Source organism: Struthio camelus, chromosome 4 (genome assembly GCF_040807025.1).
Source record: "Struthio camelus isolate bStrCam1 chromosome 4, bStrCam1.hap1, whole genome shotgun sequence".
Taxonomy (NCBI): domain Eukaryota; kingdom Metazoa; phylum Chordata; class Aves; order Struthioniformes; family Struthionidae; genus Struthio; species Struthio camelus.
In genome coordinates, this window is record NC_090945.1 from 44,967,041 (window position 1) to 45,255,398 (window position 288,358).

Here is a 288,358-nt window from a genome sequence, read left to right on the forward strand (position 1 = left end):
TCTAGAAGGGTCAGGAAGCTCAAGGCATACATATGGCTGTAAACAGCACAGCTAGCCAGAAGATTCCAATGTATTATGTCTGCAAGGCCACACATGCAGCGATTTTTTGTTTTGTTTTAAAAAGATTCCTCATCCTAACTACAGTTGGCTTCAGGGGTCAAGATGAAAGACTATGAGGACAGGTACCTAGTATAAGGTAGATTACAGAGTATCTTTTGAGCCAAAAATACCGTTCTATCAATATCTCAATTTGCCATTAGATTTACAACACAAAATTCTTCATAGTGAGTGTAATATTATGAATGCAAGCCAAATACTTAACAACTAATTTCAATAATTTATTATTCTCTACAGACCAATAAATTGTCCTAAAAGTCACACTTTCCTGATGCCGTTACAGTGTACGTTAATAGGGCTTTAAAATTTGAGATAAGAATATTACTTTAGCAGACAAACTTATTTACTCTGTGAATTTTAAATTAGTTCTTGAGGGATTTGAAGGATACTCAGTATTGGCTGGCAGGTCTGAAGATTATTCTCCTCAAAGAGCTGTGCAGAATCTGCATATTTTTCAAATCATTAATTGGTAAAAAGCTTTACATCTTAAAGCTTGAAGTCTGCAGATTATGTCCGGACATGTTTTTTCCCTACAAGAAACAAGCCAGCACACTGCATAAGAAATGAAGAATGTCAATAACAATGTGATTTCAATTTTAAATGAATTAATCCCCCCAACCTTTCTTGACATCAAGAAGACTGTATCACCTCAGGAAAATTAACAATTGTAGAGCAGAAGCATAAAAAATTTACCAGATGTTTTTTTCCCCTATATAATTAATCCATACTCCTTTAAATCTAAAGGTTTGGGTCCCCTCTTCACAAATATGGAAGAGATATGATTTGAAAAACAAAACAAAAAAAGAAAATAATGCAGAATCATTCTTCATTAAACTCTTCAGAGTGTATTTGCTAAATGTCATGGATGATTTCGCTCATGAAGATCATTTCACTGCTGAAAAATCTATTGCAAGAGAAGTGGAATGGAAGAAAGTCTAGTGAAAAGCAGCAAAAGCTGTAGGAACTTAAAAAAAAAAGAAAAAGGCAAATAAACAGAAGGAAGGGGAAAAGGAAGGGAAGCAGCATAGGGCAGAACCAGCACTGTTTCTAACAATGAACATACTTTATAATTAGATGAAGCAATAGGTGCTGATCAAGTAAATAATATCCAAAATGCAGTCTGATATCCAAAATATAGTCAACATATTAAAAGCATTTACTAGTAATTATTCTTTCAGAGTTCTCATTGCAGGTTCCCAGGGTACAGCTGAAATAGTCTAGAATTTGGTCTACGTTAAAAAACAAAACAAAAAAGCCCCAAACCACTTTTCAGTGGGCAAAATTTTAATAACAACACGATAAAACAATTATACAAAAATCATGTACATATTTTGACAGTTATAAATAATATACATACTAGATTTCACTCTGTGGAAAAGTAACTTTAAACAATTTTAGGTAATTCTGACTGGCTGTTATTTCACAGTGGCTGAGAAAAAAAATCTACTTCCTCCAATAGGGCAGTTGGAAGTTTGATAGTTCATCTGTAACAAGAGACTTATTCTGTGGGTAAAAGAAAGCTTTTCCAGACACAGTAACTGGAAAACAACAAGCCTAACTTTGGCCCTGCATAGTACTGCTCTAATAGAGGGAACACTGCAAGGAAAGGTGAGCAGAAGAAATCTTCCCTCCCCCCACCCCCCTTTTCCAGGGTGGAGGGGGAGGAAATCAAGCTACAAAATAGGAGCCAGAAGACGACAAGCATTGTATAGCATTTGTGCCTGCAGTATTTTATTTTCATCCCTGTGCCTACTGGAGCTCCGAGTATAACAGCAAAAATTTAGAAACAAAGAAAAGAAAACAACCCACCTAGAACCCCCTTTCAGACACTTACAATATTAGCATTGACCAAATCACAGCATTCAAAGAACTAAGTTCTTGGGATTTTGGGGAAGGGCTGGGGGAGGGAAAAGGGGAGAAGGGAAGAAAAAAAAAAAAGTCATCTAGCTCCAGATGAACTGCACAATCTCAAGAACTTAATTCAGACATTTCAATGATGACTGAAGTATCACTTTGCCTCAATTTGGAGGCATCATTTTGGAAACATCAAGCTATTTCAGATGACACTGGTTAAGAAGTGACAGAAGCCTTAAGCTTCAAAATACAATATATTTTTAGTAAGAAAAAAAGTGAAATGCTCAAACTGGACCACTAGATTAAGATGTTACTACATATAGCCACAAGTATCAATAAAAACAAAGCAACTTCTGTATATAGGCATAAAGAGCATGTAAGTAAACAGCTAGAAGTGGATACTTTCACAACATGGTAATCTTTCCAATTTGTTTCTCATCCTCCTAGCCAACTGCTGAGATGACAAAGTTTCTGTATTACATGATAGGTCTCAGTTTTGTATCAAAACATCTTCAGGCATTCTCTGTACTTCAGTTTGAATTTGAAAGATGAATTACATATACATTTTTTAATTTTGGGCAAGTAATAGTTAATGAACACATATGCAAGAACACAAAAAAGAAATGTATAAATATCTCAATTTAAAAGGCATGTTTCCCCCCCCCTTTTTCATACAATCAACATGCTTTTCTTACATCTTTTTCCTGCCCAATGTTACAATTTCCTGCTACAATTGTTATTCCACTGTGCAGAATTCAAACACTGATATATAGTACAGCGTTAAGGAATTTCCTGAGTCAGGTTTATTCATCATTATCTGTAAAAAACACAGGGGGGTGGGGAAGGAGGCAGAAGATAAAAATCAGCCTGGAGTAAGAAAACAAAAACTTGGAGAAACAATTTAACAAGCAAAATAGAAGAATTCATTTAGTCAGAAATGAAGACGTAACTGGTATCAAAACTGCCTTGAAAGCACTAGGGGTACAAAAAGTGAACAACACTGAACATCTTTATTGGATTAGTGAATTTCTTAAGGTAGTTGCATCTCAAATTGCCTGCTTCACTTAGTCAGGAGTTGTCAACACAGGACAATGCTCTTAGTAAAGAAGAATATAGATTTTTTTCCTAACTCTTCTTAAGGAATAAAAAACTTGACAATCAGAAGCATGTTCAGGAGCTTGTGTCTCATTTGTCCTCTGTTCACTTTTATTAGCATAGTTTTTTTCTTTTTAAATCTCCAAAATATAGAATTATTTTTTTCCTTTACATTTTCATATGCTACCACAGATTTATAAAATAAAGAAGTAGAACTGAAGCTATTAAAAAATAGCAACTTGTTAATCAGCATTTGGCAAGATCAAAGTCAGCTCATTTTAATAGCTTAGACAGACAACAGCTCACAATTTAAAAGTATGCCAAACATTTTCAGCAAATTGTCATTTTAAGCCTTTAGTACTAGTTTTAAAATATCCTTAGGGCAAAGTGTTAATGAAAATAAACTGGTAACACTTTTTTCTCCCATTGTATATTGTCAGTCCCTTGGATGCTTGAAAGAATAACTACCACAATATATCTTTCCAATTCTGTTCAGTCAATCAGTTGTGGTTGAAACAAATTTTTTCAGATGTTGTTTTTGGTCACACTTTTATAATACCGAATGAAACCAGCATAGTACTGGTGTTCTGACTGACTGAACTGCTCTGCAACATTGTCAAACAAAAATTGGAAAAATGGAAACAGTGATTTGTGTTAGAAATCCTCCACCCATAATTAGAATAATCTTACTTGACCCTTTATTCACTTGCTATTGCAACAGATTAGTAAAAGAATTTTAAATATGCAGAAAATAGATGTTGAGTAACATATATTTCCAAATTTTAAATATTTAATGCATTAAACACAATAATCATTGCACACACTTCCAAAAACAATATATTATATTTCCAATGTCTATAAAAATAATTTGAGATATTTCAGATTTCTGAATCTTTTTTCAGCAAAGGTTTTCATCATTATAAAGCTAAAATTATGTAACTGCAATTTATTTCTTGGCACATGGGGTAAAAACACCAGTTTTTCTCAGTGATAACGGGCTGTGTGGTATCTCATGGAGTGACCCTTTGCAGACTCTGGGTAACTGTCCATTTGCTTAGTAAACTGCTAATCTAGGTAGGTTCCCACCAAGACAAATTATCTTCACGTGTCACTGAGCTGCCTGAAAACTAAGATAGATCATATCACCACACCAAGTTCTTCTAGGCAATGACAACTATACAATAAAGAACCAAATGAAGTTTTTCTCTCAGAAAAGTAATGATTGGTTCAAATAACACTGCAACCCATTAAAAGGACAGTTCTGGAAAGAACAGTATTATTATACTTTAAAAAAAAAAAAAATCACTAACTCTTAAAATTATTTTTAATTCTGAAAGTTTTATGCTGGTCTTTGATCTTCCCTATCTACATGACTGTATTCCAGAAATTAAATAATACTTCACCTTTAAGATGACATCTGTTATTATTATAGGTGACTGTACATCCTGTTAAATCAGTGGTCAATGTGCTTTATCAAAGTTTGCCATGCTTTGCTGCAGCAATAAGAATACCCTTTGTGAAAAAAGTGAGTTTTACCAATTTAACCAATCATTATAACAATAAAACACAGAGGTATTTTAAAAGTATATTAGAACCTATTGAATATAGCCAAGAAAGAACATATGACAAAGACGACCCATAATTGCCAGAATATGCGAGATTACCTTCCTGATAGGCTCCGTCTGCCATTACTAGGTGAAGTATTTTGGCATACAGGTGTTTGTGTTCATTTCCCAAAATAGTTTGAACTATGGTTGAACAAGTATCAATATTTTCATCTTCATCTTCATGTATAGCCTAGGAGAAAGGACAATCCATGTGGCCAAATTTAGAATGTATATAAAATTAAATAGTTCAGATTTATTCAACGCAATTCACAGTTCAACCCAAAGCTCTCCTCTTTAATCCACTGGTGTGTTAGTATTTCTGTATGTTGAAACAAAATAAAAAGCTAAGAAACGTGTGTTAATTCTAGTCAGACAGTGCAATTAGTTACTAGTGCAGTAAACGGCCCTAAGTACGTTCATCTTGTTTCTTAAAATATTTCCCACTTGAGGTTATTTCACGAACCTTTATTTTATCATAAACTTCAATGAATTTATCAAAGCCTATTTCCTGCTCCAGGTTATATCTCAACTCTTCCAAATGGCTGAAGACACTATCACATTCTTCACATTCACTGGCAATCTCTCCATCACTATTATCTACAAAGAAAGAGCAAGCAATAGTAAATAATAAATTGAGACGTTTTCCCACATTCCGAGTATGTTGTTTCCATGTACCTAAATTTAACATCTACACAGACCTCTAAATCTAATGAAAGCAGCTAAGCTCAGGAGTGTTAAATGATGTGGACAGATGTTCTGAACAACCTGCAATGAAACAGGGACAGTCCATATCTTGACAGAGTCAATACATTCTGAATCCCAAATGGGAAGCACCTCGCTATCTTCTCCAAGGAGGGTTCAGTGGCTGTAATTAACAATACAAGATAGAATCTTTTTGTAAAATCCTATTTTCCAACATGTTACACAATCCAAACTTTTGTCTAAGAAAAATACTTCCTCAATAAATACTGGAGTTATGGAAGATTCTACTTGTTTACCTGACCTACAAGGGGGAAAAAAAAAAAAGTGTTAAGTTTATTTTACTTTAACACACTCACTGGAATGCATCATCTAGACAAGAGTGTCATTTTACAGGAATATTTACAGATCTTCAATTTGTTTAAAGTTGTCTTCAATAATGCAAAATGACACAATAGCTATGGATTACTTACTAATTTTACACATCTTTTTATTTCTATATTTATAAACACACTATTTTAAAACTAGTAGAATACTGACATCTCAGCCACAATTTTAGACACAGAACACTGACTGCAGTATATTGCTGTGTATCGCTAATACAAAGGAGTGATAATTTTCTGTGTTATTTTTAGTTTGACTCCATTAGTAGCTATTTTGGGAGAAGGACAAGGTTAATAACTTCATGTTCCTTTTGAGTGCCCGTTGAATTACTTAATTCTAACACAAGTGGGATCGCAGACACTCCAGTCATTTCAACTGCTATTTTTTATACTGCAGTCATGAATTATTCAAAGAAATACGATGTGTCTGATCTTCCTTGAAGACAAGTTGTAGGTGACTAGAGAAAAAATGATTGATAATCAGTGCCTAACAAATAGTCAACGTTTAATTTACAGCATTGATTGTTGCTTAGATGTTGACCTTGACTTACAGAAAAAGTAAATATCTGTTTTTTTCTAATTTTTGTATAAAAGCTATTAATTAGACCTTCATTTTATTATAAGCGTATAATGCAAAAACCTTCTCCTGTGTTTATATTGTTAACATCAGTAAATAAGTCTTACAGATTAAAAAAAAAAAAAAAAAAGACATACAAACAGACATCATAGAGATTATACCTGACTGCCATTCTTCATTAAGTGCACTTTCACTGCTGGGGTTATTTTCATCTTCTTCATCCAGCTCTGTACCATTTGTTATGCATTCTATGGCATTGGCCTTTAAAGTAGATTCTTCCTCTTCACTGAATTCCTCACTAGGCTGCTCCCTAAGCAATTGTTCCATTGAGGCCCGGAGTTCCTGCAAATCTGTGTCTGTCTCCCCAAACATACTAAAATAAAACGATATATTATGTAATTAATACCTTACAAGACAAACTCTGTAGGAAGAGCTTTTTTTTTTCCCCCCCTTCCTATCATACGTTTTTTTCCTATCACATCATTGGTCTAAATAAAAGAATCAGCACTTTCTACAGATCTTTATGTTCTTAGACCGATATGATTACAGCTGTGCTACCACTATATCAAGCAAGACACAAGGAATGCAGATCTATCTAAACAGACAATGGATAAGGCAAAAGCATTGAGTGGGCTAAGAGGAAGGGTGACAAATGACAAAACAGGATCTGTGGCTTTTTGTAAAAATACAATTTTTAGGGCTCTCTATAGACATGTGGGACAACCCATTCCAGAAAACTCCATAAGGATGGCAGTTAGGTAAATTTAGTAAATGGGCAGTACAAGCTGGCAGTAGGGACCAACAGTACAAGTATCTTTAAAATGAAGCAGAAAGATGAAGGGCTAAGGTTAAACAATTTTTTCCATTTCATTGTTTATATGGTTAAAAAAAGGAGAGGAGCTAGCATAGCAACACAGATGAGAATTATATGGTCAAAACAGGAGAGAAGTCATTTTTCCAGTAACATTCCAGATATATAAGAGTAAGTAAAGCTTATTTTTTATCAAGGCTAGAAGAAAAGATAGTCCTGTGACCTGTCTTAAGATGGCATGAAACTGGTTGACTTATTTAACTGCATGGACAGAAAAAGCCAGTGTAGTAGGTGTTACGATTAACACACACAGCCCTACAGAAAAACCTAGGCAGAGTCTGGATACAAGGATAAAAAGTCCAAGTTATAGCAATATGGAAGATAATGGTACTGCTCGATTTCACTTAGAAAGGAGGCAAGTGAAAAAATTTTAGGAGGAGGAGGAGGAAGAAGGGGAAAAAAGAAAGATAATTAACAGCCCTGGATTTGATCCAGCATTTATATACTACAAGGAAACGCTGGAAAGAAATTAAAACTTTAATCCAAATAAAAATAATTTTGGAGCAAAAAATAGATGCAAATCTTATTAGAACATATACAACACATGATTTTATCTCCACAGACTACTCAAGCTGCAGGGAATAGTCAAAAACACTTGGGGTCTGGATTTTGAAGCCCTGAAGAAATTTGGGGGGATTAAAAGGTATCCTGATAAAACAGCAAGGGAGACAGAAGAGTAGAGTGCCCAGAACATAAAAAGAAAAGAAATATTCAAGAAATCTTTATTTCTGAAAGAGTTGGTAGCTGTCAACTTTGAACTGTTTCAGTGGAACGCAAGGAGAAGACACAGAAAAGCATCTTGGATGGAATTTGGAGAGGAAATTCAGACAGTTATCATAAACAGCACATCCAATTAATTTCTCAGTTCTTCAAGTAAGACTCAGAGTGAACGGTGATTCGAACGAACAAACTTGCCTCCTGAAAGCAACACAGAGTTCTCACTATTTGGTTAAAAACCCTCATCCTGGCATACTGTGTATAACTATTAGTGTCTAACCAAAAATATACTTGCTGTAAGATACCTTTTGAAATGGTAGATAAACATATTACACTCACACATCCTCAGAATCAGAGGGTACTTCTTTGGCTTGTTCATCTTCCGTATCATCTATTTCAAGATCATCTTGATGCTGTACATCTGCTACACTGGGAACATCAACTAGAGTTGGGTACAATTTGTAAAGATCTGGGAGTGAACATGTTCTCAACATCTGCAAAGGCAATAAGAAAGCTTCATGTTTGGTAACGAATCAAAAAAGTCTGATGTTACACATTATATTAAAAGCAACTTTTTGGCTTCATCATTTGAGGATCAGCTTAAAAAAAAAAAAGGGGCGGGGGGACCAGCCCAGCTAGCCTAATTATTGAAAATTTGACATTTAGAATAAGTGGAAAGCGTTCCTTCCACCTTTACGGGTTACAGTGACTGAAAAGCTTAAAAGAGACAGATAAACTGACATACATATTCTGCTGTTGTGCAGATTTGTTCATTAGCTTGATGGCTATCTTAAGAAAAGGAACACTGCGGTGGATAAGTAACATAAATGCACTTTATAAGCATGTGTTGTAAGCAAACACTTAAAACACAGCTGTGAATAGTTGACAAAGGAATATATTTAAAAACTGACATTTATTATTTCATCTCTAGGTGGGTCAGTGAAAACATTAAGTTCTGCTTATGAGATATGTCAAAGCTGTTCCAAATTATTAGATCAAGAAGGAAGAAGCTTTTGTTTAAAACACTAATTCATTGCAAGGGAAATAAAGCAACATGGAGACAAAGTAACCGTTTGCTCAGTGATCAACAGGATCTCTTTTTTAAGTTGTCCAAACAATATACTAAATATTCCACACCGTACTGCTAGAACAGTATACTAAATATTCAACACTGTATTGCTAAAACAAGAAACAAGACCTTATCTGGACTAAGAAGCTTCACCAGTAAGACTCACTTTCCTTCAGCATAGCTCTGAATACATCCGTGTTTAGTGTTATCTCCTAAATTTTAATCAGTGGAAAAAAAACAAACACCTCCCCAGCAGACTCTTCTTTGCTGCTATTTGTACCAACATATGCTTTTTTGACTACTACAACCACAGGCTGCTCTCCTTTTTCTTTTAGGAAGTCGACTGCAGCAGTAACAGCAAATCCGCAGCTGTGAGAAACACTTATGCCCAAAACCCATGCCAAATACACAATAACAAGTGACACACTGAGGTGGCTCATATTATCCAGCTGTCAGACAAACTGTTTCATAAACTAGGGAAGTTAATGGCAGACTAACTCTGCATGAATCACCATAAGAGTCATAAATCCATTTACGTGAACACATGGGTCTGTGAAAATAGTCTGTTTGCAGTTTGCCAAGAAGCCTTATTTTCCCAAAGATGCAAAGAGGACTGCACCAGTGTTATGCTTCCCAGCAATGCATCAACCAGTTGAGATAACTCAATATTTGATTAACCATTAAACAGTGCAATTTCTGTTCAGGCAGTTAGAAACAAGACTGAGAGTCAAAGACAGACACTTTTTTTTAAATCATCTGACATTCCACTACCTTTATTTCATATTTCATATTGACTGAATGCAAAGCAGGTGCGCAAGTTTCTAGAGAATCCTTGCCATGTATATTTCTCCAAAAAGCAGCTCTTCCTTTATATTCTTTGCATGTTAGAACGAGGGCAAACGCTTCATGTAATTTTAAGAAAGAAGTCAATTTCATCTAACAAGTTCCATAACTTTTTAAAAAAACATCTTAAGTTTGTATTATAACCACATTTCACCATCCTATATGATCATTTCACACACTGCGAGCTACCTAGCTACGTAGCTTGTCAGGAAATGCATTTAGATCCATTCACTCTTCTTCAGTCTTGCAGCTCACCTGTGGTAGCTGGTTAAATTTCAAAGAAACAACATCCACCACCTTTTTGCCAGAAATAACTAAACACCTTTGCTGATCTGTTCAGTGTTTATGTTTCTGATGGTAAGGTGGTGGTAAGTCCGAAAAATGGCACAAAAGAGAAAGGAGATCAGTGGAATTAGGAATTTCCTCATGAACTCCTTCAGCTATATCCAAGAGAAGTAGTGGCATTCCTCCACAAACATTTTGAACTTTGATTTCACCATCCAGAATTTTAAGACTCACAATGCTATGTGGCTCCTGCTGATACAATGAACACAGTGGAGGCATACTGCATCACAAGCATTAAACAAATACAAACATCTGCTGAAACCACTATGCCATCTGTTTTGGCAATGAAGTTTTTCAGTGTAAGTAAGCCTCAGTAAGAAATTTAGAAGAATATTACTATAGAAATAAAAGGTTTTTTTTGTTTTTTTTAACTTGCCTTTGGGTTGTTTGCATCAAACAGCCCTGTAGAAAGTCCTGTCAACAAAGAACTTTTGCCTTTAATTTTGGCTGGTGATATGGAACGTGAACGAGGTACCAAAGGTTCTTCCTGTGAAGACTGAGCTGACAGAACTGGTGAAGCGGTTGGTACAACTGGGGGCTGTATTACCCTCTGGAATAAGGGTTCGGGTTGCAGAGAGTCATTGGAACAAGTTCCTGGTGCGGTAAGAGACAGTCTGTTACAAAGATTAAAAATCCCAGGCTCTTAAACAAAAGGTAACTAAACTGAAACTATTTCAGCTGTACAATTACAGTGGAAAATAGATAGCGCTAGAGGAGTATTAAACTGTCAGATTATTTTAGTAATGCATTCTAATGTGAAGTTCTCCCATTATTTTTAACTATTTGAGAATACATTGCCCTCAGGTATAGTCTATTCTGCTCTCACGTTTTCTTGTTTCTCATTACCTAGTGAACTACCTGATGAATGCAATTGATACCACAAGAAAAACAAAATATAAATCATCAATGATACTTGAAAGTATTGCAGAGAGATTCTGAAATTACTTCAAAGACTACTAAGAGCAAGTAAGTCTTCTAAGCATTAATATTATAATTAGTAGCTATTTAAAATAGTGGCTTTTATTAGAGAGGTGTATAAACAAAGCAACACTTCTAGCAAGTAAAATTAGCAGATTTTGTAACATTTTAAATAGTCATTTTAAAAGGCTATAGCACTTATTCACTTGTAAGTATTAAAACATGGGTTTTTCCTGAGTTTGTATATATAATATGGCTTTATAATATGTTGTTTTCCCCACTTAAGATTCCCTGCCCCTAGAATTTGTCTCCCTAATCTATTAGAAATATGTCTTTAGAAGTACGAACTGAAAAAGAAAAAAAGAAAAAACTAGAAAACCTGTTCTTTCAGGGTTAGTGCCTAAGTGAGAAAGGTATTCACAAGTACTTCTTACTGCCAGTAATAATGGACGGAAAAGTCTTCAACTGACCTTCTGGAGCTGCTTCTTGTGGTTGCACCTTGTCAAGGACTACCTTCACAGAAGTGGCCTCATTTTTTTTGTCACAGTGTGCCCTATTATAAACATCATATCCACAGGAAATATCATGAAAATAGTCATTAGTCTACTGAAAAAAAACCAAAACCTTGGCCACCAAATGCAGTAAAATGAACATGGCAGACAAGCAATGAAGCTTTAACTAAACTTAACCTTTTACCTGATCTATCTAAATCCTACTCAGTTAAATTTGGTTCTTTAAACCGGAGAGAAAAGATCAAAGGAAGAGTACGTACTTATCCTCTTTCTCTTTCACCCACACATCATTAACAGTGACGGGAAATTCCTTGGTTTTGTGCTTTTTATTTTCTTCTGTTTCTTCCAATATCTCTGCTTCCAAATCATCAGGCTCTAAAATTATTGAAATCAGACACCTCATCAAAAATAAATCCCAAGCAAACAAAAAGACATGATAGACTACAAAGGTTTTTTTTTAATCTTAAGGTTGCATTTAAGTCCTTGAGCTTTAATCATTTTCTGTATTTCACAAGAACAACGGAAACAGTTTGTAACCCCAGAACTAAAAGTTTGGCTCTGGTACAGAAAAAAGTACTCTAAGGGCTCCAAGGAGCTGTGCTTCAAAAAAAACTCAGCAGCCTTCCCCCAGAGGTTAGCAAGGTGCTGCTATAACATACATGGGAAAAGATCCCAGCACAATTGATGGGGAGAAACAAAAAACATGGAAGCACTTCAGAATTCCATTTGCCATCTAGAGAATTCTCTATAAGCACACAAAGAGTTTCTGGCATTTAACATAATAAATTGGTAAGTCAAATTACAATACAAGCATAGAAAATACTTTGACCTATCTAAAAGGATTAAGAATACATAATTGCACATCACTTAAAGGAAAATATAAAGGGGTACAGGATTGTTTCTTTTGCCACTGAATTGGAATAGAGCGTAATTAGAATTACTAATGAAACGACTTACCATCCAGCATAATAGGTTTGTACTGTGCCTGGATAGGTTCAGCTCTTTGAGAATCTTCTGGTACAGTTGTTTCAGATTCAGTGATACCAACTGGTACCACAGACTTTGCTTCCACAGTAGGAAAAGTTTTCTCCTCATTATTCTTTTTTATGATTAAGGACTGATAGTCTCCTTCAGTAACTTCTGCAGCATCTAACACAAAATCATTCTATAGTTTAAACAGTGCGCTGTGCTTTGACATAGTTCAATAATAAACTACAACGTGAGTCAAGAAAGTTTTTTTAAAAAGGAAAATACCTATATTCAGAGTAGAAAAATTCGCATGTTTTTTACCATATGAAAAATTATCTACTTCCTTTCTATGAAGGGAAATAGAAGCACTAAAAATACCATTTTTGTTTTCTGTAACAGCAGGTGTTCTTGCTATATAATTAGTACGTGTCTACACTTGAAATAAATTGTACTGTTTTCTTGCATTTCAAAGTTTAACTTAAATTTTAACCAATCTTGATAAATTGGTAAAATATGATAACCATTACATACTTTAAGTCATGGGACAAAAAAAGGCATAATAGCATATGGCTTTTAAGGTTTGTATAATTTAAAAACAACAGCCTTACATTTCTTTAGCAAATTACCATTTTTATTTCTATTAAAATAAACTAATATTTTGTTTTCACAAAGACAAACATACTGGAACTCTGCCAGCTTACTGAATCTAGCATTTATAAAGCACAAGAAAAGAGGAAGGAAAAGACAAAAGTGAAAAGGTCGCTCATCAGAAAGACAGGAAGGACGAGGAAGCAACAGAATTTACATCCCTAAAAAGAAACATACTGCTTAAATTTGATATCTAGTTTAAGGATGAGAAGTAGGAGTTGACCTGAAAAAAAATTTAACTAATATGTAAGTCACATGCTAACATGAAGGTTATAAGACCTCTATAATATAGTGAGTTGATGATATCCCTTTTAAAAAACAGACTCGATTATATTAATAAGTAAAGTCTGAGACACTTCAACAAAAATGAAGATCATTCCCTTTCAGCACATCTTTCTTAACGTCTTACTGCTTGGCAGAGTTTCAAATATTTTGGTGTCTTTCTGTATCAGTTTATGTTACATATTTAGAACTGAGGCAACACACAGAATTGCAAAGAACCAGTAAGGACAGATTATGCTTCCATTACTTCAAAATTGTCCTCAACAGAAAAAATTCACAATCCATACTGGAGAACAGCTGTTGAAAACAGTTGCTATATATTGAAAGTTAAAGGCAAAAAAAAAAAAAAAAAAGTGGCAGAGCAGCAGAATCTTTTCATCTTACCAAAAAAGAAAAAGAAAAAAAGAAAAAGCCCTTTACAAGATCATTTCCTACCTCCGCAGCACAGATAATTACCAGCAGCGCTTACCATTTGTTACATCTAGTTCCTCTAGTAATTCAGTCTGAAGCTGCAACTCTGCTTCTCCTAGGATCTTCAGGACTGAATCAGTAGGGCTTTTGCCCCAGACCTTCCTGTGAGGTTCACCAATATCTAATTTAATTACTTCCCCCAGAGTTTGTCCTGTGAGGATACAAGCACAAATACATTAGATGTTTCTGGTCACTTTGTATTTAATAAAAGAAACAAAACAAATAACTTCCCCCAAAACTAGAAACTACAAAGTCAGACTCATACCACCTCACCCCAAGCGCAATAGCCTAAAGACTGCGCTCAAAAGCCCAGAGTTTTTCTTCTGATGATTCCTTTCAGTGCCAAGCTTATTAGAATGACAGTTAATTTACTTGCAACTTAATAGCAGCAAGTCTTTTCAGTAAGTCAGGTGCTTTAATACTGGCAGGAGCTGACTTGAACCTCGTCTGATTAGAAATTTCATCTCTGCTCCTACCAACTTGCTCATATGGGAGGGAAACTAGAAAACGTCTTGTCCTCCTTCTACTTTGTGACGTTTGTTTCTGTTATTGATTCCTCTGACAATAACAAAGAGTGGCAACAAAGGAAAGGACAGCAAAAGACAGAAGTTTCTTGATCTTACGACATCATAGCCATAAAACTATTATGCTATGAAGTAAGTCCACCATTCCATCAATGATTATTTAATTATTCCTGCAATGTGAAACAGCCCCAATAAGACATACTGAAAAAAAAGCAAAAGGTCTTCCACCCAGAAGACCAGAGAAAGCTGATAAAAATCTGAAGAGTCTTGATCAACACAAACCCACCTTCCCCCCAAAAAACCCCACCAAGCTGAAACTGATAAAGGGTACAATATGATGAAATAAAAGTAGCAGATGTAAATGGAAGAAAACTCAGATCTTATTGCTCTCCTGACAACATAAAAGGATTTCTAAGTATAATTAAATAAATACATTGAATACAAGGAGAATTTTAATTTAATTCTATGGTCATTTTTACAGGTGTCGAGACCTTTATTCTGTGCAAATTCCAGGTTGCCCACAGGGGGTCATAGCAGCCTGTCTTTTGAAAACACTCTAATCTGTTAATCAGAATTACAAATTTCATTTTTTAGTTAATATTTATAGGTTAGAAACTGCCTAAGTTTTTAGCAGCAATCGACCTGCCCTGTGCAGGTCAGCCTATCGTGCAGCCCATGCCTATTCATAAGAACACTGGACACAGATCTCAATCAGTTTTGACAGGATGAGATTGCCTATCCTGTATGGTTTTTTGTTGTTGTTTTACTAAAGAGAGGGAATAAGCATCACCATTGTGTACTTGGATTTACAATTTTTTCCACTGTTTTGCTTGCAAGACAGATAGGGATCACATCTCATCTTCACTTTATTTTTTGCTTTCTCTCTGTTTTTTTTTTTTTTGCATTGCATCTTAAGAAAATTGATCGATTTCTGCTGAAAAATAGCATCCTGTAATTGAGTCTTTTGCCATAAGTTGCCTTTAACACTATCGGAAGGAATGGAAGGAGAAATAATTAAAACTTAAGAAATTTGTATATAGCCTAAGTGCTTTCTATTCTTTTTGTTCAGTTAGTGCCTATTTAAAAGATACTTACAGCTGCAGCTTGAAGAAAGTAACCATATATTTAATTAAGTAACTATTTGTTGAAAACAAATACTAATTAACCTCTGCAGGCCACTTATTTGACTCCTCAACCCGTGCTTTATTCATCCTATGAGGGAAAGTATAACCAGCTGGTTTAGAAGCAGAAGACACAAAATTGCTATGGTACTATGCATGGTAAACTGATATATTAATATCATAGTGACAGAAAAGCACTTACGGTCTGTTCCAGAGAGAGAGTCTTCCATTGATAACTGAGCTAGAGGAACTACCAACTCCGATGCTCCAGATTCCCATTTTTTGCGATCTCCTGGAAGTGGATAGTCATCTTCTCGCTGTTCCTTAGCGCCTTCAGACAAAACTGATTCAGATATGTTTTTGCTCTCCTTTTTTCCTTTCTCATCTTCTTGGGCTTTAAGATTTTGATTCAGTCTTCTTAATATATCTCGCTTATTCTGAAATAAAGGCCAACATATATCACTTAAAATAGTACATTTTTAAATAGCAAAAGAAAGAAAACTTAATTTAACTAAACATACTTGCATCGCAAAATCTGCTTTTTTTATTTCCTCTTCAGCTTCATGGATGAGAGTTACATTTTCATCCTTTAAATCCAAGAAGCATGCAAAACAATGTAGGACAGTATGTCAGAAAAATAATCTTCAGAATATTAAAACATATAGAGAAAAGTCCATTCCATTGACAACTGCAGATAGATTAAGACAGAATGTATGATACTTCTGTTTTTATGGTGCTTCCCAAAGACTGAATTTCAAAGACAGCTCGTCTTTGAACTGTTCACTATCTGAAAGCGGTGAGCAAAAGAATCAGACTCAGTTTAAGTAGACATGAAAATTCAGAGCACAAAACTGGTGGAGATGAAGACAGATAAGATATCTGCAGCAAAACGCCACCAAATTCCAACTTCAGAAATGAGAGTAATTCTAGATGAGTTATTCTAGAAGAAAACAGGAAAGGGGCAAGGACAGAGTCGAGGAACATCTGTAAAGTAAGGCAGAAAGGAGAAGAGACAACTTCATTGAGTGATTACAGCATACCTAATGAATAGTTAGTAAAGAATAAGAAAACAGCAGTTCCTTGATATCTGAAAACACATCAGAAAACCTGCCCAGAGTGAGCTGACTGAGAATAGGCAGGTGCATGAGTACACTAAACTAAGCCAAATATTCCATTATGTGAAGTATTTCAGAGAAACGCTCTGCGTTCCTGATTTGCCTCAATGATAGGAGCACTGGAATTTGAACTAGAGCACAAGGCCTCCAAAACCCAGTCAACATGAGCTCAGTTCAGGATGCATATTTACTCTTCAAAACTACAAAATAGTAAATAGGTAATAAAACTGAAAATTGAAAGTGGAAATGTAGAATTAAAAAAAAATTCTTTGTGTACAAGATCAGTCTTTTCAAATTGCTCAGTGTTACACAGAAAGCTTCATTTTAAGTTAGATACAGTCATCATCTTGTGTTACTGTAAGATAGATTTACTCACATTTTAAAAAGTCACAGTGATTTAAATATTTGTGTGTTGGAACATGATTTTGTTTATTTTTCTAGCTATCAGCTGACAGCTTTCAGTGTAGCATATTATATATAAAACATTTTATATAAAATTTCACTGTATTCCTATAGTCATAGCCTTTGCGGCTATAGACAGTATATAATTCTGCATTACACTGAAACAAAACTAGGTAAAAAGCAAAGTTAATGTTCAAATTAATGCAGATTGTATTCAAAACTCAAATTCTACACACATTTATGCATATGTTTAGTTTCACAACTGTAACTTAACATCGAATGGGACTATATATGGTAGCTCAGGTAAATATGTAAGCATTTACAGTATCAGGATCCAAGAACATAGAAAAGAAAAATAAGGAAGTCTAATACTGACTCAGATAACAAGAAGAAAAGACTATCAGATGCTAGTTTCAAACTTTTGTTATATACAGTGCACACTTTTAAATTCACTGAAAACAAGAATTAAAATGAAATAGTCCTATCATTCAAAATTTATTTCGTCACTTCCACCAGATATCTCCTGACTTCAAGAGGTAGATGAAAACTCTGGTTAGTTGATGACTTCGTCCACTGGTCGTGACCGCATTGATCAGAACTGAAGGCGCAACTCAGGCCTCATGAGAAATAGGCTGTTTTGTCCAAAATGGATTGAATTAGGAGTTTCAATGTACTATTTCAGCAGTTTTTAAGTTTTGTTTTTTTATTATGTTTTATTAAAAGCATCTAGCGTCCTTATGCACTTTCAGGTATTCTTTTACCTAATCTACACATTCTTCTAAAAGCGCTTTTTCAAATCAGTATATTTGCCCATTTTTTCATTTCTTTTACCTTCTAGCAAAGTACCTACCACACCCACTTCCTTCAAAGCAGAAGTCATGGAGATGACTGGTGTATCAGGCTTCAGTGGAAGTTGTGGCTTAGGAGATGGTCCATGCTCTTGCAAGCCATGCAAAGGACTGTGTCCTGTAGCTCCCACGTGAAAAGGCACATTAGGATTCTTTACTCCTTTTTCTATCAGCTATATGTAGTTAAAAAGAAAAAAAGGTTAAATCTATAAAATAACTCAGACTAAATAAACTAAATTCTACTTGAAGCAGAATTTACGAACACAGTTTTCAAGGAACCTATTTAGATAGCAAGCGTCTTCATTACAGAATGGCTGGCTTTAACAGTGAAAATTAGAAACTTCACACTAAAGACAAAACGTAGAACACTGAACAAAATTCAGAAGAAAGGTATACTATAATGGCAGGAAGAAACCTTTTGCAAGATCAGTGATTGTAACTTTAAAATCAAAAACAGAAGTAAACTTATGTATGTTTTCAGGCCATATAAATTATCACAGCAAGAACAAATAGACAAATATACTGTTGGCTTTAAATCACGATTGGCGAATAACAGATAGCATTCAAGGGACAACAAAGTAGACAATTCAGCTTGATGAGGTCTCAAATATCTTACCCTTCTTCTCCCTGGCTGCTATTTTACCTGATCACATTTTCCTAAAAATTACTTCTTTCAATAAGAAAAAGACTCAACCCTTTCATAGCACCACTTTGAAATCTTCTCCTGTTACTTCTAGGAATAAAACAAATTATTTGCCCTACAACAAGCTTTCAAGGGGAGTAAGTTGATGGTACAGTCTACCAAGTCTATGCTAAAGTATGATAAAGGTGGTGTTTTTGAGTAACTAGTTTTATACATGCCTGCTTTCCGCATAACACTTCAAGTTCTGTTTTAAAGATCAAACGGAGCATCACTGTGATAGCTTTTATATATAAACTGCTGTATGTAACTTAATCTATATCCTAATTTATGACAGCTTTTAAAGCTTCCTGCATCAATAGAAAGTAGTTGGATGACACCTTTCTAATCATCAACTGTTCATTTCTTAATGATTTTGCATGTTAAATGCAGTACTATCAAATAGGTTCACGTAACCTTAGAAAAGGACAATAATATCAAATTCTCATACTACTAAAAAAACCTGTCAACTGTACGTATGCACTATTTCCAATCTATAGCACACACAAGCAAAATAAAATTATGTCCACTTTGGTAAGTTATGGATTATTAATCAAATATTTAGTGCAATCCTAATCGTTGTTTGGTGTTCTAAAATTATTGAGCCATATTTTTCATTCAAGTATACCTGATATTAGGCTTCTAATGAGAGAATTCTGATTGACAAAATGTTCTCCTCAGTTTCAGAGGACAAATTAATTATCTTAGCTTGAAAATCTCAATATAAGATTTTAGTCACACAAAGACATAGCACTATGTACTGCGACTGCATATTTGCTTACATGTTCTTCCCAAGCTCTTTTCTCTCTTTCATATGCTTCCTTTCTCTTTTGCTCTAATTGCTCCTTCAGAACTGCAGCTCGAGCATTCGCTTGGGCCTATAATAACAAAAAAAAAAAAAACATTACTGGATCATTTCATCTCCCTTTCTCTCACTTACTTTATAGACTATGAAGAGAGGACTCCACCAATAATCAACATCACCATGTAACTGTAACTGATCTCCTGTCTCAAAAATAGTAACAGCTCCTCAGACTTTACTTAACATTCTTCATTAGCATGGTAATACTTCTAGTGTGCTAAGTAATCTTAAACGGAAGTCCTTTAAAATTGGAATCTCTTTTAAAATTAATTTTGAAGCTAAATGCATTAATCATGCAATTGCAAATATTCAGTTGAAACTCTACATAAAAAGTTCCAGTTGTTGTTTCATCTCTACTTTTACTTTAATTAAGGTCAGGCTTAAGGTCAGCTTGTTTTTACAATGCTCTTTGAAGATGAGGGAAAAAGTAAACGAATATTTGATAAGAACACATGGAGTAAAACTCCAAATAAACATTGAACTTCTATGAATCACAACATTTGCTTTAAAACACAGAATTAGATATATTTCATGATACATCATTTCATGATATTTCACCTTCCAATCTACATGTAGTCCCTGTCAGCATACAGAAAGGGTTTTTCCAACCTAAAATAAATAAAATGGTTATTTATGCTATATTTTCCCTTCCCATATCAAAGTACTATCCTAGTTATGCCAAACTGCTTCTAGGACTAAAGCTAATCTAAAGAAAAATCTCAAAGATGAGAAAAATCTTCTTGCTTGTTGACCTCTGTCACAATGTATTTTCAAATTACTGAGGCAAATCAGTTGAACAAAGAGTTGTCGCTTCAGTACAGTTAAAATACTTATGGTTTCATCATCCTTAAAAAGACAAAAGCCTCTTGTAGCAGACGAATGAATAAACTATGGATAAGAAAATTAAAAGTTAAAAAACCCAGGAGATGCAAAGGAAATTTTAAATAATGAATTCCTGCTCCCCCCTTCCTCACAATTACCTTCTGTGCTTCTATCTTCTTGCGTTTCAGTTCTGCTTCCTCACTTGATTCTTGTCCATCAGAACTGCCAGCTTCGTTCTGCAAAGTAAGAGTTCTCAAAGGATTATCATTATTTCATGTATTTAAAAGCTGAGTGCTAGAAGCGACTAGTGGGATCATCTAGACTGATTGCTTGACCAACATAGGTCATAATTTTACTAGGCAACTCCTCACTCAAATGTTTGGACTAAACTGCATTTTTGAGATTAGATACTTTTTTTAAGATATGAAGCTTTTACAAACCAAAAGAAAAATGATGGCTCTATCACTGCTCAGGCAGTGGAACTTGAACTAACAATGTCCACTGCACTGATGGGCTCTCCCCACCACCCCTCATGACAGCTGCATGTGGTACGCAAAGAATATGAGAAAGGTTTGATGGAATTCCAGTTTCTTCCATGTACGCGCTCTAGTTATTACTGCAAGAAAGGTGGAATGGGTGGGGAGGGAAATGAAAGCAAGCAAAAATATATAGGGTCAACATCTGAAATCCCCATTTTCAAACTACTTGTTTTCATAACCTCTGCACATTCCTACTTATGAAACGGACTGACAAAATTCAGCATAAAAAAAATTCTGACAGGAACATACTTTTGCTGATGACCAACTTGTGCAGGCTTTTCATTTAATCTGAAGTCTTTTAACAGGCTTCTTACAGCATAAGTGGTAGAGTAGCATTACAAATAAGTTGGCAAAATACAGGCAAAAATTTTAAGTACTTTTAGTAAAAATAAAAAAAGAATATCACGCCCACCTTGGCTTCAGTCAACTAAAAGGAAAAAGATGAAAAAACACTGAAGATAGAAAAACTTAAAAAAAAAAAACTGGCACTTTTCATAGACAAAGGACAGAAAGCCATCTTAAATGAAAGCAGCCCACAAATACATTCATTTATCATACATAAAATAGGATACATTGAAGACATCTATTGCTGGCGCACTTTGTTTATACTGATTAACAATTTTATATCTAAAACAAGGTAAAAGATTTTGGTCTGAGATAGTGTTCCTCCAGAGGGGAAAAAAAAAAGGACGAAAACAAGAGCAAAGATCCATGTGGTCGCTTTATAGAACTGCCTAGAGCACTGCTTCCCATAGGGTACAGAACACACTGCAAGTGAGGCATGTTAAACTGAAGGAATTATACGGAAGAGGAAGAAAGGTTATTTACCAGTAACTTGAAGTATTTTGAGACAGAAGGTTCGCATGTACACTCCGTATGAACAAACATATGTTGTTTGAAATCATAAACTTTTTTCTCCCCTTTTTGTAAATATCCACCAAGGAGATCTACTCGCACTCTGATTCAATAGGCAGATGAAGGGGTGCCATTTACTTTTTCTCTCAAAATGTTAATTTACGGATGCAGTATTCACTCAGAAAAGCAATAGTTTCATTTTTCCATTAAGAATGATAAAACACCCACAGAGGTAGCTCCTGAAAGACTGTTGATCTTCATGATACTTAGGCTTAATGTTTCCTGTGGTGCAAAAGCAAGTTAGGACAGAGCATGCAGTGGCCCCTGGTAGTGTCTTGAAGAAAAAATTAGTTTGGGTTGACTTCCTGGAAAGATGTCTGTTCATTCTCTGTTCACTTGTAGGTGGCATAGCTTCTGGGACATTCAACACCCTTGCTAAGCTATAGCTACTGGGAAAGGTACCTAGGCTCTTGATACGCCTTCAGAGCATAACCCATTAGGAGAATGAACGTCACAATAGCAGCACTTTGTTTCACTTTACCAGGATGAGCATCTTTGTCCTCCTAAGAAATTTCTGGAGAACACCTTTACCTTCTGCAGGTAAAGTGTTCATGCTCCTAGTTTTGAGGAGTCAGCGTTACACATGACAAAGAAACATTGCAGTAGAGCAAAGACTCTATGCTGGTAACATTTTAGCACCGTCCTCAATACCCCAAGGGTGCTCATGAGCCACTCTATGGTTTAGGAGGGCAGAGCATGGAGATGACTAGTCACGTGGCAGCACTTTTGAAGCACATCCAAACAGCAAAGGAGACACTGGAGTTATGAGTGAAACTAGGATCAAATGCAAGTAGGACAGTGTGTGCTTATACTGCATTAGCTTAGCCTGCGCTGGTGAGTCAGTGCCAGAGATAATCTTCACTGACCGGCCTCTACAATAACTCTATACACTCAAGAGGACTTTCCTCATGCTACTTGAGACAAACTTAAGAGAACAGTCCACGTTGGTCCTATGGTACAGGCCTCTGCTGAGCAGTTCAACTTAAGCCACTAGCTCATCTTACAGAATTTGCATAGTCTCCTCAGGTAGAAATGTACATAACTAGCTCTGGGTCACTCAGATTTTACAGGAAACATAGATGAAGCATGTATCAGGCATGGGTTCCTCTCCAAGGTACTAAAGAAGTTCTGTATCTCAGTCAAGGGATTGAAATTGGCTCTCTTGTTGCATTAAGGTTAATGAAAATAAAGAAAACACTTCAGAAGAAGTCACCAATACAGAAAAACAGAAAAACATAGAGGAAAGTTGCAGCAGTGCAGCACTTCATTTAACTGAGATGGTGATGAAAAGAAACGGAGCAGTACTAGGCATGCTCTGCCTTATATGCCCTACCTTATATGTCCACTCGTGTAAGGAATGCATGAAAGCACCTAGTATAGACACTGAATGAGGGGGGACAGGGATACTTTTCAGGTTTCAAATTACAGATCATAAGTACAACGTGAAAATGTAAGCACGTAATCACTTGAGGAAATTCAAATACTCTAAGACACTTTTAAGAGTATAAGATCACATAGTAGGTTAATGAAAGGAGGGAAACAATCTCCAGACACTACTTACCATGAAGATTGCCCCTCAGATGAAACGTTTTAACAAGTAGATTAATTGCATCCAAGCTTGTCATGGATTATATATTCAACACCTGAAAAAGTGCTGGCGCTATATCCATTATGAACTTGGTTTTGGAAAACTAACGTCTGAAGAAGAGTATTAATAAAAACCAAGTTAACGCTAGGAATTTCTCAGTTCTAACGCTAAGAATCTCTAATTTCTAACACATCTACAGAACGTACGAAAAGAATCAATTCACACACGTTCAGTGTGAGCATTGTCAAAAACTCTGGAGAAGTTCCTATAATTGAAAGCAACGTGCTATAAATGTGCTAGTGCTTCATGAGCAACTTATTGCAAATTCAGATGTATACTTATGTTGTCTTGTTTTTAAAAGATCATGTTTACAGACACCGAAGCTGCACTCCCAACACAGAAATATCAGATAGATTTTTGTTTATTCTGGAAGAAGAGATGGAGGTACTCGCTGTGAAAAAAAGTTAATCGTTTATATATATATATGTATATACACACACACACACACACACTTATATATACAACTTCTGATGAAAAGGTCTGTCTGCAGGAATGAAAGAGCAGTACCCACTGACAACTTCTCAAAATTTTAAAGATTATTTCTCAAACCAACCTTTTCTCCACGAAGTTTTGCTTTAATCTGTTGACGTTCATTGAAGTTTTGTAGCCGGATCTGTCTTAATCTTGCCAAATATTCCTAAGGCAAAGAAAGAAAAAAGTTTCAATTAGACGGAAGCCCTTTGCAGTGTTTTTAATTTAAAATATGTAAGATTCAGCAAAAAGTCCAATGAAACAGGGGAAAATACCCCACCACTGCTATCACTATATTAGCATTCATTAACCTCCAGAAAAAACACATCTAATAAAAAAAAGAAAATTGGAACCTAGGTTCCCCAACATTAAGCTACTATTAAACTGCATGGAATCAAGGGAGCTAGGAGTAGTTATATTTATTACAAAAGGATTAAGACATATGGAGTCACGTCTGCGTGTATGCACATTCAAGAACCTCTCTGAAACAGACTGCTGTAGACAACTATTATTTTACCATTATTAAGAAAAGCCACCACCACCACCACAAAAAACCCACCTCTGGGATGGTATACAATAAATCATTTCCTAGGAATCCATGAAATCCTTTTATTTTGTTACACAGATGGACCATGCAGGAAAACTAGGCAGAGTCAAGGTCAAAATGGTGCTACTTGTGTGATGAAAGTGGCAAACATGCGGCAAGCATACCTCTTCCTCCTTGTTTCTGGATTTCCTTCCTCTTGCAGAAATGGGCCTGCCTCCATAGATATCTGCCACGTTTTGCAGTGTACCCTGTTTGCCATTTAATGGGATCAAATTTAAGATGGCTGGGGCTGTAAAATTATCTGCTTTATCCAATAACAACTGCTTACTTACAAGAAATTGAATCAATGATCTGCACTTGCTCTGAAGTTAACTGGCAACCCCTTTTATTTGCAGGAAACATTTATTAATAATTAAATATCCTGAGTAGCCAAATGGAGAGGCTAGAGCTTTAATAATACAGTTGTCTTTTTCCTGATCTTCTACAGTTGTGTTAGCTGAAGTTTTAAGGGGCATGAGTTTTTCTACATCTGGATTATATACAAATTGTGGCACATAGCTGGCATTTCTGTTGCTGTCGAGCCAAGCTTAAAATAAAAATGGAACCTTTGTACGTTCTTGTATTAAGCATTACCCATTATCATGACAAATTTAATTTTTTTACATTCTGCAAGTAGCAAACTCAAACACTCATAAAATACTCATACATTTTACCTTTTACATTGAACAAGCTACGTTAACTGCCTAATACATATGCATTTACAATGTATAATCTTGGTTAGCGTGATGTAATTTGTGCCCTATTTGTCAAAGGGATTCAACCAACCTATAAAGGGAATAAAAATAGAAGTCGAGAATAAGACAGTACAAGAACCACTTAACTCAAGGTTACCTGTCTGGTTTAAAAATCATATCTAAATTTTTTCGGTAAATAATGATACAGCATAAGCCTCTGTAGAGCAGGTTAAAATATCCTGATTTGTTAACTCAGAATAAAAGCTTACTTCTAAATCTGTATAATCTACATACAATACAGACAGAAAGCATACATGTGATGGTTACATGCATCTTCCGCCTTATAAAACATCAGGGCTTTAGCTTTCTCAAGCTTGAGTACTGGGAACCACTTGCATGTCAATTCTTGACAGAAAGGACTAGATCAAAAAAAATCTGGCTAAATATTTTTTCAAGATAGAGCTAAAACCCAGCAATTAAAAGTAACAGCATGTTTCTAAACTTCTGTGGTTTAGGCACTAGAGGGGGTCAGAGAACCAATTAAAAGAATCATCCTCATGATAAGTAGCAGCATACATTAACAAGGAAGGACTTCAATGAAATCTGATTTCAGCATGAGTGTTGAGCCAAGAAATAGGACAGGAATATTTTCCATATTCACCTTTTCAGAGAAGTTACTTCATTTTAATTATTCTATGCATGTTCCTGAGCTTTACAAAAGCCAGTTGGCACTTTAAGAATTAACTCATCATTCTTCATGCTCGCATTCAGATTAGTTCTACGCTTTCTCATCAAACTGATGGTGATTTATATCACTGCTCTTAACTAAGAAAGGAAGTGGAAGCAAGCAAGAGTTTTCAGAACTGATATTATCACTGCACACTGTTAACACTTAGCAATTTACTCATCTACCTAGATGAACACATATTAAGATTCAAAATAACCAGGACTCAAGGTTTTACAATGCCATACAGCTAGAGTTAAACAGCAAATTAGGTCAGAGGCAGCTGTCTTAAAGAAGGGATGACTGAAAACACCATTCACTCAAATACTCAGTTAATCTTGAGACTGTCACTTGAAAAACAGAATTGATAGCTACTATATTTAACTGATGTTTGGCAAGCCAGAGTAAGTCATTTGCCTTACTCCCAAGTCTTTACACAGCTAAAAGCTCCATATTAGTTGACCGTTCCTACCGATTTTGCCTCTCAGATTAGCGATAGCAAGATCATCCTGACTATTTATGTAAGAATTACTGCCAGCTACTCATGGTCTTTTCCAGCACAAACAGAAGGAAGCTGCTGAGGGCTTCTGCCATCAACAGCAGATTTGCCATGTACGTGAATTTGGAACCCTGATTTAGAATTACTATGTCTTAAGAATCTGAAAATTACCTTTACAATTGTTCAGTAACCTCTCCATTTTACTACAGCAGCAAGTAAGCGCAAAATGTTTGGGTGCAGCTAAATACCTTACCTGGCAGGCAGAAACCTGAGAAATAGAATTCTCGGAATAGCTTGCATTAAACTGTTTTCATACACCTATATTAATGCCAACAAAGTCAAGAACAAAATGGATATAGGCACTACACTAAGGACTTGTCTATGAAGATGCAGTCTTACCAAAACAGAAATTGTTCACTTTATGAAAATGTTTTACTGGTCTTGGATGTTTTAAAACAGAAACATCGCTTTTAAATAATAAATTCATGCTTAAAAATGAATACACTAATTTAGGGAAATTTCACCATCAAGGCAGTGAATCAAAGTACTTCAAAATTCCTTAATGTAAGTGAAATTATCCCTGAAACAACAAGCTGGCTGTAACTCATGATTTGATACTCAAATATAACTAACTACAGATACGCTGCTCTAAAGCTGCACTCGCTCTCATCTAACTGCAATGACACTATAATTGGTTTCATTTAATCAGCAGAGAACAATACTGAGACTTGCTTTTAAGTGTATAGTGTGAAAAAGCATTCAAAAAGCAAAACTCTCCATATTTTGAGAATATGTAGTTCAACCACACAAAAAGTCCTAGCATGAGTCATTTCCAAGACTTTTGTACTGTGAAATAGATTTCCTAGAAGAACATTGAATTTAGAATTGTAAGCATAAAGAACAAAGAACATGTGACATCATTCAAGAGTTTCAACCTCTAAGTATAACAACTTTGGAAACATCAACTTTGACAAAGATGGATGTTTATGATATTTGGTTAATAAGCAGTGGGTTTTTTTTTTGTTTGTAAAATGCATTATTGTAGCTGAGCTATTAGTTCAGGAAACTTCATTTTAAGTTCAAGTTGTTGAACAAAGTTTAATTTTAACCAAAATTTTAAGGTTAGCAACCCAACAAAACTGGCAACTAATATTCTAAAACTCACAACATCGAATCAGATGTGCACAAAATAAATTTTTGCTTCGTTGACAAATTCAGAATCTTGGTGAAATGTATCACACACAATTCTGTTATGTTTTAATAAAACCATGAACATAAAATGCACAAATAAGGCATGTATCCTCTCCCTTTTCTTAATATGCACGGAAAATATTTACCGAGCATTTTATGGCTATCATGTTATTTTAAAGGTTCATAAAGCATGCTGGAACAGTAATGTATATAGGAAGACCAGGTTCCATACCATGTGTCCCTCAGCTCGAGCTTTGTTTTGCATGGCTTCTCTCTTCCGTTGCCAGAATTCTTCAACTTGCTTTTCTCTTTCTGCAGCTACCCATCCTTTTTGCCTGAGTAATTGCAACATATATCAAGCTGAAAGTCTCCGAATATAACACTCCAAAAACCAAACAAAGAAAAAGAAAAACTAACAACAGCATTTACACGTTAACTAGAACGCAAAGAAAAAGCAGCTTTCTACGAGTAAGACTTCTTCTAAAAAGCCCTTTTAATCAGGTAAAACACAATTCAGACTTTCACAAAACCTAAGAAGGTAAGATGAACTAGGTTAAAAGAACAACTAAAAAATCCAAAACACTGTATTGTCTTTCTATATCCTGGTCACCAAAAAAAAAAAAAAATCAAAGGCAAAACCAACATAATGTCATAATTTCTGAAATTGTCTCAGCTTGTTCCATTACTGCTATCACTTGTGAAAAAGGACATAGTCCTTTAAGGTTTTCCTTTAGAGATGGGCAAGAACTCATCACATGAGCCAGTCAGCTAGAACCATACTGCAAAAGTCTTTCAAGTCTAACCTATACTTGGAGTAAGAGCTTCTACCCCTTGGATAAGCACAGTGCTAGTATTCTGTGGGTATTCAGGAACTGCTTTTGTGGGGGGATTTATGTTTGTTTTTAGAGAAACAGGGAAAGAATTTTTCCTACTGCAGAATTAGCCAGAACAGGATGCTTTTTCATATGTTCCCTCCCAGGTCAGGCACCACTGTAGGTGGATAAGGCAGCAATGTTCAAGTTATTGTAACTGAGCACCTGGCAAGCCTCCTTGTACATATGATCATTCTGTAAGGCATTGAGTTTCTGACAAACTAGTTAGAAGCGGACTTAACAGGAAAGCTTTCCATCAAGAAACTGCAGACTGGCGTTAAGAGATTCTAACAGAATAAAGAAGCAATCTCCTTTCCCTGGCTCCTTACCCTCTTCTGACTGAAAAGTAATGGGAGTCCAGCAACAGGCTGGAAGAAATTGGAATAAGTTGACAACAATAACTCATCAGGCTGAAACAGTTAAGGAAGAATCATTTTGCAATACAGGCGCTATTACTGGTAAATCCCAAATGAATTAGCATGCTAATTAAAAACCCTTCCATCTTGTGGCCTTCTCCCTCCTCCTCCCTCCCCACTCCATCCCCTCCCCAGCAATGAGGAAATGAAACTGTATTTCCATTTGCTGTAATTCACTAAGAGAAAGTCAGAGATCAAGTACTTTGATACAATAAAATGAATCCTGTAGCTGCTCTGAAAATACAATCTGGTCCACAGAGGTGTTACTGGGAAAGAAAGAAACACTTGATAATCTTTACATACAAATATTATTTGACTTACTGCAAGATTTTGACTGAAACTGTTCATTAACTCCTTGAGTGGATAATAAACTCTGTCAAAACACCTGCCATACAGGTGAAGCTTAGCTTACAGTATCGTAGAAGAGGTGCTTCCCAAGCAGAAAACTGTCTCATACCAAGTCCACAGCAAATACTTATTCCAACTAAACTTCTTGATGATTTGTTTTTCCCTACTCAAAGGGAATCATATGGCTTTAAAAATTTTTCAGCTAGATTTCTTCTGGGCTACATTACCGTCCAAGAGACAACTTTTAAAGATTGCTGAAGATGTATTTAGTTTTATGTTATATGCAGTAATATAACCAGAAAGATCACAACTTAAGAATTTCTCAGTTTCTTTAATATATACTTTAAATCATCTGTCTTTAAGAAAAGTTCCATTTAAGTTCTTTGTTTTAGCTAAACATCCTGAATATCTTTACGTTTCACCTTCAGTTGAATCAATAAAGCAGAGGAGAGAAATATTATTGTATTTGCTAGGATAATAAAATTATCTCTAGATAATAAAATACAAATATTTAACATATTTTAAATACTAAAAAAGTATCTCAATACTCAAACAGGAAAAAAAAATCTCTATTTGTTTTGAAACTTCTGCCTGGAATTCTGAGTGTTTTTGAGTTTATGGATTTCAGAACTAACGAATCATCATTTCCTCTTCTTCATCCACATTTTACTGATAATTTGCAGACTTATACTATATTTCTTCTGCATTTAAATACATTAAAAACATTTTACCTAGTTGTAGCCAAATAGCGTTTAATACTGCCAGATGCGTGAGGCAAACATTAATAATGTTTCCTCAGGCAGACGTGATTGGGGGTTGTGGCACTGTGTGCAAAGAGTTGAGAATAAGCATAGGAGAATGAAAAAATATCTATGTCAGATGGGAAAATACATTTTCTAGTACTGGGGTGTATCAGAAAGAATTTTAAATAGCTCACAATGGCCCAAATTGCTATACAGAAAAGAGTATATACCTTCTCTTTTGAAAGATCAACATGTGCTACCGTAATATTTTTGTAAATTTTAAAACAGAAAACCTAAAAAGTAATATATATTACACACACATACATATATATATAAAACTGAATAAAATAAAATTTGGAAGAACGTTTTCTCTAGCCACTTCCTTTTCATCACACTACCTCCACTTATTCTTCCATCCATGGAACGCATTTTTGGATCTGCAGAAGTTTAGATCATGTATGAGAAAGTTTTGTCCCTCTAACTGAGAAGCTTATTCAGTGAGTAATGCTCAAGCACTGACTTACTAAAAAGAACATTTCCCCATTTACTGCTCTCTAGTGCAAACACAGTCCTTGGGGCAACATTAACAGATCTGAAAGAAAGTAAAGCAGCTTTGAAAAAACTGCCTGAAAGAGAGAAACCACGAATGAAATACTGCTTGCTTGCATATGAGGTGCATACGCACTTTACAGTAATTGCCAAGACTAAGTATCACAGAAGCAGAAGTTGCACTGCATTATGACACCTGGTATTCACATCTTTTGAAGAAAGCTCCTAAAAATTTTCTGCTCACCAACAGACAGGGGAGCTAAAAAGTCTGCAGCAGCAAAATACAGGAGAGCTTTCTAAGTGCTCTATGCTAGAGAATCAAACGCTTAGACAGTGAGAAGGCACTCAGAATGAGATGAAAAGTGGAGGAAGCACCTTGGCCAGTAACACAGAAGTAGAACTATGAAAAAAGAAAAGGAGGCTTGTGGCGTTATCTAGACTGTAACTGCACTAAACCACGCATTTCGGTCAATATCTTGTCCAGTTACAATTGTTAGTGACTTATTTTTTCTGCTGTCGGGGAAGCCAAGGTATCCATTGGTTCTAAAAGAATTGTGGTCTGTGAGGGACCAACACACAAACAGACAGCACGGTACCAACGGATAAAAGTGGTTTTGAGACATCTCAAACTACCAAATGAAACAAGACACAGAACAGAAGTCTAACACGTAGGGACATATTTATGGATTATCATAGTCCAACCTGTTTGCATTGGCTTGTTTAGACACCTCCTTCAATCTTTTCATTTTTTTCCTAATTGCATCAGCATCAGGTAAATGGTGATGACCTGCAGGCCCCTTAGGAACTCCTGGACGTATTCCAGGTGGAATTCCTCTGTAGATAAATATGTACAGTAACTTTCATTACTTTCATCTAAAGCAGACCACATGCAACTTCTAATGGAAGGTAGCCGTACCTTTCAACAGCTTCTCGGCCTTGTACACCTGCCCTCCATTTGGCTTCCCTCTCTTCAGCTACTTTAATGTTTTCCTTTTGCTGTTGCATCTGATCAAAAATAGCATGATAGTGTTCATATTGTCCTCTGGAAGACGCAGGAAAAGGACCAACACCTCCACCACCACCATAATATGGTGCCTGGAAATTAGAAGGGTTAGGATGGAAATCTTAAATATTGGTCTTAAGAAGTCCTTCCAATTTCTATCTCCCTAGCAGAATAAAAGCATTACTACGTTCTGCAACAATTCTGATTTGGTGCTAGTGCTTTTATTTCTGGCATGTTCCTGTTTTAATACACCAAAACAAGACTGATAAATTAAAAATCTACTTTCCAGTTTGCACTCCAAAACAAAAGAGTATTTACCTCCCTCTCATAATAGTTTAATTACATATGTGACATCTGTCAGATATTTTGGAAGTTACTGGTAAAGGTTCCACTGAAGCGTAATCAGAGATAGCTGATGTTCTACATGGCATAAATCAAGCTTTTTGCACAAAAGCTAAAAGTGATACAGCGCTAACTGAAGTACTAATGAGTAACTTGTATCCAAACAGCCATTTAAAAATAAAGCTGGAAACAGTTAAGCACACTTTTTGGGTTGCTCAGCAGCATTAAGTTGTTATTTCAAGTGCAGATTTATTTGAGAATCCCATTTTTACCAGCCTATAATTTGGTTGCATTACCAGAATTGAGAAGCTCCCCATCTAATGCTCAGATTAGGTGAACATTTACCACAAGTTACTCCTTTATGGAAAACATTTCTCTCATTCTCAAAGAATTAAAATCTCTAAAGAATCTCCATGTAAAAATAAAAAAAAAATGTTGCAAGCAGCTGCAAATAGTAGTAGCCAAGGATGGATGCAGAAAACGTGAAACTGGCAAAACAAAGTTAAGGTTGTCAGCACATGCATAAAAATGTTCACTTTATACCTGTGGGAGTGGTCAAATAGCCCATGATAGTGAATCTATAGAATTTATTTTAATAAAAGTGTAGATGTTCCTTCCAGAGTGGTCTGAAGTATTCTACGTACATTCAAATAGTCAGTGCAGATGTGACAGGTTTAAAATTGCCCATTTAAAATAAGTGTTCTTGAATAGATTATACTTGACAAGGGAATTTAGTTCATGTTCTTAGAGTTTCGATTGCTCACCACCTATTAATAGCTCCTTCTTAATCCATATGATAGAATGCTGACAGAAAGATTTATCCAGGCATTCAAATAAATACGCCAGCATGCTATTCCTCCAGATAAAAATAATTTACTATACAAGCCTACCTTTTTCTACAAATCAAATGCAAAGCACTGCTTTAGTCACTATTCAAGGTTTCACCTATAATTGTTAGAGTTCAGTTTTCAAAACGATTATCTAATGAATTAGTATGATCACTCTCTAGGCCAACGCTCTGGAGCAGATGCTCATCAACAGTCTGCAGAACAGTTAGAGCCCCTGCTAGAACCACAAACCCCAAGTCAACTCCTGGTCATCTTCTTTCCCTACTTCCCTTCAGAAACAGGTGCCAGCATCTAGTCTCTCAAAAGGAAGACAGGAAAAGAAAATCATGCAGCCTGTTACCCTTCTGTGCCTTCATAAGAGGCTATGCAGCCTGCATTGATGGAAAGTTTGCATTGTATGGAAGCTTGCATTGTGTCTGCAGCATTAACTTGAGAGAAGGGATGTACAGGACCCAGAAGATTTCTTTTGATTCCCCATTCAACCAGCACCTGCTACTTCTGAAAGTCTGTCATTTTTAAGTTTGTTTTTATATCTAAACTTTATCTATATGATACGGCACACATCCAAAGATGATTTCTATTTTGAAAGAACACAGATAATTAGTAAATAGCTAGTGAAACTTGACCACATATTTGTACTCTCTTCATATTCTTATTGTACATGGAACAGAAAATAAAACCTGTACTCATTTTAACTCTACTCTTCATTCAGAGCTTGTTCACTAAAACTCCACTAAACATTTAAAACAAGTATTTGTCAGAATCATTAAAATACAGCCATTGGTGGCAGTAATCCATTTTATACTGTCAGATAGATTTGCACCATGACAATACTTAATTCTGCACTGGCTCTGCCTGATGAAAGTGGAGGACTCAGATGTTAACATTCAAGGATCTTCAAGAGACTGACTACTTCCCAGAACAGTTACATTTCCATGGAACTGAGATACACAAAAAGAGGCAAAATGAAACCGTCACAAGAATCAGATTAAGTTGTGTAATTCAACTGTGCAAGAAGTGAACTTTCAGGAAAAAAAAAAAAACATTTAAAATTTACTCAGGATTTTTTTTTCCTCCCCATCACAGCCAACTTTTCAATATATACTGACATTCTCATTTATGTTGGTAAAAAACAGAAAATGCTCAGAAGCATGTTTTAAATACTGGGCAAATGGTCCATTGGCATAATATGAGAACCTGGAAAACATTTCAACAAAAAATTTCAAGAATAAGCCTGAATGTGAAATAAACTGTTCATGCATAGATTCAGCACAGGAAAAGTAGCAAAAGCAGAAGTGGAAAAAAGAAAGGGGAGTATGAAAACCGTCTCTGGCAAAACCCAGGAGATTCTAAAATTTAATAAGTATTAAAAAGGCAAACTGCACACGATCTCCAAAAAGGCAGGGAAGGAGCGTTATACAATCTCTCTTAGAAATTATCCATAGATTAACATTGGGCAGCTCTAAGAGTTGAGCTCCAAGAGCTGATCTTTCCGAAAAGAGAAGCCTAGGCCAAATAACCAATGGTGGGGGAGGCAAAGGGAAGGGAAACAGGCTACATCACATTTCTGCATCTGCTGCCAACCTTAACATCACCACTTCCACCTGAACCAAGCACATTCCTCCATCCTTGTTCCCTGGCTCTGTTTATTCGTTCCATCTGAAGGAGAAAACAATAAAGGAAAATATAATTCAAGGAAACATTTTACGTAAAACACATTTTAAACATATTTTACCCCTTCCTTTTCCAGTCTTCACATCTGGACTGCCTTCAGTAAACTGGTATGCAATTTATTTATTAAGAAAAATTAAATATATGTAGTAACTGGAAAATTGAACTATTCTATATTCCTAGGCAACATATAACACAACACACAGCAAAATATTTCATTAAAGTTATTACAGGTACAAAAAAAAGGGCAGAAGTATACCTGATCTCGCTGGCGTTTTTCTTTTTCAGGCAATTCTAACCTTTTCTTTTTTGCAGCTTCCTGAAAAATAAGCATATAATTGGTATTTATTACTGAGCCATTTTTCTTTTAAGTCTCTGTCAATATCGGTTAGTGCTCCAATGGCTGGGGTATGCCCATGAAGACAAAAATTAATGTTAGGTAGGGGAAAAAAGAAATAAGGAGGAAATGTTTGCAGGTTTTATTTTTTCATCCTTGTTCTGGACTTAGCTTCTGCATAGTTTGAAAATTCACAGATGATTTCATTATACCTCAAACATTTTCCTCCTTTCTTCTGTATTTATTTTCTTCCCTGGAATTGGAAAGGCCTGGATAAAAGGTGAAACTTTAAATTAGATAGTATGAGAGAAATCAGAGAATCCGAGAGATTCTTTAACCCACAAAACAGTATGTGTAAAACAGGGCTGACAATATTATTCGGGAGTTTTTAAATTAAAAACACTGCTAAGATCTAGGATTAACGCTACTGTACTTGTTCATCCTCTACTGAGATCTCTCTCTCTAGAAAGCTGAAGGTAGTAATTTTTTGGCACTTTTGTCTTCATTTCTCTCCTCTGAGAATGCCATTCCATACTACAATCTGTTCATATTATTTCTAGGGTCCCTAGATATTAAGGTAAACTTTCATTCAGAAAATAGATTTACTAGGTTATCCTGAGGATCTTTGCTTGGGTAACATTACCCAAGTTCTTGCTACCTATGGAAGAGGTGAATGAAGCGACTCTCAAACACCTAGTAAAGAAACAGTGGTGCACAATAAGCTATGCATTTATTCTAATCTCCTTCTTAGATAACTGATGGTTACTAGTAAAGCATGTTTACTCTGACTATAGAAGCACACTTATTTACAGCTTCATAAATTTTTTGACAACCTAAAAATCGTATCAGTTTAGTACTTTAAATGAAATAGGAAACCTTTAGAAGGTTTAGAAACCTCAGCCAGTGTAGTTCCACTACAATGAGCTAATATCAGTAAAACAAAGGAAATTATTGTTACGTGCTCCTTTGAAAAGCCAGTTAACAGTTGCAAGATCAGACTACCCTGAAGGGACAGCAAAGAGAAGAGGATTTATATGACACTGTAGCCAATTTTTCTATGCTACATCTTATCTCTAGTCACTAGGTAAAATCCATGCAAAGAACATACTAGAATGAAGAAAATATATAGACTCCTGTCACTGTGAAGGCTTTGGGTCTCTATGTAATGGGTTGGTTTTCGGCTGGCTGGGGAAACTGATTATAAGCAGCTGCAGACTAGCAGATGATCATGCAACCAAGCCTTAAAACAGAAAAAAGCATCATGGTCTCATAGCAACACACAGCAGCTTGTTCTCTTTTTTAAACTGTATTTTAGGGAAATAAGGCTTTTGTGATCATTGACAATTTCCCCCCTAATCCTCCAATAACTTTTGAACGTCAAGGATAACTTCTATCAAAAATTTGACAGGTGTAGAGAGATACGTTCTCAATATTACATTCTCAGAAGTGTCGTGGGGAGAAGGAGAAAAAAAACCACACTCATTCAGAAGAAAATTTCAATTAGTTCTCCTGCTGAGAGTGGAAAAAAGCTGAAGTGGGAGCTTCCTACCAATTGTTTGGTCTGTGGCATGTGCATGTAGTTCAGACCTAGTTGTATCATGTAACATCTCTTGGTCATGAAGCAATTAAAGGAATCAAGAGGGAAAAATAGGGTGTTTTTAATGTAATAGGGTGTGTAGAGATAGGTGACTAGAGGGAAGATTAGAAGTACTGTATGAAGGTATACAGAAAAACATTTTTTTATTAGCTCATGGAGTAAAGTCTGCAAAACTCCTCATCTGCTTATACAATTTCTCCTCCTGACAACACTTTAGAAAATAACTAAAAAAAGTTTTCTAGGGTTTGAAATTTGGAGGTTTCTCTTGAACAAAGAAGAAAGATTCAAAGATTCTTATCCAGTGACAGTGATCGTGGTATAACTGATAGGTTTCCAATATTTCTAAGGGAGGTCAACACCAACAGAGGGAAACACATAGAAAGCAAGCATTTAAACAATTTTTTTGCATGTGTCCATATAAAAGATATTTTGAAAAGGAATGCCTAATATTTTCATATCATTTTAATACGTACAAACAAAACAGCTCAATTTAAGTTACTTGGGTTCTTACCTGTCCGTATTTAATCAATGCCTTCTTCTCAATCTTTTTAGGCGCATCAGCAGGTTTCTTAATCATTAAAGGCACTCTGTATTTTGCAGCAGGCTTGGTAATTTTCTGAGCTGGTGCAACGGATGCCAAGCTTTGTCCATGAGCTGGTCTTTTTGCTAGACAAGAGAAGACTCTTTTACAAGGATATCCAGGCCTGCCAATGCACATCTCCCTTTTTGCAGCTTTTGGGACAGCAGAACTCGAGAAGAATAGGTGAACTGATAACCATTTCATTCATATGAGCTGATATGTGCAATATATCCAGTTGTCCAAAACAGCTTTCCGAAACCTCATGCTTGATAAGAAACAGCAGAACACAATCCCTGACCTTTTCACTTTGATCATTTCACTTTAACCTGAAGAACCGGAACTTCTTATTCCAGCTGCCATGTTTTATTATCCATTTGTCAAGGACGGGGGAAAAGCATTCCAAATGGAATTCCTCTAGTGGCATGTCTCCACCAATGACACTGGTCTGCACCCTGCAGAACTCAGTTCAGCAAAAGAAGAGTCCTAGCAGAGCTACTGTTTCAGCAGCCTTTGGGGATATTGTTCCCCTATAAAGTTCCTGCAAATATGCCAATATCATCTTGCAAATTTGATTCTGTGCTAGAAGGGCTGTTTTACTACAGAATAGCAATGAAACACTTGCCACAGGATGATCCAAAAAAAAAAAAAACCACCAAAGCACCTACCACAGCTCCAAATGATTACAAGAAAATAAAATGAAATAAAATGAGAGGAGAAGAAATTCTAGTTAAAAGGAAGTAAAGTAACCAGTACAAGAAAATGAATTAAAAACAGATCATCTTGCAAAATTGAATCACAAACTGATTTGCTACCAGTAGCAGAAATTTCACTGCTTTGGGCTGTAGTCAGGACTTAATCTTGGAATTAGTAACAAAATATCCCAAATTTTGTAAGAAATGGTATTTCTCATTAACCATTTGCCATTAATAAGGCAAACCCCCCTACAATAACAATATTTGCAGTCTTTACTATCTCTTTAAATTTTGTAAGTGTAACATACTGTAAGAGTAAAAGTACACCTAAAAGTGTACAGACACATAGTTTATTGGTATGATTTGTAGGTTACATACATCCAGCTCTCCAGGAAAAGAGGAGTATTACTTCCCCCTGTTTTCTCTTGAAATTTCTAGAATCGTGTACTAAAAAAAAATCCCAAACAATAGAAGAACAGTGATACATTTATACACATACTATCTTACCAGAACTGAAAATAAAAGTACTTTTACACACTTGATTACCTGGTGCAGCATGAGGTCCCAACTTCTGGAAGATTTTGTGACTGAACTCTTCTGCAATAAGCTAAACAAAAAGTTGAACTGTTAGCAAACAATATTTATGTCTGAAGCTAAAAAAGGAGAACTCCTTTTCAGAAAAATACCTATACTTTTTTAGTAGGCTTCTAACTAATTGTATCTGCTGTAACCTAAATTTAAACGAATACTCAACTCTATGCATTGAATTTATTATCACTAGAATTAATATGAAGTTGGATTCAATATTTTAAATCATTTCTGGCAGAATATTCATATGATTTTAAACAATGATTTAGTCTAACTTCTGGGCAGCCTGGCACTTGTTACCCCATTTATAAACTAGCTAACTACAGCTGCAAGAAAATTAAATGCGAACACCAACATGGTTTTGTGCATAGTTTATTTTAGACTTCTGTATAGTTTTCAAATCTCATTTCAATTTCTCAGACAGCCTTGCCTCAAAAAAAAAAAAAAAAAAAAAAAAAAAAGAGTCCTTCAGAAATGTTTAGGCATTTTTGTTTCCCTATTCTTTTCAAATGGGAAGATGACTGTACATATGGATTTCTATTAACAACATATATGGAGTTCTGTTAGACACATTAAGTATAACAGATCGTAGAATATCCTTGTTGAAGTCAGCTACAACAAAGTAGAAGAAGGAAAGCTCGCCATGTTCTTATACTCTTCACTAGGCATTTGTTTATGGACAGTGTTCATGTCCCACAGCATAAGGAACAAGAGTGATTTTTAGCAGACCTAGCACTGTGTTCTCACGTGCTAACTTCCTGCTTTCAGACTTCTTACCAAATTCAAGTGCATCAGGTAAGCGATTCTACAGACCACTTGCAGAACATTCAAAGGATGTCAACAGCAAAAGAATTTTTATGATGGTACAGCTACACACAAACAGATAAAGGCTATACTACAAACAATCTTTCAAGACCTAAAGCATGCCAGGAAAGCATAGTGTTCTGACAATGATTATTAGCAACGCTGACTGGCTAATCACAAAATCCCAAAGTTTTAAGGAATAGTCTTTATAGAACCTTGACCTATCCAGATGATTTTGCTTTACTTAGAGATTACCAGCCAGTTACAATGGATGTTGGGGGGAGTTAAAAATTAAAAAAAAAAAAACTAAAACTAAAAACAACTAAAAAACCCACATTAAAAAAAAAAAAACCTAAAAGAACTAAAGCACAGAACCTAAAACTGCACACCATGGCAGAGACAAACTTTTTAACCTGTATAGTCTATCATTAAAAGCAAGAAGTCACACACGAGAACAGTCTTCTACTACTGGTATTTCAATGGCCTTAAAGCTTTTGTCTGTTTGGTGAGCTGTGAGTGGAACAACTGAAGTATGGTATTACAATAACAAGAGCTGTTTGTGCAAAAGAGACACGGCTCTTGAGTACATTTCAAGCCTTTTTTCCTTCCGTCCCAGCGATGCTCTGTAATTTAAATGCGCTCTTTACTATGACTTACTAACTAAGAACATTAAGAATTCATATAACCCTAGTGGACCGATTTGCTGTCAGCTAAGAGCAGGATTTCAACAACAGTTGCGCCCTGTTGATGATGACATATACCTAAGGAAGCTCTCTGAAGCTCAGACTAAAGCAAGCTGAGCACAACAAGATTAATCATGGATGAAACAGAAAGAAAACAGGTATTACAGTTATAACATAGAAAAATCACCTTCCTCTGAATATGTATGTAGTTGTGATTAATACAGTCTGGAAAAGGTACTTTTCTCTCTCTCTCTTTTTTCTTTTTTTTTTTTTTTGCTTTAAATTAGGTAGCATCCCTTTAAGCTGAATACGTCAGTGAATCAGTTGGAAAAACTGTGTTCAAGTATTTTTATTCAGTTGAGGAGAAAATAGCATCATCATGTGGTAGTGGTTTATTATTAATTAGTAATTTATTATAATTAATATTTTTTAATATTAGTAAAGTCTGAATAACCTCAAATAAAAATATTATATCCATTTGAGCTACTGGAAATAAAAATCAGATCAAAGAATTACTGCTGTAAAGGTTAGGACAACAAGCTTAGTTGTAAAGACTTCTTAACCTTACCTTTCAATGAAACTTGTAATTCAGAGATAAAGAAATTTAGAAGAGAAGGACCCATATATAATCAGAATTTCCACTGCATATAGAAGACTTTCAATTAATAATAGTTCAAAGTATAGTCCATTAGAATTCTTTATACTTAAGAAGGCCTCCTTTTGCATTCATTTTTTCCATGTCCTTTCTCTGTCTGTATTTACTTACCTCATAAGGCCAGTACTATTCTCCATTTGTTCTTCTTGCCCTCTTTTCAACTATATTAAAAAGACATCAATAGATGTCAACAGATCCAACATGGAATCCTGAGCTACTCCTTCTAGCTTGTATACAAAGAGGTGCATTTAAGCATCAAGAAATTGAATGATTAGTTTACTTAGCAATATTTCACAGAATAAATTTGCAGGCCATTCCAAATTAAGAACAAAATAACAGATTGAAGAAATTACATTAAAGAATTGATGAAGTCCTCATCAGTGCCATTTTATGCAACAATGCATATCTAAACAAATCAATATCTGACTCACAATTCCTCACTAAATAGAAAGAAATACAAAACAGTGCTCCTGAGAGAAAAAGAAAATGCCAATTTTAATTTGTTTGTAAAGCCACCAAATACTTAAGCAATTTGAAATTGTTTTTTGTTGTTCACTTTATCAGTTCTGTAAATTTAGCAAGATCATAACAATGTTCCTTTTCCTCAACAGAAAATGCCTGTACAAAAACTTTAGAAAATACTATTACTCCAATTTTAACTTGCATATTGATATTAGAATAAAAAAGGAAAGACCTATGATGTTTTCAGGCAAAATCAGAATTAAAATCATCTCCATACCTGCGGTGTGAGAAATTTTTCAACCCGTTTGGCTATAAAGTTTTTCTCCAATATGGAGTTGACTGATGGTCTATCCCTAGGATTCATTTTAAATAACTGTGACAGCAGATTACGTAGGTCGTAGGAATAATGCATAGAAACAGGAGGAAAAGATCCAGAGATTATCTTCAGTACCAAGTTTTTCATGTTACCAGCTTCAAACTGTATCAAAGGAAAGAAAACAGTTGTTACATATTACTGTGTGCCCACAAATAAGGTTGCATACAAAGGTGGCAAAAAAAAGACTTTCTTTGCCTCAACATATCAAAACGAATTTCCAAGACCATCAGTTTAAAACAACCTGCTGCCTAGTGATGATGTCATGCTATAGATCGCACCATGCTATAGAGATCTAGAGTTGAAATTCTAAAAGTAATATGCTGTCTTTGCTGACAAAAATTAACTCCTTTTACATCTAGACTGATGTCCATATGTTCTTATATATAGTTAAGGATAAAATATTATGAAACACTGTATTAAATATACTTGATCTGCTCTCTCCCCTTGCCTAAAACATTTAGCCACCATATGCCTTCTGTACTTTTTAGTGGAGTCACTTTTCAGATGGAAGGATGTAAAGCAGTCACATTCATTCTATGCCACATCCAAAGGAATGCTTAGATTTCAGCTAAGGCTCAGGAAGCAGAGAGACATTCCAATTCCTTTGCACAATAAAAAAAAGTACTTATCAACCAGCTCACAAAAGAAATCCTATTGCTGTCAACTCCCTGAGAGGCAACAAGTGTTGTTGCTGCAAAAAAGACCCAGCAACAAGAAATCACAGAAGCTATAATGAAATCTTTGACTCTTTAAAGTTTTTTCTGATGTCTATTTTGTAATAATCTTTCTTTTAGTATAAATAGCTTCCTAATTTATTTATTTTTAAAAGACAGAAGTGTTCCCTCCCTCATAAATTCTATTTTTAAATCTCAAACAAGAAGAGATAGAAAAAAGCTTTTTCTTTCCTTCATTAACTGGAAAGTGGATGACAAAGAGGTATTTTTCAAACCAGCAAAATAAAAAACTGACAACTGTTTCACTTTGGGAGTTTTTTTTTTTTTTTTAAAGAATTACACCTGCTCTAAACGAAGAAATACACGAATCCATCTGCACAAAGCTGGCAGCCTACATTCAGACTTTCTCAGTGAAAATGAAAAAGCCGACTTTTTGGAAAGAAAGGAAAGTTATGCATAGTAACTTTTGTTCCTGCACCTAACACCTCTGTAGCTAACACATAATTCATGGAAAACAAAAAATGCAGCGCTAAGATTTCTGCAGAGATTGGCATGAATCAAAACACAGACGATAAATGTCGGGCAGTATAGGAAGACTAAAGTGTTGAACTTAACTTTAAACAGTCACCATGAAAGCCTTTCACCAACTGAAAAAAAAGTTTGCATGAAGACAGTGAAGAAAAAGACCTGTGTTGGAAATCATTATTTTTTTTAAAGAAACACTAAGTTTCTACTTACCGCATGTTTAAGCGTGCACATCTCATACAGAACACAACCAAGGGCCCAGATATCACTAAATCAAAGAACACAGACCTTAAGAATTAGTTCTAGGTGTGACACTGCCAAATAACTTATTAATCAAGTACTGTAGCACTGAAAAAGGAAAGAAAAAGTTGCATTTTGAATATGTACAAATGTCTTCTAATTTAACCCCCACCCCACCCCCCAAATCCCACAAAACCAGGGGGAAAAAGATCCAGCAATAAAAAACAGAGGCAACCCAAAAACCGGATGTGGTTACTTTGGCTCCACATTTTACTTACGACTTTTCATCTGCACCACCCGAAGCAGAGAAATGGACAAACTAGGGACAAAGACTTTTTCTTTAAACGTGTACTTTTTGCCTGAAGTATCTTTGAAATTCCAAATATAATTTTGTAAGTAGTTCAGCAAGTACAATTCTTAAATTCAATTAAAAAGGTCATTCATCCTGTTTAACACTGACTCACCTTACCCTGACTTGTTACAGAACAGCAGAATTTGGTTGGAATACCATCGAATGAAAAATCCTGAGTAGGAGAGATTAGGGGGCAGGGAACTGTAATCATTTTTATCTGTTAAGAAAGTCATGGAAATTAATATAAGGCATCCACAACAGTGGATGTACTTCAGCAGGTTAGCACAACTAAAATTAACTTGATAATGAACATGTTAATTACATCGTGGAAACTTACTAGATACAGCCTATTTGCAGGGGCATCAAACATAAGCGAAGTATCTGAAGGATGTTCTTCTGCGTATGAAGGATGTTCTTCTGTGTATGACTATCTTATCCATACATGTTTAAAGAATCCAATTTGCATATTTGTGATTTTTTTCCTTAACATGCTTTCACATTCACACTGCATAAATTAAAGCAGCACAAATGGTGTGTAGGGAAACCAAAGCAGAGCCATAACTAAGAGCACGGCTAGATCTAGAACTCAAAGCACTACACTAAGTTATCTCTGGATCACATTGCTCTGTACTACATCAACTTGCTGAGATCCCACCTCTGTAGCGAAGCTCACTTCGTTCTTGGGTAAGGGATGAACTAAAGGCTGTTTACTATCACATGAGTAAAATAGGTTCAGATTTCTAAAGAACACACTCCCTCTTCCTTTCCCAAAAATACTTAATAAAATTCTTATCAGTACCTTTTATTGTTGTAAGGTTTGTTCTGACATATTTCAGGTGACAAATAGTATGGCGTTCCTATGCAAGTGCGAGCCAGTTCTACAGTACTAAGAAAAATGAAGAATGTTAACTAGTTAAGTTACGTGATGTGCAGACATTACGTTTTCCTAGAGCAAAGCTATTTAGATTAATTCTGAGTAACTAGCACCAAATAGTAGTTACCTGTTAAGAACTCTGGCGATTCCAAAGTCTCCCAGCTGTACTGTCCCATCTTTGGTCAAAAATATATTCTTGGTACAGAAATTTTAAAAAGTCTGTTAATTAAAACATTCATACGGCTGCACGCTTTTTGTTCTCAACATGTTTTGGAAGGAGTAAAGTTTTTTACCATTCAATCACTCTGAATTCACTACCACTAATGTTATTGACTACTGGGAAATAAGAGACCTATTCTTGTCCTACTTTATCAAAGCTGGAAAAAACATCTCTATAAATTCTAAAATATAATTAAGTGTGGGAGAAAAGGTCATATGAGTAATGCTAAGATAGCTTCTTTGGCTCTTCTGTTTGTGCAAATATCAAATAAAACTGTCCCGAAAATTCCAAACAAAAAGTGTTTCCAATTTAAAAAGTGTTTATATAAAGAGATATATTCCAAATATTTTCCATAATTTTCCAGCTGACACTATTAGGATATAACATAATCACTTTGGAAGTAAAGTGAAAAAATAGATACATACATACATACATATATATATATATACACACACACACACACACACACAGCATACCTGTGACTTTATGTCTCGATGCAAGATTTTTCTATCATGTATATGTTTTAGTGCTAAACAGATTTGTACAAACCAATCCAGAATCTAAATGTAAAAGAGAATACGCAACATCAATATCTTAATTTATTTGAAAGCTTCTGCAGTTACATTAGTCAGGTTTTTATCAAATCAGTTTGATAATTATAAACTCAAAATTTTACCCTCTTCCCACAAACCCGGCTTCATATATATCCTGGAATCATTAAAAATGTAACACTACTATCACTATAATACAAACATAAACAACATATTTTAATGAAAGATGCACATTAACCTATGTATACATTATTAATCCTGATCCTATTCGTTTTAATCACATATTATAAAGTTTAAAAAAGGATGAAATATGAATCTGATAGGCTGTATTTAAAATATGGAACTTGTATCCTTAAGATTGTACTTTTGCCGTAATCAATGCAAATTCATCTTACAGTCAATGAAACAAATCCACAAAGTAGATTTCAATTACAAAAGCGACAAACAACAACATACAATTAGAAGATTATAAACAAGCCAACAAAACTAACATTATTGTGAATTTGTGAAAGACAAAATATGAAAAGGCTAACTGCAAAAACTCTTCTATGTGGAATAGCTGTTTCACTTTCACAACTCAGAGGTACATACATACCAAAATTACAATAAAATGCAAGGGGTAATTTTCACTTTTCTATTTTAAGCTCTTGTAAATATAAGTCCAAATTAAAAAATGAGCAGTTATACAAACTTGTTTTGATCATTACCCTACTCTGAATACCACCAATAGACCTAAAACAGTCCTTAGCCTTCAAACCCACAGGTGAGATTCTGATGCATTCCTACTGCATGCAACTGCAAAAGCACAGAAACTATTTGTAAATAAGGAAACATATCTCTGTTCTTAACAAAAAATTGAATCCTACATAATCTATTTTTGCTTTGTTTAATTGACTACGTACATAAAATCCTCTCAATTATTCCAGACTGCCTCACAGTAAAAATGACTTTATAACCAGTATTATCAGGAAGGAAAAATCTGCTGCTATACTTCCAACAGAACATCAAAACTTTCTATTTAAAAAGAATTCGAATTAAGTAAGTTTCATATTATTACATTTGCAAAGTAAGCTATTCTATTCCTGGGATAAATTTAAAAAAAAAAGTCAGTATTGCAAAACAAAATTCTTGTACTGTAACATCTTATAGGTTTAAAAAACTTCAGCCTGTCCATCCCTTAAGTATTTTTCATTTATCACGCTCGGTTTATTTTGCAAGTAGTGCAGGTTTTTTTTAAAAGCATCCTACCCATACAGACAAAATCCCAATTAACATACCCTGGATTTCCAGCTAAGTTTTTGAGGCGTTACTGTGGCTGGTGGCGACAAGAATCACAATTTGGGAACATTCTACACATCTTAAGCAACCCTACACATCTTAAGCAACCATATCTGTCAAAATGAACAAAAATTCTTCAAGGCATATGAAAAGTATTATGCAACAAAAAGCTATAGCAGGAGTTTGCTGTTACCTGATCCTCTGAGAATAGGATTCCTTTTTGGGCATTTATTTTTTTAAATAGGTCTCCTCCTTCACAGTAATCCATCACTATATAGAGACAACCATTTTCTGTAAAACAAAACCGGAATATTTCAATAAAGAAAAATAACCTCCGTAAGATATCTTTCTGAATATCTTAACAACAACAGTTTGTCTCTACGTGGGTCACTGAAAAAGCAGTTGGGAAATCAAACCTTTCCATGTGCAGCTTCAAATATCATTTATTATTCCTTTTTCCAAGCTTCAAGAAAAAAGGTTGTATTTACTCCGAGTTCCACAACGTATGTTTCCCCATCCCTGGTAAAACTGGATTATTTGACGCAGCGGGGAAAGTGACTTCTACTGAACTACCGCCCTAAGACCACTATGAAATTAAAGATGCCACTTTATGAACGCAACAAAAAAAAATATTCTCCACCCTACTTGTTATTTCAAGCATCCATAGTCATAAAAACACCTAGTCATAAAAATAGATATCCGAAAGTTCTCAATCAGGTAATTGCATCTGCCTGTCTAAATCCTTCTTGCAGTTCTACCTGGACAAGATGCCAATACTTATTGCAAGAACGTGGCAGTTATCAGTTCTCATACCAAGCTTACAGTTCATTTCAGAGACTGAAGAACAACAAGAAAGCTTCCAGCAGACAACAACAGATGGAAATCAGTATTTTCTCATTTTGAAAGAAATTTGGGGCGATTCCAAAGTCGTATGCAAGTTTCCAGCATAAAGTTTGAGCACATATAATACATTGACACAAAATTACAGTTTTGCTCCCCAATACAATCTTTTCAGTTACTGTTGAAAAAGGAGATTAGGCACAAACAAATGGCAAATTAATGCATAATGATGAAAATTTTAACATTTCATGAATATCAATGCAAATACGCCAGTAAAATACAAGAACTACAGTATTCACAGACTAGGCGTGATTTTGAGAAAAGGTGAATAAGTACACACAGTCAAAATAATAAGTATATGCCACTCAAAAGCAACATCCCTTATGACTATGAAAAATTAGTCGTAACACTAAAAAAAAGTAAATAGAGTGAAAAATAATTAAAGCCTCTAAGTCACTTAAATTTCATTTCCACAAACTATTTCTGAAATTTGTCTTCCGAAACAGCAGAACTTCTCATTTGAACTTACAGTGCTTTGTACCTTGGCTGAGTTTTACTACTGAAATTATGCTGAAATCTTATCCTAGGAGTTTGGATTTCTTGCAGACCTACCTCTGAAATAAAGTGCTTTTATAAATCAAAACCAGTATGTTCAAAGTCATTATGCTTCAGCAAGCAAGATGCAGTTTGAAGTCTCATGAACTGGGGATTACAGAATCTACCTCGTAAAATATAGCGGTCTTAAAGAACAGGCCGCTATTACAGAGGAGGCAGAAGTGTGGATTTATAAAAAGCAACAATCACAGCCTTCTGATTTATGGCATATAATTCTAACTTAATGAGCAGAAAATAACACCCCAGAAGCAAAAGGCATGAAAGTCAGCAGAAAGGAAGGAAAAGAAAAAAGAACAATGCTCTTACTCGGTATTTCAAATAAAAATTTAAGTTTCTAAATACTATTTTTAATCCTATGTATGTACAGGTGCTTTTATCTCTTCTGATTATTTCCCATAATATTCACTGCAAAAGGGACATGGAATCTTGTTCGTAAGTGTCTTCGTTATCACAACTTTCACACTATTACTGAAAGAAATGATAATCAGGAGAGAACTCTGGGCCACTAGTTAAGCAGATCCTTCTTAAGGATATCAGTGAATCATCCTTTTTATGAAGTTCTTTCAGGTTTAAATTGAATTACCCCTTCCTTCATGGCTTGGTGAGGCAAACCGCTAGTCTCATCTATTCTTCCAGGCTTTAAAGCAATGATGCGATTGCAATTACAGAAGACCACGTTCTAAGACGACAGGCTTTTGGGATGAGATTGCCCTTGCTGGGTGATTAATATTTGAATTCAGATCATGCTCATATTTAAGATACGTAAGAATTCAAGTAATTAGCATAGATGCACGAATTTAAGGGGAATATACTGCAGAGAAACAGAAAAAGATAACCCTTCCACTTAGGCATCAACCAAAATTAAATAGTTTAAGGAAAAGATAAGAATATATTTTATATATATGTATGTATATATATATATATATATTTAATTGTGTATAGGAATCACAAAGATAACCAGAAGGAACTGAGGCAAGTAATAAAAGGAGGGAAAAAACGATTAAAGAGAGAAAAATACAGTGATTTGTAAACCATATGTAATTAATAGGACATATACAATCAATTATTTCAGGTTCTATTACATTAATTGATCTTACCTTCAAATGACTCCCTATAGAGGACTATATTTGGATGCTTCATGTTAGCCAATACAGCAACTTCTCTCCTTGATTCTTCTCTCTCCTTATTTGACATCTTTAGGAGGAAAATAATGATTTTTGAGAACAGGAATATGACCAAAAAAAACCCCACCAGCAATTAATAATATCACTCACCTTTGAGATGTTTATTTCTTTAATAACATACTGTTGGCCATTTTCTTTTGCTTTCACCAGAATTGCTTTCCCAAAGGATCCTTCTCCAATCTTCTGCACTTTAATATATTTATCCATAGTTATCTGCTTAAGGCATCCTTACTTGAGTACTAACAAAAAAAACACATAACAGATTTAGTTAGCTGTACTTGGCCAGTCTTCCAACCTGTCAGTTCTTGTTACACTTTTTACTCAAAATGTCAACCGATTTCTCTCTTCAACTGCATTACGTGCTTAGTACCTTTTCTGTAAATCACCTACTCTCAGTCTTAATACATTTTTGTATAGTTGCCTCAGTTGGTGTAGAAAAGGGCTGCATTGCTAAAACCAGTTTACCCTTTCATCCTGACAGTTTAAAAAAAAAGCATATTTTATCTTTAGATAAAACTAGTCAGTGCCATAACTTCTAACTCAGCTAGCAAGTTAACATCATATAAAGACATAGCGTTTGGTTAGCAATCTTTCATTCAACTTTGTTTGGGAAAACTACCAGAGGAGTGTACAAAATTACCTATACGTTTATTCTTAAGAAGCACTAAATACAGTATTTTGGAAGTCAGTCACTCTAATGAACCAAAAACCAGACTAAATTCAAGAGATCTCCAGTCACACTTAGAATCATTATTCAATAAAAAAAGGTATGACCTTAATTTTTACTGAAAATTTAAATAATTTATTTTTTTCATACCACACAGAAGATAGATTCATTACAAAATGGTGCAAATCAGTGTGTGTACTGTACTATCTGACTAGTTAGACTGGAAAAAGTTTTGAGATTAAGCAGCTTAGCTGAATGTAGCTTGTGTTTAAAGTGCTATATTAAAACATCATTTGGTAAAAGTGAGACGCTTGAACAAGTTTAAAAGAAGCAGCAATCAAACATGGAGTGAAAGAGTAAGCGTGATAAAAGCCTAAGTGCATTTAAAAAAAGTAGACTATATCAAGCTAATTTCTTCTCTCTATGTTGACAGACATTTTTATCTTGATAACACATATAGCTAATCTATCTGAGCTTCAGTAATGCATTTGGTGAACAAAAAAAATCACAAATAATCAACAAGATGGAAACCGGGACAAGACCTGTAAGGGGTAGAAGAAAGTAGCTAACAGGGTACCAATAGGTGGTTCTGAATGAAGTTTACAAGCACAGCTTCTCTTCCAAGTGAAACTCCTGAAGAATCCTCTTTCTTCTCCTGATAAATGTGGAAGGGGGAAAGAAAAGTTCTCCCCCAAATTTGCAAATGACTTAAAGGCACAACCAATATAGAGACGCATCAGAACAGCAAAGAGAACTGGCCATAAAACAATAAAAATCCAAAGAAATTCGTGGTGGATAAAAAGGTTACCTTTTCTAGAGCAGAGAAAACTTTCATACTCTGAGGACTGTCAGCTGAGAGAGACAAAAGGTTTCTCAGCTTTTCTGCATCTAAGCCTCACTTAAAAGCACTAACAGCACTCATACCTTTGCTGCACCTAGCTTCCCTCCAACAGAAGACCTTATTACCTTAGGTTCATATTTAGTATCTCAAGCAAGGCTCATCTCACTGATTTAGATTAATTTTTTTGTCAGTCAAAAAATGACCAAGCACCAGACAAGAAGTTGGCTAAAGATGCTTAGGAAGATGAAGGATGCATACACCACAGGTACAGACTACAAGAAACAAGCTTGGCCAGTACTTTAAGAGGAAAAAAAAAAAAAAGAAAAAGAAAAAGAAAAAGGGCCGAGGAGAGCTGAAGTAATCTTTTCTACAAAGCAGAAGACGAGAGTAAAAGATGACTAGGCATAACTACCAGGAAGGAAAAAAGTGAAACTGACAGGCCTATATTTATTTTTGTTTTGTTGTTTTTTGTCTTGAAGATACATCAAGACATTTTAAGTGTTAAGGTACCCCTAAAATGGGGGAGGGGGGAAGACTTTGCATTAACATCAATATTATTTTTTAGGCAATGGTAAAGCATACCAGATGGGACACTTCTATTTTCAGGTACCTTTAATCAAGTTCTCTTGCTGCTGCTGCATTATTTACAAAATAAGCTATGCCGTACTAAAGCTAAACCAGCAGTATTAGATATAACTTCAGGTGACTGCTGCATGCTACCCTGTGCAAATACAAACTATCAGCAACAAGCTTCTGGGTGGGAAACTACAGTTAGGTCAAAGATGGGATATAGTTTTGTCCTAATTAGATGGACTATCTTTACCTGCGGCATGGGAAACACAAGGCTTGAGAAAGGACTTCAACCCTTTCTAAGCCCTAAGCAAGAAGGTCATGTTACCCATGCGGGAGGAGAGAGACTCATGCGCCGAGGCACATGCCCGAGGCACCGCGACCGCTGGGAGCGGAGAAGGCGAGACGGCAAACCCGATCCGCACAGCCAGGCCACGAACGGGCGGCAGGCAGCCCCGCGCAGCGCCCGCGCTCCCAGCCTGGCGGCAAGGCAAGCACTCAGGCCGGGCGCAGGCCGTTACACCGGGCCGGGCCCCTCAGCCGGACGAGGCCGGGCCGCCGCCCCAACACGGCCAGGGCAAGGACAAGACCGGCAGCAAGGCGAGAGGCGCGGCCAGAGACCCCCGCAGCGGCCACTGAGAGATGCCCCCCACCACCGCCCGCCCGGTGTCGCGCAGAACGGCAACGACAGCGACACCGCCCAGCGCTACCCACCCCAGCTCACCTCCCCGCCGCTCCCACTGCCGCTCAACCGAGCCTCACGGCGGCCGCGAACCCGCCCCCTCGGCTCCCATTGGCGGAGACGCCCCGGTAGCTCAGCCCCTATTGGGCGATGGGAAAGACAAGCCGAAGACAGCAGGTTAGCCTGACTGCCGTTCGCGCGTAGCGGCGCTTCACCGTGGTAACGCGGCGGGGCGTCACGTGACGGGCGGGGCCGAGGGGGCGAGGGGAGGGGCTGCTGCGCGGGGCACCTCCCGCGGGCTCGCAACCGCCGGGGGTGCTGGTGGGCAACCGGCGGGCGGCCGGGCGGGCTCGCAGGTCTCTCTTGTGGAGAGCGTGTGCCCCCCGCAGTAATGGGCAACGGGCTACTGAGGTAAACGATGGCAATGAACAAATGAAATCGCTATGAAGCTTAAAAAAAAAAACCCAAAAAACTATAACTGACAAGAGTGCCAGCCCTGGCGTTGCTGCTAGGTTTCTTTGCAAAGACTTTCCTGGAGCGATTTGTGTGTGGAGGGGTACCAACCGCCGTGGTCCAGCAGGGTCAAAACTTAGGGTCAAAAACAAGTTTTGTGCCAAAACTTCCCCGGGGGAGGGGGGCCAGGCTGCCCGCAGAAACTCTCTTGAGGTGGACATATTTGCATCTTTTGTTTTCTAACTAAAAGTATACGTTTCTAGTATGTGCTGCAACTACGGATCTATGATTTATGACGCTCTTCGGAGTTTTCCTCCGCTTGTTGTGATTTAGACAGGTCTAGGTTTAGGCAGAAGCCAAACGATGTTGTGTCGGCGGGCTTCTGGGACGTAGACAGCCCAAGCATGACTTGAGCGCCTAAGGGTGAGCTCTCACCGTCTGGCGGTATCGCAGTCCAAGCGATCCTGGGCACGCCTCCCAGAAGAGACTGAGGTAGCCGCTCTCTACCCGCGAGGCTCGTTCCTCCTAGCTCCATCGCTCGGCACCGGCGCTCCTGCAGCACGCGGCTGCCGCGCTGCTCCGCGGCCGCCGGCGCTTTTTGCCGCAGCGAGCTATCACTGGGCCCGGCGTCGCCTCAGGCAGCGCCACCGCCCGCGATGCGCCGGGGCCGCCGGTGCCACCACCCGCCCTCACAGCGCGATGGAGCTGGACACCTGAGCGTCGTCGGGGCCGGCAGCGTCACGGCGGCGCGGATCTTCCCTCCCCCCACCGCGGGGCGCGCGCGTAACGGCTCCGCCGCGGGCGGGGGGGGACGGTGTTGCCGACGGACCGCGGGAACCGGAAGTCGCGGCGGTCCCGCCGGCTGCAGCAGGCGCCGAGCCGTGGCGGCGCGCCTGCGTGGCAGGAAGCCCCGCCCACTACCCCTGGCCGAGGGGGCGGGGCTGGCTGCCGGAGCGACCGTTGGGCCGGGGGGGTGGGGGCCGAGCCGGTGTCCGCGCTGATTGCGCGACCCCGCCCCGCCCCGCCGCCGCGGGACGATGAGCGAGCGCCTCCCCGGGCAGCAGCAGGCGGCGCCACCTGGACAGGTCAGGGGAACGGCGCGGCACGGTGCGGCAGGAGGGGCCGCCGGGCGGCCTGGGGAGGGCCGCTCGGTCCTGTCCGCTGGGCTGTGGCCGGGGGCGGCTCGAGCCTGCCGGCGCGGCGCGGCTCGGCCGGGCCGGGCCGCGGGGTGGGGCCCTCCCCTCCTCTCCCTCCCTCCCCTTCCTCCCACGCTGCCCCCACCGCTGGCCGCTGTGAGGCGGCTGCTTGCGCGCTCGTCCGCGAGAGCGTCTGGTCCTGCGGCCGGGGGGCGGGAGGGGGCACAAACGGTGCTCACGGCGGGCGGCTGGCCCTGGTGTTCTGCTTGGATCCTTTGATCTTTCTTCCCTCTCCGGTCCCCTGAATGGGCCGGGGCGGGGGGGGAGGGGAATTCCCTGCCTTTCTACACAGCCGGTAGGGGTACAAAGCATCCTAAGCAAATCGCAGATGGGGAAATCTTGTACGTCTGGTTAAAAGTCTTGCTTACACAGTGTAGGGTACTGCCTGCCTGGTAGGGAGGTAGTGGGGAAGCCTGGAAACTACTTCTCAGGAGTCCGTGCAAGAAAACAAAAAAAAAAAATCACGTGTAACCTAGTTTAGGTTTTATTAAGTAGCAGTATCTTATTGCCATCGGGAAAACTGATGGTCTCTGCAACTTAGAAAATGTTGGAGACTACAGATGAAGAGTCTCGTCCCCATGTAAGCAACGTTAAAAGTATTCTGCTCGAGTTGGCTTACTTTGTGTTGACTCACAGGTTTGCTTGGTAAAGTTTCAGTCACGCAAGAGAGAGGTTGTTCTTAGAGCCTCTTAATTAAATGAGGAAGGTGTAAGTCAGCAGAGGTGAAAACCTGAGATTGATTGGACTCTCTTGTACTATCTTGGCTACCTGGTTAGCCCAAAAAAGGAGAGCTGGCTGGGCAACAAATATATATCAGTTCTCACCTAATGAACAACTGCAAGTATGACAGTGGAAACGCTTAGTTTCAAGTGCTGGTAGTGAAATATTTGGTGTTGAATAGTAAATTTGCTGTGTCATGCTTGAAAGTACTGAATTAGGTAAAACAGAGCCTAAAAAGCAAATTTGGAATGTTTCTGGTGCTAAACTGTGTTAGACTAGACATGTAAAAGCGTTTTGGGAAAGATATATCAACATGGTAATCATTTGGGTTTTAGTATTTGCATGCCCTTAATTAGGTTGTGGGACCTGTGGAATTTATGATACAGAGTTTGTAAAAGGAATTAAGTTCATGCTTACTGAAATGTCAGATGTATTGATGCTTTTTGCTTTTTGCTTTCGGTTGCCTTTTTTTTTTTTTTTGCAGAAATGTTGCGGGTTTTATGTTCTGTATCCCTTGGCAACATAGATGCTTCTTTGCAAAACAGCTCGAATGGAAAGAAGTCTTGGTATGACAGATTTGAAAGCAGATAGTTGTCAATACTGTTTATTTAAATAAACTTCAGAATGTTGTAATGTAAGACTTTAAAAATTTGCTCATATATTATAGGAAACTTACCTGTATGAAGTAACGTTTGTCCCTAGAGAACTCGCAAACTAGCACTATCACTTCGTCTAAGATACAAGGATTAGACTAGTGAACAGCTTTAAGTTTGATGTCTTGAGTCTTTGGTTAGCAATAGATGTGAAGTTGCTCAGCACTCTGAGCTAGGCAAATTGGAAGCAGTACTGTTTGGGGAAAACATGCGCCTGTGCTAATATGGGGCCATGTCCAACTGGAGTTAGTGTGAAGCTTGCAGCTTGAAGTAAAATGAGTTTGCATCTGTCTGCATCATCTGTTTAAAAAAAATCTATAGAGAGAGAGAGCACCCAATAAAATGGAATTTGTCTTTTGTTTGCTTCTCTTTACTATTGCTATGTCAGTCCTAAAAATTCTTTACTTAGTAATAGTAAATGTTTTGCATCATGTATGTTGCAGTGTTTTTCTAGAAATGTATTTACTGTGTTGTATGGATCCCCATAGCTGTCTTTTTCCAAATATTTGCGTGTGGTTTACAATGCCACTATTCTCCCTATCAGGCGTTCTTCTAAGTTAGAAGTTATCCTGAGGTAAATAACTCTCTTCCCAGCAAAACTATTTTTTGAAATGCAGACTTACGTTAAGGACGAGGTTATCCAAATCCTCAGTGAGGAGAGTCTTTTACAGCTGTCAGGCTGTTCTCCCATGATCATGTTTGTACTTCCTCCTGCGCTCTTTTCTACACATGATATTTGTCGTGAACTGATGTTTCAGTAACCTGAAAGAGAGAACCCACTATCAGTGGGCTATTCAATTAACAGCTGAGTCTAGCTTTATAATATATGTTCTTCCATTTACAAAATACATGCTTTTGTTTTTTCTTTTCCTCACCCTTTATGTTTTAGGACTTTTGTATGTGTGTCTTACCCTGGTACTTGAGTAGCTTTAAAGGTAAGAATAGTACCATTCGCACGTTTACAGAATTGCATTCTCTGAATGTAAACACATTAAGTCTAATGTTCTGAGATAATAAGCATTGCCCAGGGTATTCTGGGTATTTTAAGCGGTTTTTCCCCTCCCCAAATTTAAGTGACTTTATGAATGTCAGAATGACACCTAATTTCAGTATTGCTGTGCAGATCAAGTCTTCAGGGACAATTTTATAATCTTTTGACAATGGGGATATTTGCAACTTTGCTATAATAAAAAAGTGAATGGAAGTTCTGCTGTTGAGATTTGTGCTGGAAAATGTAGGACCAGTTCAAGTTGTTTGAAGAGTAAATTTCCTAGTTCTCAGACTCCAGATTGTGTGTTCTTGAACTTCTTGCTTGGTATCTCGCTATCTGCAACAGTACCCACATAACTTCAGAATGAGGTCAACAGTGGCAGCAGTCATGTGCGCATAAACCTGCTTGTACATTCTCCCTGCTCTTTTTTCCCAAACTAAGGTCATAACTTTATACCTGTATAAAGCGGTAGCGCTGCCTGAGGCGACGCCGGGCCGAGTGATAGCTCGCTGCAGCAAAAAGCGCCAGCGGCCGCGGAGCAGCGCGGCAGCCGCTCTGAATACAAATCCCCAAATCTGTGCTCCCTACGTCAGTCTCTTTCTTGTTGGAACCTGAAAGTGCAGATTCCGTGTCGGCTGACTTCCTGAAGTTGCTGCTGTGTCAGGCCATCTATTTACCTGTGCTCATGAATATGAGGACTACAGTTCCAGGCTCTGCAACACAACACTTTGTGCTTATTTATAAACCAGGGTTTGGAAACTTCTAATGAAGATGATCAGAATGTTATTAGAAAGTTGACAATTAAATTTTTTGTAGCTATTTAACTTGAAACATTTTTTTGAATTTTGGGAGCCTTTATAAAAGGTGATCTGTGAGAATGATGTTTATCAAAAACAACACTCATTTAAATTGATTCTGGTAGGAGAGTATGTAAACAGACTGGTTTAAAAAAAAAAAAAGTATGTAGTTGGTTGGGGCATGTGTTCTGCTTAGAAAGGTCAAAACTTGGAAAACAATGTAAAACTTTGAGATAATGGCTACACTTAGAGCCAAGAAGCTCAAGGTAAGACAGAGTTGGCAGATTGTTTTTGCTGCTTCATGTGTAATAGAAAGGATTCTAGTCAGAGCACTTCAAGTAGTTGTAAATCTGTTTGCATATGGATCATCCTTATTTATTTGCATTATGTAGCAAGTCACGTTGAATATTTGAGCCTGGAAATGAATAGGAAGAAAAGAGTTTATAACATCATTATATGTACTAGAAGTGTGTGTGGGGGGGGGGATTTTAATGTTATCCCGAAAGTCTAATATTCTTTCCCCTCAAACTTCCTAGACTAGCTTTTTTTTTTGTTTGCTTTTTGATTATGTTTCTAGTTACAGATGTAGGCTCTGTGTTCACTTTGGGAGAGGAAGGAGGAATAGTGGATGAATAAGTGAATTAAGTTCTGTCCTGAAGCACAAATCCTTTGATAAGGATAACCCTCACTGTTATTTTTTTCTTATTTTCTTGGTATATTTTGATAAATTTCTCTAAAAAGTTCATGAATGAGGAAGTACTCAAACTTGCATATTGAGCCTTTACACTGTGATACAATATAATGAAGATACATCTTGTGACTGATATGGTAAAAATGTAAGTTCACTTCAGTAACACATTTAAATTACAGATACAGCTACTGAAGTGACTTAATGTTTTGACATTCTACCAGTTAATTCGCATGTCAAAAAAACCCCAACAACAACGGAAGACCACAAACCTGTTCTTTGTATGCTCCCAAACTTTTTTGCTTTCTGGTTCTGAAAAGTGAATCTACAAACTTCAAGGAGTGGTTCTAGGAAAGAAAATGGAAATTCTTTTTTTTTTTTTTTTCCCCCTTGGACTTTTGCTGCTTGTTTTGCAGAAAACTTCTGTTAGGCCTGATATGGAATGCTAAAAGAATGAGTAAACACTTGTAATTATTTTAGCAGAGCAATCAAATGGAATGAACAAATCGACCTTACAGACCTACCAGCTCTCTTCTGTGTTTTGGACTGATAGATTAATAATCTCTTAAATTCCCCAACAAGGCTTGTAAGTCTGCAGAACACTTGAGGAGACTTAACAGCCGGAACCCTGAATTATTAACTATTATTAATTATATAGCTATTATTACTAAAAAGTTGCAAAATTCTCAGTATTTATTCCTCTCTAACAAATTTAAAAACCTTTTGATTCTTTAGATAGATAGGGATGGAGATACGGGTCTATATAGATATATAGATAGATAGATAAAAATAAATTTAATCTATGAACCCAGTGCAGTGATCTTGTCTTTGTGGCTACATAACATACGTTTAAGACAACTGACTTTCTTTTGTACTCTGTTAACAAGAAGCCTTTTAGTGAAGTATTATTGACTCTCCTTTCCATAATTTTCAAAACTAAAAATCTCACAAGAAATACCTTAATTTTTTTCCCTAAAATACCCACTTTGAGTCAGGCTTTCAACTTTGTAACACCAGTTTTCAATATTAATTTGCCTTCAGATTTTCCTGCCACAAATTTGCCTTCCATTCCTAAAGCCTGACAAAGTAGGCACAATTTAAAAGTTATTTGCCTGCCAGCCAACTAAGTTTTACAGATGGAGGGAAAAATATTTAAGTGAGGGAACTTGCTGTGCCTTCAGAAGTGTTAAACCACTGGCTCTGCAGTGCGTACTTCACTTTTAGAGGTGTCTGGGGCTTTACCGGCACCTCCCTCCCCCCTTTTTTTCCTCTTAAGGTAGACCATGTTGGTTAGTGTATGTGTGTTTCTTATAAATTTGAAACAAGCAGTAAGCAATTTTATTTGCTAACTTAGGAGTTTCACAGATCTATTTTGATGGATTTTTTTTTTTCCAGCCTTCGGAGCAAACCAAAAGGTAATCAGTAGCAGATGGAGATGCTGCTTTTACAGAAACAGAGGTGCTTCTTTTGCCTTTTTAGTTACAGCAGGAAAGGTCAGCCAACAGCCGGATCCAGCTGTGATTGCAGATCCCTTCAATCCTTCATTGCATTGCTACCCTAACACTGCTGATGCTGAAGAGGATTGACAGGGAGGCTATTGTTGGGACTCTTCAGTCTTGAAGTATGAGTAGCTGTGCAAATTGTATCTGCTAGACATACCAAGAAGAACAACCCTTTTTTTGGTGACTGAATACTTCTCTTTTCTAGTGAGAGTCCAGAGAATGGGGTCCCTCATTAGCTGGTTTTTTCTTCACTTTTAAGTTTGAAAATCGGTGGTGGCATGCATCCAGGAAGAGTAAATAAACAGGGATCTCCAGGGGTCCCCACGTGATTTCATGAGCAACGGTAGTATGGCTGTGCTGTATTTCAGATAACTTTGTAGGTTTTTTTTTTTCCTTGATCTCAGATGCTACAATGTGTTTATTAAGAAATCAGAAGTCAGTACAAAGAACTTAATCCTTGCTAGACACTATTATCAAGAAGATGTTTATAGTGAAACTTGGGATGATGGTGTTTTTTTTCAGATAGCAATTTGACAATCTTGAATTACATTTTGCCTCTCAAGGATAAATACTTTTCGGGTGCCTCTCTTTCTGTTGGAGTCAGTGGTCTCATGTGCTTTCTGTCTTTCTTTAGCTCTGTCTTTCTTTAGCTCTTTCTTTGCTGTGAATGTCTCTTATTTGCTTTATATTAAGATTTCTTTTTCCTTCCTTGAATACTCTGAGGCCATTCAGATATAAATGGGTTGAACTCAAGTGAGGCTTACTGAAAGGCACCTAACTCTGATGTGGTCAGGTGCAATCCTAAACTTAAGAATCTGTGCACATAGCTAAGGACTTCCAATGCGTTTGCCTGAAATGATAAAGAAATGTTGTATAAATACCAAGACAGCTAGTCAATCTGGTGTTGTATGAAAGCTCTGCCTCATTGTCTGTGTACTCTTCTTAGGATTGCAACACTGGTCCACATTCAAAACGGGCAAAATCCTCTGAAGACTGTAAAGAGGGCATCACACACTGTTGCCTCAAGCAAAGGAGAATAGGCAGTCTCTTGACTGAATAGCAAATGAATGTGATGACCAAAGACTCAAAAGTTAGGTTATCTACAGTGGAACGTACAGTAACAGTAGCAGTTCCTCTGACCCTTAAGAAAAGGAACATGGGTTTTACCTTTCACTTGTCTTAAGGAATTTTCCTAGCGTAATTTTTTTTTTTTTCCCATCCTAAGGGAACTCTCTGTCTTTTCTTTCCTGGACAGAATACTTCCAGCTGTAGCTGCTGACCCAGTAGTTTGGAAACTAATACCATACCTCACATATATTTCACGCTTGCACCAAAGTGGCAGCTATGGGTGCAGTTGTTTACTGTGTCTCAGCTAAGGATCAACACTTACCTATGAAGCTTAAGCTTTTGGTTAATATGGCTAATATTTGCTTTTATACTTGATCTAGGTTCATGCTAAGGGATTATGTTGTGTTTTTTTTTTTTTTTCCTCCCCTCTAACTATAAAACCTAAAAGATTTTAATCACTCATTTAGCTGCTTACAGCTCTGCCTGTGTGGGAGAACTGCTCTTTAACTCTGCTGGCAGAGCTGTTTCTAATGCATCAGAGAGCCAGGTTATCTTAGTAAATTTAAATCTGATTTTGCTGCTAATCCAGCTATTTTTTTGTTGGAACAAATTAAGGAGTATTCACATCAGTAACTTGGTACATATAAAAGAAGTAATCCCTTCCAGCAGGCAGGCTGATATCTTTGTCCCAGCTGGTAATGTAAAACCCTTCAGCTGCCACAGTTATGCGTTGCCTTAGTGGTTAAGACGTTTTAGAGAGTGGAGCTGAAGTAATTTGGAATATTTTATGCAAGCTAAAGTCAATAACCCTAATGTTTGGAGTCGTATGACTAGCAGCATGAGTTCAGTATTCACCCTGTAGGTCTCAGTCTCTTTTAAGCTGAAAAGATAAGAAAGCGGTATCAAGAATGAGTATTGTTGGCTCTGTTTTTGTGAAGACCAGGTAGAGTGGTGGAATTCTGTATTGGTATGTACAATAAAAGTGAAAAAACTTTTCAGATCTCTATATAGTATTAGGCTTTCATAACTGTGAGAATGCTGGGATTCAGTAGAATCTAGAAAGTAGGCCTGAATATTCTTTTCTAATTACAGTTTAACACTAAGATTATATGCATGCTTTACAAGTATTATATTTTCATATAGTTTTGTCTCACTGTATGTTTCTGTACTTGCCCTTGTTTTCTGTCTGAAGAAAGCTTGAGTATGTCTTTCTTTCCATGAACATTAATTTTATTCTTTCAGTACCAGTTAATGGAACTACAGTAGATCTTTATTTCTAGAAATCAGCTTTTTCTCCTCTGTTCCCAGAGTGCCTACTACATAAACTCAGTTAGATGGTATTTAATATTTTTAAACTGAAGAAACTTCAGTTAACTGACTGTATTCCTTTGTGACAGTACTGTATATTTTAGATGTGATCTAAAAATGGATTGAGATCCTTACACTTTTCTCATGAAATAGCTATATAGCTAATAGCTTCTTGAGTATCCTTAATTTTGGTGGGCTAGTCTGACTTGGGAAAATTCAAGAAAGCTGCTGTTTCTCCCATCGTGTCTTCCTGTTCTTCAAACTATAGTTGGAAACGTAAGGTTTTGAACCTTTTTATGAAGAAAGGCTGTGCTAGTAATCTAAAAATTACAATGAGAAATTCCTCTCAATTCTTTCTTCCTTTTTCCAGACCTGAGATTTGGAAGATAAATGATATTCTGATTGTCTTTAACTGTCTTCGTGATAGGCAAAATAAATAAATGGAGTCCAGATATGCTGGATATAAACTTTTTTCTTTTGAGCAGCACTAGTCTCAATGAAAGGGTGAATAAGTCTAATGTTAATAATAGTTTCTTAATATCACTTGGCCAGCAAGAGACCATCTCCAGAGGCCTCTGCTAATGGAATTAAATGCCTCTGTGGAAGTGACAGGGTATTTCACTTTTAAGCAGTTGTTGAGACTCGGTACAGATCCACTCGGTGTCTTCTGCTTTTCAGTAAACCAGGAATGACATCTGCTTAATGTAGATATCTTGTGAATCATCAGGTAAAGCTCATAAGGAAACTGATGTGTTTGACTGAAAAGCAGTCATCTACAAAGCTGAAACTGTTCAACATACCAGAGTAGTATGATTTTGGAATAGTCAGATTTGACGCATCCAATAAGAAAAACCAAAATGTTTCAGTATTTTTTAAATTGATAGTCATCTTACTGGTGTTATCCTCTTTCCCCTCTTTCTTCCCCCCCCCCCCCCCAGTGTTTTTACCAGGCACAAAATTTTATATGAAACAAGAAATATTGACGCTTTGGAGCCTAGGGGACAAAAACCGATGTTTTGTTCAGCTTCACTAGAGGAAAAGAAGCTGCAGACCCGTTTTGAATGGCTAGCTTTTCTTTGTATCGGCAATGAAAGTGAGAGTGTAGTTTTGAGGCTGGTGAGGCTGAGGATGAAAGAGTGGACAAAACTTGGTCTTTGTATTAAAACCTTTGTAAAAGGCTTATATCTGAGTGTAGGGGGAGTTCTTCTTGAAGGGCATCCTTATTTAAAAAAAAAAGTACTGACAATTTCCGTAATACGGAGAGTTTGGAATTAAGAGTTCAAGGCAGTTTTTTACTGCTTCCATCTTTTGGACAGTAGTTCTGACATACAAATGGGGTGTGTGTTAAATTTGTAATTTAAGTGTGTGCATGGGGAATGCCTTTATCATCTAATTTTTTGTCTGTTCTTAAAGTCTATGATATTTTTATACAGCTTTTTTACTAAGACAGTGTGTATAGAGTTCCTGACTGCTTTAAGGCAAGTATCCCTTTCTAAGGTTCCGACCAGTTAAAGCCGCTGCAGTCCTCGCATTTTTTTTCTAGAATTTTCAACAAATGACTCCTCTCTTGCTCTCCTATTGTGCTTTGTCTAGTACAGAACGCATTCCTGTGTTTAAAGATTGCATTCTTAATCATATGCTAAGTTTCTTTGTGAATTTCACTTGCTCTGTGTTTTTATATCTTCATAGTATTTCACACTAGGCACTGTCCTCTTGCAGGTTTTGCAGGAATGTATGCGTGAGTGAGGGGACAGATGGCTGCCTTTCGCCTCTTAGTTATTAGTACTGAATACAAACAAGCGGATGTTATACTAATTTTTGTATTCATCAGGGCTCTTCTCGGTTTGGGAAAAAGCTTTTCCGTTCACAGGGTAAACTTTGAGCATTGTGCTCTATGGCCTTCCCTATTTCTGTAGGGCAACAAAGTACGTATCAGAGACTCTCAAACTGCTCAGATGATCTGATTTACAGGATGTTTGTTGTCAGGCCTCTTTTTGTGCTGCTCTCATCTGCAGGGGGACTGCCCTCCGCTGTGCTGGAAGTGGTTGTCTCAGCTGGCTCCCTCAGCTGACTTGCTTCTCTGACATTTCATTCATAGAACTTGAAAGAGACGCAGGATGTCTTGTATTTTGGAGCAGAAAATGCCAGACGTACTAAACCATACAGAAAACCGTGATAGCCTTACAGACTTTTTCTATTAAAAATGTAACTGTTTCTGTGCTGTTCTTCTCTGCAAATGCAGGGCAGGCAGGGACTGCTTTGTATTTTATCTTACACAATTTGATAGGCCTGTATGCATGCTTACTGCTTTCTCCCCTCTCCTCAGTTGTAGCAGATAAGACATCTGGCGTTAATTAGCTATCTGGGCTTTTTTGGTTGTAATTGTTTGTGTCAGGCTTTTCTGTTACCCTGCTTTCTAGAAGAGTCCTGATGGTTCAGAATGTCCTAGAAATACAACAGTCACCCCCATTGCAGTCCTTTCATAGGAGACTTGGGCATATGTTTTGAGTGAAAGTCCTTCCATGTGTCAAAAGTCCCCACTTACTGTTTAGATTTCATTTTGTTATTCTTACAGTGCATTGCTTTGCTATCTTCCATTTGTCAAAGATGATCTGAAGCACTTTTGAGTGGCCATCTGCTTCTGAGGTACCTGAACTGACTCTGGGTCAAAGCTATGATACTTCCTAGAGACATGTAACATGCAATATCTTTAGTGTTCTCATCTAGCCTTTGTAATGTCTCTTGTATGTGTGCAGTAATCCAAGTTGAGAAAAAGTTTATTACTTAATATTTCCTGCAGCTAGCCGTTGCCCCCCTTCCCCCCGGGACTGTAGTTTGGCTAGCATTCAAACAGTATCTTTTTTTCCCCATTTGAATTTTCTCTCGACTAACTTCCATCTGTCCTCGCTGGTCTTTCAGTGCCTATTTGGATAGTGCAGAGAATTTCGCATTATAAAACTAGCAGGGTGATTATTTAATTCCCATTCCTCTGTGTTTCCTCCTCTCACAGCTGCATAGGATTTTGTGCAGGGTCTCTTGTAAGAATGCAGTTTTCCAGAATCCACAAAGGATAATCTGCCTCATACTGGGTCAGGCAGCATATCGCTTCTCTTCTGGCTCTTCCCTGGCTCCTGCTTTTCTTTGTAATTGCCATTCCCCAGCAATCTGTTTCTGGGGAAGAGTCTACTCTCCGTGCTCCTAGCGCTCTTTCCTTCACTCTGGCTAGCCAGGCTTCTTGCCAGCTAACAGTATTTTAAGGTCACGTGAACATACACTTTCAAACTTTCTTGACTCAAACACTTAACACAGGTTGTTAAGATCCCTAACTTTGTATGGTAGTTCAGTAGTTTGTTTAAACAAGGCCTTTTTACTTAAAGGCACACAAAATTTGCTGTAAGTAGACCTTAGCTGATTTTTTATTTTTCTTTTAATTGTAGGTAAAGATGATGGACAATTAGTGATTGGCGTGCCCTCAAGAAGTAAAATTTTAGTCTTATGTGAAGCTCATTGAATAGTTAACATTCTGTGGCTGTTTCCTGCATTCCTGCCATTACTGCATGCTGCTGTAAGACAGTAATCTGTATTACTGTATCAGATGCGAAGCAGTTAATGCACTTGGCTCTCTGGGAATGCAGAGTATTAATGTGCAGTTAATTTTTAAGAATCTTAGTTAAGGTCCTCAACACGAATGGCTCTGGTGTTACAGCTTTTGCTTCATTGTTGGAGTGATTTGTCAGCAGTAATATTTTTGCAGTAGGAGACATGTAGTGTTTCAAAACAAGGCTAGAAGGCCTGTAGTGTCATGCTGTATCATGTAACTGGAAGCACGTGCGTGCCAGAGGAGTCAACACGTGGGATCATGTTTGTACAGCGGTGATATGGAGGTTCTTCACGGTACAGCTGATCTGGCTCCGGAGAATCTGTAGGTGTTGTTGGTCAGTTTCTGACCAACAAATGGAAATTTTCTCTTCCATTGGAGACAGGCCTGAAAGAATGTAATCAATTATGGGAAGATTTAATATCTGTAATCCACTGCTATGGCATTTCTCATTTGAAGTTTTTAAAAGGACATCCAAAGGGAGAGTTATTTCTTATTTAGAATAGGAGGTCTGTAGCAAGATGAACCAAAGTTGCACAGTTCAATGTAAAGAAAACAATGCAGTACCTTTTTTTTGAAAAAGATGTTTACAGTGTTCCATCATCATACTGTAATAAATATTTCTCTGCAAAATAACAAGAAAAATATTTTTGTAAGGGGAAAAAAAAATTGTGACTTCCAAATTTGGTACAATAATCTAAAGATTAAGCAGGCTTTAGCCCCACCCCCAGTATGCATCTCAACAAAGTGGTGATTATAGAATTCACTACTTATGCCTCCTTGATTTGCATCTGTTAACGCTACAGAATCAATTCTCGCTGAGCTCAAGTAATTGCTCTTGGTAGTTGTGGTTTTGTCTGTAGATCACAAGAGATGTATTCTCACTTTTGCACATAAACATAAATGCTATCTAAGAGTTCTTGCAGCAGTTTGAATTTTGAGGTTGGAGGCCTGGGATTGACACAAAAGCAGCAGTACTCTTGGGATCTGAATTTGCTACCACTTTGTAGTTTTTATAAAATTTACGATAACTTTTCATCATTTTTAACTGAGCTGTGGTCTGTCTTAAGCTTGTTAATTGTTCTCTGAAATAAAGATTAGTGCATGTACCTTTTATATTCATCTAATTTCTCCTACGTTCCGATTAGGTCAATAAGAAGAAAAAAAAATCCCTTCTTGCCTTACCCATAAAAGTATCACTGAAAGACAAAACTGTAGGTCACAAAAGCAAGCTATACTGCAGTGCAAATCTTTATCTTTTCTGCATTTTTTCTATCATATATCTGACTTTTTAAAACAGCTTATTTTTGTTGATTATGCACTGATCTTTATTACAGAAAACAATGAACAAGCTTAAGACATAAGCTGGCTGGATGCTTATGGTGCATATAGCTTTGCACCAGCTACAGCGAATGGTTACAGAATTTGAGAATACCCAGAGGAATATGGGATAAGGAGAAGATCTGGAGGCGTGTTTGGGACGGTGGGCTTCTTCAGGTGGAGGGAGCGAGAGGTTTCTCCATGCCAAAATAAGACATGTTATGCTTTGGTGTCATACTGTATGTGAAAATAAAATACAATTTTGTAAAGATTATACAGTCTTGCTAAAATGTTCTTAATTGGAATCCTTTTCCCCAATTATGTCTCTTGGGATAGTAATACTGAAAAAAAATCTGTGGTTGTTGGGAAAGGCAGGAGCCTAGGAGTTCTAAATCAGGCGGACTTAAACTTCAACTCAGGTGGAACTGAGTGAAAACACCCCGCTCAAGAACATGTGGAATAAACTTTGAACTAGATTAAACCTCCCTATTGTTGTTGCAAATTCAGCTTTGAGCAGAAAAATGGAGAAGGGAAGGCCTTGTGTTACAAGCTGAGGACTTCTCAAGATGACTGCTGAAATATTTTTGGTGTCGTTGTTCTCCGTCTTCATTTCAAAGAAACTTCTCTCTTATTAGATGTGAAAACATTGAATGTGAAGGAAGCAATTGTACAGCTACTTACTGTTTTCTGAAGTTGGGTTGTTGTATGCTAATAAGGAGTGATGATGCTGGAGAAATGACTAACACCAAACTTTGGATAAAGTAAGAAGAGCATGGAATCAAGGTGTGATTGTGTGTTATTCTCCCTCCTATGCCTGATCATTCAGTTACTTCTATGGCTTTCACTCTACTGACAAAGAAGGAGAAAGCAGTTTGCCTCTGCCTGAGTCTGTGAAAACCTAATATGGTCAATTGTCTTTTACATACCTGTGTTAGTGTTACACATGTTTTTGCGCTTTTGTTGTTGCTATTGCTGACACCTGATTGTGTACCAAGGGATGTGTGTATTGGGTTTGAAAGCTTTGTGTTGAAATGAAGAATTTTGAATTGGTTTCTACTTTCATATTCTTACTCTTCTGTGCTCAGGGGACTACAGCTTTGGAGTGAAACAGGTCACAAGCTAAGCGGACGTAGTACAAAGATGCCACGACTGAAAAAAGCTCTCTTTTTTTAATCTTAATATTGACTGGATATTGCACCTGCCGTATGATGCAATGCATGTTCCTGCACATGGTGCATGTGCATTCCAGGCATGTTAACTGAAAGCGAAATACTTTCATGATACTAATACTGAACTAAGGAGAGCCCAAGAAGGGGAATGAGGAAGCGTTATCCAGTTAAAAGATTTTCCTGAAATGTTCTCTCAGTAGTATAGAATACTAACTACATTTTATAACTTCTAGTACTATGACCTTCATATGTTTGCCAAAACATGGAATGCATGCATTTTATCTTACCTGATATGAACTTCTCATTTTCTATTTGAGAACGCACAAAAGACTAACTCATCGTTTCCTTGTGTAGGTTATAAAGCAGCTAAATGGAGTCTGAGCAGCTGTTTCATAGAGGCTACTATCGAAACAGTTACAACAGTATAACTAGCGCAAGCAGTGATGAGGAGCTTTTAGATGGGGCAGGTGTCATTATGGACTTCCAGACCTCTGAAGATGACAATCTCTTGGACGGTGATGCATCGATTGGTAAGTCAATGTTATTTTGACTTTTTTGGCTTATACAAATTTATCTGGGGTTGTGTGGGTGTGTGTTTTTTGCGAACAAAACTAGTCTTTTTCGCAACTGAAGTTTCTCTTTGACAAATCTGTCCTTCAGAGGGATACTTTAAAATTGAAAGTGGCTGAGAGTTTTCTGCTGTATTTGCTGAATATTGTATGGGATAACTTTTCAGATGAGGCAAGTACTAACTAAATAATCAAGTCCATGCAATGAGGAGAAATGAAGGGAATAAACAGTCCTTTCTCTTTTTGGCTTATGAAAAATAAATCATAAACTGCGCCTGTAGATTATGCAGAGAAAGAGATAACTGTATCAAATTTATGAAGTAATTATAATCTTCCCCCTCATTCATAGGGCAGTTAGTTAATGGAACGGGTGTACTCATTTTAGTAGGCTTGGTAAGTCCCTTAGCTGTCAGGACAGTGAGTCTAGAAAACCTGCACAGTACTGCCATTGACATCGCCACACACACTTAAGCGCTTCACTGAGGCTTACAAAGCAGTGGAGCCTGTTATTCAATGATGTATTTTGTTGGGAGCATATGGAAATTGGATAATATTAGGAAAGAATACTAGTGATGTATCCTGCTTGCTTTATGTGGAAAAAATTCTCCATTACATCATCCTACACAAGTGAATGTTAATTGAAATCAATCCTCAGAAAGTCTTATCACCTGAACTTTTGGGCATCTTCAGTATTTAGCTGCTAGAGCTGTGCCTTGTATGCGTTTAGGATTGTTTCCTGTAGTTCTATGTGGGGGATTCTCCATTGTCTTAAAAATGCTGTACAACAACCTGTTCCTCCTAGTGCCATCAGAAAGCAAGTGTGTTACCTGTCCTTCAGTGTATCGTCCGAGAAGAATACAGAAGTCATCCATATTATACAGTATTACTATACATATCTGTATATACCTATTATATATCTTACATATTCCTATTGTGTTCTCCAGTAGCTATTTTCCTTGCATAAATTTCAGACTTGGAGCAGCAGCATTATTCTTTGAGCCTAGTATGTTTTAACATGGCTAAAGAATTAAATTGCTATGTGTGTGTAGTCTTGGATGGCTTGTACCATAGCCTTGCCTAGAGGGGATACTGCCTGTCAGCTTTGATCAAAACTTGCTTTTGTTGCTCCTCAAAGATAATCTGTTTGTAGTAATCGATTTACTGTTTTTTCTTGTTGAGCTCCTATTTAATGAGAAGTTGAGGTGACATTAAACAAGTAAATAGAAATACTCGCCTCTTTGTAAGGGAGAAATCTCACCAGTGTATACTTCTGTATAGGCATTCTGTGTTGATCATTTTCATTATGATTTACCAATCTGTTTGTTTTTTAGAATGCTTGTTCTACTTTTTGCTAGGTCAGTTTAAACATGTTATGCTTGCCATTGAGGAGTCCCTATTTCTTTAATAGTTAGATCAGAGAAGCTAATATTTCCTGTTTCAAATTTTATAGGAGGAGAGCTAAACTGTTTAAATTAAAAAAGTTAAGCTAGATTAGTTCATTGTTTTCCTTCCTCTTAACAAAAAAACCTGAATTACTTCCAGACAGAAGTGAAATCTCCAGAATGGAAATATGTTACCAAATTAATATTTTTAATTGATAAATACAAATGAGAAAACTGCATTTTTTTTCCCTCAGAGCAGGCTTTGAATTGCCTCTCTCTAAAATCTAGGAGATTCAGTTCTTGGCCACTGAGAGAATTGCCTCAATTTTCTCTTTTTTTAAGAGGCAGTTCAGCAGGACATGGATTTTTTTGTGAGGTTGTCAGTCTGCAAATTCTTCAAGGCACTGACTGAAATCAGATGATAACCTCATTTATCTGCAAATCATTTTTATTACAAATAATATCACTGGTGTTTACATCTCAAAAATATACGTTGATCTATCTATGGGAGTCTGATTCATGAATGAGCCTGGTATTCTTTTCAATACCTATAGTGATTCTTACTTATAGTTGAAGGAGGAGTGCGACTGCTTATACTGTGACTTTACAATGGAGACAGTTTACAGGCTGGCATATGGCGTTAACACAAAATTGGTGATGGTTAACCTTAATATGACAACCTGTAAATTGGTAATTCAAGAGCTGCTGCAATAGCAGCTGGTATTTCCTTGCAGTGGTAGCAACCCCACTGAAAGAAGAGTATGAGAGCAGGTGGTAGTGCAAAACACTGCAGCTATCCTAAACTGTCCTTGCTTTGCCCGTGAATTGGAGTCCTTTGCCTAAAGTAAGATGAAAGCACCGAAACAATCCCCTTCCAGTGCCTTAAGGGGGGGAGTAGTAACACTGAAAATATGATACAATCAACTAATATCGGTTTATTTGAGGAATGGAACATAATTTTCAGCAAATGCAGGTGGCTCTATACAATCGAGAAATATTTATCACATAAAAATGAGTTTAATTGTTCAAGAAAGATCTAGAGGCTTTTAGTTATCTTTTCTAACAGCATGTGAATGTCCTTTCATAGGTATGCTTGTTTCTATTTTGCTATCAGATTTTATAATATAGGCACAAAGAAAAGAATAAAAGAATATGTATTTCCTGTAGAAGTCCAAACTTCCTGTTATGTTCTTTACTCAGGGAAATTAAGCTAACAGATTCTTCCTGATGGCCACAGCTGATATGGACAGTCTTCAAAGTAATTTTGTATCATGTATAATAACTTGGTTTGGCACTGATGTTTTAAAAATGTGGTATAGAGTTCAAAAAAATCTCTTTCCTAAGTTATATACAGCCTTTTCCCCAAATTAGCAACATTTGCCTTAAAGGGCTTGTTTGAATATACGCCTTATTTAAAAAGTAAAAGTGGAATAATGAGATAATATGACTTGCCCAGATTACAGAGGAAGCATGAGGCACAGCTGGTCTGTTTGAATAATTAAATTGTCAGTAGCTGGTTATCATTTACTCTTTTTCTACTGAATTCTATTTAGACCTGCAGACGTTTTGCCTGTGCTCTGTAGTACTGCTATAGCTGAACACAGGACATCTGACAACGTAACAGCCCATTTTTCTCCTTTGCCTTATTTATTTATTTTTTTGTAATAAGATAAGTTAGTTTTGGCCATCCATTTGGAGCCCAAGTTGTTATACATTACATTTACCTGGCTGACTGGGTTAATTAACAAGGTTCTTCCGTGCAGGATTTCAAAATTCCTGGCAGAACAACAATTTGACTGGAAAAATTTTGAGTTAATGGAGAAAGCGTTTATCTTAATTATCGAATCACATTATTGGATGAGAGTGAGTCCCAGGTGTTTGAAATACGTTTCTTCTATCTTACCTGCTTATCATGCAGGTAAGAGCCTGGATGCCACATCTGGCAATTGATCCATAAGGTTATTGGTTATGAAATGTTCCAAAAAATGGATCACTGGATGCACATAATTATTGTCCAAAATGGAAATGTTATGTAATTAAACTATAACTGCTATACATTGAATTGGATATCAGTTTAAGCCATTGCATCCGACTAAAATAATATTTGCCCATAATTTTAGTGCCGAAGAAGTACTTAAGGGATGTGTCTTGTCAGAGGAGAGGCAAGCAATCTGGCTTAGCTTCCAGAACTAGAAGTCATGTTTAGATTGCTGTGCTGAGCTTTGTCAAAATAGCTTGAAAGGTGATGACCTATGTTAATATAAATGGAATAACCATATATTCACTTGATCCTGTTTTAGTTGAATGGTGGAACAGCTTTAGTGATGCGTCAGTATTAGGCTGGGCCTTTAGATTGTGATTGGATTGGTGTAGCATTAGACTGTAAGTGACAGAGATTATGGAAGTGCATATGTAGAGTTTATAGTAACTAATTAGTTTCTTACTCTGTTAAGTGTTCTAAAACAAATACTGACTATTTTAGGTTTCTCACGAATACCATGGTCATTTCTTGAAGACTTGCTTATGGGATCTGAGACTTGTTTTGGTTTTAGAGCTTAAATCTACCACCAGCCCTTGAATGATTTCACCAGCCTCTCCTGGAGGAGTCATGTTTACAAAATTAGATTTTTGTCATCTTCCCCAGCACAGAAGCATATGCGTTTCCAGCCCGATGCTCTGGCAGAAGATGAGTCGTAGTACTAGTAGCTTTACTCTTTGCAGCTTCCTGATATTGCATAGTGTCTTGTCAATTTCATTTTGCAGCTCGCTTGTTGCTGAAGTGCCTAAAACATACTGGTTTTGTTAACGGATGCTGCTGAGCTTTATTACTCACTTGACAGCCTCGTGTAATGGCAGCATCAATATTCCCTTCTCCCACCCATGCTGAGTGAATAGTGCAAGATAAAGGAACGCGAGCAGAGGAGACGTGGTGACGTATGTGTAGATATGTGGAAACACAAGGCTGAACTGTACAATAAAATCATTTAGTCTAATATGACCTGTGAGTCTTTAGGTATTAAATAAATAATTTTCATTACAGCTTTAATATTTTTTTTCTTGGTTCATTTTACCTTTGCTTTGTTCTCTTAAATCAGCCAGAGGATGGGGATTTGTTTTAACCAAATTGGTGTCAAGGCTGCACTCTGCTTTTTGTCTTTGAGAATATTCATGCTTACTGGCTAATAAATACATTTTAAAGTGAAAGCTTCTCATCTGCATGGATTAAAAAGAAGCGATGTTACGGGAAAGAATATCACTACATCCCTGGAACAGAAGAGGCGCTATACTAAGCTAAACAACAGATCCATCTAGCTCAGCATCCTGTCTCTGACAGTGACCAAAAGTCGGTGCTTAAGGACAAGTGAGAACAAAGCAAGTAAATGCAAGTAAAAGTTCCTCTGTGGTTCAGGGCCTTTCTGAACCGAATGGTGGTTTCTGTGGTTTTTAATCCTTCTCAATGGATTTTTTTTTTTTTTGAATCAGTTTCTAGGATCTACACCATCCTCTAGCAAGCTCCAGCAGTTTAACTGCATCTTAGGTGAAGAACCACCTCCTTTTGTTTGTTTTGAACCTATACCCAGCTGTAAATATTGCTGAGAACAGCTGTAACAGCCAAAGCCTCGCCAAAGACCTGCCAAGGATGACATAGGCCTATGCATTAGCATGGGTTGGCACACGGACATCCTCATCAGTCACCCTTGTGCAGCATAAACGTTTTAAGTTCTTCTTTTTGTGGATAGTTGTAGCCATGGAGAATCTTTCTGCTGATACATGGATTTTTAGGGGGTACTTTTAGCTTATTGGAATGAAACCGCTGTTGATACAAACTCAGACAGGGTGACCTGAAACTAGGATGACTTGATTGTCTTGCCAAATAGGCGTATTCTGATAAGGCCTATCATGCTTTGGTTATGTGCATGTAGAAACAAATGAGAATTTAACACATGAGTAGCAGAGTCCTATCACGATAGAAGGTGGTAGCGCGCCTTCTGCTTTTAAGAGGAGAGAGGGAAGAGTCGTCCATTAAAATCCTGTCTCCCACCAAAGGGACTGCATTGAGGCACTGTTTTGTTTAATTTGCTCAAATTGATGAGTAGGTGTATTAGTCACCAGTGTAAGGTATCAAACTATTTATAGCTTATGTTTCGCTATATCTGTATACAATATATGCCCCTTAGCAAAAGTTTGTTGTCCTTGCCTTTTTCCTTTGCAGTGATCTTCATCCTATAAAATAGTAACTCTTGTAAAAGACCTGCTGTCTTCATCTGATGTCCCTTAGCTCTTTTATGGGAGCAGATGGTGAAAGAGTGATTTCCACTGCTATTTACAACTTTACCAAACTTCTACTCTCAGTTATCTGTTTTCCAGATTAAGGAGTTTTGGTTTGCTCACTTGGACCTTGCAGCCATCTCATACTTTGGATCGTTTCTACAGCCCCTTTCTGAGCCTCTTCATAAATATATTTATTTTTGAGCTTGAGGGGAGGGATCAGGTCTTCACACAGCTTTTGAGATATGGATGTGTCATGGAACTACAATAGCGTGCTTTCCTTGTCTTCTGTAATTTCTAACACATTTTATTCTGACCTCTGCGCCCGTACTTTCCTAGAAATCAAATACATAGCTTTAGAATAGTATAGTATTGCATATTAACAAAATACAAAATTGCTTTTGGCGCTGCATCTCTGTTCATGCAGCTTGTATGTATGGAGAAGATTTAATGTTCTTGAAAATAGAAAATAAACTCTATATTTATGGTATATCTAGATTCTGGTGCTCTAAGTTACCCCCTGCGCACATGTTGAACAGGAAGTTGGAAATTCCGGCCAAAAATAAACAGCCCTAAAGTGAGAATAAGGGCAACCTAGCAGATAAAACCTGTTTGCTCACAAATGTGCTCAAGAGAGAAATGGAATGATCTTAGCAGCCCAGTACTGGCTAGCCCTAGAAGAGGAAGAAGTGGACTTCACCGAAGCTGCTAAGTGAGCCGGGGTCATTTCCTGCTAAGGATGCCAAATTCTCTTTCTTACTGATGAGGTATGATTACAGTTTCAGCAGATGGGAGGGTGAGGAAAGGACACATACTCGAGCTAATAGGTGACATTCAGCAGGGCTTTCTGGGTAAGAGCCTACCCTGTAAGGGAAAAGAACAGGAAAAAAAAATACGTGAAGCAGCTGAGAGGCTCTTGGTGAATGAGAGAAAACAACCTGTTCTCTTGCATGCAGACAAAAGCTCTGCTTTTCTTTGGAAATCCTGCTTGCAAGATTAGTACAGTAAAAGTAGATTTTTTTTTTTTTTAAAGCTACCCAATTAAAACAAACAAACAAAAAAACCCTCACAACTGATAGTATGTGCCTAGCTGATCTCAAGAATTTTCTTCTTCCGGTATCACCAGGGTATAGATCAAGAACAGCATGATGGACAACCTCAGAGACAAGTGAAAAGAAAACTGAAGCGAGCAGTCTTAACTGTATTTTTTGGGCTAAGATGTTAAAACAGGCCTTAGAGACCAAAGACTTAGTGTGTGTGGGGGGGGAGGGGGGCAGCTTTGGGGTGTGTGTTTGTTTGTTTTTGTTTTCTATATTTTTTGTTTCACTTGCCATGTTGTCACCTGTTTCTTACCTGTGTCATGATTTTGTTATTTCCCATGTTTCCCATGAACTACAGAGCAGTTCTGCTCTGTAGCTTTGCCTGGCAGTGGGGAGCCTTTGCTCATATTTTGACGATATTCAGTGAAGGCTCAACTACCCTGGGAGGGAAGTCAGTCAGTCATTCTCAGAACTGATGACACAACATGCTTGTGGCTCTAGGTCCTGTTCTGCTACATTCTATTTGCTAGTTGGGTTTGACTTCAATTATCATCTTCCGTGTCTGGCCAGTGAGTAAAAGAAGCCATTGGAATTAGTACAATATTATAAAAGTCTAATTCAAGAGCCTGAGGTTGGCCAGTGAAGAAGCAAGCATATTAGGCTGGATTCTGGAATAATGTGTTATTTGCTGGGTTGAATGGTTGTGAGCAGCATTAAGTAACAAGTTTGCAGAGAAGCAAATGATTATGAAAAAACAAACTCCCTGTGATTAAGAAGAGAAGCTAAATTATTTCTATATAATAAAATGCAGATAGAATAAAACTTTCTACCTGTATTACTGTTCAGCATGTTACTCTGGAGTGGGTGGTTTTTGTTTTTTTGACTCCTGTTTTGTTTACCCCCCCCCCATCTGCCTCAAAGTACTCCATAGCATATGTTATAAATAGACTTTGCTATAATGCTCATTGCTGAATGAATTAAGTTTGGGACTCCCCTAATTTAGAACTTTGAAAGAATTTCTTTACTGTGTTCTAATTTGAGTCTACACATTACTTATCCTCCCCACCCCCAGTCACTGTATCTGTATGTTATTTCTTCCTGGATCAGGTCTGGACACTGGAAGTGGGAGAAGGGAATGAAAGGAGGGGGAATGGGAAACCACAGGTGCCTTTGGGCACCAGGATGAAAGGTGGGTGCTTTTAGATCCAACCATCAGCTGAGAGTGAATATGGGTTAAATTCTTTTGAGAGCAGTTGGAGATGGTAGCTCTTTTGAGAGAGAACTGTGTTATGTAGCATTTTGAAGAGAACATTAGCTTTTAGCTCTGCTGAAGGAGAAGCTTTAGTTTTGAATAATAATACCAAAGAGAATGACAGTTAAGAGTTGCTAAAATCTTTTGCATCAGTCACACTTCACTTGTAATTACCTGACAAGTTTTTGGCATCTGTTGTTATTTTAATGAGATCATTCAGCATCCTGAGTTTTACATTTGGAGTTTCATAACAGACCCAAATTTTAATTTTCATTATCTGGTGCAATGATGCTACATATTCTCTGATGAGAGTAAGGCAAATAATTGAGGGAACTGAGAGAATGTGTTTGTTTTATATGAAACAAAGTGCTTGGCTCTCTTATTTAAGCCTAGCTTTTACATATTAAATCGTGGAAGGGTGCTTCAGAATTAAGCCTCTCCCTCGCTGCTTGGGATAAGCAGCCTAACGCACCTCTGTGATACACCCTTTGCTCTCCCTGGTTTTGTTCTGTCCCTGTAGTACTTCAAAAGATTTTTTCCCTTGGTCTTCCTGCCTTCAGTCTTTATCCAGTTTGTCTAACCTCCGGCTCATTCTTTTATTTTCAAATATTTTGTCTCAATTGTGTTTCTTCTCCATCCTCCTATTAAAAAAAAAAAAAAAAGAAAAAAGAAAAGGTGGGAGGAGGATGAAGGTATCTTTCTTCATTCGCAGTATACTTTAAAGGTGTGTTGCCCAAATACATTGTGACATTTCCAGAACAATAGAGTTAAGGCTCTTTTCTGCAAAGATATATGAATCTGAGTGAGGTGAACAACAGTGTGTGCCTTTTGAGAACAATGGAACTATTCAGATGTATGAAGTTATCTGGGCATGGAGAATTCCTGGGATTCAGGCCTTTAATGTATAATTATTCTGACGAAATCTCCTTGAAAACAAGTTACTGTACAAGCCTGCTGTTTACATATGAAATGTTCTGTGTACTAAATTAGCCGTGTTAAGAGGTTCTCGGTTGTATAAAATAAGAATGTCATAAAGCTAAGCTAAAGCCTTATGGCAAGTGTTCGTAATTGCTGCTTAACTGGAGACACCATTTCACTAACTCCAATTTTGGAATAGAAATAGTTAGCATACTCTTTTGAAGATCTAAAATTATCAGATAGAGTTAAAGGCAGACACTATTTCAAACCAAGCAGAAAAAAAGAGTAGTCTGGAAACATTAAGCTATAGCCTCTTAGAGGTTTAAAAAAAAGAAAGTAAAATGACTGGCATAGGTCAGGTCAGGTTAGCATGCATAGTGTCTTTCTTATTTAAAAAAAAAAAAAAAAAAAAAGGAAGTGGAGGAGAGGGCAACAAACCAAATCCCTCTCATTGTATTGTAGGGCAGGGAAGGGAATACACGCAGTGGCTATGAACAATGAGAACAAGCGAGCTGCTGGTAATTGAGAAGGGAAAAAGACTGCTGCTTTTCAAGGCTATACAAAGAAAGGACTATTTGGTAGCCAGGCTATAAGCAGTAACCTAGGAGGAGCTATTGAAATCTAATATTGGGTAGGCTCTTGAGATTTTATATAGTGAACGTGAAGTTTTTATGTGTTTTACATTGCAGACTTTCAGTCGTTGTTGCCCTGCATACCTAAAGTTCATCAGCTATGCCTTCCAACTAGTTATAGACTTTATCTTTTTGATCACAGTCTGAGTTTTAAACTTCAGTAGAAATTTTGCGTGTGCCTTAGTCCAGTGGACAAGTTGAGGTTAAGGAGTTAGTTAGCCATTCTTTTGCTGTAACAGATTTTTTTTTTTTTATTTAAATCAATGTTCACAGATTCCAGGCCTTTGGAAACGGTATCAAACTCTTAAATTAGCAGCAGTCTTCTAGACTGTGTTATGTAAGTTCTTCAAGACCTTTATTTCATATTTTCTCAAATTTGGAGTTGGATTTATAGTATTGTCGCATATAATAAGTACAGTAATAGTTTGTTCTATAACCATTCTTCAGATTACAAAAATTCTTTCCATATTTCTCCCTGCTGTGAATTATTTTTCTCTTTAAAGCGTCGTAATGAGATTACGGATTCTTTCTAGGTGCTATTGAAATATGGAACTGAGAATACTCAGGAATTTCTTTCACACTTCACCTTAAATCATAGAACTGTGGGTAATTTAAAGTTCAGATGGGCTCTTATTCTGTGGGAATTTTGGGCAGCTTATGTGCTGCCAGGAGGTGTTTTCTGTTTCTTCCCAGTGCTCTCAGTGGGAGAGGGATAGGACGCTTGTGACAGTATTTTTTTCAGAATGAGAGCTTATTTAGGAATGTCTCGCTATTTGGGATGTTAAACTAAATCCTTAGCCTGCCTTTAACAGGCAAAATTGGATGATGAGAATGCATAGTGGCTCTGAAAATCAGACCAATTTTGGATGTTCAGAAACTTCAGAATTCAATTGTTCTTGTTGGAAAGGTGGTTGTAGGAGGCCTCTCATCGGAAAGCGTTTCCTTGTGTAGATGACAGCAAATGGAGATCTCTCTAACTCAGCAGAAGACAGCAATATTTTGGAATTGAACATCTGTGGCTCCAAGGTTGCCTTTGTTTTGGAGATAAGGTGATCTTTAAGGGGTTTTTTTTTTTTGACTGTAGTTTGCTGTAAGGCTTTTTTTTTTCTTCCCTCATTCTCCTTTGTTTTCCATTTTCATATCTTTAGAGAGAGAGAGTTTATATCAGTGTTTTCTGAATGTTTATAACGGAGCCATATTTTTAAGATACTTACGTGTCTGTGAAATAAATTTAGTATTTCTTCACGTCCTCCTCTGTACCCAACAAAATCATTTTATAGCACATAATTTGCAATATTGGCATTTATGTATAAAAGAAATAACTTCTTTAATGGCATACTCAGAAAATTATTTAAGAAACTGATGTATTTGAAAACTAAAATAATTCTCTTGGTGCCTCTGTAGAGAGTAGTTTTTGAATGTGGAGGGGTGGAGGCAAAAGTGAGGCAAGATAACCTGCTGGAGCTTGCAGTAGAGCAGTTTGCTGCTTTTAGCAAATTACATTGTGCTTCCTTAGTGGCTAGTTAATAATTTTGATATTTGAAAATAAAATGATAGGGAGTCAGTCCTCCATCCCCCTGCCTTCCCGGTGATAATTTATGAACTTTGATCGTTTATGTCCCTTCCAAATAAAACGTGATTATGACTGTTTAAAAGCCTTTGCTGGGATAGCTGCAGAATGAAATGAATTCAAATACCTTTTTTGTCTTCAATTTTATGCCCTGAAATGCAGATTTGCCTTTTTAACAGAGCCACTAAACCTACCACTTATTTGTTGAAAAGGCTGACAGTTTGGGCAGCTTAACATCTGTGAGTGGATTTCTGCTGTTGTTCATAGACTTGTCACTATGATTTTGACAAATGTCAAATTTCCCTTTGCCATGTAAGTCGTAGGACTGGGAGAGCCACCTTGCTGAGGGTGTAGGCTGAAGACCTTGTTGGTGTGTTTTAGCGCACGTCTCCCGTAACACGTAACGAAGTTGAAAACTTTTTTTTTTTTCCTCCCCCTCAGCGCTTAAATAGGCGTTTGCGTTTTTCTGCCTAGGTCGAAGTAAGCCGCAAAAACGAGCGCTGTTCCCTGTTGGGGCGCTGTGCGCTCCGGCTCCGCCTCCGCCTCGGGAGGCCCTTAGCGGCGCCGCGCTCGGGGCACGCCCCCGCGGGGCCGCGCGCGCCAACCTCTCCTCCCGCCCTCCCCCCGCGGGGCCGCGCGCGCGCGACCACCCGCCCGCCCGCGTAGCCCCTAGCAACCGGTCTGCGATCGTTCCCCTTTGATGACATCAGCGGGAAGAGCCCCGCCGCTGCGCCGAGGCGGCGGCGCGCAGCCCGGCTCCCGCTCCAACATGGCAGCGGCCGCCGCCGTTGCCGCCGCCGTTGTGTAAGCGGTGCCTCGGCGGCGCTGAACGGGCGGACGTGCGCCTGCCTCGTCGCCTCCATGGACGCCTCGTCGGATCCGTACTCCCCGTACGATGGCGGGGGAGACTGCATTCCGCTGAGAGAGTTGCATAAAAGAGGTATCGCGAATTTCTGTTTCGCCTGAGTTTCTTGTTTGCGGCTCTGTACGTTAGATAGCTTTTCAGATGTGAAGCATGTGTATCGGCTTTTTAGTTGTTGCGTTGCTTTGTTTGCCAGCGTGGTGCCTTTTGTAGGAAAAGAATTAAATTCTAGCTGGTTCTTGTGCTGTCATTGATTGTTTTCTCTGTGGGCAGATGAGTCCTGCTTCAGATCACATAAGCTTGTGACTCCATCTTCGATATGTGGCCGTCTTTTCTTTTTTTAAATAAAACCTTCTCCTGCCCAAAAGAACTAAATTGGGGTTGTGACTGACCATGACCCAACTGGCAAGGGTTTAAGCACGCTATTTCATACCTTATTGCTATTCAAGTTGTCAAAATGTTTTTACCTAGCTATGAAGTTTCCATATGTGTTTTTAGACTTAACTCTTTGACATCTTTAATGCATTAAAAAAAAACTATACGGTTGTAATATTAAGGCAATATTGGTGCGCTCTTAAGAAATCAGAGCTTTGTGATAGGTTCTTGACACTGTTGCTTGCAAGGAAGCAGGTTAAAAAACCCCCACTGTTGATAAAATGTTGGGAGAAATCCTCTTTTGAGTTTGCCACTTGTTTCTTACAATAAACTTAAGTTTAAAGATTTAGTTTCATATTGGGAGTAGTTATAGTAGAAATAAATTAAGATTATGCCTTCAGATTCTGAGGATATATCTCCTTTTTTGTTTCATTTGGTAGGTTAAACCTTCTTGTTGAGAACAGTAAATGTGTTAATTTCTCACTTTAGTTTTGTTTAAGTTAACTTTCTAATTTTAGATTAGCTATCAACATCTATGGCTGCTGGCAATGACATTAGAGAGGAGGTGGTTTGAAAATAAGGATATGATTTACATAAAATGAACAGTTTTTTTCCCTCTAGTCTCTATGAAGCCATTTTAAGTTTTTTTTTCATCTTGTAAGGTTTTATTTTTATAAATAAGTAATTAGGTCACATTTTTATGTTCATCTAGCATTTTTATCTGTGTTTTAGTACTTTACATAAACAGATTTTATGTTGTCTTTTTGATTCTTACAGTGTTTATCAGCATACACTAAGAATATCAACAAGTAATAATGTGGCTTTAGAGTATTTTAGGACAAGCAACTTTTAGCCTTATACTATTTCTTTTTGATCACAGTGTTCTCTGCCCAGATCATGATGGTGAAGCAGGTGCTGGCTAGTTTTCAAAGTTAGATTTTAAAATGACGTCTGAGAAATTGAGGATAGTATTTTCTTACAACCTTTGCAAGATGTGATTTAGATTTTGTTGTTGATAGATTCATATTTTCAGATGTGTGGGAAAAGAAGTTGACTGTACATCCTGATTACTGGAAATGAGAAAATGTAATTTATAAAAAGTTGTAAAGATGAAAACTAAACAGCATTATTGTACCTTCTAACTTTGCAAATTATAGTTAGACATTGAAATTGGATCGGCTGTACATTTTAGTTGATTATATAGCACAAAAAGCAGAGATGCTTGCAGTGCAAAATGGTGTCTGGCACATCAGAGTATTGCTTTTAAATATAAAGTTTACAAATAGCGTAAGGAAAACAGTCCAGGCCTATACTAACTGTTCGTGTTGTGATGACATCACTTGGAGCCAGCAAGAAAATTCCCAAGTGACTTGACTTTTTTTCCCCCCCACCTTCTTTTCCTTCAATTTCATTGAATTCCATTAAGGCTTGTACTTGCTGTGTTCTGATACAGTATTTCAAAAACAGTGTTACTGGTGGTTCTTCAGTTTACTACAGGGAGCTTAGATTAAAAAAAAAAAACATTTTGGATCTCACCATTTTCTCTTGCAAAGCTTAATTTGTCAAGTGCATATGACTCATAAGAAAATTGAATCTCCAGATCATAAAATTTGTGCCACAGGTTGCATCAAAATTTGCTAATTTACAGTACCACAGTAATCCATGTTATCATCATCTAGGTATCAAAATAAGACTAAAATGCTGGCAAACAAAACCAGAACTTTAAAGTAAATTCTTGACGTTTCTTTACATTATTTTTGAATCTGGAAAAGGGTACTACAGAGCTTTTTTCCTATATCGATTTCAGAGCATTGTAAGAACAAATTAGAAGAAAATGGTTCAATATATTTAGAGAAAAGAAGCTTAGCAGTTAGTCTGTGTAACTTTTGTCCCTGATTCACATACTGACAGCTCTTCTGTCTTGCAGAGTAATGTCCCTATCTTGTAAAACTGCTTTGTGACATTAAAACATATGTTGCACTAGTTGACTGCAGTGGCTCACCCAAGTGGCTGTACCTCAGGAGTGATGAAGCAACCATTTAACTCATTTGGGGTCTTTGAGTTTTAATTAATGACCTTTACTGTAAACAATTGATGAAATGAGATATGAGGTATTATATCATATTACTATTAAAAGTCTGACCCAGTGGTTTTCGTTAGGAAGATATTTTAATTCATTCAATCTAAATATGCTGTAAAACATCAAAGAAAGATTTGAAAAACGTATGTATTGTGTTTATTTTTTTAATGTTGATTACTCATCTCTTAGAAGAAAATACAGATATTATTTTTTGTATTTCTTTTAATTTGCTCTGTCCTGACACTTCCCCTTATGTAGGACTAATCTCATAATTCCAGGCCTCCTTATCTTCTCTGATAAGCTGAAATAAAACTGCAGGAGTAGGTTTACCTAGTTCATTTCTACTGTTGTCTTGAGTATCAAAAGAGTATTTTTCCTCTTCTTCAGAGACTTTTAAGTTCTGATTTAGGACTGTGCATGTATGAGAAGTAACTGACATATTACATATTTTCATAATAATTTGTTATATAATAAACCATATGCTGGAATATATTGTGTACATTTTTATTATTCGTATTGCACCGTTCTTTGCTTTGAATTTATTTTTACATCGTTTTTGCTAACTGGACCCGTGTGATGTTTCCAAAGTATCAGTATCTTGCTCGCTTTCCAGTCAGTCACAGACATATTCACTGGCTTCCATCCGCCCCAACCATTTTGTCCTAAATAGACACTCATCCTTTTTTCTTTTTAAATTTGAAATGTGGGTGATAGCAGCACAAACACAGTGGCTAGGCTGTCTAAGCCAGCAGCAAAGCTTTAGCAAGCACTGAGTGATGAGCAACTTGTATTTATTACATGCACGGGACCTCAACCAAAATTTGTTAATGGTTTAGCATTTCGTTTTCTGTGACTGAGTTAGTGGCCAGGAGATGTGAAAATTGTGTGTGGAAAGAGCATTCAGTTTTCTGATATACCAGATTTACTGATGAATTATTTTTAGTAAACCTATTTTTTTTTGTGAGGCAAAATAACTCACTTTTATTTGTTGTGTATGTTTGCAGGACCAATCATCATTGCATGTAGGTGCAGTTCATGTTGCTTTCATTACACTATTAATACTCACATGGGGAAACCCCCTCCCCCTCACAGATTCCTCTTTTACAAGAAGCTATAGGGCAGAAGATATTTAATAATATCCTAGGCAGGGTTTGAGTCAGATGCATCTAAGCCAGTTTAGATCCTCTAGGTGGTAAAAGTTTTACTTTTGTGTTTTAGGCTGTATTTCTGCTTATGGGCCTCGTGTTTAAGAGTTGGCAGATGAATTGAAAGCCATCAGAGACTGAGATTTTCATCATGACCTTTGAAATACATGGTATGAAAGATGTGTACACCTGCTTAGAGCTAGAGTTTGACCCTAAAAACTTTATTGGTAGTGGAAGAAGAGTAATAAAACTCATTTTTAAACTAATTAAAGGCTGCGCTGCACTTCAAGGTTCAGACCAGAAATGGCGACCAGGATGACTGTAGCCATAAAACCATTCCCTGAATGGTGAGTGTTTTCAGAAAACACGTTACCTGGAGACACCCCACATATAACTTTGTGTTGTGGGAATCTGCCTAGCTTGCTTAGAGTATTTCTACAGCACTTCATTTTATGATTCCTGATATAAAAAGAGAATAAGAATTTTCTGTTGAGTTTAATTTATTTGGGTTTGGTGATGAACAGAAAGTACTATGGAGTATAGCTGCAGTCCTTTCTAGGTAGTTATAGATTATCTGCCTGCGTAGGCTTTATGACTGATAAGGTTCTATATTAGGCATGTACTTCTCGAACTTGTAAAAGCATTTTGAGATATCCTCGCATCAGTAATATTAGGCTAATGCACTAACCAAGATTATGCCCTTGTTGGGCATGATTGGGGTAATAATGTTAGGATTATGATTATTTCTGTTGCATCCTGTCTTTGCCCTCCAAAACAAAGCATAAGTACGTACCTCTTACGTACATTTAGCAGCAGTGCTTAGAAATCTGATTATCTTAATTTCTGTTGTCCTGACTCTCTTGGTAAAGCCTGGTCATTGCTTGTTAGAAGCTAGATTATTTCTTCAATTCTTTCTATCTCTCTATCCCTTTATTTTTCTCACCTCTTTCCTCACAGTCTGTGCTATCCATCTTATGTTTAAGTTGTAAATTTAGTAGTGTGGGAACCGCACATAATTCTTCACTTACATATCTGAAGTTCATATTGGTTATAGACATAGCTAAAATAAATGATATTATCGCCTATTTTCCGTGTATTTTAAGACTACAAGAAAAACATCATCTGTAATGAGAAAGTCATTTTTCTGCTGCATCTTATAGACAGAAAGAGAAGTATTTTTGCCTAAGGTAAAGAGCCAGAATTATTGATGCTTTCTTTTATATGCAGTGTGCATTGAGCAATACTTGACCTCCTCTTTGCCTTGTCCTCAGATTCCTATCTGTTTGTAGAGGGTGCAAACGTTTAAAAGGCTTTGTTTCACTCTGCAACACTACTATTCGACTTTCCTTTACTCCTCTTTACTCGCTTACTCTGTCAGCCCCTCCTTTTTTAAAGGTTATTTCTGAACCTAGATTTTTGGCCAGAAGAATTGGTGAGGAGGGGTTTTTGTAAAGCTTTTTGTTTTCTCTGTTCTTCATACCTTGTTCTGAGTTGATGTAAATGTACTTCTGTCATTCTATATTAATTTTGTTTGTAATGCTGAGAAGGCCAGTGAACGTAAGGCTTATAGTTTGGGAGAACCATCTAAAGAGACGAGCTGAATTCTTAGCTGCGCACAAAGAGAAAAGTATTACTTGATTGCAGAGGCTTTAAATCATTGATTGTCTACAGTGTAATGTATGATGCACTCTGGCATGGCGTGGTTTACTTCTGATTCTGAAATTTAAAAATTACTTCTACCCCGGAAAAGACAATGGCACTTTAATGTCTATTTTCTGGAGTGAGTGGTTACAGACAAATTGAAATAAACTGGCAATTATATCTTGCCTTTTTTCATTAGAAGTCTCATATTTAGAGATCAGAATAGGGATACAGAAATAAGTTCAGGCACTAACACATCTTCTTTATACAAATCTTCCTTGTTACAAGTGTAAATGATCCTGAGAGTGTGCGCTGCATTCAGGGTGCTTCCCTGCCTCCATTCCCCTTGCCACCTAATACCCAAGGACGCATGGGTGAAGCAAAGCCTTGGATTAGTATCTGGCCTCTGGAGAGCTCCAGCTCCTGCTGATTTTAGCACTTAGCAGGTTTGGATGCTAAGTGTCAGGGAGGGCTTATCCTAGCCTCTGGTGTAAACAGATTAGCTTGGTTTTTAGTCACAGAGGTGCTTTTTTCCTCCCCTTTCACACTGTTTGAAGTAGCACAAATGAAGCGCCTTGCACTGCTGTCATCCAGAAGGACAACAGCTAAGTGGAATACTGTATAGTTGTGCGTGGTCTGGGAAAAGGGGATGTGTGAGCAGCCGCAAACGGTAGGGGACGCTGGCTATAAGAGGTAGTATTATGTAGCTGGTAGAGAAGTTACCTTTGAGAAATTGGGTCTTACTGTTGTTGTGCCAGGGATTCCGTTAGTAACACTGTTTATCTGTTGTAGTGTATACAGCTCTGAAATGTTTTTAAACGTATTCTTCTCAGGGAATTTTGAGTTCTGTGAAATGAATATTGTACTGTGTACCAGCTGGATATTAATATTTCTGTAGAAGCGTCTGAACTACTTCCGGAAAAAGGATGTAATTAAAGTTTAACAAGACCCCATTTGTATATTCCAGTAGAACTAGTCTGATGGTTTATTGCTGTAGAAGGGAAGATCTTGTTTGCCCTCCCCCTTCTCTTTCTTCTCTCTTTTCCTGCTCTTGACTGTTGGTCTGACAGCACAGTAGCTTGATTCCAGTTCTGTAAAATGGCAGTGTTTTTTTTGTTTAGTTTTGTCTGCTTAGCTGGATTAGCATGTTTGATTTGGTATACTGTGCAGTCAGATGAGTGAGTGACAGAGCTAATCAAAGGCAGAGGATGGGAGTGCATGATCAAGGGCGAGAGTGAGAAATGGAGAGCAAGACCTCCCCCCTTTGGATGGCAGTGGTCTGTTAGATCAGCTCAACCTGTGTGATTCTGTCCTGAGAGATATGTCTTATTGTTATAAAATGGAGAAAGCTGCTGTATGCTCAGTTTGAGACAGAACAGTATATTTCATGTGCATTCACTTCTAAATGTGAATATGTACATATTGTATGTATATCATATACCATATCACATTTAGAAGGGTTCTCAAACTTCATCATAAAAAATTCTATCTCTCATTTACTCTGGTAGCCGCCCTCTGTCACTGCCATCAGACTGGAGACCTGGCATATCTTACATACTGAACATCTGATATTATACAGTTGTTCGCTTTATGGCCCTCTCCAGGGCAGGCTTTCTACCACACACTAATGCAGGGTATCTCTGCAGCCTGTTTGGTGTAGGATGATATCTCGTCACCAGCATGAGGCATTCATGAGGGCTCTGCATTCAAAGAAATCACCTCAGCTTCACATCTTCTGTGGCTCCTACCCATCGTACACTTATATTCCAGTATCCAGTGTACACTGTGCCATGTGTATCCCATCATGTGACCCAGCAGATACTGGCAATGTAGGAACCTGAGACAGTTTCAGGGAGATTTTTTTTTGTATCCAGAACTCTTTGACAATGACCATCTTTGACCAAGTTCTGTTTAGAGTCTGATGCAGTGTGGTGCTATTCGTGATGATCTCCCTGCAAAAAATCCAGTTCAGCACCTGTTAATATGCATAATATGATCCGTTACTGTTTATGATGCTTTTCCAATGCTCAGCTGTCCTTTACCTTGTGTAGCAGAAGACTGCATTCTCCTTATAGCTTGATAATCTTTGATACATAGGAGGGCATAAAGCCACTTAGACTTCCTTTCCGGTTACTGGAATTGGAAATGGCAAGAGAGTTGGATCCCCTATCCTTGAGCAAGGTTTTCACATTCACGCCCATTAGCAAATGTGTTTTAATTTTTTTTTTTATTGTTAGCCTTTTATTAATGGAAGCATAGGTAATGCTTCTTTACAGCTACCTTAGGAGAGACCAGGAACAATTTTGGTAAGAGGTTTGTGGGGCTTAGTTACAATAAATAGATGAGGGAGAATTTGATGTGGCATATATTTTGAAAAAAGCAGTATTAAAAAAGAAATGGCAATCATGGTAGCATTAGAGAAAGCTCTAGGCATTGTTGAGGATTTGTCTCCTGTGTTTGCATTTGCATACAAGAGGCAACGGGCAGAAACTGAACCACAGGAAGTTCCACCTAAACCTGAGAAAAAACTTCTTCACTGTGAGGGTGACAGAGCATTGGAACAGGTTGCCCAGAGAGGTAGCGGAGTCTCCTTCGCTGGAGATATTCAAAAGCCGTCTGGATGTGATCCTGGGCAATATGCTCTAGGTGACCCTGCTTGAGCAGGGAGGTTGGACTAGATGATCTCCAGAGGTCCCTTCCAACCTAAACGATTCTGTGATTCTGTGATTCTCTTCTTCCACTTGAAAATTGAAAAAAAAAAAACAAAACAAAACAAAAAACAAAAAACCCTTACATTTCTATAGCTTTTTAAGCTTTGCTATATGTGGGCAGCAAAGTAAGGTTGTTAAATAGAAAAATGAATAGTTTTGTTTATCTTGAAAATTTTAGATTGTATTTTGTCTGACTAGGATTTTTTATTATTGTTTTCTTGTATGTTGTCTTTCACCCCTAATAAAATATGTGTTATATAGCAAACATAAATCAAACTTTGTATGCTCTAGATGGCTGAGACACCCCTTTGGGTCCAAGGGTCATACCAAGCCTCTGACAAAATCTCAGACTTGCCAAGTTTAAAGGCAGAAGCACATTTTATATTTGTATAAGCCTTAATCCCTACACGTTTGTGAGGCTTGGGGCTGCTGAATGTGGCTTTTGTAGCATTTGCAAGGAGTTTACAGTTATACCCCTTGACTTTTTTTTTTCTTTTTGATGAGTTGAAATCTGCTGCTGACAACCACTAAGGAGCTGAGTTTACAATAAAAAATAAAATAACCCCCCCCACCACCACCATCACCTGCCTGACCATTCAGGTGTCAGTCAGTCCAGTGAAGTGAATTCTAATGCCTGTCTGAACAGATAGAAATACTGGGCTCATTAGCAAATTGGGCCTACATCTTCAGGAATAGAGCTTAGTGTTGTATGCCATATGCTCTTGCTTGTTGTTAAGTTAAACAAGAAACAGTAACCGCTCTTTTAAATTGTTGTGTATATTACCTCAATATAAATGTTTCCTTTGTGGCAATTACTGCTGCAGAAGCAGTTGGAGGGGGGTGCAAAATGCTGGCTATGCCACCATTACATATTTTGGCAGTTATCCAGAAGAAAATTATACTTGTGGGCTGTAAACAAACTACTTTACCACAGGAACTGATAAAAGAAGATGTTACAGAATTGATGACATTCGGAAGCCTCAAATTTTTCCATTCTCTTCTTGCTCTTCTTTCTTAATCTGATCACTGAAAGAAGCGGTGTTGTTGGTGTTGCTATGTGAGCTGGTTGTGAAGGAGCTGGCTAGTGATGGAAAAAATAATACAAGACGTTTCCTTTATACAGCGTTTCTAACTTTTCATGACTGAAGGATGTTCTGTGAGCTACCTGAGATTTAAAAAATATAAATATATTTGCATAGCTTTCTGTTGCTTTTTAGCTGAGCTGATAATAATCTGTTGATACCACTTTTTAGGTTTTGTTTACACATGTAGGAGAGATTGTTAATCAAGGGTATGAATATTTAGAAATAACCGGCAACTTACGGAGATGCTGTGAACATAGTGTCTGATCATCCGATTTAGCTTTTTATGGCCAAATTTTCCTATAGTAATTCATACACTCAAGTAATTTATAAGTACAACTTGTGTCAAGAGTTGCTTATCTTTCATTGTGTTTTGTTGAAGTTTTTCTCAAGAATCTGCATGTGGAACAATATTTGACTCGTTTGTTAATTCATATTTAACCAATGGAAATATAAAGTACAGTGATGTACAAATTTAACCTAAAGTGGAATGATAGAAAAAAATGTTAACATGCAACATTGAGAGCCTTAAATGAATTTCTTAACTGTTGAAGATGATATTCATAGCCCATATAACACCTTTAAAGTAATTTGCTTTCTTTTTTGCTGCAGGAAATTTTCATATTATCCTATGTCTAAATTAGCAAATAACATGACTCCGTAAGAGTAAATTTGTAGAGGGAAGTGACTGGTACCCTGGACCCAGTGTCATCCTATAAGTATTTCAGGGGATGTTGCCTTGGGCTAGCTCTAATCTGGTTTTGTGGACTGAATGCCTGTTTGCAGTTGGAATGTATGTTTTGATTTAACTTTATCTGGAGGGATTTGAGCTTCTGTGCCCTAGAGCGCTCAGCAATGTGGACCAGAGCACGAAGAGTAGGGAAAACTGGGAGATTCGCTTCAAAAGCATACTTCTTATTTAAACTCAAATGCTGATGTGCCTGTAGCGTTATTATACTGCCTAGCGCAGCAACTTGTAGGGTTGTAGAGTCCTTGGACACTGCTGGAGTAAAAAAAAAGTTGTAAATTTTCTGAGTGAGATTGTGGATTGTTCTGTTTTTTTGATTTTTAACTGTAATAGAGCATAACCTTAGTTTGGAAGAAAAGTGGGTAAGTTGAAAAATACTGAAACAATATAAGCAAAACATCAAAGCCAAATACAGAAGTGCGCACTTGAGATCAGTAATAGTTACTACAAATAGTGTTGGAATTGTTAGAATCTGACTGAGCGGTGCCTTTCAACATATGCGTATTATGGGAATTGTCTTAATTATTTGCATAGAAATTTTATATGCTGTAAAGTTATGATCACTAGAATACTTAGTTATTTTATTACAGAGTTTTATTTGTTGCCTATCTTTCCTCTGCCACAGGAACTCATTATACAATGACAAATGGAGGAAGTATTAATAGTTCAACACATTTATTGGACCTTCTGGATGAACCAATTCCCGGAGTAGGAACGTACGATGACTTCCATACCATTGACTGGGTTCGAGAGAAGTGCAAAGACAGAGAAAGGCATAGACGGGTACTAGAGATAAATAACGATACTTGAATTTTTTTGTTGATATTGGAATTAAGATCTGATCTAGTAACCCATATAAGTATGTGCATACTTTAAAATTTGTTAGTAGCTCCATCAGATAGAACTCTAATGCTGTAAAAAAGAAGCACTGTTTCATTGCTGTCTGCACTCTTATGGCAGTATTGTACTTTGGAAAGAGAACAGTTATATAATAGAGTGCGAATAAATTTCTTTCCTCAAAATAATGCTTTTACGGTGCTGTCTTTTTTGCAGTACTAGTATATTTAAGGCTATCTTCCAGTGTAAATACATTTGGAGCAGTACAGTAGTGCTTATGGTACTTTTTCTTGCATAGAAAAATGAACACTGATGTACGTTTCTTTTATACTGATACGAGTACAGCTACACTACTGCTACATATATGCACTTATACTGGTGCCTATACATTTAAAAAAAAAAAAAAAAAGTAGTCGTCTCAATATGTATGGGAAGCATCCTTTCCACTTTACCATCACAGAACTTGTTTTTTTTCCTCTTATCCATTGATTTCTTCAGAAGACCTTTAAAGTTCAGGCTCTATTCGCCTTTATCGATATGTTCTGCTATGGGTGCTTTCATTAACTAGACTTTAGTTCTGTTATTCAGTAATGTACTAGATACTGACGTTCATGTTACAGACTTAATAGCACTTTAGGAGGGGATATGCTATTTGAGAGTTTTACTGCCAAATTTTTGGAAGGCTCACATTAATCTACCTTAAAAAAAAAAAAAAAAAAGGGAAAGAGATTTGGAGATGTGAAGATGTATTTCCCCTAGGATCTTTTAAACTGGCCAAACGGAATAGTTAGAAATGAAAGTTAACTGAATCTCAAGCATTAGAGTGCTGCGTTGATGGTGCAGAGGGCTTCGTGTGCAATGCTGTATAGTTGGCTCGGTAACTATTATTTTTCTGCCTTCTTTTGAAACAGCAAATAGAAACTCCCTGGAAGCAGGTGTAGGATGTATGAACTGATTTAGTCTACCATGGTTTAAAAATCTTACACTAGTGCACATGTATACGTTAATATTTAGTGGGTGTGTCATTGGATAGAATAGTAGGCCTGACCAAATCTTGGCAAGAAAGATCACACCTATAGATAAGTGATCTTATCAAGACTAACAGCTGTTCTTCCATTTTGAAGTTTGACACTGGAAAAGTCAGACCAGACAGTTTACACTGAGTTTATAGTTACAGAACTACTGTGAAATGTATAAGTATGTCCTGAATGAGAGAATACCTAGCCACGTTATCGGAGATGTAGAAAGAAAAAAAAAAGAATGAGTACTAGTTCATGGTGTTCTTGAAAGACACGCTACTGTAGAAAAATGTGGGGTTTTATTTAAAAAAAAAAAAATTTGAAAATCTAATGAATGTACAGAAACTATAAAATAAATATATTTGCTTTAGGGAAGGTAGCTTTTTTTAGATCTCCTTGTCCAGTATTCTACTTTCTTGTTTTTTTTCCTGTTTGTTGCAAACGCTTTCTTTCTCCTTTTACGTAATGAAAGTATCGTAAGAATAGGATGCAGTTTTATAATGAAGGCTTAATCATAAAACAAATGATGCACAAATTTCAGCTAAGTGCAGAAACTAAAGTAAATGAGACTAAAATAAGAACGCATGTTTTACTAGCGTACTGATTTATCGTTGGTAACAGTTGACTAGAAGTATTAGCAGGCAGTTGTCCAGTTTTTTTATCTTTGTGAATTTTAAAATCTCAACATAATATTTGCAGAAATGTAAATGTATGTACAGAAATGTATATTTGAAATAGAAATTTATGAATTTGAATTATGTGGAATAGTTTACTTACAGCTTGGCTCTTTTATTAAATATATAATTCTTATTGCATGAAAACGACCTTTCTGGTCATGTATTTCATGCTCAACATAATAAAAATCATTTACGATTTAGAAGAAAAAGTAATAATTTTACAGTTACGGTTTTAGATGCTTATCATATAAAGTATGCAGCGTATATGAAGTGTGTCTTTTCTGGTTTTTAATTCTTTAATTTAAACAAATTACCCCGTCCTCCGTCAGTTATTTCGTGTCTTAATAGCCAACCTGAGTTATCTGTGTAAAGCAGTTATCCTGGAAGAATGTTTATAGTTTAAAGATAGGGGATATTTGCCTACAGCTTGCATTATCCAGTTTGTATCCCATGCTTTTTTCCTCCTATTTGTATTGCAGGAAGGCATGCAAACATAGATTATGATTTGTCTTTGCAGATTAACAGCAAGAAGAAAGAATCAGCATGGGAGATGACAAAAAGTTTGTATGATGCATGGTCAGGATGGCTAGTAGTCACACTAACTGGTTTGGCATCAGGTAAATAAAAAGGAGATCTCTTTCTCATCTTCATTAGCATATGTACTTACTCTGCTTTTCATTCGAATGTTACCTGCCAGCCTGGATGAGAACTGGTTCAGGCTACTAATGTTATTTCATGAGGGAAGAAAAAGGGTGACTACCTTGATTTAGAGACTTCAGAGTTTTGGGGGAGGGTTTACTAATCAAAAGGAAAACAAATCCTTTTCCCACTGGAAAGCAGTGAGAGTTCCTCCAAGTTACTGAACTTCCAGCTAATAAACTACCAGTGTTCTTTAATCCTATGCTGGTTTTCCTTGTCCATTAAATTTTACTTTACTTTACTTTTTTTTTTTTTTTTTACTTTTTCTGTCAAAAATGTGTGTGTTAATTGATTGTACTTGGTTTTTCTGCTATGGGTTTGTTTTTCTTGCTAGAAACTTTACTGTCTATCACTTGATTTCAAAAAGTAGCTCTGACATACATGTAGTTTCAGTAAACAGACTTGCTCGCAAAGCACACATGAGCAAATACGCAAGCAGTACATGAGCAAAATCTAGCTGTATGTTTATGTCCTCTTTGTAGAGGTTGCTATACAAAAGGTATTAGCTTTAGCAAGTAGTGTTCATTGTCCTTTACTTCAACTTTATCTTTTGTTTTTAAAGTATTCTTAGGATGAGTTGTATAGCTAGGATCCTGATTGTTTTTGGCCCCACTGTGAGGCAATGCCGCTTTTGCTAAGCATAGTTTGGAGTGACAAAAATACTCGGAAGTGAAAAGTCACAAACGTTCTGCCCACTTTGTCCAAACAAGCAACTCAAACAGAGAATTAGATGAAATCCCAGGAAAAGTGGGTTAGTGAGAGATTGGATGCGCCTGTTAAAGAGGCGTGGTGAATGTATAATTACCACTTAGATAAATACGTAATCGCTTTCACAAATCACTTATAAATTAATACAAATGTAAAGCATATATAAAATGTGTTTATATACCTGTCCATGCACACATTGGGAGTGTATAATTGCTGGAATTTGCTTGTAATATTTTGGGTGGAAAAGTGCAGTGTCTATTATCTAGACTGATTTATTTTTTTCCTCCAAAGCTGCAATGTATATTAAAATTACTCTACTGTGCTTCCTAACACAAAGCTAGCAAATTCTGTTCATCAGACTCCTCAGCTTATTCAGTTTCACTGACTTTCTACTGTTCATGTATGATGAAACTTCAGTGGGGTGCAACCTTGATTTCAGTCCTGGTGAGATTTTGTATATGTATTTTAATCATTCATATCAGCATAATTTGGCTGAAATTATGTTCTAATAAAATATTGCTGTAGAGTTTGAGTGTTCCCTTTAATTGGCAAGGATCGCAAACTGAGGCCTTGCCAAGGTTAGTAAAGGTAAATTAGAGGTAATTCTGTAATACTGATTTACACAAATAAGCTCCATAACTGTCTGTAGACCACAATATCTAGTAGTGATTAATACCTTAAAAATAGGAAATTAGAACTAATTAAGAGTTGTTCATGGTCAAAAAAATTTTGACTTCAGGTATAGCTTTTCAGTATACTACTACCACGAAAAAGTGTCTTGCTTTTGTAAAATAATGATTTTTAAATCCTTTGCAGTGATCCCCTCAGTAATGCCCACTTTGAGTGGCTCTTTCAGCAAGTTTTCAACATGTAGTTACAACGCAGAATCCAGCTTAACATATGAGTTCAAGAAGTGCTTAGTATTTATAATGCTTGTTACCTTCGGTAGGACTTTTAGGCGCTCAGCATGCTACAGAATTAAGCCATATGGATTATTTTGAATGTCATCAGTGGTTTACCTGGTGTTTTATTTGTCATGTTTTAAAACTATTTTTGGCAAGGTAGGAATTGTCAAAATAGGTTGTTTGTACAAAATATATTAGAATAGTTTGTGAGTTCTCTGAGGCATGATACGGTTCATTTATCAGAATATGTATTGTCTTTTTCATCAGAAAAATATGACAGTCCTATCTGACTCTTAAGTGCTTAATTTCACTGGATCATTGAAAAATGATGCTGGGGGAGATGCATTTAACCTCAGAAGTATGCGCAGTACTAGATTCTTCAGGAAAATACTGGTCTTGCCACATTGCAGATTGAGTATACACTTGGAAATCACTAATATTTTAAATGCATGTTTCTTCAGGATTTCTGTAATTTCAGATTACGTTAATTCACGCCACCTCATTTCTTCATTTAGTTGTTTGTTACTTCTGTTTCCCAGCATACTAATAAACAGTTGTTCATACAACAGGGGCATTGGCAGGATTAATTGACATTGCTGCTGATTGGATGACTGACTTAAAGGAAGGCATTTGCCTTAGTGCTTTGTGGTTTAATCACGAACAGTGTTGTTGGGGTTCGAATGAGACCACGTTTGAAGAGAGAGACAAATGTCCGCAATGGAAAACATGGGCAGAACTAATAATTGGTCAAGCTGAAGTAAGTGTATACCCATTCATGGATGGTCTTGTTCAACAACTTTACTGATCATAGAAAAGACATTCTTAAGGTTAGGGTACTAAATTGGGGCGACCTGCTCCATTTTTCAGCATCTTGACGGATGAATCAGTTAAATGATAACAAATGTGCATTTACATACACTGCAAGAGGGTTTGGGGTGTTGCTGGTGTAAGGAAGTTACAGGGAAAGTATAAAACTGTTAATGAATTTGCGAATTTCTATTTTTGATCATAGCTGTACAAAAAAAGCTAAATAAAAGTGAAATTTGTATTATCTTCATATAAATGAGAATAGATGGGTTTTATTTTTCTACCTCAAAGCTTTTTAATAAAGAATATTTAACTCAACATTCAGTAAACTTTAGCATCTAATAGCTATAAAAATACCTGTGCTATTGTTTATTTTGTTTTTTAATATGGAATATTAGAAAACTTCTAACTTTGTGTAGCTCGGTCTTTACTGAGGTGCAAGTATCATGACTTAATGCTTTTCAAACAAAACTAACACTCTCATGACTTAGTAATAATTTACTCTCCCAGGAAATGTATGTATAAGTGTACCTGTACAGTGCAACAAGAGTACATCTGAATTACTTTTAGGTAGTGATTAAGCTCATACATCAAATTTATATTCTGACATTTGGGGAATTTTGTTTTTGTTTTTAGGGTCCAGGTTCATACATAATGAACTACATAATGTACATATTCTGGGCTTTGAGCTTTGCCTTCTTAGCAGTTTCTCTGGTGAAGGTGTTTGCTCCCTATGCCTGTGGCTCTGGGATACCTGAGGTGAGATCTAAATAATATGTACATTATAGATTTTTCATATTAACATGGAAATTCCTGCTGCCTTTGAGGGTCAGAGGGGAAGGCAAGAGGGAAGGCCCTGTGACTTTGATGAAATACGTTAATATAAGTATTCAATTGAAATAATGTAATTGTGCCAAGTATAGCTGAAAAAATTACTTGAAGTTTCAGAGTACATCCTGAGTTTGTAGATTTTGCTGCATGCTTTGGCTGGACTACTTTTTCTAGAAATATTTAGCTTAGAGTATAAATTTCTAAAGAGCTTCTGAAGAGTGATTTTTTTTTTTTTTTTTTGCCCATCCCCCCCTCCCGCCCCCGGCCCTGTGATTATAAGAGAGCAGTGATTCATTGACAAAATATAGGGTCCTTTGATACGACAGCTGATCTCTTGCTGCAGTGTTTTTTCTCAAGTAACACAAACTGACATACAGTCAACACGTGAGGTAAAATGTTTGATATCCTTAAAAACTTGTTATTTTTACAATTGCTTGTCTGCTACTATATGCATAATGGGGAAAAAACCCCAAAGTTAAAATCCTGGTCAGTCTCACTTTTCCAGTCTTTCTATAAACATTTCTTCATATATTTGTATTGTAGACGTTGAAGGACAAATAAAAATAAGCCCAGAGTAGTTCTATGCCTTTATCCCAGAGGAGGTTTCATCCTAAATTAGTCTCCAAATTTATTTAGCTAACCTTTGCTTTCTGCGCACAGCTGGCCAGTGTTTTGCGTGCATCCGGTTTTGTGGATATGTTGTCCTTTGCTTTGATAACAGTATAGTTTTCTATATATGGGCATATTTTCCAAGGTAATAACATGACACTATTAGGCAAAGTAATAGTCTAGGAAAATGGTACCTCTAGTGAAAAAGGCTGATCTTTTCCTGTTTGCTATCGCATGAAACATACTGTTACATTCTACCATATTCATACAAAAATTTAAGGAGAACACAGAGAAGTGTAAAGTTGGTGCAAAGGGGATATTGCTGCAATTAAAATAATTTATAGGTGACCTTCAGGGTAGTTTTTACACAAGGTTTATTTTTACTTCAAAAGTTTTCTGACTTTCACTTGACAATTTACGTATTGAAACAATGAGTGCAGTCTTATAAGGTACCACAGATAAAACTTCTACTAAACATAATGGATAATTTTGTTGCTGCATGTTAATGTCATATCTTTTAGAGTAAGTGAGAATGAAAAGCTTCTAGTAATAGAATGGACTAGGCAGTCTAGCAGTCTGAACAAAAAAGTATTTTAAAGTACAGTAATGTTAGCCGCTTGAAAAGGCTATTTTCTAAAGGTATGCGTCAAAAGTGATTGAAGTAATCTATTTCCTGGAGCAAGTAGAATCCAATAACAGATTTATTTTTCTTCCAGATAAAAACTATTCTGAGTGGCTTCATCATCAGAGGTTACTTGGGGAAGTGGACTTTGATGATAAAAACCATCACATTAGTTTTGGCTGTAGCATCAGGTTTGAGTTTAGGAAAAGAGGGTCCCTTGGTGCATGTTGCCTGTTGCTGTGGGAATATTTTTTCCTACCTCTTTCCAAAGTACAGCACAAATGAAGCTAAAAAAAGAGAGGTAAGTTCCTGTAAAAGCATTTATAGAAGGTATTGGCTATGGATGCGTTTAGCCAAAACACTCATTTCTTAAAACACAATATTTGTTCTTTCGGTTAGTGTTTAGGCTTGGATTATCTACAGTTATTCATTGTGTTAAAAACAATGTCTTAACACTAGCATTCTCCAAGGTAAATTATACATGGCAGAGCAGTTTTACCTTTCTCCTAATCCCGAGACTATTTGATTTAACTCACATTTTTTCTGTTTTTCTTGGGTGCAGTTTTGACAGTTGTCCTCAGTTGTGAGGAGAGCAGAGGACCTGTTTTTGAACTTACCAACAAACTATTCCTATGAAAGTGTTGGTGACAACAGTGTTTTTGCTTTATTTCTGATCTTATTAGTAGTTGGAGCCACACTAATAATAGCAAGTATAGTGATAGAGGATAGCAAGGTCTAGTGTTCTTTTTACACGATTGTTCCACTTCCCAATAGAATCCCTGTATTGTAAAAGAAAAAAAGTGTCATCCCAGCTGTGCTGGAGTTCTCAGGTTCAACTTTGCTTCTAGAAGAAGATTGCAGAACACAGGAAACTTAATTTCACTTCCTCTTTCAAAGCTATGTTTTCTTAAGCAAATCATTTAACTTCTCTGTCTTTTAGCTGTTCATCTCAAAATAGTGTAATAGTTATATTGAGTTTCTCTGTACGTTCTTCCACCCTAAAGCCGTGTGGGCTACAGGGATTCAGTGTCCTTACTGGGATTTGTCCCATATTGTTGTGCTTAGCATGCACTTTAACCAACCTCATATATAAAGCTTAATTTATCCATGAAGTTGCAGAAGCAGCTGCTGTTTCAGTTCCTCTTCAGTTTCCCTCATCTCAGTTCACATCAAATCTTTCTGTAAGTTTTTGGTCAAAGAGTATGGAGCCTAAATTTCTAGATTTGATTTAAAAACTATGTAGTCTCAGTGATTTCTTTTTTTCCACCTTGAGTAATATTTGCAATAGGTGCACTTCTCTGCCGCACACATCTTCCTGCACAGAAACAGCTTATTACAGTCTCTTGATAAAGAGGTATCAGTAGTTTCATACTGAAGCATAGACTCCTTTGGGTGCTTTGCTGAGGAGGCTTTGAGCAGCATCCTTGGCTTCGTTTTGGCTAGTGCCTGGTGAGTGGCTGCCATGGACACTGGTCACATCTTATGAGCATTCCGCTAGACTTTCTGTTAGCGAGTCTGTGCGTCCTCAGTAGGAATATAAAAAGAACTGATTACTGTAACAAGATTTTATTTTTCACTTTTAAAACATAATCACAGACTGCAAAATGAACTGACATCGTTGTTCTTTTCCAGGTATTGTCTGCTGCCTCAGCAGCAGGAGTGTCTGTGGCCTTTGGTGCCCCAATTGGTGGAGTCCTTTTCAGTCTGGAGGAGGTATGTCAAGAGCTGGCACTGCAAGAAAGATATTAAGAAAGTCTGTTTTAACATGAATACTCTCAGACTACTTTTAGCTGTGCAGCTTTCCGAAGAGGAAAATTATTTTTGGACCCCCATTTCGAAATCATGAGTCCTGCCAGAGGCAAACTCTTAAATTTTTTTTTCATGTATTCCAGATAACTGTCATCTTTGCTTTGTTTTCAATTATGGGCACAGTCAGTTAATCATTATAGTTTATATGCAGGTGGAGATATATCAATTTTGCACTGTAAGAATGTATTCTAAAAAATAAAAATTTGGGGACTTGTATTTCATTTTGTAAGAGACTAAAGAAACCTATTTGACAGTTTTGCAAAACAAGTTTTTAAACGCTAATTAAAAAAAAAAGTCGACACTAAAGGTAGTTGAACTCATTAATAATTAATAAAGAAAGTGTACTATAAAATTGACCTCCATGGGAGTCAAACTCCCATGAGTTCCTCTCCAAGGAACATGACTTTTACTACATCAGTTCTCATTAGTTAGTTTCAGAATACATGGGAATGTTATTTAGATCATTTAGCATTTTTAAAAGGGATTTGACATTTTAGTGCTCTTCAGAAAATCTCTGAATTAAAGAAAAAGAAGCAAAATATCGTTTCATGTGTAATTCTACTATGTCATTTAGGGGATTTTGAGGGCTTTTTTCGTTGCCAAAAAAGTCCAAAAGAGCTGAGGCAAAAACCCTTCTGAAAATCAGGCTACACGGGACATAAGTATGAACCTGCTTGATCTTGAGCGTTGTTTGTTTGTTTGTCTTTGTTTTGTTTTTCTGACATTTTAATCATTCTTTTAAAAAATTATGTGTATGTCAGAAACCTTTCAGCGTTGGAACTGCCAAAGGAGATGAAATACTGTTAGCAGGAAATTGAGAGAGCAGCCAATACACAGTCTGATCCTTGTGAATGCAGAGATACTTGGAGAACCTTCTAACATAAATTGCTGCACATTTTTCCTGACAACCTTAAAACAGCAGTGGTTTCAATATTACTTTAGTATTATTCTTCAACTGATATAAATATGAATTGTTTTAGGACTTTAAAAAATAATATAAAATAATGTGCTGCAGCTCCAAGTGGTAGGAATAATGCTGATAATAAGATAAGAGTGCTGATAAGAGTGCATTTTTTTCTGCGTGTACCAGATGACAAGCAGTAGTCTAACACATGCAGAAAATAGTCTTCCAGTATTTTTAATTGAGTCACTAATAATTCTAATTTATTGCCTTTTGCAGGTCAGTTATTATTTCCCACTGAAAACTTTATGGAGATCATTTTTTGCTGCTTTAGTAGCTGCATTTGTTTTGAGGTCCATCAATCCTTTTGGTAATAGCCGTCTAGTGCTTTTTTATGTGGAATACCACACTCCTTGGTACCTTTTTGAACTGCTTCCATTTATTCTACTGGGAGTATTCGGTGGGCTCTGGGGAGCATTTTTCATCCGAGCAAACATCGCGTGGTGTCGTCGACGCAAATCTACAAAATTCGGGAAGTATCCTGTCCTGGAGGTTATTATTGTTGCAGCGATAACGGCTGTCATTGCATTTCCTAATCCATATACAAGGCTAAACACCAGTGAGCTTATTAAAGAGCTCTTCACAGACTGCGGGCCGTTAGAATCCTCCTCTCTCTGTGACTACAGAAATGATATGAATGCAAGCAAAATAGTAGATGATATTCCTGACCGTCCAGCAGGCACTGGAGTCTATTCAGCTATATGGCAGTTGTGTTTAGCACTCATATTTAAAATAATTATGACAGTTTTCACCTTTGGTATCAAGGTAAGTGTGAATGCAATGACTGCATCATCTGCGGTGATTGTATAAATTGCTCTTTTCTCCTTTTCCAGCTCTCAAGGCTATCAGCTTTGTTTATAGAATTTTCTTGGAAGTGTAGTTTAAAAAAAAAAAAAAAGTCTTTGTTAATAAGCAAATCTTGTGGAGAACCATGCTAAGTTTAAGTTTAAGCTAGCCCTCTGTTTGTGCAGCTGAATAGAAATGCGTGTTAAGTTTTATGGAGGGAAGAAACTGTGTGGCTGGCTGTCTACTTGTATGGGCCTGACTGAGCAGTGATGGTGTTAAAATTTCGAAAAGCTCAGTTCAACTGAGTTCAAAATAACTGCTCATGTTCCCTAGTCCTGTCGCATGGAAAATGAAAATCCTGTACCTCTTGAACTACTTTTATCTTTTGTGTATCCCCTCTTCTCATTTGTCAGATAAATGTATCTGTGTGTAGATTACTACAGACTGTCAAATTAATAAGGAGCTGATGTTGATTGCTTTTCTGGAATTTTCAGTATTGCATGTCATGACTAGAAAATGGGCTGTATTCATTTGATTGTATTGGGAATTTCTTCTGTATTACAAAACAGCATAATTTTTGTCACTTTGTAAATCAATTTTGGAGATCTCTCTAACTTCTCTCCAACAGTGGCAATTTTATAAATGGCGCATAGTAACTCTTATACCTTCATCATCTTCTGACTTGTCGGGTTCCCTTCATACATTTTTGCAACTCCCTCATTATCAGCCCTGCCTTAGCGGAAACATGATTGTGGGATGTTCACCAAGCAGGATTTCTGTTTGCCCTGGCTTTAATTTTTCACAGCCTACGTTGCTACGTTCCATATAGCTAATAGAAAAATATCAAGTTGCGTTCTCCACCTGTTGATATTTTAGAAGAAGTTGCAGTCTGTTACTTGAAGTTATTTTTATTATGTTGATTGATGGGTAAGCGAAATCTGTTATATATATGTTAAATGTTAAATTTTCCACAGGTCAGAATTTCAGACATTCTTCTTTAACATGATCACTCCAATCTGTTTTATAGAATTTCTTTTATCCCAGGGCTTTGCCCTTCTGAGCGTGGTAAGACTTCTTACCGTGTATTTGTGTGCATCTTATGATTTCCCATGGGGTTGTCACCACAGGGTCACACTTTGTGCATTCAGACTGACAGCAGAGTAAAGCTTTCACTTCATTCATTTTTGGTTCATTTCCGTGTAATTTCAGCATTTGCAGTTTGGTGGAAATTTTTTTTTGTAAATTTGTAAGATTATATTTATGACTTTGTAAATAGATAAGGATTCATGCTGCTGTCATTGATAGGATTGTTCTACATACATTTATCTGAAGCTTTGAAGTTTATGGCTAGCTAAACTGTCAGCCAGAATCTGGAGAAGGAGATGTCACTTCAATATGATATTTATTTACGTTTTAAGCTTTAGTTCTGTGAAGGGGGAGGATTTACTGGGGGAGAAAAAGAAGGCTTTGTCGTTTAAATTATTAAGATCCTCTGGGCTGTCCAGGTCTATTCCTGGAACTGCTGCCGTATGCAGACACACAAATCTTCTCCACAGGAACTATATTTTCTGTGAGGTAGGCAAGGCAGCAGAGCTGCTTGCAGGGCATGGTGATTCCTACTGCTCTTACTGCCATGAACAGGGATCACCAGGAAGCCAATACAAGAATGTTCTTTTCAGGGTCATGTTGTGTTGCTCTGTGTTAGAGTAAACAGGTTGTGTGTGTACTGTAACACTTATTTGCAGTAGACTCGTTATCATGCGTGAATGCTGATGAACCACGGTTTGGAGTGGAATTACAGCTCTGCCACAGAACCCAACTTGTATGCAGCTGGGTTACCCAAAAGCGCAAAGTCACACACAAATCCTGATTCCTTGCTTCTTTCAAAGAAGATACACGTGCCACAGAATAAATCTGTTCCTCTGAATTACAGCATCAGTCGAGCTGGCATGCCCAGGAGGAGGAGAACGGTGCTGAGACAAGGCAGAAGCTATTTTTTTCCTTGTCCATTCTCTGTGAGGGCGGTTCTTCACTTTGTGACATGTGATTCAGAAGTTTACATAAGCATTCAGCTGTAAACCATAGTGAGACCTGTAACCATTATTTACATGGGGTGAAAAGAAACAAAGGAGCAACATGCATGAAAAATTATGTTAACAAAGACCAAGAAACAATTTGGGCTTCATTTCCATTTGGAGGCTTAATGTTTTGTGGCATAATGCTGTAGCAGGCTAGAATAGGGGGCAGTTTCAAAGATTTATTCAAATCTTACTTCTGTCTGAAATGTTTGTGTTGGGAGGTGCTATTGTACTGTTCACAAAAAGAATTTTCACTCAAGGAAAATGTTGGGGGTTAGCAGTTAGAAAGGGGTGTAGAAGCTCAGTTAATTGTGGGAGATGATAGTAGTGTCTCATAAATGCACAGTTTGGATATTAAGCTAAAATGACAGCACTGAATAGTTAGCTCTAGCACAGGGCTTACAGTTCTTGGGCGAGAATGTTTATGAAACCTTTCCCCTGAAACTTAGGCTTCTGGCTCTCAAACGCAGGAGGTTTGCTATGTTGATTTGTCCTTCGGTCACCTTTTGGAAATTACCTTTGCAACCATAAATACTGGCAATATAATAATAATAACAGCAATAATAAAGTACATAAATTCTGAAATAGAATTCTGCACCCGCTTTTGGATTCCATTGCAAAATCTGTAGTTTGGAATTGCACAATACTTGCATTTTATTGCTGTAGAGTGTTTAAAAAATAAATAAGAAAAAATGATATGTCTTAATACACTGATACATGAATTTTTAAATAAAATTATTTTGATAAGCGGTGTTTAGATGTGTTTAGATAAATAGTAAAAATCTTGCTACTTATTTGTAGTAAGAGTTGTACCTCAGTCACGGTGGAACATATTTCTGATAGTAACAACTGCTGTTAGGAGAAGCAGCAGCCATTTCCGGTTTAATGAGACATTTAGACACCAATATGTTCTTTGGAAAGGAGGTTAGTTTCCTGAGGAGGAGAAAAGATACAAAACAGCAGTTTCTCAGCTGAATCCTTACTGCTTCTGAAGCTGCTGATAAAAGCAAGCCTTGCAATGATACTTTTTCTAAACTGCTCTAGTATGCCAAATTGGTGGGGTCTTTTAAGGTTTTAGTTAATAACAGAAGAACAGATTAAATAACAAGTTAGTGTGAAAAATCATGATCCTATTGTAATTTTAGTTATCTACTTTTTTATAGTAGTAGTTGAACTATCTGCTTCTGTTTTAATGTAAACAGAGTGCTAATACACATAAGGGGGAATTACTATATAGTAAGGGATGCTTCTTCCTAAAAGTTACCTATTTAGATGGACACTTTATATATAGGAGTGTTGGGAAGCAATTTGCAAAGGTGATCCTTTTACGTGCTAAGCTTGTTTAGTACGTGGATGTTGGCTTCATGAAGTGTGGAACATGAGGTAATGAGGGAAATGGGAAATAGTAAGGAGGACTTCCTAGTGTTAGTGGCGCAGCTCAGATTGAGCATACGTATCAGAAAAATTGTAGTATTCACAGTGAGAATCCAGTTTGTGATCTTGGTAGATTTGCTCTTAAATACAGTAAAATATAAACAACATGCTCATAAAATTGAATTTAACGAACCAGGTTGATGAGAGGTATCGGTACCATTGCATAAAATTCTACTAACTACTTACCTTGTAATGTCAGTTTACATGTTGATAATATGACAGTTTGAGTATTTGCATCTTTTTCAGCCCTCAAAAATTACTTCTAAGAGTATGCATCAATTATGTTCCTGTCAGCACATGACAGCAGTTCTTGTGTTTCTGTTGTAGGTTCCATCTGGGTTGTTCATACCTAGTATGGCAATTGGAGCAATAGCAGGAAGGATTGTGGGGATTGCAGTGGAGCAGCTGGCCTATTACCATCACGACTGGTTCATTTTCAAGGAATGGTGTGAAGTTGGAGCTGATTGTATTACGCCTGGTCTTTATGCCATGGTTGGTGCTGCTGCATGCTTAGGTAACTAAATCGTAACAAAGTAAATAAGGATCTGATTTCTTGGACCTACCCAAAATAATGATTAAAAATGGAGGGACGTATAAACATGTGCAGTATTGAAGCACCTTTTTATGTGGACTTCTCCCTTCAGAAGAAAATGTTTGTACCTCTACATAAGATCATAAGATCAAATGTAAAATATAAATAGATTAGCTGCTGAGAAATAGAAGAACTTAAGCAGTACTGTTCACTTTCCCTCTTTGATACTGAGAGGTGTCATTTATTGCATCAATCAAAATGATCGATTTCTTGAAACGTATAAAGCAGAGGACTTGAAGAGTCAGGTACTGTTGAAATTATTAGAAGGATGTGACATGATCTGCTGCCACTTCCATATGAATTGCAAAAAATCTTCCTGAAATTTGATAATCTGAAGAAAACTTTCAGAAGTATCTAATGATTTGGAGAGTCGAATTTGAGATATTTTTAAAGAGGAAGGGTTAAAAATCAGCTTCTTGGAAGGAGGCTCAGGTTGGGCATCTAAACTAAGAGAGGTTTTGAAGGCATTGCCTTGTTCTAACTTATTAGATAGTTGTCTTAAAAGTTAAGCTTAGAAAACTATTAGCACAGATTCTGCAAAAAGTAGACATTTTCCTTTAAGGAAGAAGCATATGAGTACATATGAGTGATCAAAAAAACTAGTGGAACAAATATAGTTTTTGGAGAGCTTGTTTTGTTTTTTAATAGTTCAACTTGATCACTTTGGAATGCATTGAAAGAAAGACCATATGCTTTTATCGAATGAAGATACAATTTCAGAAACTGATGGTAGCAAAATCATCCGGAATACTAATGAAAGAGAGAGATCCCAATCTTCTCACATTGCTCGAGGAAGAGATGTTTTTTTTCAGCCCAGAATTATCTTTAAGTTTTGTAGTTAAAACAGCAGCATTTAATTCTTGATCTGTTCTTGATCTTGTACTGTTCTTTTGAACACTACAGCTGTGGAATACCTGTGCGTTACCTGCATTAGTTCTGATTTTTTTTCCAGATCATCATCTTACCGATTTCCATGCATTTCTCAGTTTTTTTTAAACTAGATAAGGAGTGGCATAGAAAAATACTTTTTTTTTCTCCTTAATTTATTTGGAAGAACCACGCTTTTTCCCCGAAGCACTATATTTTCTGGCTTTCAGGATTTTTTCTGAAAGCCCTCCCTTTCTTCTAAAGTTTTGTGTTCCTTTTCCCTCTCTCTGCTTCTATTTGTATTACACAGTGTGATGTTTGTCAAATGACCTTTATTGGCAAAGCTGTATTTGTAGTTCTTAACAGGAAAGCTGGAAATTCTAAATTCAATATTAGATATCTAATATTCTAATATCTAATATTAGAATGTTACTGGCTACCATTTTTCTTGCAGGTGGTGTGACAAGGATGACTGTGTCCCTGGTAGTTATTGTCTTTGAACTAACAGGAGGGCTGGAGTATATTGTGCCCCTAATGGCTGCAGTCATGACCAGTAAGTGGGTAGGAGATGCCTTTGGTAGGGAAGGCATCTATGAGGCACACATCCGACTGAATGGATATCCCTTCTTGGATGCAAAGGAAGAATTTACTCACACAACACTGGCTGCAGATGTTATGAGACCTCGAAGAAGCGATCCACCTTTGGCAGTTCTGACGCAGGATAATATGACAGTTGAAGATATAGAAAACTTGATAAATGAAACCAGCTATAATGGTTTTCCAGTTATTATGTCAAAAGAATCACAGAGACTAGTGGGCTTTGCTCTAAGAAGAGATTTAACTATCGCAATAGGTAATTATCTTCTAGTATTGTATGATTATATATTCATATATATTTATTATTTAAATAAATTCATACCTTAAAACAGAATTTACTCTGTATTACTAGACTATTTCATGTTTGTGAGGTGCAAATACCTAGGATAAGCTGTCTGTTCCTCTGCTGAAGAATATTGATGACTGTCAGTTGTAGGCTCTGAAATGAAGAAACTGTTAATCTCTTTTCTCTGTCATAAAAACAAGAGTTGTCATACTGAAGTAGGGCAGAACACCGTCTAGTCCAGTTTCTTTCTTATGTGTCTAGTACCGGCTGCTTGAGAAGAAATTAGGACTGAATGCAGTTTTGAAACACAGGACAGTGAAGGTGCATTTTATCTATATGCCATGCAAATAATGTTCACGGCTGTGCTAATACTTTTCTCAAGTGAAATTAAATTAACATCCTTCTTCAAAATTGACTAATTGTTACTTTAAACCAGCAGGATTCTGTTGGAATTATTGCCCAAATCATTTTTTCATTTAAATTCTGTCATGCTTCACTCTGACAATTTTTATTTAGTGTTCTTTTAACAACTGAGATTGCATTATGAAGAGTGAGTGAATTATTAATTATTTGAGGGGTTTTTTTTTTTTTGTCTAACTTGTCTTTTTAGGGGGGAGTTCAGCCCAGCACAAATCAGTACATGAACCCTGTTTTGGCCCTCTTTCTTAGGGTAAATTATTAATATGATACTTGTGACAATGCTTTGTGTACTGGCAATTTTTTTTCTGTGGGATTTGAGGAAACTGTGCCATAAACAAAGAAAAAAACACTATGTAAGAAAATGTTACAAAACTGTAACATTTGGTGCATGAAATGAGTGACAGAAGCTGTGTCTTGAACAACTTGACTTTTTTATAGCTCATTAGATTATATATTGACAAGTATCCCTTTAACAAAGACACTTGGGAGATGGCCACAAATGTCTCCTGCATGAAAAATTAAAAGAAATTTTTTTGTCAACAAAATGCTGGTTATTTCAGTAAAACGTTTGCCTGCAGTCTTCTATTATGCATCCTTCTATAGGATGTATATGAATGTTGGAAAAGTTGGAAATTGTTAGACATCACGCTGTTTTTAAGTTTTCATTTGCTTACTAATATATGGGGCAATAGTAGACCATTTTTCTAATAATACACTTTCACAGTTAAAACTCATTTCAGCCACTGAAAGTGCAAGCTTAGTCTTGGGTTTTGACTGGCCTAAGAGAGATTTGCTGAGAAATAGTTCAGGGTAGAGGGACTCTGATGTCGCAAAGTGAGGATGACATGAAAAGGAAAGAGGATCCAGTTCAAAGTTAAATAAATTCAAATGAATGAGAAGAGAACACTTTCAGAGTGATGAGAAATGAAGAATTTTTTGGATCATAAACCAGCAATTATATTGCACTCACTGGCCTCATTAGAAGGGAGCTGTCACTTGAGATTGGTATTTTTCTTTCTTTAGCAGCTGTCTGTGTGCTTCCTGTGTGTTAGTTTTTTAAGTCTTTCCCCCTCTTTATAGTAAATAAAAGTTAGTTATTGGAGTGAAAAAGATAGTAGCTGAAGAATGGCTAAAGCCCTATGGTAGATAGAAACGTTCATTGCAGAGATCACAAAAGCTTCGGGACAAATAAATGACTATGGAAACACAACATCAGAATAGCATCTGTCAGAATATCGACATGTATAGAATAGCACCAGAGTCTGATAGTGTTGATTGAACTTTCAGTTTGTATGAAATCATCATAGTCCAAGAATGTAAATTCTTCCCCTATTGCTTTTTTCTCTCTTTTTCTTACAGAAAGTGCTAGAAAGAAGCAGGAAGGCATTGTTGGCAGTTCCAGGGTCTGTTTTGCCCAGCATACCCCATCGCTTCCAGCAGAGAGCCCTCGGCCTTTGAAGCTTAGAAGCATACTTGATATGAGCCCCTTCACCGTGACAGACCACACACCAATGGAAATAGTGGTGGATATTTTCCGGAAGCTGGGTCTGAGGCAGTGCCTTGTAACACACAACGGGTGAGTAAAACAGCAGGAATGCCGTTCATTTTGTTAGATATAGTAATTTTTCATTTCCAGGATCAGAGTTTTCATGGGATTTGATCCTATGATTTTGGAACTGCAACCCTGGCTGTAGGTTAAGAGGACAGGTAGGTTAACAGTCAGTAGGACCCTGACTGTAGGTTAAGAGGATGCTGTGCTGTGGTATTTCCCTTGATTTGTTCCTCCTCCCTTGTACTCTTGAGAAAGCAGGCACTGATCTCCGTCATCTTAAGATGTTCTTTTAAAAACTAGCCCTTGTTTAGCGCCAGTTTTGTGTGTGCAACTCATACGTAGGAGAGAGAGAATCTGTCCCGCAGAAATTTAGTCTTGTGGAGCGCACAGTGCGAGGCTGCTATTTCCTAGTTCTTAAATGTGCTCTGGCAATGTGAAACATATCAGCTGTTGAATATCATCTGCAATTATCTGGGTTCATAAAAAGTAAGGTAGAAAATGATCCGTTCAGTACCGCCACTTTGGAGTTTAGTGATTGTAATTGCCACCAAGCTATTGGCACTGTTGGTTTTGGAGTACTGGAAGCCAAATAACTGCCACTTGTTCTGAAATTTCAGTCTAGAATATTTTTTTCTGAACTTCAAAATATTTTAAGAATACAGTTTTAAGATTTAGAATGACTGTAAGTCAGAATATAGGGAGTTGTCGTGTGATTACCTGATAAATCAATCAGACCTCGGTGTTGAAGCAGAGCAGTGGTCTCACACCTGAGCAATTGCCTGTCACCTGAGGTAAACTACTCCTTTTTTACAAGAACGTTCTCTGAAGAGCTGTTGCTTTGCTTAGCATTCTGCTTTTCTATATCTCGTGTGAAATATTTGACATGTAAACGCTGCAGATTCTAACATAGTCTCCTGCTTTTCCTGTAGCATATGTTTTAAGGCACCTGAGAGATAAATTATTCTCTGCTGATTCTTATAATTTAGGATAAATGTCCACAGGACAAAAACTGAAAACCTGAAATGTGGGTGGGACACGTTTTGCTTTGCTGTGGGCAGCTATAAGTGGTAAATACTTAAATATCGCACTGATTTGCAAGTTTGTTTATTCAGATGTATTTTAAAATCAAATGTATTTAAATTTGCTCCTGTTTTTTTCTTCAGTGCATCTATGTATTGAATGGCAATTAGAGGTTTTCAGAAGCATAAATGCGTCTTTAAAAACCTGGAGAAATAGCATCATGATCTGGCATTTAGAAGTCAGTGCAGGAATGCAATTATTCCCAATTTTGGCAGAGAGGCTGGAAATGATAAAGCTGCAGTGAGGAATATTTATTCTGATCATTTTTTTTCTGAGTTTCTGTTGTAGTTGAGTGGTCAAACAGTGATACTGATGATGTCGTCATTGACTCCAAAGAAACCTTAACCATTCAAAATTATGTCAAACTCTACTCTTAATTTTTTATTATTATATGATAAAGTAGCAGCAAATATAGATGACTTTAATAATCTGCTTTCTAACATTCATATTTGTTGTCCTGCTTCCACTTATCAACTTGCTCTTCATGCTTTCGCTGTCCGTTACAACAAGGTTAGATAGTAAATACTTAGAGTGGCATATCACCATGTGGATATCGAGGACTAATCTAAATTTTGGCAAATTTCCTGCAAATCGATTATACATGTTCATCATTCAAACATACTGATGTGTATACATTTATATTGATTTATATATGCATGAGTATTGACATCCAATTAGGAATTGGAAGCTTGCAAAAATTGATGCTGATGACAAACGTAGGGATACATAAAGAGCAAGCCTGACTCTTTATAATCCATACCAGAATATAAATTCCAAGGAGTTCGTCTTGATTTATGCTATCACGAATGAAAAATCTGTTTGAACATGTCTGTCCCTAAGGACACCAAATAACCTTGCTCTGTAGCGCAGCTTCAAACCTTAATTGCTGTGATTTTCTGCAGTTACCACTCTGGTCATCTACTAAGGAAGGTTAAATTTTGGACAGCGATGTATATATGAGAGGAGAAATTTAAGTACATCTCAGTTTCAGTGGTTTTAAAAGCTGAAGAGACATGACTGAGGAGAAGGAGTGAAGTGTGCTTCCCCTGTCATGTATTTCATAGGAGAAACATACTCCTCTGGGGTTGTTGAAAGTTGTGTTCCATGTTAAAAAACAAAGTCAATGTCAGGGAGAGGTACTGATTTTCAAATCATTTTTCATTTAACTATCTCATTACTAGCTTTCTGGCAACCCTTTTTTTTGGTTTTGTTTTGTTTTTTAGTTTTGCTCTACTCTAAACCTTTCTCATTATTATTGGAACTTTTTTTAATTTGATTTCACACACAGTTATTAGCATAACATGATGTGTTTCAGGATTGTCTTGGGGATCATCACAAAGAAGAACATATTAGAGCATCTCGAGCAACTAAAGCAGCACGTCGAACCCTTGGTGATTAGATATATCAGATCTCATAATTAGACACATTAGACATCAGGAAGCATGAAACTTGTGAACTGTTCAGTGCTCTTATGACATCGGCTGAACAATGAAATCATCTTACACTAAAAATTTGTATTGAAGAAACCATAATACAAAACAATATGTGCAAAATCTGTTTGTAGAATTTAAGCTGTTAATACAGACATCCTGTTAGTCACAACATGAAAAGAAAGTAAACGAGAGAGATCAAAAACTTGCTAATGTTTTGCTCTTGAGATCACATAGGTCTATCTAGTTGATTGGTATTATGCCAGATGGGAAAGCACATAGCTACTAGGAATACTTTCCCCCCTCATACAAATCAAGATTTTTTTCATTTAAGTCAGTTTCTTCTTTTTTGGATCTTGACAGCTTTAAATAGCTGCTAAATAGCAATGCAAGGTATCGCATCTTTTGTCAAGCAAATCCAAACATGTTTTTAATGTATTGCAATATTAGATTTTCCCTGTTACCCCATTATCTACATAATTTTGTAAAAGTAGTCATAATTTTTAGTTCTGCACTGTAGTGTCCTGCAACGCTGCTGTTAATTACAGCAATTAATGTACCTCTTTCTAAAACGTGTAGTGATATCCTAAGCCACTATATGGCATGCTGGTGTTTTTTACTGTTGCCTTCAGAATCTAGATGTTGCTTTAACCAAGATGTTGTGATCTAACCTTAGTTAAAAGATAGACTTTGTCTTAATTTGGACGTTGGTTGCTCTGCAATAGCTGCATCTCTATTAAACCTACCCACCAAGTTTAGCTGCTTATGTGCAAAACATGCTAATTATGTTCTCATTTTATGCTAATATTTCACAAGTATTTCATGCCTCCTTTAATAAGACAAAAACAAAATGTACTAACCAGAATAACAAGGGCAGCAGCACATTCATTCTGCTCTTTGCTTCTCCCGTGATATTATCCTTTTGGACAGCTTCCCCCCCTTTGATATTACAGAATTGTAATTTTAACAGCAATTAAGTCCCCGTCATAAGAGCACAGTATCTAAGTTGTAAAATGAAAACTTTGTTGTAATTTATTTTCTAAACCTGTGAACTCCAAAAACTAGTTAACTGTAGATTATTTTGGATACATTTCATGGTCAATACATTGTGCTCTTATGAAGATACTCAATCTGAACCAGTGGTGTGTGACTGGAAAGATTCTTACAATTTAAATAAGGTGGGCCGGGGATTTGATTTGATATTAAGATTTTGGGCCATCAAGCGATTTGTCACTTCTGATGGCTGCTACGCTGGAACAGGCTTCCCTTATGAAATGGGATCAATATCACTTGCTTTTCATACCTCTTTTTTTCTTTGTCCCTCTTCGTTACTTTTTTGTTGGCATACGCTAATCAAAATTTCATTTTTGTAGAAACAAAAAGTTAAATAAAAATGGTCATGGACTCTACTTGCATTACTTGTATTTCATTAAAATGGACTACAGCTGTCAGAGACGATCCTCTCTGATGTCTCAGCATTGCTGTCTTTCAGCAAACTGGTGGTTACTCGATATTTTGATTAATAAAATGTTTTTGTTTTTTTTTTAAATAAGAAAATCAGGCTGTTTACTTTTGCTCTATTCCTGTCAACAAAAAGGACTTGGCTACAGATTTGTTCTGTTTTATTATTTTCCTGTTTGAATTAATATTGGTGTTCTGCTTATCCTTTTCAGGCGCCTCCTTGGCATTATAACAAAAAAAGATATCCTCCGTCATATGGCCCAGACGGCAAACCAAGACCCCGCCTCAATAATGTTCAACTGAAACCTATAGCTGAGGAGAGAGAGGAAACCGAAGAGGAGGTTCATTTGTTGAATAGCACAACACTTTAGTCTGGGGGATACTTCCAAAATCAGAAATGAGAGCTGGGTTTTTGCATAACAGTGCTGCTGGAAGTCAGGAGTCGGTCTGGGGGAATATGTGGTGAGGAGGAAGGCTGATGGGAACATGGGAAGGGAGAGCTGCTGTCCTGCACTGGATGCGTTCCGAGACGTCAGGTCTGCCATGATAGTGCAGCGGGGAGCCCTGTGAGGAGGCGCAATTCTCCAGCCCCAGCCTGGTACTTCAGCATTGAAGAGATGTGTTACTAGTCCCTGTTTCTGAAGGGATCATTCTGAATTGAGCCATCCTATGGAGACTGAAAGGTCCTGCCCTTTTTACCATAGAAAACTGTTGTGTTAACTCATGAAATGTATAATTATTACACGTCACCTTTCTGCATTCCAGAAGAGCTTTATTTCTCTCTCTCCTGAGCCGTAACAAAGCCTCTTTAAAATTGGTGTGCCCTTTTGAAGCAGTAGTTTCTCATATTGAGATTTACTGTGAGTTACTGAGATTTTATCACAAGAAGGGAGGTTTTCCTTGTGCCATTAAACGTGTAGTCTGTACGTCATGAAATGCTTGGGGCAGTACAGATCCACTGCGACAAAAACAGATTGAACAGGTAATACTTTGCAAGAACTATGTGAGACATCCTTCAGCCCATGTTCTGTGCTATGAGAAAAATTAAAAAACAGGTGAAACGGGAGTTTCAGAGAAAAATACTGTTTTTGCTGCAGAAAATATCAATAATGTGACCTGGTCTTATGCAATTTTTGTATTATTGAAAACACTATGATATATACCATGTTGTGCAGTATAAGGGAAAATACTGCTACACTAATAGTTAAGAACTGGAACAATTCTGTATATGTGTATCTGGTAAAAATTGCATGCTACAACACTGGAGATATCCCCCCCCCCCAAATATGAGATCATTCATTTTTATTTTTATTTTTTCCTCCACAAAAGATGTTCCACTGCTGACACAGTAGGAAGAAATGTAACTTGTAACTTGCACTAAATGTATATTATTTTTCTTGAAGTTTTACCATTCTTTATTTATATTTTTATGGATTAAAAAAATATTAAATACAAATCAGTTAATATCTCACATAACTAATTACCTTTTTAATGTGATTTTATAGTACAATTCATAATCCTCTGCAAGCAATAGAGGATTGGGCAAATGTTTACAACTAAATGAAGGGTTTAAAGAAATGGTTTCTTTATGATCCAACGTGCATGTAAGATCATTTTCAAACCTAACTCACTGCCGTTACCTTGAGATTTACTTTTTTTTTTCTTTATTAGCAGATAACTGGAACAGTAATACTAAAAATAATATTTTAAAAAACTGCAGGGTTTTAAAAATAATAGGAAAAAAGTAACTGTAATTATTAGATTGGTTGTGACTTCCCCCCCCCCCCCCAAAGTATATAGAGGTATAAATGGTATGTAGCCACAGAAGTTGGGCAGGAAGGCAGAATGGAAACCAGGACTTGAAACCTTGGCTGGAGTTTAAAATCAACAACACATGCCTCAGTAAGTTGACTGACAGATCCCTAAGATCTCTACTTTTTTCTTTCAATCACAAGATTAATTTGTTTCGTATTCACTGTAGAAAAGGAAAACACACCACCACCACACACACACATACAGAGAAAAAGGTGATAGGCCATAACATAAAGATGGGGAAAAAATTAAGAAATACAGCTGACAAAATCGCGTTCCATAATTTGGGTTTAGATAAAACGTCCTTTTGTTAACAGTTATGCCCACAAGACTGCAAAAATATAAATGGTCAACTATCATATACAATTACAGGTATCTCTAAGGTATTCATCACGGTTATCTCCAAGGTCTTTAATCAGCAAAGTACTCAGCAAGGTTCTATCTTTAAGTATGATTAACATGCACAAATTACTGGGACTACTGGCAAGCTCCAAAATAACGCCTGGGCTCTGCTATTTTTAACCTCTTCTTGAAGTATAAAACTGCCATCTACTCATTTTCATCTCTTGCAGCAACTTAAAACAGTAGAAAGCATAGTATTTCCCAGTAGTGTCCGCTGGGCCTGTTGTGGTCAGCCTCATTTTAAAAACTGATTTGGAACTAAAACAGGCATTAAAACTGCAGTTTTGCAAAAGCTGGCTTTATTGTTCCAAGTGAGGCCAGGGCTAGTGGTTCAAAATTTGTTCTGTTACACTGTGTAAGTTTGAAGAAACTTTACAAAGAGCAGGATTTGGCCCACTTACAGAAGGCAGCTCTAGCAGTTGTCTGTAATGCTGATTTCCATTGTCTGAAACTTGTTTCTATAGAGGAATGCATTACAGGTATACAGATTGCTTTAAATCAGTTTGATACCTCTGCCAGTTCTGCTGTTCTCATGATAAAACACTACTCTGTGTATTGTATGAATTCACACCTAATGCTACAGACTGCTCTGTCTGAATTGAAATACGATTCATGCCCCTGCTGTGTTTTCTAACTTCAGTGTAGAACCTCAGTGCTGCGTATATATTGTACATCTCTTGTTGACTGTTCTTGGCTGCTAAGGTTTCCCTATTGACGTTTAAAACATCTTCTGGTATACATGCATTAAAAATTCTATTATTGAAGTACAGGTGCCTGTGCTGTTCAACAAAAGTTTTCTTTTCTAATGTAAAACTTCCAGCGCCTTACTCAAGTTACTAATTTGAAAAAAATGTGGTGGATGGGAGGGGGAAAGTGTCAGCATTTTTTTTTTAAACTGTTCAGTTACTGGTTCATGAAGAATGCATAAATTTGTTAATCTGTGATGTTGCCTAGAGCTGTATTGAATATTGATCTTAATGTTTTTATTTATAATATAGTGTGGTAGAGCTGCATATCATTACAGTAAAAATTCTCATTACTGTGATGATTTACTCATAAACATTAAAAATTTCTGTATGATTAATTATTGTTCTGACTTTAATTCCATGTTTCCTCAAACAATATTTCTGTTGTTTTCTGTATTTATTTCCGTGAAAGAAGATTAACATCTGAGAATTTTACACATGAAATGAACGCATAGATGAAAAAATGATTGAAGAAGAATGTAGTCTTTGCATTGCCTAGGATATGACTTGCTAACAGACTAGTACTAGGTATTTTTTCCTGAAATGGCCACCTTAAAAGTTGCTTTAACTCTGTAATTGTAGAGTAGTTGGCTTAGTGATTTAATTAAAAAAGTGGATTATGCTTTTGCTGTCTTCAAAGCAGAATTACAGCTTACCGAAATGCATTTTCAGCATCTCTCCAGTTTGGAAAAAAAAAAAAAAAAAATCATTGTAGGATTAACTGAGAAAGCTGTTGATAATGTATACTAACATTGTATCCTTTTCATCAGTATTTTTTTCAGCAATTGAGCAGAAAAACTGTTAACGCTAGGAGGTTCATCAGGAAAGCTAGAAAACCCATAATCAGCTCTTCATTTTTGCAGATTTAAGTTCATACTTAAATAACAATGTGGAAAGTGAATACTTCTTTTTTTTTAATGCCCTATAAATCATAGAAGTAATTTGAAAGTCTCTTCTGCTTGAAACATTGAAAATAAAGGGAAAAGAGAGACCCTCTGAATTTTCAAAAAGGTGCCTCTATTTTGTATATGTAAAACGTAGAATTCTGGGGACCTGAAAGAGTCCATGGATGTTTCCATTTATGCTTGAATAAATGGAATGCTTGTATGCTGACTGAAAGGGGGAAAAAAAAAAGACTTTTGTCAGATTTACAAAAGTAGAACTAGCTTAAAGGTGAGATACACTTCTGCAGTACTCTTAACTCACACTGTGAACTGTGGGATAGTTTGTGTTAGAAGGGACGGTTGGAGGTTCAAGCCTTTGTTAAAAGTAGGGCCAACTTTGAGGGTAGATCATGTTGCCAGGGACCCATAATCTTCATTAGTAGTAATATCATTAGTCATGACATATGAACTACCACAGAAGTAAAATCACTCTACCATAGCTTGCTTGTTGAATAAGACAAAGTTATTTTTCATTGCTTTTTGGACTGTTATTTCAAACAGCCTAAAAAGAAAATTTTCACTACAATAAAGGGGGAGAAGAGCAATGGCGCAATTAAATCCATAGGACACAATTCAGGTAATGTACACTGTTAGTTAAAATTGCTAAGAGACAGGAGGTTGAGTTGGGAGTAACATTCCTAGTGGGGATACAGAAGCTGGTTGCTGTTGAGCTATGCAGCACAGACCAGTCAGTGACAATGGCAGTGACAGTTCCTTGGCAAACAGAGATGCTGCAGCAAGTGCAAAATAATAGCACCTTACCCAGCACCGCCCCTGTTTTGCACTGGTCAGAAAGTCACTACAGAAATGAGCAGAATCATCCACCCTGGTCAAGCTGTCCTGAAGGCTGGGGACTATGAAGCAGTACAGAACATAAACTAACCTAGATAACGTATGTGGGAGTATTTCTGTGCTAAAGTTTCAAATTCAGGAATAAAAAACACGGAATATGTAAGTAAAGTGATCTGAAACAGATTGACTTATAAACAAAGACTGAAACTAGCCGCTTAGAAGTTCCCAGACTGTATTAAAACTGCTTTTCCTCAACGATGCTAAAGCTTCACTGAAAAACTAGCGTAGTGAACGTTCTACTGTTACTGCTAACTCTAACGGTGCTGGTGTTAGTCCTACTGGATTTTTAATTATTTCAGAGGCAGGCACTGTATTCTTGGTATCGCCAGGCCTCAGCCCCGCTGGTGTGGGCAGCCCACAGCTGTGAAGCAGAGCTCAGTGAAAAGGCAGCAATGCCCCCCGTACCTCCTGCTACTGCCGTGTGCAGGCCAGTGCCGCAGGCACAGCCTGTGACTCACACTGCTGTGGCCCTGGCACATGCACAGATGGCAGCTTGTAGACAGCAAGCACAGAGAGGCACCTCATTACTTAGAAAATCTTTACTGACCACACAGGATGCATTTCCATATAAAACACAAAAACAAAAGACAAGGAAAACCCCATCTCAACAATGCAGGAACACCCACGTTAATGTGTTGAGCCTTCCCTGCCCTTCAGCCTTGTTTGCTGGCTCACAGTGCAAGCTGGTCCACATCGTCTTCCCTCCGGTTGGCTAAGTGCGACTGGATAATCTCTGCAAAGAGATTCCTCTTCAGCAGGTTGTAAGCAAGAGGCAGCAGCTGACCCACAGTCTTGTGAAAGTACTGTGCACAGGGTGAGAAAGGGGCGAAAAAATAAAAAAAAAGAAAATCCTTAATTGTGCAGTGGCCTCATCTATACAGTGAGAAAGTGGCCTAACGCTTAAGCTTTACCAGATTCAAATTGCTTTCTTTGCCACACCTCAAAAGAACTGTACACACTTACACTACACTTGTGTAGGCACAGTAAGGAAAGACTGGCTTCTCTAAACTGCTGCTCAATTTGCAGGGGATAATAGGAGCGTGTGTACTACAGCATGTAAGCAATACACTTCAAATGGCAGTTACAGTAAAATCCATGCCTAACTGTTTGAACCAATTCACTAGTCTCATGCTCAGCTGCATAGGAGTCTGGCCTAACCTGTCTATGCGCCTAGTAAAAAGGAGACACAAGCTTAGGTTCTCCTATCAAGTACTGACAAACTGTATTCCCCCCCTCCCCGACCTGTGCTCCTCTCACCCCATACAAGAACGTTTAGTAGTACGGTATTTTTCTGGAATGGAGGAAGAAGGGATAGTTTGTTTCTTGTCTTTTTTTTTTTTTTTAAACTTTTTCTTAAAAAACTTTAGCCATACAGAAGATGGCTGTGGCTAAGATATGCCGTTGTTGAGCCTGCAGTTAAAGTCCAGTGTCCCATCACATTCCACAGCTTGAGATGATTACTATAGTACTTCCTAGATTCTGAGAAAGTAAGCATCTAAGTATGTAAAAATATATTAAATGTATTTAAATCAGAACATTTTTAGCATGTTATGTTTATTGTACATGTAAACCCACTATACCTCTCTCAGAAAATGGCTTAACCTCTTAATCCTCATTATATTTCTTGGGTTATAGCTAGAATGACAGCATTTATTCTGGCTCTGTAAGCAACAGGATAGCCAGGGTAGTCAGTATCTACAGATAGTGAGTTTATGGTCCCTGCATTTTTGCTGATCACCACATTGCTTGGGTAAATTGTGTTGTTAACGCGCAAAACCATTGTTTTCCCCTTCTGCTTGTTAAAATAGAAATTGAAGGTTTCTATTTTCAGAAAATTATAGCTGCAAAATCATAGCCATTTCAAAATTGAGATGTAAGGTACACATCCGGCCATGTCACAATACTTTAAGGATGTAATTTGTTGTTGCAAGAGTTCGTCAGTGGCTAGTCTCACATTGCAGTAAGCATGAAGTAAGAAAGGGCTTTTGTCTCTCCCTGCTTGGCCAATTTGAAATAACTAGTTCCTTCACTGCCCTGCCAGACACATGGAGGAAATAAGCAGCTGAAACAGTATAGTCACATAAGCAAGGGTCTTAAATGAGCACGACGAGATCAGAGGATAAAAATACATCACAGATTCTCAGATGCTGTGGGGGAATTTAACAGGGCACAGGCAGAGCACTGAATTTTTCTTTGCTTCAGTGAATAATGATTTTAATATTTAGTATAAGGTTTCTGGGCCTAGATTTAGCGTTGCAAGATTTGTAGCTTTTGAAGCTAAAGTTCAGAGAGTCCCTTAGCCAATACTATTTCTACTAAGAGAAACTTTTTTTTTTTCATGGGTGTTTTCACTGCTATCCATATTACATTTATGTCGAAGCTACTATTTTAGATGCATTTCCTAGCCTTAGATTTACTTTATATGTGACACTTTTCAGTGACAGGGCCATGGAATCTTTACATGTGATTAAATGCTATTAAGTCAATCAGCTTACTTATGATATTCTTCGTTAAAATGGAATAACAGTTAAAGAAATTTAGGCATTTAAAAATGCAGTTAGCTAGTGGGAAGTCTTTTTTTGCACCATACAGGAAGTATCCACAAGCAACTGATCTAAGTTCAACTGTCCCTTCCAGGGTGGTTTCAGGGATGGGTCAGTTTTTCGATCCGGTTAAACATGAGTGCTTGTGCCAGTGCAAGTAATTGTGGATGGGAGGCTACAGATATTCAGTTTATCTATCTAGATTAAAAGCTCTGCCTCTTTAGGAAACTAGTTATGACTCATTGTCTTATGCATACCAAATCACAAATGCTAAATGCTATTTAAATGCTTCTGGACTACAGGATTATGCTTTCATATAAGGAATTTAAATACAGAATAGTGTCATGAGTAAGTTATTAATAGTTTCCACAAATTAAGAATACGCTTGTAGTCTTGCATCGGAGGAGAATCCCTAGTAACGACAGATTTAATGAGTTGGGAGTAAAGTTCCAAGATGCAGAACAGCTCCTAGTCCATGCATAAAATAATGCATATTTATGAAGTATGATTGTCATAGTACTCACGTGTGATCCATAGCAAAACAGGTCCATACCCAGCTCATATCCCATTCCGTAGTCACATTCATCATTAGCAAACTGGACAAAAGTGAGCATTTCTTGAATGGGTGCAAAAGCTTTCAGTCTCTGATCATCAGCAGGAGCATCAACGATGGCTTTACAAATTTTTTTAAGGTTAGCTGCAACAATAAAAGCAGTATTTAAATGCGTACATGAAAGAAATTTAATGCTGCACTGACGTTTTTGGTGCCATGCTTGTGGCATACCGCATGTGCCACGCTTACGTGAAGACTAAGAGGACACAGCCCGAATTATTGCTTCTCCCTTTCCTTTGCGACTCGTTGCTACACCATGCCCATCCATCTCAATTCCCTGCATACGGACAAGCATTTGTGTGGCAAAACTTCAGCAAGGAGCCAATTCAGGTTAGAACGCCAGGAAAAGAGGGGGAAAATAATAAACAAACCCACAAATCCCTGAACATAGATCAGTTCTTTGGATCTACTTAACACATGGCTGCATAAATACTTGTGCCAATACAGAAGAGAGAGCAGTCTCAACTACTACTTTAGGAAGTATTATTTCAGATTTAGTGGTTTTCACTGATTCTCAACCAGTTCATTTAAAAAAAAATACATATATACTTAGAGTCAAGTGTGATGATACAGATTTCTGCTCTTCACTACACTGCTGATATTTTTCAAGTAGGAAATACAAACGCAGTTTGTTTTTTGCCAGAGTAGACATGTGACTGCAGATTGTTTACTTAAAGAAAGCAGAAGAATATAGTAAACAAGGCCTTTACCATTTGTTTCAGGAAGTTCTCTGTATCCAACATCATTTTTGTCTACAGGAACAACTAGGCCTGCTCCATGAAACGTTTTGGTCACCACCTAAACAAAGAACCAGAAAACTGAATCCAGCACTCTCAGTATATGACCTATATACATATGACTAAACAACATTAGCAGGTGACTGCTGGTGGTCAAACTAAGTACAGTGTCCAGGTTCAAGGACACCAGTTTCATTTTAAGGTATATAGCAGTTATTCTTGCAAAGATGTTTAAGCACTGAAGCTTAAAATAACTGGAAACTCCACTGCAGTGAAATTCTGATTTGTAGAAATCACTACAGTCACTTGCGTAGCACTGTGCTACATTTGTTTAATCACCCAGTGCCATAATCTCTTCTTGATACACAGGCAGAAAAACACTATTACTGATTCTTATCATCCTTAGCATTTCCAATAGATCCAACCCAACTGTTTACATGAATCTTCATTATAAAGCAGTTCTGTCCATGTTTCTCATTTGCTACCGTCACACTTCTGAAGTGTTTGCCCTGCTTTTTTAATTGAATGCCTTACTTGCCAAGCTATGGCATGCAATAGTTAGAAGTTTTGATTTAATCCTATTATTTGGAACAAGCATATTAGTATTTTCTCTCCTGGAGTTTTAGCTAGAGAGCTGATTAGCTCTGGACATTCTTAAATGCAGGCTTCTTTGCAGAATAAAGGGGGGGGAAAAACAAACAAACAAGCAGCTAAGTCAATGCAAAAAGTTTAACAGAATTTAATTCTTTGTAGTGGATCAAGAGTCATACTTTCTTATCTCTCTGTTTCATCTTCATGGTTTTCTGTTCAAGAGAATAACCCAATTCTTTTGCTCTTCTCGTTAGTTTTTCATCTATGTCTTTCAAAATAGCATTCTTCTTTTTGTCGGTCACTTCCTTAAGTTTTTTTGACAAAAATAATCTGTAAACAGAAGAAACATGTCTTAAAAGAGCTTACTATAAAACAAACAAAAATACAGCCTTCTAATCACTAAACCTCCAAATCTTATAATGAAGATTAGCAGTCATAGGTTTATTTATACACATAGACTACCTAAGTATTCAAGTCTCTTTCTCTGTCCCCACCTCCACAATTGGCACAGACAGTATTCTAACATTTCCTATCTGTGTTTGCATTACAATAGTTTATGCAATCTGCAGGTGCTGAAGAGTCTCAGGAACTCACTAGCTGTACATTTTTTCTGAGTTAATTTAATTTGCTGCTTCAGTGCCTCATTCACTATTTGTCATCTAATCCACACGTCATACATATTAACTGTTTCATCACAATGTTTTCAAAACAAACATCACTGGTTATTCTGCACCAGACAAGGGTGCTTTGCAGGACTGTTTCTTCAGTATGCTTTTTCTTACCAACCCACATCTGTCCTTAGAAAGCTTTCAGTTTTTCACTGACAGATCATGAAATAAGAGAATCCACACTTATGTTGAGTATCTTGATTACCCAGGAGCATGCAAGGATTCATGGATCATCCTGAGTTACATATCTGCATAAATGTTACCCTGTTCCAGTTCAGCAATGGTACTTCTCATGATTAATAATTATGTATAAAAATAATGTATTCATACATAGGCAAGAACAAGAGCTAGATGTTACTCATTTAGTAAGATGTTCGATTTCCTTCACCACTGTTTGAGATGCCTTTTCTATAGTTATGCCAACTGTAAAAGACAAACATGGTGGTACTTACTGTTTCTGTTAATGCTTTTGTGTTCTGTGCTGTGGGAACATGGGAAGTATCTCAAAACACCAGGTGGGCATTTTATATCAAGAGACTATCTCTTCTAGTCTTTTCAATAGAAGTAAAGAATCAGATAATTAACACTTGTCTATTTTACTTTTAAAGGGAAAGCGCTTTCAAGAAGCCTATAGAAGCTTTTACAGAGTACCTTAAAGCTTGCTAGCAGTAGTAGGAAATAAATAAGACTTTCTCAAGAAGCAGAGGAAGATAGTTGGATTGTGCCACGTCACATCTACTGATCAATAGCTTCTCTTCTATACTACTTTTTATAAATAAGAGTAAATATGAACCTTACTTGACTGCAGCAAATACATTATCACCAACTTGTGAAATCAGACAGCTCTTCTTAGCTTCGTTTGCACCAACCCACACTGGAAGTTCATCCGGCACATCCCTATTTATGGAAAAGTACATACAAAAGTCAGGTTGTGCCCACTTCTCCTCTCTCAAAGTGAACCTAATTTGCTGCCTCACACACTGCCCTCTTCACAAAACCAACAAAAGAATCCCTAGAGCTAAAGCACTAGAACCTTATAGCATGGTTTTGAAAGGAGCTTTTATCAACGCAGGCAGAGAGAATAGAGGTTCCCTTTATTTCGTAAGGCTTGACTTTTTATTCAAAGCATTATGGCAAGAGTTAAAGATGACTAAGTTAAGATGCTTGGGGGTGGGAGGTTAATAATCTAAAGCTAGTCTTCAGCTGCAGTGTCTTCAATGCCTTTGACTGTCTTTTATTGAAGATACCAATCCATGTATTAATATCGCATTACAGAAGGGAAAGATTCTCTCACTGGATGATAGGATTTGAGAGCTGCGCACTATCTCATCAGAAACAAGAAGGAGAACATTTGCATACAATTACATTACAGCAAGAGCCTGTTTTAATTAAAATACCTGAAATATCCCATGTGATACTGGGTTTTGCCATCACCAACAATTATAGTCTGGAATTCTGGGGGATCATAGAAAAATCTCCAGTGAAGATTGAAATCCAGATCTGTTGATTTTGCTTTTTTGTGTTTCCCAGCAAGAATATCATATGGTCCAACCAGTCTAAGTCCAACACTTGACACAAGTGCATCTGAAAAGCAAAGCATGAACCGTTTCACTTTTTGGTAAGTGCATATCTAAACCATGAAATTCTTGCTGCAGGAGATACCTGACTGACGCAGACATGAAAGTTAGTATCAGCATGTTTGGCTGCTTAGAAGTATGGAAGCTTCTGTTTAGTAGAAAAGGAAAGCTGAGATAGTTTTTTATTCAGATAATTTTCATTCAAGGGTTAGGTGGGTAAGCTTTTCATATGAAAAGAAACTACTTTGAAACAGTAATTTCTTCAACATTCAGGGACACCTTATGTAATGCACTGACCAAGTAAGTTTTTTGAAAAGTTGAAGCTTGGGTTGATATGACTGAGCTTTAATTCTATTATGACCATTTCGAATATGCTTGTAAAAAGGGCATATTTAAAGGACATTTAGTCCCTTTGCATTACATGAATCAAAACAAAACAAACCAAACAGAAAAACCCTGTATTTCAGAAAGCTTGAAGTGGATTAACATCTCCATGAATAACTCCAGAATTCTTGTTCACACTCATGTAAGACGACTGCACCTCAAATGAAAACTAAAGTAGCAATAGAAAGAATCTTAACTTCCTGTTTGCCTAACTTCAGGCTATTTTTGAGAGTGAGAGTTAAAACAGGTCAACCTCCTTCCCTACCCTCTGCCTCCCCCCCACCCTAACTCACACACAAGAACTAAAAACCCACCGCTTGGTTTCTCAGAATCTAGCTCCTCACAAAACTTCCAAAATTGGTAGAAGTCTTCAGGTAGCCTAAGCTGATAACATGCTTCTGCTTCTTGACGAAGATGATCAGGGATATCTGCCTCATTTGACCTTCTCTTTTTGACATCTCTGTTTTTTTCACACTGCAGGTAGAAGAGAATTAATTGAACATTTGTCTATCAGCTCTGCTGAAGAGCTTCAAAAAGCTTCCCTACTAACAGGGCAACGATAGAGACCTTAACGTCACGCATGTTATTTAAAGCGGCATATATACAGATTAGAGCATCTTAGGACAGACTCCTTCACAAGCGCAATATCTGAGGCAAGTTCTTAAAGTGTACGAAATAGCAAAGTGCTACTCTGATCGTAACAAGTCAATGTGACTTATGGACGCACTTACTAGCTGATCAAGCAGAGGAGTAAGCATGCCCAAAGTTTAATCTAAGCTCTGGACTACTTTAAAATGACTTCTTCCAATCAGAGAGCAGCTTGCATCCAAGAATCGCATGTTTTACAGACTCTTAGAAGTCTGACCAATGAGTAGGGACACTATTTTATCATGTCTGGTTAAATGATGCACCAAGAATCCTCCATACCTCTAGCTATCTGAACTACTTTGCTCAGCACCATCTGAACTGGTGAGTTTTACAGTATAACACTTCAGAAGAGGCTTATGCTTCAAGTGGTTTTAAAGACACTATGATGTGATTTGAAACTGGGTAGGAGACGATTTCAAACGTACATGCCACCAAAGCCGTAGCTTCAACCACCTCATTCCTAAACAATTTAAAAACAAACAAAAAACGGTAGGAATACTGTCCGCCTTCCCCACACTTTTAAGAGAATAAAAAGCCCGTTTCACGCCTCTGGTTAGGACAATACAACGAGGCAGGCATTTCATCCTCCAAACGGAGCAGCACCAGATTTCTAGCCGCATCATTGCGAAGGCAGAGGAGGCAGAGGCATCGCGACACGACAAGGCATCTCTGCCAGCGCAGCCGTACGAGCTCAGGCCGGCGGTCTGATCCCGAGCCCACGGGCGCCTCAGGCCAGGGCCGTCCCCCACGTGGGCCCCTATCTAGGGACACCCCGCCGGCCGCCTCGCTCGGACCGTTAGGCGCGGTACCCCTCCCCCCGCTCCCCCGCGCGCGCCCGCCCGCCAACGGCCACCTGCTCCGGGCCCGCGTCCCCGGCGCGCGGCCGCCGCTTCCCGCCACCTGTCATGTTTCCGCGGGCCGCATCCCGCCCTCCGCGCGCGCGCGCGCTTCCGAGGTCGCGCCCCGCTACGTCAGCACGCAGCGAGCGGGTCGACCGTTGTGCGCGTGCCTTGCCCCGCCCCTCGGGGGCGGGCGTTCAACGGCCGGCGGTCGCGGTGACGTCCTCTTCTGCCTGCTGGGCTCCCCTCACGACGTCCTCAGGATCCCCACGAGGAGATGGGGACGGCCCAGCAGCGAGCGCCGCTCCCTGCGAGCCGGAGATAGCGCGAAGGGGCCGGGAATGGCTGCCCCGTAAGGAAAGCGAGAGAGCGCCAAGACAGGGCAGGTAGCGAGTGCCTCAGGGGAGAGAAGAGGCGTTTCGCAGGGCCCCGGTCCGGGTGACAACGGCCAGCCCCTCCTGCTGAGGGCGGGTGGAGGCCCTGCCAGGAGAAGCACTGCATCTTTCCTCTTCACCAGGAGACGCTTGCAGCAAAGCGAACAGTGAACAAGCATTTTTGGAATTGCAAAACGTGATTTTGCTTCTACGCATCAGCTCATGAGCCAGGCTGCTCCGGTGCTGGCTGGCCAGAGTAGGCATGATTAGAGGAGGAAGCAGGAAGGAAAAGCCCCGAGGCAAAGATAACATTTGATGCAGGTAAACACCTCAGATGTGAATTCATATGAGAGGGAGTGACAGTTTAATACATTAAAAAAAAAAAACACACACACACGCACAACCACCCTCTAAAGCCTCTGCTTTAGCATTTGGCAGCTGCCGGTAATGCAAAAATATCAATGAAAGAATCAAGAGAACAGTATGCCGCATACATTAAGTGGAACACATTCCTCAGTTCAGAAAAACTACCTAATCATTATGCAGCTTCCACTCATTTAAGTATATTGCTAAAATACTTTGCACAGAAGAGGCTTCCTTCCCCCCTGCCCCCCATCCCCCAAACAACAACAAAATGCACAGGAAAGGGGTAGGAAACTAGTTATGTATAAGGCTTCAGTAGTTTGTTTCAATAACTCACGGTGATTCTTCTTCTAGAAGCACAATGTAATAGTTTAACCACAATAATTCTTTATTTTGTGCAGGAAAAGCACATATATGGAATAAATTCATTTTTTTTTAATCCTCCTGCAACCTATTGAAGCTATAGGTATTAGTTACGATACAGTTTATAAGCTCGAGTCCAGGGATATGCCTCAGTCCCTTTCACCCACGTATGCCAGTGATTGTAAGACTTTAGAATTATCAATCTTTTGTTAGCTATGCATTGGTTTTAGTGATCTAAGTTTTCACAGAATCTGAAAGGCTGCTATAATAATAAAATTTGACCTCCTTTATAAAGAGGTCAAATTAAAGTTGCAGCATTAATCTTAATTTCACCTCTACTGTTTTTGCTGCTTATTGACTGAAGATTTTGATATAATGTGGAAGTTACAATTGCACAAGAGTTACTGAGTTAAGAGTTATGGACTATGTTAGTGTCACTTCCTGTCTGTAACAAGAGCTAGTAGCAGGATCTTCATAGAAATAGATAACAGGTGGATGTAGGATAATCAGTGACTTAATGTCTCCTTCAGTTGGAGGACTTGTTTAAAATCAACATATATATTAATCTTTGCTTGCCAAGGTCCTGCACACATTAGGAAAGAATATTAAATCCCAAGTTTGAACCTTATTTTAGAAACATTATATTTCATAAGCACTAGCCTCAGATAAAGCTGAAACAAGGCATAAAAGCTCACTAAGGAGCTGTGAACCTAATTTTCTTCCCAAGAGATGTGAAGAGCACAGCCCTGAGGTTTCCTTGGGGTATGTTTTTTAATATTAGTCTTACTGTCACTCCATAATTTCTGGAGTATCAGATCTTAACCTTAGCTAAGGCTAGACAAAATAGCACCTGAAGGAATGACATTTTCTCAGTAGCTTGATGGGACTGATTCTTGGATAACTTGGGTTCTTAATTCTCAAGAGAGTAAGGACCTACCTTTCTCCCCCCCCCCATACCATAAGTATTTGTTATGTACTTCACTTATCTGAATTCAAACGTTACGCAGAGAACCGACTCAGTGACATGAAAGGTATTGATATTTCCCATTTCAGCATTAAAACCAATAAATTAATAGTAAGTTCTGCCACCATTACTATTTAAGTATTAGCTTTTCTCCTGTTGCAAGGTGATGTTAATTTCTAATTAGCCTCACCTCCAAGCCTGTAGCTTTGCAGATGTTTATCAATCCCTCCTGTTCTTTCAGTTTTTTACTGAAAGGAACTATTCACATAGCCATTTTCAATTCTACAAGTACAATTTTAATCAGGCAAATGCAACAGCAACATAAAGATAGCTGAAGCACGGCTCACAACTTAATTCTGCCATATTATAGTCTTCTGCTACAAAACAAGTAAATGAAGTGAGCATGAAATCTTCTACTTTCATTCTGAGTCAGTGAGAAAGGAATACCTTTGCAGAGATGGAGGGAAAAAACGTTGAAAATACTGTAAGAGGCAAATGTCAATTTGAATATTTTTACCTTCTAACATTTAGAGGTGTGAGGTGAAGCTCTAATTGATCCATTTCAGGTGGGCCAGTATTTCATAAAGCAAAGCTGGAAAAATGCAAGTCAGCTAGAAAAATACTCCTGCGTTGGCATAGTATTCGTATTCATGCTGCCTTTCCAGCAGCCTAGCCCCTTTACCACTTTACTGAAGATAAAGCTCTTTGAGGTTTATGGATCAGTTGATTTCTCATTCTTTTCTCCACACAGCTTAAAGTCTTTAAAAGCACCCCTCTTCTAGAATAGCCTGCAGTTCAGTGATACCCCAGGAGGAAAGGGGGCACAGACTCCAGAAGGGGAAATATTAATAAGCCCTCTCTAGCTGAAAAACTCAGTCTCCCACACTTACCAGGCAGGTTTCCCAGCCACTCGAATATTGTGCAAGAGTAACAGCATTTGGCCATGTTTAAAAAAACCAAAACCAACCATTCTTATTTTGAGTAATTCATTATCCTTTATATAGATTTTTGCAAGCAATTTTGGAATGAGTGCCTCAAAAGAAATAGGTAATGAAATGCCCAGTTACCTGGTCCTGTCCCATCAAGCTTAAGGCATCAGGCAGCTCAGTTCCATCAAGATCATGATGGTGGTTATGTTCAGAAATCTGACTCCGCATAACTGGATAGGTAAAAGGGGCGTTTTTGAGGTTAGGTGTATTTAGTGCAGGTGGTAACTTTCAAAACAGCAGTTTTGGGCTTAAGTACACACTTTACATTTGTTAAACTGTCTCAGTTACTCTTCAGTAAGTCTTTATCCTTATCAGCTCTTTTCTGAAGCGGAAAGAGAGATCGTAAGGTGCTACAATAGTGTAGTTATACCATACAGGCCCTTAAAAATAAACTTGAGATACTGGATGATTATTCAGTGCACTGTAGTAACTTTTCTACGAAGGAGTGGTGACTCTTTCCGCATCTCTTTCCAAACCATGTTCTCACTTCTGAGATCCTAGATTTTAAAATATAATTTTTAAAATACTTAAAAGATTTTAAAACATATAGTTTTAGAGTATATAATTTGATACTGATAGCCATAGTCTTTCTGTTACAACTTATAAGGCTGTAACATGGAAATATTTTTTCCACAAAGAAGGACAATGACTAAAGCAAGACATACAATATAACATTTTAAAGCCCCCTCCTTCAACCTGGTGAACGTAAGCCTCCTGAGTCTATACCGCCAGGCTTCTGAATCAGCATAAGCCGTAAGAACTTAATTCTCAAAGGAGATATTAATCTGCAAAGTAGGTTTATCAAGCTGTAAAGCCATCTGTATAATTAGTCCTACTCTACAGTAAGCCTAGTCTTTTTTAAAAAAGCATTTATAAGTATTCATTGACAACCTTTTTGAGGAACCACAGAACTGAAATCAGTAGTCCTGGAACAAAACCTTTCCGATCTGCTTTTTCACAAGTTTTAATAGACATTGCCTGTGTATACATTTAATTAGCCTAATAAGGTCACCAGTACCTCAGTATGTCTTACACAAGGATTACACAAGGACTCTCCCATATCTGTTTCCAAGATTATTGCTTAATAAGCAAAGTTGCTAAAGCATGCCCCATTCTGTGATGGCTCAGTTCTTCATTTCAGAACTTTATAGCCACTAGTTATTGTGAATAAAGCCTTCATGAGTTAAAAGCCTGAGCCAAAGTTTTATCAGCAAGCAGATACCAGAAAGAAGGAAAGACACGAAGGGCTGTCAAAATGCAATTACACTTCCTGCCATTCATCAAGTCATTTATGCTCATAGCTTTCCTTCAGAGTTCTAATTACCCTCCTCCCACACCTTCCAGGGTTCAGATTTGCTCACGTACAGAAAAAGGTGTCAGAAAAAAGGAAGTTATGCTATCCAGATATTTTGTGCTCACATGAGAAAAGACTTCTTCACTGTGAGGGTGACAGAGCATTGGAACAGGTTGCCCAGAGGGGTAGTGGTGTCTCCTTCCCTGGAGATTTTTCAAAACCCGTCGGGATGTGATCCTGGGCAATATGCTCTAGGTGACCCTGCTTGAGCAGGGAGGTTGGACTAGATGATCTCCAGAGGTCCCTTCCAACCTAAGTGATTCTGTGATTCTGTGATTCAAGAGACAAATTTAAAGACAGAGTTATCTGCAAGACACAGATATAGTCCAGTCTGCATTACAAAATTAGATGGGACATGATATGGTTCACCATCCATTTTCCCCTACTCTAACAATATACAGCTAAAGGGAAACAGTAGAGTCATGCTTGGGTACTTTCAAGAGTACCTGAGCAGCAAGAGATAGATGTGCGTTCAGTCACCACCACACATATTGTTATATATTCATATGGCACTCTAGTTATGCATTTGCACACATATGTATATAGAAGAATTCTAATTTCTGTTCAAGGACTTTCTGCAAATGAACAAGATACTGCTTTTCTCAAGCCACAAGAGGGAGCCATTTAAATTCTTGTTATTAGGAAAACAAAAGAAAGAAGTTTGAAGAACTATGACAAGGAAAAGCATCTTAATTCACAGTTGGTCAGATTGTTGTCCTTTTGGACCATTCAGTATATTTCCTTTCAGAGAAAGTCTGCTTAACTCCACAGAATTTAATCTTATCGTAAATAATGGCAGTATACATACCAAATCTGTTTGGGGCGGGGGGGGGGGCTTCAGGGTGTGTGTGTGTTAACTGTCATTGTGTAGTTATGTAAAATGCAGTGCTGGAGAAGCACAAATGCAGTGAAGTTGTGCTATTCTGAAATAGCTTTAACACTGCAGCTTCTTAAATGAAGGTTTGTTCTTAATGAGTTGATTTACAAAATTGCTAGCTTTCTCAGGGTAAGCCTCAAGTAATCCTCAGATCACACATAGCCTCTGTTCCTAGAATTATTAGCTTCTGTGGGGCAGCTCCACATTTTCAGGTTCAAAAGAGGACATACCCTCCCTCCCATCAAGATCAGGATGGCCAGAAGCCGCGGTAGCATTCAATGTCAAGGACAAGGTTTGTCTCTGGGCAGGTTGTGAGCAGTGAACAATGTTGCAGCAGAGCTGCGGAGGCACACAGCACCTCTGCTGAGTCACCGCATTGCTGCTGCGGGTGCTGCCAGGTCAGCCTGGCACCTTGCCAGCTCTCCTCATGCTTCTGTGAGGTAGGCAGTATCAATCTGCCTGAACAGAAGAAGAAAACACAGTGGGAGGAGAAAAAAATGTCCCTGGAAAAAAACTAAATGGGATACTGCAGGAAATCTATTCCCTGAGAAATCCTGAAGCCTTTCAGGTTGCTGTATATTGTGAATATTTAAAACAGAATATGGATGAGCACATACAGTGGTCTTTGCGGCGATAGTTTGAGTTACATATACAACTTTTTACTTTTTTTTAGTCTAGTGGTTAGTATTAGTTTGGCATTGATTCAGTGATCCTTGCAATAACTACTCTTGACAGGAAAGTATACTCACAGCTTGGCACTGCTGTAATCCAGCACTTTGAACCACTATTTATTTAGATCTGGCAGCTAGCAGTAGACTGTCATTTTTAAGGTGGCAGTAGTATTTTACTGCAAGCCAAAGCCTCACTTTCTGCTCTATTTTAAATATAGGAAAACCATTCCATTCACATAAATTAGTATTTGGAATACTGATGCTTAGAGCTACCATATTCTACAATCAACTTACTTCTTAGTCCTGTGATTTTGGAGAACTGCAATTTAAGTAAGATCATTTACCATATCTACCAGTTAAGACTTACAGATGGCCAATAGTCTATCAGAAGACTATGCAGATGTCTAGTTTACCAGGAAGCAATACTAAGTGCATTGAAAGCAGCTGGCAAACTCAGTTCAGCTAAACATACTATCCTAGAAAGCCAAGAGTTTTTCGCTCAAGTTTGCCCCTACAAGGGGCTGTTAACATAAACACCTATCCAAAAAAGCTGCTTTTGTTTGAGAAACAAAAGTAGAACTGTCGAATTAGTAAGCCTAACCCAATTTAATTTCTAGCAGGATATTACTTTCTAAGCCAGCCAGTCATGGTACAAGATTTGTTTTCCAATTATTCTTTGCTTATTTGTGGATGCTGTGCTTCTCTTCATCTGTAACTTTTCAGCTTAAACTCTTCCTAACAGGAAAAAAGAATGATTTAATGTACACGCCTACCACCAACAAATCCTGCATGTGTTGTTTTACTATTAGTAGCTTCCAAGACTGTCATATCTCTCGTATTGGCCTGTATGTACCGTATGGCATACCTTAGCTGAGTATGCATCTGACCTCCCAATTTTGATTTGCACAACCCTGTTTCAGTGGGAAAACTTCCCAATATATGGAGTAATTCACATTCTGCTGTCACTGTAGGTTATGGTGACAATCAATACAAATTATGAAACAATATATATTCACTAAGTGTTGACTGAAGATGCTAACATCATCTGGTACATATGCCCTGCCTCCCTCTCCCAAGTGATAATAGGGTGAGGGGGTGGAGAATAGTGGCTCTGAGTCATTTTCAGCTTAGGCTAGAGTGAGTCAGGAGGCAAGCAACTCAGTGTGATTCCCTTTCTCCATTTTATTCAGGGTCTAAAATTGGTCAACTTGATCATATTTCTGTTATCTGAGGAGAGCTGGAGAACCACTGGCTCTAACTGGCTGGCAAGACTCCTTTAGGAGCTGGGTAAATCCATTTTTATGTTTTAACATCCCAGGAGGCAGCGATTTATGTTTTCAGATAAACCACTCTCAAACAATAAGCACTATGGCAATTACTGCTGTGAGATTCACTAAATTCTCAGATATAGTGTATGGTTTAGGGTGAACAATCCAATTGTAGTTAACAGCTTCTGTAGGAAACATTCTTGCATTTTTCTGTGTACCCTGACAACCACAAAACATTAAAAGGAACAGGAGTTCTAGGCTGGATTTAGCATAAATCTTAAAGATAGCACTAAAAATGTATTCTTGACTTTGCACCTCTGTTCATATCTGAGGCTCTTCCCTCAGACCAGCTTGGCTGTTTCCCACACAAGATGGATTCCTGTGCCATGTTACAATAAACTACTACCTTAGGCATCTTCTAGCCAGTATCGCAGGACCTGGCATATTCCCACAGTGCCATTCCTAGCTAACAGCCTCAGTGCCCACAGCTGTGCAGCATCAGCACAGACCATTTGTTAATAAGTTAGCTTTCTTAATTCAGGTGCAGCACTGTGCTGACACAGCTCTACTGTTTCCAGTTCTGTAACCAGTTAAGTGTCATGCTCACCTGGGTTTGCTACCCTGCGCCATTGCGCAACATCAGTTGCATGGACAGTACATCCAGCTCTGTTTTATGTGACCCCACTTCCCATTCATTTGTCTTGGTACTTGCTTATGGCAGCTTATAACGTTATGACAGGGTAGTAGATAGATCTAAAGCCTTTCCCTGTGTCTGTAGCCTACTCAAAGACAATGACGCTGTCTAAGGCAGGTTTATGCACAGTATGAGAGACAACTCATCAGGGTAATGGTAGGAGGAGATGGAGCCTGGCTTCCACCCTTGATGCAGATCTCCTGAAGGGCTTGCCAGCCCTTTCACATCAGGACTAGATCTGCCTTTAGTGCAGTGACCTAATTCCTACTGACTCCGCTAGGAAGCTACAAATACGGTGTGTCTTAAAGCCCAGTCCTTTGCACAACAAGAAGAGACTGGCATACTTCCTCAGCTTCAAGGAACCAATGCATCCTCGCGTAACTTCATTCCTCTAGGGCCTACAGCTTTTTGAGCTGACATATATGTGGAATATATATGTGTATATATGTGGAAAAGCAATTTAGACAGCTGTAACATCAAAACTGAAATATATATGTGCAAAAGTAGGTTAATGGCCCCAAAAATCTATTACATAGCCCTTTCACAATAGAATTTTGTCTTTAGTAGTGCCAGCCTTTGTTGTTGAGGTTTTTGTGAAATTAAGCTTTCTCTTTCTTGGGATGTACTGTTTTTCCACAAGCAAAATCACCCATAGCTTTTGGAGATTAGGGATTTTGTAAGCACGCCAAAACCGCTTTTCAGCGGCTACCCACAGCAGTACGCCAGCTTTAAGCCACCAACTTAATTACCAACGGAATACAAGCTCTGAGCAGTTTTTCATAGTATGTTGGCAAAAAATAGCCAAGGTTTGCCTCTGTTTTGAGAGCTGTTTTAGGACCATTCCTAGAGGCTGGTGAATTGGCAGTATTAGTGATAGTACCAGCTGGTCAAGTTGTGTTTAAAAACAAACAGCCCTCTTTGCCCCCCCCCCCCCCCCAAACACCACAACCACACACAAAAATCCAGCCTGGATATTGCACAGATATAAGTCTCCATATCCAGAGAGGCCAGTCTCCCACTTTAGAGACATTAGGCAATGTCCTGTCTTTGAAATTAATCATCAACTTTGCCCCTGTAAAAAGCAGCAAAAGAATCTAGATCCTGAAGTTGCACTGGTGAAGAACTGTAGGACGTTGTTCTCTTGGCATAGACACAGAATAAGAAGCAAATGGAGCAAAGAGACACTGTTTGATAGTTAGCTTTTTCAAGTATTCAAATCTTTTCAAAAAAGTTTAAGAACATTGTATGCAAGATAGCTTCAGTGCTCAAGATATTTTTGTGCTGTATCTGTAGCCAAATGGCTGCAACTTCACCACCAAGAACCTAGTTCCTACCCATGTGGTTAGAAACAGTGTAGCCACTGGGTGAGAGCACAGTTCTTGCCACTCAGCTTACTCACAGTTTAGAGCATTCTTTCCTCCTCTGCTTCATAGAGGAGTTAGAGTAGTGCATCATCTCAACACAACCTAGCTAGTACCTCTCTTTACAAAGCAGAAGTTGTTGCTTTCTCAGCAGAAAGCAAACAGCATAAACACACCAACTATTGTCAGACAAGTTCTCTGTCCTTTCAGAGCAGGAGCAAATAAAGCCTCTTATCAAATTACACATCCCAGCAGATTACAAAAAAAAAAAAAGAAAAATTCTCACCATTGCAGGACAAAGAAAATCCAGTAGTACTAGCTAAATCTAAAGGGCTTAGTGGAAAAAGCTAGACAATTTCTTACTACAGGCTAAGCTGTAGCTGCTGTAACTTGTTCTCTCATGTAGGTGTCCTCTTATAGTTATCAGCGTTGGCTGGTAGGTTGCAGGATCGCAGCTGTACCTGCTCCCTGGCCGTTTAACCCCTTCATGTCTGGTTCCAGGTTTTGGCAAATGTAACTGGAAAAAAAAAGCTTTGTAGCTTTGAGATTTTAGATTGTTTAGGTTGTTAGATTAGCTCAAGGAGTTTGTAGTGCCCCCAAAACCCCACAATGTAATTCACCATAGCTTCTTTTTTCCCACTTAATTTTCATATTTTTCCCTTTCTTATTCCAGTCTTTTCTACTTACCTGCTCTCCTTCATCACATATCAGAAGAGATAAAAGATGTATAATTTCCTCTGAAAAAGAAGAGGAGAAAGCTAGGCAGGAACCTCATTAGATTGCTGATGCTTCATGCATCATAGAAAATATACTCCATAACATGACAACTGCAACTCTATTCTTCCTTTTTGTTACAGAGCATGAGTGCTGGCTTAGAAGAATAGCAATATTTCTCATATTGATTCTATCATTCAAATACTAATTAAGGAAAAAGGTGCTGAGAAGCAGCAGAGAGTATGTATTTTGAAAATAGGAACTGTGGAAACTCTGTGGTTGAACCACCACTAGTTGTGCACTTACTGCTATAAATGGATCAGCATTGCATTAATAGTAGAGGAGTAAATCTTGGATAATTCAAATGCATTCTAAAAATATATTCACTTATTAATTCAAATTGTTCAAAGGCTCAAACCTAAATCCTCTGTGTGTTCATCTGTCTGTTTAAGCACCTAAATACACCATTTAAACTTTACTAATTTCTTCAAATTGGTATATTTTAGGTGCTCAGTTTCTATCACTGGCCATGTGCAAAGCCCTCAAGGTGCTGATGCAGCACACACCTTGGAATTTTAGCTGAAATGTCAGACATCCTAAAATGAAATTCTGTTTTGCTAGAAAAGTTTGGATCTGTGAAGGCACTTCTGGAAGGTCCTAGGAGCTCTCAATTGTAGACCCAGTAAGAATTCTGTGTACTGGACATCCTTCAGGATCTGATTTCTTTATGAGCAAACTGATAGTATTTTGGAGATTGCAGCAGAGTTTGTAGTTCCAGCAATATAAAGTACATGAACTACTTTGAAAATAAAACTGCACTGCAGTATATAGCAAAATGAATCAGAAAAAGTCCTTGCAAGGTTGTTGGCTGTGTCTCTTAACTTTATTTCATCATCACATATAGCTCACTCAGAGGTCAGCATTTTACAAGGACAGTTTTTACTATTTTCAAAAACTCAAAAGTGAGTTCAGTTATTTTTCATTACTTCTTGATCTCTGTGATATCTAGATAGAGCAACTCAGTTTTATAACTAGTCCAAGAAATATATTCTTCTGAAGCCTAGTGCCTTCTGATCAAGTTCAAAATGCTAATACCATATGGCTTACAAGGAAGATTGCTTTCTGTAAGCTTGCTGTAGTATTTCACTGAAGGACTTCCGTCAAATTACTTCCCTGACCATCATCCACATGCTAATGTGATCAGACAAGGAAGGGGTGTTCTCTGGGATGGTAAACTATATGGCATAATTTGTACCTTAAATAGGTTCGAACCAGTGATTTCAAAAGTTCATAGCAAAATGGGAGCTGCGAAAAGTATGCAAAGATGTCTTGTGGACATATGACACAAGTTATGAAAGGGTTTAAGCAGTTGAAGGAGTTAAGTAAAGAGACTTCAGTAGGCAGGAACGCACAAGAGGTGCTTTCAAAGCTGTTACTGCCAGGTCCAGAAATATTAAGGCATGCACTTCTTGCAGGGGAAATGTTCAGGTCCATGCAATGTCATAAGACATCTCAGAAAGATGAATTGAATAGTGACAATTAATTCTAGTATGCCTTAGAGTGTCGTGTTAAGTATTTTTTTTATGTATTTTGAGTGTCATATTATGCTGTGATCACTAACTATTTTAATTGTCTAAGAAGGGAGACTGTCGGCACTTGTACTTTTAGGAGGTTCTAGCAAGACTAGTTGTTCTGTCGTGTGGAAACTCCTGTCACTTTCAGCTGATCACTTAGCATTAAGCTAGTAAAATGGGCTACCAACTTCTGTTAGACACTGGGTTTATATGTAATTGTGGAATAACATCTCAGAAAACCCAAGGAAAGCATCTGCTGTGTGTATTTTGTTAAGGAAAAGGTCAAGGTTATTTTTTACTTCCAAAGAGAAGAACGAGTCTGACTGGACTGATTACCTAAGAAAGAAGTTCCTAAGAAGTTTCTTCACCCTCGGCATTTCTTTGAATTGAGCCCATAGAGCAGCTAGCTCCTTACTCGGTTTATTACATGAGAGCTGAGCATTCTCTTGAGAAATAAGAGAGTTACATACAATTCTATTTATACTTTGTTTCAAGCCATTGTTTAACTATTCAGTTTTCTGTCTGGTATTCACCATGATAGTTTTGCTTTGTGATGTGACTAATATTTTTTCCTCCTTTTCCACCCTCCCCCCCCAGCTACTATGCATTTTCATGAGACTTCAATTGACAATCTATGTAAAATAATTTTTGAACTGATGCCGTTTTTGCAAAAAACTCCAGAACGTGTCAACTATGCCATCAGAAACATACTTTTAATTAGGCAGGATCTCTCTTATTACGGATTGCAAATATATATGAAAACACTTGTAAAGCACAATAGTGGATGGTTGCTGTCTTCAGTTGTCTCTAGAACTTACACTAATGTTAGCAGGAGCTATACGTATAGTATGGTGTGGACACTCAAGTGTTTTTTGTAGTACAAGACAAACCCCTAAATGTTCCCAAAATGGAAAGTTTTATCTGGAGAAAAATTAAGAAATGAAATGGTTAAAGACATTACTTGTATTTTTTTCTTTAAAATAAAACATGGTGATTTAACCACACAATATTAATAGAAGGTAAACAGTTAAATTTCTGTAAATCAAAAAGAACATTAATATCATACAGTATCATCTTTTCTAAAGCAAATGAAATACTGAGCCTCTTATTATATGAGCTGGCAGCATTTCTAACTAATAAGGATTAGGTACTTATCAGTGATTCTTAAATCAATCTATTATCTCAAGATTAATTAGTGTTATCATTTTATTCTTCATTAATTAAATTAGCAGTGTGTAGCTAATTGCTAACTCCTTGTGTTTCTCAGAAATTCTTCTCCCGAATCGTTTTTCTTTCCATCTGCGTGATTCTGGCTCTAGTGGGATGCAGCACAGCTGGTGAATGAATCCAAGTGCGTTTTGGAAAAACTAGGTAAATGACATGGTCTCTGGTACTTACAGTCAACGCAGGTAATCTTGTTTCCATGAGATTCATTTATTTTCTCTCTCCCTTTTCTATTTCTGTTCAGTCCTGACAACAGATTTGGATTTCATTGGATGGCTCCACAAATGAAAGGTGTATTACACTTCATGGGAATCTTAATTCAGTGGAGGATACAACATGCGGCCAAAGAAACTGGGAATCCCTTGTGAGTATCCTGTCAGAGTAGATCGGATAAAATGGAAAGTGAAAGTTCATTACAACTAGCTTTGGACTGAAATATTTCCTGTCACTGTAAATGAACTGCTTTACTTGGGGTCCATCATGAGCAAAGAAAGTTGTCATGGAAACTTTGATGGGATAATTAGTATCCAGGCAGAGTAATACACCCTGGGGACTGTGTAATCATGTAGCCATTTATTTTGGAAGACTTCGGCTTCTATTTAGCGAAAGAGTATGGAATTGGTTGGTTAAAGGAAAGCTACTCTAGTAGGATCCCATAATGAGATATAAACACTTTTTCTTGTCCATCAAAAGCAATTACTGCATGGCAGTCTGGTTTATTCAGTGGTAAAAACTATAGTAAAACTGTTTAGAGGAGTCCAAGTGTGGAAGCTAAGGAAGGTTTTGTTCCGGAAGATAGATTTGCTCCAGGTTCTCCTTGTTTTCATTTTGTCTACCCTCTCGGTGTAATTATCATGATCATGTTCTTTCCTGTTAGCCTGGGTTATCTCGGTATTACATTGCATTACACAGTGTACGTGTAACCAAAGCTGCAGTTACACCACTTGAGATAAATATCATCCTGTACAAAAAGAGTATGGGTAATTAGTCTTGTTTAATTTGAGCATTTCACAGTTTAAGTGCAAAGGGCTAAAATAATCATGCGATTGTAGTTGAAAATTTTTGAAAAGTACTTGAAGTACATTTGTGAAATAGATGATTGGAAAGCTTATAGAGTCCTCTGAGTCATACTCTTCTGGTTATCCAAGAATCCAGAATTCAAGCAGCCCAACTGTCCTTGCTGTAGTTTTTGGAGGAGTTTGCAAAATTCATCGTGGTTTTATATGGTAACAAGAAGATGGGATCTGAAAAGAAATAAATGCCAAGGTTGTTTGCTAACTGCATGCTTGGACTCTGAATGTCTCCAGGGTCATGGCTTGACTTTTAAAGCTGTAAAAGGTCTATAATGTAACCTTTCAGAACTGCCCACTTATTTACGCTGGCACTTCACATAGATGTGATTAGCACCATGTTGGAGATGGTTGTGACTCAGATTATAGATGTTACTAGTAAGATGGTTAAAAATGAAATTGCAGTTCAAACTGATGCCTTCTGAGTTTCCAAACTGTCATGAAAGCAGTCTGTTCACACAGAACTGCTATACATCAGGGTTGGATGCAGTCAGGATGTGAATAAGGGTGCTATTGAACAGCACAGTATCTCCTCTGTCATATGACGTGGAGAGCACATCAATCTGTGCAGAGCAAATGGGGTTAAGCAGGAACTGTAGCTCTTTTATATGCTCCCCCCCGTAAATCTATCATTAACATACCACAGTGTTTTGGAAGAAAACATACTAAAAATAGAGGTATATGGAAGAAAAGACTTTCAAAAGGATGGACTCCCTTTCTTGGTTTGCAAAGCTAATGCTTATTATGCAATTTTGGGCAAATACCTGCATGCTTGAGGCACATGAGTGGATCTAGTCAGGTGGCTGGTACTCTGTGAGACTACTTCAATGTCACTCCTTCAAGCAGGTGTTACCTTGGTGAAAAACTACTGTACCAACGGAAGAAAACTAGACCAGAGGATGGGCTAGCACAGGTGCTGGGACAGGGTGAGGAAAAGATCTGTGTTAACTTCCCTGGATAATTTTACTGTGCAAGAAAACTGATCCATGAAACAACCTGTGTGAAGGCTGGGTAGAAGGTAGGGCTGCTAGCACAAAGTCAGCTTAGTTACCTTTCTTTTCTGCAAGTAGAGGTCTGTGTATGGATGTTTTTGTCTCTCTGAAGAGCACAGGTTGCTCTAAGTGGGTATCTGAGGTATCTGTAAGATCCCTGGCTAAGTATGGAGTCAAACTGAAATTTAACCTCTGACTTTACCTGGAGATGATTGAGGTTCCTGCTGCTTGGCCCTTACTTCAAGAAAAGTTTAGAGGCTATTTTGTGCTATCCTTCTTCAAATACATGCCCCATGGGGCAAAAAACTGCTGCTAGATTTTATGAGGTGGTATCTTATTACTCTTATCAGAGCCTTTAAAATAGCAGTTCAGTACAGATAGATTAATTGCTGAATATCAAAGGGTTGGGTATGAGAATGGATGGTTGCATTAGGTTAAGAAATTGTTTAACAGACTGCTTTGTTGTCTGAATGAGGAAAAGTACCTGTGTGTGTTGTATAAATTGTGCTAATGGTCCAGCAGTGAGGTCAGTGTCCCCCAAAACAGATATAGCTAGTGAGTGATTTTTAACTGCCGTGTAATTTCACTAACATGAGCAGGGTAGTTACTCACAATAGTTTTGTGACTGAAACATTACCATGGAATCACGTGCTCCTATTTCTACCACAGATTCTGCATTATTTTGCATGCCTAAAGGAGACTCTGCCCCTATGAAAAGTTGTTCTTCTATATATATCCACAATTGGGGTTTTTTTTGCCTTCAAAAAATTGTTTTAAAAAAACAGCAGGGATATCCTTACAGTTTGCTTTCCAAAAAAGCACCACGTACAAAGATGATCTGGATACAATTTCATATCTGTTTGCAAACCATAATTATTTTTTCAAAATGTTATGACAGACTGAAGAAAACGTATAATTTAACTGTACCCCTTAAATAATCAGTTGTGATACTTCTGCATAAAACAGGACAGGACAATTTGAGTAACAGGAAAGAGGAACTACATAAAATGCTTCCCACACTGGTGAAACGTGGACTATAGTCTGTCAGTTTATGGTAAGTAGTCAGCTACTGGCTTGCAGAGATCAAGACTTTATTTTACTTGTGTTATCTTTATAGTATTTTTAACAAAAGAGTATGATAGACAGGGTACGCAATACTCTACTGCATGTTCTCAGAGCTGATTGTTGTCAGAAAGTTTGTGTGCCTGTTTTTTATATCAGTATTTGCATTGTGTAGAGCGAATCGTTTTGTTTACTTCTGTCTGGCAAAAGATGCACTTGGTCAGATTTGTAAGATTTGTACAATTTCACAAGGGTCTCTGGTGGCATATCCTAACTAAGTAGCATTTGGATAAATCCATATTTCATTCTGGTTAACCAATAATTTTAAAACTCCTTCTTTGAGGTTCTGGTGAACAGAGCTCTAGAGAGAATGAGGTGTCCTGTTGGCTCGTGGAGTTAGATACTGCAGTGATGAAACTCCATTTATTCCGCAGCAGTTCATCCTGGAGGCTCATGTCTCAAGGAGTAAAACAGTTTACTCCATATTTGTTAAACTTTCTATCAATAGGAAAGGTAACTAGGAAAAGTTGTGACTTTGAGTTTTGAAATATATTTTCTTTCTGGAAATTTAGATCAGCACAAGACTCATCTCACAAGGGCTAGCTCTTCCTAAGCCACATACGGACAACTAGTTCAGCTCTGAATTAGGATGCGTAGATGAAAGATTATACCATTGTCAGTTTTGTTCTTTCTGCAGTAATAACTTAAGATTTATTAAGTTAGATACTGAAGTAGATACTGGCAGTGGAATTTGCTAGTAATGTAGTTAGAGGCTTTGATATTTTGTTATTTGAGGCATGAGTATTCTGAGACTTAGATGAGGTCTGGGGCATTGATGAAGATCGCTAACCTAAATACTTCCCCAAAGGTAGAATGAAATAGATCCTTCTGTTGCAGCCTATACTACTCTGAGTTAGTTTTTAACTCTTCCAAATTGTAGAAATAAATGTTGACTCAAGTCCTACTGAAAACTGTCTTGCCTAACACTTATCTTGTACTCTAGCAGTCAAATCCTCTTTTGATGCAGAGCTAATCTGCAACTGATGGACAGTTGCAACACAGCTAGCACATGCCAACTGAGAAATGAATGTCATGCAGGGTTAAAAGTATGATGAGAATCTGTGTTATAGTAACAGTAGGTAAAATTGCATTTTCTGGATTAACTTCATATAATCTACAGCTTCTCATCTTTCTCTTTTCTCAATTCCTGTCGTACCTGGTTATTTTTACTGTGTCGAGATCTATGTGACAGTAAATGGCCGTTTCTGTCTGTAAATCAGAATCTGTGCCTAACAGTATGTAAAAGAAATTATTTGATTAGCGTCATGTCTGAATGCCTTTGACTCTCTGACTAAATGACCTTTGCCAATTTATATCTGATCACCTAAAAGCAGCCTATGAAATTAGGCCTTTCTGGGTCTGTTGATAACGTATTTTTGCCACTCTATCACCATTCCCCTCTGCTACAATGAATCGTAGCATGCCTGGCTCTTCATATATCCTTGGGTTTCTCAATCTAAATCCTAGGTCTCAGCATCTCTGTTTATACCAATCAAGAGCTCTTTTTAGATTCTCATAATAATAGTAGCTGCTACAAAACCACCAGTTCTAAGCATTCAGTTTATTGGTATATCTGTATAAGGATTATTTTACTCAGAGAGGGGACATTTTCGGCCTTCTGTGCTTTCAGTCTTTTCACTGTATGACAAAAATGGTGGCATTCCTTTTATATTGCAATACAAAGACAGTTACAAGAGAGTGCTCCATGTTCACTTCCATACCACATGAGTGAAAACCTTTTAGCATTACCTATCACTGTGCATTTGCTCCAGCCAGTGAAAGCATCTTTCCTCTTTCTGAGTAAGAAGTGCCACTTTAATAAGCCAACACATTGCAATAGCATGAAAACTGTTTCTTCTTACTTTTCCATGATTAGGCAATGCTCCCCAAGTCAGACTATCTGAAGGCTAGGTTAATTATAATTAGCACTATGGTGCTTAGACGGGGGACCTAGCTGGAGCATGCTGTGACTGCCCTCCAGACTATGTACTAAGTTTCCTTCTCTTTGAAAACAAGGCATGTATAAGGAATAATACATATCCTGATGTGGAACCTGGATACATGCACCTGTACCCAGGAAGTAAATATGCTCTGAGGTCCCATGGTATAGACAGAACCATAAAGGTGAAATCATATTTAGATTCCTAAAAATGTATTCTGCACCTTAACAGATTATATGTAAGAAAACATTTTCCTCAAATAACTGATTTTTTATTTTCATGAATAAAGGTCAGATTGAAATAATTGTATTTGTAAAAATATTATGGCAATACATAGAAAATAGACTGATTCCATCCTCCTTTTCGTTCCTTCTTTCAGGATGTTGAAAAAAATGGTTTATTTCCTTTGGTAAATATTGTAAAAGATGCTGGGGAGACCTTGCAAATGACAACGTTCTTATTCAGTTATCTTGCTGGACTGTTGTTGTCAGGATAGCATTTCTGATGTAAACTTTCTATGCCGTGAACTGAATGAATGCTCTTTTTGTCTTTCTCCAGCTTTTCCCACTTTTATGCTACCAAGTGGCAAAAAAGAAAGATAATACTATGGTCTTTTACAAATAACTATTTTTGGTGTGTAGAGTCCATGAATTCCAGCCCTGCAATTTGAACTAAATCATAAGGAGGAAAGATTCTTCTTTGGCACCAAACTTAGTTATTAATTTCAAAGTAAGAGTAACTATTCTGTAGATATTTGGGGACTAGCAAGGGAAGTGGTAAGGAAAAAGGAAAATTTGTTAAGAAATCAGAGTTGTCACCTGAACACAGAAATGTCAACCCTGATCTATTTATTTTAATCACAACATGACTTCTCCGTTCTTTAGAAAGATGTTCGAGCAATTTCAGTGCATGACTTCAAGAACCTCAACCCATATGAATCTGCAGGCCTTGATAACCAGTCTCCTTGAATAGTTCCTCCACTGCATGAAATTCTTTTGGGCTTACATACACACTGCATCCTGTCAAGAATGCACAAGGGGTAAATTATTAATTTCTGTCAAAAAAAGAACTGAAGTTGCCTTTCCATTTTTTTTAATGGAAAAAGTGAATTATTTGGGTAACATTTTGAAGTTTTTTTTGTCTGTTTTTTTTTTTTAAGGAAAGAGCCTTGCTAATAACAGTGCTATCAAAAGTATTTTAAATCATTATGTAAAAACTGATCTACTCAAGCAGCTGTAAAATTCTGCTCTCAGTATTGCAATGGTGGTAAACTGTTTTATGTCCAAGATTTTCTTTTATTTTTATAACAGTCTCTTTTCTTCAAAACTCTTTTACTAATCTTCAGACCCCTTTTTTCTTAGGGTCCCTTTAGAAAGCCTCACTTATGACTTCCCCTAGTTGTTCATAGACTGGTGTTTTTATTTCAGTTAATAATATTTCGGTATCTTCTTCTTAGCTATTAGCAAGAAGATAATTTTTAAAGAAAGAAAGAAATTATTTTGCTGATGTTGAATTTATACAGACAATATTGTAACTCCATCTAATTCCATCTGCCAAACTGTTAAAACAGTCATGATAGTATTTCTGATTTAATTTCCCTTTAAAGGAAACAAGTGCTGAGGTGTGCAATATTAATAGTCTGAAGGAATCATAAACAGTATTGCAGAGAATCTGAACCATTTGATCTGAAACAACAATTTTCCCTCCTCCAATGATTTGCTGAGTTTGAATTTAAATACATGCTGTTTGTTTTGTCTAGTTGAAAATATACTATGTAATGTGCTATAAGAACAGCCTTTTGCTTTCTGATGGATTCTTGCATATTATTTGTCTGTGTTTCCCTTCTGTAACTATTAATTTCCAGCATTATGGGACTTCCTTGGGTCTTTGAAATGACATTTTTGTTTAGGCAATGATTGATTTAACAGCTTTCTAGATGAGCAAACTCCTTACATTTAATGAATTTAAGCTATATCAAGGCTATTTTGTTTGTTTTTTTCCTGGCTTTCCATATAAATTTTCCTAACCTTTCTGAGTTATTTTGTTATATTTATAAACGTTTAACTGTCTTCCTGAGGTTATTTTTCATTATTTAACCATAGAAGATACCTGCTTGTCACAGAATTGTGAAGGCTTTCCAGTTAACACAGAAAAATGGCAGTATTTGGGGAGGAACAATACAAAACACAACCTTTATTACAGCAAGTAGTTCTAAAAGATCCTCTATTAGTTTTCTTCTGTTTTGCTCACACTTCTACTCACAAGTTAAACAATAAATAATTCTGGCAGAAAATTAACTGTTGTTTTATACACACATGAATGTCTCACACAGCACCTTTCCTATTTGATAGGGTATGTCTACAGTAACCGTGGACATATGTGTTTTTTATAGGTACATTCTTCATTCTTATCTTTCTGTGTTTATGCTTAGGGACATTTACATCCCGTATGTGTATCTATGCATAGATACTAGATTCTAAATTACTGAAATGTTTCAAAACTGGTTAAGCTTCAAAATCTGATCTTTTTTTCCAGAGAAGCATCAGTTTTCTTAGTTGCTATTATGGTTAATTAGTTATGTGCCTAAAGAGAAGGAGAGCAGTAGGGTCTGAAAGCAGTGTTGCAGGATTGATGTCCTATTATTCTTGCCTTTTCTTTGCTTTACATTAACTATTTAAAGCCTTTGATATAGTTAGTCACAGTTTGTGTTACGATGGAGAGAAGATGCCTGAACATACAAAGTGATTTAGATTACAGCAGTGGCTATTTGCTTCTTCCAGACAGGTATAGACACCAAGCACTGCCTGTATCTTCCACTCCTGCCGCAGACAGGGACTGATGCTTTACTTTTGTCCCGTGTGACCTAGCTATAGAAAACAGTGATCGACTGAAAAAATATAAGTATATATTTTCAATAAGGTGACTGGAAAGCAAGTTCAGACTTTTTGCTTTGGTAGGGAAAAAATGAGTGCTACATGTGGACTAGTAAGAATCTGAACAAAGAGGATTTTGCCCCTTCTCCTCAGTTACGCAATCAAGTGAAGCTGCAGGAGCTGCACAGCCCTTTTCTTCATGGCTGCCCCTACTATATTGCTAAGTTTAGTTTTTAATTTCTTTTATAAAGTGTAAGCGTATGAGGGTTAAAATGTTGGATTATTAAAGGTGAATATAGGAAATAGGACTGAAATGATCTCTGGGTCACTAAGTCTAGCCCCCTACTGTTGTAGGAAATCATATTATAGAATCCCCTTTCATAAACAGTTTAAGACCCGATTTCTAGTGAGTCCAGTTTCTTGCAGCTACTCTTTTTTGAAAGGCTCTTCCAGAAACTTGCTTTACTGATTAGACTAAAAATCTCTTCCTAATTCTGGCCTAAATTTATCTGTGGCCAGTATGGATCCATTTGCTCTTGTGCCAATATTGTCATTTAGCATAAGGAGATCTTCTCCCTGCTGATGTTCAGCTTTCTGATGTGCAGTCATATAGACATAACTTTCTTTTTCCCAGGGTTAGCAAGCCAGTCTCTTTAAGCCTCCCCTCGACAGAAAGGGAATCTTTCCGTTCTCTTGATTATCCCAGGAGACTTCTCTGCACCTGATTCAGTGTGACTATCTTTTTTGAACATAGATGTCTGGAAGCGTCGACTGTATTCCTGCTGGAACATCAAAAATGCTTGATGTGATGGCATTAGTACTTCCTTGCCTTTGCTGGAAATAACTTCCTGATGCATCATGGGATTTCACTTGCCTTTTTCACAGTTGATAGTATCAAGTGGGTGTCTTGGGTATCCTGTGATGGCCTCTACTCACATACACTTTTTCTGTATTGCTTCTCACTGTCTGTATTTCATAGCAGCCCTCAAATGCATAACCATGTATTTTGTAATATTAACATTTAACCCAATTTCTGTTACTTCAATCCTCAAAGTCATACGGCTCTTTGTGTATGACATTCTGGTCCTTGTCCAGGCTGATGCTGCTTCCCAATTTTTAACATCAGCAAACATTAATAACTACATGTAAATTGTGTATCTGAGTCATCAATGAAAACAGTACGGCAAAACTCACTCTAAAATGGATCCTTAAAGAACTCTTTTTGAAAATGTCTCCTCCATCCGAGTAGTTCCCCTTTCAGTACTAATTATTGTATTTCATTTAGCCTATTTCTTACCTACCTTGGATTTTTAATGTGCATTCACTCTATCATCTCTAGTTAACTAATATTCCATGCAGTACAAGTCCAGTGTCTGAAAGTAATTGTGTTCCTTTGGAGGTATATGCTTGTCTTGTCCGTAGCTTTCTGAAGCTAAGATGTAATCTTTTATGTTTCCCTTGGTTTTATTTAAAAATAATGCAAGATTTTTATGGAAAAAAATGTAAAAATCATCTCCTTGCAGGGAGTATACATACTTATCAGTGAATGTATGGGTACAGAGAAGGATGAGGATAGATGTCCCTGTTAGAATTGCTGGTATGTTACATGGGCTCCAGCTGTTAGCGGTCCCAGTCATGTGTCTGTGCAGCTGCCTTCATCACTGTCAGACTGATGTAGCATCTACCCCTTATTTTCTTCACACTATTATTTAGGAAAATCATTCTGCTTGCATGGCTATGAATTACTGAATATAGGTTATTTTCTCTCTTGGAATCTGTCTTCCTTCCAAAGATTTATGTGAGATCACCTAGGGAGTTAAAAATAGTTTCTTTTAGTAAGCTGTATTGTAAGAACTGTTTAGTGGTATTCCATTTCTCATACCTATAGCAATGCTTCCTTATCTCTGTGATGCACAAGCTCAGTCTGTCCATGCACCGAGGTTTATTATTTTTCTTCCACAGAATATGGGACTGTCTGTGAGAGAAAGTGGCAATATTGCAATGATCTCAGGAGGGTTTTTTTTTATTAGATCATAACATTGTTTTGTGTTTTTTCCTCATAATGCAGGACATCTTTTCTTGTATAAGAAGAATCACAGAATGGTTGAGGTTGGAAGGGACCTCTGGAGATCATATAGTAGTACTCTGATATCAGTGTAGGAGCAATCCAGTGGTGTCACTGTTCTTATCTCATGCATCAATTTTCACATGAGCTTGAATTACTATGCTTTTCTTCTCTGTGTGGACCAATTTTTTCTTTCTGGTTTCTATAAGAACATGTGCCCCTAAAGCAGAAAACCCCTTATGCAAAACTGGAAGTTTTCTGATCTCCATTCATTTTCAGTACTTCTCTCTTTCTGTCTTGGGTAATCAATTAAACTAACTTATTCAAGAACTTTCTTTTATAGTCCCAATTATACAATGCCTAAGGGACCTTCACCTCGGATCAGGTCTATAAAGGCAACCAATAATACAATAATGCAAATAACTTCTCCCAACACTGAGATTTTAACTCAAAATTAACACCAAAAAGACAGGAGCTGAAACTAGGCTAGAAACAAAGTTCATGTTTTTAAGAGGGAGTGTAATTAGCCAGTAGAACAGCTTCTAGTAGGAGCTGCTCTGTGGTCATTAAAATGTCAAAGAATTACTGTGGTGTTTGTTTCCTTGTATTTAATATGAGCCATATGGCAATGAATAATATTTCATTTTGAGTATCCAAGAAGTGAAATTCTTATTAACAAAGGCTTTATAGTAGCATATGTGAAAGAGGGCTTTCATTATAGTTGTAGGGTTAATTTATATGGGGTAATGTTTTCTCTCAGTTAATCCATCTATCTAATATTTTAACAGTATTTTAATGAAACTCTGAGCCAGATGTCAATGTAGTTAGTTTTACCTGTTTTATCTGGTGATTTCCAGTAAAATATTGAGTAGTGAAAAACGGAAAACCTAAGTTTAACAAAGGGAATAACAATAACCCTTATTGACTTCAGCAGGGCCATAATTTTATGGAGCATTTATAGGTTTGGCAGTTGAAGCAGTGAAAGATAAATATACAGATTTAAGAAATACCTGTATGCATATAACAAAGGCATTTATTGTAAAACGTGCAATTCTGTCATACTTAGCAGGTAAGAATGTTTTATAGGCAAAAGAGAACACAACCTTTCTTTGTAAAACATGACTTAGGTCTTAACTTCCTGAGCTAGCTAATGATAGCCACAGAGGTGGTCCCAAATCTCTCATCTTTATATCAAGATTAAATTGATACTAGTAGTACTTTTTTTGTTCCCTAGTGTGGCCATACTTATTCTTGGCCCTTTGACTAGAAATTTCTAGCAAACATTAATCTGTGCTTATTACATGCAAAGTCTGTGTTGTGAATCTTTGAATTGGTCGTTGCTGATCAAAAAACATACACCTAACTTGTTAGGGCCCTGAGTATGCTAATAGGCCTTGATGACCCTGCCCAGCCTCACCTGGGACTCCCACCCACACCCCCTGCACGTGGGCCCAGGAGCTCATTTGAGCTCAGCCTCGGGCCATAAGTCCCTGCCCTAGCAATGCTGTAGCAGTGCCAGTCTCCAGCTCTGCCATGGTGGTGCCCCTGCCCAGCCACAGACCTAGCTGATCCTGACCCACAGGCTGACTGACTTCCTGGCTTGACCTTGGCCCTGCCTTGTTACCATGGACCTGCCTAGCAATCATGGGGCCTTATGCTGACCATGATCTGTGGACTGACTTCCTGGCTTGACCTTGGACCTGCCTCAGCACTGTGAACTTGCTTGATGATCTGGATCCTTGGCTGAATGTGGAGATCATCCCCTGCCTTGCTTGCTTCACTCAGGTGCAGTGGGGCTGGTGAGGCCACTGCCCTAATGGTCAGGTCATTGTACTTGGCTCTCAGCTCCCCATGCCTTAGGAAGTAGCCAGCCCACACTGCGTGCTGATACAACTGTCTTTTGAAAGAATTATAAAAGCTAAGATTCAGCTCCTGTTCCAGCTGACAAAAGGATGTCATTCATGGATGCTGGGATTATGGGTTCAGTCAAGCCCTGAAATAATAAAAAAAAAAAAAAAAAATTCAGAGTCAGAGTTAGCCTTATTTGGATTCTGGTCGCTAAAAGTGATTCTATTTAATGGTTACATGTATGAATCTGTGGTTCAGGAGTTGTTAGAGCTGTACTTGGGTGTGTCCATTAGAATATTAAACCTATATTAAGCTGTATTTACGGGTTTTATTCTGACCTATTGCATATGAAGAGGTTTCTATGAGGCTGTCATTTCATCACCTGAGAATAGTCAGATGACATAACTGTGGAAGTGTGGTAGAGATGGCTGAGTGGGCTACTCCTGCATTTTGGATTTACTGAGTCTTTAAGATTTCCCTGCTTTCAGACCCTTGAATACAATTGTGGCTGGATAACATTCTGGTTTCTGCAGCTTCTGGAGAAATCTTACTTTTGGTTATTCTGCATAACATTCTTATCTCTCTCTGTCTCCTTCTCAATATGTGTATAATGTTTTTTGTCTTCAGACTGTTGTATCAGGAAGTTCATGACTCATGGCCCATTGCAGCTCAGTTTAATGTCAATGTTATGAACATATTGCACAATAAGCCTGCCTTGCACATCTCTGGTGCAATGTTTATTATTCAGCTCTTGCTGGAATCAATGGAAAGATTCCCATTAGGCTGCAAAGACGCTTCGAGCGGACCTGAGTTTGCCTTTAGTGGGCCTGACTACTGAGCAAAATAACTTTATTTGTAGACTAAGTAGCCATCTCTTTTATACGTTTAATCTAGCCTTTACTGGTGGAGAAAAATGGAGGTTTCAGCATTCTCTGTTGGTTAGAGCACGCACCCTGGCCTATGGAGATATTCTGGCAGTTAGCCCACATGAAAGCCTATGTTACTACAGCTTTGCTGCCGCTGGCTTGCTGATATCTAGCACTAGAGGTACATCTGTGTTTAGCTGTCTGGTAACACTCTTCAGATGTTCGTGTTAGAGCAGCAAGGTAGTACAAAATGCAAGTCTAAATCTTACGTCCTCACTGATCTTCTCACAACTCTCAAGCTACTTATTGCTAAATATCCTTCTGTACCATCGGTAACTCCATAACTAGCAAAGAGAAGATATTTTTTCCCATCATTTTCCCTAGATTTTTTCCTGGCTGATGACCAAGTACAGTATTGACACTTTCAGAACTGATTGAACATCTTACCTGCTGCAGCTAACTGGCTTTACAGAGCACACTAAACTGATTTGAAGGAAAGAGCGGGTAATAATGTCATCCTCTAAAGAAAAGGAGAAAAGAACATAGGGGGAGCTGTGGGTGAGTCCTGGTTAACGAGACTATGCAAATAAACTTTTATTTATTTATTTAAATACTTGTAGAGAATGTCAGCCTTGATCTGAATGGTACAATGACTATACAGTGCAAGATAGTGGATTTTTAATTTTCATTGCAACTGAATCAGAAGGGACTAAGGATCTGCTTATGTATTTTGCTAAAGCCAGATGTATAAAGTAGTAAGTTACTTCTCAGATTGGTACTCCTATGTTGATGCCTTCAGGTTAGGATTTATCTAGGGCACTGGGGGATGTAAACCATGTAAAACAGTAATTCAACTGAAGAAGTTAAAAAGAAATTCTCACGTTTAACTAAATACAGTTTTGATTCAGCTCAGGAGGAAGACTTGATAGAAAAACTTCCATTGAGGCACTATTGCACCCTCATTCCAGTTTATCTTCTTGAGACTGTGTTTTATACAAGCAGTGCCATGCTTACATTCTGGTGATCAAGCACATCTTTTCAGTGTTCTCAGACAGTTTTGCTGAAGTTCATAAGCAGTCGAATGACATGCAAGCCCCCTGTGTACAGAGCTGCCAACCCAGCATGGAATTGATGTTGCTTAGGGAAGAAATTTGAAATAAGGTTTAGCATGCTCAAATCAAACCTCCTGTCCTCTACTCGGAGACATAATGATACTACCATTGAGAGTATTATATGAATGGCAGTTAACATCTATGTACCCTAGCTGGGGGTTGTACCGTTTTGGTAGGCACACATCGTCAGGTTGGCAAAGAATGGTTCCTTGTTCGGCATGTTCACAGGAGATCAGATATGTGCCCATGTATTAACTTAGCAGCTGCATCTGTGCCAGCCTCACTTCAATACTGACACAGTGTACGTGTAGAATCGGGTCGTGTATTTCTTCCCTTTTGCGTTGTTAGAACACTTGAGGCGAGGCTAGTAGGAAATGCAGGGATGAATTCTTGCAGAGCAATCACAAAGAGAAAGTGAGAGGTTGCATGCTGACATCTTCTGCTGTTACGTGGTCCCTGGATACTGCAGGAGTTCAAAAGAGTAGGGCAGGCTTGTCTGATCTTTCAGGGAGGATGCTAAAGATACTTAATAATGTAGGAAGCAGAAAGTTAAATTGCATCATGCATTTTCAAAACTGGATATTTGATAACTGTTATGTTCCTCACCACCTTTCTTCCTTTTTGGAAAATTAACCTAAGCAGCACAGTACAGCCGAGGGTAACCAATTCATTTTGTAATTTAAAAACAAACAAACAAACCAAAAAAAACCCAACAACAACTTTTTTGCATCAGACGTGAGGAGTACTTCATCTGTTCTTATGAGTTTTTCTTGTCTGAGCCGACTGTTCCAGCCAATCATCCTAACGGAATACGGTCAGTTGGTCAGAATGTTTCACACAATCACATTAAATACCTGGAAGGGACCTCTAGAGATCATCTAGTCCGACCTCCTGCTCAAAGCAGGGTAACTAGAGCAGGTGCCTCAGGACTGTCCAGTCAGGTTTTGAATATCTCCAAAGATGGAGACTCTACAGCCTTTCTGGGTAACCTGTTCCAGTGCTTGACCCCCCTCACCATAAAAAAGTTTTTTATTGTATTTTAATGGAATTTCTTGCAGTTCAATTTGTGCCTATTGCTTCTTGTCCATTCACTGAATACCACAGAAAAGAGTCTAGCTCCATCTTCTTTACAGCCTCCCATCAGGTATTTATACACATTGATAAGGTTTCCCCCGAGCCTTTCCCTTCTCTAGGCTAAACAGTCTCAGCCTCTCCTCATATGAGAGATACTCTAGTCCCTTAATCGTCTCTGTGGCCCTTCACTGGACTGGCTCCGCTATAGCCATGGCTTTCATGTGCTGGGAAGCCCAGAACTGGACACAGTACTCTAGATGAGGTCTCACTGGTGATAGGTAGGGGGGAATAGTCACCGTGACCTGCTGGCAATACTTTTCCTAATGCAGCCCAGGATACTGCTGGCCTTCTTTTCCATGAGGGCACGTTGCTGGCCCATGGTCAACGTGATGTCCACCAGGACTGCCAGGTCCTTTTCTGCAAAGCTGCTTTCCAGCCAGTCAGCACCCAGCCTGTACTGGTGCATGGGGTTATTCTTCCCCAGGTGTAGGACTTTTTATTTCCTATTGCTGAACTTCGTGAAGTTACTGTCTGCCCGTTTCTACAGCCTCTCAAGGTCCCTCTGAATGGCAGCGCAACCATCTTACTTCTCCCTGTTTTGTACCATCTACAAGGTTGCTGAGGGTGCACTCTTTCCCATCACCTAGGTTATCAATGAAGATGTTAAATAGTACTGGACCCAGTATTGACCCCTGGGGCACACTGTTGCTGCAGGGGCCTGCAAACTGAACCTCATTCTGCTGATTGCAGCTCTTTAAGCCCAGCAGTTCAGCAAGTTTTCAGTCCTCCTCCCTGTCCATTTATCTAGTCTGTACCTCATCAGTAGGTCAATGAGGATGTTATGGGAGATATGTTAAAAGCCTTACTAAAGTCAAGATAAACAACTTCCACTGCTTTCCCCACATCCACCAAGCTAGTCATCTTGTTGTGGAAGGCTAGCAGGTTGGTCAGTTATGATTTCCCCTTCATACATTCATCCCGACTACTCTAAATCGTGTTCTTGTCCTTCGTATGTTTGGAAATGGTTTCCTGGATTATTTGATCTATCACCCTCCCAGGTGATGGATCCAGCACCCTCCCAGGTCCCTGGGAGGGACTGAGGTGACGCTGACCACCCTGCGGTCCCTGAATCCTCCTTCCTGAAGACAGGAGTGACATTTGCTTTCTTCCAGTCCTCGGGAACCTCTCCCAGTCACCATGACCTCTCAAAGATATTTGAGAGTAGCCTTGCAATGTCATCAGCCAGCTCCTGTAGCGCTCATGGGTGCATCCCATAAGGGCTAATGGACTTCTGTATTGTCCAATTTATTTAAATATTCCCTAAGCTGATCCTCCTCCACTGAGGGTAAGTCTAGCTTGCCCTGGACTTTCCCACTACTGTCAGGGAGCTGGGAATGCTGAAGGCCCATCTTATCAGTAAAGACTGAGGTGAAAAAGGCGTTCAGGCCCACACTTTCTCTAGTCTTCCTTTTGTCACTGACATACCTGTAGAAACCTTTCTTTTTGCCCTTAGTGTCCCTCACCAGATTCAACTCCAGGTGGCCTTTGGCTTTCCTAACCCCATCCCTGCACCCTCAGACAGTGTGTCTATATTCCACTCATGTCACTTCTGCCTGATTCCTCCTCCTGGATGCTTCCTTTTTATGTCTGACTTTTGTCAGGCCCTCCTTGTTCATCCATGCAGGCTTCCTGCCACCTTTGCTTGTGATCATTAGGATGGACAAGACAAATACTCAAATATAGTTGGATGATTCAACCCAGTACATTTAAACCATTTTTAAAAGCTTTCTTCTACTTTCTTCTGCTTTTAAAATCACAGAATCGTTTAGGTTGGAAGGGACCTCTGGAGATCATCTAGTCCAACCCCCCTGCTCAAGCAGGGTCCTCTAGAGCACATTGCCCAGGATCACATCCAGACGGGTTTTGAATAACTCCAGGGAAGGAGACTCCGCAACCTCTCTGGGCAACCTATTCCAATGCTCTGTCACTCTCACAGTGAAGAAGTTTTTTCTCAGGTTTAGGTGGAACTTCCTGTGGTCCAGTTTCTGCCCGTTGCCTCCTGTCCTGTTGCTGGGCACCACGGAGAAGAGCCTGGCCCCATCCTCTTGACACTCCCCCTTCAGATACTTATACATGTTGATGAGATCAAATGGTAAAACTCCTTTATTATCTCTTTGGTCTGTGATTTACTAGTTCTTAATCAAGAACATTTCTCTTGTAGAAGTTGCAAATTCCCTCAAAATAGCATTTAAAATAGCAAAACAGCAATACTATAGCACAAAAAAGTAGATTGAATCCATTCTTACTGGCTAAGTGGTGTTCTTCCATAACCCTTAAGATTATGGAATTGATTCTTCACTGAGGCTGATGTAAATTGAGACTAACTCTTCAGAAAGAAATGGAATAATACATGGATAAGTGCATGGAGAATCTGGCCCAACATTTCTGAAGGGAGGTGACACTTTTGCTTAGAAGATTGTAATTTTTTATAGTCATTTATGACGGATTCCCAGAAGAGAAATATTATCTAAAATTAAATGCTTCAGATTTGCAAGCAGCAATGAGTCATGCCTAGAAGCACAGAAAAGTAGCAAAACCAGCAATGACAGGAAGTGGGCGTTAAGAATAGTACAAAAGAAAGCTGTTGAATCTGAGATCTCATAGCTGAATACTTGTAATTAATCTCATTCTATTTCAGTTCTCTGGAAAGATGTCATTTTGAATTTCATTAGCCAGTTTTTCAACATCGTCAGCGTCACATAAGATGAATAGTTTATTATCCAAAGCAGCAAATATTCAAATTCAAACAAGGGAATCTGCTGTACATGGGAACGTGTACATGAGGAAAGCAATCATACTTATTTTAATTGTTTCACTGTTTTTTCAGGAGTTCTTGTGTGTTTCTACATTGTAATGGAGTCTGATTTTAAATGTCTTTATAGCTAGTTTTGAAAAAAATAAATTAAAAGTAGCTTCATGTAGTGCATGTGTTCTTCATTCTTTCCCCAAAGTTTTTGATTTGATCTTCACAATACCTTTAATAGGATTTTTTGATGCAGATACTTGATTGCTTAGCCTGGTACTAGTACATCAGGTGAATGACAAAGATCAAACTTATCATGAGGAACTGTGCGATCATATCTCAGTACACATTCTCTCTCCTGAAAAGGCTGTGAGTAGCTGGCAGTCAAGTCTCTAGGGTACCAAAGCAGGATGCAGATGGGAGGTATGATGGAAGCCATTTTTACAAAGACTTCCTTCCTTGAGGTAGGAAGATGAAAGACATGAATAAAGCAATTTTTATATGAGTGCATCTTACAGCCCTGCAGCCAGGCTCCCTTTTCCTCTCACTCCTGAAAGATGAGCTTAATAACATATTGGATAATAACATTTGTTCATTTAGCATCTGATGTACTGAGAACATATCTAGCAAAATCAGAATGCATTTAAAAAGAAATCTACTTTTACAAATGGACTTCATGCCAAAATGGTAAAATCACACTTCAGCTTTTTAGAAGAAAGAAGAAAACAGAATCAGTTGCTAAATTTACTTTTCTATTAACAGACAAAATGTCTTTGTGTGGTTTCATGGATGCTTTGCTCATTTTGCATCATTTAAAGTTCTGATCCTGTTTGTACACTGTAGAAGACCCCAAATTCCTAATCTTACTGTGTTATCTGCTCTCCAGGGAAATGTATATCCTCTGTCCCAGTGTAACAAGAGGAAAACTTGATTTTTTTAGATATAAAATGGAGGGGAAGGAAAAAAAACACTGCCCCTGAAGAGGCAAAATCACTGCACCTGGTAAATATATGCCTGATGTTCTGTTGTGCTGTTGTGTGTTGCACAGAGCAGTCCTAAAGCTAGTGCAAAGATCACCCTGTATCAGGAGGATTCCTCTTGGGATACAGAGCCAACAGCACACACTTTACTTCCTGCTTCCCCCTTTTCTTCTGATCCTTTCCTTTACTGATTAGTGGCTGCAACTCAGCTCTGTGTGGAAAAATGAGGGTAGTCTTCAAGCTGTCATCCACCATGCCTGTGTCTTGAGGTGCTATAATCCGAGTAGAGAATGTAGGCCTTCTCTCCTTTATTGGTTTCATATATTTACCCTGGAGCTATAAGTGACTTTTATATACTTGATATTTAAAGCACAAAAATGGAATAACAGTAATATATACAAGACTGCTCTATTTAGTTTTATATCTTAATGAAGGGAGCCTTAGCATTGGATGTTTTAGTTCTCCAGAAGATTGAAAGTCAAAAATAAACAGTAACATCTCCCATTGCCCTGATGATAAGAAAAGGTAGTTATAGTTTATCCAGAAGCAAATACCAGAAACAAAATGGAAAAGATATGTTAGGTACCTTGCAGTGAAGGTTTCTTTTACCAAAACTTGAGACTCTTGGCATTTAGGACACCTTTTGAACATTGCACCAGGCAGTATGCAACTGGGCTATACACATCCAATTGCCCATACAAATCTAGAGAAATCACTCTAGCAGGGTCTGTGATGCTATTCAAGAATCATATCACTTTTAAAAAGGTGCTAAAAGGAAAGTGTAGAAAGCGGTGCATGGAATAAAGAATGAAATACCATCAGCTGGTTAATTAGAGAAGTATGGTTAATTTTCCAAGGCCGGAGTGGCAGGGGCTTAAAGATGTATAGGTGGCCTCTAATGATGGGTCTTTTCTTGCTTCCATCACTGAAATTCAGGAATGAGTCTCGTGTAGACCAGCAGCACCAACACAAAAAAGCTGCAGGACTTGGTTAGTTAGTGTTTTCCGCTAATTATCTTTGTTTAAAGGTGGTCTGACAGCTTGGTATCTGTAGATGGATCAATTCCTTTTCTTCCTCCCTGCCTTTTCTACTGCCACTTCTTTCACTGCTCTGCTCTGTGCTTTTTCTCACTTTTTGGCCCATTTGAGGCTGCTGTAGAAACTATGTTTCATGCTCTTTTACAGCTCCACTAGATAAAGGCAGTGTTGTTTCAAAGGATAGTCTCAAGAAGTTTGTTTCTAATATTTAAAATAAAGGTTTAATTTGTAGCAATCCTTGGAGAGTTTGAAACAGAAATACATTTCCTCACAGATACAGAGTGCTCTTCTGTTGTATGAGCATGGGCACACGTATGTGTGCTTACTAGCTCTGATAGCTTATAGCTGCCAGTCCTGGCCTGCTGGCAGGAAGATGGTATTTTATCCGTTTGGGAGGTTTTAGTTTGAGGACCAAAGGTTTTTGGTTTTCTCTCTCTACTTCGTTTTGAAAGAAAGATTGCTCTGGCTGCTGGTAGATCTGCGAAGAAAACAAATTAATTCACGGCCCATAAAGCTTCACTGTGCCCTGTTAAAAGCACTGGGGAAACAAGCTAAACAAGCAACCAGCTGGAAGGTGATGCACAAGCGCATCAGGATCGAGGTAACTGTGAACTGATGGCTACAATCAGTTTCCTCAGGGAATAAAAATAATATGCTAGGTTTCAATATTTCTAAAACCCTTTCCATGGGGCTTCTTTCTATTCTTGAGGTGATCCCAAACCAAAACACAGATCATCTGAAGAACAGAGGCTGATAATTCTTCAAACAATATTGCTGGTAATCCATGAGGAATCGATCTACGTCTTTTCAATTAGACCCAGCTTCTCCTTTATCACCTTCCTCCAATAGCCATGTGCTAGCTGTAATGTGAAAGAATCTCCTACGTTTTGCAACCCCTTCTGTTAATGCAGATGCTCTCACAATTGTATTTGTACTTAATTATTGAGGACCTGATTCTTCAGTCTTTGCAGGATTAAAACCTTGTTGGTTTCAATAGGAATATTGAGACAAAAGGTATGATCAGTCTTGTGACCAGACAGGAATCTTTGTAGTAGGCAGTCTCTAATGCTGTTTAAGTTCACCCTGCAGCCGTTAGGTTTGGTGGGTCACCTAATGCAGAGTTTTCCCCAGACCAGAATACCTCTAAACTCAATTGAAATACTTTGCCTGGGAGCTGTTTTTTGCTCTGCCACTTCTTTATCCTCCTGCTCTTGGGTCAAACTGCAAATCTTTAGGCGTGTCCTATAGGCAGAATTAGCAATTTCAGAGAGTTACTGAAAGCACTTCATTTTTGCGCTACCAGAACACAGGAGTTATAACTCAGATTTAGACCCAGTGTCACATAACTCTTTATCAAAACAGTGCTCGATGCCTGATCCTTTGGAGAAAAGTACGAGAGCTTGGCCATTGCCTCCTGCACTGAGTCTTCTGGCCTCTAATTAGAGATTGGCAAGTCTGTGGAATAGCAGTTCTAATGTCCTTTCCAAAATATTTATCAATGTTATGCTACCGCTCAATATCTTCAGTGGGATGTATACTTTCAGTCTAGCTTTTGTACATTAATAAATACTTGACAGCCTCTGGCAGTGAGTTCCTTAGGTTAGTTTCACCTTGTGTGAAAGCATAGTTCATCAGTTGGAAATTTACCTTCCTTTCTGCTTGACTGGATATATCCTCATTTTACTGTCTCAGATCTGAGACAATAGTAGCTTGGTGTTCCCTCTGCCACTCATTATATCTTTTATATACTTGATGTCACTTACTGTGCTCCTTCCTGAAACAGTGTACAAATCCTAACAGCACCTCTTCACATGATACTTTTCTAGATCTTTCTCTGTCCATCAGCGAATACTTATAATTATATTTTTACAGGCTACGTGTTCACTGCTGCACAGAACGCACCAGGGAAGACTATGCCATTGATTCACATGAAGGCATTCTCTGTAGCAGTGTTTATTTTGTTCTTTAAGCTATCTAATTTATTGCTTGGATTTTTTAAAATTTTTTACTGTTATTTTAAACATCGTTTATTTGGCTATTGGTCGTAACATGGATATGGCTAAATGGTACAGGTGGCTTATAGATTTCTCTTAAGTGTGTATTTTCTTCAGTGCGTGTACTCGATACTCAAATACTTTTGCTGTCATAATACTCTTGTTTAGGTCTTTCTGTAGTTTTTTTACAGTCTTCTTTGGACCATACAGAATCACAGAATGGTTGAGGTTGGAAGGGACCTCTGGAGATCGTCTAGTCCAACCCCCCTGCTCAAGCAGGGTCCTCTAGAGCACATTGCCCAGGATCACATCCAGACGGGTTTTGAGTATCTCCAGGGAAGGAGACTCCACAACCTCTCTGGGCAACCTGTTCCAATGCTCTGTCTCCCTCAGAGTAAAGAAGTTTTTCCTCATGTTCAGACAGAAGGAACTTCCTGTGTTTGTTTGTGCTCGTTGCCTCTCATCCTATCGCTGGGCACCACGGAGAAGAGTCTGGCCCCATCCTCTCGACACCCTCCCTTCAGGTATTTACACACATTGATCAGATCCCCCCTGAGCCTTCTCTTCTCCAGGCTGAACAGGCCCAGCTCCCTCAGCCTTTCCTCAGAGGAGGGATGCTCCAGTCCCTTCAGTCTTCTTTATGGCCCTTTGCTGGACTCGCTCCAGCAGCTCCATGTCTCCCTTGTGCTGGGGAGCAAACAAGTGGGTTGGTATTATGTAACAATTTTGTCACTTTGCATTTTTGTTTCTTTTTTATTGCAACATTGCATATTCCTTTTAGTGATTTAGTCATTTTATATATAAACTGCTTCTGTACTCTCAGATACATTATTTAGGCTTGATTACTTACTGCTTTCAAATTACCAATATATTTTTTTCTTCTGTAGCTCTTTTTCTGAGTCTAACTCTTCTTTGTTCATTTTATCTCAGTTCAATGGTTTTCTAGTGTCTAGCACCTAGATGTTTCTTATCATTCAGATATATCTGAATAATTTGGTAAATGCCAAAATCATGCTTGAGTGTGAAGAGACAAAATTCAAGTTGGTAGCTTCTGGCAGATAATCTAGCAATGTCCACACCTGTGTTTACAAAGGTGTGTTTCCTTAGTTTTGAATTTATAAAAAGAAGCACATAAAAGTTGTCAGACAGGTTTCTCAGTGCTGTATTTTATATGAGAAAACCTCTTAAAGTCAGCTTAGCTGAACTAGATAGAAATGAATCCTATGAAAAAAAGAATGAGCAGGTAACGTAGTTTAAAAATGCCAAAGAATATTCTGCGTTAATGTGCCTGATATTTGTACAACCAGTCAACTCAAAAAACAGCAATGATTACCAATAAATTGCCGTAAAATGCACCCACTCAGGGTAGGGTTCACTGCCCGAAACTCCCATCTTATTAGTCTAAACGTATGTTCAAACTAACTCCAAAATTACTTTGAAGGGTGGACAAAATGCACTGAAGGTAAAGTGTGGCTTGACTTACGGAATAATTCAGTTGGACAATGAAAGTGGAAATAAAATGTTACGATAGGCACAGCTTTCTTCAGTAGGACGTTTTAAAATGTCTGCTAATGTTTTCTGGGAGACTAGTGGGCCTGGAGGTAAAACATAGCTACGATATGTAGCTTGGACAGTGTATATACATTAGAGAAGTAATGATCCAAAGTGATGATTTTATGGGAGAACATGGAACTAGTCATATCCTTGTTGTATTTTGTATTGGGTTATGGGTTGGTCTTTGAGTGGCAGTTGGGACAAAAAGTGGAATCTAACTGTAAAACGTACTTTTTCTAGTATCAGAACATGGAGTGCATTATCATAAACTGTCATTTTCTGTTCTTTTAAGTCTTATGGTTACTGGTGAATATAACATACACAACTAATTCATACAAGTTTCATAAAAAAGAAAAAGCAATTGCCCATAAACTCATAAACAAGAACAATGCTTGAAGCGGCATATAGATATTATTAAAGGATTGCTCTAAATGCAATTCTAATACTTTTGAACATGTAGTATTGTAACCGAACAACAGAGTAGTGTAATGGCTTACTGCTTCAGCTGCTCTACTAGGATATGATTTAGTTATTATGTATTTATTTCAGCTATAGGTAGAATATTTGTTTACTGGATGCAGATTAAAGATCAGAAATATTTATCTTTTTCACAGCAATTTGCTGCATTTCAGATACTGTATGTTCCTTTTTTTCCTCCAAAGATAATCAGAGCCTTTACTTTTAAAAAACAAACAAACAACTGATAGCTTTTTTTGCTGGATGAATAACTCCAGATCATCATTCATTTTCTTTTTCAAACTCTTCCATTAAACCTTGGAATATATATCTGTATTGTGTATGTCTTACAAAGATGTGTATTGTTTGTTTTGAAAGATTTATTTTTGTGCATTTAAATTCCACTTTTGTTAACCTCATAACCTAGAAAGCTCCTGACAAAAAAACTTAATGACTACTGTAAGGCAAAATGTATGTTTCATTCCATACTGAGGCTCTTACAGAAACTAAACTTTCTGTCTATTTATACTGTGTTGCCATTGCTGTACGCATATTCATTTGTATTTGAAATAGTAAATACCAGCCAGCAATGAAAAGAAGCAGAAGTATCTAAGGAATAGGTGAAGAGATGATGATGATGGGAAATCATGAAAATAGAACTGGTGTTGCTTAATAGATCAGTTCATATTTAACATTTGATCCATAGTTTGTTGGAATTCTGGTGATTTTATAAATGCCTTCCATTATCTCTTATTACCTAAAAAGCCTAAAGGCTGTCTGGAGAGAGTTGTTATTTTAAAAGCTTTGCAATTTAAAGTATGTAGTATCTGCTTGCAGCCATTCACAAGACAATGCGGTATGTAGATGTTCTTCAGAGAAAGGATGAATCTGAACTAAAACCCTACAATCTTCAACCTTGCCAAATTGTTGAGAAGTTTCACTCTAGATTTGGATCAGGGTTCCTAAACTTTCCTTCTGGCAGCCACGTCTACATCTGCATGGAAGACAGTGAGCACCTGAAAGGCGTTCTTTCAGAGGAAAATGAAATATTTATTTAGGCTTTGTAAAGGTGGCAGATTTTGACCCCTTTTTTTGTCTTTTATGTGTCTATACTGAAAATGTATTCAGAAGACAATCAAGGATGTGTAAAGCATTTAAAAGAGCTGACCTTAAATCTTAAACACAACATAAAACCCAGAAGGAAAATAATTCTTAGACATGTTTTGCATATCTTTTTGACAGAATGCAAAGTGATTTTTGAATGCAGAGATGTTTATCCAGTTTTGATTAGTTACATTTGCTGTCCATGCAGCCCCATTCTCTCTGTGATTTCAACAATAAGCAAAGGTGTAATTGCTAAACTGAATGGCAGAAGTGTGTAATGATTACTAAAGTGTGCTTGGATTCCCATCAAATTGTAGCTTGATCTCATTGGTAAAGAGCAATGAAAGATGAAAAGAAAGTGCAGTAACCAAGGTACAGTGAGAAGTAGTTACAGAAGGCTAACTAATAAAAATGTTAAGGAAATGTCACATTTATTTAATAGATAACAAAAACTTCATTTAGCTAGGGAGTGGGAGGCTATTTGGGCCCAGCTGAGGCCCTGAAGCGATGAAATGACACTGTTGACTTAGCTGATTAAAATAAAAAGCAGGGAGGGTGGATAGAAAAGGAAAGGGAAGAAAATCATCTGAGCTGTCTGAAAATTTCAAATTGCAGATTGATTTGGAGAAGAACACATGAGAACGGGGAGATGGGGGAAATGTATGAAAAGTTTCATAGGTTGTAAGCAGACCTAATAACAGGGAAAAGGAAAAAAAGTGGATGTGGGGAATTTTGCCTATGTAGGTGGAATTTTATTTCTCCCTGTAATTTGCTGAATTGTAAAAGAGAAAGTGGGATGTAAAGAATACTCTATAATCCCAGTAAACTGAAGTCTTTCTGTGGGAGAATACTGCGTAATATCTGTACTCGTGACTATTCACGAGTTACTATTCACTAGTAACTATTCACTATTGGACTATTCACTGTTGGACTTCAAAATCATTTGGGACTTCTTTCCAGGGCAAGCACAAATAAGGCATTTTGTATTACTGAATTCAGAAATAAGATAACCTGGAACCTCCAATCTCTGAAATAGCTTACCCTGGAAATCAGATTAAACGGTGAATGTGACCAGCAGTTTCTGGGCCAGAGATTTAAGGCAAACTGTTTTGATTTTGTCCAGCAACGGCAGTAGTACAGGTACGCTTTAGTCAAATCATCCCAGTCAGAGCCAGCCATTTCTACTACCTGCTTTCAGTCACATGTTTTATTTGGAAGAGCTAGGATTCTCATTTTGCTCTGTAAATTGTTTAGATTGTGCTAGTGCTGCAATTCTAATAGCAGAGTAAAACTCATTGGTAAATAAATAGTGCCGCTGTCATGCGTGAGAATGCAGCCTTCAGGCAGATTTTCAATTAATGATGGCAATATGAGAGTCACCAGCACAGAGTCCTAAAGAGCTGCCTAAAGAGCTGCCTAAAGAGTTTTGTGGAAAAGAAAAGTACTAGATAAAAATGCAGTAAAGATAACCTGCCTAGAATTAGATTTTGTTTTGGCCATCGGAGCATTTTTATAGAAGCAGTGTGCTGAAGTGAGGAGGTTTATGCAAGTATTTATGCCTCTGTTCTAACTACCACTGTAGCTGAGAAAAGTTGTTGAAAGAAGTATCAGCTTGTCGATGTATATGGATGCAGTTTCACGCTGTCTGATTTCATGTAGGATTTTCATTTCATGTAGCGTTTTATTCTCTTTCAGTGAGAGTCAAAGTCAGAACGAGAGGTGTTCCTTAAGAGTGTCCTTACCACAATTGTGTCCTGTTTCAGGGTTTCAGAACATCTAGTTATGGGAATTTTCCTGCTGACTTCACAGAGAGTTGGGCTGGACTTTTAATGCTTAGTACATGGAACATTGTATTCATGTTGTTGTCATTCTACATATCTTTTTTTTTTCTGGGCTAGCTTGTAATGTTCAGATGTTGTAGAATTTGTTCCACAGCACAGCCAATGTGTTTTTGGCACGCTACCACAAAAGTGATACATATTGTTCCTACTTCAATATGCATCTGTTGCTGTTTTATTACCAAGAGGGTTAAAATATTACTCCCTTTATTTGTCTCTTTGCCTTTTGGAGGAGTGGGGAAAGGATACGTACAGTGTTGGTCTGAACAACTAGTAAATAGACATATTGTGATACATAGCACTATATACAATCTCATGTCCACATGTGTTTACATATAAAGGAAAACTTAATTCTGATCTCTTTTACATTAACAGGAGCTAAGAATAACTTATTTTAAATGAGTGGACTTAGATAAATATAGGGCTACAAGGAGAGACAACGGTATTAGACTAACAAATTATAGACAGTCTAGGATACTCTCTAAAGGAAGATAATTGGTTCATACAACCATATTGTGTGATCCTTCAACAAACCAGGTGTCTGTTCCCATCTGCAAGTAAGTATTATCAGTGGGTAACTAAAAGACTCCATCATAATCTGGCATCAATTATTCACACCTTTATTATTTCTCTGTTGGGTTGCAACAGTGCAGTCTATCTGCACAGAAAGTCTGCCATACATAGGCACATCCAATACAAAAAGTTACTGGCTTTTCAGGCCAGTATGACATAGAAATAAACATCCACAGAAATTAGACTGACACAAACCTCCTTCTCCTCCACTCCAAACATAACATGCGTTTCCTATACTTACCTTCTCTAATACTTGGTAGCATTTAAAAAAAAATCTACCTGAATAAAACAGTCACTCAATACATTTTCCCTCCGTAGAGTAAGATGAGAGCACAAATCAAAGTTCACAGGTAGAGGTAGGTAGTCGTATTTCCTTTATTCAGTATGGGAAAAGCAAATACTGTGGTGATGAGTGCAAAATAATGTGGTATGCATTGCTGCTGCTGATCCAAATTAGAGCTGAGCTTCAACACGTGCTGCAGTGACGCAGTTTCACATAAAGGAAGTGTGGGAGGGTCAGCAGAAATTTTAGGAAGAATGCCTACAACACAATGAAGAAAAATATCTCTCTTCTTCCTTTTAATTTCCTTTTCTCTTTTTCTCTTAATTATTTTTATCATGGCAGTGGTGTTGAATACAGATAAAGGAGTATTTGATGCAGTTCTTTTGGGCATTTGCAAATCATCCTGATTCTGATCAGTAAGGGTGAATTGTGGCAGGCCTTTGTTCAACTTTTTAGTAATACCGGATAACTTATTCATCCGCTCCGGACAAGAAGCTGAAATTTTAGAATATTTCAAGAAGAGCAGAACATGCAGTAAGAAATAGGCATGTTTCCTTTTTGTCAAAACAGTCTCCATATTTTCATTAGATTTTGATTTATCTTTGAAAGCAAATGGGAATATCAGCATAGAATGTCAACCTGTGAATTAGGAATTGGGATGATACTGTGTTGGGGAGTCAGGAGACTGGGTTGTATTTGCAAATATAATTCTGAAGTTTATTTCAAAGGTGAAGAAAACAGAACTTGTAACACTTTAACTAGCTTTTTTTTTTTTTTTTTTTTAGATTTTGCAGAATCTGTACATACACAAGCAGTGCTTCAGCTATCAATAGGCTGAAATTTTAATCATATAAAATTTCCAAATCTTTCAAATAACTCTCATTCTCTACCAAAATAGAAAGCTGTATGATACTGTTTCCATAAACAGCTTGCTTAATGATTCACTGAACTTAACAGTAACAGATGTGGGTTACCAAATGAAGGATAAACATATATAACTGTACCCTAAGGGAAAAGAGTGAGGGTTCCTTTTTTTTGTTTTGCACTGCAATGCTACAATAATTTACACTTGGAAAAATAATTTCAATGATATTTTTGATACAGAGGAACTTGACTTCTTCAGAAGGTTGCAGTGTATATTATACCATTTACTTTGTGGTCAACATCATCAGAATTCCAGGAAGAATCTCCAGATTCTTCACTGGATTTGGCTGGAGCTTTGCCTTGGTATAGAGCATAATATTGGACTTGAACTAATACGAACTAAAGATCTATTAGTTCCTTTTTGTTCGCGGTTACTTTACAGCCTTATTAGTGGTGTTGAGTCAAATTCAGTGCTTCATGGTAGATTTGGAATTGCTTGCCCAAACTTAGTGGGGAAGGCTGTAACTTTCCCGCACAATCTCTCCACATTGCAGATAGGTAGCATACATATCAATACTTCATGGACATGTACAGAAATACTACCTTTGAGTGTTGCCAATTCATATCTTAAATTATACATATTATATCATTTGATATGTTTTCCTGAAATTAAGAATTTAAGATTGAAATCAACATTGATTTAATGTTGTTATCAGAAGCAACCATTAAATGAGAGATCAAGGAGAACTTCCTAATTCTGGGGCCTGTGCATGGATCCTGAGCCTGCCCTAGCTCCATATTGGGATGAGGCCTTATGTACACTGTTTTTCCTCTCTGCTTCAGTCTTCAATGCAAGTGAACGCAGCTATGTGGATTAGGCACGTGCCCCGGTATCATTGCTGAGGTCTCCAGGCTATAAAGTCTTTCTGTTCAGTTTAGATACAGCCTGGGAGTGTTAGCCATTAATTAAAGAAAGCTCCTAGCAGCCATAAAGAAAAGCTTGAAAATGTGAACCTAATTGCCTGGATAGCAGAAGGCAATTAAAAGTATCCAAAGCATATAATTTTTTGAGATTTCATGATCTTTTTTGAGGCACTAGTACTATTTTTCTTACTAGAGTTTTGATCAGAAATAGATTTTTACTGTTGTTGCGGGTCTTTGTTTGTCTTGTTAAGTCCTGCAGAGATGATGCTTGTCAAATAGATGAATCCCTTGTGTAATTTCATTGAGTTCCTGGAGCTTTTCCCAGTGCTATTTCAGGAAAATCTCAAATGGTGCATAAATGTGTTCCCTGGTTGGAGCTGTCTCTTGTGCCGCATACAAAGAAAAGATGACTTTAACTTGGCCTTTAAACCAGGGGCTGTTCTAAGGGCTGTGTTGTCCACTGAGGTTCATGATGTGCATTTTAAGTCTAACAGTGATGAAGACTGGTGTCACATTATCTGCCTCACAGCACTCAGCCTGCAATGACAGGTCTAGGATCCACCCTTAATCCTCTTTTGAGGCTAGTGAAGATGGTCAGCTCATAGCTAGAAACACCCACCTTCTGGAAAGCGGCTAAGGTTTATCCCACAATTCATTCATGCACTTGAATGCACTTGAATGTTGAAAAACAATAAAATAAAATAGTTTTGTAATTAAAAGGGATACATTTATATTATACTTAATTCGTTCTGTGAAGGGAACAAAGCAGTTTTCCCTCTCCTCCTTCCCCAAAGGTGAATCCTTTTATGTGTTTTCATTTAAAAGAAAATAACTCCCGCCTCCAACATAATGAGCTCCCCAGGAGTCCTCTACTCCACCTCTTGACACTGAATTGATATAGCCATCAAAGATAAACTATTTTTCTCCTCAGTTTTTATTTTTTCCTCATGTTCATAGCACCACTTTAGAGACCTGTCAATAAACTACACAGACATTACAGAGCATTAACTTCTGGCAGGTGTGTATGGGAATGGGCCACTCTGGACAGGCTGTGGATAGTAACAATTTGAATTTTATCTGCCAGCAAGAAATACTGAGCTTGGGAGAGAGGAAAGGAGACAGAGACACTGACTGACTGCACCACAAGAAGAAATGCGTGATCCCCTCTGTTCTTCTCCCTAGTCATCTTCTGTGTTAGGCTTGAATAACTTGAAATGAATAGGCACTTCAGGCTGAGGTGTTTATTTTTCTTTGCAGCTATCAGATCAAATAAACAGTTAGTTTCACAGCTCTAGCTAAAAGCTTCCTCTATGGCCTTTGTAGGGTGTGGAGAGATGGGAGCAAAGCAGATCGAGAATCGCCTAGATTTCAAGAGATGTAGGCACAACACAGGTTTTGGGTTTTTTTTTATCATTCATTTCTATGGGGTTGTCTTAAGGAATCCTTTTGTTTGCTCAGTCCCCGTTCAGTGAAATATTATTTAATACATATCTATTTAAAATTGATTTTCAAGTTCCTGGAAATATGTCCTCTAATTGAATTTGTGTTTTTACTTTTGGTGTAAGTTATTATGTGTCTAATTTTATTTAAAGTTCAAAGTTGGCATTTGAAGGTCTTCAGAAAGATTTTTTCATTCAATACAAATTTCATCCTTTGATGACAAGTTCCAGTTTCTGGCAGTCCATAGTATGACAAATACAGAGTTTCTGGAAGGGCAGGATAGAAAATTATGTGCTAATTTTCTGTTATTATGTTGCATTATCGGAGTGATACAGTGTCTGCAGAGAAGACTGGCTTTAGAAAACAGTGTTCTTCTCTGGGGGTGAGGGGAAAAAAAGGCTGATATAGAACATACAACTTCTTTTTTTCCCAAGACTTCTAATATTAGTGGCAAATGATTACTAGCAATGGCTTTATCTCTAATGCACATCATCCACTACTTAAGAAAAAAATGCTACTACTGAAATGAAATCCATAAAAGGAGATACGTGGGTATCTTACTATCTTACAACAAGTTTTAAACATTTCAATAATATTTCAGTTACCATTTTTCCTTGCAATAATCTGATTGATAAAAGATATTGCCGGCAATCAGTCAAGAATACGCAATATCTTACTACATCAGATGAAGTAACTTCTACTCAGACTAAAGGAAGGACTAATTCTTTTTTTCTCTTACACTCATGTAAAATAAGGGTAATTTCACAGCACTAAACAGAGCTAATCAGTGCAAATGACAATATAGTTAAGTCTTGAAACATTTAAAAATAAAAAAGACAATTTGTGTTGTGTAATAGTTTAGGAAAAAAATAATATGCTGAAATTACCTTTACCCAGTGTTTCTAAATTCATTCTTTTCTTTATAATAATGACATCATTTTGCTATAAGACACCTAATAGAATGGCATCTTTTTTCCCACAGTAATGGAATTGAAACATAGAATCTTTAACTGTTATTACAATACCCATATTCTCAATTCCTTTTTATTTCCTGTGATGTATAAAATAAAAAATTTGTACGTAACAAATCAAAATATTTAATAACAAACCAGCTATAGAAACAAAAGAGTAATGTGGATTCACGTGCTTTTCAGTTAATGCCCTTCATAATTCTTTTTTAATATGGGCAGTTGGAAGGGGAAAAGTTCGTGAGAGATGTGTGGTAAGTGAAACATCGGATATAAGTTATTCAGAAAATACCTGAGAGAGCAATAAAAGCATAGAACTTGCTCTGATTTGTTGTATGGCAGCAATGCAAAATGGCTGTGATTTACTCATTAGTTTCAGAAGGCTGAGAAAATAGGAAAATTAGTAAGAGGGTAGCAGTTCACAGAGGTTCTTCTTTGAGTAACTGCAAGGTACCCAATCAGTTCAAGTTGCACTACTTTTTCCAAATGCGTCTGGTTTTCTGACAGCTGAATTTCTTAGGTCTAAAGCATACTGTCAGCTTTAATGTGAATTTGTTTGTCTATCAGGTCTGATTTTGGCTCAGATTACAGCTTGTTAACTGTTGTTTAAGTTGCTGACTCTTTGAGGACTATGTTTGCACAGCTCCTTGCGTAACAAAAGTGCTGATCCTTTTTTAGGATTCCTAGGTATTATAGCAATAGAAATAAGAAATAAATATTAATGACAACAGTGTTTATGAGAAATTTCTGATTAATTATTAGAAACTTACTAGAAATAACACCACAGCCAGACTACTTTTTGCCAAATCTTATTGGTATTGTTACATGTAAAATAACTGTTAAGGGCTTGCATTGAGTCAAAATGAGTTAATATGATATATAGCTTAATCTAGATGTCATCTTTGTACTCTTTGAAATATTTGCCCCTATTTTTAATGATGAGAGAAACATTTAGATCGTAAAGGTCAACATATATTCCTGGGGAATAAATTAAAAATGCATATTTACCTTGGATGTATAGTTCTGTAGTTGGCTCACAGTTTCTATTCAAATGTTAGCTGAGATAACCATTTTTAATTGTGACTTTGAAAAGCATCGCAAATAAGTGACTAGGATCTCTGAGCAAAGGGAGAAATGCTGAGTGAACTGCTCTAAAAGCTGAGAAATATTTTTCATTTCAGAGCTCTGCTCTCTTCAGGCAGAGTCTGTATGAATCTCTTTGAGAGAGTTATTGAGATTCAGCAGATCTCTGCCATTAATTTCACTCAGGGCAGGCAGTCTCCTGCAGAGGCACTTGATGTTCTCTTTTCCCCTTTTTTAATCTGTTAGGATGCTGTTAAACAGCAGGAAACTCGAGCAGCATGGTTAATGCTGATAATGTAATAAACTGCCTATCAACCCTCCAAGCAATGTATAAATAATTTCTGACTGCTTCAGCAAAAAACAACAAAAAAGATTTAGTACATATAAAAAAAATATAAGTGTGCTGCAAGGTCAATGGTTGATTTTAGCTAGGACTAAGTGTCAGCTTGAAATGTGCAGTATTTCTCAGGATGACGGGGTTAATTTATGAAATTGAATTGTATTTCATTGCAGAACAAGATTTCAGGGACCCATGGAAGCCCCTCACTAAAATTTGACCTTTAACTTGAATGACAGAGTTGCTCTGTTTTATACAATGGAAGAGTTAACCCTACTTCTAGTTACCGTCAGATCGTTACTGTCAAGAAGGAGCATAGTTCCACTGGTAAGATCCCTGGAAAGAAATATTTGGGGGTGCAAGGAAAGGAAAGTATTTGGAATGAATAAGATTGCACTAAAATTAAAATATCAAAAAAAAGAAGAAAAAGATGATGGGGAAAGCTCCACATCCCATTGCAAGATACTCATTCCCCATGTGCTATTTCAAATAAAATAAATTAATTCCTGCGTGTATCAGCAGCTGCTTCTTTATGCACAGAGAATGGGATGGAAACCTTATATAAAGTGCAAAAAACAGTTCTTGGCATAACTACTGCTCCACATTCCTGGTGGCTGGTTAAATCCACTTGGGATGGGGATACTCACACTTGCACAGGGAGAGAGCCTCTTCTTTCTGCTCTTGTAGCCAGCCTGTGTGTTGACTTACTCTTGGCTGTGGAGAGCCAGACCCAGCTTGGCTCTGCTTAATGCTGCTCTTTTAGCCAAGAACCCACCAGGGCATCAGTCTACCCAGCAAATGCCCCCACCCAACAGTGGCAGAGCAGAAAGGAACAAACTTAGAGAGTGAAACTTTCGGGTATTCCTTTTACAGAGGTTACTGATAATGCTCCTGTACATATTAGTCCATCCTCAACCCCACTCTGTGATTCTGCTAAGGCCACGCTATGAAGTCCTTCCTTAAATTTGGGTGCTTTGATAAATGCTTTAAAGGGCTCCTGTCCTTCAGTGAGTCTGTGGAAAAACACACACGCTTCCAAGCTCAATTAACTTTTTCATGTATTCTCTGCTGAGTTGAGGACAGAAACCTAGGACCAGCCTTGGAGATCTGTGATTACAGCACAGTGATGGGGGGGGGTCCTGGCATTTCTGAGTCAAGGGGACCACATGCAGGAAAAAACATTTTTTAATACAAATGATTGCCGTATATATGAAACTCTATTCTCTCTAATAATAGTAATACAGCCCATCCAAGTAATTGCTAATATCATTAGTGAACTTTGCCCTGCATTTCATCTGCATTTTCTTTCCTTACATTTTAAGTACAAAACCCTTTTCACCCTTTCAGTGAGATCAGAAACCCTCATGTTGCAATTCCACACACAAAGAAGAAATTACCAACTAAAGTAGATGATGAAGGGGTAGGAAAAGGTGGCCACAATGGGAGAAATATTTTTTCATCTGAGCACCTCTAAATCTCCCATGTTGTTCGTTCTTAGTTCAAGGAAGGCAGGGCCAGGGAGTTCCAGTCTAAGCAGATTCTAGTGAGTCATTTTTTTCTCTCTGAGGATTCTGCTCTGCCCATTTCTCATCTCTGATGCACTATAGCTGTAAATGGTGAGGCGTATAACTTTCAAAGGGCACATACCAAAACTCTCTTCAGAACAAGTTAATCCACTTTTACCACTAATTTCTCTATAAAATATGTTTTGCTCTATTCTAAATCCCAGTTCCTGGCACTGCAAAGTTCTACAGGACTAGATCACAGTTGCAGAAATCTTAGAAGTATACAAGTATTCCTTAAATAACACTTATTTGTTAATGTAATTCTTTTATGTATCTAAAAATGGATTTTTTGACTTGATTAAAACTGTAATACTTGAATGTAAAGGAAAATTACATTCTTTCTGTGGCTGAAACAGAAGTGTCTACTGTTAATGCTATTGTACTGTCTGCATTTCATGAAAACTCTTGTATTTGATGGAGTGATTTTTTTTTTCAAACTTCACCCATTCTATTTCTAATTATGTGCTTAGATTGACATGAAATTGGAATCAACTTTTGCTACTTTTTTGCAGGCAGAACCAGTATTAACACCTGAGGTGCTTGCAGCGTGACAATATGACACCTGTTTGTCTCTGGATTCTAAGTATCTCAGCTAAAGGAGAAAATCTAGTAGAAAAGGCACTGGAGTATATACATAATCTCAGGTTACAGAGTGATGTAGCTCTTCTGTTTTGATGTGATGGTTCCACTAGCAAAGGATAATTCAAAAGCAGTCTTGGTTTTCTGTACCTCTATTTTAGGAACTCATAACTTCTCAGAAATTTGTCCTTTGGACTGAAATTCTCTACTGTTGTTTGGAATTCAAGGATGATTTTCAAAAATCCAAATCTCCCCCAAAATGAAAAGCCTAAACAAAAAAGCACAGCTTAATTAGATCACAGAGTTTTTGCAAATACTGTTCCAGATAAGAAAAAGTTTAAGTGGCAGACTAGTAGAAAACACTGATCAGAAACTTCAACCTCCAAAGGTAGTGACCCCTACACAAATAGAAAAAAAAAAAAAAAAAGACTTCTCTGTAGCCCCTGACACTGTCCTTTAAATACTCAGGCAGTTGTTCATGTATATGTATGTGCAACATGCACATATGTGCCTGATCATCTGTGCATGCATGTAGCAGAAGGTAGAAGGTTCTTCAACAGCATAGATTATGGAAGTGCTCCTAACTCCCCACTAAGTCAGCCACTGCTGAGTACTCTGGTAGGATCCAGGCTCTTCCACATTCCTCATGACCTGGAGCAGACCAAACCTGCTTTGGTGAACAGTAACAACTGGCAGGGGTCTGGTGAACATTGTGTTTTCTTTAGGTGAAAATTTAGCCCAGTTTAGGTAAAACAATAGGAAGTGGTACTTTAATCTTAAAATAAAATGTTAACCGACCTTGAAAGAAAAGGAATGATAATGTTTGTTACCTTGCACACACAAATGCCTGAGCTCAGGATATTTTAAGCCTTGACATTAGACAGGCAAAATTTGACCTGCAGACTGAACATTTGGATTGCAGCTTTGTTGCTTAGACCTAAATCCAGTTATTAATAGAAATTCAAAGTCATGTTGGTATTAGCTATGATAATAATACCATATTTACTTTTAAATTACGCTTTACATTGATAGATCACCAAAAAGATAGATATATTTTTCCTTGTTTTATGTATGGTGACTCCAAGATACGGAGATGTCAGTCACTTCTCAGGCTGTTAGCTCAGCTAGTTACAAAGCTTAGGTGTTCTGAATTCTGATTCAGTGCTCCATACTTTGTTATAATAGAGTTGAAATATTTCATTTGAGTGTTTGTGTGTGTTCGAGTAGCATTGGAAAACTCTAACTTGGTTATTAAAATATATTCATTCATTTGTGTCAGTTGCTAATCTATAGCTTCCTTCTTGAACAAGGTTAGTACACATCTGTAGTCACAGTTGCTGCTGTAGACAATAACTGTGAGGCACTGTAATCTAGAGGGCTGCATAGCTTGAACACATAGGCAAATCAGGCAAAGCCCTTTGCTACAGGGCATGGAACAAGGGAACAGCTTAGGTTCTTAGATGTTGCATTGCCAGCAGCTTTAAACCACACAGATAGGCTACCAAAGCTAGTTGATAAAGCCTGCAGCAAAGAATTGCTAAGTGGTTTAGTTTATTTGTCTTCAGGAGAGTTATGTACGCTCCAGCAAAGCTGAATTCAGGCTGTGCTTAATACAGCCAAGTTTGCAATAAGGAAGAAGCTCTTTTCATTTTAAGCACAGTTTACATCAGGATAGGTGAGTAAAAGGTAGAATATTAATGAAGAAGAGAGCAGTATGACCATCTAGACTGAGTTTCTGCATACTACAGCTAAAGATCCTCTTAAAATAGTTCCTACTACCCCATTTTCCTTTGAGTCATTGTAGGTCTTTTTAGCAATATATCCACTTTTGATCAGGGATTTATAGGAATATAAGCCTAAATAAGTTTGTCCAAAATACTATTTCAAGCTTCAGTATGTATGCCTTAAAATTACTGCTGCAATATGTACATTGAAACTAACAACAAATTAATATGTTTGAGATATATTGTAATGAGAGAGAAAACTTAGGCCTGAAATGCCATGAAAGTTCTTAGTTCAGACTAGCAGGACTTAATGTAGTGTTTAACGTGACTAGTTCATTCTGTTAAGCACTTTGCACTAGAAAAGTCAGCCTAGCTTTTCTGGAATTCTCCTTTTATAGCTATGAATATAGCTTAAGTCAAAAAAGTATAAAATCTATTAGCTGAAATAGTAGTTATATTATTCACTGCAAGGTTATATCACCTCCTGTTTGTGTATCTCAAAGAATTACATGAAGGTAGGTAGTATTCTTATTAGAACTGGTTGGAAAGACATCATGGGAGATATTGACTTGGCAGGATTTTGAAAGCTTACCAGTTTTGCCCACTTTTATTTTGGAAAAAAAGGGAAGCAAAACAAAACAAAAAAGCATTTGACTAAGTTTTGGCATATTTAGAAAAACAGCTTTTGATTTTTTTAAAGTTTGAAATTATGTCAATTGGTCTTTAAGTATTTGTTATAAAATAACACAACTTAAAATTAAACCAAAAGACTTTGATGGAGGAGAAATGAATTTTGTTTCTGTTTTTTAAATCCCTTTACAATTTTTTCTTTGTGTAGAATTTTGAAGTTTTTGAAGGGCTTCTTCCCAATTTGAAAATTACAATTTTTTTGGGAGCAAACTTCTATTTTCCATCCAGATCTAGTCTTCGTTAAACACTCGCAAAAACTCTTTCTGTACTAGCTACCAAATGGGGAAGCTTGTAAAAGGATTTGTCCAGCATGATAAGGGCTGCTAGTAAAGCAAGTCAGCCTCTTGATTCCAAAGCCACTTCTCTAAGTACTAGATTTTAGGATGGAGGTAAGATCAGCTTAGCACATGTTCTCTTGTAGGGTGCACGCTTTTTATTGCTCAAAAGGTGAAACCACAGATCTGAAGAGGTAGCTGCCCACAGAGGTAGCTGTCTCTTTCTCAAAAGTGAATCAGCAGGTATTGACACTTACAGATTGCTGAGTATAGTTACTTTTTTTTTTCTAAAAACTTCCAGGCAGACATCAAAACCACTAGCTTTGAGGTTTTTGGTTCTTTTTTGATCTAAGTGTAATGCATATTGTACATTATACACTATGTACACATTGTACTATAAATACTATAATATAGATGTAATATGGGTAATATATATAATATGCATAATAATATTATATGTGGTGTATAGGTAATATGTATATTTATGCTATACAGAAGTATTTTGTCCCTGGCTGATGGCCAAAGAAAGAGTGGCAGCATCACTGAATGGCATGCAGCAGATTGGGGTTCAGTTCTCCTTTCTGCCACAGATGATCCGTATCTCTTTGGATGAGCCGTGTAGAATGCCATCCTATACTTAGGTATATTCGTGCCAAAACATCCCTCAGATCCCTCAGATTTAGCGGTGCAAGGTCATGCTCTTTATAGTCTTGTGCCTCAACTCCCCACCTGTGAAATGAGTATTCAGATTCTTCTTTTTCCCTACCAATTTTGTTGTCTTGCCTATTTAGCCCCCAAGTCCTTTCCTTCTGGAACAGGGTTGATATTTTATTATGTACATGTTTGTACTGCACAGCAGGGACAAGGATCTGAGTTGGGCCTGCACAAATAAATGTAGTAATATAAAATCATCATCAGCTGATGTATCAAAGGCAAATAAATAAAACGAGCAAAAGACAAACATGCATGCTTGACAAAAGTGCCTTAGAACAACCTTTTGCTTTAGAATTAGACATTTTTTATGATATAGCAGTATATTCTTTATTACCTCTTGGAGCCAGTAATCAGCTTTGGTCTTTGTTTTTGTTTTGCTCAGAGATTAGTGTAGGATTCCACCCTTTCATGAATATTTTGACCTTGTTGATTAAGCTTTTTTTGCCTGAGCAGTTCAACTGACCACACTAAATTAGCTGCTTTGAGAATACACTCAAACCAAAGCATTTTTGTATGGTTTCTCTCATAAAAGTTTAATGCAGGGTATAATTAGAAGAGGTTGAGTGCTTCCATTAATTCTGCAAAGTTTTCTCACCCATGTATTCTGATAAGCCTAATATTTTGCTGATAGAATGAATCTAGGCCCAATTAAAGATGTATGCAAAGACGTATATCACTGACCCCTGAGAAAACATCCCACAAAGCAGGAGGTTTCAGGAGGCTTGGCTGGCATTTGCTGACCTCTCGAGTTTTAGGGAAGATGGAGCACTCTCTGGGAATGTTAAAGTATAGGAATCCCAAAGAGATTATGTGGTTAATGGAGTCCAGCAATGTGCAGATCAGCAAGATGTCCCCATGGAATTGATGCCTCTCTGTTTCTGTTGCAGATTCCTTCCCCTAATAGCATGGGCTGGGCAGAAGCTGTGGGGTTGCTACAGTTGTGAAGCAGCAGCGGTAGAAAGAAATTTGCAAGAGTTAATACTGCTTGAGGCATCATTAGTTGCTACTGGGGCTTGAGGAGGACTGTATTGTGAAGATCCTCTCCTGCTTGAAATCTCATGCAGTCTAATCTCTCTGCATACTTGTAGTAGTACTGATGTAAAAATATGCATAACTCTGTTATTACTCCTTCTATTTTGCTTTCCATTTACCTCTTTATTGGAAAGATGGCTAAAATTAGGCTTTCTCAGGAATTGTCAGAAAGGTTGATCCTTAGGATTATGACTTCAATACTCTGAATAATAGGTATAGTTCTGCTATATTTTGTTTTATGCCAGCTTCCAAAGAATCTTGGAGAGTACCATGTATTTTCTGACTGAAATCATTTTAATACTGTTTCCAGATAGCATTGCTAACCGCTGAACAAAATTAATATGGATCAAATCAATCTGTAAATGTGTTTTATAAGACACTCTTCTCTTTTTTTATTGTGAAATTTCAGTGCAAGATTTCACTAGAATGCATAGATTTGCATATTTTAGTACACTAAGCTGCTGTGTAGTCTTTACTGTAGACACATTCACCTCTGATCATCTCAAGATGATTTTGCAGTCTCTGTTGGATAGCCTCATAGTGTGGGTGCATGCATTCTTGATTCTTCAGAACTTGAAAGAATGGCAGCATCTTACCTCTCCTTAAATCACTTTAGACTCCTCAGCAAAACAATAGCTGAGTGATTCCTGAGCTAATAAATGGACTGTTGAATCAGTTTCTAGCAAAATAGGGACTGTAGAGTGTTAGAAGTAATGGAAGGCAGCTTTTACAAGAGATGTATAATGTGATTTGACATGTATTCCTCTTCCTCTCTTCTGTAAATATATATATATATATATGTAGCTTTTCTTCCTTCAGCACTTCAGTATGAATGTATGGAAGTTGCAAGACTGTCTGCCTTTAATGAAAATATTAAGAAACAGGCATTAAATATATGTTTGAGTTGTTTCGGTGCTCCTTACTGCTTTCTAAAATGCCTCTTCTGCTCTCTACTATGTCTTTCTCTCTGCACATGTAGAGAGATACAGAGGATACAGTGAAAACTGTCATCTGCCTTTGAACATCGTGCCTACTTTCCCATTGCAGCAATATAATTCTGTGCTTTACATACCCATCCAGATTTTCTGAAGGGCTAGGGGAAAAGGAGGCAAGGCTCAAGAAAAAAGAAACTTCCTAAGAAAAAAGTTGGTAACATTTCCCTAGAACAAGTGGCATGTTAACCACAGGCGGACATCCTGTTAGCTGTTTCTGCGAATTAGGTTTGCAAAATTACTCCAGTGCTTTTAATTTGCTGCAGAGCATCTAGCATGTGGGCTGTAATCATCTCTGCTGCAGTGCCACTGAAATTAGTCAGGGACATCAGGAATGGATTTGTCTCCACTGTTTTCTGGCCTTTTGTACTTTGTCAAAAAGATTTCCCATTGTCTGTTTCTCAAAACAGTTGTGTCTTTCCATAGAAGGCGGCCTTGAGTCCATAGGAAAGGGAGCAGATGCCTCAGCATCCACTCTGGTTAAAGAATTTTTAGAGGAAAGGAAATCCTGCTATGGTGGCCGAGTCACCAGGCCAACATCAGGCATCAGCAAAGTGTTCCCATTGTGTGCTGAGTCAGTACTTCCAGTACTACCGTTAAAATCATATTGCTTTCTCTGCTCTTAGGAACGTGAAAAAATTATTCTTGAGTTTCTAGTTGCCTTATAATTGATATCTTCAAACAGAAATTTAGGATGGAACTCAGGGATACTAGTACTACTGCACTTTTTGAACAACTTCTCTTAGGCAACTTTTGTGCCCCATAATTTTTATTTGAATTAAAAAAAAAGAATCTGAAAGCAAAACCAATAAAAAAAATCCCAAGGCCCTTGTTGTCATGATTATTTAAAAAAATCCTTAAAAATATGCCCCAGGCTTGTTTATATGATGTTATTCAAGAACAGCTATTCCTGAGTAACTCTATATGTGGATATTTTTATTCCAGAATGAGCATGACTTTCTCACTTCAACTAGTTTTCAAAGTGCATTAAGTTGAGCAAGAACACAGCAGTTTGGGAAGTGAAATTTAGATCCAGGCTCCTGAAAAATGTCTTCCTGGATTCTGAGGGAGTGTACCTGCTGTTAGTGCCATCAGTTTATAGGATGCTTAGAAGAAGGAAGATAAGGAGCAATCGTCCCAAACCAACTGTAAGCCCCAAATGGTGATGTCATACTTGCAGTACAGAGCGAGTAAGAAGCCACATATTTTATCTATTTATACAAATTTACAAATATGTAGTTTCGAAGATCAAGTTCAGGAGGGAAATGCTTTAAAGAGAAACTTGTGCACTGAGTTACCAGTGGGGACAGGGAAATAATTTTACCCCTTGTTAATGGAAGGATGTGTTAATTAGCCCATCAAGTACAGGACCTGATACCTTTTCTAGCAAAGAGATACTTTCAACTCCAAGGAAGAGAAACTCTGCTTATATTAACGAAGTGAAAGGGTCAGCTGACATACTGAACAAGAGGAAATAAAATAAGTTTCGCAGGCCTCTGAGAGGATTTTAAATGGGAGGTGGCTTATAGAAGTTGTCACTCTCCAGCTGGATAAGGCTGAACATAACGAGCATAATCTGAGATGTGTGGGTCGCTGCAAGCAGGGCCCTTTTGTCAGGAAAATACGCAAGTACTCAACTGCACTGTGACAGGGAGAGAGAATCTTTCTAATTTAAACTCACTGTGGGTAGAAGGATGCTTTTATGTGCGTTTTACTTGACCTTGTTATGGGTTAAGAGTGAGTAGCTGGATAATAAGGGAACATTCCACACCCAAAACTATAGTGTTTCTATATCCATCATATCTATAGACTAGTGCAGTAGAGGCGTTTAAACAAGTGCCTAGCTTCCAAGTGTGTTCTCCAGTGTATGCAAAGGGTAGCAGCTACGCAGTCCAGGTGGAGAGCTTGTATTACAGGAGTCTGGAGAGGAAGAGGAGCTTTCTGGTGATGAGTCACTACGGCGAAGCTCACTGACAATCGGCAAAATACTAGAGACCACTCTTGAACTCTGGGTGGCCCAAAGGGAGTTTGCCACAGTCAGCAACTGCTCCTGGCTGGCATGAACCAGAATTTCAGCACCTTTAGTTTGCTGAAGCAGGGAAAAAAATCATACACTTCAGCCACCAAATACAGACTGCAGCCCCCAGTATGCAAACCATACAAGAGTGCTAATAAGGAAACACTTAACCCCCAGCACACATGGCACAGGTGCGTACAGCCCGGGGAAACCTTCAGAATCTGCCTCAGTGACTTTATGAAATTTCTGGAAATTCTGAACTTTCTCTGTTTGCATAAAAGATAAAAGGAGATAATGTTGCTTAAAGGTGAGGAGCTGCATATGGGAGTAGGTTTTATTTTTGTATCAGTTTGTTCTTTATTAGAATATTTGAATTGTTTCCTTTCGCTCTTTTCTTTCTGTTGCTTGGAAACATGTGTAAGCTGTCGGCACTATAGCCTAGACTGATTTAAGATTCAACTAATGCCAAAGCACAGAGTCTTTTTTTAATAAACACCCCAAGAATATTGAATTAAAAGCTTTCTTGCTTTGTTGTGTTTTAAGCAACTAGAAATTACTTTTACTAGGACAACAGCATAAAATATACTTTTCAGTAAAGTCAAGATTCTCCTTCTTGACCCTGAAGGAGAAGGCCTTTTGGTGATGCAAAATTTCTCACCAAAACCATGATCCCTTTTCCTGAGAACCAGACTGCTGCTCTTGCATGCATTACATGTCACTAATTAAATGTAGATTTTTAAAATTTGCTCTTTCAACTTTCTTTTCTTTGTAGTCTCGGAGAGCTAAGTTTTACTGATAAACCTACCACATCTAAGATATAACTTAAAACAGAAGCACATCTCTAGGACTCTGACTCTGCAAGCTTTTGTACAACTCTCTGAGACATACTGTTCTCCTTTTAGAGTTTATGAAGATTAATGATGTAATGTTTCCCTAGCCTTGTATTTCTCTAATACTGACCGTGGGACTAAAGACATTAAATGCGAAGGTGTGCTGAAAAACTGTTTGGGACATGTATAAAATGTCCATGTGTGGCTTTTTAGATTGAATGTCACATCAGTACTTTTAAATGTCTGGTTCAATATGTAGGAATCTCCAACAGGAATGCCTAAGCCTAGAGTAAGTTAATTGAAATGACTTGATTATATGAAATTGTCTCCAGGAGAATCCCTGTTAATGACTCTCTAAACTATCTCTAAATGCTTATTTTGCTTATGCGACTGTCAACAACATGCTGACCTCTGTCCTCTAAATATTATGTACTGCTGTTCATAGATGAAGGAATACTAATAGGTTCATCATACTATAGAATCCACACTATTTAACAGTTTTAGAATATCATATTCCAGCATTATATGTGGCAAAGATCTCTACTTAATGTGAGCAGCTTTAAGTACGCTATATTATATATTATCAATTCTAGTTGAAAGTTAGCCATGTTCTGAGCAAGTTTATTCTCAATAGTTTTTAACACGTAGGCCTAAAGTCCCGACTATATTGTAACTCATGAGCATTCACTACTTCTGCATTGTAACTCATGAGCATTCACTACTACTGCTGAGACATGCTGTGATGTTTCCCTAATTGAATGAGCCATCGAGATGATCTTCTTAAAAGTTCAAGCTAGCTGAATGGTTGTTCTGATACATGTTAATTGGTTGAGAAGAAAAGTAGTGCAGAGAATTTTATGATATCTCATTTTAAACACAGTTGCATGTGCATACTATGCCTGGTTCTAAGCTCCCTCTCCTGTGAGACCTGGGGATGATCATCTTAATAACCTGTACCCTATTTTGAATTTACAAACAAATCTTGGAATAAACAAAAAGGCCACATGCACTAATGGGGAACAAAGAACCAATGGAGGAGAAAAGACTGATGGCAAATATTGGGGAAGAGTCTGCACCTGCACCCTGCACAGTGGTACTACTCTCATACTTAAGTCATGTGCATATGTGTTTTTCTGGACCTGGGGCTAACTGCACAGCTGGATCTCTTTCAAGTGGCAAGCACATGCAAGAAAATGCAAGACAAACTTAGATTCCTCTGGTGGAAGGCGTATTTCAGGCCCCTGTACCAGAAAGTCAGGGACCATAAAGGAGAGCTGGAAAAGACCTGGAAAGTGGAAGCGAGGAGAACATGACTTTGTCCAGTGGTGGTTTAGTGTTAGTGTTTAGGATTGGAAGATGCTTATTTGGTTAATTTTAAGCTCACTTTCTATTTTTTGTTCATCTTTGGTTTTTTTTTTTTTTTAAAGGGGGGCTGGATGTGGACTAAAGCCCTTCTGAGATAATGAAATAAGCTAAACTTTGATTTCTGAGGAGGCTGACTCCTTTTCCTTTGTGGAGAATTCTTTTGAAAGTTTGCCTCAGGGAGCATTATGAAACCCTGAATTACTACTGGATAGAGAGTGTGAAAGATATCAAGAGTGTCAGATGGGGTAACGGATTGGTGAACATCCTGAGTGCTGAGCAGTGTAAAATTAAAATACATGTGGGTCATGGCAGATTCCCTTTAAATCTGAACTATGTTAATCTGCAGAAGGCAGAGTACAGCTTGTTCATCTGCTGGATCAGAGATCCGGCTACCTTGTTTAATCTGTTCTCTTGTCAGGTAGCCAGTTCACAGCCTAAGCTCTTGTGCCATGTATTTGCTTATTTTTAATGTGTGTGTGTTGCACAATAGAAATGTGAGATGTAAAAATAAAATTTCAGTTTTATCAGTTTCATTAGTTTCATTTTGAAGTTGGTTATCCATTTGAGTCGAAAATCATGGCTATTCTCAACCTATATTTTCCTCTACACAGGCATGTATGTGAAAAAGTGAAAGAGAAGCAGCATTTATTAACTGATGGTACATTCATGTCATCTATGGACTTAGTGAAACAGGGAGATAATTGGATTAATGTGTAAAATATAGTACTTGAGCCCAACAGGTCTAAAAAAAGTGACTCTGTGCTTTATCTAATGAGTACAGATGAAATGTCACACAAGATCTTAGAGAATGCAGTGCTTTGTACTGCAGAATCTTCCATTCCTTTTCCAACCACATAGCCATAATCATAAGTCATTCATGACAGAAATCAATGATCTTAGTTTTCTGACAGCTTTTGTTCACTGTTCCTAGGAACTGTTTTCTATCTTTTTCTCAAGAGGGTATTTAGAATTTAAGCTCCTTCTCTGCTTGTTTATTATGTACAGTACCATTCATTTGCTGAGTGACCACAGTGCCAAGTTCCAGCTTGGCATTTGTGGAACATTTTCCTTTCAGTCCCTCGAGAATACATGCTTTGGCCTCTCCATGCCAACAAGTTCTCAGCACTCTAATGAAGTAGTGTGGCCTAGGCTGAAGTGGGCAGAAATATTACCAGCGTCTATCTCAGATTCTGTAGCTGCAAAACAGGGCAAATGATATAGTTATCTATGATACCTTTTCAAAGAAACAATATGAAGGAAGACTTACGTTTTATGATTCTGTGTTGAATAAAAACTCTCATTACATAGGTGGAGCTTGCAAATATTCTAGTATATGTCATACCATATAGCAAACTCTTAAGAGAAATGAAAAAATGTGCAGCAGTAGGCCAGACTCCTAAAAGACTATGTAATTCTGCTCCAATAAAATTGACCTTTTACAATCAGCTATATGATAGGGCCATATAAAGGCAACAGACCTAATTTACAAAATTGGAATTGCCAGTGTTAGTTGCTTTCCAAACACGGTAATTTACCTGATCAAAGGCACTTGTCATTTTCCTATCAATGCTGCTAACTGACAGTGCCTCAAAACCTGTTTTGCTATTACCTGGAGGCAAGTGGAGGACAACTACCATCACTGAGAAAATACTGATTTTTCTAGAGTATCCTGTGTTCATTCTGCAATTGCAAATAGACACAAGAATACAATTTAAACCACTGTATGAAGAAAGTGTTGTGATTAAATCTGGAATTTGTGTTCCCTTAGCTCTTCATTGCTCAATTTTCACAAATTAAAATCATTTAAATTCTCTTTTACAACCAGGAATGGGTCAGGTTGTGCTTTACTAAATCTAGTCCATTGCCCCATCCACTGGATCCAGTCATTAGAGACTGAGCAGCTGATTAAGCATACAAGGCAGAGGCTTTAGATCTATTAATTTATCTTGATGTGCTTTGCTTTCACACGTCCTCTTTTAGAACAGATTAGTTGGTCTGCTAGGTTTCTGAGGTCTGGCTTTGCATCTGTGTACTAGCAAGGGAATCCCATGCCTTCTTGTAAGTTAACAATGAGCTGAGACAGGGTAAGGGGAGCCAGAACAAAATGTCTAATTCTCCATTAGGATTTGGCAATCTCATAGTTCCTCAATAAGAAGCAAAAACTAGCTGGTCAGATTTTGAGTAGGCAGAAAGACGAGGTGCAGTTGCTGAGCTGAATATGGCTGACCTCTTTGGAGAAGAGGTGGCAGAGAGCTGGTTTTGCTAGAGGTGGTTTTTAATAGTTAGTATGGAACTGTCATCTTAATTCCATTTCTAATGAACGGGACTCCATCTCACTCCTCCCTGTCTGTTCTTGTCTGCTCCAGGCTCATCTAGACTCACATCCTAAGAGCGTTTTTCCACTTGAATGTTGGCAAGCCTTTGGGATAGTCTTTATTTGGTACAGCACAAAAGCAAGCTCACATTCGCTAGTACTGCTGATTTGCCCATTCCTGTGTGTATTTGCATGATCTTCAGCAGACAGTGACTTAGTATCTCCGAGAAAGAACTATGAGGTACGCTAGATCAAATGAAGAAGAGGGGTGCTTTGGTCACAATATCAAGCCAAAAGGAAGGGAGTGAGTTCTAGTGAACTTTCTGACTGGGTGGTCTGACTTCACCCAACCTAGCGTGACCAGCCTTTGGTCATGCTCCCAGTGCCCTTCTCTAGTCAGGAAGTAGGCTGGAGCTTTGGATGCAGTGCCACCACCTGAACTGTGCAGTTTGGGGATTGCATCTTGCAAAGCCATCTATAGTCTCTTGTACATTGCCAAATTATATGACATGGCATAACCTTAGCCTCCTTACAGTATCACAAACTTCCGCAAGAAGTGTTTTTACCTACCTTCTAGGAACTGAGTAACAACTGGGAATGATGAGCTTCCATGAAGCAATGAACATTGTCTTTGGTGATATTTTAGCTCCTGCATCAATTTTACATGAAACATCCCCAATAATTACCTAGTTTTTTTTTTTTTTTCTGAAAAACATATGAAACATGTAAGTACTTGAGAGACTTTCAGTCCATGCTTCCATGCTGAGAAGTGACTGGTTTTCTCTGGAGCTTTTTTCTGAAATCAGTGTGTAGTGGGAACACAGTTCACTTCTTGTGGTGCTATGTCATGTAAAAACATTTGGCTAGTGTTCTGGGGCTATTTCTAGCACTGCAATATGAGTTACAGCATTCAGGTAAGTATGTTAAATGTTTTAATAAAATAACTAATAATCTGATGCAGACTACATGAATAATAGAGATTTGGAGCCTCTTACCTCACTCACAGCATATATATTAAAGAATAATCTGTGCTTAATAGAGATTACATGGGAATTATAAAATATAGAAACTGTAGTTCTGAAAAGCAGTTTTATTCAGCAGCAGATTATTGTCATTTTACTGCATACTTATGAAAAAATGGAGCGTCTAGTTAAAAGAATACAGAAAACAGACTATTAAAATGTAGATATTGGTCTACATAGAAATACAGCATTTCAGTTAAAATATGTGAAAGAACATTTATCGATATATTTGACATGAATATCGCTTAGTGCTACCAAGCTGTCTGCAGTGTCTGCAAAAACATCTAATTTAGGGAGTCCCTTGCACTTGACAGGCTATCCACTGAACAAGATAAACCAATATAGATAATGGAAAACTGATGTACAAGTGCAGGAACTCCACAAATGTATTAGTCTATTCATGATGGAAGGCTATGCAAAAAGAAACACATGCTACTTAAGGCATGGAATGTATCATAAAGGGTAAATCAATGTTACTTTTTTGAAGCGAACAAAGAAAAGAACATAAAATATTCACAGACCCATATGTGACTGAGGACACTTTCATTTCGCTTCTATCTTGGGAATTATGTCTTTATCTGTTCTATTGATGTTGCTATGCAAAAGTAGCTTGCTTCAACCTATTGATTAGTTCAGCATGGACCAACCTGGGAGTAGTAAACTCTACGTCTGCCCAATTTGAATTGAATAGTACAGATGTGTATGAGTGATTTTACCGTAAAACAGCCAGCTGAAAAACATCAGGCTCCTCTCATTTATTTTAAAAAGGGAGGAATGTAGGGCAAACAAAACAAATTCCAAACAGCAATACAAAACCCCCCAAAAGGTATCAAAATGGAATGCTGCATGATATGAAGTTGTGGGGAGAGAAAACAAGAAAGTGAATCTCCTTCAATGGAATATCAATTTTTAAACACAAAAAAGAGATACACTGGATAGGGAATATATAACCAAGGAGAAGATGGCAGAAAAGAAATGCACTTCCACCAGTTCCCTAAGGATGCTCCAGTCACCTAAGCAGAATCATAAAAAGGATGAGAAATCTCTTCCCTGATGTAGGCTATCATGAGAGAAGGGCTGGGCAATATTTTTCATACTTTATAATGATTGAGGAGGGTGAAAAAAATCCTTGACTTTAGGAATCTCCTTTTCCTTCATTTGAGTATGTTTAACAACAAATGAATAAATGATTAAATGAGTTAGAGTTGCCTGATTTTTTAACAATAAATTTTAAATATACAGTCACCTGTGGATATTTTTGAGTGAGGAGAAAAATTGTCCATTTTAATCCTCTTAAATTTATTTTTGTTTTTTAACCCTCTTTTCCTGAGGCTGTTTACTCTGCATGTATAAGGATAATGATAACGAAGGAGGCATTTTAAACAGGCAGGTTCCATATTTGTCCCCGTATGAGGAACCTTCCTTTTCTGGCTGCTACTTTTTTGAGTCCTGCTTTCTGACAAAGGTAGTGTTCACCAGACAGGAAACAGTGAGTGCCAAAACAACTCAGGAGCTATGTATGCATCTAATAGGGCTAATCTTTCAGGTAAGAGCAGTAAGAGGCTGTAATCAGCTTCAGATAGAGCAAAGGTGCTGGTGGAATTTATTTTGTTTCTCTGTAATTATCAGTTGAGACTATCTGGGCCTAGGCATTTAATAAATGTGTTTATTGGGTGGTGTGATCAAAACCTATTCCCTTCAAGAGAAGACTGAGATATTTGGAAAAGGCCAGCTTGTGCACCAATTATGGGAGCTCCTCAACTCCATGGGTCCCTAACACGACAGGGACAGTCACAGTCTGTGGCTAGCCTATGATGCATAGTTAAATAGTCCTCAAAGGAATTTCAAAATGGTAGGGGAAGAAAAGACAAAGCTCTTTCTGATAATTCTTTTAGTATTTACTTGTCCACATAGGAAAGTTCTGGTCAGACTAGACGTAGTAGGTATCTGTTCTGAAAACAGGTGGTAGCTAATAGAATGGCAAATTGATTTGATACTGATGCTAAATCTGTATTAAATCAAAAGCAAGGTTTTACACTATTATCCATTCTGTAGAAGGTTGCCTGTTAATTCTTCTCATTGCTGTCTTGCTGTGGTATGAAATAGGACATGCAACTTTATATATAAAGAAGCTAAGTCTGGCACATTTATTGTTTGAGGTCATCCACTGTGATTTTGATAAAGAAATCTGTAACTTCAGTTTATGTCACTGTCTTTGACCAATTTATGGACTTATTCATGATACCATGGATTCACCGGTCAGCCTTTACTGTAAAAGCATAATGACTCAGTTTGGGCCTGGGAGCCAGAGAACTAAATATAGTATGTAGTATCAGCCTGGTATAGCTGAGGGGAAAAAAAAAATGCATTTTGGGACTTATGAAAGATGAGTTTGAAACCGTATGGAGTACAGAAAAGCCTGTCTTTACCACTTCCTTCATTATGTTCTTAGACTCCTCATCCTCCTCATAGAGGTAACACTGGGGAGTTGGTGGGGACAAAGAGAAAACAGGAAGGTAAGACAGGAGAAGAGGAAGACAGGGAAGAAATAGACACTGAAAAAAACCTGATTCTGAAGTCTCTTAGCTAGCTATTCCAGGCTCTGCTGCAGGATGTGAGCCAGAAAATGTCCACGCATGTGGGAAAGTGGAGTTGTAGCACTGTAGGTAACTGGGGCGCTGTTCCTGAGCGATGCGCTAGCTTTGCCTGAGTCCAGTCTCAATAGGAGAGCAGAGACACCCCTCCCCACCCCCCTTCTTGCTGTTGAGATGCTACCAATCAGTGGCTTTTAGTTTTGCAGTGCATCTGTGAGTGTCCGTGTAAGGCCGTCTCCCCCACATGACAAATACCTTCTCTTTTTAAGAAGCACTGGGTCTGGAGGGAGTTTGCTTCAGTGTTCAGGAGATTAGCATGAGTCACCAGCCCAAGGAGAACAACTGCTTGCTGGTACTCTACCCGGGAAACTGGTGGTCTGGAAACCACTCTGACAAAATTGTTGGAGGTGTCACTTGAACAGGTGGAAGTGGGGCAGTTCCATATTATAAAAAAGTCACAGTGTATCAAACTGCCACAGTTGCAGACAGTGTCTCACTATGAGACAGTAAAATAGAATACGTTTCTGGCCATATGTATTATTAATAGAATATGGCTCTAGACATTTTATATTCCATATTTATGGTCAGTTTGAGACCCCTTCACTGTATTTCATAGATACTTGTAGATATATTGTGGACGTCTTTCAGCCCTGTTAACTCAGCTGAAAAAGGTGAAGAAAAACGTGTTCTGAAAATATTTTTCAAAATTGGAGCACCATTTTAAAAAGCAGAATTAAAACATGAAACATTGTAGATTAAAAAACACGTTAAATGGCCATTGTTTTCCTGGTATCAGTTATGTTTTTCAGCCTAGGAGAAGAGGCAGTTGGCAAGAGCAACTCCTTCATATGTGAAAGAGCAAATGTCATGTCCCCCCACTCAGCTCTGTCAGTGGCTGTTACTGGCCTGCTACTTCTGTAGCACCAGCAGAGCCACGACTAGATATTCCAACCCCTGCTTCTACTAAGTCCTGCTGAAGACCGAGTGATATAGTCTAACTGCTGTTGGAAAGGAGAGCCATTTCACCTATCCTTTCAAGATGAATGAAGGAATGGGGGCAGTGCAAACTTCTATTTCATCTTGGTACCTCTGGAAAAGGAGACACTTACTTTGCTGGCTTCACCTTTGAAGCAGCAGCAAATCTTTTTACAAGCTCCATGACAGCCGTCAGAGAAAAAGCAGCTAAGTTCTTTGGATTATATGCAGAAGTGCTGACGCTCTTCCAAAGAGAAAATGCTACATATATGAACAATCTTACATATAAGCAATCACATATATGAGACTCTTAACAGCAGCACTGACTAACAATTGGGGCTATACTCCGAAAAATGACAACAGCTCCCTTTTAAAGCTTTATTAATACTTTCTTTCTAGGTAAATAATTGCTTCTCCTGCTCAAAATTTCTGAAACATTAGCAGATGTACAATGAAAGACATAATTTACTTCCACTTGAAATGGAGCCATAGCATACTCTTACTCGGAAACTATCATCTTTTTAGTGTGTACAAGCTCAGAATATACTGTGCAAATTCTTTATTGAAACAATGATCAATTTACAAGCTGAATCACTTTCATTTTGTCACTTCAGCATGAACTGGTCTCTTTGCGGTTTATGGCTGTGAACTATAAAATCATAATAGTTATTTAAATCAAAATACAGTAACTATGTTTCCCAAAAGAGCACATTCATATTTGTATTCATATTTCTTGTAACATTAAAAAATATTTCATAATAAAAGAAAGAAAACTTAAGATACTTTAGTGCAAGCATTTTCTTTGCATGTAAGAAGCTTTCGGTTGTCCCACAACGTATGACATACTTAGGAGGCCAACACTTTAGATAGCGTACTGCCATGTTATTCCATGAGAACTGTTAAAATTCAACACTGACTGTTAACACTTTTCAGAATTAGTTGCTCTGAATCAAACTGAAGGTCAGAAAGCCCTGATTATATCTTACAGTACTGATGTCAAAGGGTAACTGCAAATTGAGGAATTGACATAGTATATACATTTGAATAAAACAGGCACTGATTTAAAAAAAATCACCATTTGCCCATATGTACCATAATCTGCTTGTGATTATACATTAATTTTTTAAACACAGGAGCCAACAACTATCAAGCCAACCTAATACCAATGAATCTGCATTAAAACGCTGATCTATTTTTTTGTTTAAATTTTAAAAGACAATCTCCGAAGTGACTGAATGGTAGGTGTAATCACAAGCATACTTAAATCAGGCAATGAAAAAGATCAGCAGTAAGAAAGTGCTGCTTAGAAAGAAAAAGTGAGTCAGTAGATAGTACTACGTTCAAGTGCTCTGATTAATATCGTCTTAGATTTAGTACAAAAACAACAGTAAGTGTAAAAAATCAAATCCAGCACTGATTTCTTGTGCTGCAGAAATCAAGTCGCATTTAATGAAGTTTCAACAAAAGTATTTTAAACAACATAACTATATCCTGCAAATCTCTTTTTCTTCCGAAAGCTGGCTTGGTCTTCCTTATGCTTTTAGAACACAAATTCAGTTGGACAGGATTTTCCATATTCAGAGTCTTTTAAGAACTATTACTAGTTGATGACATAATAAATAAAACAATATAACAAAAGGTGTGCATAGTCCAAATATGGGAACTTACCACTCCAGTGTCCCTGAAGTGCTTAAGGTGCATGAAAATCCACCACAATGCATTCCTTAGAACCATATTAATTTTATATTTGCTAACTGTGTTCTTGCACCATAAATGTTCTAGAAATTTCTGTTTAAGAAATATTGCAAGACAAAATTCTTTACTTCATGAGCACACAGCCTGCAAAGGAAGAGACAAGATGGGTTTGGATCTCACTTGCCAACTCTTTTGCGTATCTTCTGCAAAAGTGGTAACTGAAAGCATGTAAAAAGCTTTAGGCTTAGAGGTGTAATATAACAAGTGCATAAAGGTACTGAAGACTGAGCAGCATACATGAAAATAGAATAAATATATAAAACAGAACCCTTACAATCTGTATTTTCTTTAGATACAGTGCTGGTCTGTTTTTATTCCATTAAGTACCACAAAGCTAAATGCGCAAAAGCACGTCCATTTTTCTGAACATACTGCAGGTCACTAGAAAAAGTCTTTACATTGGACTAGCTAGACCAGTCTTACCTGTGAAATTCTAAGTTTTGAGTGACTCTAGCTTCAGTGAAGTCAAAGGAGAAGTTTGGTCCAAATAACTGTAGCTCAGAAATTGTTCACAACATACTTTTGGAAGTACTTTATACACGTGTTTTTTTTGGGTCAGCCCTTTGAAAAAATATAACATATCAAGGAATTTTACATGGAGAAACTAATGAAAACTATGGGAGTTGTTTGCTCTCAAATGTTTATCAATAAATAAATAATAAACAGGTTGGAGGACAGCCTGAGTGCAGCAGTCAGGATCAGAACCGGCTGGTATCAATCACTGTATGAATACATGGAGGAGTCTGGTCTCTACTGTAAAAAATTCATAATTAAAAATAATAAAAACTAAAATACTGTAGTATAATATCATGAAATAATTTTAAAGCATGAATTTAAATTGTCTTTAAATTTTAAAGTTTAGTTTTAAAGTTATTTTTCTGCTTTGAAGGAGAACCCACTTGCTCATCTAAGCAAACTGACTGCTGGGCATTAGGCAGGTAACTTTAAAATGCATGACCCATGTTTGTAAATGCTGGACAGGCAGGAAAATCAAGATGCCTCTTTACAGTAGATTAAGGTGAACTGAAAGCATTTAGTGCAAGTTCCTGCTGTTTCTGCCCTCATCCTTTTGCATACCAAAAGCGAATTCAGTGACTTGAAGAAAAAATGATGTGAACAATAAACAGAAATGTGCAAACAAGGAAGTTCACAGCTTGTATCAGTAGTATTTTCAATTACGCTGGTCAGGGGTGAGGTTCTTCACGGTGTTCTCGTAATCTACCCTGTGCTCTAAATTTATATTGCTTCACTCTACCTCAAAGACTTTCAGACACATTCTTAAAGAGCCTTTCCTTTGCATGTTTCCTTTTGGGTAAGTGCAAATATATTTTGTTCAGATGTCTGCCACAGTGGTGAGCACAATCAAATATTAGGCAACTAGATGCTGTAATTTTCACAAGTTCATAGCCTCATCACAAAATCTGGAGTCTCTTATCAAACATGTACTTTTTTTAGTAACTACACAAAGGTAAATATGAAACCTTCTCTGCATCACCTGCATAAATCATGGATTGTTCGTATTATTACAGTACTAGTGAAGCTCTGAACTTTAACACAAAGAAGTCCACACAGAATCCCTGTTCATTAGCAAGGGATTTTAGAGACAGTTGCAACTACGTTGATTTTACTTTGTCTCAATTACCCGTGCAGTTAATATAGCTGATCACCTCCAAAGGACACCTTGTGTAGATGTGTGACTACTTCAAGAAAACGTCTGGGGAGCTGGCTATCCATCACTCTCCACAGACCTGACTGACTTTTTTCCCTCTAATGCACCAGATTCCAGATTTACTTTGAGTATCTGTATGTAAACCATAGTCCTTGTTGGAAACTACCAGGTGACAGGTTGTTCACCAGTTCCAAATTAAGTGTGTGTCAGATAATGAAGTAATATGCTATTAATCTTGCACAAACTCCTCCTGATAAGTGCTTTATTTCCAGACTCACTCAGGAGAAGGTTCTTTTTATTGTCTGTCTACAATAGAACTTATCACTTCCACTTCAGGCATTTCCCTGGGATAAGCATTGATTTTTTTTCAATGCCACAATCACCAAGACCATTAAAGCTTTACTGGGATAGAGTCACACGTACTCGAGCAGTGAACATCTTACACAGGTAGCAGGTTCTTGAAATTCCCAAGCAATTTTAACACAGTAAACAGGACCCTTGATTAATTTTCGCTTGAATAAAGCACTCTCAAGCTTATGATTATAGGTGAATTTAAGCTTGATCCTCAGAATGTTAATCTGCACAAAAATGAGAAGTCCAATAAAAGGGTCTTCTGCCACTTCAGTAATCAGCTGATTACTGGAGTTTGCAGAACTCTTAATGAATCTGTGCATCTTCTGCTAAGGTAATACATACTTACTCCCACCAAATAACTACCAAACACCATATCTCACACATTTACAACTGCTTTCCATATAAACTTCTGGAAAAGTCAAAGACAGTCAAATATATGCACAAAATCTGCAGAATTTTGTAACTGCAGCTTTCTGTCAGATTTGAAGGACTTTTCCTATCTGTAAAATATGCACCCAAGTTGTTTCTTGATGTGAAATAACACTTTGTTGGCATTTCCTTCCATGGAAAAGGGTAAATTATTTCCCTTGTGCCTAAGCAGCATGGTCTCAAATGAAATGGAAACATTTTAACTTTCTTTAATAGCTCTCTAAATCACAATGCAGCTCAGCAAAGAGGCTTTGTAAATGGGATCTATTAGGATTTTATTTGGCTAGCGGAGTGCTGCCTCTTGGGCAGTTCTTCAAATTCACGAGACAATATTTGCAAAAATGCAACAGATGGAAAAAATGAGAGTGAAGGAGGAAAATGGAAACCAGTTTTATGTTTAGTAAGGTCAAGTGTCCTACTTCAACTCTACCAATGACTTCCAGGAAGCCACTACAGGTGACAACAACCTAGAAAATGCTGAGGTAAGTGTTTCTTGGAAAAACTCCTAATCCAAAAGAGCAATTAATATTTATGTAATAGCAATTACTCTGCCATAAGTCATGGTAAACTAAAGTCAAACTGAAGAAAGTGCCAAATAATCCACATACATGCTTTCGCTATGATAGTCTCCAGGTAAGGCTTAGCGGCAAGTACAATATGTATTTTTAAAAGAGCTCCTGATTTTCCTGCTATGCATAGATTCAAGAGTAACAATCATACATGGCTTTCATATATAACACATGTATTTTTGTCATTTGCCAACGCTGTATCATCAGAACAGAGTTCAGCAGAAGGCTCAGGAGGGGGCTCTGTAGGAAGTGCTGGTGTCTGAGGAGTGTCTTCTTCCTTGGTGTCCAGTTGCACACTTTCTTGTGACTGACCATCCATGCAGTCCTTTTTGGACAACGGATGAACTGACACTTTTATTGCAATCTGTTGAGGTGTCTCATGCAGTGACGATGCATCGGAGTCAGCTGTGGGAGAGTCACTGCGCTTCAGAGCATTAGGGATCATATACACCTCCTCTGTTTCAGTTGTTTCCTGGCCTTCGGCTGTTTGCCGTACAAAATTCTGTCCTTGCTCCTCCAGACCGACAACCTCCATAATTTCTTCCATTATAGTCCTGCAGTTCATGATGAGAGGTGGCAAAGGTACACTTCGAGCAAGCTCCTCAATATAGCGAGCAAATTCCATGGTCTTGAATTGAGTAACTTTGGCAAGCTCAAGTGTTTTGGCTGAAGTGATAATCGGGATACGCTTAGCAATCTCAAAGGCTTTCTGGAGTTTCTCTGCTCCTTCTGTTCTGAAGAATTCATTGATTGCTTTCTCTGTTTTCTTCAGGTGACTGCTCATCATACATAACCGGGTAATGTTCAATATCATAACAATGGTAAAAGCTACAAGGCAGACAATCATGTAATAGATGCCCATATCTCCAGAAGTAAAGACAACCCTCAGCGTCACAGTATTATTAACGCTGCCATAAATATTAGATGCAACACACGTGTATTTACCTCTGTCTTCAAAAGAGACGCTGGTAATGTTTAGTAGCCCATTGTCAAGAAACCACCATTTTCCTGATGGAAAGGAGACAGAGTAACTTAGTTAGAAATATCTTTTTTATATAATCAGCATAGTCTTACCTATCAGCTTTGTCAAACTAGCTTCAGATTTTGGAAAAAGGAAATAATGTTGACAAGAAGACAAAGAGTTTACCATGACAAAGGCTTATCTGTCCCTGAGATCCTAGCTAGGTTACTGTCAAATAACTGGCATCAACTTTGAATAATCAGATTGTGCCCTGAGTTTCATTAAAAAAATTAGTTAATACCTGTGGTATCTATCAAAATCTTCTAGTCAGTTAAGTTAAAGGTCTGGCTACTTACTACAGATAGCCTCCCAAGCACATGCCACACTTTCTTAAAAAAGGATCAGCAAAAATGGAATTGTGAGGCAGAAAAGTCTACTACGTCCTCCTTGTTTTGTTGCCTGACAATGCATTTTCTTATAACTGGGTTTTTTGGGGTGTTTTGTTAGAGTATCTCATATAATTTTGTTAATGTAAACTTTAAAAAAACTAACATTCTGGACGTCATATACTATGCTATACTGCTTGCCCCCAAGGTGTTCATAATCTCATTTTGAAGTGTGACTTAAAAAAAGGGGAAGTAAGACAGTAGGAGTATGATGGATGGCAAACAAAAGGACTAAAGTAATTTAGACCTTCTGGATGTCCTAAATCACTGTTTCTTTTTCCACCAACATTATGATTGCTATATTCCTGTTTTTTCTTTTATGGCACTGAGACTTGATTCCTCCTGGCAGCGTGAAATGTTACAGGGTGGGAGCTCAAAATTTTTCACCTATGTCTATGTCATTTTCCCCATCCCATTATGGAAAATGGTAGATCTGTAGCAATGACTTTGAAGTTATAGTTCACCATATCTAGTGTAAATAATAAAACACACTCCAACACAGCAAGCAAGCATTCGTAAATTGCTATGGATAGTCAAATATACGAGGTATATATTGAGCACTGGTTCAGGAAGTTGATTGTTAAGACCAGTAATTCATGTACACGTTTCAGTAAACTCAGTCTTCTAGTAGTGTTATATGTACTACATGTGTAAGTTTTATGCCTTACCACCTGCAATCTTATTCATATCTAGAACCTTATTACATAAAAAGTCCAGCTGACTATAATTTGGCAGCTTACAGAGCAAGTATAATACAGCGTGAATTCTATTATGTCAAGCATATTGTGTTAAGGAAATACTGAGATTGCAAACATAGCCATTCAATATTCCATGAGTGCACATATTGTGTAACACTATTAATGCTGATTATATAATCACACATTAATCTTCCCACAAGATCCCTGCTTCAGTCCATGAAAGGACAGTTCTTAAGTACATCTTTTTACCCTCCTCATTTAATGTGCGGTGTCAAGCTTAACAGAATTTTTAACTTTACTAAAACAGCATATTTTGCCCTAGCCTGATTCTTGAAAACAGCTGAATCATTTTGCCCAAAATTAAAAAATAAAGATGAAATAAAAATTCAGTCTGCAGCAAACCTTCACATGAAAATTGACTCCAATCTGATAAAGCTAGGCAAATTTAGAAAAAAGCTATCTTATAATGGAAATGTCAGCATTTTTAACAAATGACACTTCTTTCTCCACCTCTAGAATGAGATATAAAGTATTGGTTGCTAAGTATTTCTTTAAATTGCAATGTTGGCAATGTAGGTCTTTATTCATTGTAAAATGACAAGACGCCTTGCTGATGTATCCTGGCTCCAGCTGTTAGAAATGACATAATGGCATTGAACTGTGACTCAATGGCTGGTTTTGTGCCAATGGATCTTGGCAGATAGTATGACCCTAATGAGAAAGCAATGATTAGAGAGTACCATTGCTGGCTTTTGATAACAATTCAACACCATATTCTAAATAACCAGATACGTAGTAAAGAAAATTCTTGTGCTAGGAAGCATTCCTTATAGAAAGAAAGTCAGTTTCTTAAAGGAGGAAGTGCAGTGTTGAAAGTCTGAGTTACAGTGTAATTTTTACATCTGTAATTTTTACTGATTTGGTCGGTATTTTTGCACATCTGCCTGAACATTTGTATTAGTAGCTACTTCTTTCAACTGACTACACAAAGACCTAAAGTTAGATGCCTAAAAGAAGTGAATAGGAATACTTCTGTTGGTGAGCCATAGTAAAACACTCTCAAGCACTAATTGCAACCTGCTGCCATGACTGCACAAATGGTGTCTGAAAGTCTACTTAATAGCTCAAGCAGTTCCTTTCTCTAACTGTACACAGAAAAAGACTAAATACTGAAATATAAAACACATCCAGTTATGCAGAAAGCTGGTACAGGTACACTATACAGTAGTACATACAGCTGGGTCAATACTACTTTATCATAGCAGAGCTCTCCCTCAGGTCAGCTATTAGTCAAACAAGCTATTCTGCACTTAATATGAATAACTTCGAGTTTTTTTCATCATGCCATGAACAAAAGCAGTCAGTATGAAAGAATTATATGAGCAAAATGCCTTCCCTAACCCCCGCCTCCCAAAGTTCCCTAAAAGTACAGCTAGGATTATCATGCAATTCAAACCGTTCACTTAGGGAAAACAAGTTCATGTGAAATTAAGGTCTCTGGCAAATGCAACTGAGGAGTCTTACTGCAGCCACTCTAACTTGGTTTGTCCTTCTAACTGCTGCCCATATGTGGGTTTTTCTGTGGGTCATTCAGGGCATCTCCTGTTTCTCACACTCCCATGGTGCTTCGAATAAAGACTGGAAGGGAGCTAGCTATGTTGAATCCATGCCAAGACTATTCCCATATGCCAAGAGACTCTTTTCTTCAGTTGTCAAATAGCTTTTCAGTCTCTTTTGTTGGCAGAGAAGAACAAAGAGGAGAGAATGAGAAATGGGATCAAATCTGAAGTCTTCCAATGAAAGAATGAAGCCTTTCCCCCTTTGTGTTTACATCTTCTGTTCAGGTTTTCAGCTTTTTGCTATGTGTTGCTATAAAATAACACATTACAAAAATGTACTGTTTTCTTCCAAGGTGTGCTCAACAAATTTGCAGCTGCTGTAATCCCATATGGTTGCTTGCTTTCATACTTTCACACAGGAAAACACCATAGTCAGGTCATTAAATTCACGATTTTCATCCATCTGCTGTAAACAAACGTGCTTCTTGACAGACTAAATTAAATTATTGAGAATATTAAGATCTTACCTTTATTCTCTTCCTCCTGGAGCAAGCGGCCATTGGAATTGTACCATCTGTAATGTGGACTAGGATTACCTTGGACATTGCAGTCAATCAAGGCACTATTCCCCTCCTTGACTATAATATGGTCGATGCGGGAGATGACCACAGGCACAGATCCCACGTTCATGTCAGTGCGGTTGAAAGTGCTATTAGTCACATCTTCAGCAGTTGTCAAAGCTGCTAATAAGATGACAAGGCGTGTGGTAGGCAGAAAGTACAAAAAGCGGTGGCTGTTCAGTATGTTCATTTTCCTTCAGTAGCCTACGTAACTGGCTCGGATAGGTGACTGTTGAATGCAGGCCCTGGAGGTGAGGAAGTCACAGGAGAGTTTTACTTTGATCCATGCAATTTTATGTTTAAAATATCCTATAAAATAAATAAGTAAGTACAATGTGATGGAGATGGCATGTATAAACAATCCATTAGATGGGCTCTTTTTAAAATAGTGACACATCCATTAATGCATTTCACAATCATCATCTCAGTGTCTTGTCTAAATGCTAATGTTATCACGGTCCGTATTCTTACTGGAAAAAGATGCATACACTTTCCTGACAATAGCGCTGTTCAGAGTGGCAGGCGTGGGAGAAGGCTTTTATCACCTAGACACTTAGCTGCTGCTATAGCAAAACTGCTGCTACGGTTTTATTCCGAAAAGTTCTACAGATACATTTCTTTTAACGTTTGCAAAATCAACAGGAAAAACAAAGGTATAGCACCTTAAAGATGTCGATACCAGTGCAGTGCTGCAACTCTGTCACACGCACGCTCTCAACTGAGTTGCGGAATATGGTGTTCCTACTCTAGGAAAGATTTTTTGAACTGGTGTTGGAACCCTTAATACACACAGTTCTGACCAAATACAATAGCACGTATAGCAAAACATCGCAGACCATTCATTTTTCTTAGGCTACTGCATTTTTTAAAAGTCTTCTGAGATAAACCCTAAGATGCAGGAATATACTTGAAAGAGGATGTTTATTATTTTATAAAGTCATTTCCATGTCATTTTTAGAGCAGATTTAAGATGAAAAATACTTGCTATTTTTCCCACAATTATGTTTTTTTTACCACAATTAGTATTTAATGCACAATTATGAGTAAAGTTTTGTGGAGGTACAAATGCAGTTGGGACATTTCCATTCCTTATGTGGCATTCAGCATTTTTCCTGTCGTTTTTGCACATTCTCACTACAATATTTTCCCTCAAGTAGTCAACTACAATGAGCTCTTTTTTAAACAGTGATTTCAGTGATTTGCAGACAGAGGAGGGGGTTTATAAATGTGCTCTCTTTTGGCCTTGTGAGCACAAATGGCATTCAGTACTGACTGATGGAACAACGTTAGTCTCCAAATGAGCACCTTCAGAAATTTCACTCAGGGTATAAGGGCCACAAATTATGTTAAAATCATATCAGAATTTCTGACCATATTGATTTTACTGATGTTTTTCTAAGAAAATGTTTGAAACATAGTAAGTTTACTCTTTAGAAGGATCTACCTGGAATCCAAATATAGATAACAGAAAGCATCTAACAAACTTTCTCCAAGTAAACATTCCACTTGCAAAACAGTTTAAATTATATTTAAAGATCTGTTTGACCCTTGGTGTCTCATCCACCATAGCATGGGAAAATGACTGCTGATAGGGCTAGGTTGGTTTCCTCTATTAAGGAAACACTAGAAGTAAACAAATATCCCCCCTTTTTTCCTTTACTTTCTTATAAAAGGGGAAGAAAATACATTACTGTCCTTCACTGGTAGTACTTGATTTAGGTTGTTTTCCAATCTCCACCCTACGTTCTTTATAAGGCAATGAACTTGATTTCACACAAATAGATACCACTGTTATTAAAGGAGCAAAATATTTTCCTCCATTTTGTAGGATGAATCATCATGAGAAATGCCAAACTATGTTCTTTCGCAGAAGCTGTATGCATGGTGTGGATGTCTGCCACAACTCCAAGCCTGCCCTGAATTTTTTCTGTTTTTCTGATTATTAATGTGAAAATATTTGCCTTGAAGAGCTAGAAGCATTTTTTAAGTTAATATGCAAATCTCATTTGTCATAAAAAGCTATATAAACAATGACTTCAGAAATCCATTTACAATTATTCAGAGAATATACAGCCTATATTTTAAAAGTTCTCTATAGGTACAGCCTGTACTTTGAAAGATTTTCTCTTAGCTCTAGGAATAATAGTTTAAAAAATCCTTCAGTTCTGCCTGTTCACCTCATAACTATTTACATTTCTTTTCTACTACTCCATTAACCTTGGAGAGAGTCATTCTTTATAAAGAATGACTGTATTCACTTTATAAAATGTTTTTGTACAGTGTTATAGATCTGCATTGCGTCATATTAGAAAAGCCAAAAGACACGTCACACTTCCTGGCAAGAGAGCAGGAACAAAGACTGGCTGGATTAAGACAATGGGAAGGGCAAAAGTACAACATAAATTGATCAAGGTTTGCATTGCTAGTTACTGGCTGTGGCTAGTTATTATTGTATTAGAACCTAACACTTTTGATGGAGGAAAAATCAGTAGCAATTCGAAATGGTGTTTTGTGTGGAAAATAACTTGCATTTCAGAAAGAAATGAAACAGCATCACCCCACTGAGTGGTAGAATAGAAAACCTCTGAGGAAGGACTAGCAGTGTACTTGTTCAGTTGGCAGACCACTGAACTCTACAGCATATGGATGCTGTGGATGGATGTTTTAGAAAATGTGTGATGCCAGTAACAATATAAGGTATGCCTATTACGTATGCTTACACTTGTGTTTAACTTGGGAGCATATGAAACCAAAAACTATACCTTTGTGTGGTGATAACCAATCTGACTCGTTCTGAACATGGTCAAAGGGCCAATTACTTGTCTGAAAATAACAGTGACTCCCTTATTCTGGCACCACAGAAATGTATCATAAATAGCTGCAGTAAAATTTAAGAAATAGAGTCTAGTAATTCATGTCTACTGTGGAAGACTCACGCCTACTCATGTCAATCGTAGGAATGTCTGTTCCTGGAATGAAGAATATTAAGAAAATGCTAAGTACCTCTACAGATGCATTTCAGCTTAAAATACATACAGTTTGATGGCTGGTAAGAGGAATAACTAGGCAGGAGCTTTAAAGCGGAATGGTCAGAAATGGCAGCTCCCGCTTTCACATGCTGTCTGGGAAGTGCTCTTGATGGACAACTGAGTACGTTCAAGGAGTCAGAGACAAACCTCTCTGAAGAACAATGTTTTAAGACGTGAGTTTAGGCAAATGTTTCCAAACACTGCAAATCTGCCGAGGGCAACTAAGAAGTGATAGGGAATCTGTTCTTTGGTGTGCATCCTATGCACTGTTAATGCAGAACAAGAAACCAAAGCATTCAAACCATCTTATGATGAGTAGACATCTCAGCCCCACCAGGCAAGAGAAAGTTAAAGGGTGGCTCCTCTGGGAACTACGCACCCTGGAGGCTTTGCTAACCTGTTGGGAAGGACCAAAAAAAGCTGTAGTCCGGATGAGAAAGTGGGAAGACAGACAGAGAGAGTTTGGGGAATAGGCAGAAAATATGCTTTTGCCAGACTTTGGTCCAAAGGGAGATGCCTGAGAGTTTCTGTCCTACTGCTTTGCCTTAGTCACCATAGCAGCCTGAGGATATCAGGGAAAACAAATCTGGGAGTCAGCTGCTTTGTTAAACATGAGTGATGTAATGGGTTATGATTCAATTGCACAACTAAGAGGGGAAAAGGCTAAGGTAGACTAAATCAGGACTGCTAGTGATGTCAACCCACTTCCGGCAAAGAAGCAAGAGAACTTAGAACATCAGAGAGGTGGGCATAGTGGTTTCACCCTGGATCTTGGCTGTGACAGGCTGTAATTATCGTGGACCATGATAAACCTGATGAAGGCAGCCATAATTGTAGCCTTTTAATTCAGTCCTAAGTTAGGGAACAGCTGGATTCACTAGACCCAAATAAAAGATTATTCTAATAACTCAAGACTGAGGGTAGCACAGGACACTCTTAAGAAAGAGGACATCTGCCATATAGAGTATTGCTCTGTGGGAACGGACTGGGTCTCAGGGATCACTTTTGCCACAAAATGGGGATCACTGTAAACAAAAAGATCAATTTCTGGTCATGAAAATAATGTAAGCTTTCCTCTCTCCTGTCCCCAAACACTCTCATGAGCTACCTGTGAAAGACTAAGTTTATAGTAGGTTTAATGTGGTGACTTTTTTTTTTTTTTAAATCTGTAGTGTATATAAAAGAAAAAGCATGTCTAGCTATTCTGAGCTCCCCTTGCCACCCAAAGCTGTAGTCAGGGACAGGCTTACCTCCTAAGAGGAAATTTGAGTGAGCCCCAAACTCTCTTCTTGCATCTAATATAGATGCATGGATAACTTGCCCCTCCCCATATTATATCTGGATCAAGATTTACCACTGAAACATGGTTTCCAGTGGCCCTTACCTTAAATGGTTTTGTTTTTTCTTCCCCAACCCAAATGGTATAAGCTGAAAATCTGAAAGTAACAGTGCTGCTCATGGGATTAACCTCCAGGGAAAATTGCATGAGATTTGTGCCACATCATCAGGGAACCATGACAGGCTTCTCTTCTAAATGACATGATAACCAACTCGAGAGTGCCCTCTGTGCATTTGTATCCAGGGGAGTTTCCTGGAACGTGTTCCACAAGGGCAGCTATAGGCCAATGCTATTACCCCTAACTATGCAGAACAGGGAAAAACTGAGTTATCAACTTCTCTGTCCAAAAAAACAAACACTGGTCCGAATAGAAGACGCTTGCAGCTCGGACTGGCTGGGTACATTAATCATTCAGAGACACGTTCTGATGGACCATTTATTTTTTCATGTCACAGACAAGCTTGCTTCCCAACATTACCACCACTGAAGAACAACTGTGGTTGAAGGGGCTGCATTTGTAAATAATGCATTTGTGCAGAATGACATGACGACTTAGTACAAAAGAACAGAAAAGGAAGGCAGTGATGCATACCTTTGCCTGGCTTACTTCTGTAAGACTGGCCTGTTTTTGTTCTTGGAATCATGTGTAATCCTATTAACTGTGAGGTTATTCAATTCAACAGTGAAGCACAAGAAGCCAACTCATTGTATAATACATACATAAATTATATTCCTATAGTTTTAACATCCTAGTGCTGTCTTTCGTGACTTGTAAGTGATCAAGAGAACAAAATGTTGCGATTTTCATTCTAGTTCTCATTAGTCTATGAAAAACCATCAAGTATGATGCTACCAAACAAAGTTAAAGCTAACCTTTCATTTTTTGAAGTCTACTTACTACCTTTTCTCTTCAAACCAATCCCTCTCCTAGTTTCTGTGGGCAATATCTTTACAGAATGGACAATGGTAAAAGTTAACAAGTTTTACTGGAACAGGAATGCAGATGAAGGAACTAACTTATGTCACACAGACTGCGAGTTCACTGCTAATTCATAGGCTTACAAGTGAGAACCACCTAATGAAAACATGAACCTACTAGGGTCCAGACAGGCAGATAAAGAGTGTTGCTCCTTTACACCTAGGAGCAGCTTTCTGACTTATTTTTCTAGTCATCTACTAACAGTTAACCAAAAGGAGTTCTTCTGAAAGAGCTGCTCTGTTCGTTCTCTTTGGGTGGATTTCAGTTCTTCATAACTTCATGGCTTCCTGCTTCCCTAGTTACGTCCAATAGGTGACACAGTGGTAACATCTCTAAGATCAAAAGCTTCCTCCTGTACATCTCCTGTACTCCTGACTGTGGCAGCAGCTCCCAACTTTGTGCATGTTTCAGTCCCGTCAGCTACTTTCAGCTGTCTGGGAACCTTTTAGAAACTTCTCATCAAGTCTGTGTGACATTGCACCTGGCCAAGTGTGCTCAGTGTCACACTCGCTGCCTTTGGGTACCTGATGGGAGGGTATAGAGAAGACAGATCCACAGGTGATCTGTGAGGTGCACAGTGAAAGCCTGAGAGACAATGAACACAAGCTGCAACAAAGGACATTGATTGCTTGTTATGAATAAATTTCTAATCATGAGGTTAGTTAAACCCTGGAACAGGTTGCCCAGAGAGACTGTGGAATCTCCATCCTTTGAGATGTTCAAAACTTGAGTAGACATGGCCTGAGCAACCTGGTCTAAGTTGGCCCTGCTTTGAGCAGGGTTTTGGACCAGATGACTTCCAGATGTCCCTTCCGACCTAAATTACTCTAGGTATAAGAAAAACAAATACAGGGATTGCCTTGGAGGAGTCAACGTGAAAAAAATGTGAGCAATCTCAAAAGTTTCTACATGGGTGCTAGGACGTTGCCTTGATGATTCCTTTGAGAATCCTTTTATTTTTGAGTAGCAGTATTTTACAAAAGAAGACAAGCATAGAGTGTTCACTACAGCCTGAAAAAATGCATTTGGCACCTTCTCCTCCATCATACTTGGATGGTAAATAGGTGCCTTTACCATTTACCACCTGGAGAGGAGTTATCACCAGCCTAGCTAACTGATGAACTGATCAAGCTAGTCACTTATCTGAAGTGTCTGCAATAATGCACACTTTTGTTTTGTTTTGTTTCTCCACATGCAGATAGTGAGAAGCTAAAGTTCCTGGGCTTTTATCTGCTGATAGATCTGGCTTCTTGCTGTTAGAGAATGTTCAGTTTTGGTGAACTTGATCTTGAAATAGGATAAAGCAGAAATAAGTCAGACCCATGGAAACACTAAGATAACCTTTACAAACTACTGACTTCAGAGGGTATATGAGTAAGAAGAAGAAAAATGTACACAATATTGAATAGTACACAGAAGACAGCCAAGGCATGTATATTTACTCTTTTTCATAATACTAAAAGAAGACAAATTTCAGCAAAACTTAGGTGGAAGAAGGGGCAGTAGGAAGAAATCAAAGGAAGTTTTTTGATTAGCATAATGACTAAACTGAAAGTTCTTGACACAAGATAAGATAAGGGCTGGGAACTTAGGAAGATTCAAGAAACCATATGTAATTTACCTGCTCAGGTTCATGGATTATGATAGCTTATGCAGTATGTGGGGACTTAACTGTCTTCTGTGTATTCACTGTCCTCTGAACGTATGGCTCTTGATAGTGGACAAGTAGGGCTATCAGTATGGCAACTCAGAGTCCTTTACTAGGATTCCTGTCTAAAACAAGAGGTAATAAAGAAGCCTATACATTAGTTTTATGTACATTTACCCACTGGTTAGCTGTTACAGACAAAAACAAATCAACACGTTCAAGGTGACACATGGTAAATAGCAAAAGAAGGAAAATAGAAAAATAATGGGCGGGAGCTTATTCTACCATTAACAGCAGAAATAGAGTAAAACTAGTAATGAATATCTTCTAAAGCTATTTGTCCCAGACAGATCCAGAACAGTAGAGGTAACAATGTAAAGTTATGTCTGTAAAATTCTGTTATCTTAGTGTCATGGTTCAATAGCATATCAATAAACACCAGCAAGAAAGACTAATTCCACATTTTGTACGTGTGTTCAAAAAATGAATGCTATACCAAGACTCTTGGATTAAGGAAAGAAGCACATGCCACTATTTAGCAATGGTAAAATGAAGGAATTCCTCATGTTGCCTTTACAACTGTGTAAATATTTTAGAAGCCTAATTGCAAATAAGTATTTTACTGTAAGTTTCTCTTCAATTTTGTAACTCTTTATCCTACTTCCGGCTTCAGTCTTGGAAGACTAGCAAGCACATGAAATCCTAGAGACTTTAAGACCTCTTCACTTCAAATACAACAATGATCCCATTGATTTAACCATGTCTTTGAGTTGTCTGGTGAGTGTTCCACTCACTCCAACCAACAGGGTCAAAGACCCTAATTGATTGGCCTAAAAACGACAAGATGAAGCAAGCCTGTTGTTCAGTAATCATCTGGAGAGATTATTTTAAAGCTTCTCAGGAATGCCAAACCTCTAAAGAGTTCCCTTTCTGATGTTGCAGCTCCTGTCATCCCAGCTTCTCTGCATATCAAATCAGCATATTTGTGAAATACACTTAACAAAAGCACTTAGGCAACTTGGATGATTAGTTTTTCATTAAATATGTTGTAGTTCCTATGTGTATTTTTATATGGACTGAGCAATGTAAGCGTTCTTCCTTGGAGGTATTTGGAGTAAAAATAAAACCAAGTTTTTTTAGTGGAGAGGCTTGCAGTTTTTAATCAAGACAAGTATTCTGGTGAAAATGTTCTTCTACTGAGTTGTGGGGTTCCCAAATCACAGAGGAGATTCAATGCTATCAATAGCAAAGAGACTTTTTAAGGCCTGGCTGAGGTCACTAAGCTTATGTTTGGTTAGGTATAAAGTCTTTACAGGATTTTTAATCTTACTAATAAATACTTCTGATATGTAGATCATCTAGATTTATTCAGCATTTGTATTTATTTGGAGGCTGGAAAACTGCCATTCAGTGTAGTATTGTTTACAAAGCTATTATCCCAGAGATGTCTGTATGGCTTTAAAAGATGCTTAACTCCTTGCAAACTAGCTGCTGCTTTGCTGCTGCAGTTAACACAGGTGGATCAAGGCTTAAAAATCCCTTTTATCGAAGAAAGAAGGAACAAAGAAGCACAGAGAATCTCTCCCACACTTCCAAATGCATCTTTAGGCTGCTTGGCATAAGTTCTAGGTATCTTTAATTTTCTTCACTCACCTCTTATCTTCTATTTATATCAGCACTCAATAGGTATTTATTCTGCCAACAGTTTAAAAGACTAGAGTCAGCAGATAGAACAGATCGCATACATTTGGCATGGCTTATGTGACCCTGCCAAGAACATGGCAATGCAGAATGGGGCCCAATTCACTTCCCTCCTCTTTTTTTTTTTCGAGCTGTATTTGCCAAAGCTAACCATCCTTTAGACCATTTAATTGTTTTCCAAACGAAGAAGAAAAAATCCAGATGCAAAATGTTCAAACAAGATACAAAATTAAAAAATAAGTTTTCTCTAAACATAAATAAGAAGGGCTTTGCAGGGCTGAAGGCTTCTAGTATTTAAATTCTAAATTTTGGATGTGCTTCAAATGACTGAGTATTTTCAATACACTGCATGTAGTATTAATTACAAACAGTATTTTAGCAAATGGCTTCCATTTTACTTAGGACGTGAAAGAGAATAAAGAATTAGGAGAAAACAGATTTGATTATGACTAATTCTTCTACATCCCTATAGAGTTGCAAGATGCATATAATTACCAGTTTTTTAAAAAGATTGGCTTCTACATTGATTGGTTTCCAGGATACAGCGCAAGGAGGTTACATGCGGATGCTGTGATTAGGACAGGATTAAACTTGTCAGAGGTGGAATTTAAAGGGATTTGTAACCATTCATGATTGATTGTAATAAGGAGGATCATTTCAGGCTAAAAGCAAAGCAAAGGAAAACAGCTTTATTTCACATCAGTACCCTTAGCTCCTGAGCTTACAGTAAGGCACAGAAGGACAGTTCTTCAGGCTTATCAGAGCTAAACTGTGTAGAGCCCAACAAGCAGGACGTGGTCTGGAAGCAGGGCCTGCCTCTGTACTGGCAAAGCCAGTGGCACATTTGCCTATTTCGGCCATAAGTAACAGGAGGGGAGAATGGAAAGGATTCAGATGCGTTTGCCCTGTACCACATAGGATCTTGAGTCTTGCTTGTACACTGCTGTGACCAATTCAACTCTTTCCAAGCATGTCTATGTGTGGTCATGTCTGTGTAGTTATTTAGCTGGAATCCCTCAACAGTTTACCAAAGGTGCTCTATAATTTCAGATTTTTCACCATTTTAGCCACTTCGATTTGAATGTGGTGAAATTAAAATAACATAACTTTCTAAGGGGGATGCAGTGGCAGCAACTTGCAACAGGTTGACCACAGTTAGAGTCTGTGTGCAACATCTAAAATAGGAACATCTTGCTGAAATAATAGTTGAAAAATGTGCTCATAAATGTAAATCATACCATGTGAACAGCTATACTATATCACACCACAGTCTACCGGCATAGTACACCCACCCTCTGTGAATAATTAATCTACATACTGGAGAAAATCCACCATTGCTGATATGACTGTATACCACACAGTCTTCACATATGACTGGGGATTACACACAAAGTGTTGCAGTTAGGGAAAGATGCCTTATCCCTGCGTGACTTAAATATATCAGCCAAAATCTTTGCTGGTATAAAACTGAGTGGCAGAACTGTGTGAACTAAATATTAAGCCAGGCTACATAGGTTATTCTTAATGTAATTCCTCCACGTGTGGTGGCTCCCTTCCCCAGTAAGTTATTTACTCAGGTCTGTGCAGAGTTCCTTACTTCTGATAAGCAGACACTACCTGTGTTATTTACTCTAAAATAAGAGCGCCCACTACCAAACTACTAAATAGAGAAATCAAAATAACTAAGTCTGTCTGAATTCCTCTATTCTTACTCTGACACAAACAGGTACAAGTTTTGTCTGCCCTTCACAGCCTTCCTAGCAGAGGGGAGAGGTGATGCTCTAAAATGTTGCTATGAATTATTTTAATTACATTACAGTAACTGGTGAAAAGTAATAGTATGTCCATTGTCTTGGAAATGATGCTTCTAAGGTGGGTCTGTATGTGGACAGAAAGTGATGCTGTTTTAGTTAGAACTGTTTTAGGAAGAATTTTGAGTTTAAAGAACTAAATCATGAAATGAAGGTTAAAGAGATGTCTGCACAGGTACAGATGTCTACATGGCCAGACAGCAGCTCAGAACAGCAGGAACAAACAAATTCCAGGAAGTATGAAGGAGCTTGGTCTTACACCACAATCTGTTGGTGACTTGGTAATATGGTCCAGGATATCTTAAACTGGGATCATAGGCATGCATGCCTGCAAAAATTTCTAGCAAAGATGCAACTCACTGACAGAAGACCGTGTAGGCAAAATTCAGAATAGGTTCCTTCAGCTCCAGGCAAGCTCATTCTTTCTGTTATCAGCGGCATCCTTATCTCACAGGTGCCTTAACCAGCGTCAAAAGTTTAAGCCATCAAACGTACCCATCCCCAGATTCCAAACTCTCTAGGCAAGAACGGAAACGGAGAAAGTTTTTGTTCCATGTAAAACCTCCCCCAGCACGCATATATCATTGTGTCATAAACGTAACAACCTTTTAAACTGCATGGGGATGTGTCTGTGTCTTGCTGCATGCAAGTGACCACACTGCCTAAAGAGTTTTTCCACTTCCTGTGCCTTGGCACATACGGTTGCAGCACAACTGAGGATTACAGAGAAAACAACAACGGCAAAACCCACCCGAGTCTGAATGCTGAGGGCATGTTTCTGGTTGTTTGCAGGGGGGTTTCCATGAGTGATAAATCTACTTTAACCAGGTTGCTATGCTGACTCTTTCCTGCTCTTCTCCTGTTACAGCAGGACCTGTCTGACTGCAGGGAAGGGGGGAGTAGGAAGGCAACTGGAATTGTACAATATAAGTTTTCAGGATAGGAAATGTGTCTATGTTGGACAATTATCATATACACCTGTATTAAAATAGGAGGAAAAAGCCTTTTCTTGGTGGATATTCTGGTGTTTGTATAGGGCCCTGATAACTTGAAATTTTTCAGAAAAAAACCCGTATACAATGAACACTCCATCTGTATAAGGTGCACTTGAAATCAACTGCTGTTGATAGACTGGAGTCTAAATTAGAAGGTTTTCTAGGTTAAAAACAACAACAAAAAAATTCCTACTACAGCAGCCACAAAGGTATCAATGGTGCTGCTGCTAACTGTACAAAATAAGCCAGACAAAAGATGCCTGCCGTGCAAACACCATCTCCATTGAAAAGAGATCTGCTGTATTTTGTGCCACTGCAGTGAAGAGAGAAACCGTTCCCCAATGTATGGGCTCTTAACAGCTAAAATGCTAGATTTGTTTCCTTTAACTCTTTTCCGTTTTTCACTGTGAGCTAACTTTCCAGTCTTTCAGCCAAATGCATATCAAAAGAGATCACATTTAGCATATGGCATTGCTTAGAAAGTTGGTATTTTTATTTCTGAAGCAGAGTTATCAGAGAAGCTCAATTTGAGATGCTTCAATTGATTTAAAAGCTGAAAGAGGACTGGTGGGAAGTGTACTCTTACAAGACTCTCCAGATAAATGTACCCAGAAGTGCCTGCTCAGCAGCCCTCTCCTTTCTCTGAGGCTGCCTGTGCTGTGCTGCTTGAGTTTGCCCTGTTAAGAAACAGCGTTTGACAGCGTTACACAAGACCGTCCTGAAGTTTAGGGCTGTTGTTCCCTCAGGGCACTTCTGAAGCCGAGTTTTTATCTCATGAGACTTTCCTGTGAATTAAAAGGGTAATTAAAGCAAAATATCAGGAGGCTGCCTTTATTTTAAATTTAAAGCAGCACAACTTAAGCTCTTTTTAAAAGTCGATGCCATGGAGGAGGTTTCTGCGCAGAATGGATAACCCCTTTCTCCTGTGCAGAGCGTGACAACAACGAACATCAAAACCACAGGCTCAAGCGGGAGTGCAGGAATTCAAGGTCCTGAGTAAGAGCTTTGGGCTCGTTAGCTTCCTGCCTGGAGAATCACATTTTCTTGAAAGCCCCAGTGCTAATTCGAACTCGCCTCTTGCACTTGTAAGGCTGAACCCGGCGCTACTGGCAGAGCGGCCGCGCGCCTGATCCGCGTGGCGCGGGTAACCGCGGACCTCTGCCGCTCGCTCTCGCCCCGCTCGCCGCCGCCGCGCAAAGGCAGCGGTGCTGCTGAGCCTTGCCCCGGCGGGCCGCAGCCCCAGCGGCCCGGCCCGGCTCCGGGCTGGAGGCGGCGAGGCGCCCCCGCAGCGGCGGGACGCCGAGGCCGTGCGGCCACCGGCAGCCGCAGCGGGTGCCGAAGCGCGGCGGGCAGCGCCGGCAGCTGCCGCCTGCGCCAGGGGAGACGGAGGGAGGGACCGCACCGCACCGCACCGCCGCGCCGCTGCCGCCTCACCTGCCGCCCGGTGCTCCGCTCGGCCCGCAGCCGCCGCCCCGCGGCAGCGCCCGCCCGCCCGCCCGCCCGCCGCGGTGCCCCTCAGCACGCCCCGCGCAGCACCATGCCGGGGCCGGGGCGGGCGGAGCGCGGCGCTGCCGCAGTCCGCGGTCACGGGGCGCCGCCGCCGCCGTGCCGTGCCGTGCCGTGCCGTGCCGTGCCGTGCCGTGCCGCAGCGCTGCCCGCCGCTCCGCCGCGGCTGCCGGCTCCGGCAGGGGAAAGTAGGTCAGGGCGGCACTGAGCATGCTCGGGGCCGAGCCGGGGGGCGGCCCCGGCACCCCGCGGGGGGTGCGGGCGCCCGGGGCCGCGGCGGGAGGCAAGGTGACGGCGGCGGTAGGGGAGGGCGGCGACGGGCCCCCCTGGGGGAGCCGGGAGTGACACGGGGTGCCGGGGGCGGCCCCTCCGCTGCCGGCAGATACGCTCTGCTCTCTATAATGCCTGCGGTCTGTCGGGAGGTTTCCTGGGTAGGACAAGGCAGACCTGGCTGGGCAAAGCACATCCCTGCCATCGCATCCCTTTTCCGTGATGTCAGCGGGAGAAAGGGCTGCAGGAAAGGGGGGAAAAGAAACTGTTTGGATAATCTTGTAAAGCGAAATACTGTGCTTTAGATAGATGGCACGTGTGCTTTTCTGTCTGTGCCATATGGCTGAATCCGTAGCAGGAGTACAGCACCCAACTCTAGGCTTCTGAGTCCAGTCTCCGGTGGTCCTGGCCTGACTCTATAGGTATCCGAACGCTCCGGGTCACAAGTGCGTAAAGGTGTCCGTTAGCCTGAGCAAACCTGCCTGTCACTCCCTGACACCAACTGTGCAGCCGCCGTGCGCTGCGTGAGAGGCGTGCAGGCAGCCACGCTTGGAGCGCTCCTGCTCTTCTCCTGCCCCACTCTCCTGTGCGTCCTCACTGACCCTGTGGCATCAGGAGAGGAGAAGGAAGGGCCACCTTCAGCTGAGCATCAAGGCCAGTGGGATAAACCATGGAGGTCTGTTTGCAAATGTTTGTATTCTTCCTATAGTAAGTCTCAGACCCTGCTCTTGATATCCTCCTCTGATTGCTTCCAGGGCAATAACTGAACCTCTCCTGTTTCCGTGAGAAGGAATCACGTCAGAGAGCATTTGCTGAAAGAGCCAGAAAAACGGGAGTTAGATCTCCTGTTTACAGCAAGGGGAGGCTTAACTGAGGTACACTCTGGTGCAGGTCAAAGCAGGTCTCCAGCACGCGTAGGAGAAGGAATAGGAACAGCAGTGGCTGTAGTGAAGCCGAGAGGAAGACTGACTCCAGGGAGCCGCATGTGTTTTGCCAAGGGCATGGGCACCTGGACCCCCCACCTTGCACACAAGGAGAGCACTGGCATGTGCTGCCTTTGAACATTGATGAAGCCAGCGGGCAAGAGTCGTGCAGGGGCTAGCGTGGTCGGGGCTCCTGCTAGCCAAGACGGCCTCATATTTCAGGATCTCCAGCGCGGCAAAACTGGAAACCAGTGGGAGAGAAGCATCTGTCAGGCCTGGCAGAGCCAGCTACTAGCTGAGGCAACAGGTCAAAGAGTGTGCTTCTTACCATGCAATCTCCCGCTCACACAGCAAAACATTTTCTTGATGGCACGAGCTGTTTGGGTCACAGGACCCCGGTGTGCCACTGGCTTGTGACTTGAACTAGCTTGGCCCCACTTGTCTATGCATTCATTTCTCCCTCTGCTCTTTTTACCACATTTGATTTTTGTTTTTAAATACCATTGAGTGGCTTTTATTCATCAGTTAATACTGGAGCAGTTCAGTGACAGAGTCCCCCTGAAAATGACTGTCCCGTCAACCTTCTAGGTTTTCAGTGAGCATAAGCCCATATTGCTAGAGAAAGCCATAGTAGTTTGAATGCCCACACAGGTATTGAAGAGGCAGTTTTGCTGCAGTTTTCTTCTTCCAGCACTGAATGATCTTGATGTGAGCCCACCATTGACAGCACATTATTTGCTCGATGCCCTGCCCTGGGAGATCACCGTCTCCCTGACTTTGTGTGGTCAGTGCTTGTCCTGTAGCTGACCTGTAAGCAAGTCAGCAGAGAGATGTAGCCATCCTACCATGAGAAAGCTCCTGTGGCTCCATGTGGCCTTCAGCAGTTGGGAAGCAAGGACTTACACCACCACAGAGGTTTAAAGCAGTGGCCCATGCTGCTGTCCTGCACGGTGGTTTGATGCTGCCTTGATGTTGTTCCCTTCTTCCCTTGCCATCTTGTACTCTTCTAACCAGCCTGTAGTAGCCCTGAGAAAGAGAGCTGAGCTGTCAAGGGAGAACTGCCCTCCAGCATGTCAGGCTGTCTTGCCCAGAGGCAGGTACTGTCCCTTGCTTCCAGAATTAGATATACCCATCCGGTGTATCATTTGTGCCTGAAATGCCACAAATTTAGCAGACTTTCTGAACTGACCGTGCACCCTGCTGGCTAAATTTGATGTCTTTGGTGCAAGAAAAGCTGGCTAAGGTACCTAGGAGAGAGAGGGAGAGCTAGCTTCAAATTCATCTTTTGTCCAGCCTGGAGCAAGGTTAGAAACCCCAGTCTGTCAAGTGAGCGAGCAGATTTCTGGAGGCATTTTCTGTGCCACCTTTCTGATAGCGCTTACACCACTTGTGGGCAGAGAACAGGTGCACTGAATGGAGCAGGGACTGCACCTCAGGTCGTCTGGGTGAGTACTGTAGCTCTGGATTTGCTATAACATCTGCCTAGTTTATTTGAGATTAAATTATTATATACAGCTGAAAGAGCTTCAAGAGTAAAACTGAACATGTTGCTCTTTTCTTTAATAATGTTGTCTGCTGTAGATAAACACTGGGATTTTATAGTTAGTACTACAGCGAGAACGTTTTTATCTTGTAAGGCGTAGCATCATTTTAATCAGTGGCCAGCCATCTTTCACCTTAGAGTAAACAGAACTTTGGTATTGCTGATAGTTGTGTTTGAACAGTGTAATCAGGGAAGCTAATCATGCTGTTAGAAATAAGATAAGATTAAATTGTACGTTTTGCTTAATTAACAGTCTCTCCATCCACTAGGTGGAGCAGAACACAGGAGTGGCTAAGGAATAGCTTGTTTATATGCAACACAACATAAGGCGATGGCAAAGATCCAAAACAAAAAAGGAAGCTTTCAAATGCTATTGGCCGAAATAGCCATAATAGATAGCTTGCCAGTCAACACAGATACATGAGTTTAGTCATTACATTGGCACATTTCACATAAAATGGAAAGAAAAATTTTGATTAATGCCTTTTTTGGCATTTGGCGTTTTGGCATTTATGGTGATGCTACTGCTTTCTTATTTTTTTGAAGTTTCTATACCTCAGTAAAATTAGACCTTTCATGAGTGCTGAGGAGAAATTAATACCATTCTTTATAATGATATATATGTTAAACATGCTGTATTCATTCTATGTAATTGTTTTCTGACATGGAGGCTGCATTTTGTTTGTATTTGTTTCTGTTACCTGAGATTGCTGCATTAGTCAGAGTAATCATTTCATTCCCATCTGAAAGACTGGATGGACTTCTGTTTTTCGGGAAAGATGTGGACACCTAAGATCCAGAGATGTTATCTTCCTGGGAACTCCCTGCTGCACCAAATGTGTCTAACTGGTGTGGCAAGAGGTGTTACGGAAGAGAAAAGGAGGTCCTGCCTCAAAACAGATGACTGGCTTGGGGACTGGTCCAGAATTCGTCCCCCCTGCTTTTTTTTAAACCAGTGTCCAGTCCTGCAGTAAGTGAAAAAGGACAACACTTCTATTGATAACTGATAGGAAAGAGAGCTTTCTGCGTACTGATCCTTTTTATAAATGTCCTGAATTGTGTCCTAAATTTTAGCATTACAGCTTATATCATTGCTAGGTTTTTTTTTTTTTCCTCCCCAACACCTTTTGAAATAACTGGAAATAAATTCAAAAATATTAGACATGAAGTTTTTGATCTTTTGCTCTTTTTCATTTATACCCCATATAATAATGCAGTGGTAACTATTTATCTTTTGCAGTTCTAGATTTGTTACCTTCCAGTTTTGCTGGTTATTTCTTTTGTCCTCTACAAATGTATGAGTGGAAATGATCAATTATATTACTCCATATGTCTTATATTATAAGGAATGAACTTACAAAAAATTCCTTAATTTTATACCTTTATTATGCCCTCTCTCTCTGCTGCTCTTCGAAGGGGAAACATTCTTATTTTGTTGTGGGAGACTTGCTCTGCATTGATCCATGTTCATCACTCGCTTCTGAGGGAAATCTCTTCCTCAGCCACGTCACAGACACACTTAGGAAATGAAACAAAAACATTGTGTGGTCACTACAACACTATCTTACAGAACTGCAAGTATAATTCTTCTTGAAATGTAGCAGCCTATATTTCGTGTTTTCATTTCGTCTTTGAGGCAGGGGTTCTCTCATTGTTACAATATGTTCTTGTGGTATAAAAGCATTGCTGTCCTATAACATGTATGTAGACAGTTTCGTTATGGGTTCATATCGGTGTTGTAAGTGCTCACGCGCGGACTCTTCAGTGATGTGTGCAGCAGAAAACCTAGCCGCGAGGATATGCTAAACCAAGGTTAGATATGTCTGCATAAATTATTGGCAGCTGAGGGGAGGATGAAGGCCACACCTCTTGTGATCGGAAGGGAAAAATCCATGAGGAAGTAACAAAAAAACAAAATCAGAGGGCTTGGCACCATTGTTTAGCTGTTGCCAAGCTCTTTAGGGTATGAAGAAGTAAAAGAAGAGCTGTTCAAAGCCCCTGTGTCCTCGCCGCCGCCAGCAGCTTGCAGGGAAAAGTAAAAACATTAAACCTCCGACTGGATTTTGAGCCTGTTTCCATTTTCTTGTTTCTGTATCTAGTTTGAGACCTTCTGCTTCCAGTCCAATTTCAAGCCTCTTTCCCTGGTGCCGAGGGGAGCAGACTTCCCGTGCACCCAAGGTCTGGAAAAACAAGTCTTTAAAGCATGGATACACCAAAATGGATAGGAGGTGCTAGCTGTGCTCACAGGAGCTTTCCGTGTGTAAGTTCAGGCCAACGAAGAGCACTTCTTGTGGGTCACAGAGTTTTAGTTTCATTCTTTTTTTCCCTCTCAGTCTCTGTCGTCTCACCCCCACTGTCCCTGCCCCATGATTCCCTGTACGCTTTCCTCTTCCTTTTAGCTGCTGCAAACGGGAGGCAGGGTGTTGCTTCAGAGGACACTGACAAGAAGAAACTCTAGGCTAGAAATCAAGAGGCGCTAAGCCAGGAAGAGAAGGATCTGAATACTCACTTGAAGCCTCAGTGGGCTTTTGTCTTCAAATAGCAGTTCTGGATGACAAATGAATTGGTGTGGACCCTGGAAGAGTCCAGGGCCTAAGGGTCAAAATAACTGGCTTACATTTACCTTAATAATGTCAGATGCCTCACACTTTAACTCTTGTCATTTCTACACCAAATAATCCTATTCATTTCAAGTTTCTATTATGTGAAACAGTGATCATTTTCCTAGTTGCCTTTGCTGACCTCCTCTGCCCATAGCTCTCCAGCTGAATAAACTTAGATAGGGCAATAAAAAACAATTCTACACTACTAATTAGCTTTTGAAGCATGAATGTTTACCATTCACTGCATGAAGTGAATATCAGACATTATACCACCATGGAAACAATCTACAACTGCATGTCATGAATGTAAAATAAGATGAGGCACAGAATACAGCGCTGAATTGCACATGAATGAGAAGATGCTGAGAATGCTGCATGACCTTCAGCAAGATTCGGTATTTATGTCCTTGAGAAAGATGAGCCAAATTATTCATGAGTCTGAGAGGGGGAGAAAAGACATGTGATCTTGCAGCAGTTAGAATTATGTTATTCCTATGGGAAAAAATCAGGATGATCACTTGAATATTATCTTCTCTGATACAGTCTTACCAGAGGGAGAATTTTAGGAATGTGGCATCCTCTGCTTTTATTGTCTAACTGTAAAAAGATGATAGGATTGTAAAGCATCAATCCATGCAATATTTATTTATTTATTTATTTATTTTAATAAAGCAAGGGCTTTAAGAAACAGTGGGAATCAGTAAGTGTAAATTCTCAATAAGGTAGCTACAGATGGAGCAAACTTTCTAAATAATAAAATGTGATCGTGAATTAGTATGTTAAGAGCAACACAAGAAGACAATGAAATTCTAAGGATTTTATAAAATAAAAACAAACCCTGAACCTATTTCCAGTAAACTAGTCTTGTAGATACCCATATAACCTCTGGGCACCTACAAGGCTATTCTCTTTATAGATTCATTACAAGTTTCTGAAATACAGTGGGTAGCTTACTATTGCTTTGGCTGGAAAAGAAGATTCAGAGAATTGTCATTTTAAGAAGCCATGGCCATGGCCATTTGCAGCCAGTTATTAAGCTATACCCGGCTGACCAACCGGTAATGTAATGTTAATGTGCATGTAATTTCTGACATGTAGTGAAGTGCTTCTGAGACCCTGAGGGAGCCTCTGGCTTTCCCTCAGGCTCGTTCCAAGGGGGAATCCTTACCTGTGACAGAGTTCTCCAGCCGCTGCATTCACGACTTCTAATATTAAAAAAAGCTGCACAGAATTCACTTTCTGAGGGTGATCTTCTTTTGCTCGGTCCTTTGAGGGAGGTGAACAGTACCCTGTTCAAGAGAACTGCTTTTGGTCTTGAAAGACATTTTGCTAATCATTTTCAGTAATATTTGTAATTGACCTTTTTCCTTTTCCCATGACTTTCTTCTTCTACAGCTGACAACTCCAGATGATTCTTAAATTAAATACTCTATTTTCTATCTTTTCAGTTTTATTGTATAAATAGTTAACTAAATGAAGTTCATTTTTAATGAAGCTCGCTTTTAGTACTGTATTGAGGTTCAAGATTTTCCATTACCTTAAAATGAAACTTCCATATTTTCTCTCTTACATTAGATCAGTTAAACCAGTGTGTCTTTATCCCTTTTCAGATACTAGTTCATTCTGCTCATTAAATATACTTAAATTTAGCGAGCAGCCCTTTCAGCTTAATACCTATCTTTGTCATGAGGTAACCCTGCCATCTACTGGAAAGGCTTTAGAAATGTTCTTGGTTTGTAAAACTGGAGGTGGTGAGGGGTGGAGTGGGTCTACAGCTTTTACCGACAGAAGAGGCCACTTCTACTCTGCAACGCACAGGCTGATGATTTCCGGTTGCCTAGGGGAAATGTGCATCTGAAATGCATCATGAGTGGCTGGAGAAGGGAACAATGTGTGGTGAAAAAGCCTTTCCCTCTCAGTCCATTGACTGACCTCTGTCGAAGGTTTTGTGATTTGTCATCCTCCCCTCCAACGACTTTTTGGGTAGTGTCCCAGGACTATAGGGGATGGCAGGGAGACCCTTGGCCTTGCGGTTCTCTGTGCGGTCAGGAAGACTGGGAGCTCAGTGGGTAGTCGGGGATGCCCAGTAGATTTAACAGTTCAGCGGTTTCGCCCACATGGATCTGATCTGTGGTTGATCTAGACCCCAGGGATCATGAGGGATTCATCTGGAGAGAGAGGAGCAGCAAGTGTCCGGACAGACCAACGAGAAGCTCTGCCAGGGGAGCTGTATGTGTTTCTGTGCTGCAGGCCTCTGCTTGCAGGTGGTGCTGCAGAAGAGGCTCTCTAGACTGATCTGGGGCTAGTCTGATCTCTTCTCTATAAGGCAGAGCAGACTTTGCAACTGGTGGGCTCTTCCGGCTACTGGAAACACTGGGTCTAGTAAAAGGCAAAGACTTTTCCTAGCTTTCTGACCTCACATTGTTGTCTTCCTGCACGTCTGTGTCACTGAGAAGTGCAGAGGAGCTTTTGTAACAGAGTCGGTCATATGCTGCTATGTCTGTGCATTTGGGAGCATTTTGCCTTGAAGGTATCAGACATCCATACTGACCACAGCCCCGCACTGTGCCACACTCTACTGGCACCCCATCTTTGGGGGTGAGGTTTGTTTAGTTATTCCACAAAACTGGTTTTCTGCCCAGAAATTAAGCCCCATAGCTTTGTGAAAAAGACACTCTGAGGAACAAGGGGGATCGTCTCCTCTGAGAGAGAGGGAAACAAAACCCAACCCAAAACAATAAATCAAAATTTGTTGCATAAGAGTTGAAGGAATTCATAAATCATCTGACATTAGCTTGCAAGGGCTGGAGGTTATGTTCCTGTTTAATGAACTATTGTTCAATGAGTACTGAGATTCCCAGATAAACCTGTCTGTAGGTGATCTGCACACAGCACAATCCTGGGCAACTTCACCAGGTCTAATATGGCTATATGTTCAGTCCCAGCAAATAAACTCAACCGAGACTTCAGCTATGCTGATCAGGACATAATGCTTGATCAAACTCGTGTTGAAACATCTTGGATGTTGTCTCTGTAGGGTTTGTCTCTGGGGTCCCTGCAGAAGGAACTAGTTTAGATGTGCCAGCAGCTGGCCATGCAGATATGGCTAGCTAAGACTGGCCTATAGACATGACAGCTTTCCTTTAGCAGGTAGAAGTTTCTCCAGAATGCTTTTTTAATGCCAGTGACTTTGCAAATGGAGCATATTAAGCATCTACTTCAGTTTTGTTTTAAAGACTAGATTGAAAAGCACGATACAATAGGCAAGTAATTTTAAGGATCATCATATAATGACAGGGACATACTCAAAGCTGCTCTGTCCTCTGGATACAATTTTTCAAAAGAGATGATACTCCTCAGGAAGAAGATGACCCTTCTATTATGAGGAATTGAGGCAACTTTCTCTTTGATAGCACAAAAGACCAAAATTGTTATCTACTTTTCATTAAAATTGTCATTTCACAGCTAACCTCCTCATGGAAAGTCTTTGAATAGGGTTGGTATTACTCTCAGATATCAAAAGAAAAAAGTAATTGGCACTAGCCCATTGTCTGAATGTTAATAACATTTCAGTTTTACCTATTCTTCATGTATTTAGAACCCAAGAGTCATCTTAAATCCATTTGGTCTAAACCATGCCCAGTAATTCAAGATAATTGATTCTTCATAGAAACAGGAGCACGCTGCTTTCTCTTTGCTGCACACTAACTGGTGTGTGAGTACCCCTCGTTTCTAGCCACACTTGTATTTTAAATCTTTACTGTACTCATCTTTTATTCTGGGGTGAGCTTAGATTTGAGCCTGTACTGAAGTTAGTAAATCTTATAAGACATAAAAAAGCTAGATAGTTAAAGTTTTGTTGTTGCTGCAAATATTCAGATCTAAGAAGTATGTCCTTATTTTTAAACTTGAGAAAAGTAATGCGGCCTAGTGCTGATCTATGAAGCAGAAACTTAGGTTCTAATCTTGATCTAACAGATGACTTGCACTCTGGCTGATAAGACCTTTTTACTTCTCTTTCTACATTCCCCAAAATGATTATGAATATAGCTCATGTACTGATGACAAGTAGTTGGTGAAACTGTTTGCAGCTCTGAAAAAATAAAACACTTCTACTCTTGATATTCATTGTTAGATGCAAGTTACATAATTTTGCCTAAGGAGTTTGTTTCTGAAGCCCGGAAAACAATTCATTCACTTTAGAAAGCTAAGTTTTGAAATTGCTGGAAAATATCACAGTCTTCACTGAGTAACTTCACATGTTTACAGTGTGTCTTATTAAGTCATATGATATTTAAGCATAATAAGAAGTGATAAAACAGTAAAATTATGTGATAGTATATACAGTGCTTTAAAAATTAATTTATACAGTAAATCAAGATGTTTTAGAAAAAACAGTGCCCTCTATATTACGTTATTTCGAAAATGCAAATTGGTCATAAAATGAATTCTTAATCAGGCAACTGTTAAATATCAATTAATTTTAAAGTCAACAGAGACTTTTAGAATGAAAACAATGAAATTATTATTCACTTACATGTCATCCATCATCATAAAGATAAAACAAGCCTCCCTCTGTTGGTCTGTGTATTTGATATATATTCACACATATATAGGGTCAAAAGCAATCTCAAAACTGCAAACCCAGTATCATTTTAATTACTGAGTTTGCATTTCTCTCTTTTAATGTGTCCTTTCCATTTTTGCTAACCATTCAGAGGATCAAGAAAAAGTTTATCTAAACAACCAACGTTGTGGTTGTATCTAAACAAGCAACGTATGGTTACATTGCTAAATGCTAATAATTGCTAATAATGTCATTGCTATGGGGATTTCCTATTATTTCTGTTGTCTGTTTGCAAATGGTTTATGAAGATATTTTCAAAATTAAACCTTTTGTTTTGAAATGACATTTTTGTTAAAAAATTATCAACATGTTAAGAAAAAGGTATTCTGCACTGCAAAAGGGATTTATCTGTGTTGACGTTTCTCAACGGAAAGTAAGGCTAGCCCAGGTGTCTCAGACCTACTTGGGTCCTATGTAGTGATTTATAGGGGTTCTGCTGGCTGTTACACACTGTGCTTGTGGTCCTCCTGTGGTTCTCTTTCCCCTCGCATGCTATGACAAGGAATTGCAAGTGCTCAGATTTTATATGGGGATTATAGAATTCATCCTCTTGGATGAATCTCTCATATCTTAGGTTCTAGGACTGCTAGAGGAACTAAGGGTATGAAGCCACTGTCTGTATGCAGCCACTTTGTTTAGTATTACAAACCTTCTGGCCGACATGCTAATGACACTGCTGGGAGACAAGCGCTTGCTTTTCAGCCAGTAGGTTCTTGGGCTGATTGTTGATGAGCATAAGCACATCTAGTAAAAAGGAAGCAGCATCATTATGCCTGTTGATTGCATAGAGGGAAGCAATAATAGTCTTAAGTCATACATCTGGGGGCAGGATGCTAGGAACTCCTGGGCTGTAAGTCTCTCAGTAAGCTGCGGTGTATCATTGAGCAAATCTCGTCAACTCTTTGCCCTGAGCTTCAGTTTATGTACGAGTAAAATGAGGGCAATAGATTCATAATTGGATTACGGAGATACTGTTAGGAGGTAATTGCTGAATGGTCTGTTGTACGTGTATAATGTGTTAAGTATTATTATTAGGAGTTATTGTAGGATTCTTTGTAGTTATTGCAGTCAAGATCATTTTGTTTTTTGATGTCTCAATGAAATTAGAGCCGCAGTTTCTATACATCAATCATTGCAGGTTTCCAAAAATGCCAGTTCACAAGAGAATTTTGCTTTGATCTCTTCCTACAATTTCTCTCATAATCTGTGACAGTGTCCTAAAAACCTGCTGTTGAAAATGTAGGAAGAAATGGATAAAGTAAGTGTCATGAAAGAAGAAAAGCTGGAACTGACATAATCCTAGTAGCAGCAAGTAACATACTGACTACTAATATCAAACTGTAATACTGTGCCTGTAAGAACTTTCAGCAGTAATGTCATTTCACATGTTAAAAGCCCCAAACAACTTTCCGTCTTGCTTTCTCTGTCCTGTTCCCCTCCTTGGCACTTTGAGCCTTTTGTTCTTTCAAGACAGTGATTGTCTTGGACGTGCTTGTTTAGGATGGCCTATAGGCTGCTGTCTTGTGCTTCAGAATTGGTACTTTAATACAGCAATTTGTCAGGGTCTGAAATATTTTCTTCATGTGATGACCCTGTTCTGAAATGAAGGGAATAATCCAATTTGGAGGGGGAGGGAAGGTAGGAATGAGCAGCACTTCTGATACCCTGGGACTATCTCCAGCTTCTGAAATCAGCAAACGTAAAAACAAAACCCATGAAAGCTAGTGGTGAAGCACAACACACATGAGCACGACAAACAAGGTTCAGCTCTTGAGAAAAACATGTGGAGGCACTGAGGTGTATCAAAAAGACTCCATGGATTTGTCACGCTGCGTTTCCTTCCTTCTCCCAGGCAGAAGGGTGATCTTGCTCTGCACCTTGTGAGCAATGGAACTTGACACTGCGGAAACCCGATGCTGGCTCTGTCCTACTCTTCTGACATGCGCTGTACGTTTCACATCAGAATGCCTCAGAGGGCTTTGCAATAATAATCTGTACAACTCAAAGTCACTAGACATTAACAATTATTAATTTGCCAAGATTGTAAAAATGATTTAGACTTTCTATGAATAATGAAAATAGCCACACATTAGTGAAGGGTTAAAAATGAGCAGCTTTTCGGATGAGCACATTAAGGTAGAGAGAACGCTATGCATATGCCATTATTTTTCTTTTTGGTACTCAAGCTGGTGCTGGCCAGCATCAATAAATTCATTGTGTCCCTGGGCTGAATGTATAAAGGGTATGAGTACGTAACTACCGCTTTTAGAACTGCTGAGATTGCCAATACTTTGGCTCAGCTGCTACTTTGATTCTCACACCAAACATCCCCTGGACTTTCTGACCCACAAGGTGAGAGCGTTTTCAGAGTATTCCTACCTGAACTGGCCTCACTCTAAGACAGAGAAGAGGAGCGTATGTGTTCACACACGCTGTCTCCGCTGCCTGAACAGTCTTGAGAATTCAAACCTAGCAAATTTAAGCCTACCATCACTTGACTTAAAATGGTAACTGGAATGCGTGACTCTTGAGATTGTACGAGCCTCGAGATTTATGGTAGTCCAGCAAATGTTTAAAGCTTCAGTTTTGGCTTTTGGAAATACTACACTTTTATAAAGACAGACTCCATAGTCTCATCTGGACAGAGAGAAAAGGAAGAAAAAAAAACTAATTGGTTAGGCCTTTCCCATGGGTTACACTCCTTGCTCCAAAATCATGTCACATGCTGTGTGAGCGACCGTACTGCCCAAATGCTTGAATTAGCACTGATGGGAGCTGTATGGGAAAATGCGGAAGAATGTCGAGGAGACAGGTGATGGAAGCTAGCCAGACCGTTCCGTGGGAAAAGGAGCATCTACAGAGCGTGCTGACCCATGGTCACGCGGCTGAGCTCGTGCCAGTGTGGCACCGCACCTGGGCTTTGAATCAAGATCAGCAATGAGCTCAATATGCTTACTGCACATGTGTTTAGTCCATAAAAACTTCATATAGTGCCCCCTCGGTGTTCCTGGCCATGGACCCATGCTCACTGGTGCAAAGGACTAGTAATAGTTACATAAATTTGATCCTTTTCTGTGCAGCATATATGTATGCATGCATGCATGCAAGTGTGTGTGTGCAAACCCTCTAGACTCTATATTCAAAGCCTGGCAGCTTGCTACATCACCTCTTTCCATCATTTGATTATGTGATCTGTGGCTGCTGCTTACACATTATATTTGCAGCAAATAGTGGTACCAGTTTGCCCCATCTATCACAGTGAAAGCGATAACTTTAAAATTATACATCCTCTTGAAAAGTTACTCCTTCCAGAGAGCCTGTTTGCAGCTAGCACCTTTCAGTTTAAGGCTTGTTAACTTCATTTGTTGCTATGTGCTTTTACGCAGCGTAACTACTCAGTGGGAGTCTGTAGGTTCATTGACAGAGTCAAAGGAAACATGGGCCAAGAAGATTTGAGAAAGAACTTTAGGCACTTAATGAATGATCACTTTTGCTACCAAGTTTATGTAGACAGTGCCTTCTGACAGCATGTTTGAATAATAATTATTCCCTAGAAGGATTTCTTTCATTCCTGTCTGTTTTCTACTCATTGTCAAAGAAGATAAAGAGTGTTTTGAGGAAGGTCCAGCTCATCAGGCCAATTTTGTTAGTAATATATTTTTAAAATAAAATGTACAGAATCAAAAAACAACCTCCTGGGAACACGTCTCATGTAACCACCTCTGAGTCACCTTAGGCTGTGAATGTAGTTCTGAACCTTAAAGCTATTTGATGCAGTCAGAAATCTTTCAAAATAGTTTTGATTTTTATAGCAGTTCTGAAAAGACCAGCAAATACTTTTACTGAAAGATGGCTTCTACAGCGTTGTTTACCCCACTGAGAATAATTATTTCTACAGTTTAAATAGGTTGACCTTTTAGCTGCCTGTGAAAAAATATTTATCTGAAAGAATGAGCCCACTGTGCTCTGTACTATCCAACTTGTTTACAAGCTCACAGCCTGCAAATCAACATGCAGTGACCCTTAGCCATGCATTTCAGACGCTTCTGATCAGACATACCAACTTTCAGGCAAGCAGCTTGTACCACAAAAGGCACTAGGACTTTCCTTTATGTTTTGTGCACAGGCTGTGGGGCTTTGTGGGTTACTGGTCATCTCCCCCTCAGGCCCAATGGTATTGTATCCCTGTTCGTCAGTGTTAGTGTTCTGTCAAAAGCAGCAATTTGAGTAATAGTAATAAAAACAATCTAATCAGTTGATCTTTTAGGCTTCGTCTGGACAAGTCATGACTTACCAATAGGGAGACAAACATTGGAAACGTAGTGGAGCGCAGTCGCTTCCAGTCATCAGGGTGATTCTCCAAGTTAGGTCCCTTCAGGTGCTGCTCTCCCTGTGAAGCTCCAGCTTTCAGCAATGCTCAGAATATCTTTTATATCTTCAGTAGGCAAAAGATCTTGCTGGAATTGCCTTCAGTCCCTGGTGTTTGACAAACAGCAAGATATCCCTGGGCAGAGCCGAGGGTGATTTTTGTCTTTGGAGCCCTGGAGCATTCCTGCTGCAGATGAGCTGCCTGCTTCGTGAGCGCAGCAGTGCGATGGGCCTGCGGCCGTAGTGCCTGGCGGTGCGTTGCTGTCTGTTAGCTTCTGGTAAAACTGCACATATTGGTTATAATTTGTGATGTCCTGAGTGATTTAGGCCCTCTGCTCTTTGCCTCTGTATCTCCCATTTTTGGGGGGATCGGAGCTCACCGAAGATGAGTTGCAGGGTGTCACTTTCAAAATTGGCTCCCCGTTGAAATCTCCCTAACTCTCACATTTGGAAAGCCTGGAAAAATACCCTGGAGCTTATCCATGTGCAATCCTTAGTGTCTGCCTGTTCCGGAGAAGAAGGCCCCATAGATAGCTCTGAGCAGAAGTGACTTTGTGCTCCAAGTGAAGAGGTGTTTTTCTGCCAGACTAAGGTCTGGTCATGTGGCGAGGCATTACAGCATGTGTGACTTGGAGGTTTAAAGCCAGGAATGACTGTGCTAATTTGAACCACTTCTATGCAGTTTGTTTGTTTGTGCATGTGCAAGTGTACGTACGTAGTCTCGCTCTTTCAAAGCCAGGCAGATTGCTGCTTCACCTCCTTTCCCTCATTGGATCAAGTGGCTCACGGCTGCTGCTAACTGATTACATTTGCAGTTATTACCAGCTGCTCTAAGTTATAATTTAGATAGTCTCGTTAGACATTTGCTGTGATGTGGACAGAAAACAACAACAAAAAAAGGCAATCTGTTATCAGATCATAATACTTTAATCACAAAGCCTTCCTGAGGTCATTTTCCCGAAGTTAGTCAATGATGTGTTCTGCTCCTGTAATGTAAATGGAGTTGTGGAATACAGAGTAACATGAGGCAGCCCGAGTGCACAGCGGAGCCTGTCTCTTCTCTAAACCACCACCGTACCCCTGTCCACAGAAACTCTCTGATTCTTGTCAAGCTCTGAGCGTCTTAATTTGAACAAAGTTCTCTTGGCACTGCTTCTACCTTCTGGCTGGGATGAAGGTGAGGGGTCAGACTGAATAAAACCGTGGTTTATACAGGTCTAAAAAGTAATTCGGAAGCCCACCCTACTCCTAGTTTTAGTTTCTAGCTGGTCTAGAAAAGGCCTGGGGCAAGATCGTGTCCAAGAGACCCTGGGAAAAAAAACAGGGGTGCAAAGTTTAGAGCTAAAGTTGGGACTCAAGTGCACAGAGCTCTGGGGAAAAGGATAGTGTCTGCAAGGGAAAACAGGGCCACTGCCCTGTGTTTTGGCTGGCGGGACTGTGGCAGGCCTGCAAATTCCACTGCAAAAGGAGATTGGGATATATGTAGGGCTGAGGCTGAGATAAACTGAAGGGCTAAGGTAAGGGCATGATTTGTTTTGGACTGAGTACAGACATGGTGACAAACTAGATTTTTAGGGCGCCTTTCGCTCTGGGGCTCGAATGCAAGGTTGGGGCAAAGGCCTGCATTAGGATTGGGGTGCAGGTTGGGATTTGCTTCTGCTATCACTGGTAAGCACTGCTGAGAAGCTGGTTACACAGAGATGGCCAGGCTGTGTTGAGAGCCAGTGCCACTCTGTGTCACTGTAACGTTTACAGATGTGGGTCTGGAAGGAGTCACTAGGTTAGTGAAAAGCTACTGTTGTGCTTAAAATTACAGTGAGTCTTAAAAGAAAGGGTGGAACAACTCAGATGCAAGTCTGGTTAACCTGATATGGATTGTCCCACACAAATGCATTTAAGTCAGCACTGATGAGTAGTTTTCAGGAGGCTGAGCTAGTGCCGCAGGTAGACACGCTTCAAATACATTTTCTCCTTTGAGTTTGCTTGGATCTTGGTAAATATAGCAGCAGCACAGATGCTACCGGTCTGCACTGAGCACACTAACCTTTCAGCCATTTGCCTGTTGTGACAAGCTTTGGATCCCTCTGGGCCCTGGAGAATCCCAGTACGCTGGAAGCAAAGCCAAGTCAAAGTATAAAAAAAATCAATGCTCTTGATTTCAAAGAATAGCCAAGTCATGAATCAGCCACAGAGATGTCATTCCTTACTACTCTCTCTGTCCTGTTCAGCTATAATTTCATTGGAAATCAATCTTAAGTGCTATCTTAGATGGAGCTTCCTCTGTCTGTATTTTTCCCCGATTACTTTGATTTTTTTTTTCATGTAGGCTTTAAAAAAACCCCTAACTTGGTGAGTGACCAGTGGCAGCTGATGATGGGTTAATTGAATGCCTGGCCATGGGAGGAAGCTACCTGGCAAAACGATGCTGCTGAGATAACCATTGCTTGATCACTCCAGAATGTGCCTGCCTACCTGCGCAGCCTACCTGCATCCAGCAATGGAGCAGAACAACATCTGGGCAATAGCTGTTTCTTTTAGTATTATCTAAACTAAAAGATAATGTCAAATCCTGTTGTCCATTACATATGTTCTTTAATTGTAAGTGACAGTAGACTTTGGTCTATAATGCATCACTTTGATTACATAGTGAAAAAAAAACTTGTGGCTGATTCAGTGAAGAGAAAGTCAAAGGGTCTAGGTTTCCAGCTCTGCAATAGATTTCCCCAGTAACTTTGGACAGGTTGCTATTTTTGTGTCTCAGTGTTCCAAACTATAGAAGAGAATGATTTAAGCTATGAGGTAAATGTAGCACTTTTCATAAAGTGTCTTGGAAAGAAAATACTTTTTTGAGAGTGCCGGTGTTTCATGCCTGCATCCAGCTGGGTTTGTGAACCCAGGCATGGGATGGTTCACTTGGTTACCTGAAAGCACAGGTACTTTGCCCTACTTTTACTCTCATACTGTGCACAGAATGGGAAGGAAGCTTTGCTTGTTGTTTAAAAAATCTTGGTTATTGGAAATTAGTACTTGCCTGTGTGAAAGTGCTGGTGTGCTTAGCTGAAGCCTGTGTATGTCTCTGTTACTTAAGCCTATTATTAAAGCTTTGTTTCAACCTAGGGAAAAGAAAAAGCAACAAAACAAATGCATATACTTATGCAGTTTATATTAGGCAATGTTTTTGCTTTGCTAGAATCTGTAAAGTGTATTTCATCCTGTTTTGGAAACCTGATGGGTCATTGCACTTGTGATGAGTGGATCTTCATGGGTTAAATTATTCTGTTCTACTATGTCACATGCACGTTACACAGTATGTGAAGTAGCTCTCCCTTTATCTGCTTTATCATCAATCATGCAATGTAAAAATTAAATACAGAAGGAATCATCATGCACATGGAATGCAAGGTTTTGCTGATAGACTGAGGGGGGGATGCCTATTTGGTGTTTACCTTCGCTAAGTAATAATAACAATAATAAACCCCTTCTTTCCAAGGACACCAAAACACCAAAGAAACCACAAATCTACAGATTTGGTTCTGTAAAGTATCACCCATAAAAGACCACTCTGTCGTCATTCATAATGAACCAAAAAAGAATAATACTTGATTCCCCAAGGACTTTTCAGGGAGAAAGACTGCCAAAATCAGCCATGCTACCTTGAAACACTGCAGAAGGCACACTGCAGTTTTGTTTCTTTATACCTTCTTTTATAAGTTTAACCAGCCAAACTAGGAAAAGAATCGCTTTTTTTTTTTTAAAAAAAAAAGGAAGTGAGTTTCATTACTTTACTATGAGCCCCGTTTTTAGGTTACGAAGGTACTACCCACATTTTCTGAAAATAATTTGGACAATAAGAACTTGAACGTAAATTTAAGAAATCCAATTCACAGGTTGCACAATATAGACAGTGCATCTGCTCACTTTGAACACTCTGATGAAGCAGACCCTGCACTGCTTCACTTTAGGCTTCACAAAGTTGGCTGTGGCTAACTGATGGTGCTTATAAAGCTTCCCATCAGCTAGATGGTCTATGCTCTCAGTATTTAACTCTTTTTCATACCTGTTTTTTAAAATCTCTCTTGTTAATATGATGATGACTCCTTTGTTTTCAATAAATCCAATACAACATTCATAAATCAACTGGTGAAAAACTGCATTCATGTTACTGCTGTAGATACACTGCACTGGATGCTAGTGTTCCGCTTTGTGTTTTTGCAACCTTTCCCAAGAATCATTTAATTATGTTTTCTCTTTCCCTGATTATCTTCACCTCTATCCCACTCATTTTTTCTGCTGCTTCATCTGCTTGTGTAAACTAGATGGTGAAGTAGCATAATGCTTGGGCTGGCAACAGCGTTATGTGTTGTTAAGGGAGGACTTGTTTTGTAAATTTTGAAACCGAGTCCTGAAATGCGTTCTAATTAAAAACTGTGCTGTTAGGTGTTAACAGCTGATACTTGCCAGATCTTGGCATCAGAAAGCAGTGGAAGACAAGGACTAAAAAGGAGACCCTCTGCTTGTAAATTCACCTGAAAGGCACCTGAAAGTAGGTGGTTTCTCAAATAGGAGCGCACATATCTTCATTAAGTAACAAAGGCAATTAATGCACATGTGCAAAAACACCTTAAGTTATAACTGTTACAGCAATTGACCTATTTTCCTCCTCAAATCAAACCAAACCTGGGTTGATACTGGCTTGCAGAGAAATTAAAGTCTTACTTTGCAGAAAGGAATGGGTGAAAAAATAGGCCCCTGTAATGCACTATGAATATAAAACCCTTCTCATAAACAACATTATCAGACGCATCTGTCCGCCCTGGCTATTCATATTCAGCAGCACTCCGCTCACTTGATCTGTCTGGTCTTGAGATGCACACTGAAGGAAGAGTATACAGAACAGGCAGGATCTGGGCTACTATTAAACGCGTGACCAGAGAATAGCAGCACTTCAGAATTAAGATACCTTAGTAGTTTTCTTAAAAACGTACCTTAATTTGAGATAATTTGCCCTACAAAAATGAGCTACAAAAATAACTTATGAGTTATAAAGTAACTGAAAAGGAATCAAAGTATATTGTTCTTTCACTTTCCATTTAAGTTGTTCCAGCTTAAATACATAGAATTATTTTTTCTTAACTGCTATTCTTTCCAATACCTCTTCAGATCAGAGGTGCAGGTGAGTTTTCTTTTTATACTGCTGGGAACCAAACTATGTAAAGACAGAATTCTGTATCTGTGATTTTGGTTGGACTGAGCAGATTCAAGAAGAAGGAAATGTTGAGCCTGTAAATTAAACACTTGCAAGACAAAAAATAAAATGGCTTCTTATAAATAATGTCAAGCAATTCCTGATGTAATTTTAATTTCTTAAACCACTCAATTGCATCTGCATTCTGTGTAAGCTTCTACTAAGTAATTAGATGATGTAACTATCTGGCAGTATCGATAGCATCTCTGTGTATCGAAGTGCTCTACAAAGGATGGTTGCCATTCGTTATCCCCATGGGGATAAGGTACAGAGAATGAGGGGCCCAAACTTTGTCCAAAGTTACTCAGAAAGGCGCAGGAAATTCACATCACCTGAACGCTTTTACCATGGTCTGTCCACTTTGGCAATGCCATTAAGATTTTTACCCTTTTGTACATACTCAACATATTATTCCATATAATTCCAGTTATTCATTCCATTCATAGTCAACTGCAGTTACAAAGGAGAAGTAAGATACTGCACATATATTCTGCATGACAATGCACACATTGGCTTAAGCTGGTTGAACACAAGGAAGCTAACCCAGGATTGGAAAAAATGGGACCTAAACAAAAGCTTGAATTCAGTCAATAGCAAACTGACACGTAGGGGACTCCGGGAACTTTTCACCTCAGCTCCCCCTGGTACACATCTAGTGATTTCCAAAACATTTTCTGAATACTGCATTTGGAAAATAGCCCAAGTCCTAAACTGCCAGGATGCAACTATCCTAATAGTTACCCTTCTGAGATACAGTACTAGAGGGATCTCCTCAGCAAATTCTCCCCAGGGTCAGTGTTGGTACAGTCTCTTCTAGTCATGCTGGCTACCTTAAATAAAGTGTTTGAATCAGACTTGCCACCAGCCAAAGAGATTACTGATGGATGGATTTATGTATGATATGGCCTGCGACAAATGCACAGAATAAGGCAGTCGTATACTCAGTCATCAAGTTAATACAAGATAAACTAAATGGTGGCAATTGTTAGAAAATAAATAGGCCAGAATCATTGGCCTTGATTATTGGAAAAAAAATTTGATTTTGTCCTAATGAGGACACAAATGCAGAAAACAAAGTGCTTTATCTGAAGATGAATATATGCATCGCTGCCATGCTGTTGTCATTGCAACCTTGCATTTATATTGTCAAAGCATGCAATTACAGATCAAGATGAGATTGTGCTAGCTGATATACCAAAAGAAAATGCCTTATCTAGATGCAAATATAAGGGAAAAAGGCAAATGACAGGTACCCGTAGATGGGGGACGACAGAGATAACAAGGTACAAGCAAGGCAGAATTGGTGACCATAGCAAGGAAGAGGTGTGAAACTGGAGTCCTCACTGAGCTGAGGTGAGACTGAGCCAAGACTCTGCAAAGAGTCAGGGCACAATCTGGTTTTGAAGGAGATGAGCCTTGAGCATAGACATAGCTATTGGATTTTTGCCATGAAAGAAATTTCCCAGAGACAAATTGCTTAGGTAGCTTAGAAAAGCACCAAGGATAGAGCAAGGATAATCATTCCAGGACAGCAAAGGTAAAAACTGGTAAAGGCCTGTTGAGGGAATGATTAGAGATACCCGTGAAGAGATGAAAACAGAAGCCCAGAGAAAAAAAAAATTCAAGGAGGTTAATTGTGTGGCTGAGTGGTCAAGGAAGATAAAGATCATAAGGCAATTTATGCACAGAAATTGCCAGTAAATTTCCAGCATATTGGAAAATCATAATTAAATTTCTGTATCTGATGAACTTGACCTGTACTGAGCTGGAAAAGTATGGGCTAAATACTTCACATGAAAAAGGTAGGAAAAAATGGGATACTCAGTAATCCATCTTTAAGAATCAAGGTTGTTCTCTTTGTTAAAGAGTTTGTGATAAAGTATTTCCTTTCGTATGTATTTCTAAAGTGCTTTTCGCTGTTTTCTTTTGTGTTTGCCTTTGAAGGTGTGTGGGATGCCTGAAATATTTATAGTTTAACTGGCTATGTGTGTACTAAGACAGTAACACTTCCAATCTTTCTCAAAATGCAGGGACTAGGTTATTTGCTTATTAAATAATGTCTTCTAAGACCTTGCAACTGCTCTGAAAAAGGTGTTTTGTATAATCTACCAAGAAAACCGAGCTGGTATTTCCATATCTCTTGTTTAGTGTTTTGGGGGAGACAGTGAGAGAGTTTTATGTATTAAATTATACACTATCTGATTGAAAGAGCATTCCCTCTAATGCAGTAAAATCATTCTGTCTTGTCAGAATTCTGAACATAAATAATAATAATTTGTTCAGAATTATTCTGAACAAATAATTCTAGACAACCCTCTTATTGTAGATTGGCATCATATTCGCTAAATTCCTGGCTTTAAGCCTAAGCTATAGGCTAAAATATACGTGTGTGTGTGTGTGTGTGTGTACGCAACAGAATAATTCTGTTCTGAACAGAAACAGAAGTCATAAATAGGGATGTAAGTCCAAAAACCTCTTCTAGAATAACTACTTTATCACTAGTGCAACTTCATAAACATCAGCTAACAAATCAGCTATAAGGATCAATTTGCCCTATTAAATTTTGTTAGGTGTTGGCTTTCACTAAATGCACTGCCAATTTTAATTTAAAGACATGAACATAAAAATATCCAATGTTTCAAATTGTTTTTGCGTTCCGGTGGCTACAAAATAGGAAGCAAACAAACTACTCAACGTGACAGCTAAATTCAATCTTTGCTATCTGTTCCACAGCAAGAGATGTTCTGCCTTCTGCTCAATTATCCTAACTAAACACAACAGAACGGTTCATGTTGTACCAAGTAGATTGGGTATTCACTCAGGAGCCAGATTGGATAGGGTTTTCCTGAAGTAGTTTTACGTGAACTAAACTGGTGATAATTCATGCTGATGACATAAATAAGCAGATTTCTGGATTTAAGTGAAGCAACAAGTTGAACCCCTCCCCCCAAAAACCCTCTCCACCTTCTCATTTCTACAAAAAATACAGTTTGTTTTTATAGAAAGTGATTCTAGGTCTACAGTCCAGACAGTCATAATTTTCTTTTCTGATACTCCTTTCTCCAGGGCTGTTGCCCATGACTATTTGAGGGCATGACTCCCACTGTCTTCTGAGGGTTATTGCAGTAGTATGGCACCACGCAGACTCTCCATCATGTGCTTAGTGGTTACAGGCTGGTGTGATGTGCACAGAGAACACTGAGTTTCCTATCGGCTAACACATCTGGGTATCAGAGGGATTTTAGGGCTGGCATGCCAAATTGGATATGATTAAAAATTCCAGGATTCAAAATGGAGGAACCAAACTCCTGGGTCAGGCATTCTTCCTCTGTTAATGTTTGATTTTTTTTTGAGGAAAGTGCAAGAAACTCCTCTGATAAAACTTTTAGGTTCAAAGTTCATTATTAGCCAAACATAAAGGTACTGTTCAAAGCTCTACCTAAGTCAAGAAGCTGAAATATCTTCACGTTAATTTTTTCCAGGTCACATCATGGCATATTCATTTGCAGTATCAATACAGATATGACTTAATGTAAGTTGGTAATAAAAAGAAAATACAATTTTGAGACTTTTCTCCAAAGTCTGTACAGCTAACATGGGATCTTCTAGCACTAGTCAAATTTGTCGACACACTTCTGGCCTATTCGTTTTCAGAGAGATTCAAAAAGGTCTTTATCCTTTTTCAGTAGTAATATATGAGCTTTACGTAACAGCACAATAACTTCTGCAGCCATTATAAGAAAGGTGAGGTATTACTGTTCCTAGTAGCAATGTTAGAAGAATGAAAGTATGTTTCTTTGTGTTCACAGAGTTCTTCTCATTCAGAATCATTACAGTTCAAACACTGTGGTCATTGTTCCCATCTAAGACAAAGGCTACCGTGGAGTGTGCTCAAAAACTGCTATTAAGTAATAAAAACCCCGAGACATTGGAACATGAATTCTCACAGTTCCATGCAGTTCTTTTAATATTTACCCCAGTGTATTAGAATCCAGATTTCCATGGCAAAACTGAAAATACTGCAGATCTGTAAACCACAAGGTTTCACATAGAGTAAACAATTATTACAGAACAAAGTTTAAAACAAAAGAAGTTCAGAATTTAGGGGAACTCCCCCCAAAATTAAACCAAGTGTTTTGCACAGAAACTCCTCTAAATTCTTGGACGGCACCACGAATGCTCAGGATTTACATTCAATTAGATGAAATAATTCTCTGTATGTTCATGGTTTAAAATAACATCTGTCAAGTAGTATACACACATATATTTTCTCTTCTAATGAACTTCCTCCTAACAATCCTTTTTTCCCCTCAATTATTAATCATAACTTTATGCAAGAAGGCTCTTGTTTTGAAGTAAAGGGATCAGTTTGCTTCAGATAAATTTTTATATTTTCCTTCCCAGATAAATGGCCTGTGTGGACCTAAAAATTGTGGAAATGGTTTATGCAGAAATTTAGGAATTATGTTGAAGTTACTATAGTTAGTATTTACAGATATCCACTGAAGGGGAGAACTGCCTCTCCTTGCTAAGTCTGTACAACTCTGAAAGCAAAAATGTGACACATCATACAATAAACCTAAATGTGTACAACAAATCTGATGTGTGTAGGACGGGTTGCGATTTACTTCCCTTGTGCTGTAGCATTGCTTGGGTCATGTGCAGTGGTGCTTTGTCCAGAACTTCTAGAGGTTTTTCACCTAGCAAAGGCCTGAAATTCCAGTAGAACCAAGCTGTAAGTACAACTGGAAGTGTGAGTACTGCACTACTCAGAAATGAGTTTTTAGATGCGGTCTACCTCTGGCTCTCTGTCCATCATTTCTTATCTACATGACCCTGTTGTTTGGCACTTTCCTTTTGTCTCCAGATGGCTTCCTCCAGCAACCTTTAATCACAATGAACGCTCTGTCCCAGGCCAACTAGAAACTGCATTTTAAGAGGTACAGGGAAAGAACATGTGCATGTAAGATTTCACTGTCATTGTTCAATTTGTATTGTTCAGAAAATTAATTTCATTTCAGATGTTTCACCACAGTCAGGGAAAAAAGTCTAACTCTCTCTAAATTAAATTACCTGATTGTAAGAGGATCTAATGTGCAGCAAATGGAATTGCGTTTTGCTTACATTCAACTAAATTAACGTTTAGATCTTTGAAAGTTTAGAAGTGTATTATTCAACACATTGCTCTCATAAAGCTTGCTTAATATTGATATTTCAATTACATTTTTCTAATTCTAAGTCTGGTTTAACAATGACGACAGTATTTGCCCAAGAACAGAAACCAGTCCTATATAACACTTACGTTTATTCCTCTGTAAAGCATAAGAACTATCTTATTTTAATTAAACAGCTATGTTAACTCATTTTGTTGTATAAAATGTTTTTTCTAAATTGAACATGAAATGAAAATTCATGTTTTTGCTTTACTGATGATAGCAAAATCTGGCCTTTCAAAATTACTACATTTAAGAAACAAGTTAAGAAACAAGGTTGAAAACTGACAAATTTGCTGCTAAGCATCAATGTATGGAGGACCCTACTAGTTTGGATTCCATCAGCACATCAAAAAGTGTAAAAAAATGACAGGTTTTTTTTTTCCCAAAGAACTTGCAACTTCAGAGACCATCTGGGCACCATGCCTTTGGCTTGGGCTGCCGGGGCCGGGGAGAGCAGGAGAATGGCTGCAGGAGGCCTCGCTGGGCCTGAACCGTGGACTCAGCGGCTCAGCCTAGTGCTGGGGCCGCCCCAGCACTCGTCTGCACCTGACCCTGGCCATGGCGGTCTCATGGCTTTTCCTGCCTCGGCCTGGCTGCAGCCGCTGGCCCTGCTCTGGTCAGCCTGTTTGGGCCCTGCGGGGCCATGGCTGTATCGGGGGCCCTGCCCAGTGGCCTGGCCTCCCCTGCAGCCCTGCTCCTGCTGACACAGAGGACTGGAGTGAAACATGGACATGCTACTGGTGATAAACTACAGCGCTTTTATCCAAAAAGTAAAAAAAAAAACTTATGTCACTGTGTAAGATGTGGAGCACTGGAGAATCTGAACAGATATAACTTTCTGAAAGCTTTGTGCCTGTTGGCAAGTATCTAATGCTTGGGATGATAAAAACAAGGCATTAGAGATCAGAACATTTCTTTATTTTTTTTCATTTTGCTTGCTTTGTACATCTGATAGTATCATTGTCCATTCCACCATGTCCCCTGTTCAGTTACTTAGGCTTTCTGTTCAAAAGATGTCTATGCTTAAGTAAGGGAGCCGTGAGCAGTTCTATTAGCACATACACATGCCTGTGCATACCAGAGATTTTCTAACCTTGCTACAGAATAATTATTCCTAGACTGAAATGGAAGCGAACAATCAAAAAAACCTTTTAAAAACTAGGAAATAAGCTGCAAAACCCATGCAAAGGACCTTAGGTCAAACAATTTTGTTTGTAGTCACAGCCTAATTTTGCTGGATCAGGTTCAAATTTTTATTGTCCTTACATCAGTGTAACCTGACAAAATTAATAAAATTAAACTATAGTAACACTAAATATTGATCTTCAAATCTTCAAACCCAGAGGCCAAATAAAGCAGTAGGACAAGAAGGAAAGTGACACACACACAAAAACAATTCCAGCATAAAGTGTTGGAGAAATATTTCACTTAGGATTAAGAAACAATGTCTCAGATGACCTCAGGTGCAGCTTCCTAAGTACCTGACTTCCCTGTTTCCTGGCCAAAACAGGAAACAAAATAAAAGTCCAAGAAATAACAAAAGATCAATTCAAATGAAACCATAGATTTGACTGGAAACCTTTGAGTATTTTTGAAGTTTCTGAATTGGAATCAATTTAGTAATGCAAAGTCCTGTCAAAAAATTAAAGCAAATTCTTTTTCACTCTTACATTTCTATTTTTTAAGCTGAAACAATGAATGCAAAGAACAAATGTGCCACAACTTTCTGTCAAATCAAATGACTCCAAATGTGGTCCTGAGAGACTTCTCTTAGCCTAGCTTAATTAAATACTTGAGATCAAGTCATAACATTAGCTACTTGAATGTAGCTAATATATAAAAGGAATATCGTTTTTTCATGAAAAAATCTACCGATCACAAAGTGAAAAGAAATTACTTCTAAACATTAACTAATATTAATTAGTTAATTAATATAAGTTAATATTAATTAATTAGTTAATATTAATTAATTAGTTAATATTTTCCATTCACACTTAAAAATGACTGTATATGGTGATTCATACCAGGTCAGAAAGCATACTGTTAACCTCCACGTTACCTAAATGATGTTATTTGTGAAACAAAATAGGATTTCCCTACACACATGATTTTAAAAGACTAAACTGATTTTGTAAAAACCTTATGTTAAAATTTGGAGTAATTTTTGAAATTCACTCAAGAGTCTCTCAAAATAAACAATTTTAAAAACGTTTGAAAAAATAAACTGTGGAAACCACACCTCAGTATTGGCTGTTTCTCACTTTGTTGTTCTTGTACACCTTAAAATATGAAATACTCGCAATGAAGTCTCGACAGTAGTCTATGTCTTTTCTTTGTATGGTATTACCGTCACAAAAAGTTGTATGTTGTAATAATTAAAGTAGTCATGTCTACGTTCTCTACAAACCTTTTTTTGGATGCTGATTATCTAAGTTTGGAATCCAAGCACTGGTACCATCTAAGGGAACATCCACTGTATTCTACTTGCTTTTAAAGTGTTCTGATGAAATCCAAATGTTAATAAGTGTTTTCTGGAGATGATTTTGATTGATGAAAAAGATCTATTTAGCCTTTTCATATAGCTTCCTTTATAAGGTCAGCCAGTCTCTTGAAAGCCTGCAATGACACAAAAGATGGTTCACATTTATATTCCAGCATTCCTTAAACAGGCAATATATTTAATCTGTAAAACTACTAAAACTAACCTAACCATAGATGAACTCAGTATTTTATACTGCAAAATTCTACTGATATTTCCTGTTTTACTTTATTGGTTTTGACAACTTGTATGGGCTTTGAAGCACACTGTGGTTGGACAGAGCTTCCACTCCTCTATCAGAAACAAAAAGGTAGAATTTTCTGAAAGAGACTACATATATTGATATTCAAAGGTTATCCAGAGTTCAGATGCAACTAAAGCACTGTATTTTTAATACAATTAATGAGCTCTGGAAGAGTATCTCTTATAACTGTACATCAATATAAGGGGCCAGAATCTTCAAAAGCATAAGAAAAGGGAGAATAGTTGAAGGGGGAAACATATAAAAGTACAATGTCAGCAAGATACAATTTGATGATCAATAGTACGGTTATGAATTTATTTCAATAATTACAGAAGAAATAGGCAACAGAAACACACATCTGTTACAAACCTTCACAACTAAATGAAAGTACAGCTAAAAATTGTGAATTGTTTCAAAAGCCTGAATCAAAGGGGTGTAACATCTGCACAGATAACTGTCTCATAGTCCTTCTCCCAGTGATTTTACAGATACAGCCAAATAACATCCAAAATGTTGCAAAATAAACAGAAGATTAGTTCCTGAGTTATGAAATACAGCACTTATGTGTACTGTATGAAGAAAAAAAATATTCCTTCTTAATAACGATTGACAACATGCACATACATTTCAGGTTATTCCATGTGAGGAATGGAAAGTCTGTAAAACAAAGATACATGGTGTCTGCTCCTGCTAGTGCTCAAGCAAGTAGCCAAACCTACTCTGACTTCAGTAAAGCCTTTTGGAATAATGTCTGTCATGATGAAGTGTGAGAAAGTCTGCAAGTCTGGGACACAGAAGAAAATGAATTGGTCCTAAAAATGTGGTACCTTTCAAGTCATTTGGATATGAGTATCTTGCCTAGAGCAGCAGCTAATATTGCTTCAAGAATACTGCTTAACCGCCCAGGATTACTAAAACAAATACACTAACAAACAAAAAAACACATAATGAGAAGTAAGTGAAAATAAGGGAGCATTGTTATGTGAGAAGCTGTTCTTCAGAAGAATGTAGAAAACCCTCATCCCGCTTACTTGATCCATCTGGGCTGGGGAAGACAGGGAGAAGGAGGCTCTGACATAAGAACTAGGCTCTGAACTATCAATATTGAATGCTCCTCCGGGAACCAGTAACACCTAAGAAAAATTTATTAATTACTCAGTTACAAACATTCCTTTATACAATGTTAAATTAAAACTGAGAAGGCTCATTACTGAAACACTGTTTTCAAAATATGGCTTAATATATTTAATCTACTCAAAAAGAGAAGCCAAAAATATAAAACCTGGAATGAAGACTTTTTGTAACAACGCAATGGGTGTGTAAAAGCCACAGGTTAGGTCTAGCTTATCATCACAATGTACCTGTGAGGTGGGATGTAGTTTCTGCAGTACATAGTGTTGACTCTTACAAATTGTGGAAATTAAATCACATTTAATTTCTCCTACTGAAGAGATACAGTGGATAGCCCTCATTGATTATGTGTATCTCTCTCTCTCTCTCAATATTATATATATATTACTATATACATTACATATTATACTATACATTATAATGGGATAAAAAGCAAGCAGATATCAACATTTGAATACAGACATGAAAGTATTTCATTAATGAGTCACTACACTATGTGACCATGCTTGACAAAAAACTGCAGACTTAGTGATTGTGCACAACAAGTTTCCCCTTTTTCATATAAGCATGTATATGGGCACACAGATAGATATGGCAAATTTGTTTCATCTTTCCCTCGTTCCATTTTAACATCAGAAGCCATTAAGCCATAGTTCATACTTCCTTCTGCAAAGCTTTTTCCATGATCAGCTGCTGTGTATCAGAAACTCCCTTAATTTTGATCCATAAGAACATGCCTGCAGCAGGAGGGTGCCATTCTGCCAAGCCTGGAGAGAGAGGAAAGAGGGGAATCAAGAAAAGAGACTGCTGCCCCACCTGTAAGTAGTACATGATAGATTCAGTGATCTCGTAGATCTGTTGCTCCAGTGAGCTCAAAAGGAATATGGCCACGGAGCCAGGATGCCACTTGCTGAATTTAAAGTACCCCAATCAAATCTGTCTGGGCTTACTGCACTAGTACAGTAAAGTGTGGAAGTTTGAAAGTGATTGCTCTGAACTACAGAATGCCCAGAGATTAACAAACTGAAGTTGTTGATTATTTTCTGATCAAGTTGACATCTTCTCCAAAGGGTCCAAAATCATTCTTCTAATGCAATTTCTCCTAGTATCATGTGGCCTATCAATATGTTGCAAAGCACAAACCTGTAGGAAGTACTTGTTTTCTTTTAAATTAAAATGATTATAGTTTTTTTCCTGAAGAAAGGAAGAGCCTGGGAGTTATGAGGAGCATGAGAGGTCTTGGAAAGGATTTATATCTTAGATATATATGCCAACTTACTGTATACCTTTCGTTTACCTAGAAGAAATTCTTTATTTGTTTTGAGATATGTTTTTTGAAGTAGCTATTTATTTGACTTGCCATCTTCTCCAGCTCTTGATATAGTAAACCATTACATATCTACAAAATAAAAGTCAATCTTCCATACTTATATAGCTCCTATATTCTACAGTATGTGTTTTTACATATGAATATATTCTCACAATCCACCTTAAGGTAGCCCAGTGCTATTATACTCTTTTTATACTTGGGGAACTGAGACAAAGAGGGCCTAGATCACGAGTCACTTAGAGTCATATAGAAAAAGAGGAAATATTTCTTATCTGAAAACCTTGAATTAGCAAGACTAAGTACATTAAGGATTGTGCGGTGCTCAGGTACCCATATCCCACCAGGCAGGTGGTCAGTTCATAAACAGTTATTGTTGATTCCATGCTAGACTCACTAAAAGGAGTGAGGCACCAACTGTGTTATTGTTGATTAGATTCTTTCAGTGCTCTGTGATTAACCATGGAAGGGGACATTTGAAATTAATATCTGACAAAAAAATGATTATCATTGCTATTATGTGGATCATTTACATCTTCTTTTAAATTTAGTCTACTAAATCTGGCTATTTCAGACAGAGAATTTAAAGAAAATGTATAAGAACATAGTGGACTGAAATACACATCCTTTGTAAAACTGCTTTATACAGTAATGTAGTGGGCTTTTTTCTCATCGCTGTCTCCTTGTTCCATTTCAGATAAGCATGAAAACAAGGGCACTAAATAATTTGTCATAAGCTTAATATTTAACGCCATTGATTTGCTCATAGCGCTTATCTATCTCTTCAGTCAGGGGTTGAACGTTATAGCAATTTTTCTTGAATATGAAGATGATAAATAGCTAGAAAAAAATCCAAGTAATTAGCTGTGTTGCACTCACTGACCTTTTAACCACTTGTCAGCAGCAATAAGCATTGCATCCCGCTGGGTTCTGTAGAACTCCACCACCCTGAAGGAAAATAATCAATTGGAAGTCACGATCCCATAGCACTAAAGATTCCCTCTGTCTCCAAAGGCAGAAACAAAGCTTCTGTACTTGAATAATCAGAGTGAACATTCAGTGGAAATAAGAGCACATCCTAGATGGACACAGTACAGTTTACTGTGTATATGTAACTTTGTATATGTACCTGGTGAGTCTTGAATGCTTCAGTGTGCCTCCAGTGAAGCACAGATCAGTCAGAAGGAGGAACTGCCTTTGCACCTGTTTTTTAAGCTTCACATGTGCAATGGAAAGTGCACTATTAACTCTCTATACGTTATGTTCTTTCTGTCCATCACATCAGTGGATACAAGCCCTTCTAGCAGTACATATGAGACAGAAAAGGCATACAGAAGAAAATGAAGGACCTATGCATGTGCAAAAGCACATACTCCATATATGTGCATTTGGATTGAAATTGTGTAATAGGTGTACGTGGAAAAGACATTTCACAAGGTAAAAAGCAACTCATTTGATAAACCTGTCATGACTATTGACAGCTTCCTCTGTTCTAAACCTTTGAACCTATCTCCCTCACAACTTAAGCAAAACTTCCAAATAATGCACTTCCTTACTAGCAGAAAGGAGCATAGCCCAAGTTCCAACAGGAACAAGTCTTGTGCAGTGACTCATTGTGCTGACATAAACTGCTACAGCTGTGATTCTGCAGCAGTAGACTCAAGAGAAGTGCCTGAGATGGACTTCATAAATCAGAGGCAAAAGTATTCTCTTCGCTATTGAGAAACCATACTAAACAATTTGGATAATTTTACATTTACAATGTTCTTTTTTTGACACTCTCTGAACCAGTAGCTTTTATTTCTGTATATATTTTACATAATTCATAGACAAATTCTGACACCACCAAAAGCTAATATAGTCTACTACTCTATGCAGTTACATTCTGCATGAGATGATAAATCACTTATACAGTTTTACCACACCACAAATTCTTTGGTGAGTTTTTTGCCTTTTCTGTTATTATTTTATTTCCATGATGGAGTGAAATCATAAGTGCTAGTGAGGCAGAACTTTCACAAGAATGTGCATGCTCCAAACAGTACACTAGCTCCTAGTCAGAATCACAGGCCAACAAACCAACCTTACCCATCATTGAAATCACCTGTTGAACCTAATCAACAAGTCACCTGACAAAGGAGTCTAGAAGGTTATAAAGGCTTGGAGCCAGCCTACTGTGGCACTGTTTTCATTGTGCTCAACAAGAAGAAAGTCCTTTTAGCTCAAGAATAGGTGCCTACCTGCAAGAAACACAAGGTGGGTTAAGGGATGTGTTTAGGATGTATTTCTCTAATTGCTCAAAGACGAGCTAATGTGTGGTCTGAGCTCCTCTGCAAAATCTATTTCTGTGTTCCTGCTTTTGATGTGTATGCTGTGATACCTAAAGCAAATCAAAGCCAGGACATCAGCCAGTCTTTGGGTTTTTTTTAGATAATAGTGCTTACAGTAAAGACAACAGGCAGGCAGGTGGTTGGGGATAAAAGTGGCTGCTGTTACAGTCAAATACAAGAATTTTTTTCATGCTGTTGCCATGCTCCTGTAACAGGCCTCTGCAGAGTGTGACTTGCTGCCCAGTAATGTGGGAAGTGTGGAATTCCAGTGCCTCATTTGAAGTGAATCATAACTACTTAAGAGAAACTATGCACCTCTACTGTAGTAAATGAAATACAAATGTGTGTTGGTCACTACATAAGAAATGCCTTGCTGGGTCAGACCAGTGGTCTGTCTTAGCCTAGTGTTGTGTCTCCAAGAGTGGCAATAGATAAAGGCAATGTTTAGGGACAGCAGGTGAGCCTGGCTGCTTTCTGTAATTCTTTCTACTTGTATTTCTCCAGCATGTACAACCATTGGATTAGGGATGTTAGAGGGTAAATCCTTGCCAAGTTAGCGAGGCAAGATTTCTCTTTATGAAAGCCATGCTGACTCTTTCTCAATTGATTATGGGCTCGATGATCATACTCTTTGCTTTAACCTTTCCACTTTATGAAGGATGAAGGCTACGCTCACTGTCCTGTAGCTTGCAGGCTTCTCTTTGGCACTTTTCAGATGTTGCATAGCCACTGTGCGAGAGGACTGACATGCTGCCAATCTGTAGTGGTAGCTCACATGCTTCGACCCCTGTTTCTGCCATTTCCCACTGAGGTCCTTCAGGAATCTTACATGAATACTCAGTCCTTGTAAGCTTTCTTATCCATTTGGTCTAATACTACTTATACCTACTTTAAACTGATGTAGCTCCTCTGACCTGTTTACTGCAAAGAATGTTTGCTGTAAGTAGCAAAAAGCAGAAAACATGCAAAATGATAGATGATGGCATTTGGTATACGACATGATCCTACCTGTCTATATGCTCCAAGAAACCCTTTTCTCCCCATTGCTGAAGAAGCTGTGATATCATAATCTAAAGAAATAAAACACACCATCAGTACTGTATTTTAAACAGGACGCTTCCTCAACCATCAAGCAAAGCTTTATAGCCCTATATCTTACACAGAGTTCCACAAGGGCAAGAAACTGCATGCAGGGTCTCTTGGGGCCCTTTACTTAACAAAGGTGGCAGGATCAACAGATTGTTACAGTCCATGCTACAGCTGTCTCTGAGGACTATGCCAATCTTAGGAAGGTGGGGAGGGGAAGGAATGGACGGAGAGCTAAATAAAGGAATCTGAGAGAAAAAGGGAGGAAAACGCACATCACTTTAGAGATGGGTCTTCTCTGTATATTAGCCTCCCTGCTCTAATGCTGCCTCTATGATGAACTAATGGAGCTGGAAAATGGAAGCATATCCAGATGTGCTTAACGTCGTCTTTTCTTACTGCTGACTATAAAGAGGATCTAGTTAGACGACTGTTTTGTGACCTCTCTATTGGCTGCCAGTATTGACCTAACTACTAAATATGATTAAAAATGGAAAAGAAACCAGGTAATTCCAATATGTGCTTTAAATTGAGTTTTTTTTCAAATGAACGTACTGGCAAGACATACAACTCCAGTGACCTATTTTACATCTTGATTCTTGAAATCCTAGGGTTAATGGCATATTAATTGAAGCAGTGGTGCTTTCCATGGATTAAGATTTCCTCAAGCTGCAGTGGCCCCTCTTTCTTTAGGGAGAATCAAAAATGTGTGCGTCTTAGTAAAAACAAAGCTGAAAAAGTGCAGAGCACCTATAAAAGTTGTTCATCATTGTTTGCTATGACTTGGGATCTGTTGTCTTTTCCAAATACAATCCAGATGGTAGTTTGGTACTTGCCTGCGTGAAAGTACTGGTATGCATTGTTGAAACCTGTATGTGTAGAATAACTCTGTCGATAAGAGGCTTCGGACCTGTTAGAAAGCCTATTCTCAGCCTACAAGAGAGAAAAAAATTACTACAGAAATGCAGTGTGCTAATTCTCTGTGTGAATTATGGTTTAATTTGTAACTGGGAAAACATAACCATTCAGTAGCTCTGTATCTTGAGAACTGCTTATGCATTTAAGTTAAGCTATGTCTTAATGCAGCCCTAAGTTTATGCAACTTTTGAGCTGAGTCTCAAAGTCATGAAATTAGTATAAAGAACACGTTTTCATATTTGCTTCTTAGTTCTGAGACTTCAGGACATATCCCACATTTGTAAGCTTTCCTCTGAAACAAAAAAGGCTGCATGAATCAAAGGGAAGAAAAAGATTTTCACATAATCAAAAATCATGGATGCTCAGGCTTTAGGCAGAAGCCGATGGGAGCTGGCAAGTCAGGTTTACTGGTTTTTACTCCCTTTCAGCACTGCAGAATAAATGGAATTTATACTGATAAACTAGAGTCTTAGTCATGCTTCAATGCTTATGACCCACCTTTACTCACAAATTCTGACTGGTGTTTTTATTTGTAGAAAAATAAAACCAGTAAGCTCATACATCTTTGACAAAGATAAAATTGCATCATGCCTTTTTTGCAGTGTCACTTCTGAAAGTGCAACCACACTTAGCATCGCGTTGTCTCCTCACTCCCTCAGGAAAGCAGCTACAATCCACTAGCTGCCAGTGCAGAATTCACATTACTTTCTTATCTCTATTAGAATAATAAACAAATGCAAGTTAAAAATCAAATATGTTGATTTCTGTGAAATGTAAAACGGCTAGCTTAGTTATTCAGGCAGGTGGAGACAACTTGAAAGAAATGTAAAGCTAGAAGATAAGAGAGGTCAGTATAACCCTCTAGTTAGGTTATGTGGGAGAACGATGTCATCGTTTTTCTCCTACACTGCGAAGTGCCCAACAGAGTTGGCAGGAATGGAAAGAGACAGAAGTAGAAAAAGATAATGGAAGGAATAATGGAGCAAAGTTTCTAGAAGTTCCAGGAACACAGCTCGCATCCAGCATCTTGATCTTTTTGCCTATGTGGTGTCTGTAAGAATGGGTGGTCTGGGGAGAGCTGCGTAACAATCAGTATTAGAAGAGAAGTTGACTCTGGAGTTAACATGACTGCCAGGAAATGACATGAGAAGTAAGCAGAACTGCAGATCTCAAAGTATTTTTCAGAAATACATAGGTATTAAATGAGAGAAGTATGGCATATCAGATCATTTTGCATGTAGTATTAGTCTCGCGCCTGAAACAACAGGCAATGCTGAGCAGTCTGAAACTGGCCTTACCCTGATGACAGAATTTTAGAGAAAGAGTCAGTCCTGATAACTCGGCCATCCACATCCATTGAAAGGAAAGTTGGAGCCCATGGCTTGGAAGAAAAATAGAAAATAAAATTCAAGTTGCTAATAAAGATTATGATGGAATTACTGTCTTTACTAAGAAGACATTATTATTTCTTAAAGGAATTTTTTTATGATGGTAAATGTTTCACAGACGAACATTCAAAAGACAAAAATGGAATAACTTGCTGACATGATTGTTCAGACTAGCTTTCTTGGATGTGATGACGATATTCTATGAAAGTCAACCGAAAAATCAGCCTTGTTTTTTGATGCTTTACTTACTGCTCAGCATACAAGTGCTCAGCTGAAGTTTTGGTATGATGCTATAAGCAGAAGAGACAAATAATGCATTCTCTGCCAAGATTTTTTTTATGGCTTATACAGAAAGATACTGTAATCTCTAAGATGAGGTTCACTGGCTTTTGGCTTTATCTTAAAGAAAGCCAATATGAGCAAATCTTATCGGGATCAGAACAATTTTTCTCATCAGATATTCTACCTCTTGTACACCTTCTCCCCTCAGGATCCCTTATAAAACTAGAAAATAAGCATATAAGTGAAGCAGCTTTTATTGCCTCCTCCCACAAAAAAAAAAAAAATCCTATTTCAAAATGGAAAATATTAAAGTTTAGCTTCTACTAATATTTTACTACTTTATAAGACCTTTTTACTCTGGAAGTTAAGGTACTTTAGCAGACTGTGCAACTCTAGATCCACATGTGAAGATGGCTCAACACTAGATCATTATCCGTTTGGGGGGGAAAAAAAATTATATGAAGAAGGGAGGCTGCGTATCCGGTACTACTTCCCATGGTCTGTGGGAGAACTCTCTTGGGGTCTCCATAAGGCAAAGGGGTGGAAATGGGATATGGTAGATAAGGAGCTGTGGTCTTGCACTGAATGGAAGAAGAGACTGGACTGAAAGGAACATTAAGAGGCTATTACTTTGAAGTGCTGCTTCAGTGGTGTACATGTTTTGTTTTGGAGGTAGAGTCCTTGTCATTTTCTGACTAATGAAGGAAATTTTTCACCATATAACGCTTGATGAATTTGAACCGTAGTGATTAACAGGACTGAAGTGATAAAATGCCTCAAAGGGGACAGCAACTGAAAGTAGCAGGGAAATGGAATGACTGTTAGGCCTGCAATTAATTTGGCAGGACGTGAAGGAGATGCATGCAGGAACACCCATGGCTCATACAGTAGTTCTCTTCTGGACTGGAAAAGAAGGTGCTACTAAGGCATGGAAGACAAATTACCTTTTCAAACTGAAGAAAGTAGTAAGGATCGTCTTCTATTATAAGGAAATCGTATTTTCTTGCAAGCTAAAGAAAGAAATGAATACAAAGATAAGATTCAGTAAAGATGCTGTAAATTCAATTCTTTACATACAGTTCTTCAACTCAATTCTTCTCCTGTTTCCAGGACCACATTCTGATCCTACGTATTGCTCATTCACTACATGCAAGGCCATATCAAGAGAAGCTTTCAAATGCCAGCTTTAGATATCAAGCAATTATAACAATAAACATCATACCTACACTACAAGAGCAGGTATGTAACTGAAGGTCTACTCCATGTAGTGCTCATACCATGCAGGACACTTGCAATAAGCCCAATTTGAAGCTCATGGGGAAGATACCAGCCAGGAATGGGCTACTACTGCAAGAACAATTTATCTAATGCATAGCCTTTCTCTGAAGAGTTGTCATGAAAGTTTCTGCTAGAAACAAATACTGAATAAGTAACGGGCTAAAAGGCCACACATGAGGTACACAATGCATCAGGCCTCAGCTACATACCTGGTATATCTCCTTCTTGCGCTCTGTGGTCAGAGAGTTTCCAGTTGGGTTACAACCGTTTGGAATAGTGTACAGGAATTTAGGGAGATTGTGGCTATGGCTCTTTACATCTTCTAGGCTCCAAGTAGACAGAATTTCTTTCAGAGCTTTTGGAATAATGCCATGTTGGTCACTAGGAACATTAATTATGTTACAACCCAAAGGTCTCAGCTGTTGATAGGAGGAACAAAATTGTCATGATCCTGTAATTCTAAAATCTTCATTTTGTCATTGGCATGGTAAAACTTCAGTGATAGAAAGTCTTTCTGAAAATCTAGACATATAAGTTATGAATTTATTATAGCTGTCACAAACTCAATTTGCTCCTGATTCAGGGGGAAGTTTGCCTGAATTTGCTGTGTAACTTGTCAAACTTAACACCCTATCTTCTATTTGCCCTGTTAAGCCAAATGAAGTGTGTCACCAAAGACCAATTGCTGTTCTTAAGCAGGAAAAAGCACATGGCTTTGCATTTGGAAAGGGATCTCAGGAATTTGTGGTCTGTGCTCTGCCAGGACTCCTCGTTCTCTGAACACAAAACAAGTTCACTGCACTTTCCTACTAGTAATTTACACTCTAGTTTAGTGGAGCTGCCAGAACTATAAGCTACTTCTCACTGACAAAGGGCAAAGAATCTGTTTTCAACAGATACGTTCAGCAATACAAGGGAGAATGAAATGATGTTACTACAGTGACATGTTGACAGCCATAGGCAAAGAAATAGGAAAAAAATTAACAAAAGCTTGCAGTCTCCCTTCCACAGAGGAAAGGAGATTTAAAAATGCAAGTTGCTGCAGTAACAAAATTGTGAAAATATGTTCTTAATGAAGTATCTTTCTTTAGTGAAAGATGTACTCAAATTTAGCACAGCCAAGAACAAGATAGCTTTTGCCACAAGGGGAAACGATGTTGAAATAGTTATCTGTCCTAACCCTTCTTCCAATTGTTAGGTGTTTTGAGTCTATATTTAACTACATGCAGATTAAATTACTTTTCAGAAGTAAACACCACTGATTTTGTATAGTTCTTACCAAGTTGCATCTTAACTCCCACATGGATGTTTCAGGCCTATTCCCACGTTATGCTGTTATAGGTACAGTATAATTGGACCATAAAATACCTCAGATGGATGTGCTGACATGTTGAAATACCCACTTATTATAAAATTGCTTTAAACCTGACTTGGTCATGATGGCTTTCTCTTTCCAATCTCAAATGTGATCTTAGCCCTAGAATTAACCACGAATCAGGAGAGGAGCTTGTGTTCCAGAAGTAGCTGTTACGGAACATTTAGACTTAAAAGTTTCTATGAATTTATCTTTATGAACTTAATTGGAATCATACTAAAAACTTGATTCTCAGAAACATTTTGCAGTAAATACAGACAGTGAGTATAAACCTGCAGATCATGTACCAGCTTGCTGTTTACTTCACATATGACATTTGCAACATTTTGTTCTTAAAGAATACTTACGGCTGCTAGTGTCCCGGAATACGTAGGTGCATCCAAAAGGACGTTGTCCCCAGGGTTAATGAGCATTTCAAACACCTATGAAAGAACGGTATTTCGGAAAGATTGTGCTGTTCTTGTACATGTTTCATACTTTTGACTTCCTAACGGAATTATAAATTCTGATTGTTAACATTTCCATAACCATTTAATTGGCTATACTTTCTGCTAGGAAAACAATGAATGGATTAAAACTCTGCTTTAGAAGCTAAATGAAGCTAGATGATCAGCTAGAGAATACCAATTTGAAATGGAAAAACAGGTTTCTAATATCATACAAAAAGAAACGGTACTTCAGTTACAGAAAGAATCAGCCAAGCAGTAGTATCAGTGGATTGAAAAGGGCTATTTTTTAAAGTCAAACATAATTAGAATGGAGTTACAGTAAAGCAAATAATGCATCAAGGTACTATTAGTGACTTATGAGTAATATGAAATGTTATCTTATGCGTTATTCTCTGTTAGGCTTTTTGATTGTATCCATTCATGTAGCCTTAACAGATGAGACTAACAGAATTTAAATCTTAATATTGCATCTTGTATTGATAATATCCTGAGACATTTAAACTACTCTGCAAGTTGTTACATAGTGGCACTTATGCTGGGTATAATTAAACTGACTGAAAAATACAATTCTCTTGAAAAGAAATAATGTTTAACATGGGAGGTTTTGGTCTTACCTTACATAAGCCTTCCTGGCTGCCAGTTGTGATGCACATTTCCATTTGTCCTTGCTCAGGACTGTAGCTGGCTGTGGGGGGGTTATGTAGATTCCTCTGAAAATTCTTTAGCCAAGACAACAGTTCTGGAATCCTGAAACATAAATAAAGGTGCATCTAATATCTTGTATGGGCTGAGGGTAGGCTGCTCCTCTAAATCAGTCAAACTTAGCATGCAGTCCTGAGTCTGGTTTCTTGACTGTCACAAAATATACTTAGATGCTGATTTTATAACCACTCTATCACCTGATGAAATTGAAATGTTTTTATCTTATGGAAGAGCAGAAGAGATAAGCATCTACCATCCGTACACCAAATTATCATAGCAAGGTTTGGGCAGAAATGATTTACCAAAGATGGAATGGGGATGGAGGCTGAACAATATCCACTCCTAGGAATGATCTCTCCAGACTTAAATGTGGGAAAGTGACAAAGCTTGCAATGCTTTGGCTGCCAGTAGGCTGCATGTAAATAAGGAATTTGGAAACGGATTTTCCAAAAGTATGTCTTGAAGATGGAAAGACCTTGTAGAAAGTCCATAAGTGACTGGCTGTGTTCCATTAAAGTGTTAGAAAGTACTGAGTTCGTTGTGTGCTCTGTGTGCATCTGTAGGTACCTAAGTATTTTTGCAACCTGTCACAAGGCTGACTCAATACTGTCAGCTGGGGAGTTCAGAAGGCTAAACTAACTTCACTGAAATATGCAATTTCTTGTACTAAACATGACAATACTATACATCAGTTTAACAACTGCAAACAGTAAATGTTATTCTTTAATATATGTTACCAAATAAGAGCTAAATGAATAGTCCACGATGTGGAAACTACGTACTGCAATGCAGGATCGTTTAATAAGTATCTTATTTCATAACATAACGATCCCCATTAGTAATCCTGGAGTCTGGATTCTCAAATACTAACAGCCAGGAAATGATCTGGCTTGATAAATATTATTTTTTTTTAATTCATCTGCTCAGAACTTTCTGCTTAAAAACTGAAATCAAGTATAGAGGAAAACTGAAGTTAAACATTTTATGTAGAGATCAATTATTATAGTAAAATATTTTATGATCCTTTGATGCTGGAATCTTGAAGCGTAAGCTGCCTTGACAGGTACCCTGCTGAGGCGGAGTACTGGAGAGCCCTCTTCATCAAATCTTCCCCAATCTCAACAGGAGCTCCATGTTCAATGGCAACAGTAGCCTTCTTAAATGGGAAAGTGTTAGGGTTTGGTGCCCCTCCAGCGAGAGAGATGAGTGACGGAGGAGACCTTTGCATCAGTTCAGCTAGAGTAAAAGGAAAAGACCTTAATTAAAATTTGAATATAGCAACAGGTGGCCATGTCCTTCAGTTCAGTAAATAATAATTGGCCAGAGAGGAAGTTTCTTCCATTTTCACTTTTTATTATTTAATGAAGAGTCATGGACTGAAAAGAATAACTTTTTAAAGTAATCTTTCTACTTGGATTAAAAAAGACGTTAACAAAATTACCTTTGCAAAAAAATCCTTTGTTTTAAAATAAATTTTAAATAGTTTTTACCTTGTGTGAATTGCGCTTTTATTAGCACAGACCTTTTTGGTGATTTATACCTTTAAGCTTCAATAATTTATTATCTTAATGATATTCTGTTTAGACTGATATTTCAAATGACTGGCTTTGTTTTTATGTGCAGCCTTGCTCTTCTAGCTGATGAGGCAGTGGTGTGACCTCAACTAGTAACATCCATAATGATAACCTTTTTTATAAGGGAGTGGGAGCATCTTTGGCAGCACAGCTTTAGTGGCACCGGCACTGTGAAGAAAATGTTGATAACTCGTGCTTTAATGTCACAGTTTCATAATCATTCAGATGCAATCTATGCTCTGCTGGCAGCAGAGAGCAGAGCTCAATCAGGCAAGGGCACTTGACTGCATTGAGTCTAATAGCTCACAATATGGCATTCATGCTGGCTGAATGCTTTTTCTACTAGATGTGAGAGGACAGATGATAACACATTTGGTTTTAAGCCTTCTGGGATCAAGTTTATTTTCCACTACTTATTAGCAAATTTGAGCATAGGGAATGAACTTGTATCAGTCCAGAAATGTGCGTCATGCCTGTGACTTTTGATCTAGCAGAAAGACTTGCTGTGTCATCAAAACTGCAGTTTCAATGCACGTCTTTCTGCATAAGCCAAGTTACTTAATGTTTGTATTACAACACATATCAATGTATCACTTTTAAAAAGGTAAATAAAGAGTAACTAACGTGAATTAAAGTTGACTAATCTGTACCTGTATGAAGCATTCAAACAGAATAGCAAATGCCAGCCCCTTGCCAAGAGAAGAAACTGATCTCTGGTAAAGGCTTAACCAGTAGTATGTTTCATGCTCTGATTCTGTCAGGTCCCTGTAGGTTTTAACTAAGTATATAAGCAGACAGTTCAACTTTTTTGTGTGACTCAGAAGAATATATACAATAGTCTATGGATAGCAGCATGATATAGAAAAGCATAGTAACATTGTCTGGGCTGGGGAATAATATGGACATCAATAGGGTACAGAAAAGCTATGTGGACAGAAATATTTGGCTGGGACTGATGATAAAGTTATTAGCAGCTAGCTGCTTGCTTCTGAACAACCTGTGTACATTTAGTAGCGAGCTATGGCAAAAGCTCTACTTCAGAGGCAACAGCAGAGATTTTTCAGGTGCATGAAAACAATGTTATTTCTTCTGTCTGGATGGGTTTCTGTAACAGCTCAAGGCTATTAATTTTATTCATCTTTATACCTGCTTGATGTCTCAACTTTGCAAAAGTCAAGGCAGTTAAACTGGCCTTGCAAATACTTGTCAGCTTACTGCATGACTTTCTCTTGAGCCTCCTCTGGTATTTAGTTGTGATGTCTTAACAAAATCCAGAAGGCAGGATGATACTCTTCAAGGGAACCTGTAAAGAACAGGGGTCTACTCACTTAGAAGTCTTATTGGAGATGCTTTTCTTGCTGCACTCACAGAGGTGATGAACCGAGAGTAATTCATATCTATGGAGAAAGAGCAATTAGTTGGACGTTAACCTGGAAGGATGAATAGGAAGGACCCAGTGCTTTTGGTATGTGCATGTTCCACAGATAGCACCTCCAATTCATCATGTCCATAGAGATGCTGTTTTGTAAATTAAATATAAATTTATTCCTGTTAAAATGAGTTTTGTGGAATTTTTCTTTTTGGAGTTGGTTGGAAGGTTTCTACTTAATACTCGCTGGCTCTGCTACAGATTTCCAGTAACATTGATGCAATGAGATTAGGTCAAATGCTTGTGTTCTCGTGAACACAAATAGCAATATAGCTTTGATCTGGGGAATGTGGTGGTTTGTTAATGAACAATGTATACTGAATGTTCCTCTTAAACTACTTTCAGCTGTTCCGAAACAAGTAAAAGCAACCCTCAGCCTTCCCCCCTTTACTTTGAGCTGTAGTCATAAAAACAGAATACAAATTTAGATATCTGACAGATCTTAAGCACCCATCAGCTCTCTTAGTGAGAATCCAGCTAAATTTCTTTAGCTGTATTAAATATTACATCTAAAACGTGTTAACTATTGCAAGCCATAGCTGTGTCACAACACTTGTTGGGACAGAAGACAGGTGTGTTTAGCAAGGATAATTAAGCATGTCTTTCAAAGTGTTTCAGACTTGTATTTCCTACCTCCCCCCACCCCCTTTTCCTGGTGCCAACAGGGACTAGGTTAACACTGAAAAATATTCCTGCAGGAAGCTTCAAGGCTTCATCTCACAAGAAAGATATGCTTCTTCATAGAGAAGCAAAGCACAGGAATCAAATAGGTGGTGAAAAGAGACTGATTTCGAATACTGCTTTGGTGTGTGCTTTTACTGAATTTGCAGAAAATAATTCTCTAGCAGCCACACTAGCATGCTTGTGTTTACCATTGATTAAAAATGTTGTCAAGCACTGCTCCTCTTTTTAAAAAAAAAAAAAAAAAAAAGCCTTTAAAGAAAAAAAATGTGAAGTGCTTTTCCTCCCTAAAGGAAGTTTTTCCCTAGTAGATGCACACAAGGGCCCGCAATAGAAATTTTTCTATACATAAAGGCTTGCTTTACCATTTCAGGCATAGCTTTGTTTGTTTGTTTGTTGTTATTGCTGCTTGTAGTCCGAGGCCGAAAGGCTGGCTCGGGGCATGTTGTGGAGGCAATCTGAGCGTTTTCGCTGCTTTCCGAGCTCGTCGTCTTTCGGGCTGCGGAGGCGGTCGTGCCTGGGGCTCGCCCCCCCCCCCCCCGGTCGGGGACACGCCGTGGTCCCCAGGGCCAAGCGCGACCCGCCGCCCGCCCCGAGGGACCGGATCGCGCTCCTCTGGGCTTAAAAGGGTATTTGCGGGAAAGAAGGCAGCGGCGGGGCAGCCTGGGCGGCCGGGGCCGCGCTCCCCCCCCCCCCCCCCCCCCCCCCCGAGCCGGGCCCCTCAGGCCGGTGCAGGAGAGGGGGCAGGGCCCGCGGCGCCCCCGTCGGTCGGCGGCAGCGCGCGCGGACCTACCGGCGGCAGCGGCCGTTGGCGGAGTGCGCGGCGGCCGCAGTGCTGCGCATGCGCGCGGCGGTTTGGGGGGGGGGGGGGGCGTCGGGGGGCGGATCCTTGGGCGGGGAGTCGGCGGTTGGGCCGAGGAGGAGGGCGCCGCGCCAGCAGCCTCCAAGCCGAGAGGGGAGGGGCGGCAGTAGCCAGCCTGGTAGCTGCCGAGGGAGTAGCCGCGCAGCCAGGTTGGTTGCGTTTGGTGCCGATGTTAGGTAGATTCGTTGTAAGGCTTATGAAGCGTACAGGTGTCCCGCAGTGCTTCGCAGGTCAGGGCGGAGGTGGGTACGAAGCTTGATGGCGGCAGGGAGAGGCCAGGTGCGCTGGTGGAGGAAGGCGCCTTGCCAGCGGGCGGCTGCCCGGGTTAACGTGTGCTCGCCTCCCGTGACAGGTTAAACGAAGGGACGTGAGGTAAAAGTTGGAGGTGGGCAGAAATAGAGGAGAAGGTCCTGGAATTTTCCTTTTATCCAAATGAGTAGACCTAGTGGAGCTGGCATGTTTGATAAATCCAAGTGTGTGTGTGTGTGTGTGTGTGTGTGTGTTTTTTTTTTTTTTTAATTGCTAGCAAAGGGGCAGCACTGTGAAGTGAGAACTAAACCCAGGTTTGTGCTACCGCCCTCACTGGGGTCAGGGAAGCAGCGATGAATACCTTTATGAAGCTGCCCAGAGCTTCATAGAGCCGCAGGGCAGGGGTCCTGCCCTCCCTCCGGCTCCTGAGGCTTGTTGTTTCAGAGCTGCAGGAGATGAAGGAGCTCATCTGGGTTAAAATGCAGCAAAAAGGAGTCATTTTTTCCAACCGGGTTATGGTCTGAGCCGGCTGACTGTGGTTTCCCTAAGGCTTTTGCTGGTGCGAGGGAAGGGGATTTAGATCAAATCTGAACTGGGACATCCAAAAGTAAAATTCTTTCACGGTTGAGCAGGATGGGTGCGAGAAGAAGCTGAGTCGGCTGTGCTGCAGCATGTCCCCTCCTCCATGGGTGTTGCATGCTGATGTTTGTGCAACGCATGACACCACCACCTGCTACTCAGAATAAAAGTCTGGCAGCTCACCACCGTTTTCTAGTCACAGCTTTGGACTTTGGCACTTCAGTGCCAATCCTTGCTCCTTAGTGCAAGATGGAACCGAAAGGTCCAGGTATAGAGTGGCCTGAAAGACAAATGCAAAGACATGTGGAATTGGGCATGCTTTGCAACATGTAGATATTTCTGGGTAACTTGGAGACAGGAGAGTAAAAATGATGGAAGCAGGTGAGTAGAGAACACCCTGCTTTAAATCAACAAATTTAACATGGCTATAAGGTGCCCAGCATTTTAAGTACGTTTTCCAAGACCTGCTGTAGACAAGATTGTAGTTTGAGCAAAATGACTCTTGGAAAAAGAGGAGGCACCATGACAAGTTATCTTTTATTTGGGTGACTTTGTGCAGTACTAGGATCTGCTGATAATCTCCATTTTTAGATGGAGTGATGGGAAAAAGAGAAAGTATTCCTTCCTAGTTTTTGCAATATAGGTAAAGATGTATTGTTTGCTTAATTGATGTGTGAGTAATGTTACAGTGAATCATATTTCACCGCTGACTTTTGTGGGCTGTTCCAATTTAGGTAATCGCCTTTCTAATAATATGATAAAGACAAAAATAAAGGATAGGTATATAAATAAAAATTAATCCAGAGGTTAGCCTATGAAGAGAACCATTCAGTATATGAATGCCTCCCTACACAAATGCAAATGAAGAGCTATCAAACTTCTATCCACAGCTGGCTGTGAAGACATTGATTGCATGTGAGCTATTTCGTATGCAGCTTTCAATTTCCAGGTTATCTGTGTTGCAGCTCACAGCAGAGACCAAAGCCCAGTGAAGTCAAAGTTTTCCATTGATTTCAGTGGGCTTTATTTGATCTTTTAGCCAATTATAGTGTCATCCTATTGAAACAAATTTAAAAAGAAATGAAAAAGTGTGCAAATGTTTGGATGCTTATCCTCACTGAATTCATATGGCAGATCTCTGCAGTTTACTGGTGACTGTTTATATTCCTTAGCAACCACAAATCAGAATGAGTGCTCTGTTTTCCTGCTGTGATAAGAATAGTTCTTTCCTTGCTGTCTTGGTGTATTACAAAGACAGCTAGAACAAAGGCTGTTTGTCGTGAGTCTTATATAATTCATGAAGTAATTGGCTGTGCGCTGCTAAGACCCACATATAGTTGTTTTTAATGAGTGATATTTCTTGTCTTCATAATAGGTACTCTACATCTCTCCAAAATAGCTACCTGGTTAGGCTAAGCTAGGTAGTCACACACACGCCCACGCCCACCCCACAACAAAAAACCCACAGAGCATTTTGACTTAGAACAAGGAGAGTGGGTAAATAATGTCCTTGCCCTATTTCCTTTGCTCCTTGCCACTTCAGAAATACCAAAGCAGCATTCCTTTTAAAGGGGCCAAGAGGAAGCTGCCTTTACTCTGAGATGTGTAAACACCAAAATTCAACAGAGATGCTGTTTTTGCGAGCGTACCAGTTTAGTGCAAAGTATAAGTAACCTTAAGAAGCCACAGTGTAACCTGAGGTTCTATTTTTTTTGTAGTTTTAAAGCATGTTTGTTTTGACAAAGATTTGAGTTGCCTGTTTGAAATGATTGAATGACCTGTCTATTCTGATTCTGTGAAAAGTATGATACTGCCTACAAAGGGGCCTGGTCGGTACTGAAACTCTAGGAAGGGTTAACTTCGGTATTGGTGGTCCAAGCAATATGAACATTGCCTTTGAAAAGCCTCAAGGTGTGTGGCCTTGCACTGACGCTCATTGACCGTAAGATGGCGCACTCGCACTTCATTTCGAGATGGCATAATTGAACTAAATGCAACTTCCTGATAAAATCATATTGACGCGTTTTATTTGATTATAATTGCTTTATTGCAGGCAGTTTCTGAAACCTGAAATTGAGTCCCACCTAAACTGCTTTGCTATTTGCATTTCAATTAATGGGTTAAATTTCAGCCAATAATGCCTTTTAGTGGATGGAGATGCAGAATTTAAAAAGTGGTGCTGTCAGCGTAATATTACAATATCAAGGTGGAAATGATAACGTGACAAACAGGAATGGCTGCCAGTGAGAAAATCGCATAAGGCCAGAAAATGGATAGATGTGAGAGCAACCATTTAAAATATCAGACACAAATTGTTTCTATCCAGGATACTTCTGTGGGATAAAATGCTGACTCTGGCAGTACTTCTGTGTTCACAGAAAGCCCTGTATGCAGCAAACCATCACAGATAGGCAGCAGAAGAATAGTTTCACACGGACAGTGAAGGTCAGGAAGATCTCCTCAACAGTGCAGAACAGAGTTTGCATCTAGGATGCAGACATCTACTGACACAGTTACTACAAGTTCAGAGGTACCTTTTTCTCCTGTGGGAAGCTAGAACTACTAAGAGAGTTCTGGCTCTATTTGGAGTGAGCTCATGGAAGAGTTGTGACATTTACTGTCGTTTGGCTTGCAAATTACATGGGTAATTTCCTCACCCTTTGTCTATCTTCAATATAAGCTCTTGAGGAAGCTCCTGCAGTGTAATGTCTATACATTGAGGTGTTTTGTTGGCAACTAATCAAAGCTACTGTAAAACAAGTAGACTGCTATGACTTGCTCCTTTCTCTGGCGAGGCAGCTCCACCATAAAACTTATTTGTAGTGTCTTATCCAGGTTTTGAGAATTTGGTGTACTCTGAAAACGGAAGGAGATTTAGGGAACATTGGAGGAAGATTCTCAAACAGTTACAAGTACTACTGCCTATTCAAAGAAACGTAAAGTAATCTATAGGCTAGGATTACCTATCTGCTATTTCTGCTTGTTGATCACTTCAGGGTTAGGAGGGCATTCGTATTGTATCAGTCTATTTTCTGTTTGTGCTCATTCTTTTATAATTTTTTTCCTTTTTACTGCTTGTCCTTGTTTACGCTTCAGAGACTGTCAGCTGGATGAAAGTGACAGGACACCCGTGGTCCTCATCGTGCTGATAGCAGATATCAAATCATGCTGTCTTAGAGTGAAATACTGTGGTTCTGCAGAGTGGCACCTTTGGCTTGTATATATTTGAGGCAGCCCTCTGCTTAAAAGGTTGCTGCCCCAAGAAATGTAGCAGTCTTTCTCTTGGGTTGTACCAGGAGCTGTTGTTGTCATTGCTTCTATTTTTGCCCTTATCCAATCACGCAGAGAAGAGCACTACATCTGGACATAGTTTTCTAGATATTCCGGTACAGATTCTAGAAAAGCTGACTTTCATAGTGAAGTATTCCTCAAAAGCAGTTGCTTGTTCCAGAATGTGTGCGCTTGATGGGATGTCTAATACAATGACGTGCAACAGACGTGTGATAAAAAATAAGCCAGAACTGATACTTTCCAAATCACTTTGTCCTCCATGATGTTGAAGCTGAAATTGGATGGAGCAAAGATCAATAATGTATCCAGTTAATACACTAACATATAAATGAAATGAATCATAAGAAATGAAATGACTTCCCCTGACAGTCTTGAGACAAATACTGTTCCATAAAACCTCAGCCTTGTCAATTTGGATTTATATTATAGGGAAACAGTTGCTGACAGGTGAACTCTATTGTGTAAATCTTCCAGGAAGTGGTTACTTGGTATTACTTGCAACATATGTTATTCCCTGGCCTCAGCCTTTATTGCCCATTTTCATTTAGTAGGTGAAAGTTTTTCTCCCCTGGCTCTATTACATTCTTCTGTTTCTAGTAAGGTCGTATTTTTTGGTTGGAACGAAGCAAGAGCAGCATGGAATGCAGCCTGAAGGCTGAATAAGATCACGGAGAAGTCAAATTGTCGCTTCATTCTTGTCATTGCCTTGAGAAAAGATTTCATAGGTGTGGTGGCAATTTGTACTAGAGATGTGTTGCTACTTTCACATCTAGTGTTCATCAGGTTGCTGAAGATGCTGCTTTTTTTTTGTTTTGTTAATTCTTGATGAGAATTAGGCCTCTTGTCACGAGTAAAAGTTTATCTCGACCTGGGCATTTAATCTATTCAAGGGATATGAGTTCTCTCCATAATAGACATTCTTAGACATATTTCACAATTATTGCATGTTACTGAAGGGTCTTTGAAACATTTTGGAAAATTTTTGAAAAATGTTTTGTATTTAGACACGTTAAGTGCACTACTCCAGCTTCTGCTTAACTTCACTAATGGCTATTGTTTTATTACGTTTGCTTTACCACATTGTATTACTTTGTTTGGCATATACCTACCTCACTATTTGCCAATATGTCTGAGACTGAAACCCAAAATGGATAAGAAGTCGCAAAAGTTATAGGGTCCTTCCTTTAATATAAAAAGTTGTTAGAATGTCGACTTCAACTTCATCTGTAATGAAGGATAAGCTGGGGGAGAACTAAGAAGGTGACTCCCATCCATTTATAGGTGTGTTTGAGGGATACTTTGTGTAATCTAAGCCTATTGTCTTTTTTTCTCAGACTGGCTCTCATTTTGTCCCTATGCTTTTCTCTCTCATACTTGAGAACATCTATCGGAACATGCTCACAGCACTGGGGTTCCCTTCTGTGGACAATCGTTACGTCTTGCTGCTCCTTTGCTAACCAGATTTCTAAACTGGTTCAGTTGTTCTGACGATGCTAATCCGTTAATTCAGGGTGAAGCAAGGTCTGTTTTAATTACAGTGTCGTTCTCTACTCCATAATCCTTATCTAGAAAGATGCAGAGCCCTGCAGTTGTGGGAGGGGAAAATATTTCCTGTTGCTCAGATTCTTATGATTCTATCCTTGTAAGTGGTCAAGGTGACCTCTTTTTATGAAACAAATTCCTGTCTCTCTGAATTTTGCAATGCTGAATGTTTTTTGCTTGCCTGTCATCTGAGTTTTCTCTTCTTCCTTTCAGATTTTTCATTCCTTGGTTCCTTGTTTCTCTGTCCTATTTTTCACTTGCAACTGTAGTGCTGTCCTTCGTTCCTTAAGCTTCTGATTTTGCTTTCATGTTACATGGCGCAGCTTCCTAGTTAAAGCAAATCTAGTTTCCTCTCTTACCTCAGAGAAGGTCCTTAACTGGTCTTTTAGGATTTAACCACCTCTGTTATAACCAGGGCATGTTTTGTTGTCTATGTGCTGTGTTGTGCCAAATGTGTGTGTATTTTTTTTTTTAAACTGCAGTTTTCCTCTATTTTGCTGCTGTGTCTAATACTACAGTGGAAAATATAACTTCTATAGGACAATCAAAACAATGTTATCTATTAGAATAACAAGACAGATAGAAGCAAGATCATGAATTTTACAGGTCTTGGAAATGCTCCTGAATGGGGATGGATTTAGATTGAATAAGACTACGGTAATTGATAATCAAATCATAAAAATAAAAGTTACAGGAGAGATAAGTTTGTCTTGTTTTTAAAATAGTACAGTCCGTCTCTGAACTTCTCCCTCTTACTTTGTAAAACAGCTTTATTCCTGTGTCAAGTGAGTCTCGGTTGTGCTATCATTGTTTACTATATTTTATACTTTGATGTTTATGTTCTAGGCAAGTTTCACATCCATTTCCCTTCTGGTTTATCTGAGACCAGCTTCAAATCCTCAAAGAGATGTCCTCAGCCAAGTTCATTTTTATGATCTAGATCTGTGAAGCACACTAGTTTTCTATATATTTTTTTTGTACATCACTAAACTTAAAACATGATAAACAGTTCTACAACAATTTATGGACTCGTACCTCTCTGTCAGCATATTCAGAGGAAGCAATTCCATCCACAGAAAGAATGATGAAACAGACTGTATCATATAGACTATGAACAGCATTTTAATGGCATTTTAGCATTCATCAAAAGCTCTTAGCTCTGCAGTTGCTCTTGTTCTGCTCCCCGTTTGCGTTCATGTTATAAATCACTGCTTTTAAAATGGATTTCAAAAGTGCTTTTTTAATGCCGTCAGCAATTAACCTATGAAACTTAATTCCTTAGGATGCTATTAAAATATATAAATTGGAATAATTAGTAAAACTGATAAGGCAGAGATTGGTATAAGAAAGGTGACCTATAGAAGTAGACATAGGAAATAAAAATATTCACAAAGCAAGATTCAGTAGGTGGCATAATAAAACGGATCATCTTCATGCATAGAATATGAGTGAATTTCCTCCATGTCTCTACCGCACCAAATATAAACAGCAGTTAGTTATAATTCCAAACTAGGCATGTCATTGGCCTTATTGCATGGAAGTTTGTGTCTTTTGTAAGGGCATCTGCCTTGCACAAACTAATAGAGTGTAGGTGTCCTGTGAACATCTTATTCAAGCTGGTGAAAGAGGCATTTCAAATTCTGTAAGGGCTCATACTTAAAACATTATTTAAACCTGTTCTTTACACAAAATGAAATATAGGGAAGGAAATTAGATCCAGCAAGATGATTAGTACAGATATAAGGGTACTTTTACTATGTTTGCCACTAATAAAAATTGCAAAGGAATAGGGAAGTGTATATCCTCATGCTCTTAATGCCTTGTAATTATGGCCTCAATTATTTCAGTAAGGGTAAGCAGTATTCAATATAAATACAAGAACTGCTGTTCTTCTGAGATTTGTTTTCTGACATTTTGTGAGTTTCTCCTACAATCCCTATGGGTTTAACTGCTGTAAGAGTTTTGGCTGCAGGAATTCGATGTCTTACTAATTGAGATTTCGGCTTATTACACTCATCCAAGCCCAGAAGGGCATATAGAAGATGATACCAACTTAGTTTACCATTTAAGAGCAATTTTTAGCAACTTGATCCCAGCTAGCTTTAATACTAAAATATTCCACCAAAACATGCACATCATTGCTCACAGGATCCCTACTTTCAGTGTAGATGTGACATTTGTGGTATGTTTTGTACTTATTTCTGTAGTAGTTAAGAAGTGGCACTTAACTGTCCTTTGATTAACTTCAGTATGACGTGTTTCTAAGGAAAAGTTCATTGCTTGTTTTTGAGAACTGAGGAAAATTGTATTTGTATACTTTGGCAATCCTTAAGCAATGACCAGGCCATATCTTTAGGGTAATTCTGGCTAATGCCATGCCTGTGGTGTGACAGAGCTGGGATGCGAAAAGGCAGAGGAATACTCTGTTGCAGGTGCTTTTGGGTAGATCATCTTGTGCTGCGGTACTGCCTATAACCGGTTAACTGCATTTATGAGAATGTCCTTGAGATTCCAGGAATTGTGAATCACAAAATACCATGCCACGTATGATCTTTTTGAAGTTCTTTGTTTTTATGTTATGCAGGAGTTTTTAGGAGGGATTATCATGTAAGTATGAACCTGATAGCTCTTTGGAAAGATTAGTGCCTGCTCTGGGATTCACTGAGGAAGCTGACCTCAGGAGCTGAATTCAATTTGCTTATACTTTTAGGATAGCTGCATATGTCCATGCAGATACTTCAAACTGCAACTTACAGTACTTTTTTTTAGAAAGCTATGCTTGTGTAAGCATGCTTAACTCGCACCTGACTTCTAACTCCTAACCAGGTCCCAGTGTTGCTCTAAACCCACCTACCATAGACTGATGTGGGGGTGATATATGTACTTAAAGATGTTATTTAGGATACTAAACACTCAGCTTATTGAGCATGATGTGGAATTTTAACTCCTACTGACCACTTCATTCTTACAATCTGCCAGTTTCTTTGTTAACATGTCATATTCCAGAGTACATTGTATCACTTGTGAGGCTTATAGATGTACAATTTTTAAATCAAGCAATATAAAATTAATAAACTCTGTGACCGAGGGAGCTTTTGAGTTTTCTGCACTGTTAAAAACCATTATTTCCAAAAGGGAACCATGCATCAGCTTTCTGGCTTTGAGAGAAACTGTTAAGGTGGTGTTCTAGGTATTTGGAATTGAATCTTACAGACTTGTAACAGTTGGTTTTTAAAAAGAACCAACCAACCAAACAAGATTTTCATTCTTATTGCTGTCTTGATAAACACCATTGCAGCTTCTGAGGCTGCTAGGACTGAGGCATATTAGACATATTTTGATGAGTTCCTGTCAGATAAAATGCTCTAGCCTCCTGCAGCTATCAGTCACCTTGACAGTTCTGACTTTTATGACGTTAGTCACTTGGCACTAAAGCAGCTAAAAGTTGAAAAGTGTTCTTGAACTAGGAAGATTTTGCAGCTGAGCCTCACTTCAGGGTAGGAGGAAATACCGTAAATACAAATTTGTGCGTCCTTGAGAGTAGAAGGAGTGAGACTCAAATAGCGAAGAGAGATAATCATATAGATAAACCATAAACATCTCCTTTTAGACATGTGGTTTGTGGCCATCAGTCACTGAGTGAAAATAAATGCAAGTTCTGGAAGTGAGAGGAATACAAGATATGACTTAAAATATTGTTGTTTCTTAAATGAATTTCAGTATGAAATACTAAAAATTAACATCTTTTTCAAAGTGGAAATATTACTATATGTTGTTTATGAGAAGACATCATATACCCTAAATTCAAACTTATTTAGATCTTGTTAGATTTTTCTAAAGGTTTTTTGCATTTCTTATTTTAAAGATTTTTTTGCAAAGCTTCCCCTGTTATCTAAGTCAACTTCAGTCTTTAATTTAGATCGGGCTCAATAACTTCAAAGGTGACTGCAATTTTGATCTTAGTTTCATGCTATATGAAACTGGAAATCTTAACAAATAAAAAAAAGTAGATTTAAGGAAGACTATCTTTTAGTTCGAGTCTATATTCCTTTAATATTATTTTGATATGTTTTAATTTTTCTTGCTTTTAGTAGGTAAACATAAGGGAAAGATTTTTGTCACGTAACTTTCAGTAAATAATGCAATTCCAGACATTTACAGATATGGTTGGAGATCATTGGGACAACCTAAAAGCCTGACCAGTTTTCCTAATTGCTCTTTGGCTCTTGCAGAAGTGATGAGCATACTCTATTTTGGGACTGCATTTAAAAGAAATGCTGCAGAAAGGGCTTGAAATCCATGGAGTATTAAATTTTCTATGGGCTTAGAGAGTTTGAAGCCTGAAACTGTGCTTTGGAGTGTGGGCAGTTAGTTCAGAGGGGAGCTGTCCAGCTGAGCCGTCCTCTTTACTTAGCAACAGCTGTAGCTCTTATATTGAAGCAGAAGTGGAAGAAGTCTTAACTTTACGTGGTTACTGACATGTCATTCCTCAAATCCTAAGGCATCTTTGGTATTTCACTGTTTTCAGAATAAGTGGAAGAATGCAATATTCCATAAAACCTGCTCCTTAAACATTTTTGCGAGGTTGGTCTCTTGAAAGGTATTTCCTCAAGTTCAGAGGATACCTTTTGAAGCTGTTTAAGGAGTGAGCCAGCTAATAGGATTTTCATGCCTGCTTGAACAGACTGGTAAAACACCCGTGGTGGAAACAGTTCTGTTAGTGTTCCAACAGCCTTTCCTTAAGGGAGTCTTCCTGTAATTACAGGTAGAAGCTTCTTTCCTGAACCTGCAAACAATGGTTTCAAGGCAGAGCCCCCGTTATGGTGCTGAGTATTCAGAGAGCTGAGGTTTAAATTACCCGTTTCCCCCCTGCAATTTGTATCCACAGCAGTTCATCATACCCAAAGAGACTGCAGGTGCAAATACAAGCCTCTCGACTGTCCATATTGCTCATATGAATGCATAGATGGAAATGGGTGTTTTGTGTTAGAAGATGGATAAAGATTTGTGTTAGAAACTAAATTGTAAGTGAAATATTAAAAAGAAGCTGCCTTGAAAATTTGATCTGATAACTCATGAAGATGTTTGGTTGCCAAACAGTAGAAAGGATATATGCAGATGATGGGAATAACTTTTCTAGGTTAGATAGGAAACACTTATAAACTGATTAAGGATCAGTGAAGGAAATTGCATAAGATTAAATAGATTTAAAAACTGATTTTATTTGGAGCATTTTAGATGAGACCTTACACAACAATGTAAAGTGAATTTCCACTGTTGTTCTGTCAGTTGCTTACTGTTTCTTTATTCTTCAGTGACCCTAAAAGATGGACCAACTATAATCCTATGCATTTTATATGGCATATTAGCCTCTGCTTTCCACATAAATTATTCTTTGCCACATAGTCAATTGTCTTTGCTCTATCCAGGCATGATTTTGGTTTGCAAGTTCCTGCAAAACTGTCAGTAAGCTTGCAGTAAACACAATTATTAAAATGATGGCTTCCTTAATGTCTGCTGCTGTGTGGGGAATGCAACATTATATTTAATGAAAGATTTTGGGATTTGAGTCAAGTATGAGAGGTTTTGAAAGTTTTTTCGAATGAAGATTTAATGAAAGGACAAGAAGGTGATCAGGAGTAGTCAGCATGGATTCACCAAAGGGAAATCATGCTTGACCAATCTGATAGCCTTCTATGACGGAATGACTGGCTGGGGAGATGAGGGGAGAGCAGTGGATGTTGTCTACCTGGACTTCAGCACGGCTTCTGACACTGTCTCCCATCACATCCTCCTAGGTAAGCTCAGGAAGTGTGGGCTAGACGAGTGGACAGTGAGGTGGACTGAGAACTGGCTGGATGGCCGAGCTCAGAGGGTTGCGGTGAATGGCGCCGAGTCAAGTTGGAGGCCTGTGGCTAGTGGTGTCCCCCAGGGGTCAGTCCTGGGTCCAGTCTTGTTCAATATATTCATCAGTGACCTGGAGGAAGGGACAGAGTGCACCCTCACAAGTTTGCTGATGATCCTAAACTGGGGGGAGTGGCTGACACAGCAGGAGGCTGTGCTGCCCTTCAGAGGGACCTGGACAGGCTGGAGAGCTGGGCGGAGAGGAACCTCCTGAAGGTCAACAAAGGCAAGTGCAAGGTCCTGCCCCTAGGGAGAAATAATCCCATGCAGCAGTACAGGCTGGTGGCTGACCTGCTGGAAAGTAGCTCTGCCGAGAAGGACCTGGGAGTGCTGGTGGACAACAAGTTAAACATGAGGCAGCAGTGTGCCCTTGTGGCCAAGAAGGCCAATGGGATCCTGGGGTGCATTAGGCAGAGTGTTGCCAGCAGGTCGAGGGAGGTGATCCTGTCCCTCTACTCAGCCCTGGTGAGGCCTCACCTGGAGTCCTGTGTCCAGTTCTGGGCTCCCCAGGACAAGAGAGACATGGCACTCCTGGAGAGAGTCCAGTGAAGGGCCACAAAGATGGTGAGGGGACTGGAGCACCTCTCCTATGAAGAAAGACTGCAAGAGCTGGGCCTGTTCAGCCTGGAGAAGAGAAGACTGAGAGGTGATCTGATCAACGTGTACAAGTATCTGAAGGGGGAGTGTCAAGAGGATGAGGCCAGCCTCTTCTCCGTGGTGCCCAGCAACAGGACAAGAGGCAACGGGCAGAAACTGAACCACAGGAAGTTCCATCTGAACCTGAGGAAAAACTTCTTCACTGTGAGGGTGACAGAGCATTGGAACAGGTTGCCCAGAGAGGTAGTGGAGTCTCCTTCGCTGGAGATATTCAAAAGCCGTCTGGATGTGATCCTGGGCAATATGCTCTAGAGGGCCCTGCTTGAGCAGGGAGGTTGGACTAGATGATCTCCAGAGGTCCTTTCCAACCTCAACTGTTCTGTGATTCTGTGAAAGATTTTGGGATTTGAGTCAAGTATGAGAGCGTTTTGAAAGTTTTTCAAATGAAGGGAGGATGAACTCCTTCCTCTTAACTGAAATAATTTTTATAACTCATTTTACAATTCCTCCCCAGCTCTTCCAGAAATAGTTCATTTTTTCCCCTCAACAATATACAATTGACAAAACTGATGTTGTTCTGTGAAACTTCCATTTTGATATAAATGCCTTTTCTGACAAAGACCCTCTGAAAGTTTTGCTGTCTATCTCTGTTGCGTTTGTCTGCTTTATGGGCTATGTGACTCTGAGTTTCCTAATGAACTCTTTGTTTAGGAAAAGTCACCCAAGAAACTGCTGTTCTGGCAAGGTTTTGGAATCATCTGTCAGCAGTTTTTTCCCTCCTTTTATGCTGATACTAACTTCACTGTAGCCAGTAGTTTAGACAACGCAATTTGAGTAATGTTTCTTTTCATCTCTCTAGAATGGTTTACAATGCTTTCATTCACCAGGTAATTGTTGGCTGTACTGTGGTCAAAGACATCATATTTGTCAACTCCCAGACTAGTCTATACAGGAAGTGCTGAGTTTTCAACTTTGAACCTCTTCAGCTATTTTGTAAATTGGCCTGTAGTTCTTGAGAGAATAATTAAAAAAAAATAAAAATCCTGTAAGCTGCTTCGAATTTCAGAACTCTTCAAAGATCTGAAGTTATGGTCTTATGTCAGTTCTCTGTCTTGGAATGAATGAATGTCTGCAGTAGTTAGAATAACAAAGGGTACACAGAGTACAAAAAGTTAATTGGAATGTGTACTATACACCTTATTTTGTGTGTGTTATGGTATCTGAAGTACCAAGCACTGATAACTATTGATGACAGCATGTCAAAGGCTGGATGTCAGTCCTTATATTCCATGGCATGCTTTGTAATTCATTTTCTGTCTAAATATTCTTTTCCTTGGGTTTTTTTTTTTTCTTGAGGCCTCCTCCTCTCCTTTGAGGTCTTTGATACAAGACATGAGTAATAATCCTACAAAAATAACTAGGAGTATGCCTGAGTTGCAAACCTGAACTTTATAGTTGTTTGGACTCAAATGTTTACTTGCAATTACACAGCATCAAATGAGAAGGCTCAGTTTTTACGCTCGTGAAATCAGAGTTATTTAACACTGAGTTCTCTCATCCTGGGCTTCTATGAAGCAACATGGTTCAGTGAACAGAAAACAAATGATTTTGTTTTTTAAAGGTAATATTTTAAACAGATTAAGCCCTGCTTGTACGTAAATGCTCCCTCCCTACCATTTTATTTTTCTCTTCCAGCTGTGCAAAAAGCATACTTTATGAAGAGTCACAAAGAAATTTCTGAGGTAGAAAAACTTGCACAAAAATGGCAAATGGAGAAGAAAACATTATCTTGTGAAACGTTATATCCAGCCGGCACTCCTCGTCCTGTCATCTCAAGATGCAGCTGTTCTTTCAGATAGTTCATTCATGTCACGCACAATTAAAATGTCCCTTCTTTTTCAAAAATGCCTCTCAGCATTTGTTCATACAAAAGATTGTATAAACAATGACTTGTTCAGTGAGAGAAAGGCTCTTAAAATGCTTTATGAAGACTTGCAGAAGTCTGTTTTTATCTGATTTCTAGTGAAGTCATGTGCATTTTTGCATCTTGACAATGAGTTTAAACCCCAGGCTCCCTGATCTGGAGCCAGAGATAGTAAGGTTACACTGTAGTTGTGATATCTGCATTATATAATGTATCTACAAGTCCATTCATGCTGATCTCGGTAAACCTTGTCATTTTTGTCAGAGCATCTTTGTTACACAAGGTGCATTACTTCGCTTGTTACAAGTACTCAAGAACATGCAGTCCAAAACCTCCAGGCTTCCAGGCATTGGATTGTCGATTAAAAACTGCTGGATCCTAGTAAAGAAAACAAGGTCATGGGACTAGTTCTTGGTTACTTGGTGGTGGTGGGGCATTTCTAAACTACTGAAAAAATGTTTTTCTGTTTATTCACGGCAAATGGAAAGAATGAGTTGTCACAACTCTTAGCATCCCAACACCTCATTTAAAACTCCTTGCTGCCTTCTGGAATTCACTATCCCAAACTTAGAATCCAGGTATCTTGTACTGTGTGTAAGGAGAGTTCCCCTACTTGTGAGTATGGGATCGCAATGTACAAAAATCAAAATGGGTAAAGGCCATATTTCCAAGGCCATTTTAAAGGCCAAGGTTTTTGCTAAGATCCATTTCTTTCAGGGCTGCCTAACTCCACATCTAAGTGCAACCAGAAGCACTAACAAGACCCCACAAGATCTGCTAGCAAGTTGTCTCTGGGAAGCTGTTGTGAAACTCTACCTGGCGTGTAGTGGTTAGACACTCCCTGGCATACCATGGGACAGAATTCTGTGCCCCCCTCTCAGCAAAAGGTCCTTACAACAAAGTTACAGATGTAATGTGATTTGAGTTCATTCCAGTTTGAAGCTGTTCCTCTCTTGATGGTATAATTTGCTGTTCACAGGACTGAAGGGCTGTTATCATTTGCAGCTAGAGGATTGTTATAGGTCCTTGTTCAATGAAGCATGTAAGTATGCACTGAGGCAGGAACTGGGACCCAGCCTTGTGCCCTGATCAGTAGGACTGTGACATGCACCTCCAGATTTCAGCTCACTATCTCAGTTGTTCCGTTCTGAAATGCACTGCTACATAGGCTTAATGTAAAGGTATGTATTTTACTTTTCTATGGTCTGGTCAGAGTGAGGACGTTTGTTATCCTTCCTATATATTCTTAACTATCACTTATGTTATTAAGGGAGAGACAGACAAAACCATCAGGGCCGTGGGGTTTGTTGCGGCCTCAAGGGGCTTAAAAATTGAGCACCACAGTTAGGAACATTGCTGTGTCTAGGCACTTTGCAAATACCAAGTACCTAAATTCCACTTTTGTGTATAGCCCCAGTTAAGGCTTGGTCCAGTGCACATATGACACTTGAGCCTGAAGATTTTTGTTTTCTAATTTGAAAGGGCTAAGCCCTTCATTCTTTTCACATTATCGATTCTGTGCACAGATATGCTCAGTGTGGTTGTCATCATATTCCTTAGAGATGGTTGCAAGTCTCTGTTGCAAAGAGTCTACGACATTGATGTGAGTTTTACATGAAGACTGCTAACAGTCCAGTGCTCTTGCTAGTCTTTGAATCCTAATGATTCCACCACTTTCTTGTTACACGTGGAGGGAAGTTTATTCCTACAGTCGCATGCTACTAGATAGCATGTGATTTCTATTCACATGCTGTGCTGCGTACCATTCATCTTTTCTTTCCTTTCTCTACCTTCCATTTGTAGCTAAGTGCATTATGTATGCATGTAGATTGACCATTTTTGAGGCAGAGATCATGGTGGGTAAAATTCTGGCTCCACTGAAACTGGTAGGAGTTGGCTTAGGATTTCACATTAAACCCAGCATTTTTTTAATAATGTCTAGTACCTTTGGAAGAATATTTGTCTCATCTAGGAAGATTTCTTTACATGACAATCTTTATGCATCTTTTCGTAGCTGTTTTTCCCCCCCCCTTCAAAACCAAGATGTTCATATTCCCATCACATTAAGTGTCTAAATCAAAAACTTACTTGTCTAACTTGCAATGGACAACAGCAACAAAAAATTCCCCTTAGTGTGAGCTCTCTTTTGAGGCATAATGCAGGCTGCTGCAGGAAAAATGAATTGATACTGTAGAGGAGTAAATGCTGGATGGTCATGAAAAGAGTGAAGGTGTTTCTCCTTCAGTGTGCTTTCCATAAAGCATGAAATAAAACAAGCTGAGTTTAGTCAAACCTGTCTCCTCATTTCCTGGAGTGGCAATTTCCTGGACTCTTTTACTGCTTGTCTTTCACAAAATTAAGGAAGGAGTGGAGGATCACAGTAGAAACACAAAATCAACATGAAGCAGGACAATTAGCAATTTATTCAGAGCTCATCACTGCACAAATTAGGATCCATTACATTTTGCTCCTGTCTTTAATGAGGGTGGCAGCTGCTCTGCTGCGTATGTTGTAATACTACACAGAGGGACTTGGTTTATTTTTTTACCAGCGTAGAAGAAGACAGTATATTCAGCAAATACTATTTCAGGCAAAAAACTGCCTGTATTATGAGAGTCTTCAATTATTCTCTCCGCCACTGTATGTAACTTTCTCTCTTACCTCTCCACTAGTCCTCATTATTCAAAAACTCATTTTACCACTAAATTATAAGAAAATATTTTCCACAGATAATGGAAGTAAAGAGAAGTCAGGGACAAGTCAATAAACCATTATGAGAATCACAAATTTTCACAGAAATGACATATGGCCTGCTCACAACCACACTTGTATTGCTGTGGTTTACAGGGAGACTAATGATTTAGCAGGTGTCTTATATTTGGTTTTAGAAAACAGTAACTTGTCACTTCTATTTTTTTCTCCTCTTCCCTTAAGTCCTTCATATGAAAACATAAGAATCTAACGTCTTTATTCTTGTCTTTACTAATTCAGTATTTTTTTTTTTTTTATTCTCAGTAGCCAACAGAGAGAGGCAGGTTCCTTCTGGTAATGATTTAAAGGGCTTGAACTTAAGTTCTGTTCTGAGTTGACTCCTAGTGAAGGACACTCATGGGTGATGTGTGGGTAGTGATATGAGCATTTGTGAATGCTCTACTTCATTTCCAGGCAGAGAATTTCAAACCTTAGGCTTCAGGGGGTCACGTAGCTTAGTGGTCAGAGTCGTAATTTTGGCTTCAAGAGTATCAGTGTTATTAGGGGAATAATATTGTAAGTAACAGCATGACTGGGCGAATCACTGGCTTTTGGAACTCTCATTTTGGTGTGTGGGAAGGTATCTGGATTGAACGGAAACTTTCCTCAAAGGTTAAGCAAGTCAGTATGAAAAACAAATTACTGTGTTAAGTTGACTTTAGTATTTAATTGAAGTTGGAGGTTTTTGTTTTGTTGCCAGATATTTCTTAATGTATATTTTGTGTGTGTGTGTATATATAAAATACATATATATTTGAAACTTAAGGAAATATGACATTTTAAAAATGCAGAAATGTTCTGTTTTTCAATGTGTGAAAATTCCAAATGTAATTAACAAATTTGCCAAACTTCATATGCTAATGAAGATGCATATTTTGCTAAAAGTTTAGACAATTGTAAAAAAAAAAAAAAAAAATTACCTAGTTTTTATTATTAAATCTCTGTCTTGCTCTCATAATCTTTAGTGCATATACGGTGCTGAGAAGGTGTAAATATATTTGTGCTATGAAAGGGAAGCATATTCATCTGACATTAGCTTATGTTATTTACTTGTAGGTATTATTGATTATAAAATGCTTATGAAACAAGCCGTTTTTTCCAACATGTAGATTATATGGGGCATAGCTGAGGAGTCACTGCTTCGAGAAGGGCTTGTTCCACTACATACAACTCTGTCTTTGTGGATTCACAGTTGTTAGGGCTATTTTGGGTGAAATTTAGACAATTGAACATAAGCACTGGTAAAAATACGCTCATCTGTATCTAGGGCACAAATTACTTCAATATTAAATGACAAAATGCATACCTAACTAGAATGTAATAGGAATTCAGCGTTTTCTAACTTTATCAAAACTTGTAAATGTGTTGAATCCATACCTACTTGTGCCCCTTCTGTTAAGCAGGCAGCTGTTTTGGTCCTTTGTTTAACTGTAGGTTTTTAAGTCTAAAACAGACTGTAAGACAGACCATCTGACCCCCGGAGCAGAGCTTCAACCCCCTCTTGAAGCTAATCCTCTTCTGGTCTATTCCATTGTCTTAAGAGTACTTGTATGCAGAACATAGTCCTTGTAACTAATCACACTGTCAAGGGAGTCTCTTGCATGTTACTGAAATTAAAATGTCAGCATACTGCAGGCCCTCTTTTCATACTTGAATGGTAGTTTCTCAAATCTGTCCTTTTTCCTTGGAATTTTTTTTTAAAGTGGCTTTGCATTGTAGGGTTGCATCTCCTGAAAATTGTCATCAGGCTTGAGGCATACCCTGAAATATCTTTGGACAAGCAGTTTCCGAAATGGTGAATGGCTAGGATGAAGCAACCTTATCTTTTGAAGTGGAAGAAGCATCATGTGATTGAAGTTTCCAATTAGTATAATTCTATTTACGTAAATATTACATACTGTTCTAACATGCTTAGTATTACGTTCATACTTATTTACTTGACTGGGAAAGGATTTGTTGTATGGATTTTGCAAATTTGATTTTTTTTGAACTCTTCAGAAATAAGAATGTCATGTATTAAACTTATTTGATGTAACTTAAATATTTATCGGAGTTAAGATTTTTCCTTAAAAGTATATTTGAACTCATTCAGAGATCGACTATATTCCTTGTTAATTGTAGTGGTAAGAGAGAATTAAATCATTAAAAACAGTGAGCATTATAATGCACTGTTTAAGTTGATGGGAGGCTTGTAGTTTACAGTAGTGGGTGTGCAGGATTAGTATTCACCCAAGTACTTGTAAATAAGGTCCTAATTACAGCTAGAAACATACAGTGAATATGTATAAACCGTGGTCTCTCCTGGAGTAGAGCATTGGTGCCTATTCATTTTGGCAGATAACTATCCTTCCAGCCTGTCATCTTATATCAGTACAATAACAGCATTGCTGAGAAAGCTGATATTTCAGGCCAGTGCAGTTTTTCAGGGAATTTCTACCTTTTTTTTTTTGAAATTATTTTTTTTGAAATTTTTTTGAAATAATGAAATTGCAGACAAAGAAACATAACCATTTTTTAAATTTTTGTTTTTTAAACTAGCTTCAGGCATTCTATGTGCCATTCTGTGGAGGCTATTCATTTGTACGATGCTGCGTCTATTTCCCAGGAGCTGTGAAGAAAAGATCTCTTCCAAAGAGTTTGTAATTTAATGCCTTAAACCTACTTTAGGATTCAAGGAGCAGACGATTGCAGACTTCTTTCTTATTTCTTTGTATGTGTTTATGTAGATATTTGTATAGGTCCGGCTTTCCAGGTCAGGCTGATCATAGTAAGATGGGAAGGCAGGAAACAGAAGTAGTAGTAGTGCTTTTTATTACAGCATGTTTCTTTACACTACTCACAGCACTGTGACTTTTCTTCACAGTTCCTTCCAGTAGACAGAGGGCTGATGACTTGATTTTGCTGTTCACCTCAAAGGTGGGATGGTTAAAAATCAAGTACTGGGATACCAAAATTGTGACAGGTTTTACATTGTGGGAGGACAGCCTGAGCCAGTGACTAATGTTGGACCCATCAACGTAGAAACACAGTGGCTATAATCTTTGAAATACTAACTTCAGAATAAGGACCTTTCTGTCTTATACAAGCACATGAAGGTTCCAGGTGCCTAGTATGATTTTGACCAACCTTGAGTAAGATATCAGCTTTCCTAAGCAGCTAATATTTTTTAGTGCCTAGAGTAATTACTTAAGAAGAGCTGTGTTGTGTGCTTAAATAAGAAATCTGTTATATGACTTCTTGTAAAGGACTTACAGCAGAAATAGAGGTTTTCTTGTTTTTTTTTTTATTTCTTGGCATTAAGTAATTCCAAAGATAAACTGCAGATTTCACTAATTGTTAATTACAGAGATAAGAGCTGCAGTTACAATGGAAAGAAATAATCAAATAGGTCAAGCAATGCTCTTAAAATGAGAATTGTAACTGAGTTGGTTGACACACCAGCTGGAGATGCATTTGTATTTTTACCTTGGACTTACTAGTTTTGCCCTGACTCCTAGAACAATGAGAAAAAAAGGTTTTTTTTTTTTTTTTTTTTTTTTAGAAAGAAAAGTTACATCATATGCCACTGATATAGTGACTCGGCTAATTGTGAAAAAATTTTATCCAAAAAGGCAGCAGTCAGTGAAAGATCTTTCTGACATAATATAATCTGTACTGTTCAACAAAATTACTTATTCACGCGGGTAAGTCCCCTAGCGCTGAAATGCAATGAATTTGTGTGCTTTTAAAGAAATGAATTCATTTTTGGATGATGATTAAAATGCTATTCCTGTTATGTGATTAAGGATTTCAGTGATGACACTGTGACGCTAGTGATTCACTAGGTGTTTCTGAGTTATGCTGTTAACAAACAGTGTTGACTGTATCTGTGATTATGTGAAGGCTATCGTAACATTCCTAATGGGACTGTATATACAGATTATTGGATTTATAGCTTATACTCTATTTATCAATACCTTTGGTCTTGGAAGGAAAAGTCTGTTTGGCAAGGACTGGGAAAGTGCTCGATTTCCCTGTATAACATTGGAAAACTGCATTTGGGCTCTTGCAACAGTGTAACTATTTTGCCTAATATGAAATTTGAAATTATACATGAACATTATTTAGTTCTCAGATATTCAGTGTTCAAGGTAGATTTTAAAGCCTGTTATGTTTCAATAAACCTCCTGACCTGCTGCTCTCCAAACCCGTTAGGTTTGCCCAAGGACATTCTTGCTACTGTTTCTCTTCTGTTTTTCCTATCTGAAAAGATTGCACACTGTGTTTATAACCTCAACCATGTGGAAATAAAGGCAGAGACTTGCTTTGCTCTTTACTCTCTTGTTCCCTGGGCAGACTGGATACAGAGATGCTCACGATGATTTTTTTAAACCTTTAGGTGAAGAAATTCTGCCAGAAGGATAACAATTCAAGCATGACAGAACCACTTAAATCCCACCAGTTCTCTTCCAGTAATACCTGCTTTCCTCTCCCCATTTGTATATCTGGAAAAATTAAATAATGAAACCAACTCCCTCCCCCTTCCCATATCTCACGAACATTGGGGAAGATTGTGTCACTATTGTTTTACCTTTCATTGCTCTTCATAAAACAGCTATCAAGAATAAGCCCATCAACAAAATAGTGCACCTAGTCTGATAGACTGTGCTAAACAACTGCTTATTGTTGAAACTTCTGAGGAAGATGTCTTTACCTGCAGTAATTCATTTAGTTATGTAATACTTGATACAATTCATAAGGGAAAAAAAGCATAGATTTCATAGTAAGTTCTTGATCTGATGCCTAAAACATCTGACTTAATTCTTGTAATTTTACTCTATCAGCTGTAAGTAGAGACAGCGTTATTCTTGGGTCAAATCTATTATCTGTAGCACAAGTTTTTATAGAGAGTAGTAGTCTCTGTAGACAGCAAGGGAGTCTATTGTTTTAAGCCATTTACCTATTCATATCCATTTTTTTTGAATTTTACTAAATTACTCATTTGGTTAACCTGCTGTTGCAGCCAGTCTTACGAATTTATTTTACAGGACATTAAAATATAGCCCTTTTATATCTTTTACATTTGTAGTTTTGTTCTACAAACTCAGTTCGTACAATACTTATGCTGGCAGTCGATTACACACTGGGGTCAAATAGGTTTTCCACTCTTTTCTGTCTGTGTGTATATTATGTGTATAGAGCCATTGTTAGTATCACTGTGGAACTTAGTAGTTTGAAGTAGATGGATGTTTTCCAAACGAAGTTTTGATTTTTCTCCTGTTGGTAAGCTCAATTTTTACACTGGTATGCTTCAATTTTTGTTATAGTTTATAAAGTACCTGTATTACATAAATCTTCATAGGTAATCTGTGCATGTTAATGAAACATAATGCACATCAATCATGCAGTAAAAATCCTATCCTAATACACCTTCATTGTCTTTTTTGCAAACTTATGCTGCTGGAAGCAGCATGATACCTACTTGATATGTGCATGAGGAGTGGTCAGATTAAACTAGTAAGCCCCATAATAGAGTTAGGGAACTGTCTTGGTTTCGGAAGTTGAAATCGCAGCAACTGAAAAGTGAGATTTTCAGTGGTTCTGTAGATTTGTCATACCAGTGTATATGTAAGTATGTATGCACTAACATGCATGCTTGCTTTGAACTGTTTTTGTGGAAACAGTCATCAGCCAGGATTGAGTTGAACAGCACTACTGTACTACTAATTGTTTTGCCTTTTAAACTATTGAGTTTCTCACCATCTGATCACTTATTTAGGATAAGCCTTGTTCAGAGTTAAAAAGAACGACGTTTATGTAGATTAGGGAAGGTAAGGGCCCAGCTATCTAAATTACATTCCAGTAAAGTTTATGGTTAGTTAAAGTGACCAGTTTGGAAAAGTTGGTTAGAAACTTTTAACTTGGAATCACATATAACAGGCATACTCTCATATCCATTATAGGCTGTCCCTTATTTGTTCATTCATAGCAGTCACTGAGTGATACAGAATGCAAAGTGAAAGACAGTTCTCTTAAAGAGTCCCTATACCCTCAGCCTGTATTTGGAAGCTCACTATCATCACCCTGGCATTACGGATACCGGGAGTGACAAGTCCAGCAATGTTATTTTGACAAGTAATGATAACAGTAAGCTTCTAACTTTCTCAAGAACTTCCCTTTTCCAATGAAACTTTCAATGTTCAGTTCGTCTAAGGATTATGAGGGCACCTATGGTCACAATTGGTATAGAGAGCCTACAGCATTAAAAGGTTGAGTGGATGTATCTGTGAACACCTAGCTTGCTATTTACTCTTGCTGTCTATCCTTGGCCTCTGGCATGTCCGGTACTGCCAATAATGCCCATCATTGGGGATACAAATATCAAGAGTAATGCATGTTCTGCTCTGCCTTCAGATTCCAGATGGAAATACATGTGAAACAGTGTATTCACTGTATTCAAAACATAGGCATTGGCTGTTTCTTAGGCACAGCTTTCTCTGATAACATTATCTGAAAATGTTCTAGTAAAAATAGCAATCTTATTAAAATAAACATAGCTTATGTAAAGAAGCTCCTTCGCAATCTGCATCTATATCTCTCTCTGTTGTTTAACCTAGCCCTGAGCAGTGTGTGTGATAGATAAAAATCTACAGCCCCAGGGAATGTTCTGTTTCTTGGACACATGTTGTGCAGCAGTGTTACCCTTTGCTTTCTTAAATTTTCCTGATATAAATTATCTAGCAGTGGAGTACACCTACGGGCCAGCTCAGGGCCAGCTTGAGTGGAACTCAAACTCTCCTTTTTTATGTCAGGACAGGAATATATGATAGGTCTGTACCAACTTATTTCTTGAGGGTTCAGATCATCAGTTTTCAAATTTATTTGATCAGTCTTCTTCCCTTCTCTGCCCCCATACATACTCTCGCCTGGGCTTAAATAATTTTGTATAGGAATACACGAACATACAGCCAGTTCTTCTGTTGGTATGCCCCTTGCAGACAGTGCTTATGGCTCATACACAGTCACAGTGTGTTGATTTTTGTTCTGCTCCTTCCCCATTTACAAACCCTTCTCACTTCTTCAAATTCATTCTACGCATCTGCACCAATTCATTCTGCAGGTGGGCATGCAATTCTGCAGTCATTCCAAATATCTGTACCCATTCCTGTCCCTTTTCTTTGCTCTCAGATTTAGGTACAAGGACAGGAAAGCAGCTATATATGTGTCTGTAAAGGGTGTCTGTGAGACAGAAATGAGGTTGTTTCCACATATGTAGAAAGTGGGAGGTTAGGAAAGAAAAAGACGACAGTAGAAGAGGTCATGGCGCGCATGCCTTAAGCTGTCAGCTGTTGCTTGTCCCTTCAAACTTGAATGGAGTTATTCAGAGGCCTAGGAAAAAATTACTAGTTTAGCCAGTCTATATCCCTGCTAAAGTGAAATTGCTCTCTGCAGCTCACTTGAAAACTTTTATCTATGATAGTATGAAACATGAAGCAGTTTTCACAGGAAGATTATTTCACTGACAGAACATCTCAGCAAGGAAGTTCATGTCAAAATTCTGGTGTTGGTTGCACTGTTGTCTGTGTACACTGGTGTCTGTTGCACTGTTTAATTCTTGTTGCACTAAATATCTTCTCTTTAGAAATTATATCCACCAAATATTTGTGGATAGTCGTGCTAACTCTTCACCGTTATTTAGCAAAGATCCATGTATTTAACTCTCTAATTTTTCCCCATTAATCAATTTCTCTCTTACGTTTGTGTTGCTCTTCACAGTATGTTTGTGAGTATTAATAGAGCTGCATACAACACAGAAACGATGATGGTTGCTTTTCTGCAGTGTAGCTTTGTATCCGGTGACCACTAGGAAAGTTATATAAATCACTGGTAACGCAGCTTCATGTTTCTTCTGTCTTTACCTGGTTGGATTCGTTGTTTTTATTTTTATTATTTTCTATAAGTTTATATCTCAATGGGACACAAAATGATTGTCTTTGTACTGTGTCTATGTGTGTGCGTAAGTGATTTCTCTAATTTGGAGATCCCCAGTGTACAACTCTGGAGTGACACATCAGCTTTAAGTTCCTAGGATGTTCTTTGCAGCTACAAGGAGTTAGCACTTTTACTGTTCAAAATGGCATTATGTGCCCATAAATCAGTGTTCCGTATCTCATTTCAAGAGATCATGCTGCTGTTAACAGCTAAGAAATTTTCCTTTCAATATTTTGCCGTTTATGAATGAAAAGCACTATAATATTTCTTGGTACTTTATTAATGCTAACAAATTAATGTGATTTATAACTAGAATAAACTAAATTAAACTCCAAGTCTACTGCCTTTACCTACATTTCTTCTATTTTCTTCAGATTTTCTTCATTTTCTTCTTTAAAAGTTTACTACTAAAATGTGTAGACTTGGATTCCATAATAGTCTTATTTTTATCAAAATATCTAAATATGTGAAGAAATAAGCGATCTATTTTTTTGCTATAATTTCTTAGCTGCATGCAAAAGATAACAGCCATTTTACTACTAATTTTATATCTCAGATATAAGCTGATCACAGCTACAAGAGATCTGAATACTTAGAATTTTACATCACTTTAGTTTTGTGCAACTATCCTTTATATCATTCCCACTCTTGGATTGGTACAAGTACTGTTATACACAGGTGCAACTTTTGGAAGCAGTCATTCCTGCTTAAGTAACACTTCAGGACAAGTGAAGAATGACTCAATTTTAAAATGTATTGTCAGCTTCCCTAAAACATGTTTCACAGCTGATCAGTTTTGCTTTTAAAGCGGATACTGTAACTGAGAGGAAGACTCCAGGCCAGGTTCACAGCAGAAGCTCCATCGCTCTTAAAAGAAGTAAGTTAAAACATGGCCATCTCTTCGCACGCTGCTGCTTAAGTAGCCCCTATGAACTATGAAATTTATGAAGCCATTGATATTCACTTTTAAACTGTAACAAATATCCTCTCCATCATTTTAAATATTTAAGTTTGTTTTGATAACACTTTGTGATCCACAAAAATATATGTTGGTAGAGACTTTTACCTTTATGTTGTATAGCTGTTTCAGTATATTTGTCATTAGTGTCTTGTTTTTAGCAATGGGTAAGGATCAAAATCAGTAAAACATAAGGGGCAAACAGTCAATCTTTGAGAGAACTAGTAGCTTGAACACGCCAAAATTTGTAATGAAAGCAGTGAGCAAAGGATGCTTACTTAGTCCAGGAAGAGGTATAATCCCAGTTACTGCTAAAATAAAATACATTTCTTGCCTGCAGACCTTGCTTTCAGGAAAGAAAAGTATTCCTTCTCAGAAATCATGAGTGTATTAGCAAGGATGGCATACTACTAAGAAAAGTAGTATTATACTGTACTCAAAGACAAGACATAATAGTATAGTAGCACTCTCAAAAGAATATTAATAGAACTGTAGAAATTTCCTGAGTGTCACAGTGCAATCTGTAAGTATTGGAAAGAGAAGTCTTTGTCTCCACGATGTGTCAGTAGAATTATTTCATGGAACAAAGGGGCAATGTTTTTGCCTGTTACTCAAGAATTACATGTACCATATACTAACAGATTCCATGGAAGAGTACTTTCTAGAGTAAGCTGCTTCGTAATTACAAGAACTGTTTATAGAAATATGCCAGTTTCAGGTAGTATCTAGACCGTATCAAATAGACACAGTGCCTTTGGGAACTCTTACTTCTTACAGTGTGTGCTCTTTTTCCAAGCTCTGCACTGCTGATTAGGAAAGATGCGATCTGCAAGTCTTATCTTCAGTAGTTTAAACAGAAGGACTTGGGCTTGACCTTTGAGAGTGACTGCCTTTTCTCTTGACATCTCTTACGAGTGGGACTGTTGAAGATGGACTTCTTCCAATAAGAAAAAGAGAAGAGGTAACACGCAGGGGATTTTCAGAGAGCTTCAGGAATCTGTACCTGTCTCCCTTGGTGTAAAATTTTGTGACCTTTCAGGCATGCTTCTAAAGCATGAGGGGTGTTTTGTTGTTGTTTTAGAGATGGCAAATCCTTACCTTGCGCATGCCTTCCACAGAAGGAGAATGTATGAAGGTATTTTTGTAAGCACTGGCTCAGTTCCTGTGAATGTGATGTTGAAATTCTTGGTTGTGATTCTTGGTTTCGCTGCAGCTCACAGCTACAATTGTTAAAGAAATTCCTCATCGGATGCATGCTGCAAAATGATCAGTACAAATGGTATCTGTGGAAATTTAACATTGAATCTTTGTCAAATTTTCTCTTGAATATGCACAACTTGTGCTATGATAAAGGAGCTGTATCTTTGTCTCAGTGGCCTGTTGCTGTGTTCATACACGATCAAGTCTTGATTCCAGATTATGTGAGTGCTTGCGATTTTTGAGCATTGACTTGTAAGAGATTTTTTTGACAAGGGGAAGGCATCCTCTAGCTTCAGAAATGGTTGCATTGCTCTGGTTGAATTTTTCAAAAAAACTAGTCTTTTACCTATTCAGTCAAAATTCAAGACCTCAGTCTGAGCAGTTAAAGTATGCTCAAAATTATAAGCAACTGAGAGCAATCTTACAGTGAAGGGAAAGGAAGACTCCAGTATTGTCTATGTAAGTCTATTCTGTGTGTGAAAACAGACTTCACTCAATAATCAAGGACAGTATTATCTTGAATGCTGCTCAGGCTTTACCAGAAGCTCTTGGCCTGGTAACATGAATGTTTATTCCAGGGACCTTTCTCTTGTCAGATGCTCACACAAATGCTGATAAGGAACACTGATTAGGAGACAGGGTCAAAGAAGTCTTTTATGAACTTCAGTGCACTGGTGTATAGGTACGGCTTGAATCTGAACATTCTCCTCACTTATTATTTAAAAAGGAAAAAAATTCTATGAAGGGAATAGCTTAGTGTCTATGGATATCCAGAGGGCTGAGACAATCCACTTGCTGACAGCTGCTGAATTTCAGAATTACCACCTATTAATAGTACAATGACGCCCAGCTATTGCATCAGTTTTCCTTGCAAGACATTGAGCCTCTGTAGGAAAATCTTGACTCTTCAGTAGCATGTGGTGAAGATGAGTAGGAGTTTATTTGGCTGTCTAAATGTGGAAAACCATGCCAGCCTGCTCATTCTTCCTGATTTAGCCTTAGCGTTAAAAGAAATTTGCTTTGCATTGTGAAGCTTGCCGATGTCAGAAGGAAAAATAAATTAGGCCCAGATGGCATGATACAAAATAGAGCTGAGTACAAAGCGTGCATTTAAAATGAGACCAGTCAATTTTTGCTGATCTTTTATAAAAGTAGGAGGAAGAAGAAAAATATTTGCTTTTGAATTCCTCTTCCTTAAGAGACCCAAACTATATATGCATTGCAGCCCAGCAGAAATCTGCATGACAAGCTTCTTACTGTTAAGTTGTAGAGAGTTTTTAGCAGGCCAGTTGTCATTAGTTTTATTAGTTCTCAGATTTCCCATTTCCATCATGTTTTACAACTGGCTCTTATCTGGAAGTTTAAGATCGTAGGTGGACAAAGATCAACCCTCTGAAGATGGAAAAAAGAACAGTAGATCACAAATACAGCAATTGCTCTTGATTTGTTAAATGATTTGCGAAGTGAGTGAAAAGTAATTATATGCATTCGAGTAGGTTGGTTAATAACTCAACTAGAAAGGGGCAAATATGACAAAATTTGTAATCATACTTATTTCTAGTCTACATATTACTGCTAGAGGATTTATTTTTGAATAAGAAATGTTGATACCTATAATAGGAATATTCTAAAAAGATTCAAAGGAAAAAGAAAGCTTTAATGTTGTTTTTTCATTGCCTTTAAAGCTGGAATATCTAGTGTTTTTTCTGTTTCTGTCAGTAGAGTTTCCTTCAACCAAATTGGAAGCAGAAACCCAAGTAAGTTGAAATATTCTTATATGGAGCTAAATTTGATTTCATTTCTACCACTTGTACCTTGTTCTGATATAATTCTAGATTAGATTCTGGCTTCTATCCCTATTGAGGATCTGCCTCCTTGCTCCACCCCCAAGGGAGAAGAAAACCCAATCCTACGTTCTTGTTCAGTTAGGCTAGTCATGTAGCTCTTATTTGGAAGGCTTATGCATGCAGTATTTCTGTGCATCAGTGCCCTCACCCTTTGGTGCAAGTTTATAATATAGTCCGTGTTAATAGCAAGAGCTACAGATGAAGTAGTTTTTTTAACTTGCATAAGGCAGGTCAAAATTCAGAGAAATATACTTTGATTCTTCTGCAATAAAATTACATCCTTCAATAGCAGGCTTTTTACTGTATAAACTTCCAGTTTTGCTGCTGACTAAAATTGCTCTGAAATATTTTGCGTGCAAGGTCACTGGCTGTAAAGGTCATTGCTTCTTAATAAGAGATGTTTTATCTTTACCAGAAACGAAAAAAGAAAGTGGACTGCCTTATCAGAATCTTCAGGGTGTATCTTTTCTTTGCTTTTTTCATCACTCTTGTGTGATTATGGGTTCTTCCTGGTGATGCGTATGTGCATATACTCATTTTACTCTTTACTCATGTTATTTTTTCATATAGTACATGGTATCAAGGTAGCTGTGGTGTTTGGAGCAGAGGGAGTCTCACAAGATGATGCTGCTTGAAGCACAACCCCTGTCAAACAGAAGAGATTTATGGTAAAGAGGTTTGAAGAGGAAGAAGCATCCATACAAATGAAGATGACAAATGGTCTTCCACACATTATATCTCAGCTTGTTGGTGTTATTTACAGTGGTTTATAACATAGCTGGAGCTTGGGGAAGTAAACTGAAGGAAAGAAAACTTTTACAGGATATCTATAAAATTAATGGTTTCAGAGAGCTTCTCCATCCATTTTCCTTGCCTAAAATCTAGCTGCAGCCCCTGTATTCACGAAGCTGCACTGTGGTAGCCTTCTGCGTGTGGCAGCCTTTTCAAAAGCACTGGGAAAAAGTGTGGGATTTGTATTTATTCCATCTCTCTATCTTCAGTATCCACAGATAGTACCATGGCTCTCTAAGCTTCCTCCAGGCAGTACAGGTATATGCTATTCTTCCCTCAGTAGAAAACCTTTAAAATGATAGCATTCAGAAAATACTGTTCTAGTAATTCTCCTGTTGACTTCATCACTCGGTGCTGATCCCAAAGAAACAGAAGGAAAACAGAGGGATAGGCTGTACTCATACTCTAATGCTTCTCTTATAAGCCAAAAACCAAAAAAGCCTATTTTTATCTGGTGTAGCATTTGCATTTATCTGGAAAATGCATTTAGGCTTGGAAACAGATGATGTAATAACCCCCTGTTATCACAATTGAATGTCTTTATTGAGTATAGCCCAACCAGGCATATATGAAAGGACATTTTAAAGCTTTTAAATTCATGGCAACTGACTTTCACATTAGCTAGGGTTAATTCAATTTGCTGTAGCTTTTAGGATCCTTAAGTGGTTTGGTATTTTTAACTCGGATATTTTTTGATGGAATGAGTTTTGTCCTCTCCCCCAAAATATATTTGACAGTATTTATAAAACTGCATGCACAATGTGTTACCTAGGTATGCTCTGAAACCTGCTCACTCTGCTGTAGGATGAGATATGACTCTAATGAAATGTTCTATGTTATATAGTGAAGAAAAATAGATTTTGTTTTGACCTTTAAGTTGAGCTTTTCTGTTATGAACCACATTATTTTGCTAAATACAAGGGAACTGGAGCCAGCCTGTGACCTTTTGTTATCATACAGCTTTGAGAAATGGCAAAAGTCATTCTGATGCTCAGAAGTTCCACTGCAGAGATATTTAGGTTTTTTTTTTAAGGAAAAATTATTTGAAAAGATTCAGAACTGTAGTCCTATGCCAGAACAATGTAAGAAATTTTTAATATGGCATAAATAAATTAAAGCTACTTCTATAGAGACAGTATCATCCGAAGTTAGTTGCCATCCACATTATCCTCAGCTGCTTTTGATCCTGGAGGTACTCAGTGCCATGAATGGATTTTAACCTCAATAAAAGTCCTTTCAAGTAAGGAAGCTGTAGCAGAGAACTGGTTAAATGATTTATCCTTAATTTTCTGTGACTTCTGTAATTCAGGTTTGCGACGCTGTATCTTTGCTGTCATAGGACAGTTCACTTTCAACATGTCTCGTTCATAGCTTGCTGATTGAGAGATGCAGTGTTTGGAGGAAGCAGAGGTATGCTTTATTTTAAATATTGATATTGCAGTTTAATTGTTGTCCTGAATGCCTCTTGCCGCTGTGCTGCTCCATGCTAAGGAGACTAATGGGTGCCTGTGGCTGAAAGATGTTTTTCTCTGACCGATCTTTGCAGTGCACGGTTACCGTTGAATGGTAAAGACACACCCTGGACTGTGGGGTCCTGGAGGCACGGAGTCCTCTTCAAGATCTCTGCTTCTGCAGGAATGCAATGTCTGGGGCTTGCTGCCACTGAACAGTGCTCTGCCTACAAATAAAAGGATTTACAGAGTGCCTATTGCTATATGCTGGGATAGATTCAGGGCAATGAAAACTGTCTAGGAGCTACCTGTGACTCTGGGTTGACTCCAAAGCATTCCTTTTAATTTTTTCACCTGGCAGGCTACCAAATCAAGCTGCTCCCCAGCTGTTCCCCGGATCTGAGATACCTGTTCCTGGACACACTTGGTCCTTGGTATGCTTTTCTAAAAATGAATGCAAAAGATTCTTCATGTGAATATTCCCCTTATTTCCCTTATCAGATAGGACTCCTCCCTTCACCCTTCTGACATTCCTCAGTCCTGATTATTGACTATGTTATAAACTTCTCTCTTTGGGCCTGTTTCTTAGGCCTGTCATACTGCATAGTAACAAAGTGACACTCCAGGAATGTGCTTCTCAAGCATGTGGACCTCAGCTAGCCAAATATATCATTGGCTCGATCAACACAACGTATTCACCCAATGCG

At 38.3% G+C, this 288,358-nt stretch overlaps 5 protein-coding genes across 45 annotated transcripts; 1 reads left to right on the forward strand and 4 right to left on the reverse strand.

The window, feature by feature from the left end:
* Window positions 1-1,383: 1,383 nt before the first annotated feature.
* On the reverse strand, window positions 1,384-52,619 carry NEK1 (NIMA related kinase 1). Of its 28 annotated transcripts, none has more exons than XM_068942448.1 (33): window positions 52,186-52,520; window positions 48,628-48,776; window positions 48,451-48,547; window positions 46,092-46,189; window positions 44,546-44,629; window positions 43,977-44,044; window positions 43,775-43,861; window positions 42,597-42,651; window positions 41,086-41,286; window positions 38,163-38,223; window positions 36,856-37,010; window positions 34,670-34,729; window positions 34,324-34,398; window positions 31,463-31,641; window positions 31,249-31,380; window positions 27,851-27,953; window positions 24,635-24,718; window positions 24,006-24,089; window positions 20,509-20,586; window positions 19,449-19,544; window positions 17,990-18,160; window positions 16,144-16,209; window positions 15,825-16,059; window positions 13,976-14,128; window positions 12,565-12,756; window positions 11,868-11,982; window positions 11,566-11,648; window positions 10,554-10,771; window positions 8,260-8,414; window positions 6,494-6,705; window positions 5,137-5,270; window positions 4,731-4,863; window positions 1,384-2,788 (listed from the first exon to the last, which is right to left on the reverse strand). In XM_068942448.1, the coding sequence occupies exons 2-33, from the start codon at window positions 48,742-48,744 to the stop codon at window positions 2,775-2,777; spliced, it is 3,795 nt and encodes a 1,264-aa protein (XP_068798549.1). In that variant the 5' UTR covers window positions 48,745-48,776; window positions 52,186-52,520; the 3' UTR covers window positions 1,384-2,774. The 28 variants fall into 28 exon arrangements, with proteins under 28 accessions (XP_068798549.1, XP_068798552.1, XP_068798548.1 ...); XM_068942451.1 differs by lacking the exon at window positions 52,186-52,520 and adding an exon at window positions 51,340-51,436 and having other exon boundaries at window positions 17,999-18,160; XM_068942447.1 differs by lacking the exon at window positions 52,186-52,520 and adding an exon at window positions 51,340-51,436.
* A 20-nt stretch (window positions 52,620-52,639) lies between these two features.
* CLCN3 (chloride voltage-gated channel 3) lies at window positions 52,640-115,401 on the forward strand. 11 transcript variants are annotated; one of them, XM_068942485.1, is made up of 16 exons: window positions 52,694-52,835; window positions 54,151-54,232; window positions 55,209-55,254; window positions 66,227-66,374; window positions 67,115-67,290; window positions 89,662-89,819; window positions 92,087-92,186; window positions 94,451-94,638; window positions 95,325-95,447; window positions 96,845-97,051; window positions 98,383-98,463; window positions 99,740-100,285; window positions 104,146-104,332; window positions 105,732-106,130; window positions 107,940-108,156; window positions 112,316-115,401. In XM_068942485.1, the coding sequence occupies exons 5-16, from the start codon at window positions 67,131-67,133 to the stop codon at window positions 112,404-112,406; spliced, it is 2,457 nt and encodes an 818-aa protein (XP_068798586.1). In that variant the 5' UTR covers window positions 52,694-52,835; window positions 54,151-54,232; window positions 55,209-55,254; window positions 66,227-66,374; window positions 67,115-67,130; the 3' UTR covers window positions 112,407-115,401. The 11 variants fall into 11 exon arrangements, with proteins under 11 accessions (XP_068798579.1, XP_068798587.1, XP_068798584.1 ...); XM_068942480.1 differs by lacking the exon at window positions 66,227-66,374 and adding an exon at window positions 110,528-110,603 and having other exon boundaries at window positions 52,697-52,835; XM_068942481.1 differs by lacking the exons at window positions 52,694-52,835; window positions 66,227-66,374 and adding exons at window positions 53,306-53,526; window positions 110,528-110,603.
* A 1,982-nt stretch (window positions 115,402-117,383) lies between these two features.
* Window positions 117,384-125,644, reverse strand: HPF1 (histone PARylation factor 1). The gene is made up of 8 exons (XM_068942487.1): window positions 125,474-125,644; window positions 124,287-124,446; window positions 123,409-123,595; window positions 122,810-122,908; window positions 121,523-121,673; window positions 120,726-120,813; window positions 119,927-120,099; window positions 117,384-117,662 (listed from the first exon to the last, which is right to left on the reverse strand). Exons 1-8 carry the CDS (start codon window positions 125,525-125,527, stop codon window positions 117,531-117,533), a joined length of 1,044 nt encoding a protein of 347 aa, XP_068798588.1. The 5' UTR covers window positions 125,528-125,644; the 3' UTR covers window positions 117,384-117,530.
* A 65,037-nt stretch (window positions 125,645-190,681) lies between these two features.
* On the reverse strand, window positions 190,682-212,200 carry MFAP3L (microfibril associated protein 3 like). Of its 2 annotated transcripts, none has more exons than XM_068942489.1 (3): window positions 212,134-212,200; window positions 199,105-199,442; window positions 190,682-195,921 (listed from the first exon to the last, which is right to left on the reverse strand). In XM_068942489.1, the coding sequence occupies exons 2-3, from the start codon at window positions 199,385-199,387 to the stop codon at window positions 195,059-195,061; spliced, it is 1,146 nt and encodes a 381-aa protein (XP_068798590.1). In that variant the 5' UTR covers window positions 199,388-199,442; window positions 212,134-212,200; the 3' UTR covers window positions 190,682-195,058. The 2 variants fall into 2 exon arrangements, with proteins under 2 accessions (XP_068798590.1, XP_009675937.1); XM_009677642.2 differs by lacking the exon at window positions 212,134-212,200 and adding an exon at window positions 206,166-206,317.
* A 27,105-nt stretch (window positions 212,201-239,305) lies between these two features.
* AADAT (aminoadipate aminotransferase) lies at window positions 239,306-256,575 on the reverse strand. Of its 3 annotated transcripts, none has more exons than XM_068942490.1 (14): window positions 256,527-256,575; window positions 254,952-255,020; window positions 253,117-253,285; window positions 251,962-252,094; window positions 251,246-251,320; window positions 249,733-249,942; window positions 249,190-249,255; window positions 247,874-247,956; window positions 246,494-246,590; window positions 245,580-245,641; window positions 243,125-243,189; window positions 241,575-241,681; window positions 240,815-240,916; window positions 239,306-239,616 (listed from the first exon to the last, which is right to left on the reverse strand). In XM_068942490.1, exons 2-14 carry the CDS (start codon window positions 255,016-255,018, stop codon window positions 239,575-239,577), a joined length of 1,278 nt encoding a protein of 425 aa, XP_068798591.1. In that variant the 5' UTR covers window positions 255,019-255,020; window positions 256,527-256,575; the 3' UTR covers window positions 239,306-239,574. The 3 variants fall into 3 exon arrangements, with proteins under 3 accessions (XP_068798591.1, XP_068798592.1, XP_009675950.1); XM_068942491.1 differs by lacking the exon at window positions 256,527-256,575 and adding an exon at window positions 256,502-256,507 and having other exon boundaries at window positions 239,407-239,616; window positions 254,952-255,019; XM_009677655.2 differs by lacking the exon at window positions 256,527-256,575 and adding an exon at window positions 256,099-256,231 and having other exon boundaries at window positions 239,407-239,616.
* Window positions 256,576-288,358: the final 31,783 nt, after the last annotated feature.

Bases quoted from the DNA above. Each gene is read 5' to 3' on its own strand.
- NEK1 (XM_068942448.1), bottom strand. From the start codon at position 48,744: ATGGATAAATATATTAAAGTGCAGAAGATTGGAGAAGGATCCTTTGGG. The intron at 48,548-48,627 runs GTGAGTGATATT...TTCCTCCTAAAG, and splicing joins AAGAAATAAACATCTCAAAG to ATGTCAAATAAGGAGAGAGA. The intron at 11,983-12,564 runs GTAAGTCGTTTC...CAATAATTTTAG, and splicing joins CAAACCTATTATGCTGGATG to AGCCTGATGATTTGGAAGCA.
- CLCN3 (XM_068942478.1), top strand. From the start codon at position 67,131: ATGGAGTCTGAGCAGCTGTTTCATAGAGGCTACTATCGAAACAGTTAC. The intron at 97,052-98,382 runs GTAAGTTCCTGT...GTTCTTTTCCAG, and splicing joins ATGAAGCTAAAAAAAGAGAG to GTATTGTCTGCTGCCTCAGC. The intron at 100,286-104,145 runs GTAAGTGTGAAT...TTTCTGTTGTAG, and splicing joins TTTTCACCTTTGGTATCAAG to GTTCCATCTGGGTTGTTCAT.
- HPF1 (XM_068942487.1), bottom strand. From the start codon at position 125,527: ATGACAGGTGGCGGGAAGCGGCGGCCGCGCGCCGGGGACGCGGGCCCG. The intron at 122,909-123,408 runs GTATTTTAATTA...TTCCATAAATAG, and splicing joins TATCACATGGGATATTTCAG to GGATGTGCCGGATGAACTTC. The intron at 117,663-119,926 runs GTGAGTACTATG...CCCTGTGCACAG, and splicing joins TGTTTTGCTATGGATCACAC to TACTTTCACAAGACTGTGGG.
- MFAP3L (XM_068942489.1), bottom strand. From the start codon at position 199,387: ATGAACATACTGAACAGCCACCGCTTTTTGTACTTTCTGCCTACCACA. The intron at 195,922-199,104 runs GTAAGATCTTAA...CCTTTCCATCAG, and splicing joins CCAGGAGGAAGAGAATAAAG to GAAAATGGTGGTTTCTTGAC.
- AADAT (XM_068942490.1), bottom strand. From the start codon at position 255,018: ATGAATTACTCTCGGTTCATCACCTCTGTGAGTGCAGCAAGAAAAGCA. The intron at 251,321-251,961 runs GTAAGACCAAAA...GTTCTTTCATAG, and splicing joins GCCAGGAAGGCTTATGTAAG to GTGTTTGAAATGCTCATTAA. The intron at 246,591-247,873 runs GTAAGGCCAGTT...TCTCTCTTGTAG, and splicing joins TCTAAAATTCTGTCATCAGG to GCTGAGAATAGGCTTTCTAA.